A 288358-nucleotide genomic window follows, 5' to 3' on the forward strand; every position below is an offset into this window, starting at 1 on the left:
AGAATACAGAAAAGGCATATAACTCATTAAAAGAAAAATTTGATAAAGTGGAAAAAGAAAACAACTTCCTGAAATGTGAATCAAAAAAGGTAAAGAACTCCCAGGGAGTGCAGGGAAACAGAATTTGTGAATTGGAAAAGATAAAGAACTCCCAGGAAAATAGGATTTGTGAATTGGAAAAAGAAAATAACTCAGTAAAAAAAATAGTGAAATGGGAAAAAATTTCATAGAGCAAAATAACTTATTTAAAAACTCAATTGGACATATACAAAAAAAGTAAAAAAAAAAAAAACTAATGAAGAAAATAAATTAAAAACCAGAACTGAACAAATAGAAATGAATGATTTGTTGAGGCATCAACAATCAGTTAAGCAAAACCAAAAAAAAAAAAAAAAAAAAAAGTAAAAATAGGAAAAATGTTAAATATCTACTTGAAAAAACAACAGACCTGGAAATTAGATCTAGGATAGATAATCTGAGGATTATTAGACTTCCTGAAAATTATGATGAAAAAAAGAGTCTAGACACTATTTTCACAGGAAATGATTAAAGAGAACTGCCCAGATGTAATAGAATCAGAAGGTAAAATAGGCATTGAAAGAATTCATCAAACATCTTCTGAAAGAGACCCCAAAATAAAAACTCCAAGGAATATTGTGGCTAAATTTCAGAACCATCAGACTAAGAAACAATTACAAGCAGCCAGAAAAAACAATTCAAATACCGAGGAGCCACAATAAGGATCACTCAAGATCTAGCTGCTTCCACAGTAAACGACCAAAAGTCCTGGAATCTGATATTCCAAAAAGGAAAAGAACTTGGAGTGCAGCCAAGAATAAACTATCCAGCTAAGCTGAGCATTTTCTTCCAGGGAAGAAGATGGACATTCAATGAAACAGGTGAATTCCATTTATTCCTAATGAAAAAAAAAACAGAACTAAACAAAAAATTTGATCTCCAAATATAGGACTCAAGAGGAGCATAAAAGATAAAAAGAACTCTTGAGAACTGTATTTCTCTTATGGGCATACATAAAGCACATGTATAATTTGATTTTACTGTTATAATACAAAAAAAAGGGGGGAAGTAGAAGTGGAAAGGGGATAGTATCAGAAAATGGGAAAAGAGAAGATAAAAAGAGGGAAATTATACCCCATGAAGAGGCAAAGGAAACCTGTCATATCTGAGGGAATTTAGGGAGGGAGAGGAATATTGTGGGAATCTTACTCTCATCAGATTTGGCTCAAAGAGAAAATAATAGACCTATTTAGTTTACAGAGAAACTTCTCTCATTTCATTAAAAAGTGGGAGAGGAAAAGGGAAAACGAAAAGAGTAATAAGGGAAAAGTATAAGAAAGGGTTGGGAAGGATTCTAAACAGGGATTGCTGTGTGAGGCAAGTAGTGCCCATAAGTTTAATACTGGGTAAGGGGTAAAGGGGGAAAGAAAAAGAAAAGCATATATTTTCCCTCTTAAAGATTCAATGTACCTATCTGCAAGACTATTTGAATCTGAATACTTTAGCCTTTCACACACTATAATAATGACTTATTTCCCTCTACTAGAGTATTCTGAAACACTCTAAAAGCCTTTATATATGAAAGAATATGAATTTGGACAACTGTATCCCATACCAGCTGGGGCTGGATGGCCATTATTTTTGTATCTCTAGACAATACAAACTATAAATATATATATGCATGTGTGTATGTATCTGTGTATACACATACAGATAGATAGATATGCACTATTCACACACAGTGGCAGGAATATAGACTGAAATTCACCATCTTTTCTTCTTGCCAGTGTAATGAAAGATACATACATAGAAACAGAGATGTATATATGTTTGTATTTTTAAATATCTGTATACATGTATATCTGTATATATATTATATGAATCTTTATGATATTGGCAGGAAGATTATATAAGCATGTTTATGTGTGTCTATACATAGAAATCAAAGGTAATTAGATAGGTTTTTTTTTTGTTGGCAAGAAGTAGAACGGTGGTCACCAACTTTTCCTCTCCCTTGCCAAGTTTAAGAAGTCCCTCTTTAAAACTTATCAAAACAAGCTTCTAGGAAATGTGGATAGCCAAAGGGTTAATTGTTGAAGGCATGACTGGAATCAAAATGGTAAATAAAAAATAAAAAGTGGAATTTGCATTCATCGTCAGCCTTAGAAAGACTCAATAGGAATAGTGTGGATAGTATGGATAGTGACTGTTGGAGTCATTTATGCCCTTTTCCCGCTAGGGTTAAAGACTTGCTCTTTGGGTCCTGGGAAGGGTGGAATGAAGTAGCCCAACTAGAGAGGTATGGACTGTTATCCCATGAGATCTTTGGCATCTTGGCCGGCACAATTATATATTATTTCTAGCAGAAATCTGTGAGTGTCTTGATTAACCTTTGTGGTATGTTTGGCCAGGGAAATCTCCCCAAAGAAGGACACATTCTCTTCTCTCCCTCAGAAAGAAAAAGCCATCTTCTGCAGCTTCAGCAGACAGCAGCATCCGTGCAGCAGAGTCAGTAACCACAACAGGAGATGTTGCCATCTCATCAGATGTTAACTTCAGGGGATGGCAGAGAAGCCCAGGATAGAAGGGACCAAGGTAGGGGTTGGGCAGTCAAACAATAGCTGCAGAGGCAGTGAAAATGGGTGTGATAGAAGCAATGAAGGCAGACTTAGGTGCTGTGTCCTAGAGGGCTCAGAGCCACATCCACATCATTGTGATTATTCCCAAAATATGGAGTCGCGAGGAGTGCAAGAATCCCATGAACCATATACTGCTTAAACTCAAAACAATCTTGCAAGGCAGTCCCTTAAATTTTTATCATAACTTTTTTATTTTAAGGCTTCAGAGACCCTTGGTAAATTTATAATGTATCAATGAAATTCTCTACTCCTCTACTCTACTTTCTTTGGAAACTGATGTAAATGTGTTGCTTTGTCTAGTTAAATAAAATAAAACAAACCATCATATGTCAGCTAAACTTTTTGTAATGAGCCTCTCCCAACTTTATTATGTTAATCCTCATTTAGCAGGTCCTCAATCTGGTTATTTACTGGCACATGAAATTTCCAGTCTGAGGAGGACTAAACAAAGCTCTCCCACATCTTGATTTTCCCTTTTATTTATTCTCCCTTTGTTCTTTCTTCTTTTTCTTCAATTTTTTTTTATTCCTGTCATTATAGCACAAAAAAGTATTAAACATTCAATTATCATAACCTTTAGGAACTTAGTTCTGGTTCATGTCATGATGAGTTAGTTACAGGATAGGGATTTTAGTGAAGGTTCCATTTTACAGATAGGTATTGTTTTTAACTTAAAATGTCAGATATCATATGGTATGCCCAATGCTACAAAGGAAAGAACTTTGGGAGTGAAACCCAGGTCTCCTGACTTTAAGCCTCATTTCTTTCTACTATACAACATGCTGCCATTGAGCTAGAATTATGTTGGTTTGGGGAATGTGCAATGTAAATATATTCTTAATCTGCTTTGACTACAACCCTAAATTGCATTTCAGTTATGAACTTGGAGTCACCGAGGATTCATTTTCCTTTTGAAGGTTAAAATTGTTCCTATAGGCTGTGTTAAATTTTATTAATTTTTAAGGATAAAAGTGGTAATATACACTTGTTTATAAAATTTAATTGAACAATAAATTCTCTGTGCTCATAACACATATAAGCAATAGCATTCTTCAGCCTCAGAGCTGAATTATATCATTAAAAAAAGCTTTGAACTAAATAACGGTAGATTCATACACTCTTTCTACACAACCCAAAATTAAATCAAGGTTGATTCTTTTTCAAATTGAAAATCTGATCAACAAAGGTCTGACACAGGTGATATGGTACCATAGAAAGTGTCTTGGGTGGGGAATAAGGACATTTGAATTCTATATCTTCTTGCCTGATTTGATTTATCACTAATGCTTCACATTTAAAGCTACCTAAGGAAAATTAAAGAGCATTCTATGGCCACAGTGTGGGGGAAAACATCTTCCATGGCCCATTAAGGGCCAAACTTTCGCAGGGCTATATAAAGGCTAAACTTTCCCATCCTTATTTGATTAACAATTGTCTTTGGAGTCACTCCTCCAGAGCAAGAGTGGCTATGTTGTTCCTTCAGAATTTTAGGGATACCCTTGAAGAGGTAGGGGTTATGCTCCAATCAGCTTGAGCCCTAGTTCTGTTAGCCACCAGTGACTACCATCCTAATTCATTAAAACAATCAACATCAATTTGCTGTTACAAAAGAATATTTATTGTGATGATATAGCAAGAACAGTTAGCAACTTTCCCCTTCCGTTATCCTGGGGATAGCCTCTCCTTTATATCTTCTCAGTTTCTGGCCAGTGCTGGCCAGTGCTGGCCAGTGCCTTTTGGCAAAGATTCCATAGAAATTCAGAAAAGTTCCTCTTCTTCAGATGGCAAGCAGAACAGAAACTGTGCATGCTCAAGTTCACATAGAAATTGTATCATGGTACACCATAAATTTCATAAAGACTAGGCTCATTGATCAATCTACTCCATTAAATTAGACTAAATTACAATGAGTCAGAAGACCTGAAGTCAGGAAGATTCTCAAGATACTAGCTGTGTGACCCTTAATTTCTAAGCAAGTCCTTAACTTCTGCTTGCCTCAGTTTACTAAATTGTAAAGCACCTACCCCCCAGGATTATTGTGAAGATCAAATGAGGTAATTGCAAAATGCTTAACATAGTACCTGGCCCATAATAGGTGCCATATAAATGCTTATTTTCTTCCCTAGTTTTCATTCCATATCATATGGCTTTGATTATTTTGAGATTCTTTTCCATATGGCATTGGAGAGGCAATTAAAAAGACAACGTTTATGCTCCTTTGGGACCCAAGGAGGCTGTTCTGTATAGGGAATATGAACATTATATTTAAAACATACCCTGACCAATTTGCTGATATTGGCAAACTTTTTTTTTTTTTAAACAAGAAAGGGAATGATGGGAGTGGGGGGAGAGGAAATGGTAATTCCCATGTGAAAGAGACTGGGAAACCTGCTTGCTGAAAAACATGATGAAGTATAATAGAATTATACATTCTCCTTGATTTGGAGCAGGTACAAACATTCTATAACTATATCTGGTCTGCTTACCGTGTAAAGAAGAGTGTTTTTGGAGCACTGAGAAATGAGATCTTCTGGGATGAATTGCAACCTCTTCTCATAATCCCCAAGCAAAAAATGTATCAACTATTTGTAAAAGAATACTTTTGCCTCTTCCATAAAGGGGAGGGAAGCAAAAATTTATGCTCAGAAAGCAACCTGCTAAGAAAAACCAGCAATGAGAATTAATAATTTACAAAACCCAAAAGAACCTTAGCACAATTTAAAAAATAATATGGAGTAAAATAAAAGTGAGAAAAGAAGTAATACCTCTGTATTAATATAGGATTAATATTCTGATAATACCTAGAACTCTACACATGAGAATTATTACAAGAATCTTTGCAGTAACATAACAACATAATGAAAAAATACAAGATATAGGAACGTTTTTGAGAATATTTGAGAAGACAAATCAGTCAACCAGTAATTATTTATTAAATTCTTACAAAATTCTGAAAATACAAAGATTAAAAAATCAGTACTACCCTTAAAGAACATGTAATTGAGAGGGATGTTTACATATGTAAATTTATGTTACTGTTGTTTAGTCATTTTCAGTTGTGTCCCTGTTTGAGACTTTTGCCATTTCCTTTTCCAACTCATTTTACAGATGTGGAAACTGAAGCAGACTTAAGTGCCTTGCAAGAGGAAGGGAGTGGTCATATAGGTGCTAGTGAAGAAAGATTTGAACTCAAGATGAGTCTTCCTGACTCCAGACCTGGTACTCTGCATTATGGACCTCCCTAGTGTCCCTAAGTAAATGTGTATGTATATAAAATAAATACAATGTAACATTGAGTGACCAAATGGTGGAAGAATAAAAAAGGTTTTATACATAAAAGGATGTTTATGCTGAGACAAGAATGGAATCAGAATTCAAGAAGGAGCAAATGATGGAAACTTTTAATAAAGCAGTGAACACTTAGAAAACTAAAATAGTGGAACTGAAACACAGAAATGTAGAGATATAACCAAAAAAAAAAAAATTAGAGTAAAATTGGAAGAACACTTCATGTTCCTTATAGCCCAGACTCTTCAGCCTTTATAGCTGGGCTCAGAAAGACAATCTAAGATTTGCTGACCTTCTGGCACAACAAAGAGCCTCTATAACATCTTTGATCAAATCATATAAGAAAATTGCCTGGAAGTATGGGGATTAGAGAGCAACGTTAAATCAGTAGAATCTGTAAGACATTCTCAGAGCGATCCTCAAGTTTACTTCAACTGGATATTTGTTCACTGAGCTTCAGAACTTTAGGTTCAAAGAAATTATCTCTTAAGCTGTGAGTAGGCAGAATCTCACTTATAAAACATTGGTTGAAGTCACTTTCGTCTATTTGTCAATGGTAAGGAATAAAAGGAAAAATTGATAGTCTAAAAAGTGAAGGAACAAGGTTGATGTTTTTCCTTTTTCAGAAAACCAGATAGGAACATTTCTTTGAAATAGAAACTCAGCAGAAACACACATCCAAACTTACACACATATTAAAATAAGGAAAAGTATATTCACTTATTGTGGAAAAAAAACCCACCAGGCAAATGATTCATTGCTTATATATCTGGGAGAACAGACAATGGCCCCTTACGAACCCCACTGGATCTAATTATAATTGAGTAAACAAAGAGAGGTGTATAATAAGTTGCAAAATTGTGAAGATTCTGAGGTAAAAATCAGTACCTCCCCTCAAGGAGGTTATTTTCTAACGAGAAAGCTGAGTATCTAAGTAATTATATGTGTGTATATGACATATAAAAGAAATGCAAGTTACAATATAGATATGTATGTGTGCATGTGCACACACAACATACCTATGCAAGGCATGTTTTCATGAACACATGCACACGTGCATGCATACATATATGCACACATATATGCATGTGTGTGCAAGGCTGTGCATGCATGTGAACACACCTCAACGCAATATACATGTGTACATGTATATGTGCATGGATACACGAACACACAAATGCACCTATACATATATGAACATGCACGTGTGCATACATGCATGTGTATTGCATGACTATGCATGGTGTGTGTATTCACGCAGAATCCATACAACACACATGTGTGCAAGTGTATGTGAATATGGATGCAATACATGCAATGCATGTGTGTACAAGCATGTGCATGGATATGAGTGCATGCAAATGTGTATGTGTATGCATACACACAATATACATAGATATGTTTGCATATTCTTGCACACATGCACATACATGCACGTGCACTGTATGACTGTGCATGGTCTAGATGCACACATACATACACACACATATACACACACACCCATACAATATACATGTGTGCAGATGTATGTGTGTATGCATGAACATATATACACATGTATGTGCATGCAAGCCTGTGCATGTATACATGCATGAATACACACACAATATACACATATACTTGTATATGTCTGTGGATGCATGTATACACACAAAACACACCTATATATATGCATGTATATGCCTTGTATGTCTATTGCATGCACACACATTCATACAACACAAATGTGTATTGCATATGTGCATGCACATGCAATGCATTTATATTGTTGCACAAAACACATTTACATATGTACATGCATGTCTATGCACATATATCTATGTGTTGTATAAGCATGTATTTATATATGCACACACACATATATGTGTACATATATAATAATATACATACATATATTTAATAGATAAAAGAAAGTTAAAGCAACAGATACTTTAGAATTATAAGACTATACATTTCACAGCTGGAAGGAACCTTAGAGATTGTCTAACTGAATTCCACTCATGATACAGATGAAGACACTGACATATGGGGAATTTATTTGACTGGCTGAAGATCACATAGGAAGTGGCTGAGACAGGATTAGAATCCAGAGCCTCTAAATCCAGAAATCTATTTTGTTGTTTTCCCAAAAATAGAAAAAAAAAAACTTTTATTTAGTGTCAGGGATAGTAAGAAGGGATTATTCTTGACTACCTTAGTGATGAGATTGGGCATTCTAGGAAAGGTTAAGAATGGAGGATTTTATTCAGTAATGATTCACTTTCTATTTTTGATGTTGTCCTCTTATTAATTTATCTTTTGGGGGCAGAGGAAATAATTGGGGTTAAGTGGCTAACCCAGGGTCACATAACTAGTAAGTATCTAAGGGTGACTGAACTGAGGTTCTCAACTCCAGATCTGGTAATCTATCCCTTGTACCACCTTTTCAATAGTTTTAAATAAGACCCATTGATCTGTTATCAACAGCAGAGAGTACCAAGTTTGAGGGCTAGAGACATGCTTTCTTATTCCAAGTTAGATAAACCCTGTGTAAAACCTCTATTCTTTTTTCTTCTTCCATTAATCGCCTTTCTAAACCACATACCTAGAAACCTTTGTGATTAAAATGTTAAGTAAAATGACAAGGCAAGGAGGGGGATGATCCAATCTTCTGATGACTACATCTACATTAACTGCACTATTGAAATTAATTAATACCAAATCATTATCTTTCTATGGCAGGCAGATGTTGGGGTTATGGTATTTGTGAACTCTGCCTACTTTTTTTTTATCTAGGGATCAAGAACTGTTGGTTTATAAATTGAGAAACTAAGGTCTCACCCGTCTAGTGGCAGATTGGCTCTGTAATTATCTTTGTAATGGTTCTCCATTATTATTCTATGTAGGTCTCCTACCCACACTTATCAGGTCAGGACTTCCCTAGGGATCTAGATATGGGCCACTTGTATTTTTTTGTTCCTCTAAGAAAAGGCTGGCCATCTGTAGGGGGTTCAAGTTCATTGTTAACTGCTCTGAAGCCTCTGGCTCATTGGGAGAGAAACTGACACTTTTGTGAGGTTCCCAGCTAGATTTGGGGAGGATTACATCTGTTTGTTGTTGTTGTTTTTCCTTAAAAAATGTGTTCAATATATCCGCTCTCCTTACAAGACGCTCAGCTTCTGGAATTTCATGTTATACGAGATTTCCCGTTTGTCACTTTGCTTGTGCTGTGATGTGCCTAAACTGTAAATTGTGGATAAGAGAATTTTTGATTCTGATCCTAATGGAAATCTATAGACTGTGCCTTCACAGAGAAGCAGCGTATTATTATGTGGGTCACCCTCCCTTGTAGTCTGGCCTTAACTCTGACAATAACCAGCTGTTTACCTGGGAGCAAGGCACTGAACTGCTTTGTGCTTCTCCTTCCTTTGGTGTATTTAAATACCTACTATGCACAGGACATGGTATTAGAGCCTGTGGTGAATAACACTGACTCTTTAAAGCTCTAATAGGTATATTATGAAGACTTCAAGAAAATTCAGTTCAGTGAAACAAACATTTATTATTGTGTGCAATTAATCAGTCAGGAAATAATTTATTATTTTAATTAAATTTTTATCCTGTTGTTAATCATATTAATCAAAAGTGTGCTTGTTAATCCTTGCCCTCAAAGAACTTACATTCTGCTGGATCCAAGGCTTTGGGATATAATGGGGAAAAAAAATTCTGGTCCTTACAATTGAGTAAGAGGAATGAGATGCATATGGGTATATTTATTGTTTGTATGTTTGCATGCATGCGTGTGCATGTGCGTGTGCGTGTGCGTGTGTGTGCGTGTGCGTGTGTGTGTTTTGGAAGGAAAAGGCACTAGCCTGAGGGGACAGAATCAGGAAGGAATTCAAGTGGAAAGTAGAACTGACTTGACAGGGAAAAGGGATATTAGGAACCACTTTTGGGCTCCAATTGCATTTCTAAAATACTACACCTTCTTAAGGATTTTTAAAAGTTCCTACTTTCTACCTCTTGACATATGAGGCAAAATTTTCATTTTTCTCTGTATTTATTTTTCTTACTCAAAGACAAGCAAAATTTTGTACTTTTATTGTAATGGGCTGAGGATTGAGTTGATGCACTGAGGTCCCAAGCACATGAGGCTAAATAGTAATTGGACCATACTCTATTAATAGATAAGCTTGGAGAGAGAATGGCCCCCACCCACTCTTTGTGCAAGTCCTGATGTGTTGTATAGGAAATGACGATTTTGGTGGGTGGAGGCAGGGGAGTGGAGAAGGAAGGGGAGGAGAGACTTTTGGGACGGCCATTGCCACGGTTGGCTCGGCTCGCATCGCTCTCTCTTAGCTGATCGTTGGAGGAGAGGAGATGGCTCAGTGGATAGAGCACCAGCCTTGAAGTCAAGAGGACATGAGTTCAAATCCAGCCTCAGACACTTAACAAACAGAAAAAGTTGTCGAAAGCAGCAAAAGCAAAAAAAGAAGAAGAGAAACAAATCAGCTAAGAGAGAGCGATGCGAGCCGAGCCAACCGTGGCAATGGCCGTCCCAAAAGTCTCTCCTCCCCTTCCTTCTCCACTCCCCTGCCTCCACCCACCAAAATCGTCATTTCCTATACAACACATCAGGACTTGCACAAAGAGTGGGTGGGGGCCATTCTCTCTCCAAGCTTATCTATTAATAGAGTATGGTCCAATTACTATTTAGCCTCATGTGCTTGGGACCTCAGTGCATCAACTCAAGCCTCAGCCCATTACATTTTATGACTGCATCATGTAACTAGTGAGATTATAGTTCAGCTCTACAATCTAGACATTTTATTCTCTTTGAGTTCTTTATGCTTTTGAGTTGCTCCTCTTGAAGACTACAGAAATCTAAAAGGCATTTTTTCAATCATGATGGTTCGGTGGTATCGAAGTCCTATTTGCCTCTGCTGGGTTCTTCCCAGGACCCTCTTTTCAAAGACTCTCCATCCATTGATTGAGGGCCTCTATCTCAGACTGGAGATGTATGGTTAGGAAGGATGGTTTCCTGAAAAGATCAGCCTACAAAATCCTGTAGGCCTGAGTATTCCAGGGCAAGGAAGGAACTTATTCTCATATCACAGAATCTTAGAAACAGAAGGAAGCCTAGAAATCATCCAGGCTGATCCCTTCACTTTACTGGTGAGGCTTTAGAAAGGGGCTAGTGATTTGGTTTCCTTCAAAGGTAGAAAGTAGTTGAACCAGATTTTAGAACAAGTTAATTAATCTGTATTGTCAGTCTACACCATATTACCTGTATGTAAATATACCAGGCTGTTATTCATTGGAAAATTGTTACTCAGCAGCCTTGCACCAGAACACAGGATCAAAGATTTGCTTAGAATTTGGGATTCTAGAAAACTAGAATAAGACTCAATCTCTTCACTTTTATTTTATTGATCAGGAAATTTAGCCCGAAGAAATCAGTGAACTTGTTTAAAGAACAAAGGTATGATTTGAGCTCAGATCCCAGTATTTCAGATCTTCAGTAGCTATTTAGTTTAATTCATAGCTTAATGAGAATTTTTTTTCATAGATTCAGGTGAAGAGGAACCCATTCAAGGAACCCATTGCATTTTGGGACAATTCTCATTGGGAAAGAAGGCTTTTCTTACATCAAGGCAAAATATTCCTCTCCAAAATTTCTACCTGATTTTGCTTCAAGGGACAAAGTAATTCTTCTTCTATATGACAGGACTTCAGAAGATAATTATATCTATCTTAAGTCTTCTCCAGACTGTGCCATGTTCTTTTAGTCAGTACCCACAGAACATGAACTTGAGGCCCTCACCACCTTCTCTCCAACCTTTCAGGGCTCTTTTTTGCTATGTGATCATACTTAGGAATTACTCACAATTCTAGTCCTCTGACTTTAGATGCTTGCTGTCTTTTTCCTGGAAAATTATCTCTGCTATTTCTATATCACTGGAATACTAATTGAAATGGAAATAGCAGTAAATAAACTGACTTTTACTTGTTTAACCCTATTCTTAGCATGTAAAAGCAAAAAATAATTCTTGTGCTTGGGAAAACCATCCCTAACAGATTCCACAGCAGAGCAATAGTACCTCTGACTTCTATATTACCATCAATCACATCTCATTGATGAGAAAAGTCTTAATGGATCTTTAGGGACAGAGAACATCATTGTTTCTACATACACACTCAGATAATCCATCGAAATAAAATAAATAGTTGAAGATGGATATTTATCATCTCTGAAATTTGTTTTTCACCTTTATGTTCATGATATGATTCATTTATCAAAAATACAAAAATTGAATTGTTGCATACTTTAAAATGTCCACTTCATTCCTCCCTGTAAATTATGTATTTAGATGTCACTAGTATTTCATAAATTTGAGGAATAGAGTTACAATGGCATTTCTTCCCTTTTCTGTTCCTCATGCTTAAGTACTGATTCCACAACTGATGTTTTTAAAATACAGAATTAGCATGTAAATTATGTCATATAAACTTGGAGGAAAAGTAACAATATTACAAGGGAGAAAATATCATTAATTATAGACATGTTAATAAACAAATCATTATCATCCATTATTATTAATAATAATTCCCAGTATTTGCTAGAGAAGCATCTATCATAATTAACTTAGCTTGTAATGATTTATTGCTCTTCATAGCTCATCACCTAAAGGATATTCAGGATGATGATTCATTTTTGTTTCCACTGGATTTGACAATTTTGAAAGGGACAGTGCCCCTGTCTCAGATTTTAGAATTCAAAATTACCTCAATAGCCGTCTAATCTTATCCCTAAACAAAATGAATAAATGATTACCATGTGTCAGGCATTATGTTAGGTATTGTGTATAAAATTCAAGCAAATAAGACCATTGTCAGGGTGGTTTGGAGCAAGATACAGTGAATGCTCACTTATTGGATTGTAGCATCCTAGAAAAATCGTCTCATTTGGATGGGAGGAGAAGGAGTACAACCTACCTGACAAGTAGTGAGCCATCTCTGTCTGACGCTCTCTGTGTCTCTGTTTCTGTGTCTTTCTGTCTCTCTTCATTCTATCTATCTAATATCTGTTTCACATCTCTCCATCTTTTCTATGAGAATAAGACATTTTATCACTTTGCTGAAATCTAGGTCAACTATATCTACTACATATATATATATATTTCATCTGGCAGGACTTGTTCTTAATTAAAGAATTCTGGTTCTTTTTTGGATCACTGTTTTCCTCATTTGAACATAAACTTCTTAAGGACATAGACTGTTTTGCTTGCTTGTATTTAATACATAGTACTTAGCTTAGTGTCTGGTACATGTAATAAGAATTGAATAAATTCCCTTCATTTATTCATTTTTCTGGAAGCGAGCATCCAGGTCCTTAATAATGTGTTTTAGAAACTAGCCAGATATAAAATAAAACTTTATAGCCAATAGTTTTCTCACTCTATCAAGAAATCATTTTTATTATACATCAGGGTGTCAAGACTTTTTCTTATTTCACTTTCACCTTACGTGTCTGTTTTGCTGTTCTTTGTACTTTCTATATATGTATGATGATTCTGTACTTTGTACCTTGAAGACTACATATAATTCAATGAAATGATTTAACGTATCTGTTCAGTGTTTACTGTGTTAAGGGAACTGTACTGGGTACTAGAGACTCAAAGACAAAAGAAAATACCTTCCTTCAATTGGAGGACAATTAAATTGCTGAGCAGCAATTCTGGTCAGTCCCACCTGACAAGCCCCTTGAAGAATTTCTTTTTGTACATCTTAATTTCCTACCTTTCTATTGGAATGATGTATCCAAAACACTTCACTTCAAAATTTTTTATAAAACAAAGATGTGAGGGACTTAGCAGATGTGTGGTGGACATAGGTGGAAGAAGGGAAAGACATTTCACTGTAGGTATCAAACATCAGATACTAGTATCCAATCAATGGCATCAGGTATTACAACAATATTAAGTCTGAATCCAGGGCTGGAAAATAGCTGGATGGTAGGTTGAATTCTTTATTTAAATCCAAGATCATGGAAACAGGTAGATGGTGCTTTTAAAATTAATTATTAAGCTACACTCAAGAAGAAAGGAATTCAATTATCCAGGCCTTTTTTTTTTCTTAAAAACACGTCCAAAGATAAAACAGTTATGTAGGAAAATTGAAGTCATTTGCTTCTCCAAAGACCTGACTTTGAAATGATTATTCCCATCCTTTTATTTCATTTATATAGAATAAAAAGACTAGCATTAGCCTTGCATGTTATATTGCATTGAAACCTTTCTCAAAATAAAGGCTTTTCCTACACCTCTTTTCTATTTACAGAGGAAGGTCACATGGTACCCACTGTACTTGGAATCAAGAAGAGAGGAGTTTATATTCAGCTGTGTGCACTAGGCAAGTGACTTGACCTATTTAAGTCTCTATTTCCCTTTTGGTAAAATTGTAAAAAAAAATACAATAACCATCTTCTAAGCAGGGATGTCATGAGGCTGAAATGAAATAGTATTTGTAAGGTAATCAGCTATCTTTGAGAGTAACAGTGTCTTTCTTTCTCATTCCCCATATTCATCCGGTTGCCATATCTCATCAATTCCTTCTCCATGGCATTTCTCCTCTTCTGTCCTGAAGTTATCACCCTTGTCGAGGTGTTATTCAGCTGTGGCTTGAACTGTCACAATAGGATCTTTGGTCTACTTGTTTTCAGCTCTTCCTACTTTGACCCATCTTCCACTCAGTTGCCAAATTGATCATTTAAAAGCACAATCTGACCATGTCACTCTTGGGCTTAATAGTGACTTCTTGTTGCCTCAAAGAAATCAATCAATCAGGATAGGTAGGTGGAGCAGTGGCTAGAATACTGACCCTGGAGTTCAAATATGACCTCAGACACTCACTAGCTGTGAAAGTCTAACAAAGACACTTACCCCCAATTCTCTCCTCCCCCCCCATAGGAAAAATATCAATCAGCAAACATTTAGTAAGTGTACATTTGATATGTGCCTGATACTATACTAAACACTGGGATTAAAAAACAGCTGTAGGAGTAGAGGTAGAAAGGAACTTCAAAGGCCTTTTTAAAAAAATGTTTTTAATTTATAGAACAAAACAAGCATCTCTAAAATATTACAATAAAAAGATGATTGTATGAAACTGCAAATCCACTATGCATAATTTGCTATTCCTTTCAAAACTACAACAAAATTATAATATGACTTTTTTTTCATTCCTCTCCACCAAAGAGATGTCTATTATTAGACAAAAATAGACACATGTATACACATCCCTACCACATACACATACACATACACACATTATATTCAAATATATGTATATTTATTTCCTGATCATTTCTTTCTCTGGATGAAGATGGCACCTTTTTCATATATTGTTTATAGTAAATATGGGTATTTATATTAGACTAAATTACTTATTCATTAAAGGTCATTCTAAAAGAATCTTGCTGTTACTATATACAATTTTCTCTTGTTCTGCTCATTTTGTTCTTCATCATTTCATAAAAGTATTCCCATATTTTTCTAAAATCATTGAGCTCATCATTTCTTATAGTATTATATACCAATGATATACCATAACTTGTTCCACCATCCCACAGTTGATGGACCTCCCTGAAATTTCCAGTTTTTGCCATCACAAAGAGAACTTATATAAACATTTTAGAACATGCAATTTCTTTTCCTTTTCCCCTAATCATTTTTGGAAATATCCCAAAGGGTCAAAGGATGTAAGTATTATTATTATATTAGTATATATTATATTTTATATATTGTATAGTATAATATTATATATAAGTACTATTATATAGTATATATTATATTAGGTATAATAGGCATTAATTCCTTTTGGGCATAATTCCAGATTGTTCTCCAAAACTGTTGGACCATTTTATAATTCCACAAATAAAGCATTAGATGTAAAATGATATCTCAAAGATGTTTTAATCTGCATTTCTCTAATCAAAAGCCTCCTAACCCAACTATTTAATTTCAAAGAGGAAGAAACTGAGGATCAAATAGGCTAACTGAATTGTTTCAAATCACACAGGTCATAAAAGACAGAGTCTAGTGATCAATTATCATAGACATTCTCAGCAATACATTGATCCAAGATAATTCCAAAAGACTCATGATGAAAAATGCAGTCCATATCTAGAGAAAGAGCTATGGAATCTGAATGCAGATCAAAGTATTCTATTTTCAATTTTTTAAATATATTTTTTTCTTTCTTATTTTCCCCTTTTGTTCTGATTTTTCTTTTACAACATGACCAATATGGCAATATGATTAGCGTAATTGTACATGCATAGCCTATATCAGATTGCTGTCTTGAGGAGGAGGAGAAGGAATAGAGAAGGGAGAAAAATTTGAACTCAAAATCTTATAATAATGAATTTTGAAAACTATTTTTATATGTAATTGGAAAAATAGAATCCTATTAAGTGAACAAAAAGATTCATATCTAGGTCTTCTAATTCCAAAATCAGTTCTCTTTTTATGTGGAAACTGCATTCTAATGCATCTCGAATGGGGAGAGGTGATGAGTGCATATATATACCAAAAAAAAATAGTTAGAATGAAAACTTTATCAATGTTGTGATGAAGAAAGTTCTCCCAAAGAAGGTGACCTTTTGATGAATCTTGAAGAAAGGCAGGATTTTAAGAGGCAGAGATCATGGATCCATAACTTAGCTACTGGTGGTTTGGGTCGAGCTGGAAACAATTTTGAAAGCCATTTGCTCTGGGTCTTATACTTTGTATGTGCCAGAGACTAGATTTGATCCAAAGCCCTAGATCCAAAGCCCATTTCTGTTTATTACACTGAGCTGCCTAGATGCATTTAATTAAATTCAACAGTCATTTATTAAGCATCGACTATGTTTGGTAGGCTGTACTGGGTACTGGGTTTTGGATATATGATCATACAAAGGAAACAATTTTTGCTCAGAAGGAGCTTATAATCTACCAGATCTACGTGCGAAATAAGGCTAATAATATTTACAATTTCAAGGAGTTGTTGAGAGTTTCCAGTGAGCTAATGTGTGCAAAGCAGTATTATGTAATTACAATGTTATATAAATTACAACAAATTACTGCATCATCATAACTAAAGCTATTACTGATTAATTTGGTAATTACTCTCAAATTCTGAAGTGAAATCATACTGTAAGTTACAGGGAAACTATCCATCTCATAACCACGTGTCATTGACCACCTGGCACTGCACTGACTTTGGTTTGACCACCTGTAAAATGGGAGTGGGTTTATTAAATGATTTGAGAGGGACCCTTCTGCTAGAATTCAAAAATCTGTCAAGTTTGATGGAGGAGAACTTACATTTCTTGTAAGAAGAGGTTCTGTGCCCAAAGAGAAGAGATATATGGCAATATTTAGATAATTCAAGTAAAAGCAAAACATGAACTGCCTGCTAATGAAAAGGGATTATTTTATGTACAAAGCGATCCCAAGCATCTGTTTATGCTGCTCTAATTCACTGGATGATTACCTAATTCTCCACTTAATTTAACATGGAAGCAACAGCCTTATAGTTGCAGCTCAGCAAAGCCGTCATGGACTTTCAAGTGCTAATGAAAAACCAGCTCTAATGAGAGCATTTATTTAGCCACAAAATATCTTGATTTACATTGTTTTTTTATGGGAGTAAAAGTCAGAGGAAGAAAAGGAGAAAAAGAGCAGCTTCTTTTTTGTTCAGAGGGAAAATGATTTCTTTTTTCTTTGATGAAAGCAGCTATTCTGCTTTTAAGTGTTTTTCCCTCTTCAATTAGGTGCTCCTTAAACTAGGAACTCTCAGCTCCTTGTTTGAGGATCTACCACAATATTGTGATTTAAAGCTTCCAGGTATGGGGAAAACCACAAGTGGTACTTTTAATGTTCCACGAAGGTGATGTTGCCTACTGCACCTCTGAGACCATCCCTAGTGGAGAGTCCATTCCTATTTAATTATGTTGCAGACTGGAAATGCAGAGTAGTTTCTCCCTGCCAAATTCTGGAGAATCCCTGCCTTATAATAAACCAGTGAGAGAGGCCCTTGGCCACCATTACATCTGTGACTGCCAACAATACAGGAATTAAAGTCAACAATGGTGAGCCATGAAGCTGTTCTGAAATACATTAAAACCTCACTTGTCCAGAATGCCTAAAGAATAGGGTATTTTAGATACCATAAGGCTAATTAATTAGTGGTAGGATTTCTTCCTTCCTTTCTCCTTCCCTTCCTTCCTTTTTCCCTCCCTCCCTCCTTTCCTTCCTGCGTCTCTCCTTTCCTTCCCTCCCTCTTTCCCTCACTCCTTCCCTGCTTTCCTCCCTCCCTCCCTTTCTTCATCCCTTTCTTCCTTCTTCCCTCCCTTCCTCCCTCCCTCCCTTTCTTCCTTCCTTTTTTATTTTCTTCGTTTCATTCTTTCACTATTTTTTTTTGCTTTTTATAGCAACCTTCCAAAACTGCTTTAAATACTTCTCTGACCTAATAAACAGTATATTGAACATATTTTAATCTTTTATTGAAGAATCAAGAGCCTCAATATAGTTGATTATGCAAAGTAATTTGGTGGGGTACTGGGCTTTGATTTGTACCAATCTCAGGACATATCTCTGTAACTGCTAGCATTAAAGAAACATAGAGAAAGAACCATGATATTATTTTTATTTTATTTTATTTGCCTCTTTAACACAAAAAGTGGTATGGAAAATATGTAGCAATGTTGTTTGTTGCTCAGTCATTTTTCAGTTGTCTGATTCTTTGTGAACTCATCTGGGGTTTTCTTGACAAAGATAATAAAGTGGTTTGCCATTTTCTCCACTTCATTTTGTAGATGAGGAAACTGAGGCAAACAGAGTAAAGTGACTTGCTTAGGATCATATAGCTAGTAAGTGTCTGAGGCCAAATTTAAATTCAAGTCTTTTTGACTCTCAGTCTGAGACTCTAGCCACCGTACCACCTGATGACAACAGTGCCAGCTGATTTCCTGCAAAGTTAATAATTATATCAAAGGCTGAATAGAGAAAATATGAAGGGACCTCAGAAGCCACTTAGTTCATTTTTCTTATCCTTAAGAAATATCACCATTTCTATCTTTATCAAGGCTTTTATTTTTTTTTTAATTTTATTTAATAATAATTTTGTATTGACAGAATCCATGCCAGGATAATTTTTATACAACATTATCCCTTGCAATCACTTATGTTTCGTTTTTTCCCCTCCCTCCCTCCTCCCCCCCCCAGGATGGCAAGCAGTCCTATATATGTTAAATATGTTGCAGTATATCCTAGATACAATACATATTTGCAGAACCGAACAGTTCTCCTGTTGCACAGGAAGAATTGGATTCAGAAGGTAAAAATAACTCGGGAAGAAAATCAAAAATGCAAATAGTTCACATTCATTTCCCAGTGTTCCTTCTTTGGGTGTAGCTGTTTCTGTCCATCATTTCTCCAATGAAACTCAGTTAAGTCTCTTTGTCAGAGAAATCCACTTCCATCAGAATACATCCTCATACAATATCGTTGTCGAAGTGTATAATGATCTCCTGGTTCTGCTCATCTCACTTAGCATCAGTCCATGTAGGTCTCTCCAAGCCTCTCTGTATTCATCCTGCTGGTCATTCCTTACAGAGCAATAATATTCCATAACATTCATATACCACAATTTACCCAGCCATTCTCCAATTGATGGGCATCCATTCATTTTCCAGTTTCTAGCCACTACAAACAGGGCTGCTACAAACATTTTGGCACATACAGGTCCCCTTCCCTTTTTTAGTATCTCTTTGGGGTATAAGCCCAATAGAAACACTGCTGGATCAAAGGGTATGCACAGTTTGATAACTTTTTGGGCTTAATTCCAGATCGCTCTCCAGAATGGCTGGATTCGTTCACAACTCCACCAACAATATCAAGGCTTTTCAATTTGAGCAACATTGTTCTTTCTCATATTTCACTGATTCAACAAATATTTAGTGCGTCCCTCTGCATAAAAGATTATGGAAGGCATTATAGGGAAGGAGAAGGAAATATTACATAGAGCCTACTATGTATGTGCCAGTTGCTATGCTACATGTTGTATTCTCTCCTTTGGTCCTCACAACAGTGCTAGGAGAAGATAAATGTCTGAGGCTGGATTTGAAATCAGGTCTTTTGACTTCAAAACCAGAACTCTTTTCATCTTAAAGAATGTGCGACTTTTGCAGTTGGCCGTGTGAAGATTTTCCTGCAGAACCTCAGAAAAACAAAGTGATTTCAAAATATATACCACTAAAGTCTTTAAGTGGCTGCCCCCAAAGTGATGATTTAGGGTGAAATGACTTTACAACTTAGTAGAAGGAGTTAGAGATTGTCTTATAAAGAAGGCACTTAGCTTCGTGGAAACAAAATTACAAATGGTGATTGGCTGAGAGATCATTTTATGACAATTGTGTTTATACTTGAATTTTCATAAAGACAGTTAGATGCATTTAAAAAATATCCCACATAATTTTAGTAGAGTTACTTGACATTGTGTATAGTATGCTGAACTTGGAGTCAGATTGATATAGACTCTATGACTTACTAGCTTTGGGACCATGAATCATTTAATCTCAGTCTCAGGTAGCTCTCAAAAAATACAAGTAGACAGATTGTAATCTGTTTAGCATTTAAAGCAATTCACGATCCAGCTCCAGTCAACCTTTACAGACTGATTACACATAGCATCTTCTTGTGAATTCCACAATCCAGATAAGCTGGTGAATTTGCTGTTTCTCATACACAACATTCCATTTCCTACCTCCATGCCTTTGCAGGAGATATTCCCCTCCCCGTCATGTTAAAATGTTTTGCCTTCTTGTTTTACTTTTTAGAATCTCCAGCTCTCTTCAAAGCTTAACTTCCTTCAAAGCCTATAAAACTTCATACCTTCAATCCTACATGAGTGTTTTCAGCATTCTCTGAGCTTCTGACCTTTCTATCCCCAAGGGACCTTTACCTGATTTTATATTTACTTTTATAAGTCCCTTCATAAGTACTTATATGTGTTTGTGCTGTTAGTAATGATAAAATATAAGTTCCACCATGTGAGGGATTGTCTTTTTGTCAAACATTGGGGGAATAATGTCTGGCACATAATAGGTACTTAGGTAAGTCTTGATTAATTGATTTGTGTTAAGTGGAAGGAGTTCACAAGAATCATTAGTTATTGATGTGTATTCCCAATAGTGGTGGTGATGGTTCTATGTATAGATTGGATATTTTATTAAATCACAAAATTCTTGAAATTAAGAATGGGGGAAAATACCTCTCACGCATCTTCAAAAGTGGCATTTTGAATAATCCATTGACAAAAGTGGATGGATTTTCCAACATAATAGAATCCTCCTTCCTTTCATTTCAAGCTCATCATTGCCATTTTTATGCTATCGTGACCTGGATTTACTGGTAGGTTCATGATGAACAACAGCATGAATGGTAGGCAGAACTAGTTAAACTTAAAAATGGCTAAATTCACCTAATCCATGTTTGCTGATTTTCTACTAAAATAATCTATTCTTCCTGCTGACATTTTCAGAAATATCCATTTTATTTCAAAGTTTTGTTGACATTTCTACTTTCTTCATATCACACTACTTTCTGCTTAAACATTGTATTTGGCACTCCCTCCGCCCCGGGCATAAGAATGAATTAAAATGCATCTCTATTGTAGAAAAGAAAAATGCCTAATCAAAACCAATGACAGCAACCTTATCAGAAAGAATATCTATCATTCCTTATGCATAGTTCACCATCTCTTCAAGGAAAAACAGGAGATGAATTATCTTATGTTTCTTCTATAATTGGTGATTACAATAATTTAACTTTCATCATTATCTTAGTATCCTTTTCATTTACACTATCATGATCATTCTATATATTGTTTTCCTGGTTCTCATCACTTCATCCTTCATTAATTCATATAAGTCTTCCCAGAAGAAACATTCATTAAAGTCTATTTACTAGTCTAGAGTTCTCATACGTGGCCCTTTAAGCATCTTGTCTACATCTTTTTGAGGGGACTATAATTTTTCTGCACAAAGACTAGCTCAACTGGACAAGTAGTGAAAGTTTGAATGGCTTCCACATTTCCATATAGAATTTTCAGTGTCCCTCTCTCTGCCTGCCTGTCAGTCTGCCTTCCTGACAGTCTGACTGTCTGTCTGTCTGACTTTCTGTTTGTCAGTCTGCTTGTCTGACTGCCTGTCTGTCTGCCTGTCTACCTGTTTGCCTATCTGTCTGTCTGCTTTTCTGTCTGTCTGTCTGTCACACACACACACACACACACACACACACACACACACAAAAACCTTTGAGCATAACGAGTCTCCACCTGGAAAAAAAGACCTTTCTGTGGTAGCCTTTGTTTAGTAATTGACCTCTTCCAAATACTGTTCAGATTCCTTAGCTGGAGAGCAGAGTTCTGTGGAGGGCTGCCCATTTCAGACATCAATACCATCCTCTGAAGGGGAAAAAATAGCAGCACAATTTTTGATTGCAAGAAAATTATAGTCTTTCCTCCACTGTAAATATCCCCGACACTATAAGGTAGGCAGAGAGTTGTAAAATGTCTATCTTTCAGAAGCTGGACAATAAAGAGAAAAATGAACCTCATCACAGGGCATTAATGTGCGCTGAAAACAAAATGTTCAATAAAAATTATTAATTGCTTCTAGTTGCTCGTTTTTCTTATTTATGTGGGTGATATATATCACCTGATTCCCTGTACCCTTAAAGATGAAAATATAAAACCTATTATGAGAAAAGAGCCTTAGTAAAAGTCAAGACATGTTAGCTCCTCGGTTCACAAGAGGGAGATAGCAGATAAATACTGCATTTTCTGGGTTATCCAAGGATTAACAAGGCGAATCACCCAGTTTTAGCAAATGGTCCTGTGAATCTGGAAGCCTTAACTAGCCAAGGAATCTGAGAAGGGTTGTTTAATCTCTGCCTTAGACAATAGACAAGATGAGGAAAAATGAACTTTAGATACTAGACGTGGCAAGTTCTGAATCACGGGATTTTCAAATTGGAACAGGCTTAGGGGTCACTTAATATATTTCCATTCCCCCACCTCTTTTTTAATAGTTGAGGCGATTCAGGCCAATAGGTTGCATATATTACCTTGTGTTGCCAGGTTTTTAAATCATGTCTGTATATCCTGCCTGTTTTCATTGCATTACCTCTTAGAAAAAAGGAAATTTCTTAGTCTAAGGTAACATATGCGCAGTGCTTCGCAAGCATTGCAGTGCTATGTAAAAGCCAGTTATTACAAATTCTAGCTATTTCGTGATAGCTATATTATATTCTAGATGTTATAGAGTTGACTGCTCTGAGATGTAGATCTGTGTTGGAAGTCTTTAAACAACTAAAGGATGATAACTTCAGAGAGGTTGTAGAGGATATTTTTATTTAAATATGAATCCAACAAAGTAGCATCTGAAGTCACTTCCTACACTAAGATTCTATGATGTGTCAAAAAAGGATAAAAATTAGGAACGCTTTACTTTTTACATCAAATTCCTATTTCCTATTTCATTTACACAATTCCCATTTCCATATTAAATATTTCCATACATACTGAAATACTTCCACATATACCGAAATACTGAGAAAGACTATAGCCTCTCAATGACTTGGTAAATTGTCATAATCAAGCTTGAATGATTTCCCTTTATGTTTTGAAAATGGATAGCTAGAAGGGTCATTAGTCCAGCTTCTAGTATATGTCAGCAGTAAATGAATATTATTTGAAAAGGAACATGACTGGTTCATTCTAATTCAAATCTTTTTTTTTTTTTTTCTATTTAGCATTTGTGTGACCATTGCATCATTTCCTCTCGAGAGACCTCAATTCTTTTTTATAAACATAGGGGTTAGACTAAATGATCTCTAAAGTTCCTAGATCTGTTTTTCCTTATGTGAATATAATGAATCTATAAGAAACATCAATTTGAAATGAATCAAAACTGATAAATGAAAGAAAGGCAAGGTACCAGATTTGTATTTCCCCAAAGCCTCAATAAACCAAGTTAGGAAATTAGCAATATTTTTCAATCAAGAAAAGTTAGTGGTGTTTCTTTTTTTCTGAGGTGAAAGGCTCTCATCATAATTGGAGAGGTGACAGTGATATAGTTCCATTTGTGAAAGACTAAAATTATACAAATGGTTTTTTAACATCAGAGGGGGTTATTTGTTTTTTTTTATGAAGATGTTGCATACTAATGAATTTTGAAACTGTAAATTATGAACCAAAAAAACCCTATTTATTAGCAGCTGGGTTGTAGGTAATGAGGGATGTGTCACAGTTGATGTCAGGCAGCTGTGTACCAAGTCCAGCAGAGTATTGACACCTCTTTATATGGAATTGAAGACTTTGCCAGATCAAGTTTGGTAGGAAAAAAGCAAAGTTTCTTGTTGAAGGTTCAAAATAAATAGAAAATGCTACTGTTTTATCAGAGTGGTTTTGCTTTGGACGTTAGGGCTTCTAAAACCCAACTGAGGACCAAGCATCTGAGGCATGGGGTCAGAACACTGATATTAGATAATATAATTCAATTCTCCTCTGATGCTAACTATTTGTATGATCCTGGCAAAAGATTTAAACTCCATTAAGTTTCTTTAAGTCAAAATTAAGGATATTTTTCTATGTGTCCTCAGGTCCTTTTGAGTTCTGAAAAATAAATAATTCAATAGATATTTACTTTCTAGTCACCTACAATGTTTAAAGTACTTAATACATTAGAGAGCCTTTCATTAAGGAAATCAACATAGGCTCTTTCTCTGTCTGTTAAAAGTGTTTTGTTGTATTATGGTTTTTGTTTGAAATTGTGATTTAACACAACATGAGAAACTCCCCTCACTAAAGGAAATTAGCAACATCATTTATGACTTGAAGTTTTTAAGAATTGCCTGGGGCACTAAGAAGTTAAGTGACTTCTCATGGCCATCCACCTAGTGGTATGTGTCAGAGTGAGGGTTTGCCCATGTCCTCCAAGGCTACCCTGCTATTTACTATACTCTGCAACCTTTTATGAGCCATTTTGAACTTTATTTTGTCCTCAAAATTCATGACATATTAATGTATTTTGAGGATTTTTAAATACTTTGGGTACTTCAGTGTCCCCTTTCCTTTCCCCTTCCTTTTCCTTTTATTTTCAACCAGGATTATGAAGAGAAAATTTCCTTCATTCATGACCAAAATCTGCTCTTCAATTGATTGTTTTATATAGTTTCCCATGACCGAAAATACCCATGAAAAACATTTGATCCTCTGGGGATTAGTTAGGAACTGACCAAGACCAATTCAACCGAATGAGGAATGATCAACGGATTCAGACATCAGGGGAAGAAGAAAACTAAAATAAAGCAAATTCTGGGCCCATCTAGACATCTCTCATGTTGGACGACAGCCTTTAATTTTATTATTGTATTTTTCCTTCCTTGTATTTCATCTCTGTAGGTCTCTAAAGTTAGCAAAGATAGAAACAGACTGAGTGAGAATGGTTGATCAAAAGAATTGTATCAGGAGAGCTGTTATTTTAAACACTGGCTGATGAAGCTTGATTCCAAAGCCAGATTCTTAAAAAGGGTAGAGTTTGATTTAGATGAATGACAAATCAATGGGCTTTTTAATTGCTGAAAAAAAGTTTGTGTACGTGTGTGTATGTGTGTGTGGGGGGGGAGGGAGGGGGGTTGAAAGAGAATTAAATTTTAAAAACTTTATCTTGAAACTATATTTCCTTGTCACTTAATTCCACTCCCCATCCCCACCTGTATCTCACCCCCAAAACCGTTTTGAAGATCTCTTTACTAAAGTGCTTCTATTTGTGGGGAAAATGTAAATCCAGGCAGGCTAGTGAATCATATTCTTCCAGGTTTTGATTAAAAGATTTTTCTGTAAATTTATGAGCTTGCATTCCTGTGTTGTTTTATTAGTCTTGCTTTAATAGCAATCCAAGAAGGTTGTTATCCAGAACTGAGATGTAGTTATCATGGATATTATTCCCTTCATTATTGAATCATGCATTTCAATTAGTTTTTACAAGAGACACCATTCATCATGGCCATATTGTTTCCTTCATCATCGCTACAGTGCTTTTTATCAGTACATTACATTAGGCTAACTTTACCTTGATTTTATTTCTTTGCTTATAAATCTTGGGCTCAATAAAAAATGTTGTGGAAGGATCAGATACTTTTAGCAACCATTTATCTCCATCAGAATATTTCATCTTTTGATTTTTTTTTTGCAATAGTATTCCATGTTTGTAAAATTCTACCTCCAAGGGTACTAGCTTGAGCCCAGAACTGAGGAGATTATAGATAAATTCCTTTAAAAATCTTTCAGTTCTGGTTTAAAACTAACATTTAGCACTGACCTCCACCCCTCAACACTTCAGTCTTGTTCAAGTGACTTAAAATCTATTTTAATGTTTTATTGTGAACCAATCACCATCATATAAAGAACAAAGAAAAAATGAATTATTTGTCCTCATGTGAAAATGTTGTAGAGCTAATGAACTCAACTGTATATTCTCTTACAACTTGTTTCAGTATTTCCTTATTATTTGCTGTCTTTTCTTTTTCTTTGTTTTGCTCATATTTTCTATAAGATGAAAGATATAAGTAAATTCAGAAATGAATAAGTGACTGAGTAAATGAATTAATGGATATAGGACTATATACAATATAGTTTTATTAATTGACCTATTTAACTCTTTTATTTTATTACCATACCTAGATATGTGTCTCTCCCCATCTATTAAGCCCTTTCTGAGTGAATGAGTTGTAAATATATATATATGTATATATATATTATATATATACATACATATACTAATATGTGTATTTGTATTATAAATATATAAGTATGTATGTATATGTTGCATACATATGTAGAAGTTATTTGAAAATTTGTTTTTAATTAACAAGCATTTATTAAGTGCCTATTATACGGCCAATACCATGCCAAGTACTGTGGAAACAAAAACTAAAACCTACATGGATAGAAACACATATATCTGTTTGTTTTATTTCAACCTGTTCCTTATTCAGAAAGAAAGTCATCCAAAAAGAAATAAAATAGGCAAAACAGAGTTTATAATCAGCATGTATTAAAAACAAAAAGTGTGGCCATCAGTATTTTTCTTTTTAAAATTTGTGTAGCAATAAATTGAAGCAAAGATCTCCTTTTGAATAAATTATACATACATTCTCAAGATAGACTCAACTTTTAAAGGTATTTTTTTCATTATCAAATCTACACACAGGTCTAAGAAACAGAAATTCTTCTTAGAGACCTTAAGTTGACGTTGATTTTAATAATTTAGTGGATTCACTTAAAACTAAAACTGTGTATGGTATATCAAAACCTTCGAAAGTACATGCCCATGAGAGAAAGCACTATGTTTCCTCATCTCACATCTGTTAAATATACTTTCAAAGACCAAAAATACTGATCAAGAGAGTCCTTCTGATCTGACTTTGTATGTATGTTAATTTTCCCCCTATTACATACCACATCCAAATCTTGTTCTTACAAAAAAAATATTAAGAAACCACACTGAGTTTTAAAAATTGTTTCTGTAAATCTATGCTTCCTATTGGAAGCTCTACTATTTATCATATCATTTCTACAGTACCAGGAGATACCCTATTGGAGGTCTACTATTTATCATATCATTTCTTCAGTACCAGGAGACACCTCCAGAGGAAACCAGGTGCATTATAAAGTAAAGTTTCACCTGTCCCAACACATGTGCATGTAGGCGTGCTCACACACAATCTCCTATGTGCTCACAGAAAAGACAGATTTGAGAATCATCAACATAAAGATGGTAATTAAATTCTTGAGAGCTGAGGAGAGGGAAAAGAGAAGAGGGCCCAGGAAAGAACTCTGAAGAATACGGACAGTTATATGTTGGTCTGAAGGAGTACCAAGCAAAGGAGACAGAGGAGCAGTCAGGAGGAAAACCCAGAGAGAAAAGAATAGCAGGAAGGGGAGAGTGGTCTACAGTGTGACAGGCTGTAGAGACATTGAGAAGAAAGAAGGCTGAGAAAAGGCCAATGGACTGGCAGCTAAGAAATTATTAGTAAAGCAATTTTGGTGAAATAATACCAGAAGCTGGATTGAGTTAACAAGAGTGAAAGGGGAGAAAATATGTTTCTTTTATAATCTATTCCTCCTCACCTCCCTTCTTCTGTAGTAAACTTCTCTTCCCCTCCCAAATGGGAAAAAGAAATCAGTTCTTCACATCCTTGCATCATATATGTAGGTTGGAACGGCTTGTGGCGAGACCCGGGGGTGGTTAAGAACATTAACAAGGTAGTGACGGAAAGGATTCCTAAGATTATAGATTTAGTGCTGGAAGATATTTTATCAATCAAGTCGTCCAATAAACTTATTTTACAGATGAGAAAACTAGACACAAATAATAAAACAAACAATTCAACATAGTAACAAAGCTAGGATTCGGATTTGGGATTCAAACTTTGATGACAAATTCTGATCCTTGCTATTAGCATTAGGTATCCTTTATGCCATGCAAGAAGGAACAAGCTTTTAGTAATCCTATCTAGTATTTCACAGAATTGTATGAATAATTAAATGTCCATTCATTCAGAATGGATAGCAAGTGATGGTCAGCAAACAGTAAAGCAAATTTTGACTCATTTTGCTATGTATTTATTCAGCAAAGAAATTGAATTAAAAGACCATGAACTTATATGGAAGATAGATTAAACAACTCATAAAAGACATTGACTTGCATAGAAGACATTTAATCTTCCTCACCATCTGGTAAAGGTGTTTTTCTTTTTTTTTTTTTCTCTGCCCTCAATGGAATGAATAAAGCTGACCAATATTTCTTATGTACTTGAATCCATCTTTGGTTCTTTCCAATTGCTGTTCGAAGAATAAGAAACTCCATACCTTTCTTCCATGCTTAAAATGCTCGTTCCCTTCACCTCTGCCTCCTGAATTTCCTGACTCCCTTCATTTCTATTGTCCATTTTATTCTTCTACTTTATTCTCATAAAAGGCAGAGGCTTTTATGGGATCACAATGATAATCAGCATCAGAAAATCTTAGAATTGGAAGGGACCTCAGCTGCTATGTGGTCTAAACCATGCTTGAACAAGTATTCTGACATAATATTCTAGACAGGAGGACATTTAGTTCATATTTTAAGATTATCCATTTTATGAATTTGGGAAGCAAAGACTATGAAAAAAGTGAAGAGAATAAGGTTAATACTTTGAAATATAGAAAGAACATTTTAAAAATATATATATTAAAAAAATTCTACTCTGTCCCAGGCACTGTGCTTATTATTTTACAAATAATTCATTTGATCTCACAATAAGCCTGATTTGTTAGCAATATACCTATTTTCCAATTGAGGAACCTGAGGTAGACATTAGTCAAATGATTTCTTGAAGGTCATATAACTAGTAAGTTTCTCTGGTTAAATTTGGACTCAAGTTGTCCTAATTTCCATTGCACCATGTAACTGCTAATACATGCTGAAAAGAAATGTGTGTATATGATATATATACACACACATATATAATATATACACATAACATGCGGAAAAGAAATGTGTGTATATGATATATATCATATACACATATACATATATAATCTCCAATGGAGATGCACTGGAAGTATTTGGATATAGAAGACTGGAAGCAAAGAGAGATTACCTTTTATTCTTCTCTGCCATACAAGCCCTTTTCAAATACAAGATCGCATCAGAAGTATACATTGACAATGGATGCAATGCCATTCCAGAATTTTATTTTTCACAACAGAATACTTAAAGTGGAAAAGCAGAGGTCCCTTTATCCCCAACAGAATATAAGCTTTTTGGATAGTGGAACCATTTTGTCTTTTATCTTTATGTATGTCAAATGTAGTGTCTTGCCCAGGATAGGGACTATTTAATTGAACTGAATTAAAATCAAGTTGCTTTTAGGTTCATTTGGAGAAATTACTTTTAATTGTTTGTAAAGATTTAAAGGAATCCAAGGTCTTCAGTTCAAATCTTACCTATAAGGCTTATGTGTGACCCCAGGAAAAGTCATTTACCCAATTTGAGCCTCAATTTCTACACCAACAAAATGATAGAAATAAACTGTATGATCTCTGGAATCACTTCCAACTCTAGATTTATGATCCAATGGCCAATAGGTCCATGATGCTGGACTTGATTATTCAAATCCAATAAAAATAAACATCCATTTATGATATTATATACTTTGAAAAATCTAGATTTAGTTTTTCTTGCCTTCACTGCAATTTCTGCCCATGTCTTCTTTGCCCTCTTTGCAAGGGTACATCCTTGGAAAATAATCAAGAGAATGATTTACAGAAATATCAAAGTTAATGTTATTACTGTAGATTAAAAAATTACCTCACCACCAAATGATTTTTTTGTTCTCTTCCTGACCACCTAAATGAATAAAAGGGTGATAATGACATTCTCATTATTTTGGGAACACATTTGCATCAGTAATGAAAGAGTTCCAAAAGGGCACAGACACCATAGAGGCTAACATCAGTATTAATTGAAATTGTTTGCTTGATTAGATAAAACATGCAAACGTAAACTGCTCATCTCTTCAGGTTGTGTGTCTGTTCTCATTTGAATAAAACTCAAGAATCAATTGTTTCTCTAAAAGTAAAACGCCTTCCTGACAAAATTTTAGAAAATTATTTCTAAAGTCATAATTCTATACCCATACTATAACAAGATTATATACAATATATATGTATGTATATCTATACATATACAATATATATGTGGGTTTGTATCTGTGTATATGTTCATGTGTATAATATAAAAACACAATTCAGTGTATCTAATATTTTTCTTTTCTCTTATTTCTTAACATATATTAATATCAATATGTCCCACTGATGTCAACATATCACATTAGGTCTCCTAAGCCTGCTTTCCTGTCTTTGTACCTATGGTTAGTTCACTATGCCTTGAAAGTTCTTTGTTTTCTATTTGACCTGTGGGATTCATACCAATTGTTCTTTTATCTCCCTTCTGTTTAGATATGTGATTTCACAAAATTACAGAATTTTAGAACTAAAAGCTTACTGAGCCACAATGTAGTACAATAAGGATTTGAAATGGAATTCTCCATATAATCTATAATCTAAATAGCCATCCGGGCTCTATTTAAGACTTCGAAAAGGTGAAGAATCAGGACTACTCCTGGTACCTTGTTCCACATAGGAAGAGAATTCATTGTTATGGAAGATTCTCCTAAATTTGCCTTTTGTCCACTTATTCTTAGTTTTGCCTTCTGGAAACAAACAGAACAAATCAGATCTGTCTTTCATATGACAACCCTTCAAAATACTTTAAGGCAATTATCTCTCTGGAGTTCTAACTTCCTCAGGCTAAATATTCCCAGTGTGGCCAATGGATTCTCATATGATGTGGACTAAAGGCCTTTGGTCATCCTGGCAGTCTTCTCATGCTCTGAAGTTTATCAGTGCCTTCCTTTAGGCACAGATAAAGTTTGGGTTAGTCAGGGCCACATGCTGCTAGGAACACCCGTGGTCTTTTCTAAACTGGGTGGACAACACTAAACATACTTTCTAACAGTATGCTGATGTAGAGAACTTTGGATTGGGAAGTTTTTTTCTGATGATACAGAAAGACATTTATCTTCAAGTTATTGTCTAAGGAATTTCCCCAGAATATTGGAAAGTTGAGTGAGCACACAACTTGTAATGAGTTGCTGCTGTTGTTCCTTTGTTATTAAGAGGACCAATGACAGTAGAGGGTGATGTCTTGATCGGTGGGTGAATTGGATTTAACTGCAAAGTCCTCAGCTTCATTCTCTTGCAGAATCATGGAAGTCCAGTGGCAAGATAGAAATCAAGGTAAGGAGAACTGGCACCTTCAGTGTCCAACCAAGTTGTAATAACTCTGTAGAGCTGACTTCACTGCTTTGTGGTCTTGGAACAAATACTTCTCAATAACCCATTCTGTCGGGAAAGTCTTCACAAGCCTGGGGTAAACACTCCCTCAACTCACTGGTGTGTTTGAAAATAAAATACGGCATTGTATTTTCACCTTTTTGTTTTCTTGCTTTTTTCTCATTTTCAAAATACATGCAAAGATAGTTTTCAACATTCACCCTTGCAAAACATTGTGTTCCAAATTTGTCTACCTCCCTTTCCCCTACCCTTTCCTTTACAACAACTAATGCAATATATGTTAAACATGTGCAATTCTTTTATACATATTTCTACATTTATCACAAGAAAAATCAGATCAAAAAAGAAAAAAGTGAGAAGGAAAACAAAATGCAAGCAAACAACAAAGAGTTTTTCTCCCCAATTTTCTGTATTCCTTTTTAATATATTGTCTTATTTATACAACATTTTAATTTAAAATAATCAAAATGATCTATATTTGTACTTAAATAATGATTTCACCTTATAATATGGCTTAAGATTTGATACTCCTGAGTCTGCTTTTTTTAAATCTTTTCCCTCTCTAATTTCTTTGAAGGTCCTGATCTTTTGCTCTAAAAGAATTTTGTTAATATGTTTCTAAGATAATAAGAAAAATTTTAGTAATTTAATTGGGATAGTATTCCACAAATAGATTAAGTAAAATTGTTATTTTAAAACATTTTTTGACTTTATCTACCAATTAATATTACTTCAATTATTTAGAACTAACCTTATTTATATAAAAATGTCTTAAGTTTATATTTGTACAATTCATGTACCTGTTTTGGTAGATATACTCTCAGGTATTTTATGCTGTCTAGTTATTTTAAAGGGTCTAAAGCAATATTAAATAAGATGGCTCACATATAGCTTAGTTTCCCTATTTTTCTGTTTTGATTAAACCTGTCTTAGTTTTAACTTTGTCTGAAATAATGATTACCACCCATGCTTTTTATAAATTCTACTCCTGACCTTTATTTTGTGTGTATCTCTAATTTTTACAGCATTTCTTGAAAACAATATATCATTGAATTCATACTTTCAATCTGCTATCACTTTCCATTTTACAGGTAAATTCACCATATTTACATTCTAAGCTAAAATTACTTGGTGTGTATTTTCCTCCTTCAAAATTTTCTTCGCTATCTTTATTGTATTCTTATTCCTACTTATTCACTCTGCTTTACTTCTACCAGCTACCTTGCCCACCTTTCTCCTTAACATGCCCATCCCTAGAAAAATTCCTCTCCTTATTTCTTTCTGAATTAGAAAACTTTTATATCCTTCTAAATGCATATGTTATTCTCTTTTCCACCCATTTCCAATGAGAGTAATATTTTAGCACTACCTGCTCTCCCTCCTACTAACTTTATTTGTATATTGTTTTTCCTTTTTTGCCTCATTTTTTATGAGATAATTGCTCAGTTTTATTTCTCCCCACAGTCTTTTTTACAATACTCCCCATCATATTCAGTTCAACCCAAGACTTTCTTTCAAATACCTCCAAACATACAGGAACAAAAGAACTAATGATATTTTCATATATAAGAAATAAATGACTTGACCTTATTGACTTCCTTATAATTAATCCTTAGTGATTATATTTCTCCTGTATATGTCAAAATTTCACTTAATTCTGTTTTTTTTTTCATAAATACTTGAGTCTTTCAATTTTGTTAAATGTCCTTTTTTCATTCAGGGTTATACTTAACTTTTCTGGGTAAATTACCCTGGTTATAACCCCGGTTCTTTTGCTATATAAAATGTAGTATCCCAGAACCTATGGTGTTTTAGTATAGTTCTGCTAGATCTTGTGTAATCCTTTTGTACTTTTACAACATTTAAATCATTTTTGTCTTGTTGCTTCCAGTATTTTCTCCTTAACCTGGGAACTTTGAAAATTAGCTATGATATTCCTATAAGCTTTCCTCCTAGAATCTTTTTCAGGTGATGATTGGAGAATTTTTTTTCTATTTCTGCTTTGTCTTCTTGTTCTAGAACTTCAGGGCAATTACCCTGTAATTCTTGGTAATATTTTATCAAGATTCTTTTTTTTAATCATAATTTTTAGATAATCTGATTATTCTTATTTTATTCTCCTCAATATGTTCTCTAGATCAGTTGCTTTTCTGATAAGTTGTTTCATTTTCTCTTCTTTTTTCATTCTTTTGACTTTAAAAAAAAAAAGTCTTTCTCTCTTGAAATGGCATTAGCTTCCTTTGTCCAATTCTAGTTTTCAATGAATTATTTTCTTCTTTAAGTTTTGGTTCTCTATTTTAAATTGCTTGATTTTCCATAATTTTCTTGATTTTCTTGAATTGCTCATTTCCCCCTCTAATTTTAAAAATGCTCTTAAAATTCTTCTAAGAAGTCTTTTTATGCTTGAGACTATTTGACATTTCTCACTGAAACAAGAGTGGCTTTTTTAGCTCCATTATCTTCCTATGAATATGAATCTTCTCTATGAATGAATATGATTTTCTCTATCCCTGTACTAGCTTTGTATGGTAGCATTCTTTTTCTTTTGTTTATTCAGTTTTATTTAAGTTTGTTTTGTTTTATTTTTAGCAGCTATTAGTGTGATCAAGTTTCAGTCCTGAGATAAGGGGAATAATGCTCCAAGCCTTAATCCTTCTTACTGTTAGTTTCTAAGGTTATGTTCTCTCCTCCACTCCCATGCTGTGGCTAGAGTTCCGGGTCATGCTTTCCTTTCCTATGACCTTATGCCCAATGGTCTCTCTGGCAGCTGCAAACTTTAGCTGTCCTATATTTTTTTTAGTGGGGACTGAATCAGGGACTGTGTCCTGCTGATGTTCATAGTCCTCCTACTGCACTCACCATGCATTTTCCAGGTGTGTGTTAGTTTTCTCTCCCCAGCAGCAGCAGCCCAGCCTGGAACTTGTCTGCTCACCATAGCTGTGCTTGCATTCCTGGACCATGGAAGATCCTTCCTCCTTATACCAGTGTCAGACCCTTATACTGTCCTGAGGGGAAAGTTCCTTAGGTTGAGCCGCCTTCCAGCTCCAGCTGCCCCACTTCTGGCTGTTTGTTGATTCTGCAGAAATTGACCTGGAGGTGTTTGTACTTTACTCAGCCCAGACCTCTTCATCTGAAATTACATCTTTCCAGGACTCTTCTTAGGTTGTTTTAGAACTGCTGCTTTACTGTGACTTTTATTTATTTCCGCTGCTGAATAATCCCCCTGAGGCAAAATTCTGTCTTTTTTCTATGGTGGAAATTTGGAGAGCTGAAAGGTTTCCGTCCTACTCCACCAGCTTCCCAGACAATAAACTTTCTACTAACCATACCTCAAATTAGAAGTGGGAGCAATGTTTTGCTCTGGAGAAGTAAGAGTCTGAATTAGCATTCTGAAACACCTCAAATGTAATCTCTGACAAAACCTCACAAAGTTTGTTTCCTCATCAGTGCAAGGTGGGGCTTGAACCAGCCTGGAGTTCTTAACCTTTCTTGTGTCATAGATTTATTTAGCAATCTGATGAAGCCTAAGGACCTTTTGCAAGAAAAGAGTTATATTTAGATACATAAAATAAAATACATGGAATTACAAAAGAAACCAATTATATGGAAGGATAATTATCAAAATATTAAAAAAAAAACAGATGCACAAACCTTAGAATCTGCACACTAGAGTATCTAATAATAATTTTTTACTAAATTCTATGATATTTTAATATCAAATAGTGAAAGTTTTTAAAATGAAATAGTATTCATAGATTTAGAGGAATAAACACATTTGGCATTCTTGATTTTAAATATTTAATAGTCAACATTTTTCCTAGATTTGTTACAAAAGGGCTTTTTTGGAAGGGTTTGGTTTCACAATTTATGACAATGAAGATATGCATATTAGCCTCCTAATCATTAAATTGATTTTCTCCTCAGGTAAAACATGCTTACTTTTCAATGTCAAAATAAAATCAAATACTTTCTCTCATTTTTAAAAGATATCTTTTCATTTTTGTAAATCATTCAAAATGAGTTATTCATGTTGCGTCTGAAATATCCAGGAAAATCAATAGTGTTTTGAATGATGTAACAAAGAAAGCATAATTTTGCCATTTTTTAAATATGCTTCCATTAAAAGGAATAATATAAAGACTTGTTAATGTGATAAACTGAATAAACTTGAATTTTTACAGCTAATTAATTCACAAAACTATTAATGCACTTGGACTTCCCTTACTGGAAAGGATTCTTGTGGCAGGAACTTTGATATTCTGTTCAATCCACCAGAACTTAGTTGAGCCTGTGGGGCAGGTGCCCCCTGGCATTCTAACATATTAGGGCCCATCAGAGTCAAGTCAACAAGCATTTATCAAACACCTTTGGCCTTGTTCCTTCCCTGAAAAGCTTTGGCCAATGAATATTACCTCACACTATATCTAGGCTGTTCATTTTCTTCCATTCACTCAGGTTCTTGTCTTTGAACCTCAATTTGCCTGATTGTCCATCTCAGTAAGCATCAGCATTGTTGTGGAGCATGTATACCAACAGTCTTTTCAAAAGTAAACTCCTACAGGGAATTCCATATATCAGTAGAAGAAACATAGATTTATATTCCTGAAACACAAATCCATCTGCTTCCACAAATACTCTAGTATTCCAATGGGTATCAGCATAGTCATTCAATTCAATTCAACAAATATTTAATAAGTGCCTACCATATACCAAGCACTAGTCTAAGTTCTGGATATAGAGAGAGACAAAAGGCAAGCACTGTCCTCAAGGAGCATTCCCACCAGTTTGCCCTGACCCTTGCTTGCCTCCCCCTTTTTTCCCATAAGTTCACGCTAGGGCTAGGGGGTTTTCTTTGCTCCGACATCTCACAACCCTCCTTCATTTTACTCATTCTCCAATGACACCATTTTTTGAAGTTCTTTGAAATTTCTTAAGTTATATATCATAGCTAGTTCACACCAACCAAGACCTCTATCGCCTAGTGTGGAATACTCAATTTGATGGGCTTTGAGGATCATGTTTTTATTAGTTGCAAGAGACCCCAGAGACTATCTAAGCCACAAGATCAGAGGATAATGATAACCTCAAATATATGTATAATACTTGAAAGTTTGGAAAAATGATTTACATAAATTTTCTCATTTAATCCTCACAGCAGTCCTGTGAAATAAGTGCTACTATTAATCCCATTTTATGGAGGAGAAACCAAATTGGACAAATGTGAACCCTTGCTCAGTCACCCCATACAGGAAATAAATGTTTGAGGCTGTATTTGAATCTGCGTCTTTCATACTCAAACCACAGCAATCTGTCCACATGGCCATCTCAAGATCATAGACCATATATCAGATCTGGAGGCCAGTTCTTCAAATCCCCTCATTGAACAGTTACAAAATCTGAGTTTCAGAGAAGTTAGATGTCTTGTTCCAAGTCACACAGGTAGTGAACATCAAAAGTGGCCTTTGGATTTATCCTCTTGGACTCTACTTGAGCAGTGACCTTTCCAAAATAAATAGGGTAGTGTGCCAAAACATGGAGCCATACAACAGCAATGTATTGCTATTAATAAAGATGGGGTATGGATTCTGGGAGAAGTTCGGGGTCATTTTGTCTTATATAAATAATAATAATAGCAATCAACATGTTTATATAAGGGTAAGAGTTGTGTCATTTGGTCCACACAACAATCCTGGGATTTTATGATGATGATGATGATGATGATGATGATGATGATGATGTCCATTTTATAGATGAGGAAAACAAAAAACCCAGAGAAGATAGGGGACTGTTTTTGATTACTGATTTATTGAGTGTCTTAGATAGGATTTGAACACACATGTTTCCTCACCAAAAGCACTTAACTCTGCTAGGCTGCCATTCCAAAAGTGTCTTTCTATAAGGTGAGACAAGCCTGAATTGTAGGATCATTTTTTTGAGCACATTTATTTACACAAGGGAACAAAAGAGAAATTGGCAGCAAGCATGGACTACAGATGAAAAAAGCATGAAAGAAAGGATTTGTATTCCTTCCGAGTTTATAATTCATTTGGATGAAGTAATGCTTGATCAGAGAGGGAAAAATCATCCCTCCTCTTTCCTTGAGCAGAGAAGAGGATTGTCTGTTTGACCTGAAATGATAGATGCTGTTGGAAGTACTGTGAGTGGAATCTGGTGCTTAAAGTAATTTAGGCTTTAAAATGAGGACTATGAAGGATGAGATGGTGATGACTTCCAGAGCAGCTGAAGGCAAGTCTTGACAAAGAGATGGTTGATGGAGTGGATATGGCACTGTGACTCAGAAAATCAGAAATCATTCCACTTGGGCTGAGTTTAAAGGAGGTTAGTCTGGATAGAGGAATCCTGAACATTTGAGGTTGAAATTAGCTTTATGTCTTCTTATCTTCCTCTCATGATAATTCTCATGTTCAAGCCTTTACTGTAATTAAGGAAATGAATTTGGTTATGGATATCATCCTAAAGAAAGATCATGGATTATGCATTTTATAACAATAGCTTTTAATTTTCAAAATTTATGCAAAAATAGTTTTCAACATTCACCCTTGCAAAACCTTGCACTTCAAATGTTCCTTCCTCTCCCTCCCTAGACAGCAAGTAATCTAATATATGTTAAACAATTACAATTCTTCCATACATATTATGGATTACATATTTAGAGCTTAGGGATTTCTGGGTTCAACCCTTTCATTTTTCAGATGAGAAAAATAAGATTGAGGGAGGTTAAAGGAGTTGACTATACTCCTTTATACACACACACATATACATAAATGCATGCATAGATCCGTATATAGGTACACTATATATATATATGTATATATATATATATGTAGCCTTATTTGTGTATGTATATGCATAAACATATGTGTACACAGATCTATGTGTGTGCGTACATACACATATATACACATAAAATTAGTGTCTGAGACAGATTTTCAAATAATATATTCATTATACCATGCTGCTTCTCTCAGAAATCAGAGTATCCTGGAGCAAGGTGATGATGGTGAAAAGACCTGAAAAGTCTTTCAGGAATGATTAAAAAAACTAGGAATATTTAGCCCGAGAAGACAAGTCCTTTGTGGGTAGTATATAGAAAACTGAAATGCTGTCATCTAGAAAAAACAACAAATGTATTTTAAGTTGCTGCAACAAAACTGAACAAACTCACCCATGAGTAGACATTTCAGGGAGGCAGTTTGTTCAACAGATGGGGGAAAAGATATTAGAAGTAAACTGAACCTTTAAGCTGTTGCTATTAGGGAGATGATGGTACCAATTGCACTTCTCATTATATATATATAAAAAACATCACATTACAACAGATCATCTAGCGTCTCCAGAAAATTCACTGGAGCCCTTTTGCTTTAGGATATTATTATTAAGTTCTTCCCCTATTCTCTTACTTCAATCTTAAATTTTTGTCTTGGCAACTTCTCCCTCCTTCTGCCTCTAGAGCCAAGTAGAAACAGACTAATCTTTCTTCCACATGATAGCTTTTCAGGCACTTGAAGACAGTTTTCCTGCCCCTCATCAGTCTTCTCTGTAAGTTAAACATCCTTGTTTCCCCCAATTGCTTGTCATTTGGCAGGATCTCAATGCCTTTCACTATTTTGGCACTCTCCTCTTGACACTCTCCAGTTTATCAATGTCTTTCCTAAAATGTGGGCCACTGGAACTGAACATAGCCTTCTAGATATGATTTGATTGGGGTAAGGGGCAATGAGCCTAACACAGAGAATCTTATACACTCTTTCTCTCTTAAGGAATTAACCCTAATATTGCACTCGATTTCATGGCTCCTGGATCATAAGATGAACATATCCAAAACAGTGGCTCATTTATCCTTCCTAATTTCCCTGCTTCTATCAGGGAAATTTTAGTTATCCAGATTTAGAGTCCTCCCTCTCCCTCACCTGCCGTGTTCATTCTATTTCCCATAGCATCTTTCAGATCTGTTTTCTGCTTTCCATTCACACAAACATCACCCTAGTCCAAGTCCTGATGGACCATTAAGGTAGCTTATCGGGTCACCTTGCCACTCTCCAAACCATCCTCCACACTACTGACAAGCCAAATGGGTATTCCTAAAGCATGGGCTTGATTTTGTCTTTCTTCTACTCAAGAAGTTCCAATGGATTTCCAGCACCTCAAGGATCAAATACATCTTCCTTGTCATCTAAGGCTATTCATAACTTGAATTCAACCTACCTTTCCAGACTTATCAAACATCACTCTTTTTAAAATTAATGCTTTTTATTTTCAAAATATTATGCATAGGTAATTTTCAACATTCACCTTGCAAAACCTTGTGTTCCAAATTTTTCCCTTCCTTCCCTCCACCATCCTCCTCAGATGGCAAGTAACCTAATATATGTTAAATATGTGCAATTCTTCTATACATATTTCCACAATTATTGAAACATCACCCTTCTTCATGCACTCTTGACACATAGGTCTTGCTGTTCTTCATATAATGACTATTTATTTCCTGCTTCTGGACTTAACTTTGTCCTTAATTCTTCTTTTTTAGAACCCCCTAATTTCCATCATAAAGGAAGGGAAAGGACTCACATGTGCAAAAAATGTTTGTAGCAGCTCTTTTTGTGGTGGCAAACAATTAGAAACTGAGTGGATGCCATCAGTTGGAGAATGGCTAAATAAATCATGATATATTAAAATATTGGGAATATTATTGTTTTATAAAAAATGACAAACAAGCTGATTGTAGAAAGGCCTGGAAAGATTTATACAAACCGATGCTGAGTGAAACAAGCAGAATCAGGAATAGATTGTTCACAATAACAGCAAGGATATGTGATGATCAACGATGAAAGACTTGGTTCTTCTCAGTCCTTCAGTGATCCAAAGCAATCCAATAAATTTTGGACAGAAAAATCCATCTGCATCCAGAAAGAGAACTAAGGGGGCTGAATATAAATTAACACATGCTATGTTCATTTCTTTTTTCTGTTTTTTTCTTTTGTTGTATTTTTCCCTTTTGTTTTGTATATTTTTTAAATTTAAAAATAAAATAAAATACATATGTAGAACCCCTAGCTTTCTTCAAAGTTCAGCCAAAGCACCAACTCAGATGCAATACCTTTCCTGATTCTCTTCAGCTGCTAATGCCTTTAATCACTCCCAAATTATCTTGGTCTCACTTTCTATATATTTTGTACCTAATTACATGTGTATATTAGAATTGTCAAACTCTCAGCCTATGAGCTCAACTCAAGCCCTTCCCACCTATCCCCCAATAAAAATGTATTTGAAAATATTTAATAAAATAAACAAAAATACAATGTGACATAAATAATGTTTACTTATGTGTTTTCTAAGTCAATGTGAGTTATCTTTCACAGATTTGTTTCTATGGAGTTTGATACCACTAGTGTACATGATTTATCTATTTTATTACCCCCCAAAACAATTCCTAATTTTTTTTATTTCAATGGTTTTCTTATTTTAAATTTTATAAATCTTTTCTTTAATTTTCAAGATTCCTATTTTGATATTTAATTGGAGATTTTTAATTTGTTCTTTTTCTCTAGCTGGAGTCACTGATCTTCTCTTTCTTACTTTTATTGATGTACACTTAGAGATATAAATTTCCCCTTAAGTACAGCGTTGGCTACATCCTACAATTTTGGAATGTTGTATCTTGGTTGTCAATCTTTTTAATGAAATTATTGATTCTTTCTTTGATTTTTCTTTGATCCACTTATTCTTTAATATCATATTGTTTAGTTTCTGATTAATTTTTAAATTATACTTCTATGACCCTTTAGAAGTGTATTTTTATTGCACTGTGGTAAGAAAGATGTGTCTTTAATATTTCTGCTTTTCTGAGTTTGATTATGAAGTTTTTATGCCCTAATACATGGTCAGTTTTGGAGAAGGAGCCATATGTAACTGAGAAAGAGGGAAGATTTCTTTCTATTCACATTCTTCAAAGGTCTATCATATTTAACTTTTATAATATTCTATTAATCTCCTTTACTTCTCTTTTAATTTTATAATTAGGTTTATTTAGCTCTCAGAGCAGAAAATTGAAGTCCCCCATTAGTATAGTTTTACTATCTATTTCCTTCTGTAATTCATTTAACTTCTCTTTTAAGAATTTGGATGCTATGCATACTAATATGTTTAGTATTGCTATTACTCGTGGTTCCTTTTAGCAAGATATAATTTCTTTGCTTATCTTTTTAAAAATAGGTCTATTTTTACTTTTGCTTTCTCTGAGATCATGAGTACTACTCTTACTTTTTTTAATATCAGCTAAAGCTTAATAGATTCAGCCCAGCCCCTTATTTTAAGTCTGTATGTATCGCTCTATTTTTTATAAACAATGTACTTTTGAATTATGGTTTCTAATCTATTTTACTAGTTGCTTAATTTTTATGGGGAGTTTATCCAATTCACACTCACAATTATGATTACTAATTGCTCATTTCCCTCCACTTTATTTTCTTCTGTTTAACATCTCTCTTTATCCTGTCCCTCTAAAACTCTGTTTTGCTTGTGATCACTGCTTTCTATTGTCTGTTCTCATTTGTATAATCTGTCCCATTAACCTTATCCTTTTCTTCCCTGTTGATAGATTTATAAGATAGATTTATATTCTTAATTGATAATACATACATACATATATACATACACGTGTATGTATTCCTCTCTTTAAACTAATTTTAGGTGAGTAAGGTTCAGGGATTGACCACTTCCCACCATTTCCTAACATGGTGATGTCACTTTGTCCTCTTTGAGGATGAAGGACAATAACCAATCATTTCCCCTCCATTGTAGAAGCTCTTCCTTGTGCACCTCTTTTTTGTAAGGTAATTTCCCCATTATTCTTCTCCCTTATTCCTTTTCCCAAAGAATTCCTCTTTCTTACCCATTAATATTTTATTTACACTACCCCACATAGTCAACTCATTGATATGACTTCTTTCTATGCTGAATCCTTCTAAATGTCCTAATAATGATGAAATTCTTAGAAATTACATGCATCATTTTCCCATAAAGAAAAAATAAACAGTTTAATCTTATCTAGTCCCTTATGATTTTTCTTTTATCTCTCTATATATTTTTTGCTTCTCTTGAATTCTATATTTAAATATCAAATTTTCTTTCCAGCTCTGGGCTTTTTACCAGGAATGCTTGGAAAGTTCTCTAGTTTATTAAATATCCATTTCTTCCCTGAAGAATTATACTCAATTTTACTGGGTATGTAATTCTTGGTTGTAATCCCAGCCTTCTGGACTGTTTTATATCAAGCCCTTTGTTTCTTTAATGTGGTATCTGCTAAATTTTGCATGATCTTGACTAATGCTTCATGGTAATTGAGTAATATTTTTTTTCTGCTGCTTTGACCTTTGTGGTCTAGAATTTGGCTGTAATATTTTGGGGAGTTTTTATGTGGGGATCTTTTTCAGGAGGTGATTGTTGGATTTTTTCAATTTCTATTTATACTTTGATTTAGGATATTGGGGTAGTTTTCTGTAATTCTTCCTTTAAATATGATGTCTAGGCTTTTTTCTTCAATCATGATTTTTCAGGTGATCCAATAATTCTTAGATTATCTCTCCTTTATCTGTTTTCAAGGTGATTTATTTATCCAATCAAGTACTTTACATTTTCTTCTATTTTTTCATAAATTTAACTTTTTATTACATCTACACATCATCTGAAGTTATTAGCTTTCACTTGTTCAATTCGAATTTTTAAAAATTATTTTCTTCACTAAACTTGTGTCTCTTTTTCCATTTGGACCAATTCTGTTTTTAAAATCTTGTTTTCTTCAATATTATTGTAATTGTATTTTCATATTGTATTCTTTTGCTTTTACTTCTTTACCTAATTTTTCTCTACTACTCTTTTGAATTTTGATTTTGATTTTTAAAATTTTTTTCTGAGGAATTCTTGTTGGGCTTGCTTGTTTTCCATTTACCATTATTTTTCTTTGAAGCTTTGCTTGTAGCTATTCTAACTTGATTTTAAGTTTGCCTCTTGACCTTCCCTGTCACCATAGTAGCTCTATATAGCTCAGTTGGTTTTTTTCAGTAATTTGCTCATTTCCCTCCCTATTTCTTGATTTTTGAACTTTATTTTTAAGCTTGATTCTGTCGCTACTGTAGGGAATGGTGAAGGACACTGTCTCAATCTTCAGGCTTTTTCTCACTGCTATTTTCAGAATTAGTTCTGGGAATTTTGTTCTTGGAAGTTTTGGTGCTTCTAGGATGATGTGATCTGCAAATAGGTACATCCCACCACTGGTGGCTTTGGATCAGCCCCCACCCCTGTATCACAGATCCCTCTTTCTGATTTCCTAGGCTGACTTGGGCTGGAAGAATATCTCACTCTGACCTTTTGTTGACTCTGCCACTTCAGAATTTGAGTTGAAGAGGTATTTTAAAGTTGTTTGGATTGCAGTATTGGGAGAGCTTGGCTAAGTGTTTGCTCTGCTCTCTTGGTAAGGTCACTGGAAGCCCATTTAATATGTTTGTTGTAGAGAAGATTTTTGTTTCAGGCAAAAGTTGCATTAGATGATTTCTTCCTGCTCTGGAATTCTGGGTTTCTGGGATATAGGAAGGAAATAACTGATCTTGGATCAGAAGTCCTGGTCTGGAGTGAGGGCTCTGGAACTTACTGTATGATCTTGGGTGGGTCATTAAACTCTCCTCTAAACCTCAATTTCAACTGTAAAATCAGGATGACTATGATTGCCCCATGGTGGTATTGCGAAGAAAATGGCTTATTAGGTTTTATACACCATTTATTTATTGTTATTAAGTAATACTAATAAACCAGAAGCATGAAGGGTAGTTATAATTTGTATACTAGGCCAGACCTTGAATATTCCCAGATGTGGAAACTCTACTGAAGCAGGTTGGCTCCTTTTCTGTAAATTGAGTTATCTGTGGGTCATTGAGGAATTAAGGGACTTTCCTAGGATCATAAAATCAGCACACATCAAGTTTGGACCTTTCTGATTCTGAGCCTGGCTCTCTATCTACCACATCACCCTGCCTCTTAAATAATTTATTCCTTCATTCAAAGTAAAAAGCCAAAGGAAATCTGTCCCCAGAAATGTCTACTTTTGTAAAGCTAAATTCAGTTATAATAGGTTTTTAAAAGAGCAGAATATGTTACAAATGACTGAATAATTCTTTATTTCTGCACTTACCAAGATTCAATCATCTGACCTATTATCAAAAAATTTGTACATCATTTTATAGTGATGACTTTTATCTTAAAATTTTAAAAGTGGCTCATGCTTCAGGAAGGAGTCTCTGGTCCTTTTGTTTCACATACTCATTTATCCACTCTGCTTCTCCTTTTAGTACCTGGGGAGATATGATTCATGACTCATGCAGCTTCTGGTCCTTCTCTCGACTGTAAATAAAGCAGCAAATTAACTTTTATTAATCTGCCAGTTATTTATCACCTGTCTCTAATTCCCTGCCATCATTTTTAGTCAATCAACTTTCCCATTTAATTTCTGGGCATAGAGGCTTTGCCAAGGCCCTCTGGAGACTTCCTGTCATTTCTGGGAAGTCTGAAGAGCCTATCCTTGGTAGCCCTCTCAAGAAGGACCAGAAGAGATTCATTTAGAATCCCTAATCCTCTTTCCCCCTCTCCTGTTTCAAGGAGGTCCTCCAACCAGCCAACCGTGGAATACGGGTGTTCGCTCAGCTCCGTGCAGGTCACAGCTTGTGGCATTTAGGGAACAGTTGACAGACCAGCACTTCTCCGTTTCCCTGTGGTGTATTGAGACAAAATTTGATGAGGGACCGGCGTATCCCTCCATCAATTTCTGCTGCCTCTGCAGATTACTCAGAATCCTGTGAGGCATGCAGAAAAATATTCCCGGGAAACATTTCTGTGGAAATTAAATAAATGATAAACAAGCACCAAGACATCAGGAGGCATCGGCTTTAACAAAGGCAGCTGCTCTTTTCACATGTTTGGGAGGGATAGAAAAAGGCACCCAAAAAATCAGGAAGAATTTGTAAAGATGGAGAACTGACATTGGAGGGAGGGTGGGAGAAGGACCAGGATGTTTCCTTATGTTTAAGAAGGAGCATCTGATCAGAGTTGGAAGGGACTGTACGTCTAGTTCAACACCCCTCACTCTTTAACTGAGACCCAGAAGAAATTATTTTTGTCAAGGTCACACAAAGAGAAAGAATCAGAATTGAGATTTGAACCAGACCCTTCACTTTCATTCTGCCTCCTTTTAGTGACCCTGGACTTAAATAAGACATCTTTGAGGTGGTAAATCATGAGATAATAGAATTAGAATAAAAATTAATAATGGGATAATAGTAATAATATGTTAGGGACTTTAGGGTCAGTTATTGAGTTCAAGTCCTTTCTTTTAGTTTTTGAGAAACTGAAGCTCAAAAAACCCCCCAAATCTAAAGTGCTAGTTCAAGGTGAAGCAGTCATAAGTTCAAAAATTAGGATTTTTAATTCAGGCCCTCAGATTCATAGTCCACTGCTGCCTTTCTCTTCTATTAAAGTCCCACTGAGAATTTGGATGTTCCAAGGAGGCAAAAGTCAGTGTAACCTGGATGAAAACTATAAAACTATTAAAGTCTCTCTCTCTCTCTCTCTCTTCTCTCTCTCTCTCTCTCTCTCTCTCTCTCTCTCTCTCTCTCTCTCTCTCTCTCTCTCTCTCTCTCTCTCTTCTTCTCTCTCTCTCTCTCTCTCTCTCTCTCTTCTCTCTCTCTCTCTCTCTCTCTCTCTTCTCTCTCTCTCTCTTCTCTTCTCTCTCTCTCTCTCTCTCTCTCTCTCTCTCTCTCTCTCTCTCTCTCTCTCTCTCTCGTCTCTGTCTGTCTGTCTCTTTCTGTCTTTGTCTCTGTCTCTCTGTTTCTCTCTGTCTCTTTGCCTCCCTCCCTCCCTATCTTCATCTCTCTCTCTCTGTGTCCATCTCTGTCTCTGTCAGTCAGTCTGTCTCTCTCTCTCTTTCTGTCTCTCAGTATCTTTCTGTCTCTCTCTGTGTCTCTATTTCTTTGCCTCCCTCTCCATCTCTCTGTATCTCTATCCCTCTCCATCCCTATCTCTTTCTCTATCCCTGTCTCTTTGGACTTATATGTACATACATGTATGTGTATGTTTATATGTATATGCATGCATATATGTTCCACTGTCTGTTTGTTATGCCTTGAAGTTAGTTGGGGGAGTTGCCTTTCCCTCATACCTTAGACTTAAAACCAATTCACAACCTTTTGTCATGTAAGAAACACAGGCTAGACAAATTCCAAATGTTTTTCTTTTTTTTTTTTCTTTTCTTTTTTTTTTTTTCAAGAAACAGATACTCATGAATTAGAGTATCCATTGATGACCAAGTCAGCATTAATAGATTCAAAGTTCTTCAAATTCAGATATAAAATCCGTCATGTATACAGTGAAATCTTTGACTTTTTAACTATAAGATACTGAATCTACCGAATCATTGCTAGCCAGGTGCCTTTATACAGTGCTTTAAGATTTACAAGACACTTTATAATTATTATTTCATTTGCTCCCCATAGTAACCCTGGGAATCAGGTGCTATTATTATCCCCATTTTACAGATGAGGAAACTAAGGCAAACAGAAATCAAGTGGCTTGACCAGGTTAATACAGCTACTTAGTGTCTGAGGCTACTTTTGAACTCAGGTTTTCCTGCCCAGGGTTCTAGCTACTGTGAAATCTTGTTGCCTCAGGTTCATTAAAATGTGAGGTTTCTGGATGTTTGACATTTTTGGCACTATTTCACATCACTCTCATGACTCTTGAAGTTGTTCAGAAGAAACATTCCCATCAAATTTAATTAAAGGCTACCACCCACTATTTTTCAACGGTTATCTCTCACACGTGGTTGCCCATCCTTCATTTTTGAAGAGGACCACTGACACGTCTTGACTTGTGTGTAGTTAGATTTAAGTATAGCAGAGTTGTGCACAGTCAGCAGCTCCACTGTCTCTTCCAGAGTTACTAAGTCCAGCAGCCAGACAGAACGGCCTGTGATACATCTGACCGTGCTTGGATGCTCCACGGCACCTGCTTCGTGGACCCCAGACATGTTTTTCTCTGTCCATTCTGCCACATCTTCACTGGCGTGGGTGGACGTTAAAACTCATCAATGGGTTTGAGATCAGTCGGACAGTTTTGTCCATCTGTAGAGATAGTGGAACTAAGATGGGGTGATGAGAGCTTTGTCCCGGGTTACTCAAATTTAGAGGGCACTGCTCGCACTTATACTTCTTTAGAAGTATAAAAATAACTTAGTTTAGCACCTTGCTAGCAAGAACAATTAGCTAAAATAGAAAGCTGCCAGATGGAACATCACTCCTACTCCCAACCTGTTCCACCATAGGTAAGCAGCTCCATCTTTACTAAGAGTGTCTCATGGTCTCTCTCCCCTGTCCCCAGGACTTAATTTATCTTTAACAGTTGATGAGAAGGTGCTTTTTGGGCTTCTTGCCCAAAGCTCATTTAGAAGCTTGCTCTAAGTGGAGAAAATATGAATTATTGCTTTGAAGTTAAGGAAGGATTTCCTGAGCATGAATACAGTGAACCATGGCGTCTGTGAAATAGGAACACTCAAATCTCAGTGGATAGGAATGAATATTGTCAAGCGATGATTTCTTACTAGGGGGAAAAGAGAACCTAAATGCTCACACACTTTAAAAGAGATCACAGGAGCTTTCATCTTGAACATCTCCCCAACTTGCTTTCACAGGCTTCACATTGCAACCTTAGAGATTGATTTATTCTTTTTATCTTAAAGTGTCTCAGGTGCAATATCCCAAAAAGGACCCAAGAAGCTCATTGCTTCAATATTTCAAAGATCCCAGTTGCATATGGATGATCTCTTTGTTCTCACACTCCTTGTGGACTTCAATTTTTTTTTTATTGTTATATGGAGGATACCCTTTTAAAGAAATGCTTTTCAGACACTTAGGTCTGGCCATGTAATTCCTCTACTAAATAAACTTTATCATCTTCCTAATTCTGTTAGGATCAAATGTTATACTCCTCGGTTTGGTGTGGAACCTTTTTTTCCACTCCATTATACACAACTCACTTTATGCCCTCCATTATCCTATCAAACTGGCTTTCTTGTTATTCCTCACAGACACTTCTCTGGATTTTTGTGTAGTCTATTCTCCATGCTTAAAACTTATCCCTTCCTCACCTCTATCTCTTAGAATTTCTAGTTCCTGAACTCAGCCCCAATGTAACATCTGCCTGATTCCCTCCCTTTGCTGGGGCCATCCCCACTTTGTATTTATTTTTATATACTTAACTGTGTACTTGTTTTCTCCTCCATAAAATGTAAAGCCTTTGATTCCAGAACTATATCTTTAATTCCTAGAGCATGGTAAATGCTAAAGTATTTTATTATTGATTGTTAGATGGTCATATCAGCAATTAGCCCACCATTTTCTTTCCCTAGATAACTTGCAAGTGAGGGATTGGATACTGAAGCAATGTCATAAACTAAAGAACAGATAAGTGTGATTGAAATTTATGTTGAAACAAGAAAGGTCTAGTAGGGAGAGGAGCCTAGAGGAAGATCCTCCCAAAATGACCAACCCATTTGGGACAATATAACATAGGGCCCTAGGAAACTCAAGGGCAGGTGTGGATGCTGATGATGGGTAAATCTGGATGTCACAAATGGATCAAGACTCCTGAAGGGGATATAGGAAGGTATTAAGGCTTAGTTTTATCTATTTCATCATTTTATCAGGATTCAGGCTATGTACCCACAAATAATAATTTTAGAATAAGGAGATAGATTCTGTATTAATGAATTTTTGAATTTATAATTTAGATTTGCTTAGAAAGAAAAAACCTATTGAGAATAGGACAGAGTAAATAGAAAATTAGTTAAAAGGAGAAAAAAATAAGCTATCCCTGCAGCTGGGATGAATTAGTTCTTGGAGAAATATCATGGCTGGAGAGGCAGTGATGGACTAGGAGGTTCAAGTCTTGTCCCTGATACTCCCCAGCTGGGGCCCCCTGGGGAAGTCACTTCATTGCTCTGATCCACAATTTTCTTGTTGGTAAAATGGGGATAATAGACTCTATATTCCTTAACTTGCAGGTCTGTTATTAGGAAAGGGCCCTGTAAATCTGCAAGTGCTCTGGAGCTCAGAACTGTTATTATGATTGCAGCCAAACACTGAATTTAGCTGGGAGCTTGCTGGCAGCTCAGGTAAAGAGAGAGATTCTTCCTGCTGGGCTGTCTGACGGAGGAAGCACACAGGTTCGAACAGAGAGCAGTCTTTTTTGTGGATCTGAATTTTAGGAGGAAGTTGTCAAATGGAATGTGATTTCATAAAATCCCTGAGAATTGAAAGGGGTCTTAGAAGCTGTCTAATTTAACCCATCTCTGAACAAGGACCTTCTCTCCAACAGCCCCCTTTGCTTGAAAGTCTCCATTGAGAAGGGAATCTGCTATCTTTTGAGGAAGTCCAGTCTATGGAAGGACAGCTCTAAGTGTCAGAAGCTTTCCTGGACATTAACCCAAACTGGCTCTTGGTGGCTCCCCATCCCTTGTTTCTGGTTCTTCTCCCCTCCCACAGGATGTCCCTTCAGATGCTTGACCACCACTCTGTAAAGGATGGGAAGGAATATCATGAATGACACAAATATGCAAAAAGACAAAATTTCCATCAAAATAAATGTTTCTCATATTGACTTTATTTTGGTGGGGAGAGAGAAGAGATGGTTTGAAGAGGTAGGGCAAACAGTCACAGTCAGAGGAAATATTTTGAAGGTAGAAAAAAAAGTCCCTTGATTCAATCCTTTGAATTCGCAGATGAAAAAACTGAGGGTCAAGTGACCTTCCCATAGTCTCACAGGTAGGAGCAGGAGCAGCAGTAGTTATAGTTAGCATGTATATGACACTTTAAGGTTTGCGATATATTTTGCTTGTATTATCTCATTTGATTCTCATTACAGCGTTGTGAGACAGGTACTGTTATTACATCTATCTATTTTGCAGCTAAGGGAATTAAAATTGAGAAAGTTTAAGTGTCTAGTTTAGGATCCCTCAAACCTTATTAGATTGAATTTGGTGTTTCTGTCTCCATCTCTAGCACTAATCACTGTATCAGAGTTGGGACTTGTGGGTCCACAACCTTTACTTCAGAGACATTTAGAGATTATTTTCTCCACTTCTTAGCTCATCAACACCCTTAATATAGACTAAGTATCATCATATCTTTGAAAAATGGAAATTAGTAAAGAAATCCATTTTTGATTGACTTGCCCCACGAAAGCCATTTCTTAATAAAATTAAATGAATTCCTAGGATACTGTGAAACTTAAGTATTCTTTTTTAAAATTAATTAACTATAGATAAAATTCCTTTTTATAGGATCATAGATGTAGAGCTGTATGGAAAATTAAAGAACATTGACTTCATCATCCCCTTAATTTTACAAATGGAGAAACTGAGGCTCAGAGACTGAAATGCCTTGATCTTAGTCAAATCAATAGCAGAGAGAAGAACAAAAATTCAACCTAGATTCTTTTACTCCGAATATAACTTTCACCTATTCTTTGCAGTTATTGTTCATTTGCAGTGAATTTACCAGTGGTTTTCATGATTCCCATATTTCAATTCTTTGAATCTCAAGTCAAAAGCCTGATGTGTTATTGATAGAAAGTCATGAAAACTTGAGTCCCGAGAAGAGATGAGAAACTGAATTTCCATCCCTTCTTTGCAAAGATGGAGAACTAGGGGTGGGAAACACTTTGTATTGTCAGATTAGTTGAAATACTAATTAGTTTTGCTGAACCAAGTTTTTTGTCTTTCCTTTTGAATCTATGTCGTAAGTAATGACTGGGAAGGATATGGATGAGGAATATGTTTGGAAACATAAAAACAAAAGATATCAATGATTTTTTAAATTCAGTAACTAGTCTGCCAAAGAATAAAATGTGACATTTAGAGCAATATTTAGCACCCCAATTAGGTAAAAATTCTTGCAGAGTGTTTTAAGTAGATAGTTAAAGCATTTATTAAGTTTTTACTATGTTGTAGAAACTGTGCTAAGTTGTAGGGATATAAATATAAACACAAGTAATAGATCCTTAAGGAGCTTACTTTCCAGTTGGAGACCACATAAAAAGGGATTGAAAATAGTGCAAAAGGGGATGGGGAGGGGAAGGTGACTCCTAGGAAGGAGCTGGAGAAGTCCGGAGGGAGCAGAGTGCATTCAGGAGTGAAGTGAGCAGGGATGCTCCTGACACCTCATGAAGCAATAGGGCGTCTGGGTCAAGGACTCAACCAAAATAGAAGCCACAGGGGCAAAAGCATCTCCCGGGTTAGAAGACAGCTAATAAGCAGAAAAGTCCAGAATCAGGGTTACAGCTGAGAATGTTTTCCATCCATTCTCTCCTTTGCACTGGGTTTCCAGAAATCCTAATACTTATTTTTTGGCTTTTAAAGATCAAGTTATAGAAGTTTAATAAATGTTTGTTGAATTGAAATATAAAAATTCTATTTAGTACATACAGGAATAAATGTTGATATCATATCCTCCAGGGCTCAGACATTAAGAGATACTTTTCTAAGAAAATATGTCAGTTAGGTACTTCTTTACTATTCCCATTAGTTCAAAGGTGTGATGAGAACATTGCCAATTATCATGTTGTTATGATAGACCATAATGAAAACCTGTTATGTTAATGATGAGACAGGTGTTCATCATTTGGGGGACTCCTGAGATGATGAATGGCATAATCATTAGAAACATTAACAGAAAGTTCCAAATAATTCCATCTATGGTTTCATGAAGTCTTGGGAGCATGAATATTCTGATTTCTTTGGCACATAAAAATTGGATTGTACTTTGAATTTATGAATAGAGGTTGGGATATCTTACCTACCAATTTAAAATGGTGAGTTTTTATTGAGCACCTTCTGTGTTGTTCATACTTAGCATTGTTGGGGAAACAAATCTACAATCTCAAAAAATTTACAGTGTTATCTGAATGCTTTGCTTGTTTTATTGATGCCTCTTGTTTTTATATCAAAGATTTTTTTCAGCTATATCCTAGAAAAATAAATAGAAATATACTTAAGCAAAACTTAAAATAATAGTCGTGTCTAACCACATATACAACATTCCACACTCCTAAGCCTATACCTTTCCATTGGAAGGAGAAAGGTTCATTTTTTTCATGACTTCTCTTGGGCCCAGATGGGTCATTATAATTATACAGCATCTGGCTTAATTTTGTTGTTCTTTGCATGTACATAATAGTTGATTTACATTAATTGAAGTAATATTTATTGTTCATTAGATAAAGCTAATATAATTTTTAAAATGACAATTTTACCTAACTGATCTACTTATTCAATGCCATCCCAATTAAATTACCAAAAATTATTTTACTCAGTCAGAAAAAATAATAGCAAAGTTCATCTAGAAGAACAAGAGATATAAAGGAGATAGATTCAGTAGTTTCAGACCTTAAACTATATTTTAAGGAGAGCGCATCATTGAAGTATAAAAACGATAATTTCAATTGTTTTAAATTAAAATTTTCTTGTATAAATAAAACCTATGAAGCTAAGAACAGAAGGAATGCAGAAAATTGGGAAGATCCTTTCATAGACAATCTCATAAATATAATGTGATATTATGTTGGAATACTGCTGTAGTATAGGAAATAATGATAAAGGAATTTAGGAAAACATGGAAAGACTTGAATTATTACTCTTGTGCTTTTCATTTATGTCTTAAACCTCTGCCCAACCAACTGTGGACTGGGGAAGATGAGACCCTTGATTTTGTTATGATGATCCTTGCTTTGACAGACATTTAATAATCAATAATTAATAATCAAGCAACAGAATCAGTTCTATATCTTTGCTAAATAATTGATTTTAATGTTTGATTATTAAGGGGAAGAACATCACAGGGGGGTTGTGAATTAGTAGTAGAAGGATAACTACAGACAGGATTATGTCTAGGATCTTGAAACTAATACCAGCCATCCATCATGGAAGTAAACCTGCCACTAGTCAATGAAAAATGTGGGAGGAATCCCACCCAGAAGGGTTGTTATATAAGATGGATGGAGATATAACTTGTGTTGCCAGGTTTTCCACAAAATTTCAAGGATGCAATCAGTTTAGTTTGGGAAAGCTGAAGTGAAAAAGTGAAGGAAAAAAGGATGCATAAGCACTGGATAGACAAAAAGGAGAGAAAAGTAGAGAGGAGAGCTCATGGAAGGGAGGAACCTTCAAGGAGAGTTATAAGAGACCAGAAAACACAAAGCATGCTTACTTAGGTGGCCATACTTTGGAAACTTCTTGGGCAGCTGTAGAGCTGCATGTCAGAGCAAAAGCTATGTTTTGATCAGCTTATGGCATGGCTTAAACGCCAAGATAAAAACATTTGCTGGAGGCAATGGGGAACCCTTTAGTGTTTTAGAGCTAGGAACAGACAAGAGAGATTTAGTGCAAAAATAGACTTTAGAAGTCAATTAGTCTGACATTTTACAGGTGAGAAAAAATCCCCAAGATCATGAAAATAGAAAGGCTGATCAAGAATTCAAACCTAAATTTTCCTCCCACTCCAAACCCAGGGATAATTAGAGTGTACCTTATGACCAAAGTAATGTTTATGAATTACATATATATATATATATATATATGAATATAATGTTTATGGATAGTAAAAGTGAATGATGCGATGGAATGAGGATTGGATTTAGAAACAGGAAACTTAGTTTAGAATTCTGACATTATCCCATAATGATGTCATATGGTTTTGGTCAGTTTACTCATCTCTAGAGGAGATGAGTATGGATTAGATTATCTTTAACGTTTCCTTCATGTCTGAATGCTATGCCTTTAGCAGCACATCAGACAGATGATCTGTGGAAAATTTACAGGAAAACAGACAAGTATCACACAGAATGAGAACGTGCAGTGGACAAAAGATACTATTCATATTGATTGATAAGCTCACAAAATCTGTCTTCCCATCATTACAGTTCATGTTGTAGTTCTTCCTCCTGCTCTTTGGGTGCTTCAGACCAGCTTGATATTCAAAGCTCTTGAAATAATCTTTCTCCTGCTCCTACAGTAATCTGGCATCTTTTGCTTTTGAATTTCTCAGGAGAAAGGGTCTGCTTATTCTCCTAGTTTCTACTACTCCTCAGGTTAAAAGGAAAAAAAGAGAAAATCCTAACAGAGAATAGTGGTCTAAAACTTCATAAAGCATTATTCTTTTTCTGAAAATATCTTTCTTTCTGCTTCTCTTCTCCTTTGTAACAAGAAGCTGATATGAAATACTAATTTTAGGACATAAGAGTATGGATATAGTATTAGTGTCAGGAAGTCCTGAATTTAATACTGTCTCAGGCAGTAACTAGTTATGTGACCTAGGCAAGTCACTTAAATTCTAACTGCTTTAATTTACTTATCTCTCAAAAGAGAATAATGAAAGCACCTTCTTTCCAGAATTGTTATGAGGATCAAACAAAGTGACAGGATACAATATGATAGGATAGGATAGGATGGCATGATAAAATGTAAAGGAGAGTAAACAATATAACAAAATATAATTAGTGCTTAGCAAACCTTAAAGTATTAAATAAATCTTAGTTACTGTTATTAATGAGAGTATTAACTAGTATTAAAATAATAAAAGTGACTTGCACGGAATGTTGGTCAAATAGATTGTTAGAATGATAAAATATTTATTAAGCATTTACTCTATAATGAACACTATGTCAACTGCTAGGGACACATAAATATATAAGCAAAAAATTCAGTGATAGTCTTTCAGAATTTGCATTCTAATGGGAAAAGCCAATATGGAAAGAAGGGCTGAAAGGTTAGATGTCTAATTTGTTAAGCTTGCCAACCATCTTTATTTTTTCTTGAACATCTTTCTTTTCTTAAACATTTCAAAATCCATTTAACCATCTTCTACTTTATTGTATAAAGTAAATTTTTCACATAGATAAATTGACAATTTATCCCAATTGAGTGATGACTTAAGTAATGATCACTCTCCTTGAGGAATAATTCTTAGAAAAATGTTGTGTGTTCTTCATTTGACTTTTATTTTGGTTATTTGGGTGGTAAGGCATAATTAGTGTTAGTTTTTTTTTAATTAGTGCTCTGCTTGGAAATTGGGAAAGATATTAAAAAAAGACAGGAATTTATTGAACTAACCCAGAATGTGGGACAAATCGGTTGGTGGTCTTTGACATATGTCAGTTGTATGACCATAGATTCAGAAATATGACCTTAGACATTACCAAGAAGATTAACTCTCCTCTTATAGATGAATTAGCAAATTTCTGTTGAATTGACCAAATTCACACCATAGGAAAATATGAAGGAAATTGGATTTGAATCCAGGGCCTCCAAATCCAAATCTATTTCTATTTCCTTTATATCATCTTGCCCCTCAAGGTCAGCCTAATGCCACTGGAAATGGTGAGGAAATACAACTAAGGAAATAAAAGGGCCAATGAGTTGCTTGAAGACAAATGTAAGAGCTCTTTTTATCTTTGGATATAATAATATTTATGTCTGTAAAGGCCACCTTGGCATGTTGACGCCACAAAAAAGGAGGATTTCTAAATTCTCTGTCTGTTGCCTTCCCTCAAAAACATTCCTTGAATTTAGAAATCCTCCTTTAAATGTTGTTTATTTAAATAATAAAAATATATGAGTTCAGTAACTAAACCAGGTAGGAATTTATGATCAAGTTAAAGGTCCTGCTGGAACTGATGAGGATCATTTATTTGTATCCTTATTACTGAGCACAATGAGTGGCAATGTTTGGTGCTTGATAAATCCATGAAAGATTGAGTTATTGATATACTGATTAGCATATTGTAATTGAAGGTGCTTAAAATTGTAAAATAGTAAGAATTTTAAGCCCCAGATACCATGTTCATACCCCCATAATAACCTTTACTGATACCAAATTAATACCCCTAAAACAGAAGTTTCTTTATATAACCTCCTGATCAAGGATCTTCACTGGCTCCTGATTGTTCTTAGAATAAAAGAGGTTCATATATTTAGATCTAGGAGAGACCTCAGATGACAGCCCTGATACACTAATTTTGCAGATGAGGAAATTGCCTCTTAGGGACACAAGCTCACACAAGTGCTCATCAAGATTTGATTCTAGGTTTATTGCTCAGTACCATTACTTCTCAAATACAAACTTCTCAGCCTAGCATTTAGAGTGACCCATGCACTCTGTAACCTCTTTTGACAGATTTATTTCTTCTCTCTCTCCTTCATTTTTCATCAATCCTTCTGTGTTCCAGACAACGTAAGCTGCTATTCCCTAAACAGGATGTTCTCTCTCTCAAGAAGCCTCCTCATTGTTCCTTATTAGAATCCTTAGCACCGGTGCCCTTTCTGATTTTCTCCAGGTGCTCTTGCTGGATTCCTCTTTAGATTATCTTATCTTTATTCTTCATTTTCCATCAGTTGTTATCATGAGGAAGGCATTTTACAAAGGGCTTTAAATATGGCACTTAAGAGCTTTCAATGTGACACATCTTATGATATTCCTGTAGGTGCCTTTTTGAGGAAATTGAGTGTTAGGGAGAATAAATGATTAGTCCCAGAGACATAAAACTAATTCATATCTGAAGCAGAATTTGAACTCACAACTTCTTGACTCCATGGTCAGAAGTTTATCCATTATGGCAAACTGCCTTGCAGAATTTGGCACTGAGTAAGGAATTAATAAATGATAGCTTAATTGAATTGAGTTAAAATTAATTGAACTGGATTAGATTAGATTGAGCTTGAAACCCAATAGACCCTGGAAAGTTATGTTGTGAAAAATTGGTGGAGAAGGATATATTTGGAGGGAAAACGTTTTAAATGAGGCCTATGACCTTTAAGACAACAGTAGAGACATCAACACCTTTTAGAAAAAAAATCTTTTTGCTTTTGTCATCATGGTATATTAAATATTTTTTCTCCGATGAAATGATGACTGAATCTGCAGTGTTAGCAATCAAAATACAAATTGCCTGGGTTATTCAAATAAGCACTTCATTTTCTCCTCAAAAATGCAAGAGAACAAGGATAATGAACAAGAAAGGAATCTCATTTTATAATTTTTCCTCATCAATAGATTTAGATATTTTAAAATTGGAATGAGGCAAAGGAAAAATCTGTTATAAAAGGGAAAATAACACTTTTGAAATTTTTATTTTTTAAAAAATTTATTCATTTTAAACATTCTTTTTTTAATTTTGAGTCTCAGTTTTTTCCCTTTCAAGCCCCTTTGTCACTTACACAGAAAGCAACTGCCATCAATTATCCATGTGAAATCATGCAAAACATTTCCATATTAGCCATATCATAAAAAGCAAAAATAAAAGAAGGAAAGAGAAAGAAAGACCTGAAAGAAGGAAAGAAAGAAAGAAAGAAAGAAAGAAAGAAAGAAAGAAAGAAAGAAAGAAAGAAAGAAAGAAAGAAAGAAAGAAAGAAAGAAAGAAAGAAGGAAGGAAGAAAGAAAGAAGGAAGGAAGGAAGGAAAGAAGGAAGGAAAAAAGAAAAAAGAAAGAAAGAAAGAAAGAAAGAAAGAAAGAAAGAAAGAAGAAAGAAAGAAAGAAAGAAGGAAGGAAGGAAGGAAAGAAGGAAGGAAAAAAGGAAGGAAAAAAGAAAGAAAGAAAGAAAGAAAGAAAGAAAGAAAGAAAGAAAGAAAGAAAGAAAGAAAGAAGGAAGGAAGGAAGGAAGAAAAAAGAAAGAAGGAAGGAAGAAAGAAAGAAAAAAGAAAGAAGGGAGGAAGGAAAGAAGGACAAAGAAAGAAAAAAGAAAGAAGGAAAGAAGGAAGGAAAGAAGGAAAGAAAAAAGAAAGAAAAAAGGTAAGAAGGAAAGAAAGAAGGAAGAAAGATAGGAAGGAAGGAAGGAAGGAAGGAAGGAAGGAAGGAAGGAAGGAAGGAAGGAAGGAAGGAAGGAAGGAAGGAAAACTTCAATTTGCACTCAGTTTATCAGTGCTCTCTAGGGAGATGAATAGCATTTTTTTTTTCATGACTTCTGTGGGGTTGTATTGGATCATTGTCTTGGTCAGAATAGCCAAGTCTTTCCCAACTGATCATCATTACATTTCTTTTATTGTGGACGATGATGTCCCAGTTCTTACTTTACTTTGTATGGTTTCTATGGGTCTTGACATGTTTTTCTTAAACCAGGCCCCTCTGCATTTCTTATAGTAAATCAAGTTCCACCACAAACATACTTCACATCTTGTTCACCCATTTCTCAATTGATGACTATTCCCTCATTTTCCAATTCTTTGGCACCAAGAAACAGCTGGCATGAACATTTTTGTACAAAGTGTTTTATAGACCCCTATGTGAAGTTCCAAATTGTTCTCCAAAATAGTTAGACTATGTTACTACTCAAGCAATAATAGTTCATTAACATACTATTTTCCCTCATCTTCTCCAAAATTGGTAATTTCTGATGTTAGGTAATAACTTAGAACTCTTTTAATTTGCCTTTCTCTAATCAATGGTGATTTAGTGGATTTTTCATATCCTTATAGATAGCTTTGATTTCTTCTTCTGAAAACTACTTTTTTATATCCATGGATTATTGATCAATTTCATAATGGTTTTTATTTTTTATAAATTTGACTCGGTTCCCTATATATTTGAAAAATGAGACCTCTAATCAGCGAAACCTAATATAAATGCTTTGACATTACTTTTTGATTATGGTGCCTTTTTTTCAAAATTTAGTTTCCCTGAATATCTCTTTCAATTAGGCCTATTTTTGCTTTTGTTTTGTCTGAAATTGTGATTGCCTCTCTGCTCTCTTCACTTCATTGAAATATAATAGATTCTGCTCCAGTCCTTCATTTCAACTCTGTATCTCTCTGTCCCTCTTGTGTCTCTTGTAGAAAATATAGTTTTGGATTCTGATTTCCAATTCAGTCTGCCATCCATTTCTATTCTGTTAACAACTCATCCTATTCCCATTCACATTAGTGAATTCCCTCCTCTCTATTCTCTTTATTTAGCTCCCCCTTTCTTTTTATCCTGTCCCTCCCCAAATATCTATTTTGTTTCTGACCAAGCCTCTTTTAATCCGCCCTCTTTTTTTTTATCACCCACCATATTTCTTATTCCTTTCTTCTATTTCTCTATCAGGTAAGGTAGATCTCTATATCTAACTGAATATTTGTATGTATTCTTCTCTCTTTGCACCAATCATGATGAGAGTGAGGTTCAAGCTTTGCTTGCTATCCCTCCATTTCCTCCTCCATTACTAAAGTTCTTCCTTGTATACCGCTTTTATTTATTTTCCCATTCCAACTCTCCTTTCCTCCTTCCAGTATCTCTCTCTTTCTCACTCAAACATTTCATTTTGAAGATCATCCCAACATAATCAATTCATGTCCATGCCTTTTGTCTGCATCGACTCCTTTTTATTGCCTTAATAATGATAAGAGTTCTTAGGAGTTACAAATATCATTTTACCATATTTACCATATTTATGGAGTCTCTTATATGCTTTCATGCTTATCTTTCTATGCTTCTCTTGAGTCTTCTGTTTTAAATTTTCTATTCAGCTCTGATCAATAATACTTGAAGGATTTATATTTCATTAATTGTCCACCCCCCACTCTAATCTCCAAAGGATTACACTCAATTTTGCTAAATGGTTTTATTCTGAATTGTAATCCTGACTCTTTTGGTTCTGAAATATCATATTCCAAGATCTCTACTCATTTAACATGGAAGCTATTAAATCTTATGTGATTCTGATTGTGGCTTCACAATATTAGAATTATATCTTTCTGGCTATTTGAAATATTTTCTCCTTGACTTGAGAGCTCTGGAATTTGACTATAATTTTCTTGGGAGTTTTCATTTTGGAATCTTCTTAAGAATATTACAGGTAAATTATTTGAATTTCTACCTTATTCTTTGTATCTAAGATATTGGTGGATTTTTTGATAATTTCTTGAAATATGATGTCTAGGCTATTTTTAATGATAGTTAAATAGTTAATTCTTAAAAACATCTTTTCAATCTTTTTTCTTCAGAAATTTTTTTGCCAATGAAATATTTCACATTTTATTCTATTTTTTTTATTTTGACTTTATTTTATTGTTTCTTAAAATCTCATGAAGTCATTAGCTTCTACTTGCTCCAATCTATTTCTTAAGGAACTGTTTTCTTTAATAAGCTTTTGTAGTTCTTTGTCACTCTCCCCTCATTTGTCCAGTTGTGCTTTGTAAGGAGTTTTTCTTTTTCAGGAAATGTTTGTGCCTCTTTTATCATCAAATCCATTTTGTTGTTTAAGGTGATATTTTCTTTAACATTTTTCCAAATTATTCATTCTATTTTTATGATTTTCTTGAATTATTCTCATTTTCCCCTTCTTTTGTCTCCTACTACTTTTCTGTCTTTTTGTAGCTTTCAGAAACTAGTTGGCCTTGGATCTAATTTGCATTTTGCTTTAATACTTTGTTTATAGCTGTTTTCATATTGCTGTTTTCTTCTAAGTTTATGTACCTACTTCAATATTACAGATCTTTCCCATAGACCTCCAAAGTTGTGTTAGTTTAGGAAAAACTGTCTTCCCTTCAACCTATTGTTGGCTCTGCTGTTCCAGCATTTTATTTGAAGCATTATTTTAAATTGTTTGGAGGGGAATGTTGGGAGTTCAGCAGGGTCCTGCATCATACTCAGCTTCCTTGGCTGCACCCTCCTTTGAAAATCTATTTCAGAACAATAACCAACACTCAGATACCCACTTTATGAATATTCTTTTCATTTTGAAATAACAATGGGTCCCTCATACACAGATTGATTACCTCCTTAGAATAGAAGCTCCTTTAAGGCAGGAACTATTTTTGTTTTTTGTTTGTCTATCATATATTCTGCTTTTTGCACAATGGTTAACATATGTTAAATGCTTAATAAATCCTTATTGGCTGATTGACTCACTTCACAAATGTAATTTCCCCCACTTAAATGCTCATAGTTCCTTTAAATGGCTCTATCCTTTTGAAGGTGTTTTAAACAACATAGATAGGATTATAGGTGAGTTGGAAAATGTTTCTCAATTTTGAGGCCTCTGAATGAGGAACAGTGAAACTCTGGGGTCTAGAGAGGAAGGAACCCAAGCTAATTCCTAATGTAATACTAGATAATTATTTTTAAATTGCTACAAACTTTGAATGATAGTTAACCTGTTGAAGATCAAGAAGAAACTGGACAAAAGCTCAGAGAATCAAACAGATCATTTAACTCAACTAAGAAGGCAACAAGAATCCTCTATGATATTTCTAATACACAACATTCTTAACAAGTGGTCATTGAGCTTCCACTTAAAGACCTTTGAGGAGGGAAATCTGATACTATACAAAGTAGCCTATTCCATTGATAACTACGTCTAGAAAACATTTTTTTCTTCCTTATTTTGGGCTGAAATCTTCCTTTTAAACTTGTAACCATTGTCTCTGTGTTGTTCTTCTGGGACAAATCAAAGTAAGACTAATCAATCATTCCTCCAAGTGATAATTCTTTAAATACTTGAAGAAACTATTTAAATCTCTCTTTGAATCTATTATTGGGACTAAGTATCCTCATTTTCTTCAACTGATCCTCTATGTCATAAATTTGAAGTTAATATGTTGATTTGTCTTACTGGATTATAAATATTAGTATTTTATTTGTTAATTTATTTGGAGTGTAACTATTCAGGCTTCTTTTTTGGTGATAGGATAGATTAGTAGATAATGATAGATATGTAAAAAAAAGATAAATACAAAAATAAACATAAGAAGGTGATCTAAATAAATAGAACAATTTAACATTTACTTGTTAAATTTAATATAGCTGTGTATACAAACAGTTAATAGGTTCTTACATTATCTTCTTTCTTGTTTTTCTTTGTATATTGAAATATTTTGTTAGTTTGTGAGTTATTTACTATTAACAATAAAAATAATATTTTAAAAAAGGAAATAGAGTCTAAGAAGTACTTTACATACCCAGTAGAATATGATTAAAACTTAGTAGAGAAATAATTTTCTAACCTTAAATTAAACAAAAGTTCCTGGAGTCAGGGAAGGCAGCAGAGGGGAAAAGGAATTCTCAGAGCAGAGGTGATCTTACTCTGAACAAATGCTATCTCCTGGTATAAGCTGGCTGAGGAAAAGTTGTTTAGAATCATTGGCTAAAAGAGCTGACTAAAAACGTTATAACTTTGTTTAGGGTAGAGGTTTACTTACTACTCCCTCTAATTTGTCCCCTTGTGTATACTAGAAGTAGTGGAAAAAAGCTGGCTGAGAGACTAGGTAAAGCAGAGAGTAATAAACAGCAGAGACCAGTGAAAACTGATACCTAGTGATATTACATAAAGACATGGCCAGCTCTTTGTATCTTAGGATAAATTTTACCTCCATATCTCTGCAAATTCATTTTTCTGAGTGAATTTTTGGTAGAAAAAGTTATACATTTATGAGCAGATTTTTTTGTTTTATTAAATTTCATTAGATATCTTTTCTTTGAGTTAAGTGTATCATTTGGCTGACTAGTAAAATTAAATGTATCAATGGGGGCTCAAAAAAACATATTCTTACCAAGTAAATCTCTGCAACAAATTATCTTGGAACTTAAAGGAAAATGTGGCTCTGTATGCTGACACTGCAATTTTCACTCTTTGTAGGTATGCCTGCTGCAAGAATTCTGAAGAACATGTAATTTCAGAAGAACAGTCCTGAAAAATACATCACATTTTTCTTTGCATAAGTCATTTCAGTAGAAAATTTAAAAAAATACCATCCATACAAATACACTCCATTATCACCTTTTAGCGCACTTCATTTGATAATAATTATTCACATCTCTATGGAACTTAAAGTGCTTTTCTCAGCCCTCTGAACCACACAGTTCAAAAACTATTCTCCCATTTCACAGAAGAGAAAACTTGGAATGAAAGAGGCTAATTGCATATTTACAATGGAGAAGAACTGAAGTACAAATTTACATTTCTTGAATCCAAATGCATTATTCTTTTTACTATACCAGACTATCCTTATCTAGGATTTCTATGAAAACAAATGATATTTTACAGAGAAACAAATTTGCTCCAAAGTTGGTATATAATTGCCTCCAGCATAGAGATGAAACTACGTATTGAGCCCAGTTTGTTTTCAAATATATTCATGAAATATTCTTCATCCTCTGCCAGACTTTCCAAAGCAAGTCAATTCCTGGGTTAGATGAATCGTTCTCCTTGCTTACTGGGGGATAAGTATTAATTTGTCATGTCTAAATTAGCACACAGATGTCAGTTCAGATAATCCCTCTCTTTTGTTGTGACTGAGAGAGTCCTATTTCTGAAATACAAACTTGTCATTCCTTGCCCCCAGCTCCAAGTTCACATCAACAACAATTGTTTGGATTTAAAAATATAATCTCTTAGTTTTGTTGCTTCTTCATAAAATTATAGGATTCAAAATGAAAAGGAAATCAGAAGTAGGGTAGTTCAACTCTTTCATATTGAGAGTTGGGGCTACTGTAGATAAGGGAAATTAAGGGACCAGTCCACAATCACACAAATGATAAGTGGTAGAGATGGGTTTTGGAAAAGCAATTTCAATCATATGACAGAACACTGAAGTAAGTAAAAAATATTTCCAGTCAAATTTCTTGGTTTCTTAGTAATTAACTTAACTGAATTTGTATGCTATTAGACAGAATTAGTTTTGACCTCAACCAGCCCCTTTTATAAGAATCTTTTGATGTAAAGATGCCCTCTGCTACTATAAATAGTGTGGGGACAAGGGAGTCTGTGGTGATGGAAAGCTCCATCATCTCCGTAAACTCTTGCTTGCAAATCAAGTGGAGATTGAGTTGGACCTGGGGTTGAACTCTTCATGAATAGAATTCCAGGGCAATTTGGAAATAACTTACTTTGTAAGCCTTCTTTCATAATGATTAACCAGGAAAGGCCAGCCCTGCTCAGACACTTCAACAAGAACAATCCAGTTCCTAAAGGAGTTCCTAAAGAATGACAAGCATAAAAGGAGCTGTCCAAAGTACTCGACTCTCATGGAACAACTTGAACCTGGAAGCAGATTTTAAGAAAGTTAAATTTTTATTGAGGCAACAAAATGGACTAGATAGAGGGTCAAATCTGACTTTGGTAAGAGAGGAATTGGAATCCTTTCTCTGATCCTTATTAGCTCAGGGACCACAAATAAATCAATTGACCTTATTGAATATCAGTTTCCTTTTCTATGAAATGGAGATGAAAATGTTTATGATATCAACCTGATATCTGGTTTGAGAATCAAATGTGATATGTGTCTAAAACAATTTTCAAATCTTAAAGATTAGGCTTTGTAAATGTTGATTATTACCCTCCTCTCACTTTCTCTATCCTTCAGTCTTTTTGGCAAAATGACACAAAGCAAAGGGAACTAAGGATCATAGGGTTCTAGACTTCTAATTGAACAATTGCAGAGCTATGTTTAAAGTAAGGCTTGACTTAATTTAAGTCAAGGATGCTGGACTTGAATCTGAGAAATCCTGCCTTGTCTCAGTTATTTCTGTGACCACAGAAAGTCATTTTACCACTTGAGACCTCTTTTGCCTTATCTGTAAAATAGGATGATATCTAAACTACCCACCTTATCAGACTGAAGACCAAATGAGATTATGTATTTAAAGTGTTTTTGCAAACCATAAAGATTTGTAAATATTTGCTACCAGTCACTATTTCTGGTGAATTGAGGCAAGTCATTTAATTAAATTAAATTCAGCGAGCATTTATTAAGTGCCTGCTGTGGACCAGTAACTGTGTTAGATTCTGGAGATCAAAAACCAAAGTTGTAATAGTCTTTGCCTCCAAAAAGCTGCTATTTTCTACTGGAGAAGAGAACACAAAGACAAGTACATACAAAGTATATGTATTGCAAGCTATGCAGTGTAATGCATAAAGCTCTGGGCCTGAAATCCTAAAGATCTGAATTCAAATCTATCTTATTACCTATGTGATCCTGAACGAGTTATTTAATTTCTGTTTGCCTTAGTTTACTTAACTGTAAAATGGGAATAATATTAATACCTACTTCCTATGGCTGTTTTAAGGATTAAGTGAGCTAATATCTGGAAAGCACTTAGCATAGTGCCTGGTACAGGGTTGTATTTGTTCAGTCATTTCAATCATATCCATCTTTTTGTGACCCCATTAGAGTATTTCTTGGCAAAGATACTGGAGTGGGTTGTTATTTCCTTCCCCAGCTCATTTTATAGATGAGGAAACTGAGGCAAACTGAATTAAGTGACTTGCCTAGGGTCGTACAGCTGCTAAGTGTCTGAGTTCAGATTTGAACTCGAGTCTTCTTGACTTCAGACCTGGCACTCTATCTGTTATGCCACCTAGCTTGGCACATAGTAGGAGCTTAAGAAGTAGTTCTTTTCTTCCTTCCCACCTATCATGAATTCTTTTAACAGTCTAGAAAAGTCTATGGATCTTTTTTTCTGAATAAGTTTCTTAAATGGACAAAATAAAATATAAAGGACCAACTATATTGAAATATAGTTATCAAAATATAAGACACACACCTGAGTTCACCAGTTAAGATATCTTGATCTAAAATAAATGCAAAATAATTTAATAATGGAAGGGCAAAGAACAATAACAAAAAGCAGCTTTCTTGTATGAGAAGGTCAATCTCTATCTGTCTCTATTTCTCTTTCTCTCTCTCTCCCTCATTCCAGTAATCCTTGTTTTTTTTTCAAATCATTAATTTTAATTAGGGCTATCTATAGGCTTTGTCCCAGGTTCACAATGACTATGTCAAAATTAATAATTTTGAAAATCATGTAGCCCTCAAGCAACAGGGTGGCTCTGTCAGATTGTCCAGAGGAGCCAAGAGACTCAGCTCCAATCATTGAAATGAGGGTTTTTAATAATGAGCTTTAATGGACTGGAGAATAAAGCCACCTCATCTCCTTAGGTCAACAGTTGATGCCCTGGAATTGTATCCAGTTCTGCTCCATTGGACTGTTCTTGGAGCATCAAATCACCATACTCCAACTTACCCATCAAATAAAAAACCAAAAATGAATAGCTAAGCCTTTACAATTCTTCCCCACTCTATTTACAATCCTGAGTGCCTTCGGTCATCAGATGGGAAGGAGATTGCAGATAATGCTTCTCTTTCCATTTGTATGATCAGTGAGGGAGAAAGGGAGCAAGCTGGGGTTTCTTTTGTCTCCATTTGCAAGTGATAAATGGGATAGTTGATTATTCAGATTACAATAACAAAATTCTTGCTTATCATGTGTTATCTTGTGTTGTGTATGTCTTTCCATCTTTAATGAGTTCATCTACATAACTTTTCTGCCAGGGAAGGCATTTCTATTTTAAAAATTTTCTATTTGTTTTTTTTTTTCCTCAAATGAAGAGACTGATCACAGGATTTTAGGATCATAGCTCTAGAACCAAAAAGGAACTCAGAAGCCTTCAACTCTTTTTTATTCAAAAGAGAAAATTGAGATTCAGAAGATTAATAAGAAAAAAGGGTACCAAAACAAAAACCATTGCTCTTTCCCCTTAATGGGGACTCCCCCATCCTATACTTGTCAGGGGAGAAGGGACAATATTCTTAAAAGCTTTGGAACAAATGAAAAGAACCCCATTAACCTTGACCTATTCAGGACTATGAAAGATGATCCCAGATGATATAATATAGTCATCCTGAGCAAGACATAGCATTGGGTCCTTATTCCTTATTCCTTAGCTATTGTTATGGGTTTTAATAACATATCCATATTTTAAGTGACTTGCTCACTTTCACACTAGAAAATCCTCTTCAGTTCTTGAAGTATATTGTCTTTCAAGTGAAAATTGTTTTAAATCTTACTAGAAAATGATGTCAAATTCAAGTGTAAAGTTTAGTGAGTTTTGTTTCTCATTTGAGACAATTGTCATTTGTTGGCAAACTATCAGACTATGTGCTTTGACATTTGAAGTATCATTGAGATCTGAAGGCTCTAACTCTTCTGAAGATGAGTTAGAATTTATAACACTTGGCACAAGAGTTATTCAATAGGACTAGTTTTAGTCAAAGGTTCTCAGAAGCACAGAATTTAGATTTGGAAATGACATTAATTATCTTTTAGTCTAAATAAAGCATCCCCCATTGCAACTTCTCCCCAGCCTCTTTTTAAAGACCTCAAGTGATGCACAAGATTTTGCCATCTGAAGTGACCCATTTCATTTTTGGAATCGTTAGGAAGTTTTACTAATATCTAGCCTAAAATTATCTCTGAAATTCCCATCTATTATTCTTAATCCTACCTTCTGAAACCAAGAACAAATCTATCATCCTTCTATATTCCAGAACTTCAGACAGCTAACGAATTCTCTGAATCTTCTCTAGCTAACCAATAATATTAATTGATCAGCCTTTATTGAAAAGCTGACATATTCAAGGTATAGTTAAAGAGGACTAAAAGCATGGGGCCTGACTTTATGGAGTTTGCAGTCCAGATGATTCAATTTATCTTCTGCAATTGTGCTTGAGGACACAATTGTCCTAAACTCAAACTCCCTCACCTCCCCTATTAGAAACCTTGTGCTCTGACTCACCACATTTTCATGCATGTGCACAAACATATTAAACTAGCACATTCAAATCATGCAGAAAAAATAATCTGCAAACAAAAAAAGGAAACTTCTGTTAAGTATTTAAATGATTTTAAGGCTCCTTTTGACATATTTATTTATTCATCCACCCATCCATTCATTTATTTGCTTGCTGATTAATTAATTTTGCTTCCTTTCATGTACTCTGTTGCGATCAAATTGGTCTGGTAATTATTGCCTCTGTATAATGTTTTTCCTGAATCCCTGCCTGTGTGCAAACTGTCACTGCTTGGTGGTCACTTCCTCCTTATCTATGTCTTAAATAGCTCCTAATTTCCTCTTTTATGTCTTTTCTTGAAAGCAGAGGTACTTCATTCTAGGAATTTAACTTAAGAGTTTCACATGCAATAGATGTTTAATAAATGCTTTCATACTTTTGACTTTTAAAAGAAAAATGTCTTGAACAATAATGGTTCATCTGAAGGACTGAATTTCTATTTTAAAGAATTTCAAATTCTATGCTACATTACTAGGAGTGAAGTCTGCTGGGGATGAGGCTTTCCAGAATCCCTCAAATCATACCTTGTGGGTAACTGATTCTTCTAGAAGAGAAATAAGCATATATTTTGTTAAATATGTGGGAAAGGATGAGGGCAATTTTTGTTAAACCGTCATACATTCATGGATTGAGATCTCCTGAGCCAAAGGTTTTGGAGAGATGCAGCCTTGATTTGTTCAGTTTTTCATTAGTAATTATAAGTGATGCAATTTGGGATTTTCTTGGTCAAGAAACTAAAATGGATTGACATTTCCTTCTCTCATTTGTAGATGAGGAAACTAAAGCAAACAAGGTTAAGTGACTTGCTTAGGATCACATGGTTATTGAGTGTCTGAGCTGGATTTGAATTCAGGACAATGAATCTTTCTGAATATAGATCTAGTACTCTATGTACTGTGCAGTCCCTCAGTACTGATAAGTGCCACTAATGTCTGTGACTTCAGCAATATCTTGTCATATCTAATGGGAAAAGCATTGGATTAATGAGCCAGAGGATCTGGTTAAAATTCCAGCCCTGGTACTGATGACATGACAATGCGCAGATCATGGCCCTCCTTTCTGGATCTCTGTTTCCTTATCTAAAAATGAAAAGGTTAGACTACCTCATGTCTAAGGTCCCTTCCCCATCTATGTCCTATTAGGCTAGAAGAGAACTGGCCTTCTCTTCATGTCACAGCATTTGGTTATTGTTCCCTGAATCTGAAACTTCTTATATTTTGCTTCATGATCCCCCAGTAAGGATGGAGATTGCCCGAAGTGCAATTTTATACTGATTCACCTAAGCTTTCACATAGTAACACCTCACCTTCCCTGTTGTGGGTGGCAGGATGTGATGAAAATGCACTGAATTTGGCATCCTAGTTCAAATCCTAGCTCTACTCCACACTACCAAGCGGCTTGAGGAAAGTCACTTCATCTCTCTGAGATTCAGTTTTTTAATAATGAAAATAATAATAACTTCAGCAGCAATAATGCTAACATATATATGTGTGTGTGTGTGTGTGTGTGTGTGTGTGTGTGTGTGTGTGTGTGTGTGGTACCTACTATGTGATCGGTACTGTGCTGAACACTACAGATATTCTCTCTCTCTGTCTCTCTTTTTTTCTCTGTCCCGCCCCCTTTCTCTCTATGTCTTCCTGTCTCCTTCTCTCTGTCTCTCTTTCTCTATGTGTGTCTCTGTGTCTATGTCTTTCTCTATGTCTATGGCCATCTCTGTTTCTATCTGTCTGTCTGTCTCTTTCTCTCTGTCTCTGTCTCTATGTCTGCCTATCTCTTCTCTCTCTCTGTCCCTCTCTGACTCTTTCTATCTCTGTCTCTGCTCCTCCCTCTTTCTCTCTATGTCTCCTTGTCTCCTTCTATCTGTCTCTGTCTTTCTCTATGTGTCTATGTCTATATCTGTCTCTGTGTCTCTGACTCTGTCTTTCTATGTCTGTTTGTCTCTTTCTCTCTGTCTCTCTCTCTGTCTCTGCCTCTTTTGCCATCTTGGTCTCTGTTTTTATGTCTCTGTCTATCTCTCTGTCTCTTTATCTGTCTCTGTCCCTCCCCCTTTCTTTTTATGTCTACCTGTCTCCTTCTTTCTGTCTCTGTTTTTCTCTATGTATGTCTCTGTGTCTGTGTCTTTCTGTCTATGGCCATCTCTGTCTCTCTGTCTCTATCGCTCTAACTCTGTCTCTGTCTTTCTATTCTGTCTGTCTCTATCTCTCTAAGTCTGCCTATCTCCTTCTCTCTCTCTCTCTCTCTCTCTCTCTCTCTCTCTCTCTCTCTCTCTCACTCTCTGTCTTTATGTCTCTCTTTGTCTCTCTCTATCTTTATCTGTCTCTGTCCCTCCCCCCTTTTCTCTGTCTTTTCTCTGTCTCTCTTTCTCTATCTGTGTCTTTCTCTGTGTCTATGGCCATCTCTGTCTGTCTGTTTGTCTCTCTCTCCCCCTCTTTTTGCAAGACATTTGCGGATGTGTGTTAAGTGACTTGCCCAGTATCATACAACTAATGAGTATTAAATGTCTAAGATTGGACTTAAACTCAGAAACTCTGGACTTCAGAGCTATCTACAGGGTGCCCCTGATGTTATCTCATTTAATCTTCACAAGAACCTTTGGAGAGAGGTGCTATAATTATCCCCATTTCACAGATGGCTCACACTGCTAGTAAGTATCTGAGCCTGGATTTTTACTTGGGTCTCCTGACTCCAGGCTGTGTTACTCTATCTCCTGCTCCTCCTGACTGCCTCTGATATACATGTTTCTTCACCATTAAGACTAGGGAGATGACCCTTGAGTTCTCCTGGACGTAGATAAATGGTCGCCCTAGCTCCGACCCAGCCCATCTCTCACCATCTCTGAGAAGCTCCATTTCTGATCTACAAGGCTGGTTATACTTCACACACCAAGCTCTGCATCCACAGCGAATGTCACTGGGGTAAGAAACAGAAGCCGAATACAAATAGTCTTCAACCTAAAAATGTGTACAATTCCAAGAGGTCAGCCATAGATCTGGTTATTTCTCAAACAGAATTTTCCCATAGAAACAAAGTGATAAATAGGAATGAGACTCCTGAGCCAGACTACAAAAGTTCAATCTCATTTATGTTTGCACAGAGTCCTAAAGCAAGGTGAGGCACAGTGGAGAGAAATGCAGAAATACAAGTTGAGCAGTAGAGAGAAACACAGAATCTCATGATTTTAGATATGAAGGGGCCTCGGAGATTTAGTCCAGCCCACTGCCGAGAGAAATTTTCACCGTAACGGATTTGACAAGTGGTCTTCCAGCTTCTGCCTAAGGAGGGGGAACCTGCCAACTCACTGCTAAGGGTACCTCTTCAAGGTTAAGACATTTTGGTACCTTCCGATTGAATCTCCAAAAGTTTGGGATCTAAATTTGAAGGAAAGTGTTTTAAATATATTTTATGTATAAATACATATATGGACACAATGTAGAAGGAGACATGGTATGGAAATCCCCAAGCATTGGACAATAATTAAGCAATTAAAGTTACTAACTGCAATTTTATTTTTATTTTATTTTAATAGGAAATAATAGGAAAAAAGGAGAATGAGAAAAAGTTAGAGGAGGAGGGAAAAGAGAAGAGTTATACTGTTAAAGTACTTTCAGATTTACAAATTCTTTTCTTCACAACCCTGATAATGAGTAGTATTACTTTCATTTTATACATCAAGAAACTGACCTCTAGTGAAATTATATGAAGACCATTTTTTCTCTTTTGGAAGCACATCAGGGACCACAAAGTGCACATTTCTTCCTCTTCATTTTCCATGCCAAGGAGTTAACTCTTTTAGTGGTGACTTATCCAAAGTATCACAGGTAGGAAATTTCAGAAGCAATATTTGAATCCGGGTCCTGAGGCTCCAGAACCAGGGCCTTTCCTTCGTCATGCTCCTCTTATCCTGGATTCACTAAAATATTGAAGGAGGGTTTCTTTTTATGATTATACAAAGGCTTCTGGATGGTTTCCCTGTTGGAACACAGAGCCTGGTCAAAACTTGTTTCTTTTGCAATTTTAAATGGGGAAACCAAGCCCAAATCTGTCTCCTTCCATGGTCCTAGAGAAAGCACGAAAGAACAGGAACATTCTTGGAAGGTGGCACTGTCCATTAGTGCTAGAAGGGTTGAAAGAGCTGGATTGAAGTCTCTTGGACAAAAAACCCAAGATGAGGGTTATGATCCATCCCTGTCTCCTTCCTGCAATATTGTAATATTTCAAGACCTCCATATACCACAACTTATTCAACCATATTTTTAATTGCCACCTCCTACATTATTTCTAGTTTGTTTGGGTTTTGGAAGGTGGGATGGACGCTCCAGAAAATAAGGATATGAATATCATGTTCAATATGGAACTTCTTATCTACTTTTGACCTTTTGGGGATATAGTTAAATTTGGGTGTGGTGAGTGAAACACACACTCCTACCACAGAACAAATTTTAATACTATGCCATGTTCTCTGAGGCACTCCATTAATAAGGATTTGGTGACTACTTAAAAAAATTAATCTTGGGTGGTTGGATGTGGGCTCTCAGCTGATTTTGTTTACTCATAGAAGATAATATTTTCATTTAATTATTATTAGTGATAATAGCAAAATATAGTTATATATAAATTTAACATTGTTTATATGTTTATAATTATATTAATAACATATAATAATAATAATGGCAATAGTAATAATACCAAAATGTTCTATTGTCATTATATTATCAAGCAAGAATTGTTATAATATAATGAAAACTAATGCCATATTATTGCTAATTAAACTTTATGTTGTCGCAAGAATATCCTACAGAAATATTGTCTTCTCTCTCATGGTCCATCTTCCAAGGATCAAATCAAATAGCATATCTAAAGCACTCTGCAAAGCATTGTACCACATACTTTTTATTACTTTTATAATAATAATCATTATAGGATCATATTTTGAATATTCTTCTTTCAAGATTCAGCTCAAATCCCATCTTCTGTGAGAAACCTTTTCTGGTTCCTCTTCATTTCTGGTGCTTTTCTTCTGAGATTGCCTCCAATTTTATTATGGATATACAGAATGGTTAGCTTGCTATCTCCCTCATTAGAAAGTGAGATCCTTGCAGAGTGAGGCTGATTTTGCTCTTTGTTTTGCAACACAATTGGGGTTAAGTGATTTGCCCAGGATCACACAGCCAGGAAGTGTTAAGTATCTGAGACCAGATTTGAACTCAGGTTCTCCTGATTTCAGAGCTGGTGCTCTATCCAATGCACCACTTAGCAGCCCCAATTTTGCTCTTCTTTATATCTCTAGCACTTATCATAGTGCCTAGTGTATAGAAGATGCTTATCAATGCATATCGATTGACTGACTGATTATTTGATTGATGTGAGCATTTCCTCCAATAATACAGATTGTTTCCAAGCCCCCTGCCCATCCTTCTTCATTCTATCCTAGCACAGGCTCTCATTGTAAAGGATCTACTAGATGTGTTGTACATCTTCCTCATTTTTTTTACATCATAGGGATACCAACAAAGCTCACAGGCTGTTTATTGAGTGTTTCATCATCTTAAAGCAAATGTAGACTGGAATCAGGAAAGCATAGTTTTTAAATGCTAACTCTGATAATACTCACCTAATCTTAATCAAGACATTTAGCCTCTATAGAAGCTGCCTCCTCATCTATAAGAGGAATAGCATAATGCCCACAGTATCTACCCCAAGGGCTTATTGGGAGACTGGAATGGAATAATGCATACAGAATACTTTGCAAATTTTGAATCATTTAATCAGCCAACTAATACATTTTTGTTAAGCTTATATTGTACGCTAGACACCATGTTCGTTCGGTGATGGGGAAGTATAAAACAAAGACAAAGTAACTTAAAGCTACGAATTTACACAAAATAAAAACTGGGGAATGGTAGTGGAGCATTAGAAGTTGGGATCAGGAAAAGCTTCATGTAGAAGGTAATATTTAAAATGGGTCTTGAAGGAAGTGATAGATTCTAATAAGTGAATCTAAGGAGACAGTACAAGGGGCAAGGGCAGCCAAGTTAAAAGGACTCTGATAATTCCATTTATGATGATTATAAAAGCTAATTTTTCTTTTATTTATGAGAAGACCACTACACACACACACACACACACACACACACACACACACACACACACACAGAGTATATGTATAATATAGTTATTTTCATGTTGCTTCCCTCATTAGATATAAGTTCCCTGAGGGCAGAGATTATTTTTGTCTTTACTTATGTTATTAATGCTTAACACAACTGATGCTTCTTGATTGATTGATTGACAGTGTCCAGGGTCAGATCAGCGGCAAGTACCATATCTATTAGAAGAAATTAGGGAAGATGCTTTGGTAATATGGATACCAAAGATAGGGGGATCTTTCTTCCAATCCTTTGTACTTGTCTGGAACCCCAACCCTATTTGGGTTTAAAGAAACCCAAATTTAAAAGAAACAATTTTCTTTAAATTGTAATACTTAAAGAAAAAAATTGATTCATTGGACATTTATATCATAGTCTGGAGAGTTAAATACTGCTCACGTATGTGTGTTTGCCTATGTCCCTGCATTTAAATTACAATAGACAAATGAACATGGAAAAGATTTTTCACATAGCTCCAAACAAGTATATTCACAGTATCAGGATTTAAGTGCATTGACAAAGGAGTACATTACCAAGGCTATGGGAACGTTTATATGTGCAAAAAGCAGACAAGATCCTATTCATTAAAGCTTACAATCTTGCTGAGGACACAATGTAAACACAAGCTCTTTATGAATAAATATTCCCAATCTGTTGCCTAGGATACCTGCATTGGTTTGGAAGAAACCTCAAGGCCAGGGAGCTGCTTTTCCAGCAATCATTAAGAGCCCCCTCATTCGGACCATATTATCCTGTTGGAAAAAGGGAAGCAAAATGAAGAGGATGCAAGTTTATAAAAAAATCTTGATTTACACATCCTCATTTGGAGTCCATAGTTGAAAAATGTATTCCTTAGACTCATCTATCTTGTCTGGGAATGACAATTCCTAATCACATTTGGTTTGATTCAATATTCCTATCCAGTAATCTTGTCACAGTGATGTCTATTCCATATATAGATTTTAGAGTGAAGGGCTACCAAATGCTCTAATTAGGTTCCAAATTTTAATCATAAATTTAGGGTTACAAGAATTGTAGAGGCTATCTCTCATAGATAAAGAGTACCTACATCAGAAGGTGGTTGTGAGGATCAAATGAAATATTTAGAAAATGTGTAACATATTACCTGGCACATACTAAATACGTATATCCTGTAAAATCCAAACCCTTCATTTTTACCAAAAAAAAAATGTAACTAAAGGGGTCTGTGGAGTATTCAGGGAGTATTTGCATCTCGGCCCTTTTCAGAGCTGCTCATCCATTTTTAGTGTCTACCTTTCACCCAGCTCTCACCAGTGACTCCAGAAACTGCACAACATGCGACACTACAACCAAAGTTTCTTGGCAGAAGGGCTAAACCAGGATGAAGGAACTGACAGATTTCAAGCCCATTGGTGAGTTAGAGGGATGTCTAGCCCCACCATGGGAAGACTCTCCCCAGCAGAATGGATGGAGCCATGAAGGCAGCTGAAACAGGTATTGCAGAGTGACTAAAGCTCAGTCAGGCCTTGGAGGCACTAAGGTCATCCACTGCATCCCAGGCCATAGCCAGTCTTCTTGACTTTTGCCTTGCCACTGGACTTTGATGATTCTGGAAGAAAGTATGAGGCTGATGGCTTTGGACAAGTCTTCCTCCCTTGAGTCCAATTCATGCCCAAATCACGACATTATCCTGTCATATCATTGGTCTTCTTTAAAAGGAAAGGATAAACAACAGCAATGTAACTGAGACCCAGGGAGGAAGCTTAAGGTCACATAGGTTTTAAGAATCAGAGGGAGAATTTGGATTCATATTGTCTGACTTGAGGGTCATTGCTCTTGCCACTAAGCCACAATACTAATGACCACATTTTCTTTTTGCAGTAAAAATGACTGAATGAGTCTCTTTCAAGCCCATGAATAGTGGTCTTTACATTAGAAAAAATAAATCTCCATTATCATAAAATCATACATTTAAAACAGGAAGGACCTTGGAAATTATCTAGCTTAACCTCTACTGAAGAAAGAACATTTGCTGTGAGAAGGGTGTGTATGTGTGTGTGTGTGTGTGTGTGTGTGTGTGTGTGTGTGTTGGATAGAATCACTTTTTTAGTACTTTAAAACTATTCATTTATCCTGAAGTCATAAGAAATCTTCTCTCTCTGTATCCTTATATCCTCTACCCTCTTCCAATATACCCCTGATCTCTGATCTATATATATACAACATCTCACCTGAGATATAAAACTCAATTGTGGTCTGTAATTAGCATGTGTCTTCCCACCTACAATGTGTTTTTAGCACTTTTGACACTCTGATTCCTTAACATTTATTTGAATCGATCAAGTAAATAAATTATTTGCACCTCATTGAGGTTATACCTGTGAAATTCACATTATTAGCACCTTTGGAACTCATTCTTTTGTGTATTAAAAAATCCAGCCATGTATAAATAGACAAGTAATGGAATAAAGAAATGCAGATTCCTAAGAAGAGTCATATTATTTTTTTTCATAATATCTAGCAGTTTTATGTTATTTACTACAGTCTACTTCTACCCCCACCTTTCTCAAAAATGAAAGAGGCAAGAACATATCATTTTATTAGGGTATTATAGCCTCTAAATGGTTGTAAAACCAATTGTGTTTTGAAGTAGTCCATTTACAGGTGGTGCTTCAAAAGCACAAAATAATTTATACTTGGATCCCCTTCATACACAGTATGTTGGGTCTAAATTGGTCTTTTTAGTGTTCTTCACCTACATTGTTCCTGCCTTGTTGTTCCTTCATCTCCCATCTCAAATGCCTTTACACTGGCTGTCTCCTATATCTGGGATGCTCTCCTTCCTCCTTTCTGTTATTTAAAGCTTCTGGCTTCCTTCAAGACTCAGCTCACATTCCCTCTCCTCCAACAGGCTTTTCCTGGTCTTTTCAGCTGCTGGTACCTTCCACTTTAAGGTCACCTTCCATCTATTCTTCATCTGTCTTGAATGGGTTACCTTCTCTTTTAGAATGTAACTATCCCGAAAGCAGACATTGTTTTTATCTTTCCTTGTTTGTGTAGCACCTGGAATAGTGGTTTTTTGATGTTTGCAATTAAATGATTCATTGGCTAGAATTCACAAGTTTATTTGGAGAAATGGGTTTTTATCATGGAGGCTATCCAGCACAGGGTCCAAATGCAAAAGAGATTTTCCAGTTACTCATTACAGAGGATTTTGTACTGATTTCAACAACCTTTGTAATTTTGTAAGTCTTTCTAAATTAATTTCATAATTACTCTCAAGAAATCAACTTAATGATCCCAAGGGAAAAATTAAGTGAATGAAGAATGACTATATGTTTTCCATACAATGATCTCTAGTTAGATATTCAGTCCACATAGCTCACAGATAGGTAGGTACTCATGGCTTAGACAAACAAAATGGAAAAATAATACCTGACTCCAAAATTAAAAAAAAATTAAAAAGAAGAGACTGAATTACTGTTGGATAATTTCACAGTGCTTTTAATAACTTCCAAGCTTTCTCCTTGAAACACAGTGTCTTTCACTGATAATATATGATTAAAAATCATAGACTCCCACCATCTCCAAAAAGCCAGGATATTAGTCAGTGAAAGAACAATGAAAACATGCATGGTGAATATGATTTCCGTGGGTATCTGACCTTTTCAATAAAATGGTTATTTCACTGCTCAAGTGAATGATTTTCAGTTGAGAAGAGTTCAGAATTGTGATGGTTTGTGAACAGGTGTTCTTGAGCATAACATGAGTAGGGCTGGGTTAAAGGCAATATCCACATGACAGGATCATAGACCCACTTAATACCTCAATAGTGTTATTTCCTTACAGACCTTATTAGTTCAGGCCTTGCCTAAAAGTAGTGTATAATTAACATTTGTTGAATTGAGCTGAACTCATCTAGTCAATATTCTCACATTTACTGGCTGATTAGAACTTTCATTGAGCAGTGTAGTTGGGGTGGGGATACAAGCAGCAGTTTGAACTGGCTCACAAAAGCTGATTGTTAAATTTTTAATGAGCATTTATACCCTCAAATGGGCAAGCATTAAATATTATGGCTAATTTTATTGCTTTGCTGATTGTCTAGACAAAGGAAAGAAATGGATAAAATGTTAATAACACAGACTAAACTTAAAAGTATTCTGTGCACACATTTTCTCCCAGAGAACCAAGTGGGAAGCATTTACCAGCATACTCCTGACTACAGGGAAAATCCTTTTTCCCTACAGTATTCATATTAAAATACAGAATCAAAGCTAGGAAGTTAATGCTATAAAAATTCAACTACTCATATTCCAAGTACATAATAATATCACCCATTTTTCTCAGTAGTATTTTATTTTTCCAAATACATATAAAGATAGTTTCCAACATTCATTTTTATAAAATTTTGAATATCATCCATTTGTAGAATATTTTTAAGAGTTACAAAAAGATGAGAAAATTAAAACTCAGACACACACAGTGAGAAAATGACAGAGCTGGGACTTGAACTCAGCTTATCAGATGCATTCTCTGTGCTTCTTGAATGTAACACATGTCATCTACTTGTGTCTGGATAGCATCACTATCTCTACTTGGGTCATAAGACCATGAATTTAATGTTGAAAGGAATTTTGGAATCTAGTTTCTTTACTTTTACAATTGGGAAAAAGAAGTGGTTATCCCAAGATCCCATCAGTAGTGTAAAGTCAAGATAGGATTTGAGTCCTGGTCTTCTGACTCCAAATAAAAGAAACTTTTTATTATTTTTTTCTGTCTCCATCATGCTTCACTTGGGAATTAAAAAATTCTAGTGCAAAATAATGGTATTAGAAATACAAGCAAAGGTATGGGCATTTTTTAACCTATGGATTATTTCTGCCCACAAAACAGTCAAATATGAAATGTTTGATCAATCACCACTCAATACAATTCTGAACACTTCTCAACTGAAAATCATTCACTTGAGCAGCGAAATAACCAATTCAGGGACTATTAAAGGTTGAAGGAGTAATCAGCAATCAAACAGGAGCCATAATACATCCATTTTCTCAAGCCATTTTCAAAATCAATGGCCCATTATTCTACCATATTGATTACTTGCTCATTAAATTCTATTAGCAAGGTAGCTTAGATCATTAGAACAACCATGCTAGAGTCTAAAGACTTCAAACATGTTGATGAGGAGACAGAATAATAGAAATGATCCCAGGCTTATTTTTCTTTAAGTTTGGCCATTTTACATCAGAACTATTTCTGCTGTAAAATCAGAAATGTAAACAAATGGAGTTTAACAGCATTGTGACTATGTTTTTTTCAAGAGGTTTCCCCTCCTAAGTACTAGTTTATTTACAATACAAGTCAAGGAGAATTGTGACAATTAGGAACATTTGAAGAAAGCAGTTAAAAACATGAATGATTTCTATTACCCTTCAAAGTCATTTTGACCTCATTGAATGATTTCTTTACACAACAATTTACCCGGCCATATTTCTGTCACATTGTGATGGGTAGGAAATATTACAAGTTCTCTTTTTATATTAGATTAAAAAATCATTATCATATCAAGGCTAGAAATACAAAGAAAGGCAACACTTAGGACTGACATCTCTGTGCAATATTATATAGTTCATGTATTATATTTATTGACAAAAAAGTATGAGATGAGGCTCCACATTGGAGTGAATAAGTACTTAGGCATCAAAGCCACGACACCTGATTGCAACAATGGAGGAAACTTGTATAGATTAGGTCATTAAATGTCTTGCATTTACTTGTAAAAATGCATGTGTGTTTATGTGTTCATTATAAATGTCTATATATCCACTAAAAATTCCAATATTTCTTCTTTTTAAAAAATAAGAAACCTTACGTTGGAAACTTATAAGTCTGTTCCTTCCTGAGATTTTACCTCATTTTCTTTTTAATTTTTTCTTTCAAAACTTCCCTTGTTCATTTGCTTCATAGAGCCAGAGAAATCACAGTAGTTAGAGAAACCTTGCTACTACTGTAGTGTCTTTTCCATCAGTGATAGAGACAACATAGAACCATAGAAAGATCACTGAATTAGGATTTAGAGGATCTGGGTCTTGCGTTCAAATTCTAGTTCTACCATTTTTTCCTTTGTGATTTTGATTTTTGCAGGGTTCAACTTTGTTATGTAGAAAATGAGATAAGACTCTATGGTCTCTAAGCTCTTTTGCATTTCTAAATCAGTGATCCTATGAATAAGTTATTTATCCATAAAAAAATTTTCTATTAAAGTCTGATTTTAATGTAATTATTGAAGGAAGAGGAGGAAAAATAAGAGAAGGAAAAAGAGGAGGAAGGGGAAGGACAAGTGGGAAAAGAAGGGAGAGGAGTAGGGAAAAAAAGAAGAGGAAGAGGAAGAAGGAGGAGCAAATGAATTTAGATCATGCTTCTTGGCACTGTGTTAGCATCCTCAGGGGTATGCATGCAAAAAAAAAAAAGCATACAAAAAAAAAGAGCAGGTAGGATGGAGACCCATCATCAGGATTAAAAACTCCCCCACCTTCACATTAGAAGAAAGTATGAAATGATGAGTGAAACAGAGTGAAAAATTGAAAGTAGTTATTTTTCAGAATGAAGAGTCACACCTCATTTGTACTTTGTTGTCACTTGCTCAGACCCATCACATGCCTTTCTAGGCCCCTTTTTTGTGAACTTCGATTTTATTTTTTTGAAGAATGTGGTATTTATGCCTTGTACTCATGTTTCACCCCTGGAAAAGATTAGTATTAAAACAATGAAAGCTTGGAGTCACTTAAAGTACTGTATAATTTCCTAAAGGCAACCCAGCTTATTTTGTCCTCTCTCTGTTCCATTTTGGGTCTGATTTGTTACTTAAGACATATTTCCAAAGTCTATGTACTTAAGGATCGATTCTTTGGGTTGTCCATTTAAATGCACATCACAGCCTAAACAATGGGAGAACCTATTAGAGTTTATCCTTTGCTAATTACACAGTCTTTGAGAAGAGCTCTTGAGTCACATTCTGCAATCTCAGGTTTCTGACAAAAAGATTCAAAGCAACATCATGGCAAATCCAACACAAATCATTTCTACTCAATATAGTAGAGTTTTGAACTATGTATCCTGTTACTATATAATGATTATGATGATGGTGATGGTGATGATAGCTAACATTTATGTGCTACTTCACTGACATTAAAAATCTCAGCTACTATGACAGAAATACCCAAATTGATAATTCCTAGCCTGATTATTTTGAGCAATGCTATAAATGAATCAAGTTTTTTGTATATTAATCTAATCCTTGATCAACAATTGAATCAGAATTAATTAATAATGTTTGGGAAAATTATTCTTATAATCATGATAACAATTACAACATTTGAATGTCTGCACATGTTTTACATCTATTATTTCATTTTATGTTCATAAAGGCCCTCATTATCAACCCTGTTACCAACAGTCATTGTCTAGAGTATCAATTCTTATGAACATATGGTGATTGCTTCTAATGCACTCCCTTGCATCCTCAGTTACTGAAACACCAGAAAAAAAAAGTTCTTGCCACCAAAATCTTTGGTACTTTCTAATGGTCTAAAATGAAGAATAGATATTGTGTCATTAGTGGAAATGATATTAAAGAAGATGAACCATCATCACTTTTGCCATAGCATCCCAAGGACCACTAGTTTTTTCATCTGATATGCACTTGAACTTCCCCCATTTTGATGTGAACTCCTTGAGCAAAGGACCTGTTTTGCTTTTCTATTTGTATCTTCAGTGTTAATCCCAGGGCTTTCCACATATTAAATATTAATAAAAGCTTTTTTCATTCATTCATCCACAAGTCTGAATGGTATGTCCTATTATCTCCATTTTTCAATTAAGGAAACTGAGATGAAGAAAAATTAAGTGACCTAGCCAGGATCACACTGCTAGCAAGAGTCTGAGGCAGGAATCATCTCAAGTCTTTCCGACTCTAACCTAATACTATATCTAGAGTACCGACAGAATAAAATTGCTGCTCGGAAGATTCTTAGGGAATGTATTTGTTAGGCAGCTGATGATAGATTAATTAGGGCACTGCACTTAGAATCAAGAAAATCTGAGGTTAAAAGTTGCCTCCAATACTTAGTAATTGTGTGTCCCTGGACAATTTATTTAACCACTCAGACTGAGTTATCTCATCTGTTAAATGTGTTTGATAATAATTCCTACCTGTGCTTGTTTCAAAGATCAAATGAAACAACAAATATAAGGTACTTTAAAAACTTTAAGATACTAAATAAATTCTAGTTATTAATTATAATTAGTCAATTAGTTGTTTAATTAGTAAAACTATGAATATGGTTAGTAAAACTATATATATGCCTAGAAGTAAGTAAAATAGTAAATAAATATGAGACAAAATACTATTTAAAAAATTAATAGCAGAAAATTGCATTCTCCAAGACCCATATGTTTTAAATCTCTGGGAAATCTAGTCACCCAGATAACCAAAAGCACCAACTCTATATCCTAGTGCCGCAGGGGTCCTCAAACTACTGCCCGCGGGCCAGATGCGGCAGCTGAGGATGATTATCCCCCTCATCCAGGGCTATGAAGTTTCTTTATTTAAAGGCCCACAAAACAAAGTTTTTGTTTTTACTATAGTTTGGTCCTCCAACAGTCTGAGGGACAGTGAACTGGCCCCCTATTTTAAAAGTTTGAGGACCCCTGTACTATGCCATATTTCCTTTTACTAGTAAAGTCCTGTAGCTTTTGTAACATTCTAGGGCCCACTGGGCATAGCATCCGGTAAACACCTCTTCTTTAGTCCTCTTACATGACCCTGGCAAATAGTTTCCTTAAGTAAACATTCCCCCTATTTTCTGCCTGACTTGATGTTAATACTCAGTGGATCATTGAACAAAGTCATCTCCATGGCAGCATCCATCATATGATCTTATATAATTTAAGATCTGTGTGGGAAACATGTTGAAGAAGAACCTTCAAAAATTGCATTTTATTTTACTAAGTGGAATGAAAAACAATGCCCATGAAGCCAAACAATCTCTGTAGCTTCTTAGGTAGGTTTATGACTATAAAAACATGTTTGATTTGAAAATAAAGTACAAAAGGCTGATTGCCTGCTTCTCATACTTTCGTTAATCATCTCACATACATTGGTCTCATCAAAATTTTAGAAAGGAGAAGCTTATATGAGATAGTGGTTGATAACATCTTAATTGTGGCTTGGGAGGAACTAAATTTTTTTTTATTCTTCTGAAATTTGATTCTCTTCAAAATGTCTTAAAAGCTCCAGCCATGTATACCTTCAAAATTTTATTGACTACAACAATTTTTTCCTATCTTTATTTGGTTTAATCTAGGTCCTTTTTTTTTTTCAAATATATACATACAGTGAGTGTTCCTCATGCTTTCTCACGATGTACATTGATTTTTTTGGGCGTTAGCTCCAAATAGACTGATCCTCTTTATTCTCTTCAGTAAGAACAGAGAACTACAGAAACACTAGCAGATCTATTTCTTTTGTTTGTTATATTCCCTTCTAGTTTCTTTTTAAAAATAAGTTTATTGATATTTTTTGTTTATATCCCTACATTTTTTTTCAGATTCCCCTTCACCTCCAGAGAGCCATCCCATATGAATGAACTAAGAGAGTATTGATTAAACACTTAGTCTGTGCAAAGCACTAGGGATATACATACATAAACATACATATATTTGTGTATGGATATATGTACACATGATATATATATGTGTGTGTGTATTGATTTCTATATTATATATGTATATATAGATATCTGTATCTCAGTTTTATTATCTAAAAACTGGGGATGGATAATACCCTCTACTTCCAAGAGTTATTGTGAGAATCAAATGAAATAATCATTGTAAAGCACTTAGCACATTCCTAGTCTATAGTAAATGCTAAATATTAGTTAATAGATGCACATATATATATACATATATGTACACACATAAACATGAATATTTACACACAGAAGATTTCAGCTTCATGTCAAATGGGAAAATCCCATGGTCCTTAGGGTGAAATTGTAAAGCAGATGGTAATTCCTTTTCTTCAACAATATTTCCATCAACAAAGTTATGTCAGTTTTTGATGATGATATGATTGATGGTACCAAATACTTAAATCTATAACAAGGAATATTTTTAAAGCAAAAGAGAGAGAAGAGAAAAAAATAACTGAAACCTGATCAATGAGTTGAAAAAAAATCTAAAAATATACGTGGTATTTATTCTTGGACTAATAAGTGTGTGAATCAGGACCCGAATGCAGATTCCTTCTGGCAATAAGGCATTGTTTTATCTTGTATACTATAGCTAACTTTAAGGCATAGGGGAACTGCAAGCTATTAGTGAAGGAGGACTGACATGGGATGACATCATGGATTCTTGAAATTTTGGAGCATTGAAAATATTCTGTTCTTGTTTGTCTGAATAAGTGTCCTTGACCTTAAGTAACCTGAGGTCACTAGCAGAGAGTATTTAGAAGATAAAAAGTTCACAAGCAGGAGTATTTGGAATGGAAAACAGAATAGAAGGGCAGGAGATAATTCTGAACGAAGGCCTGCAGTTCTGAAAATTCAAAGAGAAGGGTGGTCAAACTGTTTTTCTATTAAAAATGTTTTAATAAGTGAGTATCCAGCCTGCTCTTATCTTAGGGGAGGGAAATGGGATTATTGAAAATATTTATTGTTTTTATATTGTTTTATTAGCACATTTTCTGTGTTATTAAGTTTATTTTTTTGAAATCAGAAAATCCTCCCATAATTTTTTTAAAAAAGAAACTTACTTCCTGATTGAATAAAACAATTTCAGTAGTCTCCATGAGAGTGGGTGAGGATGAGAAGGGGGTTCATAAAAAGCAAAAACATATGGGAGAGACAATACTCATTTCATAAATAGAGCAAATGGAATCAATTCTCCCTGTTCCTTTGCTCACTTTTTGCTTATGTTCCTAGGTCATAGAGTAATGTGTCCTTGGATGGCCAAATACCATATTTTATAGTGCTTTTATGGCTAGCTGGAATTTAAAGTACAGATCTGTGCAGGCCTTTTATCATCTAATGGTCTGGTGACAAAAAAATATACAGACTTTCATTGCAAAGACTCGCAGTGATTTCTGATCTCCTGTTTGTTTAAGATTATTGAAGTTAATATCTCTTTTCCTGTGGATATTCTTTTCTTAGCCCAGGGCCTATTAAACACCACATACTTTTTATGAGACGAGAAAGCATTTTCAATTGCCCTGTGCCCCTCATTATAAGAGTGTGTTTGTTTTTCTGGGAAGTGACACACTTTCAAAGTAGAGGGTAGTAATGGTAACTTGCCATAATTAATTTCCACTTTCAGCAATGCGCTCATCACACCTCTATCTATTGACTCCTTTTAAAAGCAAATCAGTTTCAGATTGAGATTAAGAAAGTATGTTGGGATCAAAAGAAAATAAAGGACAAAAGGGACTTCTATCTTTCATATCTCTTAGATGTGTGAACAATTTCTTTCCATTGATGAGTATTTGTCTCAAATGAATGTTTACAGTCCTGCTTTCATGTCACCTGTTTACATGGCATAAAGCCAGACTAGAAGAGTAAATTCTTCTCATATATCATATTCCCATTCATTCCTTTGGATCATAGAATTTTTGACTTATTGGAATCTAGTTAATCCCCTCATTTTATAGATGAGGAAACACAGAAATGAGAAATAACTTAGTAGCACTTGACATGCATCTGTAAAATATCTTTATGATCTCACCTGATCCCACAAGAACCCAATGAGATGGTTTATTATAATGGCTATTATACAGAGAATAAAATAGGAAGGCTAAGTGACTTGTTCACAATCACATAGTTTGAGTGGATGCCCGTCAATTGGAGAATGGCTGAATAAATTGTGGTATATGAATATTATGGAATATTATTATTCTGTAAGAAATGACCAGCAGGATGATTTCAGAGAAGCCTAGAGAGATTTACAGGAACTGATGCTGAGTGAAATGAGCAGGACCAGAAGATCATCATATACTTCAACAACAATACTATATGATGATCAATTCTGATGGACATGGCCATCTTCAGCAATGAGATGAACCAAATCAGTTCCAATAGAGCAGTAATGAACTGAACCAGCTACACCCAGCGAAAGAACTCTGGGAGATGACTATGAACCATTACATAGAATTCCCAATCCCTCTATTTTTGTCCACCTGTATTTTTGATTTCTTTCACAGGCTAATTATACATTATTTCAATGTCTGACTCTATATACAGCAAATTAACTGTCTGGACATGTATACATATGCTATATTTAACTTATACTTTAACATATTTAACATGTATTGATCAACCTGCCATCTGGGGGAAGGGGTGGAGGGAAGGAGGAAAAAAGTTGAAACAAAAGGATTTGCAACTGTCAATACTGAAAAATTACCTATGCATATATCTTGTAAATAAAAAGGTATAAAAAATGAATAACAAACAAACAAACAAACAAACAAAAAAAACAATCACACAGTTCATAGGTAATAGGGAGTTAAATAAAGGTTTTACTGGTTGGAAAGTCCAGTGCTCTCTCCACTATCACCAATGTCTCACTCATCCAAGGTTACAAAGCTAGTATATAATAGAGGCAGGATTTGAATTAAGGTCTTCTGACTCTAAAAATCATTGCTTTTCAGTTATACCATATTGATTTCTTCTCAATTTATTTATATGACAAAAATATATCTAGGAAAGCCTTCACCAGGGTTTCTAATAATATAAGAAGTAGTCTGTAATACTTCACAGTGAAATAGCCTCAGCCTTTTTCCAATAAGGAGTGAACAAGTTCCTGATTCTTCATGGAGGACTACTAATCATGGGATTACTAATTACAATTGCTGCTGCTATGAGTTCACTTTTTTATTTTTTTCAATAGTATTTTATTTTTCCAAATACATGCAAAAATAATTTTTAACATTAAGTTTTGCAAAGCTTTATGTTTCAAATTTTTCCCTGCTGCCTCTTACCTTCCCTCTCCCCAGGACAACAAGCAATCTGATATTAATTAATAATATGCAATTACTTTAAATATATTTCCATATTTGTCATGTTGTTCAAGAAATGTCAGATCAAAAGAGAAAAAAAAAACAAGCATACAGACGAACTTCAACAAAAAGGTGAAAATACTATGTTGGGATATACATTCAGTCCCCATATTCCTGTCTCTGGATGCAGATGGCTCTTTCCATCACAAGTCTGTTGGAATTGGCTTAAATCCTCTTATTTTGAAAAGAGCCAAGTCCATCACAATTGATCATCACAATCTTGTTGTTACTGTGTACAAAGTTCTTTTGGTTCTGTTCACTACATTCAGCAATATGATTATACTTTTGATTTTATATTGGACTTGTGAAGGAACAGAGGATGAGGCTCTAGCCAGATTTTTGTTTGGGCTCAGGGAGTTAATCGAACCTTGATTCAAGAAACAGATTAGTATGAAAGGGCTACAGCAGTGCAATGAAGTAGAAGGATTTGTGTAATCATGTGCATTTGTTTTGTGACTACCTCTATGTGTGTGTTTGTGTGTACATAGAAGGCAGTCTTATTAAGGACTTGTATGCCTTATGAAATCAGAAAATAGAACAAGAAGGAGATCTGATGTAAAGAATTCTTGTATCCATCCTTTCAGTCACATGGGTATCATTCTAGATCAGGCTCTTATTGTCTTTTGCCTGAACTGTTGATCCCTGCATACAGTTGCCAAAAAGCAATTTTAAAACATGTTTAATAATGCCCCTTTCCTACTGAGTGGTTTTTTATTGTCTTTAAAAGAAAAATAGAAATTTCTCTCTTAATCATTAGAAATTCTCCAAAACGTAGCTCCAATTCATCCTTCTAGAATTATTACATATTTTTCACTGTTGCACTGTTCACTGTTACAAACTGACATGTCACCTCCCCCCCCCCCCATACAACATTCCATTTCTTGGATATCTAACTTTCACACAAGCTGTGTTTCCTTCCTGTAGGACTCCCCTACTCTCTGTCAGACTAAGAATACCTAATTCCTTCTAAGGCTTAAGTCAGGGAAGACTTTTTTGATTTGCTCAGTGTTTTCCCGGTATACCACACTGTTAAAATTGATTTTTATTTTTTAAAAATATTTTTCATTTGCTCATTTGTTTAAACATTGTTTCTTCAGAATATAATGAAAGCTCTCTGAGGGCAGGGACTATTTCATGATTATGTGTGTTTCCAGCTCTTATCACAATACCTAGCACATGGTAGACAATAAATGATCCTTAAGTATAATGGAATTGACAATTAGGGCAAAAGTGTTTAAATAGTTTATAGATAAAAGGCTACCAGTAGAGCATCTTTTGAAAATATGATCTGATCTAGGACAATCAAATGAATGCATCAAAGGAGATATTTATAAAAAGTGTTTAGACACTATCTTGCATTTTGTAAGTGCTATATAAATCCTTATTATTTTCCTTTTCCTTTCTCTCATTCTGATAAAATTGGATACTACTAGAATCATGTCTATGGTCCAGGTATCATCTGGAATTTGAATTGGCCAAGATCGAAAGTCATAAATGCAGATTCCTTTAACCAAGTCCCCACAAATTGCAGAAGGTAAACAAGGTCCAATGCACAGAAGTACAGAATACATTCATACTCATGGATAGCTGTGTCAGTTCTCAGTAGGCATATGAGAACTTTAGTTCAGTCAGTAACCATCTAGAAAGTGGCACACTATTTCAGTTGTCTTTAGGAGATGTCATATGATATGTTCCTCCCTCAGCTATTCTGTTGAAAAAACAAACAAACCCCTAGAGGATTCTTTTATCTATATCATCTATTTCTATATCTAAATGTGAGTAATGGAATCTGATTACAAAATAAAATAAAATAAAATCTGGAAAATTTTAAAAGAAATCATCATTCATTTTCAATCAAGTAAATATCTCCTAAGAGCAAAAAGAGTGATGTTTTACATAACCATCAATTTGTAAAGAAAGATGCCCAAATAGCTCTTGTCCTTTCAAGGATACTCCACAATTGAAAGGATTCAAAATTGGTTGGCTCACTTTCTCAAGACTATTCTCTAACAATACAACATTTGGTCCATGTATGAAACCACTTTGCTGTAGAGAGCACAGGTTATTTTTGTGGTGTACTGTGTTCCTGATGGCATTCTAATGGAAATGAACATGATATTATTTCCCTGAAGGGTGCCATCAGTGTGGTTCATTTATTTCATCTTGGGAAAAAAATCATTTTGAGCAAAAGAATGGTAATTTGTCACTGGGACTTTCTATAATTTGCATAGTGACCAGGAATCTTTATGTCAGTGTTCTCTCTTTGGTTTCATTTATAATATTCTCAAAATGATGAAAAATTCTCCGCTCAAAGAAAATAAGTGTATTGCTTAGCGGAAAAACTCATTCATCTTTTTAATAAATCATTTTCCACAAAGCATACTCAGGAAACATCTTCTATAAATTGTTTGTAAGATTTCCCCCCTTGAGTTGTCTTGAATTCCAAATTAATTTGATTTAAAAAATTCCAATATATTTAGAATTATAGATGTGGGGAGAAAGGGATCCCTGAGGTCACCGAGCCAAGCACCCTCATTGTACAGATAAGGAAATTGAGGCTGAAAGAGATTAAGTAATTTACTGTGATCACATAGGTAACATGTATCAGGGTTCAGTATCTAATCCCATATACTAAGATTCTAAATCTAGTGCTTTTTCTTCTGTACTTCATTTTTTAACTGTGATAAAAATAAGAACATGGTTACTTAATAATCCTAAGACTTACTAATAAATATATTCATACATTCTTCTGAAATGTATATCATCAACAATAAACAATTTTCATATGGCTATGTTTAAATGGCATTGCACTATTTGCATTTGGTGAGGCTATAAAAGAATACGTAAGAAAAATACTTAAATAAGTCAATTGTTTTTAATACTTTACTATTTGTCATACACTGTATCAGGTACCAGGAATACAAAGACAAATATAGGATTTTTGTTGTGTGAGGTAGAAAGTATAAGAAGTAGGAGTTAATGTTTGCAGGGATGCAAGTTAGTTTGTCCAATACCTCCTTCCCAGGTACTCTTCTTCAGAAACAGAAACTAGATTGGCTATACTGGTTATTCTATTCTCTGTATCTCAAATGCTCTCTCTTAGACTTTGGTTTCCCAGCTCTGAATTTCCTCTACCTCCACCTCTAGTCTCATGTTCTATCTGGACATTCACCAAATCACTTACCCTACTTTCAGAATGTCCAAGTTGCCAGCCTTCAGATTTGGTTTCAAACATCAAATCAACTTTCTGCCCACTTCCTGATGCCTCAAATGTTGCAGAATTTCAACTGCCTGTATCCTTTATAATGGTTACCACAACAAAAAGAGTTGAAGGCAAAATATATAGAGAATTGATTCAAATTTATAAGAATTTAAATCATTCTTGAATTAATAAGTGGTCAAAGGATATGAACAGACAATTTCCAGATGAAGAAATTTCTAGTCATATGAAAAAGTGCTCTAAATCACTATTGAACAGAGGAATTAAAATTAAGACAACTCTGAGATGTAACAACACACCTTTAAGATTGTCTAAGATGACAGGAAAAGATAATGACAAATGTTGGAGAGGATGTGGAAAACTGGAACACTAATACATTGTTGGTGGAATTGTGAATGGATCCAATCATTCTGGAGAGCAATTTGGAACTATGCCCAAAGAGTTGTCAAACTGTGCATACCCTTTGACCCAGCAGTATTTCTATTGGGTTTGTATCCCAAAGAGATCTTCAAGGAGGGAAAGGGACACATATGTACAAAAATGTTTGTGGCAGCCCTTTTCATAATGGAAAGAAACTAGAAACTGAGTGAATGCCCATTAGTTGGAAAATGGCTGAATAAATTATGGTATATTAATCTTATGGAATGTTATTGTTCTATAAGAAATGATTGTCAAGATGATTTCAGGCAGACATGAACTGATGGTAAGTGCAATGAGCACAGCCAGGAGATCATCGCACACAGCAACAAGAAGATTATAGAATGGTCAATTCTGAAGGATGTGGTTCTCTTCAACAATGAGATGATTCACACCAGTTCCAATGATCTCCTGATGAAGAGAGCCACCTACCCTTGGAGAGGACTGTGGGAACTAAGTATGGATCACAATAGAGTATTTTCACTCTATTTGTTGTTGTTTGCTTTCATTTTGTTTTCTTTCTCAATTTTTTTTTCCTTTTTGATCTGATTTTTTTTGTGCAGCATGATAATTGTGGAAATATGTATAGAATAATTGTACATGTTTAACATATATTGGATTACTTGCCATCTAGGGAAGGGAGTGAAGGGAAAGGAAGGAAAAAAATGGGAATACAAGATTTTACAAGGATTAATGTTGAAAAATTATCCACCCATATGTTTTGAAAATAAAAAGCTTTAATAAAAATTTTTTTAAAATAAATTTCTACCAATCATTCTTGGTTTGGTCCTTTGGGGTGAAGCCAAAAAATGTAATTCTTTTTCATGTGATAGCCTTTAATTAACTGAATTTTTTTTATCATTCTCTTATCCCACCCCAAAAGACTTTTCTTCTTCTGGATAAACATTTTAAGTTCCATCAACTAAACCGCATTTATCATGGACTTGAAGTACTTTACCATCGCAGTTGATTGCATACTTCAGTTTAACAGTATCCTTCTTAAATTACAGTGCTTAAAATCACCCAAAATAATAAAAATATTATCTGTCCAGAACCCTAAGATACAAGAGCATATTCCTTGGAAATAGAAGAATAACTTTCCCTGAGGTGTCTACTTCTAAACTTTCTTTAGATCCTGGTTCTCAAATCAGGGAAAATCTCAAGTTTAAACTGAATCTCAAGTTTTGATGTAGAATGTCTAGGCATCATCCTTGTTTTGAATATTAGAATAATCACAAAACCTACAAGATTATTGGTGTTGTTGCTATGGTTTCAGACAATATGGCCTATTAGAGAATGTACTACCATAATCTTGAGATCTGGATTTTACTAATAACTATTGGCAAGTCTTTAAATCAGCCACTCTTTCTGCCTCGGTGTCTTCAGAACAAAATATTACTTCCATAGATCTGAAAAAAACACATATTTTATTTTGTCTTTCCAACTGGATTATTACATACTGTATTCAAATCAGTTACATTGCATTGCTCCTTTATGTTGAGATTGAAGATTGGATGGTAATGTGAGGGTGGTAATGATGTTAGTGATGGCACTGTGACAAATCAGTTACAATCTAGTATAATTAAGGCTTTTCTGGGAAAAAATGTCAAAGTATTAGGCATTGACACTCTTTGTAATTTCAGTACCTAGAACAGTGACATGTGATAGCTGTGACTAAGGAACTTGTGTAGAAAGAAAGTAGTAGTGGAAATAAGATTTGCTGTTATAAGGAATCAATGTAATTTGAAGCAAAAACTGAGATAATTGTCAGTGGGAAGCAGGGAAAAGAAATGAAGTCTTAGAATTACAATGGAACTATGTTCAAATTCTGCCTCTAACATTTACTAGCTATATGACTGTACAAGTCATTTCACTTCTCTGCTCCTCAGTATCTCATCCATAAACTTCACTTTGTGGATATAAATAACAATAAGTTCATTACCTATCTCATGTTATTGGGAAGAATGCAATTTGTGAATACAAAAGTGCTTTAAGACTCTGAAATATTTTTTCTAAACGGGAATCTTTTTAGTAATAGATTTTAGATAGAAAAAAAGATTTATTGGTTTAGATGGGAAAAAGATTTATTAGCTTAAAACCAAAGTCATAGGATTGTGGATATAGTGCTATAAGTAACTTTAGAAGCTATATAATTCAAGATTTTCATTTCACAGGTGAAGAAATTGAGGAATAGAAAAGTAAGGTGGCTTACTCAAGATCACAGATATAGTATGCTTCAGAAGCAGGATTTAAGACCAAATCTTCTGATTCTAAATTATATTATCTTTTAATGATATCCCTAATTATAGCATTGCTTCCAAATTTTCTGGGATAGTTATGGTATTGAATTATACTTGAGTACCATAATTCCTCACTACCACTTTGTTCACTTCCAAAAAATTTAACGATCATTTGGTATGCATATACCTTTCTTCAAAGTGTCAAAACAACCCTTATGTCAATTCAGTAGGGAGAAAAAATCTGCCAAATTAACCAGTAGCTTGGTTGAATGGAGTTTAAAAATTCATTCTAGTAGTTCCACTTGCATTTAGTCTGAATTGGATTGAGTAAGTTGCTTTGGGCAATGAAGGAAGGCTTTACTTTGAATTGTAAGGTCTTGTTAACAAATAGCAACTTTCTTTTTAGTAACTTTGTGACCAAGGACAAATCAATTAATCTCTCAATGATTCCATTTTATTATATGTAATATGAAGAGAAAGAACCAGGTTCATTTGAGTTTCAAATCTATTACCTATGACAGAGTATTTAGCAAAGTTGATATTTTAATTATTAGACAGTGTGCCTCAGTAGTTTCTTTCAGCTCCATAGCATCCAGAAATGAATACAGCGTTTTAAAAATAATGAATTAAAAAACAACAACAAGTATTTCATGGAGAGGGATAAAGGACAAAAATAAATTATGTATCCCTCATGTTGTATTCATTAGAAACTTAAAAAACCATGTTCAGAATATTTTGATTTGTTGGAAACCCCAAAAGGATGTTGAACTTTAATGAAAGTCACCACTATCTGACTTATTTTCTGAGTGAAAGTTTGTCTTTTGCCAGGAAACCAGATGCTGTTTCAGAGTTGTTACACTCTCAAGCTTCCCAGATAATAAAACAGTCATTTACACATCTGTAACATTTTTCTTGTCAAGATTCCCAGAGATTAATGATTGTGCATACCAATAATACAATCCAATCTATGGTGCAAATTGATTTTGTTATGATATTATATCTTCATAAGTATACAAAATTGTAAACTTTTCAAGATCAAGGGACTAGTCTTGTACTTCTTTGATAGACCAATCTAGTCAAACCTAGTCAAAAGCATATAATTTAGGTACTCAACAAATGTTGAATGAATGAAATTTATGCATTGTGCTCAATAAAAATATGAACTGGGGACAATTGCTGCAAATATTTGACAAATTATTAATATAATTTTAATAAGAAAAAGTAGTATGGAAAGAGCTTTGAAGTCAGTGGAAATAGGTTCATATCATGCTTTTGAAGTTTGTTATCCATGTTACCTTTAGCTAATAACTCACTCTTCTGATACTTCAGTTTTTCTCTTCTGTAAAATAAATATATTTGACTATATGGCCTCTGAGATTTTGTTCAGATCCAGATTAATGTTATTACTTAACAAATTGGTTTTAGAAAGTCATAACCAAGAAATCTCAGAACTTTTGAGTGGCATCATGATCTCTAGAAGTTCAACCGATAGCTCAAAATATATTGGTACCCTTAGCAAGTAACTGAATCTAATTTTCCTAGTTTCCCCATCTGTCAAGTAAACTGGAGAAGGAAGTGGCAAACCAATCTAGTACCTTTGCCAAGAAAACTCCAAACAAGGTCATAAAGAGCCAAACACAACTAAAAATGATTCAACACTAACAACCATCCTCTGATGAGAAGTATTTCTCCTAAATTTTCATCTCTGGGGAAAGAGGATCAGTGATATATAGTCCAAATTTAGGACAACATTAGATCTTGTAAATCTTAGTCAGAACCACTAGTAAGATGGGCTGACTAGAACTTTTGTCCCTAGACAAAGAATCAAGAGAGCATTTGCTACATTTGAAATCCCTCTATAGATCAGAAGCAAATAAGTGTAATATCTAATAAAAATAGTTAAACAAGAATATAGAAGGTGTTTGATAATGGTGAATTATTACTTTAAAGAGAGGGTTTTCTGGGTTATTTGTCCCAGATTTGGTTTGTATTTTTTGCCTATGGTACAAAATTCCCTAAGTATGATCCTGGCCATCTTCTTATGTTTATGAGACCAGATTTGAACTTAGATGACTTTAAGTTCAGCAATCTATCCTTTGTATCCCCTAGCTTCTTATTAGGGAACTGGGCTGTTTTATTCATTTGGTCAGCCTAAGAGACCAATTAATCAATCAAATGGAGGTAGTAATTCTATCCCTACAAAGAGGAGAGTAGGCTATTCTTAACATTGCAAATCTTTTAATTCCTCATTTCTGACAAAAGATAATAGAATTCCTAACACATTATTTTTTCAGCATCATGACCGTTGGCAAGGAAAGAAAATAAATACTTGATAACTATATAAGTAAAATTTAATTTTAAAAATTCCAGTGCCCTCTAAAATAGTATTAAGGTAAGTTGAATTTAATCAATTAAAAAGGAAGAAAGGATTCACATCCACTTCCCCGATCCTTACTAGTCATATGAACACCTGTTAAGTTACCTAAACTCACTGACTCTTGATTTCTTTATCTAAACTCATTGAATCTTTATTTATCTATAAAATAGTTTTAATTAACCCTATAGTATTGCTAGAATACTGTGAAAACCAAAGGTGATTCTCACTACACATAATACTAATATCTGTACATGTATAACATATATGTGTATATATATACATTATACATATAGAGATGTACCCAATATTTATATACATACATAATTATATTATATATGTACATATTTACATTTTCTCTATGCATAAAAAATAATCTTATATATACATACAAATGCAGAGATTCTTAAAGTTTGGTAAAAATGATTATTTTTTTTTGGTCAGCACTCAGCAAAATGATTCTAATTTCATTGATAATAACCACTTATATAAGTGAATGATTTGAATTGAGGAAGGTTTGTCAACCTTTCTTTTCTCAATGTGGCCAGTATAATTCTGATCCAAATTCTTCTGCCTTGTGCCCAGGGTAATAACATTCTGTTATACAAGGAGTGTTCAGGAAAGGAAATATTTACTGATAGCACTTTTTGGTAATAAATGTATAGGAAAAGCCACATAGGAAAATCCAGCAAAGAATGATTTCTTCCCAAAGCGCTAGAATAACATTTCTTCAAAGGAAACCTTTGCCCTACAACATGTTTTCTTTGGCTGCCATCACTGATTGCAAAGAAGAGCCAAAATAAGTTTCTTGTTTTGGAGCTGACATTCAGTACATGTTATGAGTATTTTTTTTTCTAAAACACCAGAGCACATCTGCCAGCAGAAAGATGATAATGTACAGAATATGGAAAGAAACATTTTAGGTTTTTTTCATGAAGTTCATGGGTCATTACTGACATTACAAATAAATTTGCTACTCCCCACTGCATCTATAATGTTGTATTATACCTACTTGGATATTAAATACCACTACTGGACCATAAGTTTATTGAAGACAGGGACCATGACTTTCTCTATATTTTATCTCATAGGAAAATAGATTTAGTTTTGGGAATGATATTAGAGAAGAAATAATCTAACATCCTTATTTTATAGGTAAAAAATAGCAAGTGCAGAAATATGAAGCCATTGGCCTAAAGTCACATAAAATAACAGATAGCACAAGCAAATATAGTGATATTTGTAGTAGGCACTCAACTCCACATTCAGTATTCTTTCTAATGCACCATACTGCTTCTTGATTTTCTAGTTTAACTCTTTCTTTTTATAGATCAGGAATGAAGCCAAAAAGGGTAAATAATTTGCCTAAAATGACATAGAGTAAGTAGTAGAACCAGTGATGTGTAGAACATTCTGAAAATGAGAGATTCTCAACATAATCTCTTCCCCTTAACTACATGGTCCCTCCACGTTTCTTTTTTAAAATGAAAACTATGAAATACTTGAACATTTCTTTAGAGCACTTGTAGATCCTTATATAAGTCCCTAAAAAAACAGAGACTGCTTCGCTTCTATCTGTGTAGTCACAGCACCCAACACAGTGTCTTAAACATAATAGATGCTTAATAAAGGCTTATTAAATTGGATTGAAAACTAATATCCAAAGACAATGTCTTTATCACATCTCATTACTTAATATTTTCATCTAAATCCTTTCTCTTCCAAATTATCTTATTTTTCAAGGGCGCCATTATCCTTCTAGCCACCTAGGCTCACAAGTTCATTGTCATTTTCAATTTTCCACTTTCACTCACCTTGCATGTGAAATCAGTAGCCAGGTTTAATTTTTCCTCCACACCTGTCACATTTGCTTTCTTTTCTCCACTCACACAGCTTCCATTCTATTCCAGGCTTTTATTATTATCACAATAGCCTTCTAGTTTCTTCTCCACACTCACCCCCATGCCTGGGAGTCTTTCCCGCACTCTAATCTATAATTCATTTAGTTGCCACAATGCTGTTCCTAAAATTCACTTCTTCCTCATGTCCTATTCAATTCATTTTTGTGACTCCTTTTAAAATCTTGGATGAAATAATGTTTTATCTTTGTTTAATTCTAACTTTGTATAAGTTTTATAATGTGCTCATTATTAACATAACCATTTTTGTGTATGATTTATGAATACATGAATATATACTTATTGGGAACACATGCTCCCAACCCCCATATTTTACTGGTAGAGTTTTATCATTATGAAAGTTTAGAGACCACTGCTTTAGATTAGCACATACTTTCATTCATTGATTTTTAAGTCTTTTGCCAACCAAAAAAAAAGTTTTATTCTTAAAATTAAATAACCTTGATGCAAGTTGGTTGGACTGGGACTATTGCCCAAGAAGGGTGTGGGGCAAATATAGAAACAATTAGAATGCTTTACAAGTCCATTCAATATAGTCTTGATGCCAAAAGAACTCTACCAATTCCTGAATTTATCATCATATTGATGTATTCCTACTTACCTGACATCTGCTTACTTCAAATTGGTGCATTTGTAAAATGCTCCACTTCCCCTTGTTTACCTCAATTTAAAACTCCCTAGACTTTAACATCCACCTGGAATTAGCCTGAATTTCCTGGTACTCTCATGTGTGCTTATTCATCTCACAACTAAAAGTAATATCAGAACCTTGGATAGCGGTGAGGCAGCCAAGGAATATATGTCCTCAATACACAGACTTTGACTGCTAAAATGTTTTCTATAGTGTATTAATAATCCCTTCAGTTATTGCAGTTCAGTGTGAGACTCTATGTTAATAACTTGAATCTAGGTTGAGTTCATATTGATACAAATCCAGAAACAAATCTTGTTAATTATGCATCATACAGAATTTAACATATTTTCCCCAAAGTTGTTGATTGATAATGTTCTCTTTCTCTCCCTCCTTTCCTCCCTTCCTCCTTTTCTCTCTCTCTTTCTCTGTCTCTGTCTCTCTTCCTCACACTCTTCCTCATTCCCTCTTTCTTACTGAGGTTATGGAGGATATAAAATTAAAATAAATTTAAATGTCAATACAATTAATTATAACAGACCTTTTCTCTTTATCCCTAATCCTAATCCTCCCTTACCCACTTTTGAAAGTTTGGCTGGCCTTTTGCACATATGAGTGAAGAAGGATGAATCTAAAATGCAAATTAATTCCCCTATGATGCCAATATTGATTCATTTTGTATTTATATGTTGAACTGAGAAGGAAATAACTAAAGAGTTACTTTCTTTTCTCCCTCTAAGAAAATGATTTAGGTCAAATAAAATCTTTCCCCCACATTCTTTAAAGGTAGAAAAGCTATCCAATTTATTTGTCACTTACAATAGGATAACAGAAACATTTACAGCTTAAGAGATTATTTGTTCCCCTGAAATACTATTTAAAAGTGCTTTGTAGGTATATTCACAAATGGACTGCCATAAGAACACTTGTGCTCTAAACTTCATTCTGAATAATTTGATCAACTCTCTCCAGGAAAGAAACCAGTAAGCATTAGAAAATGGTAACCTGATTTGCCAGTCCACATTTGGAAGAGCAGTTTCCAGGAAGTCCCTGTTATAGTTCCCAAGAACATAATAGAAATGAGACTTTTGATATTTTAATTGATCTTATTTTTTAAAACTATGGCATAGCCCCCAAATGTATTTACCTTAAGTAACTAATATAATTACATTGAGAGATTTCAGTCTCTGCCTGTGTGTTTCAAGTCCTTCATTTTGATGCAAATCAATAAACAACATTTGGGGAGGATATTATGATCCAAATAAGCCAGATTAATTTTTTAAGTGACTGTATAATAGATTACCTAACTGAAAATGTTAAGAATTGAGCCAAAATATTGATGAAACAATCTAATTATATGAGTTTCTGTTTTTATGAAGATGGAATTGATTTAGAAAGTAATATAAAGTTCCACTGGGGCATTTGCCAGTATTCTAAGGTTCATTTTTCAGAAGTGTTATGTATCTCTTGTGCACATTACTAGTTAGACTCATCATTGTAAGCCTCAATGATCAGGTATCTCTTTTAGATTCCATTGCATTCCAACTGGCAACTTTTTTGCTGAGCTGTTAAATACTTACTCAACTTTTACATTCACCATGGGAGAATAATAGCTTGCACACTTGCGTAGAGTATTTTGCATTTTAAAAATTGCTTTCTTCACAACTATATGAGGTAGATAATAAAACTGATATCCCTTTTTTGCAGATGAGAGAACTAAGGCTTAGGATGAGCATATTTTATTGATCCAACCTGAAGTTGTAGTTGAAATTGTTTGTAATATTTCTGTTACCAAATGTTTAGACACAGTTATGTTCAAATAATAGTTCAGATTTGAGGAGCTGGCTAATAAAGTAGTGAACAATGGACTATTTCACTATTCTCTATGGTAATGCAGAAGGGCTGAAACCTGGATTCTAAGTCAACTCTTCCATCTCCAAATCCGGATCTCTTTGTAAAGTAAATTTGTGTAAATACAAGTTAGACACAATTAAATTGGTCTTGGGGCATTGTATAAAACAAAGCCAATGGCTTATCACTTACCAAAGAATATATTTGGCCTGATGAGCTCCAGCATAATTCCAGTAATGCAAAAGATGAATGGTTGAGCAGTAAGCCAGGTGAAGTGATACCATTTGTATCATTTCAACATATTAATGAAATTACCCAGGAGAAAGGCCTTATCCCTTTAGATGACATTTATAAGCAAAAGAGTTTCTAGGCAACTGATTATTCTATAGGACATAAAAAGTTCTTGCTACTTTGAATTAAGCAGCAAGTAAATCCCAAAGGTGCCAATTGGCATCCAAAAAGCACAAAAACTGCCTAGAAAATTGTGGTCTGTGAGCCCAGAAAAGTGAGCTCAAGCCAGTATGTGTAGAGACTTGGGATCCTGAGTTACTAGATTTAGGTTGGAAAGGGACCCTAGAGGCCCACTATTCGGAAACAGAGGCCTAGGGAAGGTTTATTGCTTTGCCCAAAGTCACACAGGGAGTAACACTCTTTCCATTGTATTATGTTTCCTAGAATTCCAAGTTAAGGATAGGGTCAAAATTAACAAATCACATTAGGAGTTATTTGTGTTGGAAGAATGTATTTGAAAAAAAAATAAAACAATTTTGGTATTACCTGGTTAAGCTCAATATATACTTTAAAAAGACTTCATAAATTTATAATTTCATGTAGATTCTGCTTTTTAGATTTGCTTTTGTATTCATTTATTATTAAGTTCATATCAAAACATTTGAAGCTAAATTTAAACATCATAGTGATCAACTGATTCAAAAATTAATAGGCATTATATGCGAATAAGTATTAACAAAATCCCAACCATATCAAGGTATACAGAGAGCAACACTCATCATCCAGAATTTGATCCTCCCAACAAGGTGATGTAGTCAGTAAAATGTTTAATTGTTCCCCTTAAGGCTCAGAAAGTAGTGAATTGGAGATCTCAAGACTGATAAAAAGTAGAGCACAGTCTTGTGGTCTCTGGACCCCGAATTCATCACAGTTGTATCTCTATCCCATGTGCTTTTTAAACATCATTTATGGACTAAGTGCAGTTGAGGACATTTTTAGATTCATGGTGATAATATTCATACTTAAATAACCTATATCATGTTTGATGACACATTTTAAAGAACTTTTATATATGCCAAGTAGAGGAGGAAAGAGTCTGTACAGAGAGATGAAAGGAGGATGAGTTTAAAAGGTTCATGTGAACAAATAATAAAGAGAATAGTAAAACAATCCTTTCTTTGCAACTTTATTAGACAGCTCCTCAGATCTGAACTATTATTGAGACATAGCTATGTCTAAACACTTGGTCATAGTACTATTACAAACAATTTCAACCATAACTTCGGGTTCCAGCAGTCAGATACACTCTTATCTCCTCAATTTCATGACCTGAATACTTGGGCTTCTCAACTAATAATGCCTTCATCTAAACAGAGACCAACTGATCAAAGCCATATATAGTGTCAGAACTTAGAGAACCCTAGAGATAATCATGGATTTTGTATTGAAAGAGAAGAATCATCAAATCTACTGCTTTCAATTTATAGATGACTAAGTTGAGGCAGAGTGGGAAAATAACTTGCCTAGAATCACATAGCTAATATGACAAACATAGGATTTGAAATCAGGTGTTCTAAGCTATCGGTATAGTATTTTATGCCTTATGATACATGACCTTGATATTCAGTTAGTGCATCAACAAATATTTATTAAATGACTAATCACTGGAAGTATAAAGTCCTTTAAGAATGATTTTATTGAGATGATAAGTCCAAAGCTGTAACTTGGAGATAATTTAATCCAAACCCTTCATTTTACAGATGAAGAAACTGAGACCTAGGTAACTTAACTGACATAAAATGCTCCCTTTGTCATTTAAAGCCCTCCATAACAAGTCCCCTCCTACCTTTTCAGGCTTCTTTGACTTTACTCCCCAATATAGACTTTTCAAACTAGTGATACTGATCTACTTGATTGATCTCTCAGCTTTGGGTATTCTAGCTGGCTGAAATACTTTCCCTCCTCCACTCTACTCTAACTGCTGACCTCCCTAACTTTTTAAAGTGTCAATTAATATCTCACTTTTTATAGGAAATTTTCCCCAATCCTTCTTAACTGCATTGCCTTCTCTATGTTAATTATTTCCTATTTATTCTTTATTTATCTTTGTTTGTATATACTTGTTTGCCTATTCTTTCTTCCATTATATTGTAAGGTCCTCGAAGGCAGAGTGTGTCATGCCTTTTTTATATTTTAACATAGTATTTGGAACATAATAGGCACTTAATAAATATTGATGTGCCCAAGTTCACACAGATAATATTCGATTCCATAGATTTTCCCTTCCTTTTTATTTCTACCAATCCTAATTTTCATAAATAAGAGTTCTGATTCCAAAGATAATCTATCCACAACCTTTCAACCTATGAACCTGAATCTAACTTTATAGATAAAAAAGCTGGGCTCTAAGAAGGGAATACAGTCAGTTAAGAACAGGGCCAGACCCAGAACCCACTTATTTTGGCTTTTGGGATCTAGGAGGTTCTACAAACTCCATGACTGAGGAGCTATCCTACTTCTAACCTCAGTATAATATAATATAATATAATAACTTCAATCAACTAGTTTGAATATTTCCATTGTTATTGCCTTATAGCAGCAGCCATGTTTTTAAATCATTCTCTTAGGATTGTGGCACTGGTGGAAATTCATCAAGAAAAGGAAATGGGTTATAATACAAATGCCTCAAGAATAGTTTTTCAATGGAAAAAAAAGTGTGCTCACTTTCCAGAAACTATAACCAGAAACTACTCATTAAGATAGTCACACAACTCAGTGGAAAACTTAGTCAACCAAGCCAGTAAGCCAGAACTTAGAACCTGTCAATCACTTCCTTTAATCAAATGATCCTGGGAAGTGATAGGAGGCACTGAGTTAAGTGACACGTTTTGGAGATAGATCATCCTTCATGTTCAGTGAAATGGAGAGTTATGTAAAAATTGTTGTATTCCAGATGTGTGTGTGTGTGCGTGTGTGTGTGTGTGTGTGTGTGTGTGTGTGTTTCATTTTCAAGCTTCAAGCACTTGATAAATTTGTTTAACATGAGCTAAAGAGAATAAAAAAAAAGCAGGAGGGCAATGTGATAAAGTACTAATGTGGAGAATAGACAAGCATTTAGAGTGAAATATATCCTCCTTCTAATCAAGTCAAAAAGCTTTTATTATGGGCCTACTGTGTACCACTCTAGCATAAAGATAGAAAGCTTCTCTCAGAGTCAAGAAAACTCTTGACACATCTTGTTGAGGGCTCTGAAAGTAAGCCTTGCTACTTCTCAGTGCCCTAGGAAAACTCTCCAAGAACAAAATTCAATCTGCATTTATTGAGAATGCTTCCACATCAGGATCTTTGTGCTAAGTTGCTCTTTGTGTCACAAAACTAATAACTTTTAGAGCTAAGATTTGAATCCAAAGCTTTCCTGACCCCAAATCCTTGTACTACCAGCATCTAGGATTAATGTTGGATGAGCTAAACTCCTTTGACATAATCCATGATTAAATTGAAGATATAGTAGAGGAATACCCCAGAAAAGATGGGTTCTTTATCTGTTCCTGTTTAAAGTGGATATAAGGCTGATATTAAATATTAAAATTTTTAAATTAAAAAAATTAAAATATTTGTCAAAATCCATGATTTTTCAGTATAGATGACAACTAGCTGTCATTTGCATAATGTATTACATAAATCATTATTTATTACATTATTATGTAAATGCAAATTCATGGTATATATTCCAGGATCTAAGCTCAGCAAAACATAAAAGGACAAATAATACTCAAATAAGTCTCTGAGCTCAGCGATGTAGTTCCTTTCTTCAATATTTCACCTCATACCTATCCATCTAAACCCGACCATTCTATGCTATTCTTGACTGAGTCCTAAATTAACCCAAGGTAAAACTAGAGTTGGCTCATTTTGATGCCCAGAACTTGGCATAGTCCATGGCACAAAATAAATTCTTGCTAAAGTAGAAGTCTGAATTAAACTTGGGAAATTACATGATTTTTGTGGTCCTTCCCAAGATGATCCCTAAAGCAAAAGAGATTAATAAAACATAGAAGTTTTCCTAGAGACTCTGTCTGGTTATGAACCATATTAGAATTCTTCAAAAATATGAAAGGGGGCATGATGAGGGTCCAGTATATTTCTGTTGATGACTTCTGCTCAAAATTGGCGTGATCTATTGTGGAAGAAATATATAAACAAAAAAGGAGGAGAGCTGGTCATGCAGTAAGGTTAAAGGATGCTTGATGAACAATTTATTTGATGCACTGGAGATCAATAAATGAACAAAGACCTTTTAAATCTGAGAGTATGTCTTCTATGGAGGCACTATGGTAGAATATAGTTATTATTGTCATAGGATGAAAAGACATAGATAAATTGCATTGTGCACTGAAGTCAAACACATTGAAATATGTGCAAAGTAAAGCACATTTCTGGAGCTGGAAAAGACCCTGAAGGTCAGCTAACCCTCTCATTATATAGATAATGGAAGAGACACTTGGACATGTTTAGTAATGTATCCAAATTCACATCACTAATACATGTTTGAGATGGAATTTGAACTTGGGTTTTCCTACCTTCCAACTCTAGCATCCTATATATTATAATAATACACTGTCAATTTTTAAATAGACAAAACAAAACAATCCCTGCCCTTAAAGTACTTGCTATCTGCATGTAGGAAATTACTCCAATATTCTAATTGATCTGTGATGTCATTAATATTTCTGTATCTTCAAGATACATACCCAACTATTTCTGTTTGCCCAGAGTGATCCAAATACTCTCATATGTGCACACAGGGGTTCACACAATATTCCAAGTCCTTTCCTTGTATTTTCTTGACCTTGAAATGATAATAATGCAGCATGTGTATTATGCATTAATGATTGCTTCCCCCGGTCATATTATTGACCCAATCTTGATGAGATTCTAGCCTTACTTTGATATCCTTACCAACACTTCTGAGCCATTACTTATTTGTAGTATAATGCATCCTGGTCCTAACCACTGTGCTTCTCTTCATTGAACTTTGGATGATCCTCTCAGTTATCTGGAGACTAGATTAAATTCCAAGACTCAAAAATACATCAATATATGTAATTGAGGAGGTAAAAAGCAGCACAAATTGAATATGGGGTGTAGATAGCACTCTAGTAATGGAACCACATATTTTTGAAAATGGAATTACTAATGCCTTCCAGGAGTTCAAATAATATGATCATGAATGAATAGTTTGAATGAAGACTTCATTGGTGGAAGTGGTATCCCACAATGATCCAATCATAGATTATATTGAAGTATTTGAAGTACTGTGGGATATTAAAAATAGAAAGGCATTCCTAAATTATCTAGACAAACTGCTTAATTCAACAGTTAAGGAAAAGAAATTCAGAGAACTTAAATGACTTACCTAAAGTCAAATTATTAGAAAACCAGATAGTTAGGAGTAGAGGTGGGAGGGTAATGACAGGTGGGTGGTCTGCCCATCACCCACAAAACTGAGGTTTCAGGATGAATTTACAATGGAAATGCAGGGTCTTCCATTTCAATGGAGTGGTCTTTTCAGTACACTATGCTGCCTCTAATATTAATACATGATTCTTTAAATTTATACCAACTTGATCTCATATTAATTGGAAGGGAATATGATCCTTTATCTTTTCAACTCAAGCTATCATGGTATAATAATAGAACCCTGAACTTTGAATCTTCAAACCTTACCTCAAACAGTTATTAGTTGTATGACCCTAGGCAAGTTGTTTAAAGATAAGTGTACTCATCTATAAAGGGAAGGGTTGGATCCAATGGCTTCTGAGATCCCATATATCTCAAAATATATGATTTCCATAAAGAAATTAAATTTTAAAATATTGAGGGCAGCGAGGTAGCTCAGTGGATAGAGCAACAGCCCTGAAGTCAGGAGAACTTGAGTTGAAATCTGACCTCAGAAATTTAACATTTTCTAGCTGTGTGACCCTGGGCAAGTCACTTAACCCCTATTTTCTCAGCAAAATCTATATCTATATCTATATCTATATATTTTTAGTAAACTTTATATAAAACATCCCATATATCAATGGCATATTACTTACCTATTTAAGAAAATATAGCTGTCTATTATAACTATTACAATTATCTTCTGTACTTACAGAGCTTTCTTCTTAACAAGCAACCTTTCTATCTCCATCTTTTATCTTGATAGAGATCACCTCAGTGATTATCTTTGTCCCCTGATCATGTACAACACACTTAAAAATCATAAATGGGCCAATCAGGGAAGGTTACAGTGTATCTTGACCAACTCACTTCTGACTTTCCTCCCTTCTCTTTATAGATAAGGGTATTTATTGTACAATTTTTTAATCGCTATTCATTTTCCAAGTTTTTTTTTTCATTATTGGACTTAGAATTATGGTTTCTAATATTTCCAAGCTTATAACATATATTTCAAATCAGTGTGAAAATCACAGAAGCATATAATCAGAAAAGAGCAAGAGAGAAAGATGGAAAGAGCATTGATACTTCTGTCAAAGGTCTTGGATGTGAATCTCCATTCAAATACTTCATATTTCTGGGACTATGGGTAAAATGTAGCTTCTTTGAGTCTCAGTTTCCTCAGTAAATATGAGCTAAGCATGGTCATAATTGGATGATAAATTCAAAAAAATCTGGAGTTCCAAATTCAAGTTCTACTTTTTACATACATTAGCTGAGTAATCCTGGCCAGCCATATACCCTTTTCATGATTCCCTAAAACAATAAATTACAGAGTAGTTGTGGATCTGAATTGGTATTGACGGATATTTAAATTGATGAAAGGAGTTTCTTCACCAGGAATCTCCTATACAAGAAATTATAGAATTTACAGATATTATCTTTTTAAAATCCTGTCATCTACCTCATATCCAGAGTTGTTCATAAATTCTAATGCACCACTAAAATGTGAGCTCTTAGTATTTTTCCATGCCTATGTGGTGTTTACAAATGTTCAATATTTACTAAACATGTTCATGCACAATGCATTATGTCTACCCAATTTATCCTACAACTCATCTCCAAGAATTTGAGATATAACTGTTAGCTCTGTGCATCAGACACTACACAACTTTTATAACCACCAAAGATAGATTTTACACACACACACACACACACACACACACACACACACACACACTAGTACACTGATATAATCACAGATATAATGTATTTTACTAACAAAATATAAAAAGAGAGATTAATTAATTGATTGAGTGGCCATTTAAAAATTAAAAATCAAGATACATAGATATCTATATGTATATACATATATATATATATGTATATACATATATATCCATACCACAATTTCAGATAAATTAACATCATGTCACCTAAAGGACAATGGAGAAAAGTATGATAGGCACTCTTGGCATATAGTTGTTGTTTACTAAACCCCTGTTGACTTGACTTTATTAGGCACAAAGGATGAGCTACATATTTAGTTTATCCTCAACAAAACATATAACTGGAAAAAAGAAGCTGATAAATCATATAGCAAGAATGGGAAATAAAGAGGAGAGAGCTTGTATACTACATTATTACCCAAGAAATGTTAAGATATCAAGAAAAGAGGTTCTGACATTTTTGGTGGCTCACCCATCAAAGATTTAGAGAAGAGCATGGACAAAAATTGCTAACATGGTGAATGTTTAAAGAGATTATTATACATGTCTTTCAAAGGGGTATTATTTCTGGTAAGATCACAAATGCATCTTGATATTGAATACACCAAGACAAGTAGCCAGGTTAATTAAATGGAAGAATAAAGAGAACTATTACTTTGATTTACTTGTATAGCCCTCTAATAAACAATCCTATTGACTGGCCTCAATAGTTGGCTTATGCTTCTGAATAAACCCAGTCAAAGGGAGAATAGCTATTGTATCTGAGAATCCACAAACATTCCTTGGCTTCCCTACTTGAGATTAAAATCATAAAAGTTGTCTTCAGATTGAACAATTGAAAAGTTTTATGCCTTAGATGCTAATGTACTTTAAAAACTTGGAGAATTAAACCATATAGCAATGTCAATTACATAAAAAATCAATGACATTTTAGTCCACAATAAAAAATACAAAATAGACTACTTTGGACTGGTCCAAAAGTCAAGTGGATGAAAGGCAATGCTGAGGGTGTTAAAGGAATTTTTAGTTCTATTTACTGGAGAAAAGCAATCACCTTTTTCCTACAAGTATATGTTTACTGGGAGGTTGACCTACTTATGCATCTTTATTCCCACTTTAGCCATAAGGTCAAAACACAGGCTATCACCTTCTGAGCCTTTTCAAAGAATGATTATTTCTTTCAGTGCTTTGCCAGTTATTGCAGTGAAGTGGACTTGCCAACAATTTTCCATTTCTAACTTCTAGGGAAAAATCACTTAATTTTAGTTTAAATTTCTGTGAGCTGCTGACAAGGACAAAATCCTCCCATTATTTTGCATTAAAGAAGCAACTAAATAAAATCATGAATGTATTATCATCTATCTTCCTTGTACTCCCCTGTATGGCCACATTTTCCCATCTTCTGACATAAAATGTGTCATACACCAAAATAGAATCATTAAAAAAATTCTCTTTCTGTTCTTCCCTCCATCCTCACTGCAGGTGCAATTGGTCTCCTATGTTTTCAGAACAAGAGGCGAGCAGCCAACTAAACTGGGAACTTACCCATTGTAAGGACAGTTTTTGGCAGGCATGAAGTCACAGATGCTGAAGGATTGGTTCCAGCTAAACCATAATGTGTGTAGACAAGTCAATGGGTGGCCACACCTTGATCTCAGCTGGGTTTTGTTTAAGTATCAGAAGATGGGCCACAGCTTTCTGTCTTACACCCACAGAATATCTGCCCATAAAAATGTGGTTTTCAAAGCAGTTGCGTGTTCTTTAAAATGATTGATAGTCACCAAACCTCTGTGGCTGTGTGCAGCCTTTGCCAACTCAATTACTTAACAGTAGGGAAAATAAAAACAACACAACAAACTTTTGTAAGCACACATCACAAAGTACCCAAACGAACTACTTTTCCTGTGTTCCCTTAGTGTGATGTAGACATGATCTTTTATTTCTCCAAAGAATATATCTCTGACCAATGCTGCTATAGTAAGAACATTATTTAAATTCAATCCAATACAACGAACATTTGTTAAGTTATTAAAGTAAGCTTTATATTAGCATGAGTGATTCAATACACAATGAAAACCAGTCCTATCCTCAAAAAACTTGCCTTGTATAGAATATAACATGAAAACATATCACTAGATCCAAGAGAATGTGAGAAATTCTCCCTCTTTGGGTAAAGATGTTTTCTTTTATAAGGATCCCATTGGTCACCTGGACTACAGATAATGGCAGCTAAGTGGCGCAGTGGATAGAGTGCTACACCTGAAATCAAGAAGACCTAAGTTCAACTAAGATCTCAGATATTATCTGTGTAACCCTTTGTTAATCTCTGCCAAGAAAACCCTAAAAGGGGGGTTGAAGAGTTAGATATGACTGAATAAGGGCTCAACAACAAGTATTGACAAGGAAAACTTTTTGTCTAAATTTTTCAAACACTAGTCTTATTTTTATAACTTCATCTATCCAAGAACCATCATAATCACTATGTATAACGTTATGTATATACCTATCACAAAGGAAAACTTTTTTCAGCCTCCTTTCAGTCTTAATTTTTTTTTTACTTCCTTTGTAGCAAAAGACGATTCTGTTGTTCAGTCATTTCAATCACATACACTGTTTGTGAGTTGGAGTTTTCTTGGCAAAGATACTAGAGTTGTTTGCCATTTCAGTCTATATTTGCATATACATAATATATGTGTATTTTGAATATATGAACATATATTGTATATATATATGCATATGTACATACATACACACAAACTCTGCCCTTTGTGGCTAAACTTCAAGGGAAATTCATCCATGCTTTCTTCTTCCACTTTTTCTCCTCTTCCTTGCTTTTAAACCATCTACAATTCTGACCTCATGATTCAACTGAAACGGCACTGTCCAAATCAACAGTCATCTCTTAATTGTCAAACTAATGGCCTTTCTCACCCTTTGATCCTGGATTACCTTCTTCTACTCAATACACCTTGCTCTCTTGGTTTCCATGGTGCTGCTCTCTCCTGATTTTCTTTCTGTCTGACTATTCATCACATTATTAATCTGGTTCTTTATCTACATCCCGGCTGCTAGTCATGACAAGCCTTTGAAGAATGAACTTTTCTGTTTGTGTGTCCATTCCAAACTTTGCCCTTTACTGAAATGCTATGTTGCTGTTGAGGTGATAGAAATCTCCCAGTTATTTTGTTGTCCCTCAACCCCATCAATCCATTGATGAATCCAATCTATTGATAGATCTTATTGTTTTTGCCTTCACAACAGCTCTCATTTAGGATGTCATACAGCATCTTGTATTTCAGGCCTTTATCACTTCTGACCTGCTCTTCAAAACAGCCTTCCTGCCTCAAGTCTCTCCTTATCCCCTCCCTCCAATGAGATGGACTCCCTTTTACCTTCAGGATCAAATATGCAGTTCTCTGGTTTTCCTTTAAAATTTAGGTAATTGTACTTCCTTTCTTTTAATTTTTTTATTCCACTATATCCATAGTATCATGCTTCAACATGATGCTCCATTTCACATCCCTTTTTTTCACATTGGTGGTTCCCCATGTCTGAAATGTTCTGTTAGCTCACTTCCACATCTCCATTTCCCTGACTTCTTTGAAAATTCAGTTCAAGTCTTACTTTTTGCAGGATGCCTTTGCTGGTCACCAGTGCCTTCTCCTTCCAAATTTCTTTCCATTTGTCTTGAGTATTTATCGGAGGTAATTAGTTATTTACATATTGTCTTCTCCATTACAAGTGAGCTCCTTGAGGGTAGCTATTGTTTTCCCCATTTTTTGTATTCCCAATTTTTAGGCAGAGTGCTTGACATATTACACATTTTATCATTGACTACTGAAAGCGTCTCTGCCCACACAGACCTTTGCTTTTTCTTATACATCAATACATCAGTAATAATTTATTTTCTCTTTGCATTCTGCAGTTTCTTATTGCCATGGAGGATGTGGGTCCCAGTGCCTGAGATCTTCACCTCCAGGAATAATGTTCAATTGTGCTTTATATAAAAAGCTGATTTGAGAGTATTTTTGTTGCTTTCCTTGGGCATGTAGAACTTGTCTTGAATGTCACAATTAGTAAGGTTCAGAGTCCATTGGAAAAAGTGGATTAAACATATAGGTTGATGGTGTAGTAGTGTAGTAGTCCTGTAGGTTGAAGAAAATATTTCATAAAAAGTGAAAGCATTTTTACTCGCTTAATTTTGCATTTGTCTTTTAATAACTAAAGGAAGAGGAAAGGAATAAGTACTTATATAGTGCCTAATATAATGCACTGTACCAAGTGTTCTCCAAATATGAGCTCATTTGACCACAACAATAATCTTGGCAATTGGATATAATTGTTTTTTCCCCATTTTACAGATTAGGAAACAGAAGCAAAAAGAAATTAGGTGACTTGCCTAAATAATGATCACATTTGAACTCAGGTCTTCTTGACTTCAGATTTAGGGTTCTGCTTGTTACACTATCAGTTTATACACTCTGGTAATTTGAAAACAAGTTTTGCTTGTTTATAAATTAGGGATCAATTCATCAATCAATAGGTATTTATTATGGGCTTATTATGTGCCAAGTACTGTGTTTCTAGGTCTATTTCTGAGGCTGCTTGAGACAGATACAATCTTTCTTGGTTTATTTCCCTTCATCCCTGTACACATCTGTGATAAAAGAAGAGGAAGAGTAGAAACAAATCCCCAGCTTTCCCTGAGTAGCACTGAAGTCTGAAGTTTTCATTGGAGAGAATAGCGTCATGCAGAATAATTCACATAAAAGGTTTCAATGTTCTTGTGACTGGGAACACAACACAATAGACTCTGTCTCTTTGAAATGCAGGAAAACATGAGAGGAGTAGTATTTAATGAAACATGAGCACCTTTTTCCCAAGCAGAAATCGACTCTGAGAGCTAGAATACTGATAATCAGACTTTGAACAGTATAGCACAGGATCTGTGATGAAGTGGAGGGGCTTCAGTCCCCCTGGCAGGAACACGGAACAGATTCATCTCTCATTACTCTCTCTGTCAATGCTTGACCACGGCACACAAGCATATGAATGAAGAAACAGTGTGAATTCCACAAGGTGTTCACCAAATTCCTCTTTTTAGCTACAGAGTGAAACAAATCCATGTGCCCTGTGACCACTTTCTTTTAAAATTCAATTCAATGCTCCATATTTGAAATGTTATTAAGAGGAAGGAATCTACTAGAATGAATAATTAATGAGCAATTAATAAAAATATGGTCATTTGGCCATATTTCAACCAAAGACCTCTCGTGGAATAAAATGAACACATATACTTTTGGAAAAGTCAATATTTCCAATAAGCCACAAAGAACTATAACTGGTTAGCAATTAATAAGAGTAAAAATATTCTAATGAGAAGTAGAACAATTCTAATGAGGGGTTGGAGGCCAGGAAAGGATTCTGATCCCTCTGGGTCTCATCAAGACCGTTCCCAGCTTTCGTCTATCTAGACAAAGGATCTACCCTCCACCCAAGACTGAGAGAATATGATTGATTTTGCAATTTGGGTGAGGTCTGAAGAAGAGTGAGAAGTTAATCCAGCGTCATTGTCCTTCAGATGTTGGCTTGACCTGGTAAAGAATAAGGAAATAGGAAAGGAAAAAACCTCGAAGTCTTTAAAAACAATTGGTTATTTAATAAGTATTTCTCTCAGGATTTAACATGGATTGTACTCCACTTCCTACTTATCCTACTTCCCTGCGAAGGATGCTGTGAGAACACCCAATGAGATGAGGAAGAGGCGAAGAAGCAGATACAGTTTAGAAAAGGCTACAAAAGGCGCATCTAGAAAGCAAGTTGGGACTCTCTTATGGAAGGATATCCTCGTGAGAAATAAGAAGTTTTATGCAAGGAAGAAGTAGAGCGTCGTGTTTTGGCAAGATGTCATCAGTGAATCTATGAAGCCATGTTCCAAAGAGACAGATTTAGGCTCATTATGAGTAAAAAATCTCTTACTATTAGTTCTAGGGTAAAGGACTTGCCTTGGAAGGTATTGGGTTTCCCCTCACTTGAAGTCACCAAGCAAAGGGTTAATGACCACTTTTGGGGTAAGTTATAGAGGAAATCATTTCGTTCTAAAATAATGTATTTCCTTTTTTATTATGTGTTACAGAGGATGGATAATGAGGTTATTCTCCAATGCTGAAATTCTGTGATTCTCTGTGTCCATTATTCCCGAGTCTCAAGAGATGATCCCTATCAGCACTCCTCGTTTCAGAGGATATTTTAGCAATAATAATACCTAACATTTATTTATTTAAATTAAAGCTTTTTCATTTTTCAAAGCATATGCTTGGATAATTTTTCAACATTAACCCTTGCAAAACCTTGTGTTCCAATTTCTCCTCCCTTCCCTGTGAACACAGTAATGTAGGTATATAAAATAGGTGCAGAAAGCAAAGATTTACTAACAATGAATCATAATTTTGTGACCTCTACGTTCGGTTGCATGACTACACGTTGTGCTGCAAACCATAGTTTAAGAAGTTGTGGTCACTTCCGGGGTGGGGGAAGGGGGAAGGAAATGGGGGGGGGGGGAGAGGAGTCAAGATGGCGGACTACAGTCAGGAAGCTGTTGTGGTCACTTCCGGGGTAGGGGAAGGGGGGAGAGGAGTCAAGATGGCGGACTACAGTCAGGAAGCTGCTTGAGATCTCCCAGTTTCCCTGGAGAACCATAAGAAACCAAGCTTCTGAACAGAGTCTGATGGAATGAAATCACTCTCCAGCTCAAAGTAGACTGAGAAAACGCCAAGAAAGGTCAGTCTCCGTGGGGTGGAAAAGATGTTTGGCTCAGCTCAAATAGACTCTGGGAAAGCCGATGGGAGGGTCTTAATCACAGCAAATCAGCGAGTAAGAGCCTCAGTCCTAGCTCAGCACAGGAGCACAGCAGGGGGCAGCCTCCCGGCCCAGCTCAGAAGGCAAACTAGGGGAAAACCAGCGTGTTTCCTGAACAGAGCAGCGAAGCTACCCCGGCAAACACAAGGGGGCGCTGTGCTCTAAGGCTTAGAGAGGCACACGGCGCTTGGGACAGCGCCCTCTATATCCCAGGATCAGAGTTCTATCTTAAAAGTAAAAAAAAAAAGAAAAAAGAAAAGAAAGAAAAAAAAGAAAGATAGATGGAAAAAGAAAGAAAAAGAAAAGAAGGAAAGAAAGAAAGAAAAAAAGAAAAAAAGAAGAAAAGAAAAGAGAAAGAAAGAAAAGGGAAGAAAATGGGCAAGAAAGAGAAAAGAAGCTTGACCATAGAAAGCTGCTATGGTGACAGGGAAGACCAAAACACCAACTCAGAAAAGACAAAATGTCTATAGAGAAAACCTCAAAGAGTGCTATGAATTGGTCTCAAGCCCAAAGAAGCTTCTTGAAGTGCTCATAAAACAACTTTAAAAGACAAATAAGAGAGGTAGAAGAAAAAATGAGAAAGGAAATGAGGGGCATGAGAAAGTCAACAACTTGGAAAAGGAAGGAAACTAATTGTTTGAAGAAAATAACTCTTTAAAAAATAGAATTAACCAAATGGAAAAAAGATACAATAGTAAACTGGAGAAAATCACACATTAAAAACTAGAACAAGTTAAATGGAAGCTAATGATTCTGTGAGACAGCAAGAATTAATTAAAGAATAAAAAATGGAAGAAAATATGAAATACCTCATTGACAAAATAGCCAATTGAAAAATTATAGTCCTACCTAAAGGGCATGACCAAAAAAAGAACCTGGATAACATTCTCCAAGAGATCACTAAGGAAAACTGACCCAATATTCTAGAAACAGATGGAGAAATATTCATTGAAAGAATCCATTGATCACCTTCTGAAAGAGATCCCACAAGGAAAACCCCAAAGAACATTGTTGCAAAACTCCAAAACTATAATTTCAAGGAAAAAATTCTGCAAGCTTCCAGTCAAAAACAGTTCAGATATCAAGGAGCAACAGTCAGAATTACCCAGGATCTGGCAGCTTTTATAATAAAAGATTGGAGGACCTGGAATACCATATTCTGGAAGGCAAAATACCTAGGGTTACAACCAAGAATTAATTACCCAGTGAGACTCAAATTCATCTTTCAGGGAAGGAAATGGATCTTCAATTAAGTAAGATACTTTCAATCATTTCTACTGTAAAAAAACAGAATTAAACAGAAAATTTAATCTATAAATGCAAGATTCAAGAGAATCATAGAAAAGTTAAAAACAGGGGAAAATATGACATTATTTAAGGATTAAGCTGCTTATATCCCTAGATGAGAAAACAATGTATGTAATTCTTGAGAACTGTATCTGTCTCTGGGGCAGAGACAGGGGGTATCACATAGACAGAGGGTATGATTGTGAATGGACTCTGATTCGATGACATCAAAGAAAAAGACATTAAGAGATAGAAAAAGAGGAAAGGGAAAGTATAATGGGGCAATTAGTTCACATGAAGAGGCATAAAAGATCTACTACAATTGAGAGAAAGAAGAGGGGGGTTGTTAAAAAAAAAAAAAAGAAACTTTGGTCTAGAGTACTCCATAAGAAGTGATAAGAGATAAATGTTTAGACATTGAATATTATCTGATGGATAAAGAGATGTGAAAGAATAAGGTTAGAACTTTCCACCTAAGGGACTACAAAAGTTTCAATAGTAGGTGTGTATGGAAGCAGTTGGGAATTCTACTCAGCTTATAAGTGTCTCAGAGACCAACTAGATATGGGGCATTAAAAGGATTTACACTCACTCAAATGCTAGTCTAAAGGGCTATGCTCTAGCCTGAGAGCCCCAAAAATTAGGGACATGAATTTCAAAAGAGGGTACACAAGATCTCGATCTAGGAGGGTAGCAGCATCAGACAGGTATCTAGAGTTTGAGTATATGGAGGGCCAGGCTGTGGAGACAAAAGAATAGCCACTTTTAAAAAACTAAGCTTTTATTATTCTTGTGATATTTACTACATTGATGACCATACTGATTTCAGTTATAATGTCATTAAGGATAGGGAGGAAATCACTGTAACATAATTCCAAGTTACAAAGCACCCCTGATAAATCTGTTTCATGATTAAAACCAAATTCAGTTATCAATTGCTCCTTCCTTCTCAATCCTTCACCTAAATTGTTTAGGGCCAGCAAAAGTGAGACACATACCTACACCTGACTGAGGAACTTTGTCTTCTCAGAAAAACAAATAATCAGTATTAAAAGAAAATGAAAAAGATGCCCTAGAGCCAGCCTTCAAGTAGCAATGAAGAAAAGCAATGACAAAAAAAAAAAAAAAAAACACACAGAAAAACCGTCTGTCACTCTGGACAGCTTCCCTGCATTCACATCTACTCAATAATCAGATGCCTGTGCGCTTTTCTAAACTTCAGCAGAATGGGATGCTGATGATGACTTCTCTTGTTATTCAGTCATATCTGACTCTTCATAAATTGAGTGGAATTTTCTTGGCAAAGATGCTAGAGTTCTTTGCTGTTTCCTTCTCAGGTAGAAACAGAGCTTAAGATTTATGCTCAGGTTTACACAGTTAGTGAGTGTCTGTGGCTAAATTTGAACTCAGATCTTCCTGATTCTAGACAGCATTTAATCCACTGAGTCCCTTCCCTAATGTGTTCATAATTCATTAGATTGTGAGCTCCTTGATTACAAAGGCTATCTTTGGACATCTTTTGTATCCCTAGTACCTAGTACAACGTCTGGCATAGATTATGCTTAGCAAATGTTTGCTACCTGACCATATGTTAATAATCTGCAGGACTATGTTCTTAAATCCCCATAAGCTGTTTTTGTTGCCTGTATTGTCTATTATCTATTACCTACATTATTCATGGAATGGATATAATACCCAATTTAGGTTTTTTTCCCTTCAAATAAAAAAAATGGCATTGCTTCTCTAACTTTCAAAAATAGAAAGCAACAAGGATTGCAAAAACTGATTATTAATGCTGTGGGATGGTAGGATAGTCTGCCTATCCAGATTTTTGGCATTAATAGGAGAAATTAGGAGAATGTTCATATTTATTTTAAATCCATAAACTACAGAAGGTACTACAAAGGGATTTTCATCAAGTCAGAAAGAAGCCTTTTTTCAGTGACTCCTAGATAGTCAAGAACAAAAGCTTCTCAGAATTTATTTGCCCAGAATCATGCAATTAGATTGTATCAGAGGCAGGATGTGAAGTCAGATCTTTGATTCTAAGGCCACCACCTTTTTGATGTGCTTTTATTATTACTATGAGGTTCAAACAGGTTAAATAATTTCTCTGTGGTCACTCAACTGGAAAATTTGAACCCGGATCTTTTTCTGCTCCAAGTTCAGTGTTCTTTCTGCTAATCAATATTTTATTTTTTTAAATGAAAGAAATATTTGTTGACTCAATATTCTACAATGATCATGTAAGAGTCCAATGGGTAGTAGCATTTCCTCATTTATATCAATAATTATAATTAATCTAAGTAGTAACAAACCACAGAAATATGATTAATAGTGGATAGATCTGTACTCACAAAATTTTGATTAACAAAGGGACTTTCATCAAGAAAGAAGCCATTTTTTCAATGACTCCTAGAAAGTCAAGAACAAAAGCTTCTCAGATTTCATAATTGTTCTCTGGAAGGAAAAGAAAACAATTATAAGCAGGAGTAAATTTGTAATGCTGATCAAAGGCTGGGAGTTTTTGAAATGCTGAGAGATTTGACCTGGGACAACAGTAAGAGCTAGTCTATTATCATTTACAGAGGAGAAAATGCAAAACAAAAGGACACAATTATTCTGAATCTTTCAGGCAGATGGTATAAAATTACCTCTTATGTAATTAAAAAAGAAAAATTATCCTGAAAAAAGGGAGATATTTGTTGCCTTGAATTTCGATGACTTATCTAGCCACAGGATAAATTACACAAGAGACAGGAAGAAGGGAAAAGAGAACACTGCCATGGAGAATTGTAGAAGACTCAATTTGTATGAAAAACCAACAACTTCAGAATAATAACAAATAATAGTTATGTGTCGTATTTTACTTGTATTAGCACATTTAAATTCTAAATATTGTTATTCCCATTTTACAGAGAAAACTAAGGCTTGAACTCTGTAGTAGTACATTTTTTTCATTTCATTATATTTTTCTTGTCTCTTTTTGTAACATAACTAATATGGAAATAATTTTTGCATGGCTTAACATATGGAATGTGTATCATATCACCTGCCTTCTTAATGCGGAGGAGAGAGAAAGGAGGTAGAAAGAGACCTTTTCACTCAAAAAATTTTTAAATGTTAAAACCAAAGAATTAAAATGTTTTTACTATGGAAAAAAGAAAAGAGATTCATCAGAGACGTTAAATAACTTCTGAAGTCACACAGTTTCAAAAATCTGGGGCAGGATTCAGTGAAGTCTTTCTAACTCTAAGTTCAGCATCTTTTAGCTATATTATATCCAGATTTCAGGCTCACTGAGGGCAAAACTATGTTTTTTTTTCTGTATCCTTCAAACAGTCTTTAACATAGTACTTTGAACATAGCAGGCCCTTAGTAAAAATTGGTTGATTGAAGAAAAAATAATAAATTCACAAATATTTAGTAGTTATCCACTATGTGCTAGAAAAAGCAGATGAATGGATTATTTTTTCTTCTCTCCAAGGAAAAGGATTTGAGGTTGATTTTTTGCTTGCATATGAGCCAAGTAGCTTCTTTATATGTTTTAATAAGCTTCTTGCCAACTCATCTTCTTCTGTCTTACCACTTATCTTCCATGAGTCATTGTCCAACCACTGGGTTGTAGGAAGGAAGAAGACCACCCTATGTCAGGGTCTACAGAAAACACCTATATTGGTGGTAATAAGGTAAAGTTCACAAATACTTTAAATGATGACATATTGGGGAGGTAAATTTATTGATCAAATCAATGGAATAAACAGTAATCTCAAAATATACTCACAGACTTAAAAAAATCGAGATGCAATCAGATTCTAATAAATTGGTTTGATCACAAATCTGCCCTACAATATACATGGAGGCATAAAGAACATCAAACATTTAAGTCCATATAGTATAATTTCCTTTTATTACTAAAATCAGTATTTAAAAACTATATTCTGTGATCTATGTGTATCCATGGTGAGACAAATCTGACATCAGGAAGGGTTTTTTTCTTTTCATAGAATGATAGGAAGATTTTAAACCAACTATTTATTTTGAAATAATCATAACCTCCTCTATTCTATGGAATCTATTCATTTTACATTTAATTATTGAATAATTAATTCACTGAATATCTCCTTTTTAAATTATTTCACATATAAAATCAATATAATTTGTTCAAACAATCATAATCCTAGGTTCTTCCCAATATGTAGATTATCCAGTTAAGTAGATGGATACTTACACACTAGTACCACTTGAGATTAGCTCATTTCCTGAAGAGTTCATGAGCAAAATGTAGAGTAGAAAGTCAAGCATTATTTTGTTGAGTATTGGAGTACTCAGCAATATGATTCCTATACCTTAACTGGGAAACACATTAAAGTGATTTCCATTATATATATTTTTCCCCAGAATAAAAGAAAAAAAAATTCTCATATAACAACCCTTTTATTTTACAGTATACCCATGAAATACAGTGCAATATAATACCTGCCACCCACCTGTCTCAGAAGAGTGTTTGAAGATTAACTAATAAATGATTGTAAAGAGCTTTGAAAATAGAATGTGCCACATACATGATAAATAATAATGAGCCAACCAAAGAAAACTGGAATTTCTTCAAATTAAAATGAAATATGCTACTCATAATGTATACACTCCACCATTTCTACCTTAACGAAGATGAAGAAAGTGCTCTCCCAAAAAAAGGGAAAGAGAGAAAAATTAAAGAACCCTGTTTCTGGTCTCTCTTTCTAGTGGTAGAGTAAATGATAAATTAATCTTTTCTAAGGATTAAGAAAATACTTAACTTAATACAGGTAAAGAGAAGAGGTGAACACTTGTATTCTCTCCTTAACCTATGATCCAAGATCTTGTTTTCATCTATCATTTTATATATTCTAGACTAAAGCATTAAATAAGCATCCAGGGTTTCAGGTGGCCCATAACACTCTTGAGTTTTTCAGAACCAGATTAAAATATAATTAGAAAATATTTAACAAGATAAAGATAAAATAATACACATATAATGCTAACACATGATTTTCTAAGTCAATACGTGGGTCACAGGGATCTTTATGTACAATTTAGCAGCCCCCATTTCTTTTTGAGTTAGATATCCTTGCCTTGGACTTATAAAGTTGGAAGTAAGAATTTACATGGCAAATGGCAATGAATTGCACACCTTCCTTGATGGCTTGCAAATGGTATGGGACATTAACATGTGATTGTCAGGGAAGGCACTTTTCCTTCTAGGGGAACTAAAAGGGACAAGAGAAGGTCAAGGAAATAATGTCATATTATAGCTTTCTATTTTAACTATTTATTCTTGCTAATTAGGTGATAAATCTTGGACCTCTGAAGACTACAAATATTTGCAGTACCCTTAGCATATATCACCCGAGGCAAAGCCTCCCCATCATCTCATATCAGATAGAGCTTTACTGAGGCCTTCTGATGATGACAATGTAGAATGATTTCTTGCTTCCTTCCCAATAATTAACAAAAGAAATTGAGTAGTTGATAGAAATATAACCATAGCTACTGAACTCCATTGATTACTCAAAGGTTGGCAGATATTTCCACCAAAGTCAAGGAAGATAAATCCTATTTCAGCATTACTCTCTTTACCTGTAAGCTGCTCTCTCTTCTAGAAAAGAAAAAAAGGACCTGCCTATATTATGATTTATAAAAATGATAGTTCCCAGCATAGGAAGCTATTTTATATAGGATATTTGATAAATTGGAAGATGACCAATACAAAAATTCATTGGCTCTGGAGTCAGAGAAGATTCCAGTCACAATTCTAATGCTTCTATTTGATGACTGTGGACAAGGTACTTCCTTTTCTTGACCTCATTTTCTCTGTAAAATGAAGAGACTAGACTGGATGGGTTCTAAGGTCCATTTCAGTTTTAGGATCCTAATCCTCTTTACATGTCTGATCATTTATCTCATCTGTAAAATGTGGGGGAGTTGGAATGAATAACCTCTGAGTTGTCTTCTATCTTTTGCAAATCAATCACTCTATCTATACATCTGTCTACATCTGTATCTCTCTATGTAAGTATAGATATACATTTGAGATTATTCTTTATAAGCAATAGTTAGAAGGAATCAGGGTTGTCTTGAGAAGTGCATACTGGGGCTGTGCTAGGATGTAATATCTCTCTTCAAGTATTCAAAGCACTTTTAGGTGGAAAATATATTGGGTTTTGTATTTGTTCCAGGAGGGCAGAATGTTGAACAATGGATTGAAGTTACAAAGAAATAAATTCTAGATTGGTATGTGTAGAGAAAATTCCTTAATACTAGGAGTCTTCTATGCAATAATGAAGTGAGTCATCTCAAGATAATGAATATCCACCTCATTGAAGGTCTTAGAGCAGTAGTTGGGTAACTATTCATCCAGAATGTGGGATGGGGAATTATTTTTCAGATGTGGTTTGAATAAGATGGTCTCTGAACTTCTTTTTGACTCTGAAATTCTATGTCTATTAAATATATTCAAGCAAAGTCAGGAAGGAAATATAAATTAAAAGAAAGAAAGATATTAAAAACCAGTGTCAAAAAGCTGTCAATAGGAAACAGAATAATCAACCTTGCATTACTCAGGGAACATAGTGAATCTTACATTTTTTGTATAAAGCCAGAATCTAGATCTTGAGAATCAACAGCAAACCATGCAACAAGGAGGATTTGCAAGTACTTACAGATTTAAGGGATTCTGTGCTAAGGTAAAAAGAGAAACACGGTAGTTATTGGCGACTTCCTGTTAAAGAGAAGAAACAGGAAGGCGCCTGGTTGTCGTGGATAATAAGGGAGATGGATCATGTATCTTAGATATGACAAAGAGTTTGCCAAGTCTCATCAGTTTAAGTCTCATTAGAGCATCTGCAGATACATCTAATAACAAATGATACCATCAAAGAAAAGTGGAAAATATTTCTAATAACTTCAAAGTCCTGGCCAAGCAACCAAAAAACCTGAGAACATCATTTAAAAATCTGAAATAAAAAAGGAATGACAGACATTGTAACACATGTTGCCTTGGAATTTAGGAAAGCAGATTTCAAAAAATCTGGAAAAAAGGAAGTCATGATTTCTAGTCAGAGACACAGAAAAGAGATAATAGCTCAAAGGAGCTGGGAGTCATTAAAAAATTCTGACATTATAATAGTGCATGGTGTAGTGGAAATTCAAATCATCATCAAGCATTTACAATGCACTTGCTATGTAAAAGACACTGTGCTAAACACGGGGGAATCAAAGAAAGGCAAAAACAGTCCATGCTCTTGAGAAACTCACAGCTTAAAGAAGGAGACAACATGCAAAAAAACTGTGTACAAACATAATATAAATGGATTGATAAGGAGGTAATATCAGAGGGAAGGTACTAACATTAAGGAAGACCGGGAAAGGCTTCTTGTAAAGATAGAACTTTAGCTGAGACTTGAGGGGGACCAGGAGATGGAAGAGATGAAAAGGGGGAGGATTATAGGCATAGAAGACAGCTAGTGAAAATGTCCAGTCAGGAGACAGCGTATTATTATGTGAAGACCAGCAAGGAAAGCAGAATCATTGAATCGCAGACTATAAAGATTTTGAGGGGAGTAAGGTTTAAGAAGATTCAGAAGATAGAAAAGGATCATATCATGAAGTGCTTTAAAAAATAAAGAATTTTATATTTAATGAGGAATTTATCAAATAGGTGAGTGCAAAGGTCAGACTGTGCTATAGGAAGATCCCTTTTGTAGCTGAATGATGGATGGGCTGACTAGGAAGCCTAGAGCCTGATTGAATGAAAGAATGGAAGAGCCCACCACAGTAACAATAGTGACTTTATGGCAGCAGACCATTCGAGGGAAAGATAAAGAATTCAGCTATAGGACTTTGGGGTTCAACATGCTTTTGAGACACACAGCCTTTGGTGATGAGAGACCTAAAATCAGGATAGAAAGGAAGGCTGGATGAATAGATTTGAGGATTATCTGCATAGAGATGATAATTGAACACAAAACAGTTAATAAGATCACCAAATAGAATAGTCTGCAGGGAGAAGGGAAAAAAGTCTAGGTCAAAGCTTTTGATAACATCAGTTTTTAGCATATGAGTTCTGGATAAAGATTCAGAAAAGGAGATTGGGGGTGTACAATGAGACAAGTAAGAAGAGAACCAGAAGAGAACAGAAATGGAAAACTAGACTAAAGAGAATATCAAGAGGAAGAATCAGAATTGAGAAAAGATAATGATATTGGGCAAAAAAGAGATCATCAGTAAATTTAGAAGGGCAATCTCAGGCAAATGATGGGGCTGCAAGTCAGACTGCAAAGAATCAGAAAATGAGAGGAAAGGAAGTGGAGACTTTCTACTAAAGGAATTTAACCATAAAAGGGAAGCAAGATATGAGATGACAGCCAGAAGGGATGGTCAAATAAAGTGATGGTTTGGGGGGAATGAAGAAGATAATGGATATGTTACAGGCAACAAAGAAGCAGCCAGTAGGTGAGAAAAGATAAAAATTTAGTGACGGGTAATCTGCTGGAAAAGATGGGATGGTATTATTTTTGCTTACATAAAGGTTTGTCTTGTCAAGAAAGCCACTTTTTCATGTGAGACAGAAGTAAGGGAAATAGATGCAGAAGGCTCTTCCCTTGTCCCTTTATCCTTTTGTCAGTCTTACCTTGAGAAGTCCAAACCTTGGATTACTTCCAGCTCCCATGGCCTACGTTCTTATGCATGTGCTGTTGAATAAAGTTGAAAAAAAAATAGGGAAAAAAACTGAGCAATCAGAGATCATAGGACAAAGATTCGGTTATCTAAGGGCAGGTAAAATTGGAATGCTAAATGATTATGATATAACAGAGTTTTGCAGTTCATGAACACTGAAGTGAAACATTTGAATGATGACAAGTTAGATGGTATGACCATATTTGGAGAAGATTGGGTGAGGTGGAGGATGAGGTCCTGGGAAAAAAGTAAATTGAACAACTGAGAAGTTGGGCAGATTGAGGGAATATCAATATGTATATTATATGAGGGCATGAGAAAGGAGGAGACAATGACTAAGACAGGCACTGAATTTATCATTAAGAATGCTAGATTTTATCCAAAGGATTGAATTCAAACTTTTAACATTGTTACTTTCACCTGTGTAACTATTAATAATTTTGGGGACTGTTTTCTCAGCTGTAAATGAGATAAATGAACTAAATAATCTTTTCAACACTAATTTCTTTGATCCTATGAGGAATGAAGGAGAACAGGAATCTAAGGGAATTGCTGTGACAGTACCAAGGACTCTTTCTGATAGATCCAGGTTTATTTTATTTTATTTATTTTTATTTTGTTTCATATAAGATATGATGTATATGTTAGCAATACGATAATTTAAAATAAAAACAGGATCTGCTTTAAATCTTGTACATTTATGATTTGTTTCAATAAGTATTCCCCAGCCATTATCAATAACTAATATCAATAACATTCCTACCTGTTTAATGCAGTACAGTAAAAATCTTTTTTCCCCCTTAATAACAAGATTATGAAGTACATTTTCATCATATTTTCTTGGTGGTATAGTGCAGTGCCTGTGGTTTTCCCTCAAATAAGACTACTATATAGGAATAAATATATATGTTCTATATCATAAGTATCCTAAATTATTATTTAATGTCTGTTTTTCCACTACTCACCCCCTTTGTATTGAGCAAAAACAAAAGCAAGTACTTATAATTTCTATGCACAAAATGTAGGTATTTTTCTTGAATTTTAAATTTATTATGTTTTTTCTCTGAGATGATGGTATTTTTCAGCATTCTTTTTTTGGAAGTCAAGGTTTATTATTGAGTTGATAAGAATTCTATAATCCTTTAAAATTATTTTTTCTCTATAATGTGATCATTGTATGAATTGCTTTCCTAGTTCTGCTCATTTTACTCTGAATCAGTTTTAAAGATAGTCCTAGTTTTCTTTTTAATTGTGCATTTTATTTTTTTAATTACATTTATATAATTCAACTTGCTTAATCTTTTTCCAATAGGACGTTATCCTAGTTTCCAATTTTTATGATCACAAAAAGAGCTATTATAATATATTTTTGTACACATAGCTCATTTTCCTATTTCCTTTATTTCTTTGAGGAGATAGCTGTATTAATAATGTTGGTGAATTAAAGTAGAAACATTTTAATATTGTTTTGAGAGAGCATATTTCCACTTTGATTTACAGAATGGCCACACCATTTTCATGCAATTGTATTTCTTTTTTTTTATGATCTTGTTTTTTTATTTTTTATAGCTTTTTTTTTTTACAATATATATGGATAGGTAATTTTTCAGCATTATCAGTTGCAAATTCTTTTGTTCCAACTTTCCCCCTCCTTTTCCCCACTTCTTCCCCCAGATGGCAAGTTAACAATACATGTTAAATATGTTAAAGTATAAGTTAAATACAATATATGTATACATGTCCAAACAGTTATTTTGCTTTACAAAAAGAATTGGACTTTGAAATAGTGTACAATTAGCCTGTGAAGGAAATCAAAAATGCAGATGGACAAAAATAGAGGGATTGGGAATTCTATGTAATGGTTCATAGTCATCTCCCAGAGTTCTTTCCCTGGGTGTAGCTAATTCAGTTCATTACTGCTCTATTGGAACTGATTTGGTTCATCTTCATTGTTAAAGAGGGCCACATCCATCAGAATTGATCAATATATAGTATTGTTGTTGAAGTATATAATGATCTTCTGGTCCTGCTCATTTCATTCAGCATCAGTTCATGTAAGTCTCTCCAGGCCTTTCTGAAATCATCCTGCTGGTCATTTCTTACATAACAATAATATTCCATGATATTCATCTACCACAATTTATTCAGCCATTCTCCAATTGATGGGCATCCACTCAGTTTCCAGTTTCTGGCCACTACAAAAAGGGCTGCCACAAACATTCTTCATGCAATCATATTTCAAGGAAGATGTATTAAATGTGGAAGAAGGGGCACATAATCAGAGTAGAACACAAAAAAGAGAAACAAAATCTAAAGAAAGAATTAGAATGATTTAGTTCCAGGATTTTCTGAGGCTTATGGAAATGTCAAGGCCAATAGCAAACAGCTTTTTAAAAGCAAAAAGCTTTTTAGACCTTTTTCTGATGTTGCTTTGAAGGAGTTTGAGTATTTTTCTGCCAGCTCTCATTTCCACTGGAAAACTGAATCCCCCAGAGGCTTTCCACAACTTCTCCTGAAGAATGTCCCTCAGAATAGGTAGATTCTTTTTTGAAAAATTCCAAAAAACTCATGATGAAAAATGCTATCTATTTCCAAAGAGAGACCTGGTACAAATTTTAGCATACTTTTAAACCTTAATTTTTCAAAAAAAAAAAACACCTTAATTTTTCTGGTTTTCTTGTGTGTGTTTTCTTTGGAAAAATATGGAAATCTACTTTGCATCACTTCACATGAATAATCATAACATATTGCTTGTCCTCTTAAGGGTTAGGGGGAATTTGGAACTCATATTTTAAAGAACTGAATATTTTTTGCATGTGATTGGAAATATTTAATGAATTAATTCAAAAACATATTTGAAAAGTAATCAGACTGAATCCATGTCATGGTGAATTTTCCACAGCATCAATTACCAGTTTTAGTTAATATCTTCCTTATACTGACTCAGTGAGTAGTGTCCCACCATCATTTAACTAATCAATAGCAATTAACTTTTCCAAAGGAACATTTACTAGAAAGTATAGAGAGAATAGAAATACAAAAAATATCCCTCCAAACCATGAATACATTCTCCTCTTTGCTCTCTTGTTCCCTAGAGAGATTTTGCATAAAGTCAAAGTGCTTGCTAAAAAGCATTCACCACACCAAACCCACTCTTGCATGTGACATAGCCAATGATGAAATTCTTTTCTTGCTCAGAGTATATTGTTTCAATTTTTTTCCATACCTAGAGTGGGTTGAACAAATCATTCTGGACTTTGTTCCACACCAATCACTGTCATGTACTCCAGTTCTTGTTTCCGGACGTCTGGTGCTCTCTCAAGCTCACAGGGCTTAGTTTCCAAGGTCAGGCTAGTACTGATATTCCACCGAGCTTGGGCAAAAGAGACACAACCATAAGACAAGCATGTGTTCTTGGTTGTATACTCATTCAAGTGGACAATCTCTATCTTGTGGCAGTTATTGCCTCCTCACTGAAGCACAGCCAGGCAGGAAAGAGACTCCCCAAGGGAACCTTTTGTATATATAGTCTACAGCAAGTTGGCCAGAAGAAGTCATAGGATAGTTCTCAATGCTCCAATGTTCCATTGCTTAGGTCTGAAGGTGCTGTACATGTACACAAGACAAAGTCTCATGGTCAATTCTCATGTTACATTTGGTGTCTGGGTAGTAATACTCAATTCTTACTTTGTTTCCATCTTCTCCAGTAAGGGGATTGATTTCCAAATGAGAATGATTAGGACAAATATGATCAGGAGGGAATTAAAATCAATTAAATTTAAAAAGCATCTATTAAGTATCTAATATGTGTCAAAAATTTGTATAACACTAAATTTTTTGCAGGTACAAAGATTAAAAAACATTTTTATTCAAAAGGCTTAAATTCTATATTTTTGGCAGGGGAAAAATGAGAAAATTAGATAGTTTAATCAATCAATAAACATTTTTTGAACACTGTGTTGAGGATACAAGAGAGGCAAAACACTATTCCTACACTTAAGTAGCTTACTATTGGATACATAGATAGATAAAAATTTCAAAGGGAAGGCTTATGTTTAATATAAAAGGCTGTTCATTTAAAATATTTTATTTTTCCAAACATGTAAAATTTTTTTAACATTTTGACCTCCAAATTCTCTCCTTCTCTCCCCTTTCCCTCCCAAAAGTGGCAATTTGATATGTTATATATGTGTAGTTATGCAATTTTCATATTAGTCATGTTATGAAAGAAAAAAAAGACAAAAAAAGAACAAGAAAAATGAAGTTTCGTAGATCTGCATTCAGACTTCAGTTTTTCCTTTGGAGTTGGTTAGCATTTTTCATGATAAGTCCTTTGGAATTGTCTTGGATCATTTTATTGCTTAGAATAGCTAAGTTATTCATAGCTGATTATCATACAAGATTACTAAAACTGTGTACAATGTCATACTGTTTCTGTTTGTTACTTTGCACCAGTTCATATAAGCTTTTCCAAGCTTTTTTTCTGAAAATATTCTGCTCCTCATTTCTTACAGTCTGATAGTATTCAATCACGATCATTTCCATAACTTGTTCTGCCATTCTTCAATTGATTGTCATCTTCTTAATTGTTGCCACTCCCAAAATAATTAGTATAAATATTTTTGTACATTAAAAAAAACCTCTTTGGAATATAGACCTATTAGTGGTATTGCTGGGTCAAAGGGTATGTAGTTTTATAGCCCTTTGGGCATATTTCCAGATTGTTTTCCAGCATGGTTAGATCAGTTTGCAATCCTACTCGCAGTGCATTAAAGTTCCAATTTTTTCACTTCCCTTCCAACATTTGTCATTCTCATTTTTCAAGATGATGCATATAATGTGATACCTCAAATTGTTTTACTTGCATTTCTCTAATCAATAGTGATTTGGAGTATTTTTTCATTTGACTATAGATAGTTTTGATTTCTTCATCTGAAATTTTCTATTTATATCTTTTGACCATTTATCAATTGGAGAATGACTTGTATTTTTATAAATTCAACTCAATTCTCCATATATTTGAAGAATGAGACCTTTACCAGAGACACTTACTGTAAAATTTTTTTCCAGTTTTGTTTTCCTTCTAATCATGGTTTCATTGTTATATTCGGCAACTTTTTTTATTTATTGTAATGACAAGTATCAATTTTATATCTGTAATGCTCTCTTTCTTTTATTTTCTCATAAATTCTTCCCATATCCATAGATCTGACATGTAAACTATTCCATACTCCTCTAATTGGCTTATGCAATCACTCTTTATGTCTAAATCATGTCTCCATTTTCACCTTATTTTGGTATACAGTGTAAAGTGTTGGTCTATACCTAGTTTCTGCTTTCTAGTTTTCCCAGAAGTTTTTGTCAATTAGTGAGTTTTTTTTTTAATTTGAGTGACTAAGTCATTTTGATTATTATGAAAACATACATTAAAAATAAAGGATAAATGAAAAAATGCTACAGAAAGAATTGATTAATAAATGTATTGAATCATTTTACATATATGCATATAATATTCACACACACACACTCACAATACACACACCTATTTGTGTTTAATGATAGCCATCTCTTAGGTTAGAAAGGAGAGAAGAAGAAAACAGTAAAATATAAACATATATGACAATTTTGCTATATAGTTGGAAGGAATAGCTAATTGTACATAGTAGATTTGCTGTTTCATATACAATCATCTTTTTTTATTTGTACCATGTTATACAAATGCTTGTTTTGTTTTGTGAATTAAAAGTAAAATAAGATAAAAAATAGTGAGTTCTTTCCTCAAAACTTGGATCTTTGAATTTACTAAACATTAGATTTCTATGGTCATTTACTACAGTGTATTTTGTACCTAATCTATTTCACTGATTCACACCACTACTTTTCTTCACCAGTACTATACTATTTTCATGATTATCACTTCATAATATACTTTGAGATCTGTTATGGTTAGGCTACCTTCATTCACATTTTTATTGATTCGCTTTGATATTCTTTACCTTTTGATCTTCCAGATAAATTTTCGTACTATTTTTTTAGTGCTATAAAATAATTTTTGGTAGTTTGGTATGGGAAGGGCAGTTCATTTATAAACATTTACTAGTTATGTGATATTGAGCAAGTCACTTGACCTCTTCACTTTCTTCATCTCTAAAATGAGGCTAAATAATAGTACCTATTTCCAGAGTTTTTTCCAGGAGCAAATGAGATAGTAATTATAATTGGCACAGTAACTGGCATATAATAGAAACTATATAAATGTTAATTATTTATTATCAGTAGATAAAACTATAGATAATACAATAAGATAAAAACACTAGAAGGGGAAGATAGCAATGATGTTGAATCCATTGTTTTCTTCAGGGAGTGGGTAGAGGATTCTTTGATTTTGTTCTTTGATTGGTGGAAAGTATAAATATGTTACTGCCTATTGATTAAGGCAAGGGCTGGTGAATTCCTGGTGCCAGGCTGGTAGTGAAACTTATTTGAATTCTGAGATATTCAGAGAGAGAATATAAGAAGACATGACTCTTTTAAATGACATCTAATTTCCTTTTCAAGATAAATTGCACCCCAAAGTACAAAATTAAAGATATGACAATGGACCTACCATTTATTACTTCAAAAAATCATATAGCATATGAGAGGTGACAGAAAATTAGAAGTGAATAAATATGGGTAAATGGCAGATTCCACACACTATGAGCTAAAAATGTTTAAGATTAATCCTTAGCAAAATGAGAACTTAGAAAAATAATGCTAAGAAAAAGTATTACACCAAACTAAGCTTGTCTTTATTTTGGATAGAGACTCTAGGTTTGTAACCCTGTGGAATTTCAAATACATAAGATACCTAGATTACAGCTAGATATTTGAAAAAGTTTCTTAAAATATCTTTGTGGCCAAGATGGATAAATGCAAACTGGCTGATAAGAGCGTGAAGCAGATTCATAGATAATTTAACAACCATATTCAAAGACTACCGACTAATAAATAAGTCAATATCAGCCAGGCAGGAGTTTCTCCTGTTTGACATTTTCATCAGTGATTTAGATGAAGACACAGAAGGCATACTTTTCAAAATTTTTAAAGAATACAGATATGAAAGGGATAGCTAATATGTTAGATAAAAGACAAAAAGTTATTGGCTTCTGCCTCTTGAAACCCTTGGCCCTTTTAAGACTCAGTAAGTGTCATATCCTGTGATGTCTTTATTTCCATAGTTAGTTTTACCCTTTAAAATTACTTCTTATTTACTTTGAATGTATTTGGTATTTGCTCCAGAAGACAAATACCTTGAAGATTGGTGCTGTTTCATTTTTTATTTGAATCCCCAATGACTTAGTCAAGTGACTGGTACAAAGTAGATACTCAATAAATTCTTATTAGATGTTTGAAAGTACAAAAAGATCAATAAGCTATAAAAACCTGAGCAGTCAATAAGCCTTTATTAAATGTCAAGTATGTGCCAGGAACTGTGCTAAGTACTGGAGATATAAAGAAAGAGATTGTCCCTGTCCTTGAGGAATTCACGATCAAATGGGAGAGACAACACACAAATAACTACAAACAAGCTATAGGCAAAAGAAATGGGAATCACAGGATTGGCTTCAGAATTGGAAGAGACCTCAAAAGTAATTTTGTCAAATTTTAGCGTTTTACAAAGAGGGGAGGAGAAGGATGGGGAAGAATCAGGGATATGAAGCAGCTGGTTCTGGGTCACCTAGTTAGCAGGTATCATAATATGAGCCATGGTAATGATGATAGTGAGAAAATTACCTAGTATTAATATAACACTTCAAAGATGGCACCTTACATGAAGCACGTTTTATAGTGGGAAAGGATAAATTTCAGTATTTAGATTTAAATAATGAAACACAAGAGAAAAAGTTCAAAGAGACTTGAATTGGTGCTGGTTCATGTGTGGAATTGTCTGATTATTTCAGTTGACCAGCATTTCATTAGGAGTCAATATTTTTGTGTGTGATTGCTAAAAGATGTAATGTGCGCTTACTTCATGTTAATAGAATTGCCTCATCTAAATGAAAGTAAATGGCATTCCATTGAAATCTGTTCCAGAGAAATCACATTTGAAGAAACCTCGGGCCATTTATTAAAGAGAGATCTTGAAAAATTGGAGTATGTGCCTGTAAACAATGACAAAGATTAAAAGAAAAAGAACAGATCAGGATTTTTGACCCTGAAAAAGTATATAAAGAAATGCCATGTAAAAATTTAGAAGTAGAATGCTTTGTATAAGTGATCAATCAATCCATGTTTATTATGTATTTACTATGAATCAAGTACTGTCCTGGAAACAAAAGAGAAAGGAAGAACAGAAGCAGAAATAATTTTTTATTCACTTGCTATGTTCCAGGCACTCTACTAAGTGCTTTATAAGTATTATCCCATTTAATCTTTGTAAGTAGTGTTATGATGATTCCCATTTTACAAATGAGGAAACTGAGGCATCATGAAGTTAAATGACTTACCCAGAATCATATAACTAATATATCTAAAGCTAGAATTGACTTCAGATCTTCTTGTCACAGAGCATCAATCTATCTACTATACCACATAATTGTATATTATACATTGTCTTAGGAACAATAATACTATTGAACAATAAAGTCTTTGTTCTCAGGGAACTCTCCTACTATTAGGGTATATATTCAAAAGGGGATATTCAAATATATTTTCCAATTATTTAAATTCAAATTCAAATATATATTCAAAAGGGTAGGACCAGTGGATGAAAGTTAACTGATTTGGGCTCAAGAGACACGAGACTGAACAAAGAAATTTGCCCAACAATTAAACAGGCAGTCCTTCTCTGTGGAGTATGCTTGTCCATCACACACCATCCTCAGACTCAAGGCAAGTGTAAAAGAAGTAGAAAACCCAAATTCTTATGTTCTAGTGGCAGAGTCACCAAATGGAGAGAGTGCTGATTTTTTTTGGCAAAATAATTTGGGTTTGAGTCCTTTGATGTATACTGGCCACATAAGACTGGGAAAGTCACTTAACCTTGCAGTGCTTCTGAGAATTCTCCAAGATGAATACGCACTGAACTGCATTGGCAAAGAGGATTCCCTCAGCAGGAATTGCTTATATCAACAAAATAGGACTGGCCCTAAACATTTTTCCTGGTTGCTTTCTAGATCATTAGAATTTAATAGATTCACATAGATTCTTGTAAAGGGAAATGGTTCCACTTTCTTTGAAGAGATTCTTGACATATTTGGGGAAAATGTGACTGCTAGGTAGTGCTGTGGATAGAGAGCTAGACTTAGAATTAGAGAAATCTGAGTTTGAGTTCTGCCTTGGTAGTCACTTAATCAGTATTAGCTACAATTTCTAATACTGCAAAGTGGAGATAATTAGAGTTGCCTAATGGAGATATGTTGTGGAGACCAAAGGAGATAGATTAAATAAAATATTTTGTGAACCTTAAAATCCTAAATAAATGTTAGCTAGCTATGCAAATGATAGTCTTTATTTTCTTCTTCCTACTAAAGCTTAATATGTCTCCAGAGAAATGTTTTCACTTCTACGTGATATAACCAAACTTAGGATTTAACATTCTAACCTCATTTCTCAGAATGATTGACATTTTCTGCTCCTTTTAGGGGTTTCTCAAAGCATTGGCAGGATAATCTAGTTAGAGTTCCTGCCTCATTATTGCACCTGTCCACATTTCCCCTTATGTCATTGAGGTCCTTAAGACAAGGATATATAAAGAAGACAGTACATGAGGAATAGAACCAGTCAAGAGCTGTATCTCATTTCTGACTTGAATAAGTGACCCATGTATCAAGGCCATTCATAGTGAAATATGGGCATTTTTAAAAAGGAAAATTCCAGGGGTAAAGAGAAATTGTAGAAAAATAGTATACTGAGCAGAACTTTTCAACAGTCTGAGGTCATAGATTGAGAATTGGAAGTGACCTTGCTAGGCACCTAGCTGAAATCCCTGATATGATGAGCAGATATCTAGATCAGATTTTATCTTATATTACATTTGTTATATTATCATCTGCAACCTGAAATACATTTTTCTTTCAAAATCCAGCACCATAATTTACCAACAAATATTCATTAAGCATCTACTATATACTATGCACACAGTCCCTGGTATGAGAAATGATTATTTCTCTTTTGTATTTAATAACTAATTATGGTATTGGGAACACATTTTTCCCCTACTTTCTTATCAAGAAACCAACAATATGGGAAATGCCTCTTAAGATATAATCAGGCCGAGATCTAATCAAATAGTGATAGAAATCCTAAATTTGGGTTAATGGTTCATTGTATTTGTTCAGCTAGATCTGAGAAAGGGTTGGTTCTTCCTTTTATCTGATGGTGTTACAGAAATTGCTGTCTCTTTGACCAAGATGTGGATCACCCAAGCCATCTACTTCAAGACTCTTATTGTAATATAGCCCACCCTCTCATTGCAATATTCATTTACTCATTATTAACCAATCAGAATTGATTGCTACCCCTCAGGAAATACCTACTCTTTGAAGGGCAAATACTCTGTGAGCCCACTACGATGAGGGGTCTTTGGTCTAAGAGAAAGATGGCCAAATGACTATCCTTTTATTGATGAACATGTTGGGGTTATTAATAAAATGATTAAATTACCCAGAAAATGTCTCTCCAAGTTCTGAGATTGTCATACTGCCTTCAAGAAGCTTATATTCTAATAGGGAAGATGACAGACAAAAAATTCTATCCCTACAAGACCTTTACAGAATAGGAATTACAGAGGTGAGGGCCAGATGGTCATGGGACGATATAAATCTGAAAGGCATTTTAGAGATCATCGAGTCTACCTTCCTCACTTAATAGATGAGAAAACTGAAGTCCTAACCCTAAATAGCTTGTCTGAGGTGATTTAGAAAGTAGCAGAGCCAGGATTCAATTCAAAGGATTCAGTCCAATTTCTTTTCCATTCTACCTCAGCTTACATAGATTCTACCAGTGAACAATACCCCATACAATCATCTCTGATGTTCCAATAGTCTACAGAAGCTTCTTTTTCTTCTCCCTCATTTCTCAGTTTATTTTCTTCCTTTCTTCTCTTTCTTCATTATATTCTTTTATTCTTTCTTCCTCTCCTTTTTGTTTATTTTTACCCCACACTCTAAGCCCCCAGGCTGGATAGCAGACTTGTATCATTCATCCTTACTGATATAGCCTTAACCAAAAAAAGAACAAGAACTCTGCCCATTTGTGCTATAATTAAAATTAGAGTTCAGGAGAGTAATACCCAAATAATGCAATACTGGTTTGCCAGGAGACAGGCTGAGTTGAGAGGGAAAATGCTGCAAGTTTACAGACTTGGTCTAAGGTGAAGAGGCAAATATGATCATTGTGCATTCTGAAGAATAATTCAGGATTGGGGGAAACTATATTTATTCTGTTTTAAGCAATATATCTTTGAATTCATGACATTAGCATACAGAGACTGAGATTGATTGACCTCCCCAACTCCAACACCTTTATTTAGGAAAGAAATGCTATGGGGTATAGGAGACAAATCTTATCCCGACTCCACCAGCCAGTGCTGGGCCACAGCTTGTAGCTGCCAAATGTAATCAGGAAAAATTTATAGCCTTGGGTGAATTCCCTTGGAGGATATCATAGTAGATGTGTCCCTGGAGCATCTACAAGTTATTTTTTGCTTTTACTGTATGTTTATATATTTTAAAAAATACCACCACTCATAGATTGAAGTAAGTATTTCTTACAATGAAAAAAAATAGGTAAGATAAATTGGTCATGGGGAGAAAAGGAAAGAAAGCAAACAGCTTAGAATGGAATCCAAGTAACATCTTTCAAAAGATATACAGCATAACGGGGATAGTCCTTAGGAGCTCAAGGGACTATGGGTTAATAAATTTAAGAGGCTGCAAACCACAGAGCCCCTAATTCAGTGCAATATGTAAATGGAAGCTTAGGAAGCAGTCTTCCTTTATTTTAGGACAGAATTAATAGAGGGGAAATGACAGAAAGCATAGAGGGAAGATGAAAGTGAAAATTTTTTGTTTTGCCATCCCCTCAGTTCCTTTTCTTCTTAACTTTTGGGCAAAGAATTAGACCCTTAGTTTAGAGAAATCCATCAAGCCAGGAGTGTTTCTTATTATCAATTGGTATGAAAATACCATTTTTCTATACTAGAAGATTAAGCATTTTTTAGCACTGCAAACAGAGATCTTGAGATTAACTAAAGTAGTAGCCATGAGAAATGTTTATTTGCAGTAAGGGTAAAATGGTGATAATGTAATATATAGGGTTTCTTCTTTCCTAAGACAATGTGTATCCCCTCTTCTGAATGTAAACTCCTTGAGGGTAAAGACTCTTTGATTTTTGTCTTTATACCCCCAGCATTTATCACAGTACTTGCCCACATAGGTAAGAATTGTTTCTTGGACAAAGATGTCAATAATCACCACTATTATTCAACATCACACCTAGCAATAAGAAAAAAAAGAAATCAAAGGAATTAGAATAGGCAATGAGGAAATAAAGCTATCACTCTTTACAGATAATATGATGATATACTTAGAAAAACCTAGAAAATCATCCAAAAACATACTGGAAACAATTAACAGCTTTAGCAAAGTTACAAGATATCAAATAAACCCACACAAATCATCAGCATTTCTATATATTACTGACAAAGCCCAGCAGCAAGAGATAGAAAGAAAAATTCCATTTAAAATAATTATAGACAAAATAAAACATTTGGGTGTCTACCTGTCAAGATAAACCCAACGACTATATAAACACAATTACAAAACACTTGTCACACAAATAAAGCCAGATCTAAAAAAGTGGAGAAATATCAATTGCTCATGAATAGGCTTTACTAATATAATAAAAATGACAATTCTGCCTACAATTGTCTATTTGTTCAGTGACATATCAATCAAACTGATAAAATTATTTTATAGAACTAGAACAATAATAAGAAAATTCATCTGGAAGGGCAAAAGGTCAAGAATACTAAGGGAATTAGTGGGAAAAAAAAATACAAAGGATGGTGGCTTAACAGTACCAGGTCAAAATTATATTATAAAGCAGAAGTCATCAAAACCATTTGGTACTGGCTAAGAAATAGAGTGATAGATCAGTGGAATAGATTAGATACACATGACACAATAATCAAGGCCTATAGTAATCTAGCATGTGATAAATCTCCCAACTCCAGCTTCTTGGATAAGAACTCATTATTTGACAAAAATTGCTGAGAAAACTGGAAAATATTGTCAGAAAGTCTGCATAAGCCTACATCTCACATCCCATACCAAAATAAGATCAAAATGGGTACATGATTTGCACATAAAGGATGATATCACAAACAAATTAGGAGAACAAAAACTCAGGTTTTTGGAGAAGAGAGGAATTTATGACCAAAGAAGAACTAAAGATTATTATGAGAGGCAAAATGGACAAATTGAATATATTAAATTAACAAGTTTTTCCACAAAGAAAACCAACAGAAACAAAATGAAGTACAAAGCTGGAAAAAATCTTTATACCAGTATTTCTGATAAAAGTCTCATTTCTAAAATATATAAACAACTGTGTCAAATTTATAAGAATACAAGCCCAGTTGATAAATTGTTAAAGGATATGAAAAGACAATGTTCAGGTGACAAAATTAAAGCCATCTATAGACATATGAAAAAATGCTTTAAATCATTATTGACTAGAGAAATGCAAATTAAAACAACTTTGTGGTATCACCTTGTACCTCTCAGGTTGACTAAAATGACAGAAAAGATCATACATGTTGGAGGGGATATGGGAATACTGAGGTACTAACTCATTGTTGGTGGAGTTGTGAAATGATCCAACTATTCTGGAGAGCAATTTGCGACTATTCCCAAAAGGCTATAAAACTGTATGCCAGCAGAGTCATTACTAGGTCTGACTCCCAAGGAAATCATAAAGGAGGAAAAAGCACCCACATGTGCAAAAATGTTTGTTGCAGCTCTTTTTTTTTTTTTTTTGTAGCAAAGAATTAGAAAATGAGTAGATGCCCATCCCCATAAAATACCATAAAATTATAATGTCCCGAATTTAACTTTGAATCAAATATTCTTAAAATAACTCCAGTAAAACAAACAAAAGAGGACAACTGAAATATGCAGAGAATTAGGGTAGATGATTAGATATTATAACTCCTATCCCTTTCCCAAACACCTTGCCCATTTTATTTTCTCCTCTATGGAGATTTCCCAATCTCATGGACTTATGGTTCAATATAATACTCAACAAGCTTTATTATTGGCTTGAGTCATTTATTGGCCATACTAGGGAAAATTTCTTATTGTGTGGTGAGATGGTTGCTTGACTAATGTGTCCAGCTGATGAAACAGCAGGTATAAGTTATGGGATTAGAAGCTGAGTGGTTGCAAGGGTCACATGAAGCCAAAAGATGAAGATCATGGGAATGGGTCACTGATTAAAGATGAGGAAGATGATCAAGGTGCAAAAAATCATAGAAGAATGAATCAATTGGGAGCAGATAGAAGAGAGACATCACAAATGATCAGAAAACTTGGGTAAATCCAATGTCATAAATGAAAGCAAGAGAAACCATTCCTATCTTAATGAGTATTGTACACTGATTTAAGAAAATAACTTCTTCTTAATATGAAAAAATCTAACTGTAATGCAAATTGAATTTTCTTTTTTTCCTCCAATCCTATTGGAGCAGTTGAAGTTTCTGGGTCATTGACTTGGAGGCCAAGGACCCTAATGATGAGAATGAAAAATAGAATGGCAATTGATCTGGAAACTGGGTTCTCAAAGGTTATAGGATAATGAGTCCACCTATCCAGACTTATCAGGAATTCAGTTCAGATGGCAAACATCAGAAGTCACCCTACTTCCAACCTTACATCAAAGAATAACTGCTTTCAACAGAGATGGAAAAATCATTCAGAAGACTTAGCTCAATGTAAACATGTATTAATGGCTTTTTATTCAATGTCTGATTAGGGAATTGCTGTTTGCATTCATATTGTGACACTCTGCTAGACAGTAGCCTTACCTGGTTTCCAGACAGAAAAATCTTGGCCACAACCCTTATCACTTCCTAACAAAGTGTGGGTGGATCAGTCACTTGTTTGCCTACCAGGCCAAAAAGGCTTCCTCTCAATGGCTCTCAGGAAGCTAAAAGACAGGCTTTTGCAGGTTGCTAAGGAACCTTGCAGCTGTTGATATCAAGCAGTCTTTTAAAATTGGGTTTTGCTGTTGAAATCTTTCTTAGGAGAGAATTCTATTCAATTCTGGTCTACAGAGAACACTGGATTTTGCAGTCACAAAATTAAGATTCAAATCCCTCTTCTGACAGTCCCTATGAGGTTGTGGGAAATTTTTTTCAGTTCCTCAGCTCATTCATGCTACATCTGATATTTGCCTGTGGATGATCAGTTAGACAAGGGAGGATGATTCAAGGGAACTGACTGAGGATAGTGGCAATGATACAGGAATAAATATTTGGACTCCTCATGAGGAAGTACTTCCTAACAATTAGAGCAGTTTCAAAGTGGAGTAGGCTCTGTCCCATGAAGTCATCAGCTTCTAGCTCTGAAGGGATTCAAATGGAGATTAGATGACTCAGGCAGGAATAACGTAGGGCAACTCATGCTTCAGGAAGGGAGAAAATAGACATCTTCTGAACTAATAAATTCATAGAGTTACAAGACACTTTAGAGGAAACCTAATCCAAACCTTTCATTTTATAGATGGGAAAACTGAGGCTCCATTTCACTGGAGAAGGAAATCCAGTATTTTTGTCAACAAACAAACAAACAAAAATATAAAGGGTCTCCAAGACTTGGACATGACTGAGTGACTGAACAACAATAAGTTCAAAATAATTACTTAAAGTCACATATCTATTATTATTTTTATCAGAAATGGACTTTGAATCTCATTTTTCTGCCTTCAAAAGCACCTCTTTACTTGGTACCTTAATCTCTCTTCTACCCCAATTTCTTTCTTCTCTTACTATTTCAGGATTCTAGGGCTTTCCTTCTTATTTGGAATAAAGAAAAACATCCATATATATAAATTCAACTCAAAGAATGCTAAACACAAGAGATGAAAAATGCTGAGTTTGGAGTCAAAGGATCTAGATTCAAATTCTGATGTGGTTTTTTATCTACTATACTGCACTGCCGCTCAAACACATATAAAAAATAAATATGAGGTGACTTGGGGAATAATGGTACTAACAGCCCGCATGAATAAATAGCTACATACAAGATAGATACAAGATCCATTGAAGAATGAAGAAACCAACTGATTTAGAAAGATTTTATATAGAAGGGCATTCTTGAATTGAGTTTAAATTTAGAAAATAAGTAATTTTTAGAGGTAAAGGTCAGAAGGGAGTATGTACTGGGTAAATAACAAAGGCATAGAGATGAGAAATGGAATACTGTATTGGGAACAGTGAGAAAGCTAGCTTGGCTGTTCCATAGACTAGGTGAAGAAACAGTAATGTATAATAACATCAGTTGTAAATGTTAAATTTAATAATTTGCATCCACTGCTGGAGGTAATAGGGAGTCGATGGGCTTTCTTGAGGAGAGTAATATGGTCAGATATGTGCTTTAGGAAATTCACTTTAGTAACTATGTGGAAGATGGATGGGACAGAGGAAATAGGGGAAACCAATTAAGAGGTTTATTGCAATAATCCTGGTGAGAAGTGATTAGGTTTCAACTAGGCTATAAGCTGAGTGAGGGTACACAAATGATTTTATGTGTAAGGTATGATGGAGATAGAAATGAAATAATCTACCCAATAGTTGAACTTGTAAAAGAAGGGAGAAGGAGGAGTTTAGGATTCTGCTAAGTTTATGAATGTTGTTCAGAGTCTGCCAAGTGCTGTCTTTGACAGTAATGGGAAGTTTGGAAGAGAAATAGGTTTCAGGTGAAAGATTATGAGTTCTGGTTTTGACATGTTGAGTTGGAGATGACTGTAAAGTATCCCCTGAGATACTTTTGCACAAAAAGCAGTATGTGATGCACTATTGGAGCTCATGAGACACTAAGACCGGATCTACAGGCTGGGAATAATCTGCATAGGAATAACAAGCGAACCCATGGGAAGTGATGCAATCTCTAAGTAAGATCTATAGAGGGAAAAGAAAAAGAAGCCTAGGACAGAGATTTAGCTAACACACACAGTTAGAGTGTGTGATCTATCTGAATGATGATCTAGCGAAGGATTAAAGTGACCAGAGAGGCAGGAGAGAATCAGGAGTGAGTAGTGTAACAAAAACTCAAGAAAGAAGAGAATATCCAGGAGGATACAGTAATCAATAGTGTTAAATGCTGAAAAGAGGATGAGGACTGAGGAAAAGGTCGTTAGGTACGACTCTGGTATCACTTTAAAAATAAGGCAGATGAAAATACCAAATCTAATCATCTTCAGAACTTGTGAGAAAATGGGTCTCTTTCTAAATCATGAATAATATGATTATTAAAAGACCATTCTTAAAATAATTAAAAGATGATCTATTTTCAATTTTCAGAAATGCATAAATACTTTATGGCATGATTGCTGGTGATGTTAAAATCTATCTTTTTTTAAAAGGGGCTGTCAATTACCTTTTAAATACTTGTCATTTTCCTCCCTGCATGATAGACTCTGAAGGGACTGAAAAACAAATTTTATTTCCTTTCCAATTTTTCTTTCCCCTTTCAGCAAGTGCTGATTATTCTCCCTTGTGTTTTGAATGGAGTCTGAAATCAATGTGGATTTTGGGTTTACTATTTGATTAGTGCACCTGAATCATTAATGATATGAGCTCAGCTCTTAAAATAGTTTGAATAAAGTGCTGCTGTCAGTAAGCAAGTAAGAGGAGATCAACAATGTGAGCCATCATTTCTTGGCATAAATATTAACCATTATTCTGCGTACAAGTTTTTGTTTTTACTGCCTATATTCTTGGGTTTGGTGCCAAAAGAGAACCCATCTGTATGTATACAGACACTAAAGCTTTCCTTAGAGAATCTGTGGTCCAGATCATCTCCATCTCCATGGCTTCCCCACATGGCCAAAGGGATTTAGTTGTGGTCTGTGGCACACTACTGCTTACACACAAGTAAGGCTGCTCTCTTTTTACCTAAGTCTTTAATCAATTAGATTTGCTAAAATCCTTCTGCCTAAACCCAAGTCTAAGAGGCTTGAGAAGAAGACTTTATGTTTCTTGGTTAAATAAAAGTCTTGTTTTGAGGAGTTCAAAGGATTTACTTCATGCTTCCTCACAGTCTCATCAGTGTGAATAGATCTTCAGTGGATACAGATCACAGATAATCTAATCTTCTTAACTTATTTACAATATATGATCCTGGGCAAGTTTCTTGGATCTCTTACCATTTGTAAAGTGAGATAATTTGATCCAATATTTGATCTGTATATTTGATCCTATATTTGTGCATAATTTTCATAAAAGATTTGACCAATTAGCTTCTAGTTTGTTTAAAATACATATATATTATATGGGTATCAACATGGCACTTTGCCTGTCCACATATTAATACTTCATTCTTGATGTGTGATGCCATGATTTTTTGTGCCAAAGTTATCATTACTTCAGCCTGGATCCAATCATTCCACAAACATTTGCAAAAAGACAACAGAAAGAGCTTAACATTTGAACACTGCAGTTAGACACTATAGACACAGACACCAAAACACCACAAGGATACAAATGACAAAATAAAGAAATTTTAAGGGTGGAGAATCCAAGAATGTGGTAAATCAAGCAAAGTCTCCTTTGGGGCACAGTCTTTGAACTGAGGCTTAAAGAAAGTTACATGTTCCAAGCAGCAGAGGTAAGGAAAGGGAGAACATTTCAGACATGGGAGCAGTATATATAGAGGTTTGGAGGCAGGAGATGAAATATTAGCAAATAGACTAATCTAATTAGAATTAAAATGTGTGATGAGCATACTATATGTAAATCACCCCATAAAGAATCTAGAAAAAAATCCCTGGAGGGATTTTTGTGTCAGTCAGATGGGTTTCTATTTTAATCTAAATGCAATAGAGAGACATCAAGGAATCTTCATAGGGGAAGGGACATGGGTATCTGTCATAGAAAAATAATAATTCATATGTATACAATTGATGTATGAGTGCTTTTCCCATAACAATTCAGAGATATAGGTATTCATTTCAATGTTATGGATCAAAGATAAAAGAATAAAAAGAGTCCCTTCCCTTAAGGAGCTCCTATACTTTTTTGATAAGGAAAAGGATTGAATGTGTATTCAAGAATAATGAAAATTTAATCAACAAGCATTTAAACATCAACTTATGAGCCAGTCACTGTTCTAGACTTTGGGGATAATAAATACAAATTGAAATAATTTTTGTTCTCAAGAAACAGACATTCAAATGGGGGTAGAAGGAGAAATGTGTATAAACAAAATAAAGATATATAATAAAAACACAAGGCAACTTGGGGGGAAATGGAAAGAAACATTAAGCTCCAGAAGAGAGCAAGCAAGAAATATTTCATGTAGGAAATGGTGGTTGAACTTGTCTTCAAAAGTAACTAGGGATCCCAAGAAATAGAGAGGAGAAAGAGTGGGAAAGCAGTCAGCACAAGGGCCAAGAGATAGAAGATAGAAAGTTATACATGAGAAATAGTTTAAAAAAAAAAAAAGGCCGGTTAGGTTGGATGGAAATTTATGTGAAGTAGAATAGAGTAAAGCCAAAGGGACTGGTTGAAAACCAGAAAGTGAAATATTTAAAAGACAAATGGAAGGAGTTATTGGAAACTGATGTCAAAATCAAACAGCCCACAAGTGTTAGAGCTAAAATTAGGTCCCAAATATTATGATTTCATACATTTGGGACTTTGGAGAAATCTTCACCTATGAAGTGGGGATCAGTTTCTTTATCTACAGAATTACAAGGAACGATAAATGTTCCTTGGGGGTCCCTTCTAGCTTCAGATCTGTCATCTGACAATGCTATTCCTACAAATCCCACACTGACAATGCATTTTCTTTTGTTTCATAAAACTATTTGTTTTATTAACTTTTTCTGTACCTTCTGTAGACTCTAATATATATTAGGAAGAGCTCTTATGGTGAATGTATGGGAGGCTATAGGTTGGCATGGCTCAGGTTGGGCAGGTACAGATGGAAATCAACAGCTTACAGATTCATTTGAGCTTTGGTGTGTGTAGCAATGTGACAGAAGATATCTTTTCATTCTTTTTAATTACAGACAAAAAAATCTTGTTTCCAAATAGTTAACTTAATTTCTCCTATGAGTCACTCAAATCCACTTAAAAATAGACTTTCTCAGCAAAGGAAGGGATTGGTTTTAATGTCTGAAGCATATGCAGGTACGATGGTTTTGTAAGAAAACCAATAATGGTCATCTTTCTGGAAAAAATATGACATATAATACTTGGGAATAAGATAAAGGGGGAGGTTAAAGCCAAGATGAATTGTGTAAAGATTCCAAATTGGAGAGTAATGAGAAGGTTTCATTTGCTCTTAAACCTGCCTATCAATAAGCTGGGAATCGCCATAGTAGAATGTTGTCAGTGGCCTCCTTAGACAGCTATTCTTTTAGGAATGGCAGGAACTAATGAATTTTTCAGACTTGTGTCTAGTTTTTATTATACTCCTATACAACCTTTATTATACTCCTACAGAGTCTGCTTTTTATGGATTGTGCTATCAAGAGTAGGCTGAAGATGCCAGTGATTCTCATTGAGTCGTATATTTTATAACTTTATAATACAGGATTTTTACCTTGCCTGTTCCAGAGCATATAGCCAATTGTCAGTCCCTGTTTTTAGCTTTCCAGATTCAATTCAGTGCAGTCAACAAACATTGTGCTAAGTTCTTGGGATGCAAAAGTAGAAATGAAATGCTCCCAGTCCTCAAGGAGATTTTTTTCTACTGGAAGAATACAATAATGCATAGATAAGAGAACATGAAATATGTATGATTAAATGGGAGACATCATGCTATGGAAGGAAGAACATTAGACCTGGAATTAGAGAAAATGGGTTCAAATTCCATCTAATGCTTGTTGCCTGTGAGACTGGATAAGTCAATTTACCATCCTAAGTCTCAGTTTCCTCATCTGTAAAATGGTGGGATGGACTAGATGTTCTCAGAGGTCTAAATACAAAATAATTTGAAGAAGGGAAGACTAAGTGAAAAGTGAGGACAAAAAGAAGAAAGATGGAAATTTAGATCTAGAGGAACATTATGAAGATCTAGATAAAATGATGAGGAAATCAAGGTCCAGAGGAGTGAAATGTCTTGTGTGATGTCACCTCTAGATCATGGCAAAGACTAAAGCATATCAGTATCCCGTCTCCTCCCCAGTTTCACAGTGTATATATGATCTCACAAGAGTAGTCAGGCATATTGCTGAATGTTATATTATTTGGCAATTTGAAATTGGCCCCAGCAATTATATCAGAGAGGGAAAAAATACTTGGCAAGTGTTAAAGCTATCAGTTGAATCCTATTAAAGAACAGTTTGGCAGGATCAGACGGTGTCACAAGACAAAGAGCTCCGAAGGAGCTCAGAGTACAAGATATGTCCTCTGTCCCCCAAACACAGTCTATAAAACACCACCAATATTTTACAGAGGAGTAAAATGAGGTCTTATGAAGTTTACTTCCTCTGAAGAAAGTCACCTGTACCCAGAGAGAGGATTGTAGAGGCTGAGTGTGGATTACAAGATAGTATTTTCACTTTTTTGTTGCTATTTGCTTGAATTTGTTTTCTTTCTCATTTTTTTTCTTTTTGATCTGATTTTTCTTGCTTCTCATGATAATTGTGAAAATATATATAGAAGAATTGTACATGTTTAACATATAGGATTATTTGTTGTCTAGGGGAGGGAGTGGGAGGAAAGGAGGGAGAAAAAATTGGAACAGGTTTTGTGAAGGTAAATGTTAAAAACTATGTGTATGATTTGAAAATAAAAAGCTTTAACAATAAAAAAATAAAAATGATATTAAAAAAGAATTTTACTTCCTCTAAACACAATAAGAGTTTTTCATTCATTTGTTTATGTAAGGATAGACTGTTTTCATTTTGGTTCTCTCCAGAGCTTGGCTGACACATCCCTATGTTGAGTTCACATTTCTTGAGAAATTTGAGGGACTGCCAGAATGATAGAATTGTTTACACATAGGTTTCTTTCTATGATATAAAACAGTTCAGGTAGCTTTCTTCATCAAGTAAAATAATAGTCTCTCAGACAACTAAGGATAGAGCTCAGTTTTCTATCTTTGAACTTCTCAAGATCCTCTATCAAACTCTTCCTACGTATCCATGATATTTAACTTGTGTTTTATAAATGTCTTACCTCTACTTGGGCTCCAGTAGATCATAATCTCTTTAAATATAGGGACTGAAGCTATTGTCATTGAATCATAGAGATACAGCTAGGAATATGTTGAAATGGAGATCAGGAACAACAGTACAAAGGATAATTAATCAATAACAAATGAGCACAGTTATGAGAAAGAGATTCAGTATATTCCAAGAAATTCCAATGGAATCTTCGGAGAAGGTGTTATATGGCATGAGTATAACTGAGAAGATGAAGGACCTTGGGATATAGAAATGTTGAATCGAGTGTGCTCTCAGATGACAATAGTCATTCTGTTCTAGGTACCTCTCTGATCAAAGATTTGGAGCTAGAAAGAACCTGAATGGTATGACCTAGTTCAACATTGTCATTCTATAGATGAGTAAATTAAGGTCCATAAAAGGTCCCACAAGTAGTCAGTACCTGAAATGAAATTGGAACACATTTTTTTTCTATTGCTCCAATTTTGTGTTCATAACATCTAGCATGGAAGAGACCTTCAGTACATACTTGTTGATTTATAATTAAACTAAATTTGCCTAAGTTCAGGGCAGTTGGAGTAAATACAAACAGACGCAAGTCTTGATACTTGAGGAACTTATCATTCAATTGATGACAAGACTTTTCTTAAAGGATGGAAAAAGTTGTACAATAAAAAAGATATAATTAATAGTTCAAGATAGCAAACATTCAAAGAAATAAATAATAGCAATAAAGTTATTCATTACTTTGGCATAGAAAATAGAATTTGCATTTATAAAGTTTACCTTCCATTTATTTTGAGTTTATTTTGTATATTCTTATACATATAAATGTCCTTTCCCTTAATAAAATACAATCTCATTAAAGGCAGGGATTATTTAATATTTGTTGCTGTATCTTCAGAGTTTAACACATTCTCTGGCATATGGTAGAAGGACCTTGTTTGTTGATGAGTGGAAGCCCATCATTTGGGGAATGGCTGAGTAAGTTATGGTGTATGAATGTGACAGAATATTACTATTTCATAAGAAACGATCATCAGAATGATTTCAGAAAGACTTGTAGAGAACTGATGCTAAGTGAAGTGAATAGAACCAAGACAGTATTGTATACAGCAACAAGAAGATTGTGCGCTGATCAACTCTAATGGACATGGTTCTTTTCAACAATAAGGTGATTCAGGACAATTCCAATAGAGTTGTGATTGAAAGAGACTTCTGCATCCAAAAAAGATGTTGGGTCACAACATAATATTTTCACCTTATTTATTATTGTTTGCTTTATTTTTTTCCTCATTTTTTGCAGCATGATAAATGTGGGAATATGTATAAAAGAATTGCACATGTCTAACATGTTGGATTACTTGCTGCCTAAGGGAAGGAGTGGGGAAAAGGGAGGGAGAAAAAATTGGAACACAAAGTTTTACAAGAGTGATTACTGAAAGTTTTCATTGCATATGTTTTGAAAATTAAAATCTATTATTTAAAAACATTATTTGTTTATTGATTGTCTGATTTGAGTTTGAATCCCTGGTTTTACCACTTACTTGCTGGGAAATTTTGAGAAAGTAGAATTTCTCTGAGCCATAGTTTTCTCATCAATAAAATGAGAAATAGGATTATATGATCTCTAATGTCTGTTTTGGGACAACTATTTTGTTCAACAGATAGAGCTCCAGGGCTGGAGTCAGGAAGACCTAAGTTTAGCCCTTTACTGACTATATGATGCTGGGAAAGTCACTTAACCCTGTTTGCCTTAGTTTCCTCATCTGTCAAATGAGCAGGAAAACAAAATGGCAGATCACTTCAGTATCTTTGTTAAGAAAACCCTAAATGATGTTGTGAAGAGCAGGACATGACTAAAAATGACTGAAAATCAACAATAAATGTGTTTTCTAGATCCAACTATGATCACAAATCTTTTGGGAGTTTGGTAGTAGGTGATAGAGGAGTGAAGGGAGAGTTCTTATTCTTTAGTTGTCTGAAAATGATTTTTGGAAGCTTCATTTTATTCAAGTATTTTGATAAGACTTCAATATCTCTAAATACATTGTCCAGGCCAATGTAGGAAGATAAACGTCCAATAGGAGTAGAGGTAGATAAAACACAACCAATTGAGAAATATATCTGTAATCTGTGATATATTAATTGATATTGGTCCCAGGAAATTCTTGGCATATATATATATATATTAAGGTGCTGAGATCAAAGAGATCAAATACTCATTTTAAAATTAAAATAAGAAAACAGATAATGCCAAAGTAAAATATAAAACTACAGAACAAAACATATCTTGATGTCTTAGCCCAATAAAACTAAAAGATGAAACCCAATATAACTATTTACTGCCTAAAATTTAGAGACATAAAATTGAACATTTTGAATAACCAGAAAAAACATAAAATGTATAAGAAAACATAAAATGAAATTATGAATTAACATGTAAAGTCAGTATTGAAGTATTAGAATAATGAAAGGTTAAATAACAATAGAAAATGGTCACATAAAACACAATATAGTATATAAAATTAAACATAAACCAAAACTAAAAAAATATAAAACCAGAGATGTGTTGTATTTGAAAGAACACTGGAATTAAACCAAGAATTCACGGTAGTTGTAATCCTGGTACTTGGGCATACTATCTCTATAAGACATTGAATGACTTTGTACCCCCAGAATTCTCCCTTTTGTAAATTAAGCAGTGCAGACAGCTCTAAAGTTTCATGCTGATGATCCCAAAGTAAACTAGCAAGGGACTTTTTGTGATTGGTGAGAACCTGGTCAAGGCTCCGAAGCTTTTATTGCAGGTTGAGAAAAGAAATAGGAGCTGGTTTAGAACAAAGAGGTTGAAAAGGCAAATAAGGCTTTACCTTTAATTAGCTCCAAAAGCTCAGACTTCCTGTGGCTGAAACCAAGAAATGTCTAGTCAGCCACAGAGAGAGAAACTCCCCAAGGGGGTGCTTTGAAGCTGAGCAAGTTGGCAGATTCAGGACCAACCACAGGGAAAGACTTTGGACTCCAAGCTAAGATTCAGGGTGAGTACATAAAAGAAAAAGTTAAAAAAATTGTGAAAGAAAAATACCCAGTGATCCCTAGCTGTTCTTCCTTTAGTAAGCTTGTTCTCCTGGAATGATTTGTTTTACTGAGTAAAGTTGTTTTAGTTTGGCTCACAATCTCCATAATTAGATAAGGTAGAAAAAACAAGCTAGTCTCTGGAGCAGGAGAAGGAACATGAGCTCCTGAGTCCCAAGACTGCTTCTCTACTCCAGGCTCTGTGATCAGTAGCGGGGGAGTCCTTCCTATATCTTGACTTAAGTTTCTTCTTTTACCAAGGGGAAGGTCTCTGTGGTACCTTCCTAATTCCAATTCTTTGAGATGTTCCTCTAATGCACCTATAATGTATACCTTTGACTTGGATATATACTGATCTCTGGCAGTAGTGTACCTAAACTATAAATGTAGGGCTATTTTTGAAAGGTGTATAAACTCCTTTTGAAGATTGAATCTATAAATATATGGCATAATGTGACAGAAAATGTCATAAATGGGAAGAAATGTAAGAGTCTTTTGAAGATGGGGGCATTGGGGAAAAAAGGAAATAGGTAAAACTTACCCTCAGGATCTTTTTTCTTTCAGGTTCTCAAAAGCTTAATACCTTCAGCCTTCTCTGTCAAAGTCTTGTCATCCAAAACTGAATTTATTCCTTTATAGCCCTTTATGTTCTTGCTAAACTCCAATAATGCCTAGGATGTGGAGCAGGAGAATACCTTAGAGAACATCTAGTTGATTCCCTTCTCCTACTTTATGTTCCAGGGAACCAGAAGTTCTCTAAAGTGATCCTCTGCCTCCAAAGGCATGGCCTGTATACACATTAAACATTCATTAATAAGCAAGCAGGAGGTAGGCAATGGTTGTGCTGGTCACTATTGCAGGGAACATAAGTGAAAAATTATAATCTCTGACATCAAAAGCCCTGGAAAATTACATTTCTGACCTTCATACTGGTAAGACATGGGACATATCACTTCATCTATCTAGGAGTCATGTTTCTCACCTGGAAAATAAGATTAGCACGCCTTTGAAGTCTCTTCAAGTCCTAGATCTGCGAGCTAATTCTGGGCTTATGATGTTAGAAGACTCAGACCATGGGATCTTATTCTATGTTCGCCCATCACCTTTCTGTGTGACCCAAGTAACATGTAGATTATTTTAATTCTTGCTTTCCTTGGATATTCTCAGACACAGTCAACAGATTAGCCACTTAGTCAATAAGCACTAATTAAAGGTCTACTATATCCTAAATTCCATGGGTACAAAGCCAAGCAGAAAGAATGACAATTCAAGCCTTCATGAGGGAATATAACTCAGGAAAAAAGGTATTTAAAGGGAAGAGGGAAGGGACTTAGCATGGGACCATAGTAGAAAAAATTCTGTAAAAATATCAGCTAGCCCAGAGAAGAAGAAAGATCAAGTCTTGAAGATTCTCAACTTTGGAGGATCTTACTCGTCCTCTCAGTGCTTCCCTTCCATTCATCCTTTGTACTAAAAATATTAGCATAGCAATGTGAGGAAATAGATCCAGGTGGAAAGAGTTAGATAGCTACAGATACTTCCTGCTGTTCCCCACTTAGAGTCCCTCTCTTTAACTGTCCCCATTTCACTTGATTTTCTCCAGATTCCAAAATTTCTCCATCTTGCTGAATAATAACAATAACAAAAACAACAATAATAAAGATAATAATAATTTCCATTTCTATTCAAGATTTACAAAATACTCTGGAAGGGAGGTAATACAAGTATTATTCCCATTTTTCAGATGAGAGAATAAAAGCTCAGAGAAATTAAATGATTTGGTTGCACAGATGTCCATGTAAATGTATCCTATAATAGGGCAAGAGATATTTTCTCATTCAATTATTACTTCCTGTGTGAATGGTTTGTCCAAATATTTTTTGGTTGTTATAGATCTTTTCTGTGGGGTTCTATGATAATGTGAAGTTTGATGGAACCAATATAATGTCATTTTTAAATAGGAACATCCAGAAGACCTCACCATGCACAAGTCTTATCTGATAAATATTGGGTCTTGTGAACCTGGGAAGATTCCTTAACCTCTGAGTGCTCCAAGCAACATGATTTTAAGTATTAAAGATCTGTGTAAGTGACAAGATTCAGGCCAATTCTAATGGTCTTGTGAAGAAGAGAGCCATCTGAACCCAGTGAGAGGACTGTGGGACTAAGTGTGGATTGCAATATAGTATTTTTACTTTTTTGTTGTTTTTATTTGCTTGCATTTTATATTTTCTCATTTTTTCTTTTTGATTGGATATTTCTTGTGTAGCATGATAAATGTGGAAATAGATATAGAAGAATTGTACATGTTTAACATATTGGATTACTTGCCACCTAGGGGAGTGCATATAGGGAAAGGAAGGAAAAAATTTGGAACACACAATTTTATAAAAATGAGGCTTGAAAATTATTTATGCATATATTTTGAAAATAAAAAGTTTTAATAAAATATACAAAAATGATCTGTGGATGGAAGGGTTCAGGAAAGACTTTTTGAGAGAGGTGAACAGTCCAATTAAGTATGATTTTAAAAGAAGGAAGGAAGGAAGGAAGGGAAAAAGAGAGGAAGAGAGGGATGAGAAAAACAAACATTTGTTAAGCACCTAATGTGTGCTAATCATCAGATCCTGTGGGAAGCATTTTACTAATTTAACTTTTTTTGATCTTCACTATAATTTAGGAAGTAGGAGAGAGACAGACACACACACACACACACACACACACACACACACACAGACAGAGAGAGAGAGAGAGAGAGAGAGAGAGAGAGAGAATGTGTAGGTATTTTAAGATTAGCAAACAGCATGTGCTAAGGGACATCAATCAGTTTATGCCTGGAGGTACTGAGGTTCAGTCTAATCAAACATAATGAAGCAGGGATTTGACCAGAAATACACAAAGAACTGAAATGTATTTTGAATGAACCTGATGGGCTCCTCCAGAACATTTTCATCCTCATAAGATCAGATTCCAGTTCCCTTGATTTAAAGACAAGGGACCTGAAGCAAACACAGATGAAGTAACCTGCCCAGAGTGACCCATGAGTCAGTGTCTATGGCCAGATTTGGGGTCAAACCAGGCACTCTCCTTAGTGGACCACTTATAGTGGACTCCTTAGTTACGGGTCGTGAGGACCCTTTATCACATTTATTATTATCTTTTACAAGCACCAGCACCTGTGTGTTGTCTATAGTTTTCATAATGTTCACAACCAATCAAATAAAGGATTAACCATGTAAAGCAGATGGCCCCTCTATCGAATGTCCCATTTCTAATGACAGTATTTCATTATGAAGCAAACCGAGCCTTAGTCTCAGGTGGACTGTTAAAGCAACCAGCTGCGGTGGAGACATGAAAGCTAATTTTGAAAAGTCATTCCTAGTTACATGTGTTTGTGCATACAGGCAGCCCTACTGCTCTTAAGGCTTTAGCAAAGCCTATGGGAGGGAATCAAGAGACCACAATCACTGCTCTTTCCTGGCTAGACTGCATCTGGAGTACGGGTACCACATTTCAGGGAGAGTGCTGATTGAAGGAACTCTGAATGAAAAAGCCAGAAGAGACAGGCTTAGGAAGGAGTAGGACATCTGTCTTCATGAAATGGTTTTTTGTGGAAAAGAGGATAGCTTTGATTTGTTTGGTTCTAGGGAACTAGAAGAAAAACAAGGAAGTCACCAAACAACAAATTTATGCTCATTATTAGGAAAATCTTTAATAATCAGAATTGTCCAAAACTGGGACGAGATGTTTTGAGAAGTAGTGAGTTCCCATTTTCTGAGAGTTTTTCAGCAAGAGGCAGTTGACCACTCATTTGATCCTGATATTCTTTCCAATTCAGAGATTATAATTCTATGATTATTATGATTATGCTCTATACTTTTTTCATAAATTACATCTACATAGCTTCCCATATTTTATTTTATTTTTATCTGTAGAATAAATCAAACATCTTTGTAACATGATATAATATTTAACAACCAGAACTTTTCTGAAAGAATGTGTTTCAACTAAATGTTTTGTGCATTGTTTTTCTCAATATAGAGCAAAGGATACACCTCAAAAAAAAGAATGCTTGAGTTTTTACAGAATAAGTGCTTATAGAATCCTACTGAATTGTGATTGAATCGAATTCTGTCTATTGATATTGAGTGATATTAAAAAAAAATCCTAATAGCCACAATGAACTCTAACAGAAAGAGTATTGATCTTGAAGTCAGAAGAACTAGGTTTGAGTGCCAGTTTGATGCACACTTGGTCATTATTAAAGCATTTGCTTTTTAGGGACTTTTCCTCATCTGTAAGATGAACACAATTTATGCTCCATCTATCTTATACTGAGGAAATTGATATGTAAATGTTAGTTTTATTATTATTATTATTATTAGTGATAGTAGCATAGTTATCTTATTCTAATTATTTTGTTTGTTGATGTTCAAATAAAAAAAGTCAAAGGAGAAATCGCTATTCTATTTTTATGTTTATTTTTTCAAATTATCCTTGTACATGCAAATAAAAGTGATGAGACACTTCTTCACCATCAGAGGCTCACTGCAATAATTCTTGGTATTATTCTTTAAAAACAATTCTTAATAATAGCTTTTTATTTTCAAAATATATACAAAGATAGTTTTCAATATTCACCCTTGCAAAATCCTATGTTCCAAATTTTTTCCTTTGTTTTTTGCCCCATTCCCTCCCTTAGATGGAAAGTAATCCAATATATGTTAAACATGTGAAATTTTTCTATACATATTTCCACAATCATCATGCTTCATAAGAAAGATCAAAAAGGGAAAAAATGAGAAAGAGAAAAGCAAACAACAACAAAAAAGGTGAAATTACTATCTTGTGATCCACTTTCAGTTCCCGTGGTTCTATTTCTGGATACAGATGGTCCTCTCCATCACAAAACCATTATAACTGGTCTGAATCCCCTCCCAGATGAAAAGAGCCACATCTATCAGAATTGATCATTGTACAAGGTAACAAAAAGATTATACAAAGTTCTCTTGTTCTACTCACTTTACTTAGCTTCTGTTCATGTAAGTGTCTCCAGGCCTTTCTGAAATCATCTTGGTATTATTCTTACCATTAACATTCGTATTATCACATTTATTTTATTTTCATTTTTTGAGGACAGCCTTATGTCATGTCACTATCCTGCTAATAATCTATTTTATTTACTGTTCTTTTATTATCAATAATATTATTGTTTTATTATGAATAAAAGGATAGGAATGGAGGCTCATCTTCAATTTTAGAATCTTTTTGATAGCTTTTTATTTTTCCAAATACATACAAAGACAGTTTTCAACATTCGCCTTTGCAAAACTTTGTGTTCCAAATTTTTCTTCCCCCACTCCCCCCAGACAGCAAGCAATCTAATGTAAAAACACATGCAAATCTTCATCAAGCTCATCTTCTGTAGACTCAACTGAAAGCATCTTTGGGACAAGTCCTTTGCAGAGAGGATATTAGGGATGGCATGCAGTTCATCCTAATTCCACATGGTTTTTCTGCTAAATTTCTACATTTTGAAAGCTTTTAATTTCATGTCCTTTGAAGATTATGTATGTTCAGTACAGTGATGTAGCTAAAAACCGTGTTCTTCAATTTCTGTTGGCAAACATTATGTCCAGGCCAGCAAAGGCTCTGGCCGTACAACTTAATCTGTGGAATTCTCAAGGATATTCAAGGATTTGGACTGCTATCATAATTGTTATCCCCATGTAACAGAGTCAACCTTATATCTCTGGAAGCACAAAGGACTATGGGCCACAGGCGGTAGAATGCTTGGAACTCATCACATGCAGAAATGATTCACAGATGGCATATCCTTAGATCTCATGTCACTTCCTGGGTCTTACTGAAGCCTTCGATGGGACCTCTTGGCAGCTCAGAGTCACATTCAGTTCAGCAGAGAAATTCCTGCCAATCCAGAGGAGACTTGGAAATGAATGATAAGGCCAATCAGGGTAAAGCTGGCATCCTGTCAACTCCATTCCCAATCACAGTATTTTGAGGCATGCTATTTGGCAGGTTAGTATTATTTTAGGCATCCACAATTAAGGCTGCAGCAAGGATCCAGAGAGCTGGCATTTCACTGCATTTCCAGGGTTCTTGGGATACTTTCCCATCTCAGTAAGTTGCAAGCTGAATCAAGAAACTCTCTAACAGATAAAATCATGAAGTTAAAAGGAACCATTGCAAACACAGGCTATTAAATGGTGTGGTTAAAGTCTACTACTAGAGAAACAAGACAAAAAAATGAAATAGCTCCTGTCTTCAAGTACCTTTCATTCTACTAGGGAAGACAATATGTTTTATGTATGTGTTTGTATATGCAAAATATATACTGTATGCAATAATAACATAAATGTGACAATAACCTTCACTCCAGGCTGGAAAGCAAGCAGATACACAAACTGCAATTGTAAAAATCAGAGGGGAAAAGTCAGAATTTTCCATAATGTGGGCTTATGGGAAATGATATTGACTCTCAATATCTTAAATCTAGAACTTTAGTGGATTTTGAAGGTCATGCAGTCTAAACCCTGGGCATTTTCTAGATGAGGTAAAAAATATTTTCAGTTACTTCTCAAAGATCACCTCTTGGTGATCTAGTAGGTAACAGAAGTAGGATTTAAAATATGTTTTTCTGACTTCTAAGACAATGCTCTTTCCACTATACTAGGGAGCAAACTTCGTTTAAGCACCTAGTAGGTGCCATGTACTATACTAGGTGAGTTGTGAAGATGAGAAAAAGAAAAGAATGAAACACACTCTCTCTCTCCAGGAGCTCACATTCTGCTGGGATGATAGATTTCTTACCCAGATATGTAAGTGTAAAATGTATGCAAAGTAAGGCTTTGTAATATCAAGGGATAAACTGTGGGGTAAGGAGAATCAGGAAGACCTTATAGAGGAGGTAGAACCAGAACCTTGAAGGAAGTTAGGGATTATAAGACAAAGGAGTGAGAAGGGAAGATCTTTCAGTTACCAGAGAGAGATGGGGATAAGGTTTAGTAACACAATTCATGTCAGGAATACTTGTTGCACATAATAGATTAGCAGTTTTATGTCCAATAATATATATATTTAAAATTTACTATGTTATGAAAATGCTTGTTTTATTTCATAAATTAAAAAATAAAAAATATTTTTAAAAATGATCATAAGAGAAGGAAACAGTTCTTTCAGAAAACAAACATACGAAATAATGCTCATTTGAAAAAAGTGACATCAGCTGTTGAGATCAAAAAAAGAGACTCGGCCATTACAAATTCTCAGAATTGGAGAATTGCAAAAGACCTCAGAGACCATCAAGATCAAGTTCAATCTGTAACTGACCAATCCACCCTCCCCCAAAACAACAACAAGATCAATTATCATCTCGACTTCAGCTGAAAGAACCCACTGTCTCCCTGAAGTCATATATTCCACTTTGGACAGTTCCAAATGACAATATAAGATTTCTTAAGCTTTTTAATTGACAGTCTGGTAGTGCAGTATAATGGCTACAGAGCTGAATTTGATGGCAGGGAGATCAAGATTCAAATCCTGTCTGTGGGTATAAAACTCTCTAATACTATAAATTACAGAAAAAGTGCCAGTCTTACCTGGGAACTCCTTCTACCATTGAAATACTACTTCTAAGCCCTTTCTTAATTTCTACTCATTGCTTCTAGTTGTATACTCGGGATGTAAATAGAACAAATTGAATGTTTCTCTATTGTGACAGTCCCTCAGTTACTTGATAGCTACTTTGTGTCATTTAAGTTGTCCTTTTCCTCCATGAATCTTCATTTCTTCAGCGTATCACATGATTCATCATACCCCTAACGATGTTTACTATCCTAAACCCCTTCCTCTGGGTACTTCCCAGTTCATACAAAGACTTACTTGTACCCAGTATGGTGGGGATCACATAGTTTATCAGATACTTTATATCCCAATCTCTGATTGGGCTTCACAAAACTATCACTTGTAGTATATTGAGATTCAAAAAAAAAAATTTCAAAATCCCTTGAGGGCAAAGTATCCTGAAACAAGGGTCTTGGCCAGTGATTTAAGATCTGTTTTTTCCTAGATGTGTCTTTTATGATACCATGGACCATTTTTGTGTGACTTTATCTAATTTCATTTGAGATCATTATATGTGGCTCCAGCTTTCTAGATGGTTTAAAGATGTTAGGGAAGAGGTTAATTTCTTAATCCCTGGGATGGGGTCGATTCCATTGGTTTGGGGAACATTTAATGAAGAAACTGTTTCAGATCAAGTCAAAAGCTATTTTGCAACTTGTAGACTTACAAAAGCTGCTAGATAGATAGAACACTCACTGGACCTGGAATAAAGAAAGCCTGAGTATGAATTTGCACCCCCTTCAGCTCTATGACTCTGAACAAATCACTTTTACCTCTCTCAGCTTCTTCATCCCTAAAAAATGTTTATAAAAGCACCTTTAATATAAGGATTAAAATGAGATCATATCTTTTAAGTATTTTGTAAACCTTAAAACAATAGGAAGTTAAAGTGATTTGCCCAGTACCACACATTTCCAATATGTCATAAACAGGATTTTAACCAAAGTCTTCCTGATTCTGAAAACATTTCTCTATATCCCTGCCATGATTCCTGGGTAATATTATTCACAGAATATAGAAGTTGATTGTCATTTGGGGGAGATCTTTGGAAAGTTATGGTAACTAAATTTCTCTTAAAATTAAAAAAAAATAAAAAACAAACAAAACCAGACTTGACATGATGAGGAACAACTTAATAATTCAAGAATGTGTAATGGATTGGTTTACATTTGGAAGAACAGTAGTGAATCTCCCAATCATTCTTATTTTAGCTTAATTTGGGGGACAGCGGGCTTCAGAACTGGCCACTGAGGTAGACCACTACTGCCATCTGCTGGCCAGTCCGTTACATGACGCCATCTCCAAAGCCTTTTTCAAAACAGCCATACGTTGCAGAACTGCTGAGAAGGGCCACCATAAAGAGGCCATAAAGGATTTAGGCTATTTATCGTAAAGGCGATCGTCACACTTTTACTCTTTGCACTGGGAAGACCTTGTTGAAAATGCATTGGACTCGCAGGGCTATAGGGGCTGTGTGTATTTGAAGCCTCCGCAAAATCCCCTCCAGAAAGCTAGGAAACCATCCTCGAAGTGATGGGAGAGCAGAGAAGCACCTAGCACAGCAGAAAAGGTTTGTCTCACTGCTGCGAGAGGGGAACAAAGTCCAAGAGCAGCAGCAGAAGCAGCCAGCCTCGCAGCAGCCAGTCTAAAATAAGCTCCAAACCCGGGGCGAACCAGCAGCGAGATTCTGCCTTCCAAAAACAGCAGCCTTGTAGCAAGCAAGAAGTCTGCAAAACAGCAAGACTTCTCCACTTTGACCCCCTCCCCAGCGCAAGCCACAGGGAGACCTTGACTCCACTGCTGACCAGTAGTGAAGCTCTGAACCTGAGCTGGCCAATCACAAGACCCCGCTTATGGGGTCTAGCAGTGGAGAGATCCTGTTGTCAGAGCAACTCAGCAGCAGCGCTCCACCTCTGGGGCAGACCAGTAACAAGATCCCTCCTCGAGGGTCTGCCACCGGAAGGATTCTGTTACCATAGCAGCAAGTCCCCATACCTGGAGCATGTCAGCAGCTAAACCTCACATTCAGGTGAGACTAATAGGCCCTACTACTCCCCAGTACAAGCCAGAAGGAAAGCCTAACTATTAGAGAACCAGGCAACTAAGCCCTGAAGCCCAATGAAAGCCAGCAGTAAGAACCAGAGCCCTGGCACAAAAAGCTTGGAACAATGCAGGACCAGAGTCCAACTGCATAAAAACCTCGGAACAAAAAAGGCAAGGGAAAATGAGCAAAAAACAAACACACCAAAAGATCTTGACTACAGAAAGTAACCATGTTGGAAGCTAGAATCAAGGCATAAATTTAGAGAAGGATAATAGTATCAAAATGACTATATCTGTAAAGCCTCAAAGAAAAATGTAATTTGGTATCAGGTCCAAAAAGAATTCCTGGAAGAGCTCAAAAAAGCTTTTAAAAAGCAAATTAGAGACATAGCAGAAAAATTGGAAAACAAATTAGAATAATGCAGGAAAATCATCCCAAAATAGTCAATAGAATTTGGGAAAGTATTTTTAAAATTGCCAGGGAAAATAACTCCTTTAAAAATAGAATTAGTCAAATGGAAAAGGAAGCACAAACATTCACTTAAGGAAAGGATTACTTAAAAATTAGAATTGAACAGGAAATTCAATAAGGTCCAACTGTTTTTTTTTTTTTTTTTCAGTGTGGCAAGGTAATATTTGTAACTCTTAAAAACTTTATTACTAGGGGGTGGAGAACAGACATGACTTTCTGTGACCTCCTCTGACTTTCTCTCAAATCAATGGCAGATTAAGCCTCTAAACTGGTTTTGGATACAAAGAACCCACAAATATTTGGAGTACAACACATTCCCAGAAGAAGATATCTTGGAAGAACTTCAGAACAAGTCCATTTCAAACAGGCAGGGGGTCATCCTGCCTGACTTAGCATCACAGGGAGACCAGGGCAAGGAGTTGGAGTGGGAAGTCAGAGTATTGCAGCTTCCATGTCCCTGGGAATCTTCTGTGAGCCTCTTAGGCTACTCTGTCCTGGTTGTAAGCAAGTGGTTTGGTAGATTTGCTACTAAAGGCAAGTTGTAAACCACTACAACCAGAGGAGCTCCAGATCTAACCACGATTACCCAGCTCCAGAAATCAGTCAGCAGAACTGCCCCAGGGCAAATTAAAGCAGCTATTGCTCCTTTGCATTGAGCAAACCTCGAGCCTTAAAAAATGAGTAAAAAAACAAAAAGAACTTTCACCATAGACAGCTTTTATGGAGAGAAAGAATAAAAAAAGATCTCAAATCAAGAAGTTCCTAAAGGCAATTCCAGATGAAACCCCAAAGGGAGAAATGAGCTGGTTCACATTTCACAAGGCTTTTTTGGAAGATTGCATAAAGTATCTTAAAGAGAGAAGAAAAATGGGGAAAGAAAATGAAATCATTGCAAGAAGTAATGGAAAAAGCACATAATGCCCTACAAAATAGATCTGAAAAAGACACCAATTCAAATTGGCCATTTACAAAAAGAGCTAAAAAAAGGTAACTGAAGAAAATAATATACTAAAAATTAGAATTGAGCAAATGGAAGTGAATGACTCTCGATAAGACTTCAAGAATCAGTCAAAAAAAGAAAGAAAATATAGAAGAAAATATGAAAAACCTTCTAGGAAAAAAATTGACCTGGAAAAAAAGTCTAGGAGAGATAATCTAAGAATTTTGGGACTTCCTGAAAGCCATGATGAAAAAAAGAACTAGGCACATTATCTTACAGGAAAACTGTCCTGATATCTTACAATCAGAAGATAAAATAGCCATTGAAAGAAATCACAGATCACCTCCTGAAATAGACTCTCAAATTAAATCCCATCAAGGAAAAGATATTGCAACTAGCCAGAAAGAAACAATTTAAATACTGAGGAGCCACAATTAGGATTACCCAGGACCTAGCAGCTTCCACCTTAAAAGATCAAAGGGCCTAAAATCAGATATTCCAAAAGGCAAAGGAACTTGGATTATAGCCAAGAATAAGCTATCCAGATAAAATGACCATTATCTTTCAGGGAAGAAAATGGACATTCAACAATATAGGTGAATTTCACTTATTATTTCTAATGAAAAAACAAGAGCTGAACAAAAAAATTGATTTTCAAACATAGAACTCAATAGAAATATAAAAAGGAAAGAACTCTTGAGAACTATATTTCTATTATGGGTCTACTTAGAGAGTGTGGGTATAATTTGATTTTATTATGATAATATAAAAAAGAAACTAGAGATGGAAAGGGGATCATACTGGAAAAAGAGGCAAAGGGAAGTAAATTAAGGGAAATTACATCTCACAAAGAGGCAAAGAAAACATTATAATTGAGGAAAAGAAGGAAGGAGGTTAGCATTGTGTGAATCTTACAACAAATTTGTCTGAGAGAATATCAGACATATTTCGTTTCACAGAGAAACTTGTCTTACCTTACAGAGAAGTGGGAGGGAAAGGGGGAAAAGAAAGGGAAAAACTAATAAAAGGGAAAACAAATATTAGAGGAAAGGTGTAAAAGGGGAGAAGGGGATCTAAAGGGGAAGGACTGGTAGAAGGAGCTGGTCATCAAAAGCAAAATACTGGGGAAGAGGGAAGGGGAAAAGGAAAAATAAAAGCATAACACAGGGTAAATAAGATGGCAGGAATATAGGAATAAAAGGACTTTTCCTTAAAACGATCAGTAGCATCTATTTAAAATTATCAGCAAGCATCATATGTAATGGGGACAAACTAGAACCATTCCCAATAAGATCAGGAGGGAAACAAGGCTGCTCACTATCACCATTACTATTCAATAGTGTATTAGAAATGTTGGCTTTGGAAATAAGAGAAGAAAAAGAGATTAAAGGAAGTAGAGTAGGTCATGAGAAAACTAAATTATCACTCTTTGCAGATGATATGATGGTATACTTAGAGAACCCCAGAGAATCAACTAAAAAACTATTAGAAATAATACACAACTTTAGCAAAGTTGCAAAATACAAAATAAATCCACATAAATCATCAGTATTTTTATATATTACCAACAAAGTCCAGCAGCAAGAAGTACAAAAAGAAATTCCATCCAAAATAACTGTTGATAATATAAAATATTTGGGAATCTATCTGCCAAGGGAAAGTCAGGAACTATATGAACACAACTATAAAATAATTTCCACACAAATAAAGTCAGATCTAATCAATTAGAAAAATATCAACTGCTTATGGATAGGCTGAGAGAATATAATAAAAATGACAATATTTCCTAAATTAATCTATTTATTTAGTGTCATACCAATCAAATCTCCAAGAAATTATTTTATAGATCTAGAAAAAATGGTAACAAAGTTCATCTGGAAATACAAAAGGTCAAGAATTTTGAGGGAATTAATGAAAAATGCTAATGAAGGTGGTCTGACACAGGTAGACCTAAAATTATATTATAAAGTAGTGGTCATCAAAATCCTTTGGTACTGGCTAAGAATTAGAGTAGTCAATCAGTGGAATAGATTCACATGTGAATTATACCAAACATTCAAAAAACAATTAATTCCAATACTATATAAACTACTTGAAAAATAGTCAGTAACTATAGCAATTTAGTATTTGACAAACCCAAAGACCCCAGCTTTAGGGATAAGGATTCATTATTTGACAAAAAACTGCTGGGAAAATTGGAAACTGATAGGGAAGAAATTAGGGTTTGACCCACACCTAAAACCACATACCAAGATAAGATTGAAATGGGTTCATGATGTAGACATAAAGAATGATATTTTATAAGCAAATTAGAGGAACATAGGAGAGTTTACTTCTCAGATCTGTGGAGAAGGAAGGAATTTGTGACTAAAGAAGAACTGGAACTCATAACTGAACATCACATAGATAATTCTAATTGTATTAAGTTAAAAAAAAAATTTGTACAAACAAAACCAATGCAGACAAGATCAGAGGATAAGCAATAAATTGGGAAGTTGTTTTTACATTTAAGGTTCTGATAAAGGCCTTATTTCTAAAATATATAGAGAGTTGATTCAAATTTATAATAATTTAAGCCATTATCCAGTTGATAATTGGTCAAAGGATATGAAAAGACAATTTTTAGATGAAGAAATTAAAACTATTTCTAATCATATGAGAAGGTGCTATAAATCACTATTGATCAGAGAAATGCAAATTAAGACAACTCTGAGATACTACTATACACCTCTCAGATTGGCTAAGATGACAGAAAAAGACAAGGATGAATACTGGAGGGAATGTGGGAAAAATGGGACACCAATACATTGTTGGTGGAACTGTGAACAGATCCAATCATTCTGGAGAGCAATTTAGAACTATATTCAAAAAGTTATCAAATCATGTGTACCCTTTGACCCAGCAGTGTTTTTACTGAGCTTATATCCCCCAAAAAATATCTTAAAGGAAGGTTTGCACCCATATGTGCAAAAATGTTTGTGGCAGTCCTTTTCATAGCGGCAAGAAACTGGAAATTGAGTGGATATCCATCAGTTGGAGAATGTCTGAATAAGTTATGGTATATGAATCTTATGGATTATTATTGTTCTGTAAGAAATTATCAGGAGGATGATTTTAGAGAGGCCTGGAGAGATTTAAATGAACTGATGCTAAGTTAAATGAGCAGAACCAGGAGTTCATTGTACACAACAAAATCAATATTATATAACAATTAATTATGATGAACATGACTTTCCAACAATGAGATGATTGATGCCCATTCCAATGATCTTGTGATGAAGAAAGCCAGCTATACCCAGAAAGAGGACTGTGCGTACTGAATGTGGATCACAACATAACATTCTCACTCTTTTTGTTGTTGTTCACTTGTATTTTGTTTTCTCACTCATTTACTTTCTTTTTTTATCTGATTTTTCCTATGTAGAAAGAGAATTTTAAAACTGACCAAAAAAAGAAAGAGAATTATATAAATATGTTTATACATATTGGATTTAACATATATTTTAACATGTTTAACATATACTGGATTGCTTGCCATCTAGGAGAGGGAGTGGGAGGAAAGAGGAGAAAATCTGAAATAAAAGGCTATGCAAGGCTCAATATTGTCAAACTATCTGTGAATACATTTTGAAAGTAAAAGGCTTTATTAAAGAAAAAAAATGAAAAAAAAAACTTGATTACTATAAGAGCAATTAGAAAAAGTATATATGGATAGAGAGTATATATATATAAGGTGACTCTGATGGGATGATATCCCCCAAAACAAAATAAAGGGATGCAGAAGAAAACTGTACTGGAAGAAGAGGATGGGAGATTAAATGAAATGGCATGAAAGAGCTATTATGGAGGGAAAGATGAATGGCTAGGTGACAGACAAAGCTTAAATCTTACTCTCATCAAAATTGGCTCAAAAAACAAAACAAAACAAAAAATGCACATTCAGTTGGATACAGAAATCTGTTTTATCCTATAAGGGAGTAAAAATGTATAGAAATTATAGAAGGGGAAAGAAAGATTGATAAAAGGAAGGATATATTTGGGAAGGTAGTGATTCAAACCAGAAACCCTTATGAGAGGGAAAAGCTGAGAGGTAAGAGAAAAGGGAATACTCAAGTGAAAAATAGCATGGTAGGAAATACACAATTATCAAGATTATAAACGTGAATGGGATGAACTCACTCATAAAAGGTAGATAGAATGGTTTAAAAGACCACACTCCTACAATATATCATTTACAAGAAACATTTTTGCAGCAGAAAGATTCACAATGGGTAAAGGGGGTAGAGCAGAATCCATTATGCTTTAGCTAAAGCAAAGAAGGAGGGATATCAATCTTTAATTCAGATAAAACAAAAACAAAAATAGCTCTAATTAAAAGCAATAAAGGAAAAAAAAACTATTGTTGAAAGGTCTCATAAACAATGAAGTCACATTAAAACTAAATTCACTTGCACCAAATGGTACAGCAACTAAATTTTTGATGTAGAAGTTGAATGAGTTAAAGGAATAGATAAAAAAAAAAAAAAAAAAAAACTAGTGATAATAAAATATTAGTGGAGGGGCTCAAATTTTTCTTCTCAGAACTAGATAATTCAAACAAAAATTAAAGAAGAAATAAGCTAATGAGGTGAATGAAATTCTGGAAAAGGTAAATATGATACATCTCTGGAGAAAATTTAATGGGAATAGAAAGAAATATACTTTTTTCCTTCAGCAGTACATGAGATTACACAAAAAAATGACCATATTAGAGGACATAAAAACTTAACCAAATGTGGAAATAGGAAACACATCCTTTTCTGATCATAATGCAATAAAAATTACATTCAATAATGGAGAATATAAAAGGGGATTAAAATTTAATTGCCAATTAAATAATCTAATCCTAGAAAATCAAATGGCTCAAAGAACAAATCATAGAAACAACCAATAATTTTATTAAAGAAAATGATAACAATGAGACAACATATCAAAATTTATAGGATGCAGCCAGGAGAAAATTTATATTTCAAATGGCTTACCTCAATAAAATAAAGGAAAAACAGATAAAGTAATTGTGCATGCAACTAAAAATGAGAAAAATAATAAATTAAAAAACTTCAATTAAAAAACAAATTTGAAATCCTGATAATGAAAAGAAAAATTAATGAAACTGAAAATAAGAAAACTGTTGAACTAATAAATAAAACTAGAAGCTGGCTTTATAAGAAAAATATCAACTAAAACAGATAACCCAATAGTTAATTTGATTTTAAGAAAGAAAGAAGAAAACCAAATTACTGGTGTCAAAAATAAAAGAGGTGAATTCATCACCAATGAACAGGAAATTAAGACAATTGTTAGGAGTTATTTTGGCCAATTATATACCAAAAATTTGACAATTTAAATGAAACGGTTGTGTATTTACAAAATATAAATTATCCAGGTTAAGAGAAGAAATAAAATACTTAGATAAGAAAAAATCCACAGGACCAGGTGTTTTCACAATGAATTCTACCAGACATTTAAATAACAATTACTTACAATATTTTTTAAACTATTTGGAAAAACAGATGAAGAAGGGGCCCTACTAAACATCTTTTATGACTCAAATGTAGTGCTGGTACCCAAACCAGGAAGAGCCAGAAAAGATCAACAGCAAATATTTTAAATAAGATACTAAAAAAAGAGATTATAACAATTTATCACAAGAATAATAAACCATGACCATGTATTATTTATACTAGGAATGCAGGGTTGGTTCAATATTAGAAAAACTATTAACATAATTGATCATTTAAATTATAAAACCAACAAATCATATAATTATAGATATATAAAAAATCTTTGACAAAGTGCAGAACTCATTCCTATGGGGAAAAAACACACTAAAAAACGAAGGAATAAATGGAGCTTGTCTTAAAATGATACTATTTATCTTACAAAGTACACTCAGGGATGAAGCAAGGATACCTATTATAACCTTTATTATTTAATATCATAAAAGAAATGTTAATTATAGCAATCAAAATGAAATTTAAAAATTAGAATAAGCAATAAGGAAAAAAATCTATTACAGATGATATGATACTTAGACTATCTAGTGAATCAACTAAAAGACTTGAAATTAACAACTTTAACAATATTTCAAGATACAAAAAATCCAAATAAGTAAGTCCAGAATCAAGAGATAGAAAGGGAAATTTCATTTAAAATAACTATAGTCAATATAAAATATTTGGTAGTCTACCTGTGAAGAGAAATCCAGAAACTATATGAAGATAACTATAAAACACTTTTCACACAAATAAAAGTAGATGAAAACAATTGGAACAATGTGAATTGCTCAAGGGTAGGCAGATCCAACAAAATAGGAACCACAGTTTCATCTAAGTTACTCTATTTATTCAGTGTCACACTAACCAAACTATCAAAAATTATTTTATGGGGTAGAAAAATAATAACAAAGTTCACCTAGAAGAACAAAATCTCAAAGATATTCAAAGAATCAATGAAAAAAATGCAAAAGGTGCTCTAGCCCCACCAGATCTCAAACTATACTATACTGTGGTAATTATAAAACAATTTGGTACTAGCTAAGAAATAAAGTGGCAAATTAGTGGAAGAAATGAGGTATAAATTGCATTACAGTAAAGGAAGATAGTAATTAAATACATAATAAATCCAAAGATCCAAAATTTTGGAACAAAAACTCATCATTTGACAATTGCTAGGAAAACTAGAAAACAAATAGGCAGAAAGGGCATATAAAGCAATATCTCATATTGCAAACCAAGTTAAAATAGGTACATGATTTATAACTTTAAAAATAATACTATAAGAAAATTAAGAGAGAATAAAATTGCATCAGATTTATAGATAAGGGAAGAATTTAAGACAAAAGAAGTTATAGGAGGCATCACAAAATTTAAAATTGATCATTTCGATTATATTAAATTAAAAGGTTTTGCACAAACAAAGCCAATGTAACCAAAATCATAAGGAAATAAGAAAAATAGGTGATTTTTTTGAGACAAGTGTAAAGGCCTCCTTTCTAAGATATATAGATATCTGAGTCAAATTTATAAAAATACAATTCATTCTCCAATTGATGGTCAAAAGCTATAAAGACAATTTTCAACCAAAAAATCAAAATTATCCATAGTCATATGAAAACAATGTTCTAAACCTCTATTGATTAGAGAAATGTGAATTAAAACAATTCTGAGATATTGGTCATATTTTGTCATATTGACTAATATGACAAAAAGGAAAATGTTGGATAATGGAGGGGATGAGGGAAAACTGGGGCACTAATATGCTATAGGTAGAATTATTAACTGATCCAACCATTTTGGAGAGCAACTTGGAATTATGTCCAAAAGACTGTAAAACTGCATATTCTTTAATCCAGAAATACCAGTCCTAAGTTTGTATCCCAAAGATATCCCCAAAAGAGGAGAATCTATTTGTACAAAAAATATTTATAGCAGTTCTTTTATTTGTGGTGGCTAAGAATTAGAAATCAAAGGGATGCTCATCAAACTGTAATATATGATTGAAATTGGATATTATAGTGTTAGAAGAAATGACAGACTGGATGATTTTGAGAAAACCTGTAAAAAATAAAACTGATGCATAATGAAGTAAATAGAACCAGGAGAACATTGTATACAGTAACAGCAATATTATTCACTGAAGAATTGTGAATGACTTGGCTATTCTCAGCAATACAATGATCCAAGACAATCCCAAAGGACTAATGATGAAGTATATTGTTAGTCTCCAGAGAAACAACTGATATGGATTGAATACAGGTTGAAATATGCTATTTTCACTTTCATTTTTTCTTCCATTTGAGTCTTTTTGTACAAAATGACTAATATGAAAATGTTTTACATAATTGCACATGTATAACCTATATATGATGCTTCCCATCTCAGGGAGAGGGGATGAGGAAGGGAAGGAGGGATAGATTTTGTAATCCAAATTTTTAAATAAACATGTTAAAATGTTTTTAAGGAATTGCATTGGAATTGATAAATGGTTACATTTGTTTTCTTAAATGCTTTATGTGGAGCAGAAAATCCTATTGGTTATGTATTTTTAAATTAAGGAAGGTGATAAGTCTACCCATGATTGAAACATATAACAACTAAGCAACCTGGCGAAGGTATTAATTAATTTTCAATCCATTAAGATAAGCAAACTGGGACATTACCATTACAGACAACTAAGAAAGTGACATAGTGACTGGAACACTCAATCAGTCTGATGATATGATTAATACATCGACAACATTAATCAATCTCTCTACTTTGAAGGATTCCAAGAAAAATGGATGAGAGAGAGATCTTTTCCCCCTGGCTTATCCTTATATGTTTCTCTCTCTTTCCTCTTTCTCTCTTTATTCTCTTTCTTTAGTTTCATGTGACTCCTAGGTTAAGAATTTCCTTCCTTCTTTTCCACATCCTCTGGGAGGTCACATCATCAACTGCTTCAATGTTTGGTCTTAAAGTTCCTTTTGTGTGTTGGGTAATAGGGGTGGAGGCAGGAAAAGCTGTTTATGAGTGTGATATCATTGAAGTCTGTGAGCTGCACCTCAGGGTGCCATCCTATGGATTGCTATCTCCTGCTGGGGCCCAGTGAAAGAGGAGAATGAGAGGTGGCTTCGACTCATTACCCTCTCAAATGTGCCATTCCATATGAGACCAGAGCTTAGTATGTTGCCTTTTCAAACTACTCATTAGACAGAAGATGGGCATGATACCAAAGTTCCCCCAAAATTAGATTAGAATAGCAATGCGATTAAAGGTTATTTTTGAAATGAAATGCTAAAGTGTATATTCCTTTGAAAAAATAAAGGGATACATCCTTTACTTTTATCATATTTTACCATAAATTTTACATATTCCCAACTCCATTCACAGTCTTTTGGTTCCAGATCACATTTCTTTCATGTGATGGGAGAGAGGAATGAACTTTTGAAAAATATTTATAATAGAGTTCTTAAGTATTAAACAGTCCAGTGAAAGATATTGGGGAGAGTATGTTAAAGTTTCACATTGCCTGCCTATTCTATATAAATTAATCCAATTTCTGAAATTCCCGTGTCTAGAAAAACACCAGCAGGGCATATCATCTGGTCTCAGAAACACATGAAATCATTATAAAGCTAAGGATAGATAGGACAATAAAACAGGGTTGGCTGTGAATCCGGGCTCCAGGCCCCTGTTTCTAATGAATCAAAGAGAAGCTACATGAGTAGAGATAAAGGAGAGACCAAGTGGATGAGTCTTGAAGTGGGGAGACTAATGTAGATGACAGAGCATCAAATCTAAAGAAATCTGAGTTCTTAAAAGGATACAGAGAAAACTTTTGAAAAACTCTATTTTCAATGAATTTTTTTTTTAAATCATGTGAATAAAGTAGTGAGATGGTGTGGGGGGGAAGGCAAGAACAGTGAATTGGGAGCTTTAAATTTGAGCTCTAATTCTATCAAGTTGTATGACTTTAGCCAAAACAGCTATCTTCTCTGGGCCACTGGACCCAAATGACTCTGGACTTTGCACAATCCTCCCTCACTTAAATTGAATTCATGTGTATGTCATGACATTGCCTCTCAAAGGACAAACAGTAACAATAAAAATAGATAGGAGTTTTAACATGAAATTTAAATACAAACATATACATATATACATATATATACACATATATATATATATAAATATATTTGATAACTACAATTCAATACATTTGGGTTTTGTTGTAATTCTGAATATTTTGTTGTTTTAAATAATTTAAATGCTCATTTTAAAATGTAAAATAAAATTATACTGCAAAGGATTTTGTAGGCTTTGCTTGACTTCAAAAAGTGTCTGTGACTCAAAAAAGCTTAATAATTTTTGGATTAGTTGATCTCTAAAGGTATGATACTCCATGATTCTAAAGGTTGCTTATCTCAGGATGATTAGTATTCCCTTTACATAATTGTTAAAAATAAAATCCTGGAGAATGACTGTTTTATTACTTGGGTTTATATTTTCAGTACCGAGGACAATACCTAGCACAAAACAAGCACTTAATAAATGATTTTTGATCAGTTGGTGAATTGACTTACTAAATACAGGTATACAGCATGATGTTATAGAAAAACCAATCCATTTACAGTCAGAAGATCCAAGTATCCAATCTAGGGTTGCCATTTTCTACTTCTCTGACTAAGACATTTATTAATGATCCTGTGATCTAATCTAGAGTTTGCTAAACAATACTAGGAAAACAAAGTGGCAAAACATTCTTGCAAGTGATACGTAAATATGGCCACTTTTAGTTTTAAATTCCATGGCCTAGAATTGGCTTTAAATCACTCAAACAATAGCTAACATTTATAGTAATGAAATCTAATATCCATATTGCATTTAAGGTTGTTAAAGAGCTATTAAGATAAAAATGATAATAGCTAATATTTATATTGTGCTTACTATGTTCCAGTAACTGTGTTAAGTGCTTTATAATTATTATCTCATTTGATGTTCATAACGATCCTGGGAAGTAGCTGGGAAGATTACCCCCATTTTACAGATGAAGAAAGTGGGAGGCCTAACTTAGTATCCTTAGTATAGGCTCTTAAATGTAGACTTTGAGAAATCTTAGAAATTGTATTATGCAGTTTGATAAAAGACCTACTATGCAATGTATCTGTGATTTTATTATAGAGAAAATTCCATACTTAATTGTTATGTCTGAAGGAATGATCTGAAGTTTGGAGGTAAACTAACTTTCTCATAATGCTAAGGAGTGTCAGAAGTGGGATGTGAACCCAGTCCTGACTCTAAGTTCACACTGCTTCTATTATGTCAAACTACCCCATGTTGACTACTCTACTGATTTAATATTGGGCTCAACCCTGCTCCCACCCACACTCCCACCACATTTTTAGTACATTTTTACAATGGAGAATTAGAGTAGTATTGTGGATAGAGATCCTGGCTGAACTCATACTGATGTTTTGACTTTGGGCAAGTCTCTTAATTTGTCAGTAACTCAGAAAACTCTTTAGAACTGCAGGTTGTAGAATAGTTGTTTATCTTTACTGTTAGAGAGACTTTCCTCATTGATTGTGTCCTACACTATTGAAATCACAGTTTTGAACCCAAAACAAAAGCAACATTATTGTTTGGCTTATTTGGGGGGCAGTTAGGTGGTACAGTGGGTTTGAGATCAGGAAAATTTATCCTCCTAAATTCAAATCTAGCCTCAGATATTTCCTAGCTACATAACCCTGGGAAAGTTGTCTCTTAACCCTGTTTACCTCAATTTCTTTATCTGTCAAATGAACTAGAGAAGAAAACAGATAATCACTCTAGTATCTTGCCAAGAAAAACTTGAGGGGTCATAGAGAGTAATACGTGTTTGAAAAATGACTGATTGGCTTTTTTTGTTATTATTAAAATATATTTCCCCCTTTAAGGGGGAAATTAAATTTATAGTGTTCATGTCAATGAAGTATTTAATCTGAATATATAAATAGATGATTGTTAGAGGATTTATTAATAACCTACTATCTTATAGTTGCTGAGTTAAACATGAATGATATATATACTTTAACATATTTAACATATATGGGGCTACCTGCCATCTAGGGGAGGGGGTGAAGGGAAGGAAAGGGAAAGTTGAAACAGAAGTTTTTGTATGGGTCAATGTTGAAAAATTATCCATGCATGTGTTTTGTATATAAAAAGCTATAATAAAAAAGAAATAAAACATGAATGATATAGAGATAAATAGTTGATAGATATGCTAACAAGACAGCCCTCTCCTTAAGCATGTTCATTCTTTTTATGGCATTACTTTCTTTTTTATTAAAACTTTATTTTCAAAACATATGCAGAGATGATTTTTAACATTCACCCTTGCAAAACCTTATGTTCCAAATTTTTCTCCATCCCTTTCCTCACCCCTTCCCCTAGAAGGCAAACAATCCAATATTTGTTAAACATGTGAATTCTTCTATGCCTATTCCCACAATTATCATACTATGTAAGAAAAGTTAGATCAAAAAGGGAAAAAATGAGAAAGAAAACAAAATACAAGCAAACAATAACAAAAAGTGAAACTACTATGTTACGATCCACACTCAGTTCCCACAGTCCTTTCTCTGGGAGCAGATGAATCTCTCTAAAACCAATCCATTGGAGCTGACCCGAATCACTTCACTGTTGAAGGACAATACTTTCTAATGTGGGAAGACAACACACAAACGTTGTTGAAAATGGAAGGCAAGAGGATGCCTGCATGGGAACAAACTGATTTGTGTACTCTGAACACTGCTACAGAATTGTAATCTCTCTGTAACTTTTTAGATGCTTCCCACAACTTGTCAAGCTGAGATTCCAACAATCCAAGGTCACTCTGGTCATTTCATTGGTCTGGTCCTTAGATGAAAGACTTGCAGGTCTTTCTTGAACCTTCCCTCCAAACCTTTCCCCAGTTTGGTGACATCACTGAAGTCTACGTTTTGTTGAGATTCTAGCATTCAGTACAATAGTCCCTAGTCAGTACTGACCTCTGTGGAGCACTGCTGGCCCTGACTTGGAGAATAGTGCTGAAGTATTCCCAATTGTTCTTTGAATGTGCCCTTCTAGCCAGCTGTGAATTTCTCTAAAAAGAAGGACGGTCCAGCAAAAACTTCTTAGCAGTGTCAGCTTGAACCTCCCTATGAGCCTTGATGATGTTCAGACAGAATCCACCTCTTGCTTCCCCTTTATCTACATGACGGGTCACTTCATCAAAGAATGAAATTCAATTGGCCTGGCATTACTTTATCTTCACAAAGCCAGGACGGTCACTACCCAGTACTTAAACTTTTCTTGGTGGTTGTGAATTGGTTTTTGATGAGTTCTAGTAGCTCAGTACTGAAGTTAAGTTGACTCTATAAGTGCCAGATCATCCTTTCTCTCCAAGGTAACCTTCCATCTTCTTTATACATACCTTGTATTTTTCTATTTATCTTCATTTCATCTAGTATAAGTACCTTGAGGTCAGGGACTGCTTTGTACTTTAAATTTTTATTTGTTTTCCTAGCGCTTAGCACAGTATCTGGCATCTAATAAGAGCTTATAAAATGCTTGTCAATTCATCTTGTTTTCTCCTCCACTTTGGAAATAGTATTTCTCCTTGATTTGTTCAGTGTCATGTGTGTAAATCTGTGTGTGTGTGTGTCACTCTTTGACAATAAAAGGAGCTTATTTAACAATACTTTGAAAGGGATATTCAACAAGGAAAATGGAATTCATTCAGGCAGATGCAATTCCACTCTCATATTTTATGCTCATTCTCATTTATTCATATTCATTTATTCTCATTCTCTCTTCAAATAATTTTATACTAGACAAATACAAAAGTTTTTATTTGAATATTATTCATATTTTATTATATTTATGTATTTGCATAAATTTCTTATTTATAGGTCACATCTCCATGATTATTATTTGTTGTATTTGTATTTATGTTTATTTTTATTATTTTTGTGTATATTGATATATATTTAAGTTTTTATTTATTTATTAGATTTGTTGATTTATTATTTTTATGTGTATTCATCTATCTCCACAGTAGAGTATAAGTTTTCTGAGAGTAGGGACTTCTACCCCAGCAGAGTCCTTCAAACATGGGACACCCTGACATCTATGCAACTCATCATCTTCACTCCTAAATCTACTGTTTCTCTAAATCCTGCTGTTATTGATTCTCCATTTAATCAACCTCCATTTAGTCACAGTGACATGCAATCTTGGAATCATTACTGACTCTCTTCTCTCCCTCAGACCATAGCCAATCAATCCTTCCAAGTCTCTATTCTCTCAAATCCATGTCAAGTTTGAACATGTCACTATGCCTCTATAAAACCTTCATCATTTTTCCATTGCTGAAGAATAGACCTCAGATACACTAATGTTACATTTAAGTCCATCCACAATCTGTCTTTTCAGACTGATTCCACAATTTTCTCCTTTTAGAAGTCTATATTCCAACCAAAGTGTCCTACCAGCTGTTCCCTAGACTCTATAGCCAATTTCTTCCCATCACATCTGGTTCTGCCCTCTGGGGACACACTGAATAAGTGATCTGACTCAAGCTGTCCTTCTTAATTGGAATGCATTGCATCCTCTCTTTCATCTCTGATAAGTATAACTCTACTTCAAGACTCTATTCAAGTTACATACTCTCTGAAGCTTTCCTTAATGCTCCACATATTGGTGTTCTCCATATTTAAATGACTCTATACTTAGTATTGTGTGTAATGAATTGCCATATTAGAGTGTAAGTTCTATAAAGGTAGAAGTTTTTTTTTTTTTTTTTAATTACAACATGGTGAAATGTCTAGAGAACAGGTTTGGATTTAAGTCTTGCCTAAGAAATAAATGAACTGTGTGACCTTGGAAAAGTCACCTAATCTCAGTGCCACTGGAAAACCTCAAAGACTAATAAGGGTTGCTCAGGGATTGCTGATTTCCTTCAATGGAGTTCCCATTCTAAGAATTATTTTCGTATATGAAATTAAGATGTAAAGAGATTATATTACACATGAAAAATTATGCAGAAGAAGAAATGTAAAAGATTGCATAAGAGCTATATTGGACTAGAGCAAAAATAGCCAATTATACATCAAGAGTGCAGAATATCTAATTTATGGCCCAGATGCTCTTTTGGTAATCATGGTATGTCAAGAGAACTAAACTAAAGAAAATCCCCCAGCATGGATTCTAAATGAAGAATTTACAATTGAACATTGACAAGAGATTCATGCGATGGGAAAATGGGGTTAGGTTTGCATATGAATTTTTGGAGGGAGTACCCCATATCATTGAGTCATATATCCAGAAAAGCTTTGAAAAATGCTTGTAGTATCTATTGCATAGTATTGTGCAAATAGTATGTGCACAGGACACTTTTTAGGAAATAGAATTGCAAAAATATAATAATATTCAGAACTTCTTTAAAAGTACCTGAAGAATGGCCCCAAAGACCCTATTAATTTGAATCCATTTAATTTCTTTAAGAATTATCCATTTCCTTCCTTTTTCTAAGTCATCTTTTAAGATAATCACTATTATCATTATATTGATGATGATGATGATGATGAGATAAACATTTATAAACTACGTTAAGGTTTAGAAAAATTCCCATATATACTAAAGAATGTTTTTGAAAAGTTCCAAATTTTCAAACAGTATTTAAAGCTTCCCTTGCTTTGGAAATCTGTTAGCATTTCTTTTCTCTCTTTTCCTCTTATTCTGATATGGCCTTATCTAAATAAAGAACAATCTTTGTTACTTTTGAAATAATTTCTCAATGTTCCCTTCTTTCCACTTTTGGTCTTCCTGTTCTTGACTTTATATACAGTTTCTATTTCTTTTTTCACTCTTTGTTGAGCTGGGCAGATTTTCATTTCCATATTCCTCTTTGCTTTGATGTTTGGCACAGTTAAAATGTTTAGAAAGCTATTACCTTTCCCAATTTTCCATAAGTTGGAAGAGTCCAAAAATGTGTAACTAGAACTGTTCTCTCTCTCTGAATTATTTGGCTCCTTTCTCTCAGATGCTCTTCCATTTGGAGCTAAAAACTCCTAAAAGTTCCCTTTGTTTGTATAGCTCTGTAAAATTTATAGGACTTTCATTTGGAGCTGTAAGAAACTTAGAAGCCATTAAGTCCAACTGCTTCATTTTGCAGATGAAGAATGAGGCACTGAGAAGTGAAGTAACTTAACCAAATTCACAAAGGAAGATTCGAAGATGGCATTTGAAATCAGGTCCTCTTGATTACAAGGCAAGTGTCCTAGCTACTATGGTATTATCCTTCTTCATATTCATGTCTATGCCTTTCCTTTGAATGCTGAAAGGCTGTTGACATAGAGCTCCTTGACTTCTACATTGTTGAATGCTCAATAAATATTTGTTGTTAAATTAATGCCTTTAAGGTTAATTTTAAAACTCCCAGTTTATAAAGATCAAGTTGAGTAAAGAATCTAGCCTTGCTGATTTTTCAGAGTTCTAAAAGCATAATGGTTGAACTGCTTCTTAGAAACAGACCAAGGACATTTTTTCATCAGCAATTCAAGATGTCAATTCTGTGGAGGGAGACTTGGAGGAGCTAGGATTTTAAGCAGTTAGGCTGCTAAATTAGAATCCATTTTATATTAGTGAACCACAATGTCTCCTTAACAATGGCTGAGAAGCATTGTGGTGTATTGGATAGAACACAGAATTCAGGAAAACCTAGATTTAAATCCTATCTCTGACCTTTATTATCTTTGTGGCCATTCTATAAGGCTGTTTCCTCAGCTATAAAATGAGAATCATAATATTTGTAATATTTACCACCAGGTGTTTTTATAAGGCTCCAATATAGTAATGTATATATAGTACAAAGTATATAAAATTTTAAAAGGTTATACAAATGTTTAATATTAATAGCAGCCTCCACAGAAGGACCTAAGTTCCTTGAAAACAGACATGATTTCGTTTTTGCTTCTGCATTTTGAATGACCATCAGTGACTTTGTATATAATAGGCACTTAATTTTTTTTTTTTTTTTTGGCAAGGCAATTGGGTTCAGTTGACCCATTAAGTCAACTTAAGTGTCAATTAAGAAACATTAAGTGTTTAAGGCTGGATTTGAACTCAGATCTTCCTAACTCCTGAGCCAGTGCTCTGTCCATTGTGCCATTTAGTTGCCCCTACTTAAATGTTTATTGACTTTATTGAGTAAATAAATAAATGAGTAAATTGAGTGAATGAGCTGTGAACTTAGTACAACCCAAATGACTTCTGAGATTCTGAGGCTGAGCATAGTGCAAAAAAGCATGGAGGCAATGGGAAAAGGATATTTAAGTGTCTTCATAGAACTTATAGAAACCCTTCTAGTTCTTAGATTCGAGGTGTAAATGAAAAGAAAGATTATTTATTAAACAACATTAGATTTGGAAGACCTGGATTCTTACTTTGGTTATGGCACTTACTCTCTGTGTAACCTCTAGGCTTCAGCTTCTTTATCTATCACATTAAGGAGTTGAATTTTGTGATCTCTGAGATGCTCTAAATGTGCCATTTATAATGCATTATTTACTATGGTAATAATCAGCATCAAAACATGGGAGAGAAAACATCCTATCTTGGCTGAGAAAGCGTAAAAGCCAGTATCAGAAATCTCAGGAGATTATTAAGCTTTTCCTGATAGTTTACCAAGATAATATTGTCACAGTCTGCAAGGCCAGGACTTCTTAAATTTTTGTCATTCAAAACCCATTTTCACCTGAGAAATTTTAAAGTGATCCCGGGTGTACAGGGTATTTAAAATAGATATTGCTGATAATAAATCATAATTTGTGACCTTTACATTAAATTATGAATCTCTATATGGGTTTGTGACCCACAGTTTGAGAAGCTTGGTGCTAGACAACCCCCAGCAGAGAGGAATACCCAATTTAGGGCACCCTCTTCTACCCTTCCTTCTCTGTTCTGATGAGGGATTTCACTATCATTCATTTTTCCAATCCTAACCCTGAAATCAATACTTTGTACTCTCCTAGAGCTCTCATGATTTCTAGTTAATAAAAGGTAACTATAGAAGCTTGAAGGGTTCTTATTATTCTCCCTAAGGATCACCCCTCCACACTTTTAAAGTTGCTGGAGAACAAACAATCAAAGAATGAATCAAACTGCTGATACATAAATCTGCAGGACATATGACTAAGATCTCTGAGGCTGGTTTTAGGAATGAATAGCTATTCTTGCCACCTACTTTTGGTGATAGTGAACAGATGGAAGAAGTAGAGTGGTCAGGATAGAGACAGGAGCTATGTGAGAAATAAAATTCTTGAAACTTTTGAATTAAAAAAAATTTAAAACTGCATTTTAACCATTACTAGGCTATATTGAGTTTAATTAGCACTTATCTGGTGCCTTCCAAGACCAGTCTCTTTGTTAGATACTATAGGGAAAGGCAAAGCAGATTTGGACTCTGCCCTCCAGGGATGTACAAACTAGAATAGGCAAGTCAGAAAACAAAGAGCTAGGCTGGTTAAATATGTATAAAATCAAACCCACAAACAGACAGACTTGAAAGCACAGTAGCTTATGTTATAGATGTATTCCAAATGTCATGGGAGAGTGAGATCTTTAAAGAGTTCAGTGTGGACCTTTCTATAAAGGGGAGAGCCACTCCCTGGGTTATGCTGAATTTCTAATTACTATGTATTAGCCTTTCTACAAGGATCCAAATATAAACTTAGTCTGTGGATTTAGAGTAATGATTCCTGCTTTAAGAATATTCAAAGAACACAGGACTTTGAGAGGAGGGAAGATTTGAATCCCAATTCAGATGTTTACTGATATCTAGTTTAATAGAGCACTGTGTATGAACACAAGAAAACCTGAGTTCATATCCAGACATAGATATTTAATTAGTTATGTGACTCTGGGCAAGTCATTTAAACTCCATTTGCCTCAGTTTTCTGACACTTGAAAAAAGGGGTGATAATTGCCCTCATCTTTCAGTATTGTGAGAATCAAATGAAAACAAATCTGTAGAGCACTTCGCACAATGTCTAGCACATAGTAGTCATTTAATAAATCCTTGTTTCCTTCCAGTTGGGTGAATGTGTATAAATAAATAAAGCAGTGGGCATCAGTTTCTAATTTATAATTGTTAGCATTTATGGAGCACTTTAAGGTCTACAAAGTGCTTTATAAATATCTGATTTGATATTCATAATATAACATAGGGGCTATTTTCATCCCTATTTTACAGATGAGAAAACTGAGGCGAAGAGATTTGTCACACAGCTAGCAAATGTCCAAAACAAGATTTTAACTCGGATTTTCCTGATTTCAAATCCAATACTCTTATTCACTGCCATCATCAAGCCAGTTTTCTAGAGGCAGCATGTTTTGAAAAGAGTGAATTGGGAATTATGTACAGTCCCTTTCAGCTCTACATCTACGAGTTGTGAACTAACCTCAGAATTACAGGTTTTTTTTTTTTTTTTTTTTTTTTGGTAATAGATGCTGGCTCTGTGACACTAGATGACGCCTTTATCCTCTCTGTGCTGTAAGACTAAATTGCAGAGCAATTGCTGATCTGAAATAGTAGAATCAGTTTTGTATAAATAATATCATGGCTCTGAGTAAAAATGCATATATATATACAATATGTATATTATATATACATATATGTATACTTATATGTGTATGTATATCAAACCTATGGTTTCATATATATGTAATATTTCTTTCTGTATGGATAAATAAGAATGGATTCCCCATCTATCTCCTGGAGTTATGAAAGCACTTTGATATAAATGTCATCTGTTAGTTGATTTCACCTAATGAAAGTTCCATCGTAGTGAAGAATCTCAGTGAGAGAGCATTTTAAAAACAATGATGTTGTCTCATATTATCTTTTCATATTCTATCTAAACCACCCTCATCTGTGGGCCAGTCTTATATCACCTGTTAGATTGGAAGCTCCTGAAAGATTCTTCTTCCTACTCTCCCAAAAATTCTCTAAAGAAACTCTACCTAACATAGTGTACTCTTAACTTGTTTTTGCTATTGTTTTTGTTCTTGTTTTGGCCATTCTTTAACCCCCAGTGTCATTGACAGTTATCTCTATTTTTCCTTAGCTTTGTTGCTTGACTGATCCACTTCCTTTTCTGATCACATACCTCCTAGATACCATCTGAAACGTTCTTTATTGCATGAAGTGATCCCTGGTAGTCTGCTACCATTTACTTTCATGAACAATGTGCCCCTCCATTCCCTTTGGCTTTCTTGCACTTAAGATCTTTAGGACATTATAGTGTTCTCAGACTTCCATATACATCAGGGAACTGTCTGAGTAATTATGGATGCTACCCATTTCCTCTAAATAGCATGTCCTCTTTTTCTAAAATAGATGCTCCTTCAGAAGTCCATCACATAATTAAAAAAGAGGCATTAGTTATGACAACAATAATGGGGGGTCTGAATCTAAACAGAATTGATTAATTCTCAACAATTCCTTTACATATTTATCTAATGCTTGGAGCAGAGGTCCACAAGGCATCCAAAAGGATGCAATGAGTGACACAGGAAACACGGATTGTGTTACTGGTAAGAGTTTATTATTAAAGAAAGAGCAACAAATCTCTCTTTGTCTCTGTCTTTGAATCTACACTGTCTCTTCTCTTTCTTCTCTCTTTCTCCATATCTCCCTCTGTTTCTCTTTCTCTCCCATCTCTTTTTTACTATCTTTGTCTTTCTCTCCAATCTCTCTTTGTGTCCCTCCTCTTTCTATCTCAACTCCCTCTCTGCCTGAAAATTCTTTTTGTAATTGTTGCATTCTGTCTCTCATTTGCTCCCTACTGTCATTATTTCCTTATGTTTCTATCTGTCTGTCTTCTTCCTCCTTCCCTCCGTCTCTATATGTCTCTCTTTGACTCTGTGTCTTTCTGTGGCTGTCTGTTTTCTGACACTCTCTCTCTCTGTCTGCATCTCTGGCTTTGCTTTTTGGTCTCTTGGTCTTCATTTTCTTGGTCTCAGTCTGGGGGGCGGTGTATTGTGTATGTGTATATCTTTCTCTCTACACACACACACACACACACACACACACACACACACACACACACACACACACACCTTCTAGGAAGTCAGATGACAAGAAATATTCCTTAACAAAATAGGATAACTTTCCCCTCCAAGTGATTTAGATTACATAGATCAGATATTGCTTTAATACTTTGTCAAGAGCTTTGTTTACACTCTTCAGGTTTAAAGTTTGACTAAACTAATTTCATTAGCATCTCCATTTTGCTCATCAAATTATGCATGCAATCCACAAGGTCTCTCTGCCAAGAATCCTCTGAGACCTATTTTGTTTCCTTGAAAGTGAAATGAGTTCAGGGTATATAAATAGGGTCAGCTGTGTAGGCAGTTTGTCAGCTGGGCTGGAAGAAAATGCAACAGGGAAAGGAGCAGCAGAGAACAAATTCTCTGTTTACTCAAATACAGTCGTTCTGTACTGACAGAGGAATGGGTCTGTGATGCAAGGAGTTGTTGGTCCTTCAGCTCCAGGTGTTGGAACGTGGAAGGGAGAGAACAAGAGGGAGAGGAACTGATTCTAGGTAACTGAAAATGCAACCAGGACTTGGTTGCATAGTAGGCACTTACTAAATTCGGCTTTGAATTGTATTGTATTGAATTTCACTGAGTAGAACTGAGTTGAATTGGATTGAAGCTAATAGAATGCTTTCACATTATGAGTCAGCAGTGCAAGGAGGCAGTTATACAAGCCAAAAGAATATTAAGTCTTGCGGCTTTATCCCCAAAAAAGGGCTCCTCTCCTGTCCTCTGCCCTGGTCAGACCCCACATGGGTCAGACCCCAGCAGATGTGTCCATTTAGGGGTTCAACACTTTGAGTGTATTGAGAAACTAAAGAAACTAAGACGGTGAGAAAGGTGGTCAATGCCAAAGTAAAATCAATTAAAAAAACTGAGATTGTTTTCCTGAATTATGGATGATTTTTAAGTCACAAAACAGCTGACTTCAAGTATTTGAAGGGCTGTCAGGGTGTCAGAGTGAATAAACTGGTTCCTGTGTGGCCCCAGAGGACACAGCTAGGAATGATCCGTGGAAATTGCACAGAGGTTGATTTCATCTTGCCTCAAAATGCAATATTCCAACAACTAGAGAAAAAGTGGGATGGATTAGTTTTATCCAAGTATAGGTCACAATTCCATATGGGGTCTCATAACTGAATGTGAGGGTCACAAAATTATGATTTGTTATTAGTAACTGTTTGATATGTATACCTACTTTATGCCCTGAGTCATGTAAAAATTTCTGTGGTAAAAAAAAGAGTCCTGAGTGTAAAAAGTTTAAGAAGCCCTGATTTAGAAGGTAGAATATTTCCTATCCCAATAGGTCATTGGTCATAGAGCTAGAGATAGAAAGTACTTTAGATCAAAGCTTCTTAAACTTAAATATGGGGTCATGTAACCGAATATGAGAGTCACAAAAAATTTAGCAACAGTAAAAGGTATCAAATTCTCTATCAAGATTTGATTCTTTATGTAAAAATAAACAAGCACATCCATATCATTAGTATGCAAATTTGCTTATGTCTTTAATAAATAGTAAAATTGTATGTGTATATGTGTGTATATCAAGAATTGTTTTAAAATAAATTTCTTTATGATTTATTATCTATAAATGTTTGATTTGTATACCTATTTTATATATCTATATACCAGAAGTCACATAAAAATTTATTGGGCAATTCTCCAATTGATAAATGGTCAATGGATATGAATAGAGAATTGTCAGATGAAGAAATTGAAAGCATTTCTAGTTATATGAAAAGATGCTCTGAATCACTATTGAGAGAAATGCAAATTAAGACAACTGAGATACACAACACACCTTTCAGATTGGCTAAGATGACAGGAAGATAATGACAAATGTTTGAGGGGGTGTGAGAAAACTGGGACATTGATCCATTACTTCTGGAGTTGTGAACTGACTCAACTATTTTGGAAAGCAATTTTGGAACTATGCCCAAAGGGCTATCAAACTGTGCACTCCCTTTGATCCAGCAGTATTTCTACTGGGCATATATTCCAAAGACATCTTAAAGAGGGAAAGGGACCCACATGTACAAAAATGTTTATGGCAGCCCTCTTTGTAGTGGAAAGAAACTGGAAACTGAGTGGATGCCCATCAGTTGGAGAACGGCTAAATAAGTTATGATATATGGATGTTATGGAATATTATTGTTCGGTAAGAAATAATCAACAGGAGGATTTCAGAAAGATCTGGAGAGGTTTATATGAACTGATGCTGAGTGAAGTGAGTAGAACCAAGAGATCATTGCGCACAGCAACAACCAGATTATGAATTGATCAATTTGATGGATATGGCTCTTTTCCACAGCCAAGTGATTCAGGCCAGTTTCAATGAATTTAGGATTAAAAGAATTATCTACATGTAGAAGGAGAACAGATCATAATATAGTATTTTCACTCTTTTTGTTGTTTGCTTGCATTTTGTTTTCTTTCTCATTTTTTTCCCTTTTTGATCTGATTTTTCTTGTGCAGCATAATAATTGTAGAAATATGTATGGAAGAATTATACAAGTTTAATCTATATTAGATTACTTGCCATCTAAGCGAGGGAGGTAGAAAAAAGGAGGGAGAAAAAATGGAACACAAGGTTTTGCAAAGGTGAATGTTGAAAATTATTCATGCATATGTTTTGAAAAAAAAATTTAAGAAGAAAAAGAGAAAAAAAGAAAAAGAAAAAGAAAAAGAATTTCTTGGTCAATAAAGGATCCCTAAGTGGAAAAAGTTTAACCAACCCTGCATTAGATGACATTTTATTCAAACCCCTCATTTTACCAATGAAGAAACCAAGACTTGGAGAAGTTAGGTGACTTACCTAGTACATCATAGCTCTAAATGTTTGAAGTGATTGAATCCAGGTTTTCCTGATCCAAGAAGGGTGCTAAATCTATTACATAAGCTGTCACAGAGATTGCTATAGGACAGATTAGAGATTTTTTGAGTTCTCTTAGCATTTGTGGAGTCTCTGTATGACCAAAGTAGAGACTTTCTACTTTCCTACAAAGCAGATGAAGGAGTCTATGAAAATGGGCAGCTCAATGGGATGTCCCATCCTCATAAGTCAGGCTGGAATGTAGGAAACATCCTTGGTGTTTAGATTATTTGAGCTAAGGATTTTTATTTTTAATTTTTTTCTTTTACTCATTTTTAAACTTAAATTCAAAATAGGAAAAAGAAAAATATTGTCAGATGCATGGTAGAACAGGAAAAAAGATTCAAAATATAAAGCAATAAATTTCCATTTCAAGAAAGCCTAAATATTGCACATTGTACTCAGAGCTGTCCATCTTTTCTTTGCTTCCTTATCGGTTTCCTTTTGTTTTCTGCTGTGCACTTTTTACTTTATTCTTTTTTTAATCCTTCTTTCCTCCCCCAAGAAGGCTGCAATTAATCACAGATACATACACATGTATATGTGTGGATCTACATACATACGTACATATGTGCATGCACACACTTCTACGTGCACATATGCATGCAAACATATACACACGCATGCACCCATATATACATAGATATCTATAATCATACACATATATACACATCTATATTCATATGTATCTATGTAGGACCATACTATACTTCTTTGTTCTCTGTTTCTCTGAAAGTGAATAAATTTTCCTTCATAAATCCAGATCTTTCTATATTTTTCTAACTTTATTAATATTCATCATTTTCTGACCACTGCAAAACAATATTGATTGATATAGCTGACACATTATATATTTTTCCTCTTTTTATTTTAATATATTATATATATTACATATATATAGCTTAAGTCACTTGCCCAGGGTCACACACCTAGAAAGTGTTAAGTGTCTGAGGTCACATTTGAACTCAGGTCCTCGACTTCAGGGCTGGTGCTCTATCCGCTACACCACCTAGCTGTCCTTTCTTCTTTTTCTCAAATTTATTTAATTTTAACTTTTTATTCATGATTACTCCCCTATTTTATGTGGATAATAAATTCTACTCCTGATCTTTATTTTATGTGGACTTTTAATTTAGGAATAATTTTGGAATGAACTAAGCTAAATAGGATGGTCTGGTGAAAATATGGAAAGCTGCCCTGAGACTGAGAAATCTCTTCTCTGATACTAAAAATGTCACCGTGGAGAAGTCACTTAACCTCATTGAAGTTCCATTTCTTATTCAAATGATGGAACTGGACACTGGGCCTATGATTTTATTAGTAAAATGAACACCTCATTGAGGAAACTCCCTCTATTGATGCAAGTTGCTACTTTCTCAGCAACTTGTTATCCTATAAAGTTACCTAGATTAGTAGTGTCAAAGTCTAAGTCAAATAAAAATGGGACCATTAAACTGCATATAAGGACCTCTGCAGTGGACTTAGAAAACCACATGTTAACATTATCTAAGTTCTATTGTATTTTTATTTATTTTATTAAATATTTCACAATTAAATTTTAATCTATTCACCCCTGAGGAGAGATGCTACAGATATGGGAAGAAAGGGATCCAAAGATATCTCAAAGCAATGCAGTTAGTGGGGAATGAGGAGAAAATTGTAGTGAGCCCCCTTCTTAAATAGAGTCCCTGGAACCCATGTTTCTGTCCTCCAATCAAAGAGTACTGTTGGATAAAGAGTATTTATGATACATGAGTACCAGACAGAGTCAATCTTGTAGGATAATAAGATTTCCCAATGATGAGTTTCCTGAGGAAGGACAACATGAAGGAGAGGACCAAAGAATTTCAAAAGCAGAGAAACTGATACAGAATAAGAACTCTAAGGGTCTATAGACTCTAATGCTCTGATAGGGATCCCCAGAAATGAGGTCATTCTCAGTGTCACCCACAGCACACAAAACTAAAGAACTCATCCTGTGTGATTTTGTCCATATCCTATAGATTTTCTATGCAAATGTATATGTAGATATATACAATATACTTTTATACTATGTACTGGGATATAGCTACCTAAACATACATATATATATATATATATACTTCTCTATGTATGAAAATATATGTGTACATGGTAGAACAGGAGAGACAAAGGTTCTTTTTATAAAATATAATATTTTTAGTTTTTAATTCATGGAATAAAATAATTATTTCCATAAACATGGTATAATAAATGAATGCACAGGAAACTACAAATTTATTATATTCATTTGCTCTCAGCAAACATCTGTGACTGCAAAAGCCTCTTTTTTAGTGAAAGTCCACTATTTCTAAACTGGGGGATCTACAAGAATTACAGAATTTCAGAATTTATAAGGTATGGAAATCACCTTTCTCATTTATAGAAGAGGAAATTGAAAGCCATAAATGTCATAGAAGAGCATAGACTTAGATTTAGGCCAAAACTATGTCCAATCTCAGAGAATAGATGAGAAACCCAAGGTCTAGATAGGAGAACAAATACTCTTCTTCTCCTCTGAAATGGCTAACATACTGCTATAGATCCCCATTCCCCTATTCTTGGACTATTCAAAAGCCTGTTGGTTGGCTTCCAGGTCAAAATTATCTTCCTAATGCACCAGTATGACTGTCCCAAACCCTATCCCCATTGAACTCCAGTAGCTCTCAATGATCTACTGTTATTAATTATTTATTGTTATTATTATTATTATATCTATATTATATCTAATATTATATATTATTATAATTATTAAATATAAATTCTTCTATATGGATTTTAAAGCCCTTTATAATCTATGCTTCTTATACCCTACTTTCTTCCATGTGTTCTACACTCCACTGGCACTAGCTTTGTTGCTATTCCTCGTGCAAGACAATCAATTTTCTGACTCCATGAATTTTCCCTGGATATCCTTTGTGCTTAGAATAAGCTTTTTACCCACCTCTGGCTTTAGCCTTCCCTAGAATCCTTCAAGACTCAGCTAAAATGCCATCTTTTGAAAGAAGCCTTTGCATGTTCCCCATAAGATTTTTCCTCTGAGATTATCTCCAAATTATTCTATTTTCATCTTCTACATACAAAATTGTTTTGAATTTACCCTTTCCTATTAAAATGTGATTTCTTTGAAAGCTGGAACTATTTTGCCTTTCTTTGTATTTACAGACCTTAGAGTAGTACATGGCACATAATAGATACTTTATGAATATTTATTCATTAATGGACTGGTTAATAGTTATTAAAAACATATACATATTTTAATGCTTGTAGACATCAGGCTAAATATATATGCATATAATATACACATGTGTACAATACACATATGTGAATATTTACATAACTGTATAAATGCATGTGTCTATATCTTAACACATATCATGTATGCATATATGAATATTTCACCATCATTTATATGTTAAGATTATATCATTTATTAAATTATAAGATCTTTGAAGACAATCTTGCATATTCTATATATGTCACCTTGTGTAATTTGGTCCACAGTGTCCTACAGATTCTTTAAGTCTACCCTAAATTAACCCTAGAGAAAGTGATTGTTTTTGAGTATGTTGAAGAATGGGAAATTTACTACTTCCTATTTTGAAACATATATCCATGTGTGGTTGTGGGATTGATGAAGTTCCAAGATCTTGTATTTTGTGACCATGATATTTTACTATCTGTAGTGTAAGATGATCTTGTGAGAAGTTAGAGAAATATACCATAATCCCTTGATAATATTGATTTCACAACTCCACAAGATGCATGAAGTTGGAAAGAGTGCTATGGTTCACAAGGATTTTGATTCATATACCTTTGTCTTCAGTAATGCACCAGTCAATTTAACATCAGTCATTAGAAGAAGTAACTTTTATATAGTATTTTCCATTTACAGAGCACTCTAATCCCCTTTATAATTATCTCATTTGATCCTAATAATTGTGGAAGATAAGTGATATAATTACCTTCATTTTACAGAGAAGGAAACTGAGGCAAACAGAAAATAAGTATTTGCCCAGAATCATGTGGATAATAAGAATCTGATGTCAAATTTTAACTCAGAATTTTTTGGCTTGATGTCTAGTACTCCGTCCACTGCACCATCTCAAACCATTGTATCGTGATGCCATGGGCCATCTCTCGGTAACTTAGTGACTTTCTGACAGAATTAGAATATCTAAATACTTCACATATTTCACAATACAATGTCAGAGAACATGCCCTTTTCAATAAGAAAAAAACCCTCATGCTTAAGGAATTTAAAGGCAAAAGCTTAAGATTCATGGATTTCAGACGGATTTTGATTGAGCATTTTTTCAAAAGTTTTCTTGAAAAAAAAAAGATCTTGTTTTGTTATCCCCTGTAAATTTTTATCTTCTGTAAACTCTCTCCTTTGTAATTTTCATAGTTTTGTAATTTGGAAGTGAATTCTTTACTTTTCCTGTAGTTTTAATACAATACAAACACGATCCCTTCAGTTCTATTGTAGCTAAACACGGGCATAAAGATGGAAGTCCATCCTTACCACAATTAATCACAAAATTAATCACAAAAGTCCCAAATATCTAAATTGAATTCAACAAGCAATCAAAAGTAAAATAGGTATGAAGAAATATTTAATCATTTTGAAAAGATAATCAAGGTTTTGGGACATTAGAAGCAAGCTGATGGCATCACATAAAAACATCTTGTGATTGATGGTAGAGAATCTGTCATACCCCTTTAAAACATCAAGCTTGTTCATTCAGCCATTAGAGTAATGAGTGAATCAAGTAATGTATGGCTCCTAAGAGGCAACTTCCCTTAGAGGAGAAATGAAGTATCATCGAACATGTCAACAACCTCTGTGAGAATATAGTTCTGGGACAGCCACTGTAGAACAATAGTACCATAAGCAAAAGCAGATAATCTGAAGGGTAGGTCTTACTTAGAAAAAAAATTGAATTTCAATCCAAATTTTTATTTTATTCCTCATAAAACATAGATGGAAGATAGACATACATTATTTGAACACATTACAAAAATAGCTCTGAAACTTACATTGTTACTTTTGAAATAAACTAATATCATTTCACCTGGCACTTCCCCAGGTTAATAACAGGTAAATACCACTGGGTTTCACTAATGTAAGTGAAAGTGATTCACTTCCAGTTGGAACCTATGAAAATGCTAAGATTCAAGAATGGAGTTCAATGATATCTGCAAGCCATCATCAGGAATTGTGTATGGAAATAGGTTGATGACAAGTCATTGGGAGTAAAAATTTAGGTATATTTTATTTTTAAAGAATTGAAACTTGGAAATCAAGGTTAGAATATGCAAAGAAAAGAAAGAAATTGTGCAAAACATCAAAAGATAATATAAAAGTTTAGTGCCTACCAAAGCATGTACTCTGTTACCTGGTGGCTAGAATTTTACATCAGAAGCTTACTATTTTTCATAGATTCACAGATGACAAATCCCCATACTTTAGATCTCAAGATATCCTCAAAAACTCTATCAATAAATAGCTGGAAATGGACTGATAACATAGACTGAACTGTTGCCTGCAATTGCCTAGACATAATTTTTTTGCATAAAAACAAGGATGCCTTCAGAGCTTAGATTCAGATACTTTTATTCAAGTATAAAAAACCATAATCTCTTTCATCTCTATAATAATCTATAGAACCCCTAAATAGCAAGACAACAATAGTAAGATAGTTGTCCCAGGACAATTTCTATCTAATCCCCAACAAAAAATGAAAACTAGATAATTTCAATAACAGCAACATGAAGAACTCTAAATAACAACAATACTAATACCAGCAACAATAATAACTACAGCTCACTTATCTGAGCCTACTGTCCCTGAATATTAGTTCAAGTTTTTAAAAGAAGAATGAAGGTGATGTCCAGAGTAGAGGAGGTATGGTTTGAATGTGGCCAGAAGTTCAACTACAACTGGTATTTATATAAGACTTCAAGGATTTCAAAATGTTGTACAGATATTGTCTACACTTTTTTTGTAAATAATATTATACAGATATACACATATTTCTAGATACTATATCAGGTGATTCTCACAGCAAACCTGTGAGATATAATTGACAATTATTATCAATACCCCTCCAATTGAGGCATAATCAGATTAAATTACTCACTTTGAGTCTCACAGGTGATAAGTGGCTGGGCTCTGATTTCTGATTTTATATCAATCACTTTATTCTCCCATCCAAGAAGAGTTTACCAACAATTAGCATCTCCTACAAATTGGTGTTTTTGTTAGAGAATTCATCATCTGTGGTGGTTTCCAAGCAAAAGTTAAGTAATCAGTATCGTGAAGAAGATTTCTATGAAGGGCTTTGAAGGTCTTTTCCAACTCCAAGTTTCTGCAATTTCACTTTAGAATTTAGAATCCCTAGTTCTGGATGTCATGTTCAATAATTTGTAATCAAGAAAATCAAATAGCAAATAGCCTTTTGTCTTTGGCTGTTGGACAGAGAGCTAGATAGAATCAAAATAATTTATTGCCAAATCTTCCATCTGGGAAATCCTTGGCACATCATCCTGGGAATGTAATCAACGTGCTCTGAATAACTTTTCAGTATGACACCTTTCATTTCAATACAATTTTACAGGGGATAGGTGTCAAGAGTGTATTGGACAACAGTCTCCACATGACATTTCGAAGAACATCATTACATAAGACAGAAGAAGAAAAAGGGAAAGAAAAATTGATCAAACTTGTGTGGGCAGAGTATAAATGAGTATAGAAAATAGACTTGATCACTGTTTTCATCCCTAGATTCACTGAATATTAGTAATACATACCAGCACATGATGATAGTAATGCCTTTTTTTGGTCTATACCTGTAATTTCACTAGTGTGGGAAACTTCTAATGAGTAGTCTGTCTTCCGAGGCAAAGTGGCACCTCCTCTGTAACTCAGTTTGGAAAGTTGCTAAAAGCATCTAAAAATTAAATGATTTTCCCTAAATCATAGAGATAGTAGCTGCCACAGATATGGGCTTTGAACTGAGACCCATATGACTGCACATCCAGCTATTAATACTACAATCATGGCAGTGCTAAAAAACATAAAACAAAAGTAATTGCATATTAACAATATCAAATATTTATCTAGATTGCCTCAATCACAAGATTCTGGATACACAGAATGTCCCAAAAGCACTAAGCACAAAGACTTCTGGGGCACCCTGTATTATCTAACATGATCTTGTCCCCAATTTTGTGAGAACAACAGTATAAACCTTATCCACATATTTCATGAAGCAAGAAGATAATGAAGTTCAGGATTGGCCAAGTCAAGATTGACTCAAGTTTTCAGAGTTTAAGTCCATTGTTCTTTACAGTAGAATCATGTCTTTAGATTTGGAAAGAGCTTTAAAGACCACTTAGAATCACCAATCAGTGACTTGGCCAATGAACATTTCAGGATAAAGTATTACATCCTGATTGGAACCCAGATCTTACAATATAGAAATCCACGGATCTCCCATTATTCAATTCTACTTTTATATGACTTCTCTTTGCCTTTCAGAAATCTGAAAAGGACAGCTGAACTTCCAAGGAGTGGTGACTGGAATTCCCATGGGAGAAAGAAATGAAAACTTTGTTTATCTCCAGGGATATGAAAGTGGAAAAAGGGAGGGAATGCCTAGCTTGGGAGATATGAAATTGAGGCACTAGAAGAATTAAAACCAAGGTGGAAAACATCGTTAAAGCAAAGTCTACACTGTCAGTGTTGTTAATGTCGTGTCAACTATTTCCATTATAAACCTGTATTTTCTGGGATTTATAACTCAATCATAAAAATTTGCTGTGGGCTGAAACTTGGCAAGCAGGGCTATTTACTGAAAAATGAAGGACTCCCACAGCGCAGGAGGAAGGACTCACTAGCTTTGATTTCAAAGGAAAGATAATTTAAAAAGCAAATTGGAGGGAAAAGTTGTTGTTGAAGATTGCAGTGTCTCTTCTTTAAGCCTTCCTGGAAACTTGTGGGCAAATATCCCTCCCTTTACCAGAAGTGTAAGTTATCAGATTTCAGAAAGAAAGGAGGGCAAAAAGAAAAAAAAATGCAGAGGGGGAAGAAGAAGGCAGCACATATCAATTTAAATATAATATAATTGAAAGCACATGTCTACTTCTAGCTTTTTAAAAATGTAATTTACTTTTTGGTATTTATATTCTCCATCCCCTACCCTGCTTGGAGTAAGAAATGATGCTTGTCACCTTCATTTTCAGCCTACAGTTAATTTTACTTTGCAGCCTGATGCATGTTTTCCAGCTTTTTTAACACTGCAGACCACAATTTTAATCCTTAAAAAAAACATCAACTTATAGAAATTTTTCAAAAGCTTTTTGCATTAGGTCCTAAAAGCTCACCTTTAAAATGAAGGTGAAATATGAATTTGAAAGCCAGTTGACAGTTCTTATAAATCTGGTGGGCTTTTTTTTTCCATGCTGATTTTACATCATTTTGTTTTTCTTTTCATACAGAATTCTTTTGGGGTCACTAAGAGCTGTTACCATTCCCTTAAAAATGGAGACATCAAAATTCCAAAAATTCAGAAATCAGATGGTCCCCAGTGAGTCAATGTGTGTTAATTTTTATTGCTCAAATCATTATACACTTCGACAATGATATTGTATGAGGATGTATTCTGATGGAAGTGGATTTCTCTGACAAAGAGACTTAACTGAGTTTCATTGGATAAATGATGGACAGAAACAGCTACACCCAAAGAAGGAATACTGGGAAATGAATGTGAACTATTTGATTTTTGATTTTCTTCCCGAGTTATTTTTACCTTCTGAATCCAATTCTCCCTGTGCAGTGGGAGAACTGTTCGGTTCTGCAAATATGTATTGTATCTAGGATATACTGCAACATATTTAACATATATAGGACTGCTTGCCATCTTGGGGGAGGGGGGAGGGAGGGAGGAGGAAAAATGAAACATAAGTGATTGCAAGGGATAATGCTGTGTAAAAATTATCCTGGCATGGATTCTGTCAATACAAAGTTATTATTAAATAAAATTAAATTTAAAAAAAAATTTATTGCTCAATAACATTTGAGGGCATTTTAGTTGATACAGACTATATGACCATAAAGATAATTCAGTTGAATTCAGCCAACATTTATGAGAGTCAGTGTGGTATAATGTTTAGAGAGTCAAACTCAGGATCAGAAAGATCTGAGTCTATTTTCTATTGTTAACACATATAGGGTATGTAATCGTGGGCAAGTCATCACTCTCAGTGGAAGAGGGTAGTTTTCTGAGACTCCAAATTACAAAACCATTGCCAATCAGCACTGAAAGTATTTCCTCATGAGTTAAGATGAAATCATGTATCTTAATGAAAAAAAAAAAAATTACAATACTGGAGATATACAAGACAAAAAAGAGACAGACTCTGTCTCCCAACAACTCTACTTATTCTAAGAGAGACAGAGTGCCAATGAATGGAGATAAGGTGGCTAGATAAAGGACAGGAAATTAGATATGGCTTCAAGATGGGACAACAGTTGATCTGTGTCTTAATGTAAACTAAGAATTCTATAAAACAAAAATGAAGCTTTCAAACCTGAGGGACCACTACTGTGAGAGACATCATGTAATATTCAGAAAAGAGCTAACATACCAATTTGACTGGAACAGAGTTCACAAAGGCAGTAACATGAAATAAGACTGGAATGGTAGGTGGAAACCAGATTGTAGATATTTTAAAATGCCAGACTTAGCATTTTAAATTTTAGCCTCAAGGAAAGTGTTGTTCCTTGTCTTGAAACAAAATGATAACAGGTAAAAGCTGTATCTACATATGCAAAGTAGAGTTGAGAGAAAGTAACTAACTTCATAGTCCCATCCACAACATTTGGGGATTCAAAGGGTTTATAGGATAATTTGGATGTCAGGTTTTTTTTGGTCATCCATTTTTGTTATCCAAAATATTGCCATAAATTTCACTCATTCTATACCTACTGGTGAATGGTTTCCCTCATTAATAGAATGTAAGCTCCTTGAGAGCAGAGACCACTTTTTTGTGCCTTTGCCTAGCACAGTGTTTCACTCAGAGTTGAGAGTTAATGAATCAAATTGATGTACCTAAATTTTTCACATAATCCAAATTGCTAATGTTTCATGGCAATTGCAAACACATAATTCCTCAGCAATTGTTGCTATCCTTCTATTGTTAATTTATATATTCAAAGAAAGTAAGGAAGGCCTCCTTTTTCCCATCTCCAAGAAAAAAAAAACAAATAAAATTAGATATCTCAATGATAGAATATTAAAAGGTATAAACATTAGATTCAAATTATGCATAAATTATAATTATTTCTACACTAGTAACTTAATAACATTTTTAGATAAACATGTGTTTTCTAGCTAAACTGTTAAGTATGATTCCACCATATAGTTTATGCCAGTTAGAATGCACACATGTTAACTGTGAAAATTCATTGTGAACATTTTAACTTTTTCATTTAGGTTTTAATTCATCATTATGGCATGAGCAGAGCAGACTGTAAAACACTGAATTGCTTTTGATTTGGGCGTGTAGCTGACTTCAGGTCACCATATTAGAGTGAAAGGCCCATTACTAGGAAAATATCTTACACTAGCAAATAAATCTAGGAATTTGCCTGCTCTGCTTCTTGGTGCATGCACATTTAATTAGTATCATCACTTACTGTATCCTTTATCAAGATATGCATTCTTTTATTAACTCTTTTAATAAGATCTATTTTTATTTTTGCTTTACCTAAAAACTAAATCGTTACTCTTGCTTTTTTTTTTTTATTTCAGCTAAAGCATAATAAATTCTGCTCCAGTCTTTTACTTTACTCTGTATGTGTCTCTCCATATAAAATGTGTTTCTTGTAAACAACATATTGTAGGATTCAGTTTTTTAATCCATTCTGCTATTTGCTTCTATTTTGTGGGAGAGTTCATCCCATTTACATTAATAGTTATGACTACAGTTCAGTATTTCCCTTCATCCTATTTTCTCTCCTATACATACTTTTGTTCTCTCTTTTCACCCTATCCTTTGTCATATTTTTTTACCCATACCACCCACTACTTTATCTCCTATCACCCTTTCCATTTCTCTTAGTAGTGTTTTTAACCCACTCCACCCACTACCTTATCTTCTATCAACTCTTTCCCCCAATTTGTTCCAAATCTATTAAATGAATAGGCTAAAAAGCTTCTCAGAGAGATAGTGGAAAAGTCAGAGCAGTAGAAAAGTTCTCTAGAATTCCCTCATACTCTTCACCATTAATCCCTCGTCTATCTTTCTTCAAAGATTTAATTAATTTTTTAAATCCATTCAAGAGGATATAAAAATGGGGGTGGTATCCTATAGAAGGGAAGGAGGAAGAAATGTTCTTGTTCCATAGAGAAAACCAAATTATTATAATTAAAGTAACATTTTCCAGTGGAAACAGCATTGAATTTGGAGTTAAAATTGCTGTGTCCAAATATTGATTTTAATTCTTATTATCTATGTGAGATTGAACAAGTTACTTGACCCTTCTTGGCCTCAGTTTCCCCATATGTGAAGTGAAGTGACTAGGCTAGGAGACTGAGATATTTTCCATCTCTAGATTTATAATCTGTAAACATTTAGTGAAGGTTTATTCTATTCAACTACCTGGGCTTAAACTAACATAAAAAATAAGGCACTGTTCTTGATTTCAAGATGCTTATAAAATAGGACATGTGCATACATACAGGACATATAAGAGGAAAGGGGCATATGTGTATAAAGCATCATCAATTGAAAACATCAACTAATGTGCCCAATGAGGGTTTTGACATTAATGATCAGTAGGAATTCAAAAAAGGAAAATGTCAACTTTTAATTGGCAAAAAGAAATATAATTCTTTTAAAATCTATTTATCCATGAGATCTTAAGACTGATCTAAATTCAGTTGAAGAGTTGGGGGGATTCCCAGAAGGAAAAACTGGAATGAGAAAAAAACGAGTTAGGAATCAAGAAGTGATCAATAACTGCCAGAGCAGTTGGCCTGAATTAGAAAGTCTCTGTAGGAAGATATCTGTTGTTATTGTTTGTCCTTCATTCTTGAAGAGGACTATGACATCAGGGAAGTGATTTCATGACTTGTAAGTGAATTAGATTTAAGTTAGGGAGGGCTGTGCAAAGTCACCAACTCACTTTATTCTCCAGAGTCACCTGGGTGCGGTGGCCAGATAAGAAGGATTGGAGATGGCCTCGAATGCAGCAGGAAACCTTGATCTGTTCAAGCTAACATATTCAATGGGTCTCAGTTTGATTAGGCAATACTATCCAATCTGTGATTAAGACTAGGTAAATTATGATGCAGAAAATGGTTTCTTTTAACTAGTCAAAAAAAAAAAAATCAATCTGGTAGCGGAAGACACTAAGGATTTCTTGCCCAAACAGAAGCAATTGCTATTTACATTCACTCTGAATCATTCAGGGTCCAATAACCATGTGGGGCTTGGCCAATCATTGAGGACTAGAATGATGTGGATTTGAAGATGGTCCTCATAAGAGACTGAAGAGGCAGGTATGGACCAAATAGTGTGGGGTTTTAATGTCAGGCTAAAAAAAATTGACTTAATTCTGCAATCAAATGATAACTACTAAACTTTGTGAGCATAGAAATATATTCAAAATTACATTTAGAATGATTTATCTGTCCATAAACATCAACCATAATAATTCCCAAGCAGGTGTAACCCATGTAAATCAATAGCCATAATAAAAAGGCCAAAAGACGCTAAAACTCTTCTTAGTAAATACTTGAATCCATACCAAAAGAACAATATAGATTTAGAATATGAAATTGTTTGCAAAATCTTGTGAAGAAGATACAAAATAATAAATTTGATAGAAAGAGAAGCAGTAGAGAGTAAAACTAGTTTCAAGATCTAACCAAAGTTATTTATTTTAAAATAAAGAAGATAACAAAAAGCAGAAAAACCAGAAAAGATTCAGAAAAATATTAACAAATATTTCCCAGTACCACCATCATCCTGGACAGTAAAGTCACCACTTTTCAACTGTAACAAAAACAACAGCCTTACATATTCTTGTAGAGGAGGTAGAAATAAGATTTGAAAAAGAATAAACAGGAAAAACATCTAGACCAGATCAAGTGTACATAGAGGAAATCCATGCTGGAGATGAAGAGTTAAAATTTTATGTTTAATTACCATAACTAAGGGAAGGGAAAATTCCACAGGTATGGTAAGAGAGGAGAAATAGATCTAATTATTATCCTCAATTTCTCAAAAAATACTTACTGAAAGAGCACCAATACCAAATTGTATAAAATTTTAATGAGAATAATCTATATATATTTTGAGATCATCCTTCCTTTTTTATTAAAGCTTTTTATTTTCAAAACAAATGCGTATATAGTTTTCAACATTCACCCTTGCAAAACCTTATGTTCCAAATTTTTTTCTCTCTCCCTTTCTCCCCCACCCTCTCCTCTAGACAGCAAGTAATCCAATATAGGTTAAACATGTGTAATTCTTCTATACATACTTCCACAATTATCATGCTGCACAAGAAAAATCAGATCAAAAAGGGAAAAAATGAGAAAGAAAACAATTTGCAACCAAACAACAACAAACATTGAAAATACTGTGTTGTGATCCTCACTCAGTTCCCACAGTACTCTCTCTGGGTGAAGATGTTTCTCTCCATCACAAGACTATTGGAACTGGCCTGAACACCTTGCTGTTGAAAAGAACCATGTTCATCAGAATTGATCATCACATAATCGTGTTGCTGCTGTATAGAATGTTGTCTTGATTCTACTCATTTTACTTAATATCAGTTCACATAAATATCTCCAGAACTCTCTGAAATCATCCTGCTGATTGTTTCTTATAAAACAATAATATTCACAACATTCACATATCATAACTTATTTAGCCATTCTCCAACTGATGGACAACCTCTCAGTTTCCAGTTCCTTGCCACTACAGAAAGGGATGCTACAAACACTTTTGCAGACTTTTGAGGGTACTCTTCCTGAGAAAATTAGTCAGGCTTTTAAAAATTATATTCCATAATATACCATAACTTGATGATCACAAAATTGTGATCTATTCCCAAGATCTATTCCCAAGAAGTCATTTGCCAGACATATATCAAAATTAGACAAGATTCTTGAAAAGATACAAAAAAGAAATAATCTTTTATTTCCACCTACTGTCCTTTAATATGAGATGAAGCATAAACTCTAGAGGTGTATGCTTATGAAATGAGTCACTCCAGTCATGAATAGGATCCAAATTGAAATAGGTAATAAGACACTTCAGATCCTGTTGTTTGGGGATGATATTACCTTAATTACATTGACTGGAAAAAGCTTTTAATATGCAGGATCCATGGAGAACTTAGAGAAAGATGGGAACAGGAGTGAAACAGGAGGGACAAACATAAATGGGTTGTGATCTATGTCAATGGAGGCAACATCCATATTGATGAGGTCATAGATATATTGCAATATTTCAGCACTTGGGCTACAGTGTGTTGGATTAGCTAAAACAAGGAAGCCAGCTAAAAACTAATGCAGTCATCCAGATATAGTATAATGAAGGGTTGAACTGTAGTAATAGAAATGAAAATGAGAAATTAGAGATAGATAGGAAAAACATTATAATTGAAGTATTATCTTTATATTGCTATAATTCATAAATTAGTCTTCTGGTTCTGCTTCACTTTGCATCAGTTCCTACAAGTTTTCTGAAACCATCTTCTATCTATGACAAGAAATGTGCAGCAGAAAATACACTCATAGATAAATGAGTGATTATGAGCATCAGTTATGATAATATCATTCACAAAAGTAGAGAGCAGAAATTGAGTTGGGGAAAACTTTTATATGTGGTAAGTTGGAAGTATAAGTAAGGCATCCAAGTGAAAATGTCAAATAAGCAGTTAATTATGCATTACTAAAGCTCTGGAGAGAAGTCAAGGCTGAAGATGCAACTTTGAAAAGCAAGAGTTGACACACGAAGAGAAGGTAAATATAAGAATATTCATTCAATCATTCATCAAATGGTTATTAAGTACTTACTATATGCAAGACACTCTGGCAGGCTTTGGGAAGAAAGACAAATGTAAATGAAGCACCATAAGACATCTGTACAGATAAATAGAATATAAATTACAATATGATAAGTGGAGAAGAGGAATAAATTGTATCATGAAATCAGATAGCTTAAGTCTGATTATTTCATATTTTGTAGGTGGAAAGGTTCGTACATTATAAAGAGTCCTAGATTCAGTGTCAGAGGGCCTGTGCTTGGATCTCTGGCTCTAAGATTCTAACTAAGGAAACTGAAATTCTCTGGTTCTGTTTCTTCATCTCTAAAATGAGGACATTAAATTATTCATTGTTTAAAGTTCCTTTTAGATCTAAAACAATGATCTTATGGGCTTATTTATACTATAGGGAAGCATATTAGGCATTTACTACATATTTGCCTCTGTCCTTGGTGCTAGGGGAGATAAAAAAGTTGAAGAGATACTTGATACAAGACTATAAAGACTATGGTATTTCATTTATTGCTCACAAGTCCTATTGTTATGCTTGATTTTTGGAAAAGTAAATGAAGACTCAAAGAGGTTAAAAGATTGGTTCCTGATCAGATAGATAATAATTATCTGAGATTGAGTTTGAATCCAGGTTTTCCTGCCTCAGCATCCTGGTTCTAACATTTGCTAAGTTTGTGATCTTGTACATCTTGTTTTAATTCTGCCAACTTCTGTTTCCTCATCTATAAAATGGGCATAACAAAAGTAAATCATTGGGTTGTTGAGAAATATCTTCTCTATAAATATGAACTATGATTATTCTTTCCTAATATGAAGGACAGGGAATATTTTTGAAATTTATTCACTACATCAAACATTAATTAAGTATCTACCACATTGTAGAAGCTGGTGAAAATACAGAATTACAGTAATACATGGTCCCTACCTTAATGGAATTTTCAGGCTATTAGGAGAATATACTATATAATATAAATATAGCATTAAATTAAAATATCATTACATTTATATATAAAATAAAAATAATATAAAATAAGTATGATCTAAATAATACAAAATAAGTTCATTAGGGAGGGGTAAAACAATTTTCTAAAAAAGAGCCAAAAGGGAAAAGCTCATTATTGACAATAATTTCCTGGAGGGAGTTTGGTATTTACATAGTACTTTAAAAGATAATTAGAAACTCTGGGGGAGAAACTTGGGGAGAAAGGCACTGCAGGCCTAGGGAGCCTTATGAGCAAGGGTAGTGAGGTAAGAAAACTCAATACATAGTTGGGAGACAGGAGTTCAATTTGGGTAGCAAATAAAATGCTTAGAGGGGGGGAATAGAATATAAGCATGGAAAGGTTGGGTGACCCCAGATTGCAGAAGGCCATGAATGCCAGGAGGATAAATTTGAACTTTACTTGGCAGGAATTAGGAAATCATCAATGATTTTTAAGTATAAGAATAATATAACTAAATTCATACATAAGGAAAATTAATCTGCCAGTGTATGAAAATTAAATGGGAGGATATTGAAAATCAAATTGGGAAGACCAGCTAAAAATTATTATAATTGTGCTTTTAAAAGTATGTAAATACCTGGGGAAAAACATGAAGCCAGTTTCCAGGAGTGGCAGCCCTCTTTTGGGGTCTACCTTCACCTCCAATGCTCAATACCCAAACCTCCTCCCTCTTGGCATAGGTCCTTTTTATGGATTCATGATCTCCAGGGGGATTTGCACCATATGTTGAAATTTAGGCAAATAAAGATCACAAAGGGAGCTGCCATAATACTGATATTCTCTTCTCTTCCATATGTAAGCAACCTGGGGAAAGTTCTATTAGTCCCAGAATTTTTACTTGTAGATCTGTAGCCACCTCTATCTATTGTTTTCTTTTTGGTTTATTTTAATTCATGGAATAAAACAAATATTTCCTCAACATAACATAATAAAAAGATGATTGCATATGAAACTGCAGTTCCATCATGTACAACTTGCTGTTCCCTTCAATTTTACAACAAGGTTATCAAATAAATTTCTTTTTTCCCCACCCTAGAAATGATCACCATTAGACATAATTAGGTAGGTTTGTATGTATATGTGTGTGTGTGTGTGTGTGTGTGTATACACACATATATATGTATATATGTATACTGTGTTTTAAAATTATTCTATACATCTATTGATCAGTTCTTCTCTGGATGAAGATTACAATTATAATTATAAATCAAAATAACTTATTCACTCAAAACCATTCTTAAAACAATATTGCTGTTATTGTATACATTTTTTTTTGATTCTGCTCCTTTCACTCTTCATTATTTCATGCAAATCTTTTCATATTTTCCCAGGATCATTGATTTCTAAGATCATTATTTCTTACAGCACAGAAATATTCCACCACAATCATAAACCACAACTTGTTTAGCTGGTCCCTAATTGATGGGCATCCCTGTATTCATGGGGAAACATGGGAAATGTGGTCCATCCAGACTACCCCCAGTGATCAGTAGGAATGACCTATAGACAGCTACTTCACATGAAGAGTTTTGGAGATGATCTGTAATCCCTAGTTGTATGCACTCATTATCTTTCCTCTAAAAATTTTATCCTCTTTGCTTAAGTTTTAGACACACAACTGTTTATTAAAACAAATAACAAATACGCTCATAAAAAAATCTAAAATGAATGATTGAATAAATGAAAGAATAAGTAGAAATAGCATTGTTCATATTGCATCTCTATAAGGAGAGAACATTTTAAGAGAGTTTACTTGGCATTTTGCTCTGAGAATAGATAAAAAAGCAAACTGGGTCAAAGCAGGTCAGGACAAGAGTGGAGGGAAATAGTTTCATATATCTATCAAGCTCTATCATTACACAGACATATCTATAGATAGATATAGATATTTATTTATGTGGAGAAAGAGTACCCAGGGCCTTAAACTCTTGTTTTTATGGACTTAAAAAATTAGACACTTTGGTAGATTTCCATACAGGAGCAAATTGTAGAAAATAGAGAGACAATGTGTTTGCATTGATTTGTTTTACAAAGTAAATGAGAAATACTAGGAATACTTGTAGGTATAAATGAATGTGTGTATGTATTATCTAGATTAGAGATTCTAGGAATACTTGAAGGGAGAGAATGATTAAAAGAGACCAGATAAAGCAGGGCCAAGTTTTCCAGAAGAGTAAAAGGAGTCTGGAATCAGATTGTCTTCTCATTGCCTCCTCTGAGTTTCAGCACCAGATGGCCCTGGAAGTCTCTTCTCACTCCAAATCTATGAGCTTATGATCCTAAGGCACTTGCCTCCTTTGGCCTCAGTTTACTCATTTTAAAATGAGGAGGTTAAATTAACTTCAGATCTATTATCTTGTGATTTTTACTTCTTACATACACATTTTTTCTGTGGTCTCCCTGAGCCATTCATCACTAGCTAATGGAAGAAAGTGTGGGATGGACAATCTCAGGGCTGATCCTTTTGGAGGGATAGGGATGGGGAGTTTGTAAGTTACAGCAGTGCATGGTCATATTTGAATCCAGGATGTCTTTGCCCCCTGGAAATAGTCTCCATTTTTGTGCCTATCTATTATGTTTTAGACAAAGACATTTTGGATGCCACGTCTAGAAACAGAACTAATTCGCAGAAGCAAAAAGAAGCTAATTTTCCTGTAAAAATCAACTCCTCTGTTATGTCTCTGAATCTTTGTGTTTCCTTAGAGCCAGAATTGGTGGGTGAAGTCTGGGAAGTGTGATGCCCTGGTTGCCATGGAAACTGTTCAAAGTTTAGTGAGCAGGGGATGTGCAGCCAAAGACACAAAGAACCTGAGCCTTTGGCAGGGGGAGTGACACTGGGCATTGCTGAGTTTTGGAGTGATGTTGAAGCAAAATAATGGAACCTTTTTTTTGCTCTCACACCCCCTCACTGCCTCCTCCTCATTTCTTCAGCAGAAACTTTAAAATGAAATCAGAAAATCAAAGAGTATATACACAGCCCGTCTTCTTGTAGCTAGGATGGTCTTTGGGTTCCCAGATTTAAGGGCACCAAAGGAAACATCTTGGGGAAAATACTTCAGAGCTCAGCTGACCCCTTGTCCACATAATAGGGGAATAAAGAATTGAAAAAAATCATTCAATTGATTAGAAGGATCCAGTTTGTACCATGTATTAAGAATGAATTGGTACTGCTAAGAATATTGAAAATGGAAGGAATTCTAAATGTTTAGCCCTTTCTGTACTTTTCCAGCTGTTTTCCCACCTTAATCTCATTCCTTAAATATTTAAATCAAACAGATCTCTTTTATCTTTTCTGTAGCCACAAGACCACAGGAATTTCCTGGAGTGGCCCAACCCCATCTTTAAGTGCTTTAAGTATTTTCCTTTTATCAGTTGCCACTTCCTCTTCAAAACCTCCTCAGATGTATACTCCTCCTCCCCATCAATGCTAGCCATTATTGATCTCTCTTTTCAAAAATACACCATGATATTTTTCAATACCTCTCATTTTGCATTTAACGCATTCCTCTTTGGAAAATAAGATGTATTTTCCCAATTATTAGAATGTAAGTTCCTAGGTTTTTGGATTCCCAAAGTAGATGAACAACCTAGAAAAGGGCTCCACAAGCCCTCATACTAAGTTCATACACTAGTCCTCCTTGACCATCCCATACATCCCTTCACATGGTAAGAACTTAAGAAATTATTGAGTCTACTAAATACAGATTGATTACTTTATGCAATTAAAATAGAGGGCCCTGCTGAGCTAGCAAGCAGAACTGAGTTCATGCATTGCTTATCAATGTGCTATAGGACTAGGAAATACCTAGAATCTCAGAATACATAGAGACTTTGGATGCCATGTAACAGAGGTCTCTACCTACTCTATCTTGTCCAACCTAAACCTTAACAAAAATTTTCACTACAAACTATCTGATAAGCAACCTTAGAGTTTGCTTGAAGTCTTGCCATTAGGTGCCCTCACCACTTCTTAATGTAGCCTTCTCCACTTTGAGAGAGTGCTAATTGTTGGGAATCTCTATTTCTTTTCTTCTTCCATGTATTGTCCTGATTCTGTCCCCTGGAACCCAGAGCAATAAGCCCATTCTCTTCCCTGAAGGTCTGCTCTTCAAGTGTCTAAAGGTAGTTATCTTGTGACCTTTGAGCCTTCTCTAATTCATACAAAACACTCTTGCTTCCTTTAAATGATCCTCATATGCCATGAAATCATCAAGATTCCCTAATTTCTGATTACTTGCTTCTGGATTTTCTGTTTTTTTTTTTTTTTTTTTTCCTAAGATGTTTTCTAAATACTCAGAAATCACATGAAGTTGATCATATGTGATCTGACCAGGGCAGAAGAGATCTGTATTATCTCTTCCCCTATTCCTGTTCAGTCTAAAAGTTCATTTGTTTTCTTAGGGGCTATTTCAACTGGTGCTGAATACCAGAGCTGAGTTCCTTTCAAAACAAATAAACAAACCAAAATGAAACTTACCTTTGGAAACTTAGTTCTTGGAGGATAGAGGGAATTTTACATTATAAGCAAGTTCTTTACATACCACTGTCAGAGGGATTGGATAAAACTACCTTGTAATTGACAAATTGATTTTTAGGTATGATTTTTACCATTAAAAATATATTAGAATTTATGATATGACTTGTAGAATGTGAGAAGTTATACATCATATTATATATATATATATATTCTCTGATAAAATAGGATAGAAAATAATCTTTGATATCATCAGGTCCAAACCACTCATTTTAAAATGAGAGAATTTATTCCAATAATGAGGTTTGTTCCAAAAATAGAACTCAACACAAAAGTAGTTCCAGGTGCTTTTATCTCACAATTTGATGCATACTAAGCACCTAATAAATGCTTATTGACTGCCTAAGAAACATTAATCCCTTTGTCATGAAAGAAATGCAACTTGGTATGAAGGCAATGAGTTCCATTTGTGGAAAAATTCATAGAATCAAGTCAATCTTCCATTAATTTACAAATGAACTAAAATTTGGAGAGATTCTGCTGTGGGTTATTTATGTGACTTTAAGTGGCTCATTCCACTTTGGAACTTCACTTTTCTTATTTGTAAAATGAGGGGATTGGACAGGATAATTTTGAAGGTCCTTTCCAGCTCCAAATCTAGATTAAAATTCAAAAAACATTTATGTTTGGGAATTTGAAGTAGGCCAGAGAACCTTGGATTACAAATCAGAACACCTCATTCTTTTCCAGCTATTAATTAAAAAATAAATAAAACAAACTAACTGAAGGAGGTGTTCTTTCATCACGCTAAGCACTCTTCTAATTCTGCAGATTTCATGGGGGGGGTTCTTTTTTACTCTGAAAAAAAATTATACCTTTTACACTGTATACATGGCACATAGTAGGAACTTGATAAATGCTGATTGACTGATTAAATGATCAGTTGACATTCTGAATTGTTTAAATCAGTTTCTCAGGAAATACTAATTTCTGTTTTAAAAAATTTTATTATCAAAAGGTAATAATGGTTTAGTAAACATGTAGCCAACCTCAGAGGAAAAAACCTAACTCTAAATCCTCTTAAATACTATATCATATTGTGACTTAAAACAAGTCATTCAATTTCTTACCATTTTAGACCTGTCAATAATACTATAAGTGGCAAAGACATTTCTGATTTGAATTGAGAGAGGGAGTTTTCTGCACCAGGTTCTATATACAAATGAAACCTCAGCTCTGAGCCAAAAACAAAACAAAACAATATCCCCAATAGCAATAAACAATCTTCTATATCATACTTTCGGAAGTGTGGTCATATCATTAACCAACGAGAAGGAGATCTGGTGGTTCAGTGGAATCATTGGATTTCAACTCCAGCTCTGACAATTTCTCACTGACTGACTATGGAGAAGTGAATTTACCTCTCTAGTACTCCACTTCCTCAAGTACAAAATGAGGGAATTGCACTTATATGATGTTTAAAGTCCCTCCCAATTCTAATTGCCTATGGTTTATCCAGCGTCATATGGGTGGTACACCGCATAATGAGGCTTTTAATACAGATTGGAGACTCGGAGATAGAAATAACATCTAACCGAACTCCCTAATTTTATACACTACTAAACTGTAGCTCAAAGAAACTAGATATCTTGCTTAGATGGCCAGTAAGAAAGGGAAAAATCACACAGATCTTCTTTCCCTCAAACCAATATTTATTCTACTATGCCACCATAACACTATTGATTTAGTTCATGATCTTTTTATATTTCAAATCACATGTTTTGTCATCTTTATACATTATCCTCTCCCAGACATCTCCTTCTCATATATACTTGATTTCTGCCTTAATTAGAGTAATTTATTTTGTTGGAGTGGATAGATAGATAAATGGGTATATAGATAGATGGATAGATATAATTAAATGGATGGATAGAGCATGGATACAGATAGACAGATAGATGGATGTATAGATACATGATAAATAGGTAAATAGATATACAGATGATTGAAAGATGGATGAAAAAAAGTTAAATTAATAGATGGATAGGTATATGGACAGAGAGGTAAATAGAAGAATAGAAAGATAGATGGGTGGAATAGATGGATAAGTAGATGGGGAGAAAGAGAGAGACAGACAGAGAGAGAGAAAGAGAGAGTTGGATGGATAGATACATTGATGCATAGAGCATTCATGAAATACTTTTTATGTGACAAGAACTGTGATGAGCTTTATAGATGTAAACACCATCAAAACAGACATTCTGTATCCTCAAAAAGCTTACATTTCAATGGGTTACGCATAAAGGTGAACTGGAAAGGAAAGGGAGCATCCTTAACAATGTTATACAGGTCATCTTCCACGCCTAGAATGCATTCCCATCTCATCTCTGTCTTTTAAAATCTTTGTTAGTATTTTTTAAAATCTCAACTCAAGTGCCACCTCTTTTAGGAAGAGTTTCCTAATCTCTCCATGTACTAATGACTCTAATATTATTTTGTGTTTACTTTATATATATTTTATACTTTTTAATTTATGTGTATTTTCTTTCCTCGGACAGCACATAATCTCCATAAGAATTGTTTCATTTCATCTTTTTGCAATAAGCATCCAACACAGTCTGACTCTTGTTAAATGTTCATTTGCTGAATGATTGACTTTTCCAAAATAAAGATATTAATTCACAGAATCAAATACTCTTACCTGAAAAGGTTTTTAGGGACTTATTTAGGTTACTCTCTCATTTTATATATTTAGAAACTGAGGCCCAGAGAATTTTTGATTTGCCCAAAGTGGCAGTGGTCATAAATGGATTTTGAACCCAAGTCTTTCAAATACAAATTTGACACTTTCCTTACTGCAACCAGTTCCTCTTGCTTCAAAGAAAGGGATTTATTGAAACATAATTACAGGCAATAACATGGAATTAAATCAGGTATTAAAGTCTTCCAGCACTCATTGTCAAATGACTGTTGTCCCTCCCTCCCAGATGAGTCTCCCAAGACAGTGTCAGCCTTGCTTCCAATTAACCTTTGTGTCTCTCTAACAAAGCAGGAGGAAGATGCATTAGTCACTTAAAGCTGGCTTAGTATGCTCCCTCTAGCTTCAGACTCTCTCTCATTCACTCTGCAGTTCAGCTACTAACTTTTGCTTTTGTCTCCAGTCTCAGATGGCACTGCTACTGTCCACTCGACACTTTCTCATTACTTTTTCTTTTTAGTTAACTGGTCTACTGCATCTGGCCAGTTTGCCGTATGCCACAGATCAGGGCTTTAAGAAGCCCTTTTTTCACTCTTGACCCTTTTTCACTGGAGAAATTTTTGCACAACCCCACATTCAATTATGCAATCCCCATATGGGGTCCTAACCCACAATTTAAAAAGTTTTGTGATAGATCACCACTATTACCATGATGCTCTTTCCCATCCCTTCTCCAATTTCTATTCTCTTTTTTAAAATGAGGTACAACATATAATGCTAATTCATGTTGTTGCTGTTCTTATTTTTAAGTCATTTGGGTTTTTCTTGTCAGAGAAACAGGAATGATTTGCTATTTCTTTCTCTGGCTCATTTTATGGATAAAGAACTGAGGCAAATAGGGTTAAGTGACTTGCCTAGGTTCAAACAGCTAGTAAGTATCTGTGCCAGATTTGAGCTCAGGTATTTGAGTCTTCCTGATTCTAAGTTCAGTGCTCTACCCTCTGTGCCATTAAGTTACTCTCCTGTAGATGTAGTTCTCTAACATAAATATAACATTTATCCCCTAGCCCCACTAATTTATATTTTCAAAAGGGATTTCAAACTATTTGTTTTGAAAAAATTCTTGGTGGCACCTTGGGGGTACCACAAAAGCAAGGTGGGATTCATGTTAAAGGTTCTAAATTTCCAGAATAAAAGAGAACTAACTCCATTGAAAGAAAAGTAATCAACAGGAAAGAAAATCTGATCCCTCAATTTGTTTTATTTGGTTTTAAAGTTAGTACCAAAAGAGCATGTCCAAAGTTGGGTTCTTCCATTACACTGAATTCCAAATCCCTATATTTTTGCCCACCTGCATTTTTGATTTCCTTCACAGGTTAATTGTACAATATTTCAGAGTCCAATTCTTTTTATACAGCAAAATAATGGTTTGGTCATGTATACTTATTACGTATCTAATTTATACTTTAATATATTTAACATCTACTCATCATCCTGCCATCTAGGGGAGGGGATGGGGGGAAGGAGGGGAAAAATTGGAACAAGAGGTTTGGCAATTGTCAATGCTGTAAAGTTACCCATACATATAACCTGTAAATAAAAGGCTATTAAAATAATATAGATATAGATATAGATAAATTAAAAAAACAAATTGGTAAAGGAAAAAAAAGAAGGAAAACAGGCAACTAAAAAAAAAGTATAGCCTAATAAATGAATTATTTGACATTAAAAAAAAAAAACAAAGTTGGGTTCTTTCCTTCCTTTTGTTTTCTTTTTCTAAAAAAATTATTTTGTATTCTATTTTTACTCAATTACAAATAAAAACAACTTAATATTTATCTTTAAAACTTTGAGTTCCAAATTACTTCTCTTCCTTCCTACCTCCCCACCCCTTTCATTGGGAAGGCAAGTAATTTTATATGGGTTACATATGTGTAGTCATACAAAAATGGTTTCCATATTTAGTCATGTTGTGAAAAAAACACCGAACAAAAAAAAAAAAAAAAAAACTAGAGAAAAATAAAGAAAGCAACAAGAACTATGTCACAATCTGTATTCAGACACCATCAGTTCTTTTTCTGGGGATGAATAGCATTTTTCATCATAAGTCCTTCTGACTTATTTTGGACATTATAAGAATAATTATGAGAATAGTTGTCATTCACAGCTGATCATCTTACAATATTGCTGCTACTTTGTCCATAGTACATTCATTTCCCATCAGTTATTTTAAGTTTTTCCAGGTTTTTCTGAGAATATCCTGTTCATCATTTCTTATAGCACATAGTTTTCCATCACAATCACATAGTAAATTTGTTTAGTCATTCCTTAATTGATGGAAATTTCTTCAATTTCCAATTTCTTCGCCACCAGAAAAGAGTTTCTATAAATATTTCTCTACATATAAGGCCTTTCCCTTTTTGTTCTTTCTCTTTTTTTTGGAATACAGACCTAGTAGAGGTATTACTAGGTTAAAAGGTATGCCTAGTCTCACAGTTCCACCAACACTGCATTTATGGTGCATTTTCCCCACTTCTCTAATATTTGGCATTTTTTCCTTTTCTGTCCTATAAGACAATCTAATAGGTATGAGGTAATATGTCAGAATCATTTGTGATTTAGAGCATTTTTTCCACTTGGTTATACATAGCTTTGATTACTTCAATCTGAAAATCCTGAACATCTTTTGATTGTTTATCAATTGTGAAATGGCTTTATAACTTTGACTCAGTTTTCTATATATTTGAGAGATGAGGCCTTTATCAGAGAAATATGTTTCATTCTTTCACTGTTAAACAATTGCTAAATGTATTTCCCTACATCCTATTCCCCATCCTTCCCCATTTATTCTATTCTCTCTCTCTTTTCACCCTGTTCCTCTTCAAAAGTGTTTTGCTTCTGGCCACTACCTCTCCCAATCTGTCCTCTCTTCTATCACTCCCCAACCCTTCTCATTCCCCCTTCTCCTCTTATTTTCTATATTAAGATAGATTTCTATATATTTCTATACCCAAATGAGTGTATATGTTATTTCCTCTTTAAGCCAATTTTGATGAGAATAAAGATCACTCAGTTCCTTTAAATTCCCCCATCTTCTTGCTGCAGTAAAAGCTTTTTCTTGCTTCTTTTCTGTGAGATAATTTATCTCAATTTACCTCTCCTATTCCCTTTCCCCCAGTATATTCCTCTTTATCATATCTTCATTTTATTGTTTTAAATATTTTTTCATATTCAACTTAGACCAATGTCCTCTCTCCTTCTCTCTATGTGTGTGCATATACATACATACATACATACATATATATGTATATATATACATATATGTATATATCTTCCCATGTATGAATGTAAACAGTTGAATATTATTTGCTCGTGATTTCTTTTTCCTCTTTACCTTTTTATGCTTCTATTCAGTCTTGAATTTGAAAATCAAATTTTTAGACACCTCTGATAGTGCTTAAAAGTCCTTTATTTCATTGATTATCCATTTTCCCCCTGAAGGATTATACTCAATTTTGCTGAGTAGGTGATTCTTGGTTAGAATTCTAGCTCCTTTGGCCTATAGAATATCATATTACAAACCCCCTGATTCTTTAATGTAGAACTTGTTATTCTGATTGTGCTCCATAATATTTGAATTGTTCTCTCCTTTATCTGAGATCTCTGGAATGTGACTATAATATCCCTGGTAGTTTTCATTTTGTGATCTTTCAGAAGATGATCAATGGATTCTTTCAATTTTTATATTGTCTTCTAGTTTTAGAATATCAGTGCAGCTTTTCTTGATAATTTCTTGAAAGATGATATGTAGGCTCTTTTGTTGATTATGTCATTCAGATAGTCCAATAGTTTTTAAATGATCTCTCTTAGTGTTTTTTCCCCAGGCCAGTTGTTTTTCCAATGACATATTTCATATTCTCTATTTTTCCATTCTTTATTGTTTCTTGATTTCTCATAAAGTTATCAGCTTCACTTTAATTTTAAAGGAATTATTTTATTTAATGACTTTTGTACTTCCTTTTCTATTTGACCAATTCTACTTTTTAAGAATTTTTTTTTCTTCAGTGAATTTGTGTGCCTTTTTTCTATTTGGCCAATTCAGTTTTAAAGCATTATTCTCCTTTAGTGTGTCTTCCTTTACCATTTGTATTATTATGTATTTTTTTAAAGTTGTTAGTTTCTTCAATATTTTTGTATCTCTTTTACCAAGATTTTGACTCAATTTTCATGAATTTCTTGCATCACTTGCAATTTTTCTTCTACCTTTCTCATTTCATTTTCAAAATACTTTTTGAGCTCTTCTATGGACTGAAGCTTATCCCTATTTGTCATGGAGGGTTTGAATGCTGGAACTTTTACTTTATCTTCTTCTGAGTATATATTTTGATCTTCCTTGTTACCATAGTAATTCCCTATGGTCAGAATTTTTTCCTGTTTTTTTCCCTATTTTCCCAGTTTATTTATTGACTTTTACCTCTTTGCTAAAGTAGAACCCCGCTTCCAGGCTGGACAGCGTTTAGTGTAGTTTTTTTCCAGTGATATTTCCAGGAACCTGCAAGTTTTCAAGTTCTTCTAAGGTAGTGATGATCTAGTAAGAGATATGATTTACTACACTCCTGACCTGTGCTCTTGTCTGACTATAAGCATTCTTTCCTGCCTTGTAACTAGAATGAGCATTCCCACTTCACTGCAGCTGCAAAGACATCCCTATAATCTTCTTCTGATCAGTTGTTGGACCTCCCAACACTTGCAAGTTGAGAGCTCCTGAAAAAGACTGTTTCTGGTTTCCTGAGATCCATCAGCATTGACACAGCCCACACTGAACCATGCCCCATTCTCACCCAGTGTGACAGACCTTTCCTGCTGACCTGAGTTTTTTTGGCTGGAAAGTTATTTCACCCCAACCTATTATGGATTCTTCTGCTCCAGGAATTGTTTTATGACATTATTTAAAGGTGTTTGGAGATGTTCAGGGGAAAGCTCAAGTGAATCACTGCCTTTACTGGGCCATCTAGGCTCTGCCCTCCCTTTCCATTCCCTCTAATGGATTTGGGATCTCCTAGGGTCAGTGCAAAGCAATTGAGTATATTTATATTGCAGCTACCCATAAATGGAGGCATTACATTCATGGCACCCAGTGTAACAAGGTAGATGGTTCCATAAAGACCAGAAAATAAAGCCTCCCTTTTTGAGACCAGGACCAGGTGAAGAAAAGGGCTATAAGCAGGCCATAACTCTTTCCTTAGTTCCTTCTTTCAGGAGCACAGACAGAAAGCCTTTTTGCAATTGACCACATTATTTCAAAGGCTGCTCCCTATGTCCCAGGTTGTTTGGGTCATTTAGATTTATGGCCAGAAGAAAATTAAATTCAACTTAGAGAGACATTAATCTGCTCCAAGCTTGGTGAGCACTGATTGGTATTTTCTGAGTAACAGTGATTTTGCTTTTGCTCTGTTTCCCCTTGCCCCTAATAGTATTTCTTTTTTATTTAGAAGAATTTTTAATATCAGCATTTCAATTAAACTTTAATCCTCCCTGCACCAAAGCAAATTGAAAGTGTCTGGCTTCTGCTGCTCCTCTAGGAAGGGAGGATGGCAGGTGCTCTAGCATAGCTTCATTTATAACTTTGGTCTCTACTTCTAAAATTCTGCTTTGGCACATAAGGGAATGATATAGATACCACCTTAACATTTGATTTTCTGAATTAATCATTACTTTTTTCAACAAGTCACACTTCCAAGTAAATTTCCATTTACATTCTACTTACATTCTTAAGACTACATTTGCTAAAATTATTTATATGGCTGGGAGTAGGGACACATTCTTATAATTCCTGCTGCTAGGGAGACCCAGGCTAGCCAATAGCTTGAGTTTGGGCATTCTGTGCTCTAGTTGGGCTAAAACTGATCAAATGTGCGCACTAAGTTTGGCATAAATATAGTGAGCCCCTAGAAGGAACCTGGTCTTCTAAAGGACAGCAAATTGCGCCAAGTCAGAAATGAAACAGGTCAAGACTTTTGTACTAATCAAAATGAGATTGGGTCATTTGGGCCATTGCATTTTCAGACAGGGAGTCTCAGTATCAATAAATAAACAAATAAGTGCTTAGCATATAGTAGATATTTAATATATATTGATAAAAGTAATTAAGTTAAGGTTGTTTATAAAATACCTAATCACTTATAGGTAGACTACATCTGAGTTACTCTAAAAGAGAAACATTTCTAGTAGTTTTCAAATATGTACAGGTGAGTAGAAGAATAGTATGTTATGATATTGCAATGGATTTGTGATTTTGCTCATTTACTTATTCCTTCCACAAATATAGATTGAAACTCAATCCAGTCCACCAAAATTAACTGACCAAGAGAAAAACATTTGCAATGACTCTCTTTGATCATTAAAAATAAAATTTTTCAAGGTATCTTGCCCATATAGGTATATATGCTCATATATATGTATATGTATGTATTATATGCTTTTGTGTGTGTGTCTGTAGGTTGTATGTGTGTGTGTATGGCTCCACATGGATGTCTAAATGTGACTTTGAGAGAAAAATAAATAATAATTTCAACCATCTCTCTCCAAAGGATCCCTTAATTTCTACCTAGAATGGAACAGGAACAGGAAAGTGGAGCCAAGAGGCTAACTACTCTGTTCAACTCAGAAAGGAACTAGATTTATATCTATGTGTTCCTTTAAATATGGTTAATATAGAAAAAAATGATTTCAGGGAGGGGCTAAGCTATGTTCCAGGTTACTTTCCCTCAAAGGCAAAGGAGTGGCCCAAATTATATTGAAAGGAATGACTTCCTTCTGACCAAATTCTAGTTACACAAAAGATCAACACAAATAATAAATAAAGAATTAACCCATTTAAAAAAGCAGATAGCAAACATATTTCAAAAAAGTTATACACATTAGATCACATCAGATATCACCTAAGGGGAAATTTTCCAATGTATATAATGGAAGCAAGCTGGAAATCAAGGAAAAATTATAGTTTTGGTTCCTCTAAAAGTCTATTGCTTCCCAAAGTCTTTTCTCTTTCTTCAGGAGTATCTCCATGAATAGAATCTAAAAATAAGTATTTTCTTTTTCAAAGCTAGAAGCAAGAAGAAAATCTCTTGAAAGCTCTTACCAACTCTGCCCTTTTTGCAGGTTCACTACATCAAATAATTATTCTCTCCACAAATTTAAGAAATCTTATGTAAATGTGTCAAACCTGATTTGCAAGTTATACCCACTGAAGGTGCAATGGAGAAGTTACAGAGTCCGAGCCAAAGAGGGATTTCTTATAGATGGTGAGACCTTCCACATTCTCCTCTTTATGCATGGCATTATATTGATTGCATCTAGCCTTAGAGCACTCCAGAGCTTCTGATATAAGGTACATAATTCCTCAAAAGTTAACTTTAATCATTCACACAAGAAAAACAAAGTAGATGAATGAACACTATTTGCATCATTTAAAATTGAATGGAAAATCTTTAGAACTTTTACATCAGCAAAAAAGATGTAAATGGTTAAAAAAAAAAAAAACTTCCAGAAAGAATATGAGGAATGGTAAGGTAACTCCTGGAAGCTTGATCTAGATATTGCAGAGACAAGAAAAAACATGAACAATTTTAACCCAAAGTTTTATTTTTTGAACTAATGCCTTTTTACTAGGTCAAAGAAAAAATTTAGAACCATAGAATTTAGAACTGAAATGATTTAAATCTGGAAAGGATATTCGATCACTATTTCAATCCCTTCATTTTACAGAAGAAATGATGAGGAGTATGAAAGAAAGAACAATGGTTTTGGAATCAGAGTAACTATAGTCCCATATTGACTCATGTGCAATGGCAGTCTCTCTCAGGGTTGTATTTCTTCTGAAAATTAGGGGACAAACAGAAAAAATATATTACTTCAACTCTTGGAGCCTCAGTTTCCTCATCTATGAAATGGTGATAATAACTCTCATTTTCCCTGACTCACAGAGTTATTGATACTCACATGAAATACAATATTGAAAGCATTTTGCAAATCTTGCACAGCAATTTAAATATCAGCTCAGCACAGTTTGTTAATCAACTCAAAAATCAAATTTAAAAATGTCTAAATGTCTTATGGTATTAATATTAGTAACAATTATTATATTCAGGATGTCCTGAGCTCAAATCCTGTCTCAGATACTTATTAACTGTGTGACTCTAAGCAAGTCACCTAACTTTAATTTCCTCATCCATAAAATGAAGGTGATAATAATTCCGAAAGCTGTTCTGAAAATCAAACAAGATACTAATTGTAAAGTATTTGGCATCGTGCCTGGAATATAATAATATAAGCAGAAATATAAGTGTAAATGCTTGTTTTTAAAATAATGACTATTTAGTATTTTAAGTTTTATGTTTTAAGTACTTAAATTTTTAAGATTTAGTACTTTAAGGTTTCCAAAATTCTTTGCACATATTATCTCATTGAAACCTTACAATAGCCTTGGGAGGAAGGTGCTATTTGGATCTTTATTTTACAGAGAGACCCTGAGAATTTGCTTGTGGTCATAGAGCTAGCATCAGTCAGGGTTTGAGTTGGGCCTTCCTGATTTTAAGTTTTCCTACTGCACCATGGAATTAAAACTATCATTGGCTATTTCACTGATTTTTAAAACAATCCTATGAGATAGGTTCTATCATCATCTTCCATTGGGGAAACAAACAGAAGTTAAGAGACTTGCATAGAGTCACATAGCTGGTAAGTATCTGAGACAGGTTTTGAGATCAAATGTTCTCGACAATAACTCCCACACTCTTTCTACTACTTGGTGCCTCCAAGACAAATAAATGTCTTACTGGTGAGAACAAATGCATATCAACAGTCTTCTTACCTGTGCTATCCAGATGCCAATTAGAAATCATCTAATCAAAGCAAAAGGATCTGCTGCTTTCTCCTAAAAGCCTAACAAAGCATTTGATCCAAAAGAAAAACACAAAAGTACAGAAATGAAGGAAAATCAAGCTTCCCTCTTGAAATTGACCTTGCAAAGCTGAATGGTAACTCCTTTAGAATTTATCAACAAAATGGGCACCAGCTGAAAGGTTAGGATGGAAAGTACTTGATGACATCTACAAAAAAGTAAGTTGTTGAGCCTCTCCACCAACAATGGTTGTCTTTTCTGTACTCAAGAACTTTTTTTTTATTTCAAGCTGAACTTTCCCTGAGAACAATTGGCCACAACTTCTGTCGTGAAGAGAGAGTGATTAAAGTAATTTCCTCTACTTACTGATTTTGATGAAGAAAATCTACGGAAAAAATGGAATCATTTAGATGCTCAGGGAAGAATAAGAAATCTGAATGGGACATAATTAAAAGAGTAGAGAGTACCTGCTGATTCCTAAATAGTCATAGGAATTGTATTTGCATCTTGGTCCTTGAATTTTATCTTTTAGGAAATCTCTGTCTCTTAAAAATGCTGTATTTTTGTAATCTGTATCCTGATTTGTAGATGTGATTGTGTATAACCTTTGAAGAATTGAAAATGACATTTGACAGATTTAATGATGCTATAAATCTAATTAAAATAGAAGTTAAATGCTTTTAAAAAGCAGTTACTAAAGGTTTAGTAACTGTTATATAGAAATCATGTACATCTTGGTGATGGGCAGAGAAACATCAGTTCAAATGATTTAATTAGGTAATAAATTAGGTTTAACAACTCCCAGCAAGAACATCACCAAGCCTTTGTTGTCAACTGTGTGTCGACTATTTGGAATAGTTCCATTAAGAAAAATATTTAAGCATTCATTTCATTGAATGAACTTAGACAGTTCCAGCCTCATTTAATATTCATGCCTAACTTCAGCATCATAACTCATGCTCAAAATTAGTCCAGGTTTTTCTGTGGTAGAAAATAGAACAAAAGAGGTAGATTAGAAAAATGTGGACAGGCTAGATGATTTGTATTCATACTACCTTCAAGGTGGTAGACATGGCAGACCTCATCTCATCACAAGGAATTGTAGTCTTTAAAGCAGGCAAGGATCAGTTCTATTCCCTAATCATTTTTACTGACTGTCACTAAAATTAAGTGACTTATCCAAAGGCAGATAATAAAAAGAAAATAAAAAAGCAAAACTGGTATTTGAACAAGTCCTCAAAATTCACAGCTCAACTGACTCATAGTGAAGAAACTCTACCAAAAGATATCAAATGTCTTATCCAAAACCCCATGACTAAGACAGAACAAAAACCATTCTATTATATTCTTTACTATCACCAGAAGATTTTTTGTTCTAAAACTCCTTTCTTTGTCCACATTTACTTTCTGAACAACTGAAAAGGAAAATAATACTCTTTAAGGAAAAAGCCCCATTTTCCCATAGTATTTTCTCTTATTGTCCTGATAAATATTCAAGAAATGGCCTAGATCTCAAGGATAAATTGGTACTTCAATTCTGAGTGTCCCCATGGGGTTCAAAGTGTATTCTGTTGCAAACAACCATTGGTTTATAATATTTGGAGTCAAGCATAGTTATTAGAGTTCCTACTTCACTCCAAAGCACCTGGTGTAGCAAGGAAAGGCTGGAACGCATGAATGCTTTGTTTATTCAACAACAACTGAGAACAGAGGGTCTTGTGAATATTCAGATGTTCTGCTTCTAGATCTAAGGACAAACATCTGGATGAGGGACTAATCTTTACCACCATTTTCATGGGATTTTCAGGTGTAAGGAAGATACTACTTTGGTCCTCCTGGAAGTGCTGCTCCTAATCAGAATTAGCTGAAAAAGTTTCTTTGAAAAAATCTCTTAGATGTTAGAGAATTGAAGCAGGAGAGTCTTATGCTTGACATAAATCTGTTTACAGAAAAGCTTCTAACATTACTTATTGGAATGACATAAATATGTATGTGTGTGGATGCATTTATATATATATATATAGAGAGAGAGAGAGATTCAAACATGTATATATACACATGTGTATATATAAACTGTATACATGTATTTATATACATACATATAACATATGTACACAGTCATAATGTATATATTTTTATATAATATTTATAATCATTATACATATAAATATTATATAGGTATAGGTGTATTAGTGTAGATATGAGTTTTATATAGGTATATATGTATGTGTATTGTGTGTTTTATTATTACATGTATGTATTATTATCTGTAGGTATATGTGTGCCATATGTTATATATATTGTATGTATATATATTATATATGTATTGTATATGCATATTATAGGGGTTTATTTCTGTGTTTAGGTAGCTATAGATGAATATGTATATGTGTTTTGTATAGAAATATTATGTGTATGTGTAGTTATGACAGTAATATAACACATTGTATGGATATGATAAGCATACATGTATACTGTTGCATATATAAGATAGAGAGCTTTCTCATTTCTGAAAGAGTGTCACAGTGGATGGAATGCTAGGTTTGGAGTCAGGAAGATTTGAATTCAAATTCTGCTTCAGACACTAGTTTTGTGAGCCTGCTCTAATCATGTAACCTCTTCTGCCTCAGTTTCCTCAACCATAGCACTTAATTGATGTGTGTTCTGCCTTTCCCAATCCCACCCCTTCCTCACCTTGCACCCTCCTCCTTTGTGCTGATTTTGTGACCTCCAATCTCCAGCAAGTTACTTAACTTGCTAATTTCTCAAACAACAGAATTAGAACAAAAAGCCATCTGATGGTTCTGGGGAATGTGATGGAGGAGATCTGATCCTCCTGACCTTAGCCATGAATCCTTGGGTGAGACATCTGATGTCTTTGGGCCAGAGTTTCTTCACTGTGAGATGAATCTGTTGAGCTTTGGACATGGTCATTACAAATTGCAGAGCAGTTTCTAATATGTATTGTCAGAGGGAATTTTCTCATAAAGTACTCTTTACACTGAGAAAATCACAATCATGGCCTGACAACATAAATTCTCATCTAAGTATGTACAAAACAAATATGTCTCTATGGATTGCCAATCTTTTCTCCATGGGGCATCTCAGAATGATGTTATTTATTACAGCAAAATATATAAGTTTACAAAAACAACCAATTATGTTGAAATGCACACACACATATATGTAAAAGTTCACAAGCCCAACACTATAATCAAGGCCTGCGGCAATCTAGTATTTGATAAAACCCCCAACTCCAGCTTCTGGAATAAGAACTCACTATTTGTCAAAAATTGTTGGGGAAACTGGTAAGTAATGTCAGAAACCTCACACTCCATATCAAAATAAGGTCAAAATGAGTACATGATTTGTACATAAAGGATGATACCATAAACAAATTAGAAGGACAAGGAATCATTTACCTATTAGATCTTGGAGAAGGGAGGAATTTATGACTAAAAGAACTAGAGAACATTATGAAAGGCAAAATGGACAACTTTGATTACATTAAATTAAAAAGGTTTTGCACAAACAAAACCAACAGAAACAAGATTAAAAGGGAAATATAAAGCTGGGGAAAAATCTTTACATTAAGTGCTTTTGATAAAAGTCTCATTTCTAAAATATGTAAAAAATTGTATCAAATTTATAAGAATACAAGTCATTCTCCCCAAAAATCAAAGGATATGAACGAATTTCAGATGACAAAATAAAAACCATCTATAGTTATATGATAAAAATGCTCTAAATCATTATCAATTGGAGAAATACAAATTGAAGCAACTCTGAAGTAGGACTTCGCTCTCAGACTGGCTAAGATGACAGGAAAGATAATGACATATGTCGGAGGGGATTGAGAAAATGGGACACTAATGAATTACTGGTAGAGTTGTGAAATGATCAAACATTCTAGAGAGCAAAGGAACTATGCCCAAAGTTTTATAAAACTGTACATACCCTTTGACCCAACAATTCCTTTACCGGGGCTGTAACCCAAAGAAATCATAGAGGGAAATAGACCCACATATGCAAAAATGTTCATAGCAAATTTTTTGTGGGTGCAAAGAATTGGAAAATGAGTAGATGCCCATCAATTGCTGAATGGCTGAACACGCTGTGGTACATGAAAGTAATGGAATATTTTTGTTCTGTTAAAAAAAATGATGAACAAGCTGATTTTAGAAAGGCCTGGAAAGATTTACATGAACTGATATTGAGTGAAACAAGCAGAACCAGGAATTCATTGTACACAATAACAGTAAGAATGTGTGATGATCAACTATGAAAGGCTTCAGTGATCCAAAGCAATCCCAAAAGATTTTGGACAGAAAATGCCACCTGCATCCAGAAAAAGATCTAAGGAAACTGAATATAAATCAACACCTACTGTATTACCTTCTTTTTTTTTTTTATCTCCGCCAATGGTTTTGCCCCTTTGCTCTGGTTTTTCTTTCCTAAAATGATTCATAAGGCAATGTATATTAAAAATAAACAAATTTACTGAAAAAAATTCACAAGCCCCAAGTTTAGAACACCTGGAATAGAGTAAGGCCTGAGTGTATTCAATAGATATATAAATATCTATGGAGAAAAGTGTGGAAAAAGTAATACATAGAGGGGATTATAGTACAGACCCAAGAAAAAGGAAGTGCATAATGTTGTTGTTATTATTTTATGTTAAACTCTCCATCTGGGAATGCCCAGGTCTCCGGTCTGTAGAAGTGAGACATTTAATGGCCCAGGGTGATATCGGTTTTTCTCTCACAATAGAATATGTTTACACATCATCCCTGTCCAACCAAACTTATACCTTATATCCCTATATGAATTCATTAAGTCTTTGGAGACAGGTTAACACTGGAGGTTAGACTTTGAAAACTTGTTTCAAGGTCATTTTGGGGTTCCACTCACCAATACTGCCCCCTCCCTTGCTTATGCCCTTACAAAATTCAACTTAAAGTATCTTTTTTAAAAGACTTTCATCAGGGGAACTGACACCAAGTAAAACCATGCTGCTATTTACTTCTCTCAACTGCAAACTTGATACTTCTCACTGAAAAAATACACCTGACAGACTTGCTTTCCAGGTCAGCAGAGACTTTTATTCTTCGACAAACACTACTGCCAAGTGAGCATCCGTGCATTATTTAAGGAGAGGATGCAAACAAAATCAAGGGCTATATTCAGGATCTGAAATGTTCCAGGAAAAACAAAAGTAAGCTCTAAGTTTGGAGGATGTGGATGTACTGGAAGAACAAAGCTATTTCAGAGAAAACTTGCATCAACTTTTCTCAGAAGACTGAGAAGACCAAAAAGTACAATTGGGTAAAATCTGCATCATTTGTAAACTTCATTTTTCTCTAATTTGATTCTCCTTCCCAATAAAACCTCTAAAGAAACAAGCTAATGAGTTAGAGAATTGATTTAATTTGGTTTTAACCTCTTTCTATCTCTCTTCCTTATATTAAAGAGTAAATTCTAGTAAAATGAACTAAAGACAGATAATCTGGAGGAGTTAATCAACAGTAACAGTAACTCTGAATGCTCAGCCTAGTATTTGTCTTTTGAAGAAGACACAAAGGAATTAATAGGAACGCCTGTCTTCAAGAAGTATATAATTTTGCTGGAGATAGCTATGACCATTTAAGAGCATTAGCAAAGTAATTCATTACAAGTGACTGGGCTTAAGCTAAGAGTATATGAGGATCTTGCTGAAGTTCTGGGTGCTTTTTGGGAGAAGATATGGATCAATGGAGGAATAAGAATCTACAAAATAATGCTGACGTTCATGATTTTGACATAAAGGGTGATACTATAAGCAAATTATGAGAATAAGGGATAGTCTACCTCTCAGATCTATGAAGAAGGAAGGAATTTATGGCCAAAGAAGAACTAGAGAACATTATGAAATGCAAAATGGATCATTTTGATTATGTCAAATTTAAAAGTTTGTATACAAACAAAACCAACACAGCCAAGATTAGAAGGGAGCCAGAAAACTGGGGAAAAATTTTTATTCAAGGTTTTTCATAGAGACTTCATTTCTAAATTTTATAGAGAATTGACTCAAATTTATAAAAATGCAAGCCATTCTTTAATTGATAAATCGTCAAAGGATATGAACAGAGAATTTTCAGACAAAGAAATCAAAATCATTTGTAGTCATATAAAAAATGCTCTAAATCAATGTCAATAAGAGAAATGCAAATTAAGATAATTCTGAGGTAGCACTACTTGCTTCTTAGATTGGTTAAGATGACGAGAAAAGATTATGATAAATATTGAAAAGGATGTGGGAAAACTGGAACACTAATACATTGTTGGTAGGGTTGTGAACTGATCCAACTATTCTGGAGAGCAATTTGGAAGTGTATCCAAAGGGTTATTAAATTGTGCATACCCTTTGATCCAGCAGCATTTCTAGTGAGTCTGTATCCCAAAAAGATCATAAAGGAGAGAAAGGGACCCACATGGGTAAAGGTGTTATTGTTCTATAAGAAACAATCAGCAGGATGATTTCATACATTTCATAAAGGCCTGATGAGACTTAAATGAACTGATGCTAAATGAAATGAGTAGAACCAAGAGAACACTGTACATAGCAACAACAAGATCATGCAATGATCAACTGTAATGGACACAGCTCTTTTCCCCAATGAGGTGATCCAGGGAAATTCCGATAGATTTGTGAGAGAGAGAGAGCCATCTCCATCCAGAGAGAGACCTGTGGAGACTGAATATGGATCAGTACATAGTATTTTCACCTTTTTGTTGTTATTTGCTTGTTTTATTTCTCATTTTTTTTTCTTTTTGGTTTGATTTTTTTTGTGCAGCCTGATAAGTGTGCAAATATACATAGAAGAACTGTACATGTTTAACATATATTGGTTTACTTGCTGTCTAAGAGAGGGGATGGGAAAAAAGGGAGGGAGAAAAATTTAAAATACAAGGTTTTGCAAGGGTGAATATTGAAAACTATGCAATTATTTTGAAAATCAATAGCTATTATTAAAAAAGAAAGAAAGAAAAAAACACCCAAGAGAATCATGTGAGAGATTTGAAGAGAATAGAAGTTCTCCTAGTTGGGGGAATGAAGGAAAACTTTCAAAAGGATTTAGATGAAAGTGATGACCAGAAGAAAAGAGGTAACATGGAAAACAATATCTGAAGATACAAAAGCATATTGTACTTGATTGCTGAGTCAAAAGTTGTATTGAATATATTTTGTAAAAAAAAAAAAACTTAGGCAGAAATAATTAAATCATGTTTAAGGACCACAAATTTAAAATTGGAAGTACCTTAGAGATCTTCTATTCCAATCTTTAAATTTATGTAGGAAAAACTGAGGTCCAGAGAGATTAAGTGATTTGTCCAATCAACAAGGTAAATTTAAATACTTAAACTACAAACTTTGTGCTCTTCCTATTATTCCATACCTTCTCCCTTGGGATAATAAACATTCTTTTCTCAGGGAAAGGAGGACTCATAGTATTGGATAGAAGAGGCAGAGAAATCCATATGTGACACACAGGTAATAAGCTGTCCCTGTATTCTTCTGTCTAGAAAGTAACATAATAAAAATGAGGAAAATGGTTCTAACCATTGGAAACAAGAAGATTTGAAGAGAATTCCCAAGAATCAGAGGTAGAGATCAGAAAAGGATGAATGGGAGGGGGGGTAGAACAAGGGGATTTTATTTTAAAGGTTAAAAATGTTCTATTTCTTCAAGGGCTAACATGGATATATCTGTGTTTCAGGAGATATCTGTACTGGCCAGCATCTGTATCAAACAGAGTTCTTATTATGAAGTAATAAGTTAGATAATAAAATAATTTTGTACATAAAACTAGTATTACAGCACTTATGCCCTGGGATAGCTCAAAGCCTTCAAAGTGAGATCTGGAGTTATTTTTTAAAAGTGTTCTGCCTGACAATACACACTGGGGAAGAAAGTGGATGAAAAAATACCTGTTATGCAGACATTGAAATGCAGTTGGACAGGCAAATTCTAGACTTGGTGCATCTATATATTTACCTTGCAGAGCCACTGAACTAAGACAATGATCTAAACTCATAAAGAGGAGCAGCCTAGAATGACCCCATGCTTCTCCCAGAAACAAAATCTCATCTGTTCAGCAACAAAATTCAGTGATATTGAACGGCTATAAGCCAAAGAACAATACCATATTCTCTTCACCCTTTAGTTGAGGGCCACCCCAAAGAAAATAAAGCACTAAAGGGAAGGTTACATGATAAATAAGTGCTTTGCAGATAAAGAAGGGCAAAGGATATCATCCAAGAGAAGTCTTAAGGGAAGAGAGGATTTGTTGGATATATATCAAGAAGGAGGGACTAACTACATGTTTGTTGTTGTTCAATTTTTTCAATTATTTGTGACCCAATTCGGGGTTTCTTTGGTAAAAATACTACTGACTTTGCCATTTCCTTCTCCAGTTCATTTTGCAGATGAGGAACTAAGGCGAACAGAGTTAAATAATTTATCCGAGACACATAACTAAGAAATGTCCAAGGCCAGATTTGAATTCAGCAAGATGCTCCATCAATTCAGAGACTGGCTCACAATCATTCTCTCCACCCTAACTCCTGTCCTCATAATACCTGATTTCAACATACATATCAAAACCCTATACTTTCTTAGCTTGTACGCTAATTTCACATGACCTACTCCTTTACTCATCCTCAGTAACAAACAGAAATGTTCATACCTTTGATCTCTCCAAGACTGACAAGAGTTCCATTTTCATATTAATGAGCTCTGAAATTACTCAATCTGATTAAATTACTTTGTTTTTGTATCTTTCCTGATGTCTCATGAGCTCTCATCATGATCTTCATCCTCACTGTGACCTTCAATTTATTCATACTTCACTTCTTTTTCCCCCAGACCAACACCTCTTCTCTACCATGACCTCTTGGTTAATCAGCAAAATTCCTCACTATTCTCTACTTCTGAATCCCTAGCCCTTTGTCCTATTATTGAATATTCAGCATCAAATCCTACTGTGGATCCCTTTTATTATCAACCTGTTCATTCCTATTTATATTCTATTGGAACTGGAGAACATCATGACACCTTTCTGATTGGATACACTAAAATTTGTGTTACAAAACCTCAATTCAACAAAACTCAACAAGTCATTCTTCCCAGATCAGTTTACTATCTTCATCATCACAAGAACTTTTCCAAATTCATCCTTCTACAGATTCCCATGATTCCACTTCCCTTTACTCTTTAACTTCTGAACCATGACTTATTTTTTCACTGAAAAACAAGCCGTTTCTCCTAAATGCCTTCTCCTCATGTTAGATCATCCATTTATCTTCCCTACATATTTCCTCTTTTACCCAAACCTCACACAAAAAGGTGATTTTTCTTGATGAGGCAAACTCTTCTAGTTGAACTTTTGATCCCATTGAGGTCATTTTTCTGGTATTTGGTAGGATATAAAGTACAAGAAGACTGGAAAAGTAGGGTTAGCTACTTTTCCATCATCTCTTCTTCAATTCAGTGACATTGGACATCCTGCTATTCATTCTACAAACCAGATACTCCATGCCTCAGCTTGGACATTTTCTCTGGTTCTCCCCCATACCTGAAATGCTTTCCTTTCTCATCATTGCCTCCTGGAGTCTTAGGTTTCTTTTAAATCCCAGCCAAAATTTCATCTTTGAAAGGAATTGTCCTCACTGCTTTTAAATTCTAGTATTGTCTTTGTGTTATTTCTAATTTATCTTGCATGTAGTTTGTACATATTTGCTCGAGTGTGCTCTCTCCCACTGAATTTCAAGCTCCTTGAAGACAAGAGAATATCATCAAAAATATGGTTTTGACCTAATGGAATTTACAGTGTGGGAAATAATGTACAAATAATTAGATATATTCAAGACTTATACAGAATAATTAGAAAGTATTCTGTAAGCATTTTGTGATTTCTAGTCACAGAAGTTGGGAAAGGCCTCCTAAAAAAGTTAAGACTTAACTTGAATCTTGAAGGAAGTCCAGCAACTAAGAGACAGAGGTGACTTGCCCAGAGGTACATAAGTAGTAAATGACAGAACTAAGATCTGAACTTCTATTCCCTTACTGCAAATTCACTGATCTTTTCATTGTATCACATATCCTTACTATTCACTTTGAAACCAAATTCAGCAACCAAGAACTTCCCATTCAAATTCTTAGCAAATATTTTTCATATATCTCCCTCTTATTCCCCATTAGAGCTCATTTTGTATTATACATCTCTGTGTATATGTCATGTTCATCTTCCCAATGGAATCTAAAAGCTAGAGATTAAGATTTGTGTGATTTTTAATCTATGTCACTCTGGTGCCCAATGAAATATTTTGCAGCATTGTATTAGATACTTAATAAATACTTGATGAAATTTTTGATGCCTTTGTCTTTTGTTATCAAGCCACATCTTTGAAACCTAGATCTGGTATCTTATTCCTGACTTATTCCTCTATGCCTAAATTTCTGCCTTGACTGAGAACCTGCCTTGCTTTTTCCAGTTTTGAAATCTAACCTTAACCTGTAGCTACTAGGAAGAGGCCCCTGCCACCAAAACTCTTCAGTATCAATCAAGCAATAAACTAATAATTCTTTCCTGGCTGTTCATTTCCTATCACCTGGCAAGCTACCCAAACACTTTGCTCTATATCTCTTCATGAAGACTCTCCCTATTGATTCTTTGGCTTTCTACCAGGATGTCCAGATGTCAACTACTTGATAAGTAGCAATAAAGCAAAAGGATTAGCTTTATTCTGGTTGTTCCCAAAGACAAAACAAAGAATGATGATCAGAAACTGTAGAGAATTAGTGGAAGAATAAGTAAAAGTATGCTTATAATTAGAGCTTTTAAAAAAATGGTACTGAATTCCTTGTAACTGGAGGTTCCCAAACAAAGGCTAGAGGACTATTTGGGGTTCATGTGATAGATAAGGAGTTTCTATTCGGAAATAAATTGGACAACTTGGACTCATTAAACTCTGAGATTCTTTACATTACTTTTTGCTACCTTCTACTATTCCACTTCTTATGTCCTGCTAATAGTCTTATTTTTTTATTTTCTTCAGGTTCTAGTTATCTCTATTCTTTATTATGCCAGTTGCTCCAGAAACTCAAGCATACCTGACATTTATAGAATTCTGAGATTTACAAAGTCCTTTTCATATGTTATTTCAAACTTGAGTCTCATAACACTTTTAAAATTAGGTCCAATTTAGTCATTTTACAGATGAAGAAACTGAGGATCAGATAAATTAACTGGCTTCCTCCTGATCACACAGATAAGCATCAGAGACAGTATGATCAACCATGAATGATCATCCTCTAAATGCCTTCTTGAGAACAAGAATTATTTTATGTCTTTCTACTGGCCAGCACATAGTAAGGGTTTTAAAATATCTGTTAACTCAGTGGTTCTCAAAGTATGGTCTAGAGAATCCTGGGGATCTCTGAAACCCTTTTAGAGGTTCTACAAATTCAAAAATAATTTTTATTTCCAATATGGTAAATGTCTATAAATATAACCCAGATAAACAAAAATGCTTTGGAGAGATCCTCAATAATTTTTAATAGGATAAAGATACTGAAAACAAAACCATGTTTAACTGATGGAAACAAAATCTACGATCTCAAGAATTATTATTATAGCTACATTATCAAACCAGTGAAAGATTGTGGAAGGTCATATTGCAAATAGACAAATAAAGGATTTATTAAATGCTTACTCTATGCCAGATTTTGTGCTTGCTTTTAAGGACTTCTTTTTTTAGTACACCATCATATCAACAAAGAGTTATAACGAGAATGAGAAGAGAGAGAGAGAGAGAGAGAGAGAGAGAGAGAGAGAAATCTAAAAACATAGATCTTTCTCCATCTCGCTCTCCATACACACACACACACACACACACACACACACACACATATTTGGCTCAGAGCTTTGACATTCAGTGGGCTGTGCTTTTCTCTTACAAGAAAGTTAAAAATTTTAATGATTTTTATATTTTCCTGATACAACAAATCCTTTGCCCCCTCACATCCAATCTTCACAGTGCCCTTAAATTCCACTTAAGTACCTCATCCTTTAATGGAGATGGAGTTTCCAGTGCTAAGGGGAAGTGCTATCCCTCTCCACCTTCCATAGCAACAATACCCACAATGAACTCTTTTTTTCTGCCCCTGCATATCACTCAATTGAATTTACTCCCAGACACAAGAATTCTTGGTTATGGTTCTATGCCATCACTTTTATAATAATCCCCCACAGTATGGAACAAAGCCTTTACACATCCTTTTCCCAAAGCATTGAGCATTTCATGATACAAGACAAATGAGGACAAGGGAAGCTGAATTGAAATGAACATCAATTTGAGACAATTCAAATATACCCTGCCATCTCCACAACAAAGACTTGGACCACATCAACCTCAATTTACCATTTTGCCTCTTTTGAACTCCTGAGGGTAGATTATTTTCCTGACAAATTACCCTGGCTTGATTTAAACACCTGTTTAAACACAAAAAGCCTACCCCATGTTTACTTGAAAGGCAGCAGGTTAATGCAACATAAAAAAATGTTTCCCTCTGAATGACAAAAGAAGGTGGCAACCTTTGTGAGGAAAATGGTCTGATTCAAGCCCTGAAAAAAATTAGTCTACTACTGTTAGAGAAACCTGCCTGAGTTCAAGAGGCTGATGAAACACTGCTCCAATTGTTCACAAGGGGCTTTTTGACTGTCTCCTAATCTCTCCCATCATAGAGGTTAAAAATGGAGGTGCTAAAAGGAGCTATCTTTCATTTTGCATTAGTAACATCATCAAGTGAAGCCCTTCAGCCATACTCGTCTCATTTAACACCATCTTACCTTTCCCATTTTAAAGACTGTTTCTGGCAGATGTTTTGACACCTGGAGCTCTTAGAAAGAGAGAAGAAACATAAGGTTTCAACTATGCAGTAAAGTCTTTGTCATCCAATGCTGTTTTTATCAGGCTAATATCTTTGCAACTAAAGTGATTACCTGCCACAACAAAATGTGAATGTCTGATGAAGCTGTTTTCCAATTTCTAAAATGAGACATTTGACCAGGATCATAAAGCTTAAAGACAACTCAAAGACCATCTGATTCAACACTTTCGTTTTAAAAATGGAGATACTGATCCTCAGCAGGTAAAGGGACTTGCCCAGAGTAAAACAAATAGCAAGCTCAGAGATGAAATTTTAATTAAAGTTCTCTGAGGCCAGAGGCAGGATTCTTTCCACTGTACTATGCTGGTTCTTACTTTACAACTCATCAAATAGCTATTTTAGCAACTAATCAATAGGACAAAAATATGAGGAGAACACAAAACAGAGTTCCTCAGACTAATTCCAGACTCACACCTACTGGAGCAGGGGACAAGGTTCTGTCATTTGGATACTGATCACTGGTAAAGGGAGGATCTAAGACTCACCCCCCTGGGAGGAACTGAGACTCAGCATCTTCATTCTGATTGATAGAGTGGTATATGAAACTCAAGGCAGTTAGGTGGAATAGTGGATACAGTGCTGTGCTTGGGATTGGGAAGAATCATCCTGAGTTCAAATCTGGCTCAGATACTAGCTAGTTGTGTGACTGGGTAAAACACTAAACCTGTTTGTCTCAATTCCCCTTCTGGAGAAGAAAATGGCAAACCTCTCCAGTATCTTTGCCAACAAAATGTAAAATAGAAACATGAAGAGTAAGACAAAACTGAAATGTCTCAACAATAACAATGATAATGAAAGGGATGACAGTAGCAAAAACTAAGGTCCCAGACATAGATACCACCACCTGTCATTCTAACAAGGAGAGAAAATCTCAGCACTAGACCTGAATAGATCTATAGGATGATGTGTCTCTCTGACCCTCTCAGAAGAATGTCAATTAAGATGGGTCAACTATAATTACCAGAACTATACAGAGCTGAGCCCTGAAATAAAATCCAAATATAGAAATCAAGACTGGAAGAACAAAAAAAGAAAAAAATGAAAATTATTAAAAAGCCAGAGATACCTATAACAGAAATTCAGGACATGACAATAATTCTAAAATATCTACAAGAAAATCCTCAAAGTAAAACTCTTAATTAGAATTAGAGATGTAAAATTTTGAAATGGCATTATAAATAAAATTAGAGATATAAAGGAAAGAATTGGAAAAGACATGAAAGTTTTAGAGGAAAGTTATAATGAAGTAAAGAGAAGTTAATGATTACAATAGAAAACAAGAAGAATTAAAACTAAGTTTTAAAAAGGCTTAAAATGTAGAAGAAAATATAAGATATCTCATATAAAATAATAGAAATGAAAAGCAGATCAAGGAAAGATAATTTGGATATTATTGGAATGCACAAAAACCGTGATAAAATAGTAGTCTAGTTATGATATCTCAAGAAATCATGAAAGGAAACTAAAGCATTATTTAAATTCCTGTCACAGTTAGATAATGCTAATAAAAACAAAAAAATACAACCGCCCCCCCCCAAGAAATTAAGAATCTCAATGGTATCTTAAATAAGTAAGAGATGATAGTCCTCTGGGATTTGTTGAATCGGAATAGGAAGAAGTATATGTGTTTTTCTAGTGTGCAATCACAAAAATTGACCATATATTAAAACATAAAAATCTCACAAATAAATGCTGAAAATTAATATTATTAAACATATTTTAATGATACAATGTAATAAAAATCATATTGAATAAAGATTGCTGAATAGGATTAAAAACCAATTAAAGATTAAGTAACTTAATTCTAAATAATTGATGAGTCAAAGAAAAAATAATAGAAATGATAGTTAATTTCATTAAAGACTATGAAAAAATGAGAAAATATTACAAAATTTGAAGAATACAGCAATCAGGGGAAATTTTATATTTAATTTATTTTGTATGTGCTATTTATATAACACTTTTCTCAACAAAAGAGAAAAAGAACAGATCAATAAATTAAGCATTCAGAGAAAAAAGGAAAATCCAGAAAAAAAAATCCTACCATTTCCAATCCAATCCAGAAAACAAACAAAAAAAAAAGTTAGCAAACTTGAAAATAAAAAAAGGAAAAAGAATTAGTAAATAAAACAATGTTTAAAAATATACAAATACAAAATACAAATATAAAAATATCTCAAATAGATAAACCATTAGCTAATTTGAAAATTAAAGAGAAAAATGAAATGAAGATGAAAGTCAGTATGACAAAGAAAAATCCTCAACAAATGAAGAAAAACTAATAGTATTATTTTTAAAACTACTTCACCAAATTATATGTCAATAAAACTGACAATTTAAATAAAATGGATGAATATTTTAAAATATAAAAATCATATTAATAGAACAAAATATAAAGGATTAAAAACCCAACCTCCGTTTAAAAAATTTGAAAGAGCTATAAGAAGCTATAAATGGCCTCACAAAGAAAAAAAATCCCTAAATCACATAAATTTACAAATTCTATCAAACATTCAAAGAATGGTTACTTATAATCATATACATTATATTAGCAAAAATAGGAAATGCTCCTCCTATATTCTATTATTAAAAAATATGACCATGATGCCTAACCCAGGTAAAGTTAAAATAAAGAAATTATAGAGCAATATCCTTAAAGAACATTGATGCAAAAATTTAGATAAAATATTATCCCCAAAATGCTGCCACATATCATAAAGATCATAAACTACAAACAGTTTGGACCAAGAATGCAAGATTAGTTTGATATTAGGAAAATTATAAACATAATCAAAAATATTAACAAGTACAACAAAAAATTATATGATTACCTCAATCAGTTCAGAAAAAGCTTTTAACAAAACACACCTATTTGTTTTTAAAACACTACAAAATTTAGAAATAATCCTTTCCTAATATTGTAAATAGTATAGATCTACAATCAACAGTTAGCATTATATATAATGGGAATAAACTAGAATAAAAATTCTCTAAAATAAGATCTGTCATAAATGAAAGATGCTCATTTTCACTTCATCTATTTGATATGATGTTCAACATGTCTGCTATAAGCAATAAGAAAAAAATCAAGTAATATTTATAAATAAAAAACAGAATTATTGTTTTTTCTGATATGATGGTGTAGAGAACTTAAAAATAAGCTATAAATTAATGAAAATCATTAATAACCAGAAAAATTGCAAGATATAAAATAAATCCACATGACTTATTGTCATTTCTTCATAAATAAAAAAAAACAGCATGAAGAGTCATAGAGAAATTCCATTTAAAGTGTGCAAAATACTTAGGGGTCTACTAATAATTATATGTATATAAATATAAAATAGTATTTATAGACATGAAGACAAGTCTAACAATTAGGAAAAACATTAATTGCTAATGGGTAAACAAATCTAAAATAAAAATAACAATACAATTGAAAATTATTTACTTATTCAGTCCCATTCCAATCAAACTACCAAACAATAGTAAAATTCAAAATTAGGAAGGAAAGGTCAATAATTATTAAGAGAAATAATGGGGGAGAGGGGTGGTCAGATCTCAAACTATACTAAAAAAAATACCATTGCCCAAGTAACTTGATACTGGAAGGAAAATTCTGGGGTATATAACTGCATTAAATTAGTTATATAGTATTCAGAAACAAACAAATCTTGTAGTTCAGTGTTGAATAAATCAAAGCTTCCAGCTGCTAGAGTAAGGACACACTATTTGATAAAAAGTGCTGGGAAAACTGGGCAGCAATCTGGCCAGAAATTAGATTTCGCTCAATACCTCCAATCATATATCAAAAGCAAAAGGTTAGATACATAACCTAGACATAAAAATTCAAATTGGAAACAAATGAGAATAGGTAAAATTATTTTTCAGTTCTATAGATGGGTAAAGAGTTCATGATCAAATATGGTATGGGATCAAGGAAATTAAAATGGAACATTTTGATTGCATGAACTTAAAATATTTTTTGCAAAACAAATCTATGCAATTAAACAGAAAGGTAACTATTTAGATAGGGAAAAATACTTTGAAGCAAATTTCTGATAAAATATTCATTTATAAAATTTTATATGAATAGAACTGATTTTAAGTTTAAAGGATAAGCTATTTTTCAATTGGCAAACAATCAAAGATTATTTAAAAGGCAGGTTTCAAAGGAAGAAATCAAATCTATCAAGTTATGTGAAAAAATGTTCTAAGTCATTAATACTTAGATAAATAAAAACTATAATAACTCTCAGCTTCCACATCATCTGACTGGCAAAATTGACAATAAAGATAAATGAGTAGTATTGAAGGACTTTAGGAAAACTGGAACACTAATGTACTCTTAGGGAAATTGTAAATTGATTTATCCAGCTCATCTAGAAAGTCATTTAGAATCATATCTCAAAAGTTTCTAAACTATGTATGATATTTGTTCTAGTAGTATACTAGTTATTCCAAAGATGTCAAATAAAGTTGAGAAGGTCTAGATGTACAAAAATAGTTGTAGTTGTTCTTTTTTTATTGGCAAAGAATTTGTAATATAAGGGATGCCCATCAATTGGGAAATGACTGAACACATTATATTATAGAAACATAACAGAATGTTAATGTACTAGAAATAAAAAGAAAGTTTCAGAAAAACCTGGGAAGACTGATGCAGAGTGAAGTAAGTAGAATCAGCTGAAATGTATCCTACAACACTAATATTGTTTTTTTTAAAGAGCAATTTTACTTATGAACTCTGATTAACACAATAATAAAGCATAAATATTTCTGGCCACAGCATGACAAAGTTGTGATGGATCAATATGTGGAATAAGATACAAAATTTTGGATGTGACTGATGTGGAAATTTGTCTTGCTTGGCTGTACTTTTATTTATTATAAGAATTTTGTCTTTTTTTTCAATATTGGAGAAGAAAAGAATTCTTTATCAACTGAAGAAAAATAAAATTGTATCTTATTTTAAAAACCAGCCTTAAAAAAAAAAATCAGTCCTGTACTTTCTAAATAACTCACTGGCTTTACTCTCTAATTGTACCTCTATGGATGTCTTCCTTTTCTTAGAAGTACACTATATCAGAATTTTTAAAAATAGATCTGCTAGTTGAATTCAGAGACTATTAAAATTGGGGTTACCCAGAATATAACACTGAGAAGTAGTTCTACCCAGAAAATTTCCCTTCTATGGCTTAAAGATTAGATTTCTAAAATTATGCTACTTTGGGAATAAAATTATTCTTATTTCTCCAACTCAAGCTTATCTTCTGTATAGGAATTTGAGGCTCAGGAATTGTGATTTTGAACTTGTTATTCATACACCAACATACACTATGACCTCTTCTGGTCAATCCTCCATTTAAAAATGGGTTTGTATTAGTTATGTCTCATTCACCTCCAACCACTGTTTCTCACCTGCCTTCTCCATCATGCCCTTTCTCAGGTACATACCCCATCCCTGCTTTTTAATTCCTTTTTGGCTGTTGTCTTTTCCCATTAGAATGTAAGCTTCTTCAGGGGAGAATTCTGGGAAGATTGCCAAGTAGGTTGGTAAATTCCAAGCTCTCCCAATTTCCCCCACAAATAGAATAAATTGCTCCTCAAGGCAAATATAGACTAGAGAAAAATCAAGAATACTTGGGGTCCTCTTAGTCCTCTTAGTACAAGCCAACAAGAACTGAAGAAAGACCCCAGGTCCGGATTAAATCATGTGAACTGCAAACACCTCTGAACTAGCACCTCACAAACACCAAGTGGAGAGCCTGGGATAGTGGGGAGGGCAGGGATATGTCTGGAGCCTCAGTAGGAACCAGAGATTTTCACCTCCTGGACTGTGGAGTCAAGGAATGATCAGAGAAGACTGAAGGAACTTTGGCTGAATGGGAACACCAGGTCCAGCTGTGCTGTGGGGACTTGGCCCTGGGTGAGAAGGAACCAGCACCCTGGGAGTGCAGAGGCAGGGGGCAGGGATACTGGTGGCTGGGGGCATTTGGAGGAGATCTTGATTTGGAGTTCCTGGTCAAAGGAGAGAGCTTTCCTGAAGCCACAAACACCATTCCCCCTTCCCCCTCCCCCATGACCAGAGGTGCTAACACTAATCTTATTTTTAAAAATGAACTAGCTAAGAAGAAAGAACACAAACTTACTATAGGAACAGGGAAGACCAGGGTTCATATTCAAAGTACAAAAAAGTGTCTACCCCAAAGAGTAACATGATATGGTTTCTTAATAGAATAAATCAAAAAAGAATTTAAAAATCAAATGAAAGACCTTGAAGAAAAACTAAAAAAGAGAATAAAAACCACCCAAGAAAAACAAGAAAACTATGAGGAAAAAAAGTTAACCAACTAGAAAAGAAGATACAGAGTCTCAAAAATGAAAATAACTCTGAAAATTAGAATTGGGCAAGGAGAAGCCTTGAAAGCCTTGAGAAAGTTGACAGATCTGGAGAACAGATCAAGAAGAGAAAATGTAAAAAAAAATTGCATTGCCTGAAATTTGTGACCAAAAAAGTAATCTTCACACAATAATGCAAGAAATAATCCAAGAAAATTGTCCTGGAGTGATAGAAAAGGAAGAGAAAAAAAAATCCACTGATCACCTCCTCAACAAGATCCTTTTTGGAAAACACATAGAAATATGATTGTCAAATTTTGAAAGCCCTAGATCAAAGAGAAAGTTTTGCAAGAAACAAGAAAAAACAATTCAAATACCCTAGAGCTATGATTAGAATTGTACAAGATTTAGTAGCTCCAATAAAAGATCACAGTTCCTAGAATCATATCTACAGATAATCCAAAAAACAAGGCCTATAGCCAAAAATATCATATGTAGCAAAATTATCTATAAACTTGCAGATTTTCAGGACTTTCTATCAACCAAACCCAAACTTAATAGAAAATTTAACATAGGAGTCAATATCAAAGATCAATTACAAGGAACTCAACGCAGACAAATTGTTTATATTTTTATAAATGGGAAACATATATCATATGCTTAAGATTGAAATCAAGAATAAGGCAGCTCTTCAATTGGATAATGGCTGAATAAATTATAGTATATGAATACTATGGAATACTATTGCTCTATAAGAAATGACCAGCAGGATGATTTCAGAGAGGCTTAGAGAGAATTACATGAATTGATGCTGAGTGAAATGAGCAGAACCAAGAGATTATTATAAATGGCAACATACTATATTAAGATCAATTCTGATGGCTGTGGCTCTCTTCAACAATGAGATGATTCAAACCTGTTCCACTTGTTCAGTGATGAAGAGAGCCATCCACACTCAGAGAGAGAACTTGTGGGAACAGAGTATGGACCACAGCATAGCATTTTCACTCTCTGTTATTTGCTTGCATTTTGTTTCTTTTTTCTCAGTTTTTCTTTTTCTTCCTTCTTAATCTGATTTTCCTTATGCAGCAAGATAACTGTATCAATATGCATATATATATTGGATCTAATATATATTTCAACATATTTAATATGTATTGCACTACCTGCCAGCTAGGGGATGGGGTGGGGGGAAGGAGCAATTTGGAACAAAAGGCTATTCAAGAGTCAATGTTGGAAAAATTACCCATGTAAATAAAAGCTTTAATAAAAAAAGAATAGGGCAGCTGAAAAGAAAGTTTGGGGAAAAGTTAAGGTAAAAATGGTAATTAAAGCATGCAAATGAGATATAGAGGAAGAATAAACACAGAGTCATTAGAGGGATGAGGAGGGCTCATAGTTCTGAAAACCTGTTCAAATCAGGGATGGGTTCAATACCATTACATACATACCATGAAAGATACAGCACTTTTCAAAATCTATAAAGAAATAATAAGGGAGAGATGGGTGGATCAGGAAGTAAAGGGTAAGGGAAAAAAAGAAGGGAGGGATCCATGGGTGAGGAGAGGTTAAGTAATAGCAAGGCAAGTTAAGGGGAAGAACTAAAGCAAAGGGTCAGGAGGGATAGGAAAGATATGGATGTGTAAGTAAGTGTATGTATATAATTACAAATGTATATATAAATATATCCTTTTTTAAATATAGCCTGCTTGGAGGTGGGAGGGATGAAAGGGAGAAAAAGAGAATAAAGTAAAAAAGCTGTACAGCAGAGAATAAAAGAACAACTTACAAGGAAATAAAGAAAAGATGGACATTCATGAATATAATTTCTTCTACTATATATTTTTTTTCTTGATCTGGTAATTTATTTTTATATATTTTGAATCCTCCCTGATGTTCTTCTGGGTACATGACAATGTTCTGTTTTGTTTGGTTTCATTTTGTTTTGTATTCCTTTTCTGTTTTTCTTTTTTCTTATTATGTTTCTTTAAATAAAATATACTTTAAAAAATAATGTAAACTCCTTGAGGGCAGAGAGTGTATTCTTTTTGCTTTTATTTGTATCCCCAACTTTTTAGCACAGTTCCTGCCTGACACTTCATGCTTAATTAATGCTCATTTCCTGCCTACCTAGATCCAGATATTTATATCTACTCAAGCAACTATAATATAAATAAAATTTATAATGTTTAGTAATGTAATATAATGTAAATGACAAGTAAAGGAACGATATGATTTAACTGACTTCCCCCAAAAATTCATGTCCTAATAAAACAGCTTATAGTCAATTGTAGATTTAATTAGATAGATAGATAATATATAGATAGATAATGAACCCATTCCTTTTCTTTTAGGTGGTGTGAAATTTTGGTACTTTCCTCTCTTCTTCTATCAACTTCCTTTTAGACATGAAATCTTTAGAGAGAAGAAAACTTCAAACATGTCCCCTCATGAGCAGCTTTTCTGAGCCACACCAGGATATAATTGGAGAATGGGAATTTTTAAAAAGCTGCTGTGTTTCTATTCCTCTTGGGCCTTTTTGTTCTTTGTTCTTCTTTCTCATGTTTAATGTGTGGCTGATTCCTCCCTACTCTATTTCCTTTTTAACCCTTTTGTTCAATTGTCCTATAGCCCAAGTGGGCATTCCCTTTACCTGAATGCTGTCTTAGGGATGATCCCAAGAATAATGTATTATGGCTTTATTAAAATCACCATTTGCAATGTGTTCATCATATTGAGCCTCATAAAAACCAATATTTGTAGAATGCAGAAAAATAATATATGGATACAAAGATTCTTTGTGTCTCTCATATCAAAAGTGTTTTCAGGAATATTCATAGAGGCTCACACTGTAGTTAAGACCGTCATGAGTCCTTAATGAGACTCAGAAAAAAAAAAATGATCCATGCAGATTGATAAGACATGAAAAAGCACTGATATAAGAAATGACCCAATGAAAAATAAAAAGTCCCTTATGACAGGTACAGTGAAAATTGGGTTGAGATCCTAAATTTGATTTCATGTAACTTGAATTTTCTTTCAAGTTCTTCTTAGTTTGAATTTCCAATGATTCTGTGATTTGGGGAAACAGTATAGTTACTATAAGGAGATCCTTGTTTTCTCTTACCCTAATGGAGCTTGGTGCAGTAGTTAGAGCATTAGACTCAGAATGAGAAAGATCTGTATAAAATTCCTGTCTCAGACACTTACTATTTATATGACCCTGAACAAGATACATAATTTTCTTATGTCTCATCTGTATAATGAAGAGATTTGATGACTTTTCAGTTTCTTTCCAGTTCTATCCTAAATGAGAAGAAATGAGAGGTGCAATTTACTAGAAAGGAAAGATGAACATAAATGGTTAAATATAGGTAAGAGCAAAATGTGTGGCAAGTTGAAATGCTTTTCTTGGCTAATGTGTAAGTTCTTTGAGGGTTCTTGTTGAGTTGTTGCATTTATTTAATTTTAATTTTTTTTAATTTCTTTTAATTTCTATCTCCCAGATTTTTCCATTTTTAATAGAGTGAGTATACAATTTTTTTTTTTTTGCTTTTGGTCATTGTTGTTTTGATTAATCCCAGATTTCTATATAGATGAAGCAAATTCTGTTTACAGGATTAAAGTACCTCATAAATATGTTCAATAATTGTATTTTGCTGTGGTAGAAAGACTGATGGATAGATGGACAGATTGATAATAGATAGATAAATGGTAGATTGATGAATTGATAACAAATAGTTGAGAGACAGACAGATAAACAAACAGATAGATATGTTATTTTATGGAATTGGACATCTGGTACTTAATTTTTTATCCCTTTCTGAAAAGGAAGTTGAGTATTTGCAAAGTTCTTCCTATTTGCTTCCAGAATGGAATGGGTTTATATATGTTCTTTCCTTCAGTAACTACTTTCACTTATTTCTACCCTTCCTCTTTAGAGATTTCCTCAGTTGCCTCTTGTTTTAAACATTTATCATTCTTTTAGGGACAATATAGTGGGCCTTGGGCCCCAGTGGTCACTTTCTCAGCTATTTATACTTGATAAAAAATTATTACAGTTACTTAGAGCTCCCATTTTGTAAATCTCTAATATTTTGACATAGGTTTGATATGTTGCCCTCATTTAAATGCCTTTTAATTTCTATCTCCCATCTTCTTCTGTTTTTTAATAGAGACTGAATGTGCAACTTTTTTGTTTTCTTTTGGTCATTGTTGTTTTGGCCAATTCCAGATTTCTACATAAAAGAAGCAAACAGAATTTTTAAAAAAGAATAAAAAGATCAATAATACTATAGAATAGCATCTTTCCATAGAAAGTTATGTGAAAGGTAAGTTTAAAAAAATGCAGATCTTTTGGAATTTCTTTCATTTGTTGAAAAGGTGATTGTAGTTGGCAGATTCTTTTTCACATTTTTGCTCCAAGATCACCAATTTCTCCACTTTCTGACACAACTCAATTACATTTTTATTTATTTGTTCATTGTCCGTGTATCTTTGCTTCTCTTTACATTCCAACTTATAAAGCCATACTTGGGCCCAAGGATTTCATCTCCTCCATCGCCACTGATTGTTAACCTCATGGGCAAATTCCTTCCTGTAAGACTATTATTTCAGTGAATCTTTTTCAAAACTCCTCCCTTTTAGGGAATAGGAGAAGGCAATTGAAATTAAGTGACTTGCTCAGGATCACATAGCTAGTAAGCAGCTGAGGATGAATTTGAACTCAGCTACTCCATCTAGGACCAGTGCTCTATCCACTATGTCATCTAGCTGCCCCCAAATATCCTTATGTGATTCAAGTCCAACTTCATAACAGTACAATTTGTTCCCATTGTTGAAAAAGAATGCTTGTCTCTGAAGTGCAAGTATCAGAATTCTAACCAGTTTTTAAATCTCTATTATAGATGATAAAATTAAATAGATATTTTAAAAGAAATCACTGGCAAAATATGAAAAAAATCTATAATAATCAATCACAAAATCTCCAGGATAGTGAGAACAAGATTTCAAAATTAGAGCTCATTTTTAAAAAGTGCATATACATCTACATTTTTTGAACTTTTAGTTATTTCTGTATAGACTGTCCTACCTCTGACCTCAAAATACAACCCTCCTTTATAAAAAAGAAAAACAGTTAAGTATATATAATAAATACATTGACCAAGCGTGACAATTATGCGAAAATTTGCCTCCTAAATTCTCTTACCTCCCTGCCAATAGGAAGATCATGGGATCATACACTTCAACTATAAGAGTTCTCAAAGGGAATCTAATTCTACTTAATTAGTTTACAGATGAGAAATCTAAGGCTCTTTACCTCAGCAATTATTTGCTTGCTAAAATTCAAGTCAACTCATTATGCTTTTGGACACCACTAATTATGTTCCCAAGGGAAGGTGAATGACACAGTGGATAAAGTGCTAAGTCTGACGTGAAGAAGAATCATCTTCCTGAGTTCAGATACTGTGTGACCCTCGGCAAGTCATGACTTTGTATGCCTCAGTTATCTCATCTGTAAGGTGAATTGGAGAAGGAAATGGCAACCACTTCAATATCTTTGCAAAGAAAATCCCAAATGGGATTATGAAGTGTCAGATACACCTGAAAAAGAACTGAAGAATAAAACAATTGTGCACTTCTACTAATTACCATTTTTATTGGTATAATATAGTAGTTTATTTTATAACAATTAGTTGTTTTATTTTTTATTCCTATGATCTATAGAATTAGACATCAAAATATGTCTAAAAATGTCAATATTTTCAAAAGATTTAGATCATATTGAACCTATGACAAAATTATTTCCAAATAAAAGTTATTATTAGATTTTAAAAAATAACTTAGAGTAGTGAGAGGAAGGCAGCTTGACAGAATATGTAATATTTCATAGAGTCATAGGATTTATAGCTAGAAAGGATCTTAAAGACTTTTTAATCCAAGTCCCACACTTTACAATTAATGGATCTGAGAACCTGAGAGAGGGCAAAATTTATCTTAAGAGAAAAATAGTGATTTGCAGATAGTATGGTTTAATTCCAAATCCAATAAATAGGAATATAAATAGAATTAATTTCTATTTGTAGTCTTTTTGTTGGCTTATAAATGTATCACCACATGTAGACAGAACTTGTGGTATAAAAATGGAAGCCAAATAATTTTTAAATGATCTATGATATGTATATGGGAAGTTGTCTTCAAGCTCTACGTAACTGAGGGATAGATGCCTTTCTGTACTATTATCTCTTGGTCTCTAGGTCAAGCATTTTAAGAAACCACAGAGAAGTAGGGTAGAAAGGGAGAGGGAGAAAGAGGAAGATAGGGAGAGAGAGAGAGAGACAGAAAGAGAGAGAGAGAGAGAGAGAGAGAGAGAGAGAGAGAGAGAGAGAGAGAGAGAGAGACAGAGAGAGACAGAGAGAGGCACAGAGAGAGAAGAAGAAGGAGGAGGAGAAGGAGGAGGAGGAGGAGGAGGAGAGGAGGAGGAGGAGGAGAAAGAGGAGGGGGAGAAGGAGGAAGAGGAGGAGGAGGAGGAGGAGGAGAAAGAGGAGGAGGGGGAGAAAGAGGAGGAGGAGGAGGAGGAGGAAGAGGAAGAGGAAGAAGAGGAGGAGGTGAAGGGGGAGGAGGAGGAGGAGGAGGAAAAGGAAGAGAAAGAAGAGGAGGAGGAAAAGGAAGAGGAAGAAGAGGAGGAGGTGAAGGGGGAAGAGGAGGAGGAGGAGGAGGAGGAGGAGGAGGAGGAGGAGGAGGAAGAGGAAGAGGAAGAGGAGGTGAAGGGGGAGAAAGAGGAGGAGGGGGAGAAAGAGGAGGAGGAGGGGGGGGAGAAAAAGGAGGGAGAGAAAGAGGAGAAGGGGGAGAAAGAGGAGGTGAAGGGGGAGAAAGAGAAGGTGAAGGGGGAGAAAGAGGAGGAGGGGGAGGAGAAGGAGGAGGAGGGGGAGAAAGAGGAGGAAGAGAAAGAGGAAGAGGGAGAGACACAAGGAGAAGGAGGAAGAGGGAGAGACACAAGGAGAAGGAGAGGGATGAATTAGAATTTATGCCTAATTTTAAAAAATATGTATGACATTTGTGAAGTCATTGGATTAATCCCTGTAAAAACAGCTTAGTTTCATGAATGAGAAACAGCAGTTTTACATAAAATTCCATAAGAGATCAGAGAATGAGAAAAGCCCCAGAAACCTCTTGGGCCAGTACTCAATGTTCTGGTGCCCAGAGAGATTGCTTTGCCTTTGTACATTATCAGATTCGTCCTTCAACTTAAGGCCATCTGTTTCATGGACTTCCAAGAGCTGGCCCATGGGGAACTTTATACTAAATAACATTTTTTTTTCCAAAAGTCTGTTGCAGTTCTTGGCATCTGGCTAAAACAAGAATCCAACTATTCCTGTGATTAGGTTAGTCAGAATGTCGGAAAATTAGTGCCTTTTCTAGAATTTGATGATTTTTTTTTTAAGTAGCAGCTATGATGTCCGCACTGTTGGACATTAGTTGAGATACCATGCCAAGAAAGCACCCTGCCTGATTGTCATTTCCCCATTGGATCGAGTAGAACTGTTGCTGGACAGGTTTGTGAAGTTAAAGTTTATCTGGTGCATCCTCTGTAGTCAGAATCTCATTCCTGATTGCCCATGTTTTCTTGATCCTAGATGTACCTTTCCTTTCTGGTGGTTGGTTAGTCTGTGTGTTTTTCTTATTACTTTTTCTTAGTTACACTAGATAATCGTTTTTAAAAATTTTAAGCCATAAATTATGAAATCACAGAACCTTATAGTCAAAAAGAATTTCAGAAATTGTGAAGGCTGACCTATATTGATATAGGAATTCCCTCTACAATAACTCCAACAAATAATCATCACATCCCTGATTAATGGCTGTAATTGAAAGTGTAGAGAAGTCTAACAGATCAAAAACTAATGTTAAAACGAAGAGAACCTGAATCCAGATCCTTTCTCTGACACACACAAGCTAGGTGATCCAAAGAAAAGTCTTTCAGTGTTCATGCAATTCTAAGGTTTTGGAGAGAATGTGCTAATTAATGTTGCTAAAGTTCATTTTTTTAAGTCTGGGAGTTCTCTATGCCAAAGAAATTATTGATTTAGTCTTTATCCTTATCACCATTTCAAGGGTACCTGATACCATTCCAGACAATACATTCTGCCTTTGGAGACCACCAATTCTATTCACTGGTTTGATCGTTATTGTAATTATGATATAACCTATAAAGAATGGGCTTAATCTGACTTTTAAGGCAGGTTTTTGAGGTAGTTCAGTGAATACAGCATTGATGCTAGAGTCAGAAGCACCTGAAATCAATTCTGGCCTCAAACACTAACTGTATGATTATGAGCAAGTCACTTAACTTTTGTTTGCTTTAGTTTTTCCACTGGCAAAATGGAGATGATAATAGCAGCTACCTCTCAGGGGTTTTGAAAGACTAGATGAGATAATATTCATATAAGATCTTAGGACAATGCCTGGAACATGGAAGACACTAAATTAATGCTTTTTCTGATTCCTTTAAAAAATGTATTAATTTCTCTGTGCCCTAATACAATCTTTTTTTGTGTGTATCATGCTACCTTTGTTGTTGATAAATATATATATTCTTTAACATTTCCATTTAAAAGTAAACCTCTACTTGTTAAGAAATCTAAATCTTTTCTGTAATTTCTATCTATCCTCAACAGTCTGTATAAAAAACCTCTTCTCTTTGGCAGTCAAGATAATGATCAAATATGTGTTGATTTCATCTTCTAAGATGGGATAGACTTGGATTACCAAATTTTCATAGTGCTATACTTTAGAAATGTACTACAATACCACCATAAAATCTTAGACATTTATTCCTGAATGGGATCTCAGAGATCATTTAGCCCAATTGTTTCATGTCAAGTGATCTTATCTCTTTAAGTCTCAGTTTCCTCATATGTAAAATGGATTTAATGGTATTTGAAATATCTGTTCCTATAGGGTCGAGAGGAAAGTATTTTGCAGATCTTAGAAGACTATTAAAAGAAGTGACAATTATTATATTTTTATGATTTATTAATGACTTGATTTTATGCTATAATCATGATCCATTATATGTTTCTTACCCCACTAAACTCTTCCTTATATCAACAGCAAACATTTAAGCAAAAGCAACCAGTACAATGACCATATTTGACAACACATTAAACATTCCCCTCCTATTCTTCTTTCTATCCAAAGAAAGGGATTATATTTTAACCTATTCTCAGGGGCCGACTAATCAGATTTCTGCCTTTTTTAAAGTGTTTTTTAAAAAGCTATATCATTATTGTGATTTTACCTATTATCCCCCTGCTTCTGTTTCTCCTTTTGCAACAGCTAATTTGAATATTAACAGATTTTATCAAATTTCTGGTACTTGTCATTCTTTAGGATTAGAGGCTGGACCTGTAATTTAAAATTGTACATGTGAAGTTTGGTATCTTCTCTACAACTTGAAATCTCAGAGAATTGCCCAAAATAGAACACTGAAGGTTTAAATGATTGAGGTAAGATGTTACGTCGGCAGGCGATATAACAGACAGAACCTGAATCCAAATCTAGGTTTTGAGGTTTGCTTTACTAAATTGCTTAGAGTGCAATAATCTTCCATTGTATTTTAATACCATAATTTCTTTAGCCATTCCCTACTAGGTGGACACCTAGGTTATTGTTATTCATTTTTTAAAAATTATGATTACAATTACTAGAGCACATGTTGAAAATTTTAACCCTCTGGTCTCCTCAGTAGATGAATGCTGGATCAAAGAATACATAAAAATACTTTAGTAATATTGTGATTTGGCATTATAAATATATATTCCTTCATATTCATATCTTTATATATTTACAATATGTTGTTATCTCATATATTTATTAGACATAATTTATATGTATCTTTCCTCTAATGAATTAATAAACAAATGAAAAAAATTATTAAGTACACTAGACCTTATGTTAAAGATTATGTTGGGATGAGTTGTATACATTTTGTGTATGTTGCTTTTTCCTGTTGGAATGCTATCTTCTTAAGAGCATAAACAGTATGATTTTCTTGTCTTCATATAACCAGGGAGTACTATAATGTCTAATATACAGTAGGACTTAATAAGGCTTATTGATTAATTAATTGATGGTGTTGGGAAAATTTGATATTATACTCAGAATTTTAGATTAAAATGTCTAAATGACCATGCCCACTGCATCCCAATGCCTGCTTTTATCACGAGATAATTTGAGGTAATACTGTTGGAATCTTGAAAAAAATTCACAAATCTAATATTACAGTTTTGAGTTAGTGTTCCATAATAATAGTTGCATAATCTTCTGCTAGAATTACTCAGTTCATTCTTATCCATTTCAAGGGCTGCTAGGTAGAAGCACTGGGCCTGAGTCAGGAAGACATGAGTTCAAATTCAGACTCAGATACTTACTATCTGTGTAACCCTGGGCATGTCACTGAACCCTTTTTTTGGCCTCAGTTTGCTCATCTGTCAACTGAGCTAGAGAAGAAAATGGCAAATCATTTCAGTATCTCTACCAAGAAAACCTCAAATGAAGTCACAAGGATCTGGATACAATTGCCTCTCAAGGATGCAAAAGATCCTCCCTGTGATCAGTATCTTAATCCTCTCCAAATAAAATAGATGGAAAAAAAAGAGACATAGCTCAATCTCTTTAATGAATGAGGAAGGCAATGGTCTTAACTAAATTAGAGACACTTCTCCTCCTACATTTGGTTCTTACCCATAATCCGATTTCTTCAGGAAAAGCCTGTGTAGTACCCCACCTTCCTAAGGGAATAAGTCTGGCAAGGGTTTTTAAAAGAGAAAAATATTAGAGAGAAACTAAAGAGGAAATATTTAATGTCTTTCCCCAAGTGATGTGATAGATTCCTTCATTATGACATTGTTATTTGGCACCTATACCTCCCAATCCCCCCTCGGAGAATGTTTTCCCCCAAGGACACATCCGCCTGAAATGTAATTCATAAGAAATGCTTTAGACATCATATTCCTCATACCTGATCCACAGACACAAGTGTTTTTTTCCCCTCTTTGCCCAGATCACATGAATACCTATCAAGCTACCCTGAAAAGAAAGAGAATCGTAATGCAGTTACAAAGGCACAGGTGCAATTTGAAACAGACTTCTGGGTCAGAGCTGCCATTCTCCAGCTCCTTCCACTTGTGCCTTCCTCTTTATGGCATGGCGTACACCTGCTTCCTAGTGGGCATCCGCTCCCTGCAACGAGAAGGTTCCCAGTCTGCGTCCACAGTTTAGATCCCCTGATGAGTCCCGATGCCGATGCTCATCTTTGATGTTTCTGTACCTTGAGCAGGTGAGAATAAAGAGTCTCCCAGCAGAGCACAAAAGAGAAGAGACAAAAAAGAGCTGAGCGCCAGCTGCCCCCGTGGGCCCCGCCGGTGAGGGCTGAGAATAGAGATATTGAAAGCCCATTTTTTTTCTCCTGGGTTCAGATTTTCTGTTCCTGTGAACTTGCTGCCTCTCAGACTTGGCAGGCTCCTTTTGCATGCTTGGGGCTCGGAATGAAATGCGATCATTGTCATTTACCTCAAATAATTCTTGTCCTGGATGACTAACCAAGGAAATGACATCTTTAGCTGAGGTCTGGCACAGAAAGGCAAGCCAAGCTGTTTCCCAGGAAGGATTCTTGTCGTGACAACCCCACGCCTACAATCCGTGAGGATCCAATTCACCTGAACCCGTTAAAGCCAACAAAAAGCACCTCCTCGCTCCTGCCTTCTCTTTTCTCTGGAGGGAATATAATAAGACCCATTTTCTTTCAGCATCATTCAGTCAACCAGTAAGTCAACAAGTATTCATCAAGCGCTTGCTATTTGCCTGGAACTATGTTGAGCTCTAAGAATGCAAAGGAATACAAAAACATGGGTCCCTGCTCTCAAGGAGCGCTGGGTGGGGGGTGGAGAGGAAAGGTGAGGGGGGACACCATATAAATAATGAGTTCTGTTCCAGAAAATAGTTAGACTAGATGGAAATTAGACAGGAAGGCACTGAATTGGAAAGATGGGATTGGAAAAGACTGAATCTTGAAAGAAGTCAGGGAACATGAGATACAGAGTATTTTAACTTTTAAGAAGACCAGAAGCTCCTTTTCCAAAAGCACAGAGTAATTAATGTCTGAGAACACACTAGATGCACTTACTTTCAAGAAGAGACAGAGTGAGACAAAGAGGGTGGAGAGAGACAGAGACAGAAATAGAGAGACAGAGACAGAAAAAGAGAGAAAGAGACAGATAGAGAGTTGATGGCGGTAGAGAGCAGTGGTGTGGTACAGAATAAAGAATGCTTGATTAAGAGTCAAAAGATTCTAGTTCTGGATTCTAGTTCTGTCTAGGACCTATCATAAGAGTAGCTGGTCACTTTCAGAAGCAGGATAGGAATCCAAATCTTGAAGGAAGCCAGGGAATATGAGAAAGAGAATATTTTAACTTTCAAGAAGAAGCTCAGAGGCTCCTTTCCCAAAAGCACAGATTAATGTCTGGAAACACACTAGATGCACTTGCTTTCAAGAAGAAAAGAGTGTATAGTGGTAAAGAACAGTGAAGTGATACAGAATAAAGAATGCTTGATAAAGAATCAAAAGATTTTAGTTCTGGATTCTAATTCTGTCATTAATTAACTCTGTGATCTCGTGGGAATGAATTACCTTTTCTGTGCTTTAACTTAACTAGTAAATAAGAGTTGGCCAAATGATTTCCAAAGTCCTTTTAGGCCTAGTGTCATTCATTCTTTCTTTCAACCAATATTTATCAAGCTCATACTAGGTCTTAAATGTACTAAATTCTGGAACTAAAAAAAGTTGCCCAGCCCCTCTCATTATGAACTTTATATTCTATAGGAAAATGAGGGAATAATACCTATGTCAATCATAATACTATGAGAGAGCAAGAAATGGGATAAAGGAAGAACAGAAGCAAAGTGGATGAAGAACATTTGAAGGAGAACAGATTTTGTTAGAAGAATCAGAAAGATTTCTTAGTGCCTGAGCTTAAACTTTGATAGGAAAAGACAAAACAGTCAAGAAAATGAAGTGTATTCTATAAATGCAGGTAGGAAAGAAAGTGCCCAATTAACCAATCAACATTTATCAAATGCCTATTCTACGCCAGGACCATACTAGGGACAAAAAATAGAATTATCCCTACTCTTAGTGAGTTTATGTTCTCTCAACCAACAAGCATTTATTAAGCACCAATCATGTATCAGACAATACATAAGTCTATGAGAATACAATGACAAATATAAAACACTCTCTGCCTGAAAGGTCCTTCCATTCCATTGGAAGAGACAATATGTTTATGTGTAGTATCCTGAGTTTATTGTGGCAGGGCGTATGGAGGATATATCCTCAAGTTTCAAGAAATTCTATAATCTCTTTAGAAGCTTGGAAGAAACTTCACTGTCACATTAATTATCTTTTCATGCAGCAATGCCTTCTTAACTATATTATAAATTCTCAGAAGTCCAGGATGCTTGGAACTCTTGAGAAGCAATGTGATGAAGTAGATATAATTCTGGGCTTTCTGTTAAAAAGATTTGGATTCCTATCCTGCTTCTGAAAGGGACTATATACTCTCATCATAGGTCCTAAATCCAGAGCTAGAAGGGACCTGCATTCAATCATCCTAGACTGCAGATACAGAAGCAGATCCAAAAAGACAAATTGATCTGACCAGAATCATATGGGCTGTAAGTACATGTAAATATAGATTTTGAACCCAGAAGCAGTTTTCTTTTTTAACAGCCAATCTTTTTACTAATATAAAGAGAATTCCTTCCTTCTAATGTCTAACAGATTTCCTTACCAGTGTGATGGAACTTTCTCAGAATATTTCTCAATGCATAACATAACTTCCATGGGATTACACAGAAAGGAAGGAAACAGGCATTTATTTAGCAACTACTATGGGTCAGGCAGGCACTGTGCTAAGAACTTTACAAATATTATCTCATTGGATTCTCACACATCTATGGGAGGTAAGTAGTGTTATTACAATCCTCACACAGAGATTAAGGGACTTGCATAGGGTCCCACAACTAATAGGTATCTGAGGTGAGATCTCTTTCTGATTCCAGGCCAAGCTCTCTATCTACTGTTTTGCCAATTAGAAACCAATTATAGTGAAATGGGCACCAAAATTTAAAAGTTTTATGGATCCCAGATGAGCCTCTAGCCCAGCACAGTCTGCCACAGGGTAAACACTTAATGACACATAGTTTAAGAAGCTTTGGCAAAGGAGATGTTAAAGCTTGTCAGCCTAGCCTTGAGTTATAATAAATAATAATAATAAAATAACATCAATAACAAAAATCATTGATATACTTTTTAAGGTTTTAAAAGTAAAAAAAAAAAGTTTTTGTACAAACAAAACCAATGCAGCCACTATTAGAAGGGAAGCAGAAAACTGGGGGGAAATTTTTATATCCAAAGTCTCTGATAAAAACCTCATTTCTAAAATCCATAAAGCATACTCAAATTTATTAAAATTCAGGCCATTCTCCAATTGATAAATGATCAAAGGATATGAATAGACAATTTTCAGATGAAGAAATTAAAGCTATTCCTGGTCACATAAAAAAATACTTTAAATCACTATTGATTAGAGAAATGCAAATTAAGACAATCCTGAGATATTACTACACACCTCTCAAATTGACTAAGATGATAGGAAAAGATAATGATGAATGATGTGGGGAAACTGGGACACTAATACATTGGTGCTGGAGTTGTGAACTGATCCAACCATTCTGGAGAGTAATATTGAACTATGCCCAAAGGGCTATCAAACTGCACATACCTTTTGATCCAGCAGTGTCTCTACTGAGCTTGTATTCAAAAGAGATCATAAAGGAGGGAAAGGGACCATGTGCAAAAATGTTTGTGGCAGCCCTTTTTGTAGTGTCAAGGAACTGGAATCTGAGTGGATGTCCATCAGTTGGAGAATGGCTGAATAAGTTGTGGTATATGAAAGTTATGGGATATTATTGTTCTGTAAGAAACAATCAGCAGAATGATTTCAAAGAGGCCTGGAAAGACTTAAATGAATTGATGCTAAGTGAAGTGAATAGAACCAAGAGAACATTGTACATGGCAACAGCAAGATTATGTAAAGATCAACTGTGATGGACTTTGTTCATTTCAACAACGAAGTGATTCGGGCTACTTCCAACAGATTTTGAGATGGAGAGAGGCATCTGCATCCAGAGAGAGTACAATGGGGATTGAATGTATATCACAGTATTGTATTTTTACCTTTTTTGTTGTTGTTGGCTTGCTTTTTTTTCTTTCTCATTTTTTCCTCATTTATTGATCTTATTTTTCTTATGCAACATGATAAATGTGGAAACATTCATAGAAGAATTGCACATGTATAACCTATATTGGATTACTTGCTTTCTAGGGGAGGGGAGTAAGGAGAAGAGAAGGATAAAATTTTGGAACACAGACTATTGCAAGGGTAAATGTTAAAAACTATCTTTGCATGTATTTTGAAAATAAAGAGCTATTTTTAAAAAATAATATTCTTGATCAGTTAATCCCAGAAACTGAGATTATGATATGATATAACTTGTCTAGGATCACACAGCTAAATGTCATATCTGTTGTTTAAAGCTAAGTGTTTCACTAAGGACCAGTGCTCTTATTATACCCTCACATGTCTCATGCTGTTTTCCCCTTAAGAGTAGTCATTGCTATTCTAAACTTATTATCACCATCATTCTGAATCATTGGTCACAATTTTCTATTCATTCCTTTTTTGATCTAAACCTTATCTTTCCTTACTTTCCAGAGATCCTCTGGCACAGAGGTTCTTCACTTTTGTGTGTCATGAATCCCTGGGGGAATCCGGTGAATTTTTTTTTTACCACTTCTAAGAATAATGTTTTACTACATAGAATTACTAAGGAGACCAATTATATTAAAATGCAATTGTAAAAATATTCTTTCACATCCAGGCTCATGAAACTCTTGAAATCTACTCAGAAGCCCCTTGTGAACCAAAGGACTTCAGATTTGGAACACATATCCTAACAGTAGGATTGTTAGAAGGGGGTGACAAACTATGGGGGTGGGATTCTTAGAATCAACCTTGATGACTTGCTTTCCTTCACCTCCATCAGCTGCTGTCTTGTCAATTCCACATAGGCAGTATCTGTTACGGTTCTATTCACATAGATGATGTCCTTGTTCAGACCCTTATCTCTCTCATCAGGACCATTGCAATAACTTTCTAAAAAGAACCCTTGTCTTATGGCTTCTCTCTATTCCAAGACATCTTCTACATAGTCATCAAAGTGATTCCCCCAAAGCTTAAAACTGGTTATTCTACTACATTATTCAGGAAGCATCACTTCTAGGATGAATACCAAGTTTTGTGTTTGTATTTAAAATCATTCACAACTTAATCTTACACTGCCTTTATTGCCTTATTATGCATTTTCCCCATGCAGGTACTCTATGGTCCAGTCAAACTGACTTTACCATTATTCTGTACACTTGACACTACATTTCTCACCTTTGTGACTTTACAAAGCCTGTGGTCCAGCCTGGAATGTTCTCTCTTCCCACCTTTGCCTCTTAGAATCCAAAGGTTCCTATAAAACTCAGCTCAAGCATCAGCTTCTATATGAGCCTTTTATTGAGCTTTCCTAGTTTCTGCTATCTGTCCTATTTAAAAAAAAAGAAACAAAATTAAAAAAACTTCTTATATTTATATATTTATTTTGTTTACCTCTTTCATTTACACATATATATCTATTTATACAGACATAAGTATATATATACACATACATATATGAATATACATGCATATTAATGTTTATCCATATATGTGTGTATATGTATGTACACACAGACACATATACACTTTCCCCCAAAAAAAATCTCTTTGAGGACAAATAAATGCTTCATTTCTGTCTTTATATCACAATTCCTTATCATATCACCTAATCTTTTTTTTAAATTATGTCCAACCCTTTGGGAATTTTTGACAGAGATTCAGGAATGGTTTTCTATTTCCTTTTCCAGTTCATTTACAGTTGAGGAAACTAAGGCAAGCAAGGTTAAGTGACTTTCCTAAAATCACACAGCTATTAAGTGTAGGAAGCTGGATTTGAACTCAGAAAGATCTTTTTATGATTCCAAGCCCAGAGCTTTATCCACTGTGTCATCTAGCTGCCCTGCCAAATACATTAGAGACATAAAATAATGATAATGATGATGATACCAAATATTTGTATAATACCTAATATGTTCCAGGCCCTGTGCTAAGTGCTTCACAATTATCAGTGAATATTTATCCATTGATGATGGAAGTTGGAAGTGAGTGCGGAATATGTTGAAAACACTGTTGCTCTCCCTCTGACTCCCCTAACCCACGCCTAATTCATCAGGGATGCTTTTGGGTTGAATTCTTATTTTAAGGGGAAGATAAATAGGGATAATAATAAATAAATACCCCTAACCATATTTTACAGTATAAGGATTAGACCTAGATTGCATAGAGATTTTGGGCTGAAATGTTTAATATTTTGACAAGAACTTTGAAGTTGGCAAAATTTCCAGTGCTGCCATGATTATTCCCAAACATCAATTTCTTTACATAATCATGTTTGCCTCAGGTGATTTTAAATTTTTTGGGACTATACTGTAGTCAATAAAAGTAGCAATGAATAGAGAATAATGACAGGAAAAAAGCAGAAAAAAAAACATTTGCCTTGGAGAACTAATGATAGTTATAGATAAATATCTATCTAGATAGATATCTATCTATTCATAGATAGAACATGATATAATGATAATCCCCAAGAGTATTGCTTGGCTATCTTTCTGCAGATATGGCTTTTCTGGGCCAGGAAATGAAGATTCCTGAATAGAAGGAGATATATATGGATTTAAAGCAACCCTAAACTAAATTATGAATGACAGACACTCTCATCTTCCTCCCCAGTTTCCAAAAAAAGCTAAGCTAACCTAACCTTTAAGCTTTTACATCAGGGAAAAAAATAAGAACCCTAAATAGTTTATCCTCACGGGCCTTGTTGTCAGCAGAATTCCTGGATGCTAATGGAAGCCATTAAGGACCAGGATCTTTCATTATTCCATAGCAAATTCATCAACAAGGTAGGGGATGGAGAGAAGATAATGATTTTGGAGGTAAAAGAGGTCCTTGAGCTGGAGAAAGAAATGCAAGCCACTCCAGTATTTCTGCCAAGAAAATCTCAAATGGTGTTTTGAAGAAATGACTGAAATGACCGAACATAGAGAGAGGCAGAGGCAAGCTAGGATCAAACCCTGATCCTCTTCAGAGCCAATGCTCCTAATGAACCCCATTAAATCAATGTTATGGCAGCATATGGCTTTGGAGGGCCCTTCACCTTCTTTTCAAGGCCTTCTTATTCACATGGATTTGGGTCTATTTTATCTAGCTCCGGGCAATTTCTTTCTGGCTTATCCTGTGAATGAAAGAGTCCCCCAGGAGACAGAATACTAGGCTCATGAAGTATATATAAAGGCCCTTCATAAATGTTAACCTATTCATTGTCTTCCTTTGTCATATAAAATCTTGAGTCTAGTAGAGAAGATCTGAATTTTAAAAAAGGCCATGGACAAATGAGCACCTTTATCCCCTGCATTACCACATGGCCACCTCTGCAGGTAGTTTCTCAAGAGTATGGGCCAAGGTCACCCTCCTAGCAATGTTCAGGCAACTTAGGGTTGAGAAATCTCAGGCATATAAAAAGTGGTTACCATTTTTATTCCTAAACAATTCCCAAAATTTGAAGGCTCTCCTTTGCTTTCAAAGCTAAAACAGCTGAGAAAGTCTTCCTCTATTTTCAGATTTTAATTTCATAGATGAGTGTTCATTTGGATCCAAGGAGCCTTACAAAACTTGGGATCATAGAAGTGATCTTTTCTAGCCCTCTTGTTTTTTTTTTTTTTATTTGTTTGTTTGTTTTTGCTTTGTTTTGTTTTTGCTGGGACAATTGGGGTTAAGTGATTTGCCGGGGATCACACAGCTAGGAAGTGTTAAGTGTCTGAGACCAGATTTGAACTCAGGTCCTCCTGACATCAGGTTGCTGCTTTATCCATTGCATCAACTCACTGCCCCTTTCTATTCCCCTTGTTAACAGATTTCCAGAACAATGGAGATGAAGTTTGGGGGGGGGGAGTGGGGACTGTATTCCAATTCTATTTCTCTCAGTCCCATAATGAAATACAATGTGCAAAGAAAAAAAAAACAATAACTGACTTCTGAAGTCAGAGGACCTGGATTCAAAATTCTAGCTCTGATGTTTACTGCCTAAGTGTACATGGACAAATCACATGATTCTGAATTTGGGGGGAAAAAGAACATTTGATGATGAATATTTGTAACAAAAAGACCAGAACTCAATGGAATATTCAATTTAAAAGATCCTGAAGAAATACAAGAAAATCATGAAAGAATAATTATAGGAAACTAATTAAGGTCAAAACACTATTTATGGTATATAAAAATGTTATTAATATTAATTACTATTACTATAAAAATGTTATTTTAAAATTTTACTATTAAGGTAGTTTGAAAGAAATCTTGGGTCTGAGTTGTGCATGATGAAATGATTCCAAAGACAAAATTGGGTAGGAAAAGGTAAAAAGGAGAAATCTCACAAAAAACAGGGCATGAAAGGAAGAATCAATATAGAAGAAATAGGTGGGGAGTAGAGGACTGATAATATTGGAATCTTATTCCTATCTGGATTGAAGAGGAAATAAAGTATATACCTAAAGAGGTATAGAAATTTTCTAAACTTATAGAGAGGTGAGAAAACTGTGAGATAGAACAAGGGAGGCACTTTTCAACAAGTATATTGATTAAGATTAGAAAGACAGGATAAATAGGTAAAGGAGGGACATTTAAAAGAAAGGGTAAAATAAGGGATAGAATGGTAAGGGGAAAAAATAAAGTATGAGGGAAAGAGTAAAACAAAAGTCTTCAAAGAAAAAATAGTTAAGTAAAAATAAGATGGAGAGAAATCCACAAATTTCAATTATAACTTTGAATGGCAGTAGAATGAACTCATCCATAAAGCGGAAATGGATAGTTGAATGAATTAAAAACCAGAATCCAACAATGTGTTATTTACAAGAAACACATTTAAAAATGAGAGACACATGGAGTTAAAATGGAGGTTTGAAATAGAATGTATACTTCAGCTGATACACAAAGGCAGGCGTTGCAATTATGATCCCAAAGTTTACTGAGAAATGATGAGCTCAATGATTTTAGAAAAAGAAAAAACATGAAAAGTCATATATGAAAAATGAAGAATGAAGAGAACATTGTATATCATAACAATAATATTAAGAAGGATTTTGAACAAATAAATTATTTTGTCTATTACAAATATCCAAATTATTAATAAAAACACATGGAGAAAGATACTAGTTGCACCCAAAGAAAGAAATGATAAACAGAAGTATATATATATTTATATATATATATATATACACATTTCTATTTGTATCTAATCTCTAGGGGTAGAGAGAGGGAAGAAAAAAATTACGTAATAATTTTGTTGTATATTTGAAAAGAATAGCAAGTACATAGTAGATCTGAAATTTCATATACAATCTTTATTATTGTACTGTTGTATAAAAATTTGTTTTATTACATAAATTAAATTTTTATTATAAAGACTAGCTTTCTTCCTAGAAATTTCAGTGAAAAGCAGAAAAGTTCAGCATGAAAACTAGGGCAAGTCCTATTAATTCATTATATTCATTGTTTCTTCAAGCAATAATATTCCATTATATTTGTACCACACAGTTTGTATAGATATGCTCCAAATAATGGCTTACAAAACCCTTTTAGAGGAGAGTGAGTGAGTTCTGGGGAAAAGATCTCTCAATTCTGTCCTTCCACTCCTGACTGTTGCCATGATCAGGATGAAAATATTTTCCATATTAAAAATCAGAATATTTAGTTTGATTAAAAATTATTTTCATCATTTGGTCTATTTCAAGGGTTTTCAGTCTTGCTCCATAAAAAAAGAAAACATAAGATATCTATGGATAGATTTCAAGGAATCAATATACTTAGTGAAAAACCTTATAATTTTATTTCAGTACAATTATTTTCTTTTGTAATCCTCTGTGTATTATGAATTTAAAAAAATATTCTGAAGAGAGGTTCACAGATTTTATCAGATTTCCAAAGGGTTAAGATTCAAAAAAGTTAATAACCCCTTGTCTGCGAAAAAAAACAATAATATTTGAAATTGGGGATGAATGAATAATCCTTTATAGTTATAGTGGCTCTATTACAAAGCATCAATGAGATGAAATTACACATCTCATTCAAACCTGTAATCCAGGATCTTTAGTCTTCTGTCCAGTAGATTCTGTGTTCTCATTTCCATAGCATTTGGTTCCAGCTGTTGTCTGCATCTTTTTGGCCTCAAATCTTAACCCTTCCCCCAGCTACTCCCTACTTTTTCAGCTATCTGTCATTTCTCAGAGAGGATTGACTTTTAAGATCAACATTAGAATTAATCACTGTAGACTCTCCACTTGCTACTGAGCTAATTTAGCTTTATAGGCTAATCAGCTTTCATTACTTTCTGATTCCAACTCTATAGATGGGTGGACAGAGATAATACCTGAAGTGAGTTAATTGAAGGGGATGGAACAGTAACAAAAGAGCTAAAATTAATCATTGAAATTGAACAACGTACCATTATGCGGTATCTGAATTTACAGTCAACTTCTTATCATGAGATGCTTTCTATTAACTGCTGTGGGTGCTTCCCTCCACTGATGGAGATAATCAACATTTATTATGAGAAAGAGGCCGCAATGGAACGCCAGCTTCTGTATAAGATGGCCAATGGCACTTGCTTATTCAGAATAGAGCTTAATAAATATGAAAGCACAAGGAATGGAGCCAGCATAGAGTCAAAAACAGACTGACCTTGCAATCTGGAGACAAAGCTTCTGTCATTAATTTGCTTTGTGACATTGGGCAAATTATTTCATCTCTTTAACTTTCAATTTCCCCTATGCAAAATAAAGGATAAATAAAAGCACAATGTCCCCTTGCTTCCATTGATTAAATATAAGGAAACACTTCATAACAATTAGAATGGCTCCAAAGTGGAACGGGCTTCCCCAAGGGGAAGGAGAGAGGTAGGAGGTTCCCCCTATCTGGATGCCTTCAGACAGAGACCGGATGCACAATTATCAGAGATGTCATAGATCATAGAAGACAATGTCTTGTTCAGGAATCAGTTGGACCATATGGGCTCGAGGATCACAGAATCATAAATTTGGAGATAGAAAAACTCTTTGAGAGTAGCTAGATTTTTATAGATGTAGAATGTGAGGCTCAACAAAGATAAAATTATATTTCCAAGGTCACATAGATAACAAATAGCTGAACCGATGTCCTCATACTTTCAATACAACATGCTTTTCAATATATCATAAATGTTATTTCTTTCAGATCTAAAATTCTGTTCTGTTTTAGGAATATTTCATCTTTATCAAGCTGGAAATTAAAAAGGACATCTCAGACATTTTTTTCTTAGTTTATCTGATAACTCATAGTCTTCCAAAATGAAGTGATATACCAAGAAAGTGCCTAGTTTGACTCTGTTCCAATGAAATAGTCAGGTATTTGGAGTAAGATGAGATGGATTAAATCTGAAGTCTATGACATGATACCTGTACTCTGTTTCCTTATCTATAACATGAAGAAGTTGGGCTAGATGGTCCCTCTGCATCCTTCTAGCTTTCACTGGATGGTCTTCTCTGATTTTATGGAATGGGAAGGTGATAAATTATTCAACTTTTATTTATTTATTGCAGAAACATCTGCATGGCTGCATATTGCTAATTATTTAATTTAGGGGTATATTGCTTTGGGCTGGTTTTATTCTTTATTTAATAATAGGTGTTTTGCATTTTAAATGAAGAAAAGTCTTGGCCTCCATTATCCACTTAATGGTAGATAAATTAAGTTTAAATATGAGAAATTAAATATTCCAAAGAAAAATGGAGTAAGGATTAGGGGAAGAGATTTCATTAAAATCCACTTTTAAAACCTAAAAATGACTGCACAATTAAGTGCTTATAGCAATGATCTTGGGAGGCTAGTCTAGCCCCTGTTCTTGGCTACAATGTAAGGACTTAATTAAATGAAGGAAGTTGCTATTCATGCTTTATTTATTGGATATTCCTGCCAAAATAATACAAAAATGAGTTGCAGCACTAATAAAAGGGCAGCAAATCCTGAATTTCTTTCATATATAATTCATACACTGGTAACTGTAATAAGAATGTATTAACATTTTCCATGCTTAGATCATGATGAATAGCTATTTTATTTTTAAAAAGAGGGAAACAGAAAAACAAGGCCAATAAAAAATAGTTTGGATAAACATAATAGCCCATAATTTGCATTGTGTAACATTTGCTAAAGAGAACTCATTTTATTTACATATATGGGGGGAAAATCCTACTGTATATTGCTCTTCCTCATCTTAGACTGAAGATAAGTTTGGTTCTCTAATGGTATGTCAGGAGACTACAAGACACAGTGGAAAGTTTTTGTGTATGGTTGGAGCCATCTCAAATTGCCTCTCCTCACAAGAGCTCGGAAATTAGAAAAGGCAACAAATCACTATTGGATTTACTGTTTTATTGATTGTTTATACCTAAGAAAGAGGTAGCGAAAGGATAACAATATAGACTACACTTATAAGTGTGTCATGGGAACAATATTTTTCCTTTAGCAAACTAGTGGTTGAACATTTACCAAAGTATTTCTGATTATGGTCCTGTTAGTTTCCTAGGAAGACCATCCTAACTAAGGAGAAACTCATCACTAATAGGTTGTCTTCTTTGGCCATGTAATGAATCAATCAATCCATCAACTAGTATTTCCTAAATGCCTACTATGTGTTCAGTTCTGAGAATACAAACACACATGAGACAATCTTTATTTCCTAAGAGTTTACATTCAGTTTAAATAGGGAATATATAAGTAACCAAAATGTTTAGGCAACCAGTCAACCCCAAAGTGCCAGACATTGTACTAAAATCTGGGGAAAAAAGAAAATAAAAAATTGGTTCCAGCCCTCAAGGAGCTCACATTCTAGTCTGGATGGTATCATGTAAATAATTATGTACACACAAAATATATAGGGAGTAGACTGCACAGATTAATACATTTGAAATAAGTATATACAAACATTTTTGAAAATAAATATTTTAATGAAAAAAGTTTAAGTTCTAGGAACTGTATTAAAGAATTGGGAGAGAGAAGAGCAAAAATAATTCCTACCCTCAAGAAAGTGTCATCCTAATGGGGGAAAATGTGCACACAATTATGTACCTACATCATAAAAAAGTGAAACTTGGAGATACAAGATAATTTAGAAGACATTAGCATCTAGGGAAGCACGGTTTCAGGAAATATTTCTTGCAACAGAGAGTAGATGAGCTTTGAAGAAAATAAGGATGCAAAAAAATGGAGTTAAAAATTATAAGGTAGACTTCAGTCTTGTGGATCTCTTCCATGTCTATAATGAGGGCATCAAAATGTTAGAAAAGGTAACAGGAGATGAGAGTTTTTAGATAGTTTTTAACTTAAAACATTAATTTAGTAATAAGTTCTCTAAAAGTGAAATCCTTAACCTGGTGACTAATTCATGGACAGTGGAGATATATCAATTAATGGATTATAACAATTTTGACATTTTTGCTTTAAGTGAAAGCCAATAACAGGAAGAAGGTGCTAGAAAATGGAAGGTCAGCTCAAAATTTCCTTGGAGAGACAAATAAAGGAATTGGAGGAGGTAGTCTTTTTTACACATATAAGGAAAGAAGAAATATCATTTATAGGGATTTGAGTCTTCTATTTGCTGGACTATCTGGAGGACCTTTTCAAAGTATTAAAGAATTGGAAAAAGCACTAAATGAAAGTCAGAGACCTGGGTTCAAGTCCCAGATTTCTCTTTCTAGCTTTGTGAATCCAGTCAAATCAATTTACCACTGAGTCTCAGCTTCCTCATCTTTATAAAATGAGCAAGCCAATGGTTCTATCAAGCTCATATGATTATTATGAAGCTTGAATAAAATGATTCTAATAAAGTACTTCGTATGCTTTAAAGCCTATAAAGTATTATATGAAGGCCCATGACTTCTGTCACTATTAATCCAATTCAACAAACATTTATTAGCTATGAAAGGTGTCCTGTTGGGCTCTGGGGATTGAAAGATAAAAAGGGGAAATAATTCCTACATTTAAGGAATTCCCATTCTTTTGGGGAGATAGAATCTATACACACTATATAATGTATATGAAGTGTAATCACAAGGACAAGATAATCCATATTTCTTGGATCTCCTGGAGAAGGTAAGAACTGAGCTGTGTTTTAAAGGAAGCTAGGAATTCTACAAGGTAGAGGTCAAAAGGGAATACATTCTAGGCATGGGGGAAGAGGGAGTAGCTAGACACAGGTAATTTGATCAAAGTATGCAGGTTGATTTCAAACATTGCCTATATTCACTATATAGCCATCAAAGCTTTTTATTTAGGATGGAATGTATTATAGACATAGTAACTTCCATTTGTGCATCTATAAGACACTTAGACACTCTTCTATAGAGAGTGACAAGGTAAAAAGGTCTAGAGTTGAAGTTACAATATCTTAGAGTGAATCTTGGCTGTCATATCTCCTAGCTCTCTAAATTGGGGAACATCCTCTAAATTTACAAAATTAAAACTGGAAATAGCCTTATCCTTTCCCCTAGTATCTAATGACATCCCCTCATTTTTACAGAGACCCAAGGAGACTACATGATTTGTTGAAGTTCATATAAGGTAATAGTTATGGGAGCCACCTGCTAGTGGCTGCTGAGGATCTAATTCTGACAAGCAGAATAGATCTCTTCATGTGAGAGGATGATGAGACAAGAAGACTGAGAGGCAGTTGCATTCTCTGACCTCCCTCCTCTTCCTTCTTGCCTCCAATTTATTTCATTTCTAATACACAAGCAACATCTACTTCAGTAAAGGCTGATTTGCAATTCCTTCCTGTGTTATAATTCATAGCTATGGGGGTTTTCTGAGAATCGACCTGCCTCTTCACACTTAGATAAGGTCCTTATGGGTAATAAGTATTAAAAACAGAATTTGAATTCCTGAACTAATCTTTTGTTTGGTTGGTTTTTGTTGGTTCCCTCCCACACTGTGTGCCCATATCACAACTTCCCTGAGTCTCTTATTTTTCAACTAAAAAATGAGGAAAATTATCTTATCTAGTTCACTGGGCATAAGCAGTTTTTATATGATTATGCATATAAGTCATCTGTGGTTATTTCATTTACTTTGACTAAAATATAAATAATATAAGGGCAGGATTTATGGCCTTTGTATCTACCTCTCAATGGTAGCTATCTCTATAGAAAAAATACATATGTACACAATTCACGTGAAATATTCATGTATGCATATATTTATCTATAGAGGTATATGTGTGTGTATATATATACATATATACTTACATCTATGTGGCTATATATATATCTATCTATATGTATGCATTTGTAGATATATGTATATGCATGTATTATGCATGTATTTATGCATATTAGTACTATATATATTTATAGATAATTGGATTTTTTGAATATAGAACAAAAACAATACCTTTTAATGATACCTTTCATTCAAGGGATAAGATATCCTTTGCTCTCAGAATTTTGCTTCTAAGTCAACTCAAGACTTCAGCATTATTTTCTTACTGCAGGCAGCCTCTAAAGTTAGACTTAAAGGTCTCTCTACAGTAAAGAAGGATGGATTTTGTTGCCAAATCCCTGCCAGTCCCCCATAATTCACATTGGAAAGAGGGAGTGCAGAAAGTCCATAGTGATGCTTGTGTTTTTTCCTAGATGTTGAAAGTCAGCAGCAGTGGAACCCTGGGAATTATGTCCAGTTAACCAAAGGAAGTCCAATTTTAGATTGTAAAATGAAAAGTGATTACTGAGGAGGAAGGGAGTAAATGGACATAATAACAACCATAAGTTTGCCTGGGCAAAGACACTCAGAGCAGGTTTTGGAAGAAATACTAAGTTAAAAAGAAAATTTGGGACTCCCTCAATGGCCAGCGTCGTCTGATCTGAGGAAATAGCTGGAGCGACACACCAAGACTCTCTCGGAGGATGTCTTGAGCAGAATGACCTGGAAAGAAATTATCTTCCTTTAGAGCAGCAACTGTCCTAAGGAAATGTCTCCCCTTGCTAATACAAAGCTCAGGGTTGGCTCTCAGACAAGTCAATTCACCTATTAGTGTATCACTTTCCTGATCTGTACATGATCAGGGATGGACAAAATCAGTGGTCAGTACTGATAGCTTGGAGTTAGAAAGATAAGTTTAAATTGAGCTTCAGTCACTCACTATATGACCTTGAACAATTCACTAAATCTCTTTTTACCTCAATTTCCTCATCTGTAAAATGCAGATGAAAATAGCATCTACCTCATAGGGTTACTGGGAAGATAAAATAAAATAAGCAAGTGTTTTGCAAATCTTAAAATGTTACATAAATGTTTCAATGTATATCTACTCCAAAGGATCTCATTGATTTGGATGTTACCTGCGATGATGCAGATTGCAACCCACATGTGCCTGTCCATCCTAAATCATGTCAAGAGGTTCAGTGAAACTTCTATAAGTCTATAAGAGGGAGCTGTGCAGACACTTAGCACTTCTTGGCTGTGTGACCCTGGGCAAATCACTTAACCCCAATTTCTCAGAAAAAAAAAAAGAGCTGTGAAAGGAATTGTCCATTTTTTTTCCTATTCCCCCCACAACATATATTCTTCCTTTCAAAATAGAAAGTGATTAAGGGAAAGAGAAGTACATGGTGAGTATCCTTTGATCCCTCAACTATCCTGAGAGGAATTCTGACGTCCAATTAGTGGATATCTCTTTTTGTCTTTCTATTTCCATTTTTTTAAATAACTTTTTATTGATAGAACACATGCCAGGGTAATTTTTTTATAGCATTATCCCATGCATTCACTTCTGTTCCGATTTTTCCCCTCCCTCCCTCCACCCCTTCCCCCAGATGGCAAGCAGTCCTTTACATGTTGAATGGATTACAGTATATCCTAGATACAATATATGTGTGCAGAACTGAACAGTTTTCTTGTTGCACAGGGAGAATTGAATTCAGAAGGTATAAATAACCCAGGAAGAAAAACAAAAATGCAAGCAGTTTATATTCATTTCCCAGTGTTCTTTCTCTGGGTGTAGCTACTTCTGTCCATCTTTGATCAATTAAAGCTCTCTTTATCGAAGAGATCCACTTCCATCAGAATACACCCTCAAACAGTATCATTGTTGAGGTATATAATGATCTCCTGGTTCTGCTCATTTCATTTAGCATCAGTCCATGTAAGTCTCACCAGTCCTCTCTGTATTCATCCTGGTGGTCATTCCTTACAGAACAATAATATTCCATAACATTCATATATCACAATTTACTCAACCATTCTCCAATTGATGGACATCCTTTCATTTCTATTTCCATTTTTGGTAATACTTTTGAGATTAGAAATTTTGGATGGCTATTCTAGAATTGGGGGTTATCTGATAGGAAGTCCTGAGTTCTAAAATTTGAGAATTTCTGAGCTCTAGGTTCTAACACAAGCCTTCCAAAGGTATATAAGAGATGGAAAAGGGGCAAGATGTTCTTAAAAATCTGTTTTCAGAGAAGAAAAAAGAGAACTGTTCAAAGAAAATCAGCTTGAAGTTTAGGAATTTTTTATTCCTAATTAGGAATTTAGGAAATTTAGGAATGAGGGTCTAGGAAGACCTAAAACTTTTCAACTCTTCCTTTTATTGTTGTGAGTTGTTTTGATGGTGAAAGTTCAAAGTGAATGTATAGTATTTGTTCATAAGTCCCCAAAATATTTTTATTTTCCCATGAGGAATCTAATGATTCAATGGGTTATTTTTCTATTCTTGTATTCATTCAAGGGTTCCCATGAAGCCTTTCCATCCAATGTATTTTCTGAGGTCAGTTAAATAAATGTTACCCCACATCAAACATTCATATTGCAATATTGAGTGACTATAGGGGTTGGAGGGGAATACTGTTATCCATATGTGAGGAAATCTAGATACTTCAAGTTTCTTTAGTAGATTATCATCTCAGTATAAGAGTAAAAGACACTTTGAAAGATCCCTTTGAAATCAACTTCCAAGATTAGACTTACATCTGTGTGAACCCACAATCACTAGGGAGCATGGACCGTGAACAGAACAAATTTGGGTTTAGGACCAGGAACAATTGCCCAAACATGAGTTATACATAAGTGGAAAGAATTTCCATAACAAATAATGGCTTTCCCATTATTTAGGGGATTTAAGCAGAGGCTAGATAAAAAAATTATCTTGTTATATTTAAATAGGAATACTTTTGCAAATATGTATTAGATTAGCCACTCAGGTGCCTTCCAAATCTGAAATTTTGGGATTATGATTCAATGAATTTAGTGGAGATAGAAGGGAAGAGACCCCATTAACCTTGCTGACATCTGGAAATCTCGATAGAAAATATCTAGGCACAGCTAGATAGTGCAGTGGATAGAGCATCAGCCCTGGAGTCAGTAAGAGCTGAGTTCAAATTTGACCTCAGACACTTAATACTTATTAGCTGAATTATCCTGGGCAAGTCACTTAACCCCAATTGTCTCCCACACAAAAAATAAAAGAAAATACCTTACTGTAATGGCCTTAACATTGGAGTTTATTTTATTCCAGTGTTGCCATTTACTAATTGTACGACCTTGAGTGATTCATTTAACTACTCAGTCTCTTAATCTATAAAATGGCAATAATATTTTTCATTATTCACTCCACAGAGCAGTTATGAGGATAAAATATGATTATGCACCATAGTATACAGGCTGCTAACTTCAATTCTTCCCAACATTGAAATTGTGTTCTGAATATATATATATATGTATATACGGATAAGGTATTATTTTTGCTCCTAAGCCAGAACTGATAAAATGGGGATACAGCTGAATGGTTCTACAATTCATTTTTATCCCTCCATATTTCCACCAGAGGATGCTTGTCAGTATATGGGGTTCTCCCACTATTTGAACTGATTTCTGTCTCCTTTAGAGAAAACTTTATTTCATCAACGATTCTCTTATATGCTAGCTGTACTAAACTTTAATTGCTTCCTGGGCTTCTCGTTAGATTGATTTGGATCTCATTAATGCAGCCTCTAAAAGCTTAAGTTTATAAAAATGAATTATTTTGATGAAGAACAGCAATTAGAACTGGTTTCTTTGATAGCAATTTGAGTCAAGTTAATGCAAACCCCTATGGAGTATTTGGTTTCTGTTCCATGCCAACTATTCCCTATTATATTCCATGCACACAATATTCTGCTCAGGGAGCACAGAAGAGGAAGAATTTTCACATCAATAATAATGAAGGGAACTTTTTTCTAACCCCCCACTTCCTTTGATTTTGAATAAATTCAAGAAGTTCATTGATATGGACACCTAAAAAGCAGCTGCCCCCAGGTTTGAAACTAAAAGATGTTGATAGAATCGCATTTTGTTGCAAAAAAAAAAAAGGAAAATGATCTTTTTCCTTCATGAGAAGGACTGATTACTTAAAAAGAGGTAGTATAATAGAATATTGTAATGCTTTTTAAATAAACAAATATGAGGAATACAGAGAAGTATAGAAAAATCTTTATGAAATCATGGAAAGTAGGAAATAGAATCAGAAAAAATGGAGTACACCTTAACACCACGATCGATCCCACAATAGGAAAAGAGGATAAAAATACATGGTCCCTTGATAGGGATTTGGAGTAACTGAAAAAAGTACCATGATTTTTTTTATATATAAAGTTGTGGATTTCACTGCAAATCTGCAGCTTCTCTATAATTTATAATCTTAAAGTTGAATAATTTGACTGGAGTTCCATAGGCAGTCTATATCAAAGGCAGGATTTGAAATCAGGCCTTTCTCACTCCAAGGCTAGCCCTCTATCTCCTACTTTTCTCCAGGAAACATTCAGATTAAGTAATTTAAATGTAAATAGTTACTAAGCAAATTCCATTATCTTTATTCATAGTTGATGTTATATTTACAATAAAACATTTAATTAAATTCTTTAAAAAGATGATATTGGAGTCTAGGGCTGTGCTAAAAGATGAGTCAATGGAATTGGGAAACCTTAGCTAAGGACATTATGGGCTTTGTTTATTGTCAATATTTGTATTTGCTCTTCTTTCTTAGAATACAAACCAGATTAATCCAGCTCTTCTCTGCATGAAAGCTATTTCCACATGGAAGCTTGGCATTTTATGGCCAGGGTGAGTTAATTTAAATTAGCAAATATTTTAAGCATCTACTATGTACAGATTATTTCCTTAGGCAATAAGGGAGATATAGATATTAACTACTACATAGTGCCTACCTGGAAAAACCTAACAGTCTATCTATAAAGCAGAAACCTTAAAATCACTCACAAATATAGCACACTAGTCATAAGAAGCACTAGCCAAATTGCATATTTTAAAGCTAAAGGTATTTCTCTTTTCTTTATTATAAAGTCATTAACTACACAGGAGAGGCATTAACTACTTATTTTCATATTAATGTCCCAATTCGTAAAGCTACAATATAACAGTGATGAGAATCAGATATATCTTGGAATTCCACTGTTCATCTCCATTGGAGACTCCATCCAGAATGTCCCTCTTTGGTTATTGAAACTAAATTTATCCATAATCCCACATATTGAATGAACAGTGAAAATATTTCTAAGTCTCTACATCTCAAATAGTAGCCACAGAAAATTTAAAAACAATAAAGACAAAAAAAAAAAAAAAGCAATTTCAAGCAAGGGTATCAGCCTATGAAAAGGAACAGAGAGGGAACATTGAAGTGTGTGTGTATGTGTGTGTGTGTGTGTGTGTGTGTACACCCATACATAGAATGATGTGTTTGTATATGAGAGACAGAAAGTGACAGACAGGGTCATAAAAACAGGGAGACAGAGAAAGACAGAGATAGAAAGACAGAGAGACAGAGAGACAAAAGCAGAAACTGAAAGACACAGAGAATGCTACTTTGACTGGAATGTATAGATCGTTAAAACAACAACAGTAAAAAAAAAAACACTCTCTGCACATAATACTCCATCTCCTATCTCTGTGCCTTTGTATACTCTCTTCTCACCTCCAATTTTTAGAATCCTTAGTTTCTTCAAAACTCGTACAGTATCTCCAATTCCTACTGCCATATTCCCAAAATATTTTAAATGTTCTAAGAAAACATTTTATATGTGCTTTTATGTTTACACATTGTCTCTTCCATTATAATATTAGTTCCTAAAGGCTAGGGATTATAGGGACTAGCATTCAGTATATGCTTAACAAAATGCTTGATAAAAGATAGGGTGCAATCCAATTGTGAAGTTTCTGAAAGGTTTTCTGGATAGGCTGATTTGTAACCCAGATCAGCCTATACGAGTATTGAGTGGCTCTCCATTAGCAAGTTGACCAAGAAGCAATGAATTCTATGGCCATGACAACCCATGACAATATCTAACTGCACCTTATAGCAGATCATTGAAATTTGTTCCCAATAAACACAGTAGGATTGACACTTGTCAACCAAAGTAGCAGAAACTCCCAGACTTGAGCACCTTGTCTTAAAAATTGTTTCTTTTGTCATCACTGAGCCAAAAAAACACATTGATTTTAATAAGTTAACCTAGTGTTCTCACATTCAATTCATAAGTCTTTGATATAAAATTATATACTTATGCATTAATCTTATGAAGCAAGATGCAATTAAATACTCATCCTCAATCATGGAATCTAAACAAGTTTCTCTTTCTTGAAATTGTAAGCCTTTAATTTTGTCCTCATTTGTCCACCTACCCAAGAGTCCTTACATAACAACATTAGCTTTAAACAACCACCAATATTCACATACTGAATGTTGCCTTGGCAATCTCATTGCATGTCTGCTCCCTGATTATCTATGTCTGAAACCCACATTGTTCACATTGGCGGCACATCTGTGAATTTCACAGTAGATGTTGGCGTCTGGAGCCAGTTTTTACTCCCAAATTTGCCATTTAGTCCATGACATTTTAAGGTGTGGGTCTCCAGCAGTGAAGCCCATCCTTTTTTTCTATTGTACTTTAGCCTTAATTTGTGTGGATTTGGGAGGACAACATTGTAGAAGAGTGTACATTCCTACACAAATCTAAAGATTAAATTGTTTAGAATTACCAGTCTCAAAGTTTAAGCTCAAAGCTGAAATCTATTCTTTCTCTTGACATTTTCTTCCTCAGAGATAGAGACTAGTGGTGCAATAGAAAGAAAACTGGCTTTTGAATCACAGAATCTGTAAATTGGAAGGGACCTCACTGGTTATTTAGTCCAACACATGTACAAAAAGAATCCTCACAATAATATATTAAGCAAGTGCTCACCCATGACTCAATCTGAAGATGGCCAGGGAAAGGGAACTCACCACTTGCTGTCAGTCCATTCCACTTTTGGACAGCTTTATTATTTGGAAGGTTTTGTTTCTTTTCCTGATAACAATGTGCAGTTTCCATACATAGGCTCCTGGTACTCTCTGAAACTAAACAGAAAATTTCTGATCATTCTTCTACGAAGCACTTTTCAGATACATGAAGAGAATCATTATTCTCCCTCCACCAGTCCTCTGTTGTTCTTGCCAAACATCCTCCCATCTGCTTATGGCTAAACATTTGTATTTTTTAAAGTGATAATCATATAACATGCATTCGGGGTCCTGTTTGTCCTCCAGCTTATCAATGTCCTTTTTCTACCATGATGTTCCGAACTGAAGACAATAACCTTAAGAAATCTGATGATAGAGCAAATTAGCACCAGATCAAGTTGGATTTTTTTTGTTTTTTTTTTTAATAGTTTATGAATCATATTGAGTATGCTGTCTAACTATGTATTGCCTATCTTTTAGTTATAAAGAACAAGACTTTAGGTTTATCTCTGTTGAGTTTCATTTTCTTAGATTCAATAACATTTAGCCTGTCAAAATCCTTTTGGAATATTCTCAATCATTTGTCTCTCTTGAAATTTCAACCTCTCCCTATCTACTAGTTCCTTCAAGTTGACTAAATGGTGCAATAGACAGAATGTTGAACCTTGAGTTCAAATTTATCCTCAGATACTTGCTAGCTATATCATTTTAGGCATCTGTTGGCTTCAGCTTCCTCAGTTGCAAAATGGGAAAATAATAATCTTGGATTGTTGTGATGATCAAATGAGATATTTGGCACATAGTAGGTTCTAAACAAATGCTTATCTCTTACCCCTTCTTCTCTATTTAATTCTGTTTTTTATTACCTTTAGATACATGACAAAACCAAATTTTGGTTTAAACCAAAAATATTATTTTTGTCTCACCAAAGAGAATCTGGAAGTCAAATTTCCATTTAGGAATTACTTTCTGGCTTCAAATTTTGTTTGCTGAACAAATAGTAAGTGATCAACAAATGCTTACTCATTCAAATTCCATGATTTTTGGTAGCATGTCCACTTATAGTTCATTAGTCAAAACTTTCACATATATAATGTCAAGTGCTAGATCCAAAAATAATGTGATATTTAGAGGACTCAATACCCCCTTTTTTGTTCCACTGGGATGGCACGATAAGCACTAGAACTGTGGAAAACAACACTTGAAGTTAAATCTGGATCAGACACTTTCTAACTATGACCCTGGGAAAATCACTTAACTTGCCTCTGCCTCAGTTTCTTCAATTATCAAATGGAGATAATAATAGCACCTGCCTGTTTTTTGTGAGGATCAAAGGAAAGAATATTTGTAAAGCATTTGGCATAGTCTTGCACATACTAGGTGCTTAATAAATGTCTATTCTTTACCTTCCCCTCCCTTTTCTCATACTACAAAAGGAGAAAGGGATTAGTGAGTACTGATGGTCATTTAATTATTTTTGTTTATTTCATGGGATATCATAAACACTCCTCAATCTAAGTGAATGTTTGTATTTAGCTAGAATGGATCTTGGAAAATAGATTCCAACTATGATCACGAATGTATTTTCATGGAATTCTAATTGACAGTTATATTAATGGAAAATGCGTTCAGTGAAACTTTCATGTCTAAATATTTTGACCACAAAAATAAAAATTGGATTTTAGCTTACTCTGAATCTCCTAAGGGGACCTTTTGCTGTTTTTAGTCTAACCTTGATAAGCATGATAGAAGTATTTGAACAGTTAAAAAGTTATGCCATTGTCCTATTTTCCAACTAACTTAAATGAATTTATACTATTTTCTCAAAGGCTAAATACTAGTGTCTGAATAAAGGCCATTGCCTCAAGAAAATCTCTGGAGTATATTTTAGTCATTCAAGCAGAATTCAAAAAAAATTGGATCGAAAATCTCATACTTATGGATGAACACAACTACATGAAAACAGTAATATGAATTTATATATCCTAGATAGATGATGTCTCATCACTGCAAAGGGTTTTACTTGGATTTCTAAAAAAGAAAAGGAAAAAAATTCTCCATAATCATGAGATATCATATCATCCTATTATCACTTTATATTTTATAATTTCATAAGTATGGAAAACATTAACAAACACTTATAGAAATAACATTTGATGAATCAGTACTTTGTTTTCTTTTCTTAATCCATCATAAACATAAAGTTCACCTGCTAGAATCTGAGAACCAAAAGGTATTTCAAAGATTGCTTGTCTCTCAGTAAATTGCTCATGAATTCATCAATAATTTCAGCAAGTGGAGATACAAACTCTGTAGGAAAATCTTCAGTGACAAAAGAATCAAGCAAAATCACCCTACCCTCAAATTCTACACTTTTGGGGCCAAATTGTGGAGGGATTTAAGTACCAAGGAGAGCAACATTGTTCAATGGATAGAGTTCCACACCTAAAGTCAGGAAGACTCATCTTTCTGAGTTCAAATCTGATCTCAGATACTTATTAATTTGTTGATTCTGTCTCTCATCCATAAAATGAGCTGGTGAAAATAATAACTGACTTCTATTATCCTTGCCAAGAAAGCCCCAAATTGGATAACAAAGAATCAGACATAACTGAAAAAAAACTGAATAACTTACGATAAAGTTACTAGCAACTCTTCAAAGGTCCCAGATATTCTCTAAAGCTAAAATTCAAAGGAGGGGCCAACCTCTATTGATAGAGGGAGTTTCCTCATATGGAAGCTCCTTATATCAATAAAAGTATAAATTCAATAAAAAATGAATTAATTCTATAAGATCTGAAAAGCATAAAAATTAGGTAAAGGGGGAGTTGGGAAAGAAAGGGTCAAAAAAGACTCCTCATATGTATGGATGACTAGAATTGAGTCTTTAAGAAGTCTTGACTTTTCAAAAGCAGAGGTAAAGAGGGAGCATTTGTAAGGGAAGGGAGCATCCTTGAATAGCCCAGAATACCATGTTTCGATTTATGATATGTAAGATCATGTTAGCTTGCGTGGCTGCCATATGACATTGTTAGCTCAAAATTAGCTTGCAGTCTATCTACTCCCCCTACTCCAAATCCTACCAATTGTGATCTTACCATCCTTCTGTTATACATGTGATTATTTTGAACCTATATGCAATAATTTCCCTATATTCCTAATGAATTCCATTTTTTTGGATTCAATACAAATTTCTAGATTTTCAATATCTTTTGGAGCCAGTCTTTAAATGCACTTTTATTATGGTATTGTGATCTTCTTTTCTCTGGACATTCCATTTACATCAGGGCCACCTAAAATGTCATTGATTCTCAGTCAGTAAATCAATAAACCTTTTCTAAACCAGTCACTGTGGTAAGCCCTGGGGATACAAAAAGAGGCAAAAGACTGTCTGGCCATCTCCAAGCTCATAATTAAATAGGGGAGATAGAAAGAAAAAAAAATCTGGCAAATTAGCCATTACCATATCAGAGTGTGGACTCACATTAAACTTGCACTCAAAGAGATTTTTTTTTAATGAATAAAAAATTAAGCATTTCCTATATGCACAGAACCAGATTATGCACTAGATTTAGAAATAGATAAAGAAGACTGCATAGTAATTCTTTATTGGGGTTAACAACACATAGCAAGTTTCAGTTGCAAACCCAATGGAAAGACCCAGAGGTTCTTAGGGCACAACAGTAAGATGGTAACACATTTCTTTAGTGTCAGTTCCATGAAAAAAAAAAAAGATTTTTTTATGTTGAACTATTTCACTTTGCAAAGTAGTTAATACTTTGGGAATGATTTTTCTGGTCTTTTATAGTGGTCATTACTAGGGAGGTGGGGGCTGAGGCACCTAGATAGGCAGTTTCCGGGTCCTATCTTCACAAAGGCAGACCCCCCCTTAGGGAGGGCAATCTAAAAGCAGGGCCAATGGTCAGTGAGCGCTGCTATCCCAAAACTCTTGTTTGTAGTTCATCTTATTTGTTTAATAGTTGGTGTTGGCAGTGGCAGGATAATATGAGCCCATTCTAAATAGAATTTTTTTTCATATGAATTGCTTTCTAAATATATCTCTCCTATATTATACTTGTAGACATGATTTTTTTTTCTGCAGCTCACTTGGCTGTTTAAATCTATTAAATGTAGAGTCCAACAGCTTGGAAGTTTCAAATTAAAACTAAAAAAAATAAAGTTAGCAACACTAAGCTGGCAAATTATTTTATCTTTCAGTCTATCTTGGACGATCTCAGTTTTAAAAAGATAAATTTGAATGTGACAGAGGTCTTAGATGATGGTCTTTGTTATCAAAAATTAAAATTATTGAATGCAAAAATCAAATGCAAGCTTTTGATCCCCAGACACTTTGATCATTACAAGGAAAAAATGCTAATTAAAGTATTTGGTCTAACTTTGAATATGAATGAATTATATGTCCAAATTGTTTGTTTTCCTATTATACTCTATGGCAAATTGTTTCAAGATATGCTGATTTTCTTCAGAAATTAAAGCAATATGAAATACAATAAAATTATTTAATTAATTATTTTGACTTTTTAATCAGAGATAAATAAATAACGTTGAGGGGTTTTTTGGTCATTTTTCATTTTGAAAAAATATTTTTCAAAACGATCTGTAATGAAAAAGATTTTTTTACTATTAAAATTCAACAAATAATATATTTGTTTTCCCTTAATATCCTCTCAAAAAAAATCTTAGGAATCCTCAAAGAACACTCATTTATCTAAACTTTGCTCATTCCACCAAGTTCGAATCTTCTTGTCTTCTATTAGAACAAGAATGGTAATCTACAGGTTCACCACTTCAGAATAATTTAAGAAGATCCAAGTAGAAGTGTTTTTCAATGCAATTTCCATAATTAGGGTGAGTTCCTCTGCAAAACCAGGGGCAATAGTACCAGGCAGGTGTAGATGGGTTTGATGTATGCTATTCCCCAATTTTCCCCACTAATCAGATGCTTTATTGCACAATCCCACAAGAATCCTACCCTTGAAAGAAATAAAATAAACACTCAAATTTATGTGATTCTGAAACTTGTCTGATTTGGGAAATCCTCCTTTACCAGAGTAGGAAACTTCTCTTAGAATCCTAGAATAATAAAAGTGAAAGAATCTGAGGGATAATATAGTCTAATTTTATCATTTTAGAGATGAGGAAATTGAGATCCAAAGAGGTTTTAGAAAGGATCTGGACATCTTCAAGTCTAATAGTCTCATTTTATGAAGGAGAAAAATGAGACCTAATTTTCAATCAATCAAGAAGTGAATCTACTATAATACCAGGCATTGTGAAAGAAAATGGGGTTATAAAATAGAGATTAAAGAAACAATCCCTAATCTCCAAATTGTACATCGTAATGGTAAATCTAATGAATAAATATATACATCTAAGTAGCATCCACTTGAAAATCGGCATCCATTTGAGAAAGATCTGTATGTTTTACTCAATTTCATGCTCAATATGTCAGTATACGTACTGTGATATAGAAGATGAGAAAGTGAAGGCATTTAGGATGCATTAATGACACAAAACCAAAACACAATGATTGGTGTGGATCATGTCAAACTAAGCTCTAAATTTCCAGAGTGCTTTGCATGCATTGTGTCATGTGATTTTCTGAAGAGCCAACACTTATTTATATAGTGCTTTAAGGTTTACAAAGTGCTTTATATATTTAATTTCATTTGATCCTCACAACAGCCTAGGAGATAAGTTCTTTTCTTGGCCCCATTTGACATATGAGAACACTGAGACAAAAGAAATTTACTGACATTCCCAGGGTTACATAATTGATGCCAACTTTGAATTCATGTCTTTCTGACTCCAGACCTAGTATCCACAGCTCCAGTAAGGTGACTAGATAATTGTACCCATTAACTTTATTTAGATTTGTAATTGCCTCTTTGGGAAAAATAATCAAACTCATAGAATAGATAAACTTTTGTTTAATGTGTTTAAAAAAAAAGAGGGAGAAAACTCAAATTAATAAAATAAAAATAAATAATAATTTAAAAATAAAAAATAAACCACCCAAAATCACAACAAATAGTTTTAGAATCAATAGGCAGCTTTGTGGTAAATTTTTCTAACCCCTTTACTACACAGATTCAGACTACACAGATTGGATAAGAAGTAACTTATCCAAGGTCACATATGGAACAAATGGAAGAGCTGAAATATGAATCAAAGATAACATAAGAAATCACAGGGACCTCAGAGGCCATCTAATTCAACTCCTTTTTTTTTTTTTTTTTTTTTTTTTTTTTTTTTTTACAAATGAGAAAACTGAAGGTCAGAGTAGATAAACAATTTGTCCAAGTTTATAACAGAGATAAGACTTGAACCCTGGTCCTATGACTGAGAAAGAAGCAGTTCCCTCTTCAATGTAGAAGCTTTATTATCTGACTCCCAATTGAATTCTCCATACTCTATTCCAAAGTTCCTCAGTGGTTAGGACTAGGGAAATAGTAAACCTGTTGCCTTGGTGAGACCACATAATTAATATTGTATTTCTTTCTGGGTACCATATTTTGGGATGGATGTTGATAGTTCAAAGACTATCCAAGGAAAGGCAACCAGTATGGGGAAAGTTCTCGAGATCACGCTATGTGTGAATCAGTTGAAAGAATAGTTACAATAAGAGAAGGGATGGGACATGAAATTTATTTTCAAGTATTTGAATATTATCGGGGAAAAGGACTTAACTTGCTCTATTTGGTCTCAAATCAAGAGCAATTGGTAGAAAGTATAGATTTAAGGATTGATATAAAGGGGGGAAAAGTCTTCCTAACAAAGAAAGGTATCTGAAAATAGAATGCATTACCTTGGGTTCTTTTTCATCTGTCTTTTTCAGGCAAAGTCTGTATGCTCACCTGTTGAAGGTGATGTAATTGGGGTTTTTTGCCCAGAAACAAATTGGAATTAGATTATTGTTGAAGAAATTTGAAGTCCTATAAATATATATATATATATATATATATATATATATATATATATATACACTTAAGAACCCCCCTAGGTCAACACCAATCTTGGTTTTCTAATGTAAAAGACTATTCTGTACATTATTCTACCAGATCCCTTTTGAGACATCTCCCCTGTTGTGCGAAGTAGGGAATCATCATATTTAATTCTTGGTTGGTGCTCCAGCTTTCCAGCTGTGGTAATCACACATTCTCAGGAATGAAGACTGGGTAATCATTGAAATAAACACAACCAGATTTTCTTTCAATCTAAGATTTCTATTTGGGGGAGGGGAAAGGGAGACGTGCATAAATCACCCTATTTTCAAGTGTTTGTTACTGTGAAGAAATTTGTTTTCAAGTAACAAATATGCCTGAAGCACTTGTCTTCATTGAAACCATTGTCCCCATGCCAGTTTGAAGCTTGGAGGAGAGGGAAGTTATACAAGTAGAAAGAAAACATCTGCAAAATAACTTAATTAGTGAAAGGCTAATTAAACCTCTCCCCCTTATATACACGCATTAACAACCCCCATTTCCAATTTTGTGTCTCAAAAAGTGTCAATCCTTTGCCTTCTAATTGAAGTCAAGCAGGGCAAATAGCAACCCATAAGATAGTGTTGATTTCTGTTTAAACAACATAATTTAAGAGCTCTCTCAGTTTTCAGCATAGTAGTTGAGTGCCATTAGCATTGACTAGAATTGTCTGCATCATAGGATTATAGTTTTAGAGGCAGAAAAGGGTCATGGAGGATGTCTGATACAAACTTATAGTGTTACAGAGAAATTAAGTGACTTTCCCAAGATCACACAGTCAGCAAGTAGCTAAGATGAGATCTGAAGTCCCAGATCACTGGACTCCCAGTTCAGATTTCTTTCTACTAAATTTCACAGAGTACTCCATAATGTTTTGCAATTACAATTGAGCATACTAGGTGGCTAAATAATAGGATTAAAGAGTGGTTTAATTTCTAGGTGGAGTTGAGAATGCATAATTTAGAGAAGTGAATGAAGTTCTTTTCTGAAAGGTTAAATGAAAAACTGAGGATAAAAAAAAAAAAAGAACATAAGTAGGTTAATCTATATAATGAAACAATAGAAGCCGGCCATTGCCACAGCTCAAAAGCTGAAAGGAACCCCAAACTTCAGCTAGCCCAGTGACCTCAGTTTACATTTAAGACAATAAAAACAAATAACAAATTACCCAGAAACTAGAAATGGAAAAAGCATAGAAATAATACATTCACATCTGCTACTAATTTCTGGCCAAGGCAGAATTTAAACTACAACTTAACGGTTTCATTTCTGGGACTCTTTCCACAGATTAACATAAACCAGCCTTCAAAAGTCAAGAAAGTTAAGGCATACATAAAGAAAAAAAGAATTAAGAATTCAAGACAAGAATTATAGAGGCAATAAATGCAACAGAAGGTCAAGGGAGTATGACAGTTCACTGCCTAGGCCACAGGCATAGTGGACCTACCATCAAAAGAGGCTTCTTCTCTTGAAACCATTGACAAATAACAGCTTTTCAGAATTTCAGTTTCTGTGTCCTGTTCAAAACCCAGCAGTAGATATTTATTAAGCACTCACTATGTATCAGACACTGTGGTTAACACAGGGGATACAAAAAGAAGCAAAAGATAGTCCCACAACTCAAAGAGCTTACAATCTAATGGAGTAAGATAACAGATATATACAAACAAGTTACATGTTGAGTAAATAGGAAATAAATGACAGAAGGAAGGCACTGGAATTAAGAAGGATTGAGAAAGGTTTTGGGTCAAAGATGTAATTTCAGGTGGGACATAAAGGAAGTCCTTGAAGCTAGGAAAAAAATGAAAAAAGTGATAGATAAAATTTTTTTAAAATCTGAACTCGATATGACTTCCTATTTTAATAGTTTTATCACTTCCAGTTTGGGGAAATATAGGGAGAAATCTTGATGCTCCAATATAACTTTCAATCAGTAGATAGATCAGGAATGATTAGGATTCCAAGAATAAAACTTAACAGGAACAGAGCAGATAATGAAAATAATAGATATAAATTTGATTGGAAGACAATCTCCAACAGAGACAGCAGAAATAAATAACTCAGGCACAAGGACTAGAATTTTGGGGCTGAATTCCAATAACAATTCCAATCCAATTACTTCTGAAGGCAGAACATTATAAGGTCTGAAAGAGACTTTAAGCCACTTCATTTTACAGATAAGGAAACTGAGGCTGAGGGAAAATAAGGGATTTGTTGAAGACGATTCAGCAAGCAAATGACAGAACTGAAATTTAAACTTCAGTCTTAAGATTTCAAATCAAATCTAGGGGCATCTACATGGCATATTTGAAAAGTGCCAGATCTGGAATCAGAAAGATTCATCTTTCTGAGTTCAAATCTGTCCCTTGAGATTCACTAGTTGGGCAAGTCACTTAACCCCATTTGCCTCAGTTTCCTCATCTGTAAAATGAGCTGGAGAAGGAAATAGCAAAACACTCCAATTTCTTTGCCAAGCAAATTCCAAATGGGATCATGAAGTATTGGACATGACTGAAAATGACTTAACAACAATGATTCCAGTGTCCAAGATTTTTGTTTTATCCGAGTTATAAGTTTAGTCACTGTTGAAATTGCTGCTGAAAAATTGTACAAGTAGTATCATTCATCTTTAGCTGCATCAGATCCTGACTACATAAAAACAGTTTGTAGCTCATGAGCTGTCATGGCAATAACAAACTTACTTGATACATTTTCTAGACAGCAATTGTGGACAAGTGTTCTTACAATGAAGTATAGGCATAACTGACATGAATAGATTTGTCTATCATACATCAGTTAAGAGAGAAATAGGAAGAAATCAATTTCCCCAAGGATTGTGGGACCCTCATAGTCCTCCCTTCCACCAATACTTCCCCTGCTATTGAAATATACCATAACTGAAAGATACAGATGTTGGACATCTCTATAAGAGACTGCTAAAAAAATGTTTTTGGCAACCCTTTTTTCTAGAAACTGGAAATTGAATGGTTGCCCATCAATTGGAGAATGGCTGGATAAAATGTGGTATATGAATGTTATGGAATTATTGTTCTGTAAGAAATGGCCAGCAGGATGAATACAGAGAGGGTTGGAGAGAGTCCCATGAACTGATGCTGAGTGAAATGAGCAGAACCAGAAGATCATTATACACTTCAACAATAATACTATATGAGAATCAATTCTGATGGAAGTGGCTATCTTTAACAATGAGAGGATCCAAATCAGTTCCAATAGATCAGTGATGAATAGAACCAGCTACACCCAACAAAAGAATACTGAGAAATGAGTGTGGACCACAATATGGCATTTACACTCTTTCTATTATTGTTTGCTTGAATTTTTGTTTTTCTTCCCAGGTTATTTTTACCTTTTTTCTAAATCCAACTTTTCTTGCTCAATGAGATAACTGTATAAATATGTATACATATATTGTATTTAATATATACTTTAACATATTTAACATGTATGGAACTACCTGTCATCTAGGGGAGGAGGTGGAGAGAAGGAGGAGAAAAGTTGGAACAGAAATTTTTGCAAGGGTCAATGTTGAAAAATTACCCATGCATATGTTTTGTCAATAAAAATCTATAATAAAAAAATAAGAGACTGCTAGGTAGCACAGTGGGTGAGAAGCATCATGTTTGGAATCAGAAAGATCTGAATTAAAATCTCATTTCAGATACTTCCTAGTTCTGTGTTAGTGAACAAGTCACTTAGCCTATGAATGTCTTGGTTTTCATATATGTAAAATGGAGGTAACAATAGTAATGAACTTACAAGATTAGTGTGAAATTCAAGTGAGATAACATATATACAGCACTTTGTTAATCTAAAAGTGCTATATTAATGCTAGTTGTTATTATTATTACTATTATATATTTTGTTGTTTTATAGGCTCCTAAATTCCAATGGGTCTATTTCCAAAAACACAAAAACAAAAAATCCTACACATTCTCTCTTCCAATTTTTTCTCTTATGAGCCTTCAAACCATGTAGGTTCATAATCTTGAAATAATCCTTAGCTCTTGACTCTTCCTAACCTTAATTATCTGTTACCATTTCTTATTTTTCCATTTCCATAAGCTTCATTTGTCCCTATTCTTTTTCCTCTATAGATTCACACAACCTTTAACCTTACTCAATCCCTCTCACTATCAGCAGAGTATAAGGTCTTTAAGACAAGCACTATATCATTATTATTTTTTAACCCCCATGCCTATTACAGTGTCTGATCCATAGAGTTTGAGATATGCCTTTTTAATCAGAACTAATTGAACTAGACTATTGCAATAGGTGCCTAATTACCCTCCATGTGTCCACAATTTATCTTATATAATTTTCCAAATGATATTTCTACACAGAAACAGAAACAGATTTAACACAAATTTCATCATGACACTGCCATGCTCAAAATTCAATTATTCCCTATTGTTTTTAGGGGAAAATTATATAATTTTAGGGCTGGCACTTAAAATCCTCCATAATAAGACTTTCATCTATTATCCCAGGCATATTCCAATCTGAACTTATTTTGTTTTACATTTCTTTACTTATTCTGTGCTCAAGTCCAATTACTCTATTTAGTGCTTCTTAGTTATTTCATTGGCAATTGTCCATGTTTGGAACATTCTCCTTATTCGTGCCTGGCTCTTAAAATCCTTAACTTTCTGTAAAGCACAATCTAGTGGTTGATTCCTGCAAAAAACCTTTTTGATCCCCCTACCAAGAACCTTTCTTAATTAGTATTCCCTCCTATCAAAATTGGTTTGCATTATTTTGCATATACTTTGTGTAGGAGCTATAAGTAGGCTTTCTCGAGCACGATTTCAGGTTAGTCTTGCCATAAAACTTAGGTAAGTCATGTTAGGGAAAATAGAAGCAAAGTGAAGACAAGATAACACCATCATGGAGAATCTTTCTTTAACGCTTTACTTTTTCATGGGGTATATAAGAGGTTCAGGGAGGAGTAGCACCTCTGATTTGATAATTTGACAAGCCCTTTTCAAGGCTACTCGTCTACTTTTGGCGAACATCTTTCATCCAACTCCACCTGAGTCTCCAAAAAGCTATAACATGTGTAGTGACCATATCCTGTAAACTCTTTCAGGAAATGTTATAAACCAGGTTGAGAGTAACCAGCAGATCTCAAACCTGTTAGTGAATTATGGGAATGTCTATCCTAATTTGCCTTGGCATAATAGGAAAATGAAAATAATTTGTTCCAAATGCCATGAAGTCAACTGAGGGAAGCTCTTTACAATGCTAAGACAGTTCAGTTCAGTATTTGACAGTTTGGTCAGATATTGAAATCACCAAGGTCATCCACTGCATCCTGGACCATCACCAGTCATTTTGACTTTTGTTTTGCCACTGGACCTCAATAATTCTGGAAGAGAAAGTGAGGCTGGCAACTTTGTGCAACTCTGACTTACTTAAATTCAATTCACCAACAAGTCCATATATTACCTGTGATATCCTTGGTCAACCTTGAAACAAAGGATGAATGACAATAAGCTTTTTCAGTAGACCATGATATCAAGGCAGTGCCTCATATAAAATGAGTAGTGAGGCAATAGAAGCTTAAGGTATGGGCAGAACAACATAGCAAGAAAAAGTGAAATAAAAAATTTCCATCCAGATTAAGGGTGGCTGTCCATACCAGAGAGCAAAAGAACAGCTACCTGTAAACTGCTCAAAATCATTTGACTAGATATGTATCAACCCCATGCGTGTAATGAGCATAAAAATACTATGACCACACGTGCCAATTCCCTTTGGAAGTGTCTAATGTGGAAGCTGAATCTAACTAACTAAATTGTGTCTAGGAACTTCTGGATCTGGGGCATGTAGAAGAGAAGTGTTTTGGATATATTTGAAGTAATTTATTTTATTTTAATCCTTTGGGTATGAGAAAAGAAATGGTATAATATAAAGCCAGCCAAAATATAGTTAAAAATACCACAATTTCTTTACATGATCAGGATCCTTTGAATGGAAATATAAGGTCAAAAGGGAACATATACAAGCAGAATTAGACTAATATTATTATATTAGAACTAATATATGCTTAAAACAAGTGTATATTATAGATATTTTATTTCATATGTAATCCTTTTTCTCTCTAATTTGTATGTAGAAATATTTATGTTTTGAATGCTTTAAAGTTTATGACAAGAATATCTAAAAGAGGGGAGGGAGGAAATTCATCAAAATGGAGAAGAAAGCAGTTTTCCTAATGTTTTGGGAACTCAAGCTAAGATTTTAATTTGATAAATCCATAAATGCCACACCTACAAAATTCAAGATAATAGCATAATTACTACTAATGGGACAGAATTAGGAAACTACTGAGCATCTCTATGAAAACTGGTTTGACTGGGCTGATCCCAGCTCCCCAAGCTACACATGGTAAAGCTAATAAACATTCTGCAAGAAGCTGATAGGAATAATAGGATAAAGTTTCCTTCCCTAGTTGAATCTCTTGCTCCTTATTAGGTCATTTAGAATATATCATTGCTTTATTGGTCATATAGATAAAAAAAAGATATTGTTCCATTAGTATCATATGTCCTTTTTGTCTCCATTTGAGTTTGAGCCCTGAGGAACTCTAGGATTTTGACTCTATTGTGAATAATATCACCAGCAACCCTCTTCTCCACCACCACAGGCATGGAGGTTGCATACTGAGACTGTCTCTGTTAGCAGTTGTTCTCCTCTCCTTGTGAGTAACAATAAAGTTGGTTAAAGCTATCTCTGTATGGGCTCCCACTTTTCATCCAAACTCCCCTGTACTATACCAAGGTCACACAGTTAGCAAGTAACTGATGTGGATTTTGCTTTCTTCTGTGTCAGCAGACTGACCTACCCAGATAGATGAACCATAGGTATAAGATCACAAGAAGGGAGCCCAGGAACTTTTGAGGCAAAATGGAGATCAGAATAGAGACAACCTGCATGTGTTCTTTTCTCTTGCTCATATTGTAAAATCAAGACCAGACTCTCATAGTATGACATATATGAGTGAGAGGTTTTCTGCAGTTAGACTAATGAGGAGCTCATAGTAACAAGTAGTATAGAAGTAAAAGCAGACCTGACTCAGGATTGAGTTGGAAGAAAGATTGGATCAGGGACTTTTCTGGAACACAGTTCTAGGAACTAGGCTACTTATACTTGGACCATGCCGTGAGGAGGCAGTTGGGTCTATATATACCTCTTCCCATCCATGCTCTAAAAGTCTTGGGATTCACATAATAACATAGTTTGAATTGGGTGATTTAGTCCTGTTATGATAGGAACAAATAAATAGGAGTTGATGTTGGACCTCATTGATATTTTTATTTTACACATTTCTAGTACTCTGATTAAGTGATTATTTTAATTTCACATGGAGACTTGAGTAATTAACAAACAGATCAAGATCAAAAGGAGAAATTGTTTTCTTTATTTCTTTTCCCCTTAGATGAGTTGAAGTGAACTTTGCTTCATCACATCATCCAAACTGAAAAGAAAATGATCGCATAACAAATGGATCATTAGCAGCCAATTCTCTTGAGTGTTAGTGAGAACTTAAAAGTCACTAACTATGCCCCCTGGTGTTGAGTGCTATGTATGACAGAATGGGAATAAGCATTTGATTAATAAACACCAACTGCTTTGGTTCAAGCACTAGTTAAAGCTTTTTTAGCTGCTAAACTCAGAAGGCACTCTGCTAGACATTTAGTACATAAAGACTTTTTTTTATACTTCAAAGTGCTTCCATTCTACTGATGGCATGATATGGGAACAAAGAAACAAAAATACTTTGAAGAAGTACAACGGAAGAGTTTGAAGATTTCACCACGAAGCTGGCATCAGAGTTGAGCCTTGGAGGGAGATAGGGGCTGGATTTATAATTTCACTGGTGTATTGAAATCCCAGTTAATTGATTCCTTTAACCAAGGAAGGTCAACTCTTTCCTTCCAATTTTTTGCTGAGATTGTTGCCTGACACACTCAGAAGTCCAATAACTTGCCCATGGCCAGAGTCAATTACGTTTCAGAAGTAGCGCTTGAACCCATATCTTCTTGAATTCAAAGCCAGTTTCTAATCATTAATCCAGGATGGGGATGCCTAAAGGCAAAGATAAAGATGAAGCCATCTCAGTCATTTGATAGTTCCAGCTGATTAATTTAATTCAATAAAACAGTAAATTTACTAATGGTACATTTCACCTCCCCCAAATACTAGATTTAGCACTGAGGCAGAAAGGGCATGTGTCCTTTCTATCTCTACATAAAGCCTCAGTTTCCTCATCAGTAAAAAAAAAATAAAGGGTTGTAGAAGATGGATTCTAATGCCTCTCCTAGTTCCAAATATAGAAACTGATGACCTCTTTTTTATCAGCTCTGCACCAAAGGATGCAAGGGTGATGAGATGTTAATGGAGACTAAGAGTAATAAAGCAGTAAGACAGGAAAGAGCTGGAACTTAGGAAAATAAACTGCAAAAATAAACTCAGTTTCCCTCCAATAGGGAATCTTCCTGACATTTTGGACCATGGCACTGAATTTTTAAATATTTTCAGTGATTGGTGATGTTATTTGGGCAGTCCCTTTTCAGTCATTTACTATTCACCTTATTTTGGACCCTTGCCTAATATTTTGAATACCTTCTCCCCTGCTTTGGATGATGACAAAGTCATCCTGGGCCAGTGTAACTTAAGATTCTTGGCCACTATGGTGATAAATGCAGCAATGGGATTCCATTTCCACATAGAGCTATTTAAATACCAGTTTAATGCTTCTAAAGAAGGTTTCAATCTAGCAAGCCTCCAAAAATACAGCCTTGCTATTTTTGTTCTGTTGAAGGCATCAGGATGCTTCTTCCTATAGAAAAATGTATGCTGAGGAAAAGGCCACCGTCTTCTAATGGGCTAGAATCACAAGCTAGTCTATAGTCAGGTATCTCCAGGGGGTCCCTGAGAATTGAAGGATTTAGGATGTTCATAAAGTGAAGTCATTCAGTTTCAAGGCAGGCAAAAGACTCTAACATCTAATCTTGTATTTGAAAATTCAAAGAGACTACAGGAACAAAGAAATATAAAGATACAATGCCTGTTTTAAGGAGTCTATGATCTAATGTAGGAGACAACATGTAAGCAACTATGTATAAACAATATGTAGAAAAAGACAAACTTTTGTCACCATGATTAAGAAGAAATAGAAATGGCTTCTTGAAGAAGATGATTCTTTAACAGAGACATGAAAGAAGCCAGGAGTTTAGGAGAGAAAAGTTTACAGGTATGGGAAACAATAAGAAAAAAATTCATGGAGTCAAGGGATAGAATGTCTTGCTGAGGGATCAGCAAGGAGGCCAGTGTCACTGGATCATAGAATTAGAGGAAGAAGTGAGGTAGAAGAATAGAAAGGTCTGAAGTGCTTTAAAAACCAAACAGAAGAGCTTATATTTGATCCTGGAGGCTCTAGAGAATCACTAGGGAGGGATGATATGGTCAAACCTATTCTTTAGGAAGGTAAATTTGAGAGTTGACTGAAAAGTGGACTGAGATGGAGAGAAATGAGACCAAGAGACCAACAAACAAAACAGAGCAGTCGTCCAGTCATGAGGTGAAAAGGACCTGTACGAAGGTGATGTCAATGTCCGGAAAGATAAGGGGAAGTACTCAGGAGATGTTTCAAGCATAGAAATGACAAGAACTCTGGATATAGAGCAAGAACAGAGAGGCAGAGAGACAGAGACAGAGAGAAACAAAGAAAGATAGAAACAGAGAGGAAGAGAGAGAGGGAGAGAGACAGAGAGGGAGAGAGGGGAAAGAGAGACAGAGACACAGAGGGAGAGAGGAGAGAGAGAGATAAAGACAGACAGACAGAGAGAGAGAGAGAGAGAGAGAGAGAGAGGAGAGAGAGAGAGAGAGACAGAGAGAGAGAGAGAAAGGGGGAGGGGAGGGGAAGGAAGGGGAGGGGAGAGAGGGAGAGAGAGAGAGAGAGAGAGGAGAGACAGACAGACAGACAGACAGACATTGTCTGTTAGCCTGGGTGACTGCAAGTATTGCACTCAATAATAATAAGAAAGTTAGGAAGAGAGGGGAGTTTGAGGGAAATATAGTGAATTTTTGGACTTGTTGATTTTAAGATGTCTATAGATTGTCCAGTTTCAGAGTTCTAAGAAGCACTTGGAAATGTGAGACCGGAGGTCAAGAGAGAGCTCGGAGCTGGAAAAACATATGTGATACACAATATTGTGTCATAGAGAGTATCCATAGTCACAATCACTTTTAATATTAATGGAAACAATAAATAAACAACAGAGACCCTTGGAGAAATTCAATAGCTACAGCTGCTTATTTTGTTATGTGTTCTACTGATGCAAAACAGTCAATTTCAAGGAATGTTGCTCTGCTTTTAACCAACTGTGTATCGAGGTTATGTAGACCAAGATGCCATGTGGCTCCTTGTTTTGTCCTTTTCTCTATTCTCTCCAACTTTCTCTCTATCCTTCTATCACCCTTTAAGTTGTCCCTCAGCTGAAAAGATGTTTTTTCCAGTTTCTCATATTCCCTGTGAAAGAATGCTCTTTCACCTTCTTCACAGACCATTTTTTCTCTCCTCTCCTCTGTTTTCTTGAGGTAGAATATTGGTAGACCAATCAGGATGGAACATTTCCTTTTACCCAGGTGGTTTATAAAACCATCTTTGAAGACTAATGAGAGATTCTCTGATTGAAGCTGAGTTAGAGCCATAAATGAAATGAATCCCTAGGAGCTTCTATACAGTATCTGAACCATTCTTTCAGCAGGACATCCTCATTTCCTCTCCGTAGCACATCCTCTTATTATGGTATATTTTACTGTTCAATATGATGCCCCAAATTAAGTGCTAGAACTCCTCCTGCTCTGGTATTGTGTATTCCCACTCTATTCTGTTTTGAAGCAGGATATTAGTTTATCAAAATGGCTTTTTCAGATAAAATTAAGGTGTAAACCAACAGGAATCAAGCATTCACAATTGGATATTGGCCTCCTATGGCGGTAAGTTTCAATGTGAATTCAATAGAATGTGTTCCCTGGGTGTGCTGGAAGGAGGGAAGAAATACATTCCTAGATTTCATACATTTGTACCTAGGAACCCATGGAACAGTGATGGTTAGGACTAATGTTTCCCAACAATAAAGTTTTATTAGCAAATGTATGGATCATAGATGAATTTATATTTTTCTCATCATAAGATCATAGCAATAAGGGACCTTTAAGGTCAGTGAGTTGAATTCCTTCATTTTACAGATGGGGAAACTGATGTAAGCAAAGGTTAAAAATGATTTGGCCAAGGTCACATAAATAGTGCCTTCATGAGATCT

The sequence above is a fragment of the Antechinus flavipes genome, chromosome 3, assembly GCF_016432865.1.
Source record: "Antechinus flavipes isolate AdamAnt ecotype Samford, QLD, Australia chromosome 3, AdamAnt_v2, whole genome shotgun sequence".
NCBI lineage: Eukaryota > Metazoa > Chordata > Mammalia > Dasyuromorphia > Dasyuridae > Antechinus > Antechinus flavipes.